The following is a 288,358-nucleotide window of genomic DNA, read 5'->3' on the forward strand; positions in this document are numbered from 1 at the left end:
CTTCCTATTGCAGAAAGAACCCTTCCTATTGGTGTAGTCTTTTATCAGATTGAGTAATTTTTTTTGTAGATTATGTAAAAATGCGCATCAACTTTGAGTATTAACCTGTGTGTTTAGAACTCGAAATTAACACTACTCCACAGTGTGGGACTGGCATTTTAGCTATGGACAAGTGGCATTGGGAGTGTGACTGGTCCGATGACTGATGGCAGCGAAATACCTCCCCATTGTTAAAAATCATACTTAAAATCAGCATTGAAAGTCTAGAGGGAAAGTCGCTGTTTAAATATCACACTGCTGGAGGAGCAGAAGTCATCAGCTGTTTTATGTGCTGTCCTCTTCCAGTACTGTAATATATAAATAGCAATTCTCCTTCCTAATTTACACCCCTCCGTTTTCTTTAGAGCCGTCAGTAGTCCATCAGATTCTGAGCGGTAAATCGTTAGTCTGAGCTATCTTCGGTGCTGACACGTTCGGATTAGTGGCTGTCTATTGTACCATAGACTCTACCTATTAATGATGTTTATATAATCTCATTGTTCATTATCGATGATCAAACCACCTAACTACAAAATGGTAATTATCATACAGCCATTAAAAAACAGGTGCATTTGAAGTACCCTGGTTAATTTTAATGTTTGGTGATTCTTTTTATGCTTATCAAGGAAAGGAATCAGTCATTCTGTTCATATCATCCTCACGGTAGTGTTTTGAATCTAGAGCGAGAGAGATTGTTTTTCATATTATATCTTAAAGAGGTGGATCATTTCTTTTAATCAACGGAATTTCTAAATTGAGAATAAAGTGGCAACTTTGAAAATCCTACTTTATGCCCATTTTTTGTAAAAAAAACCTCCATTTAAATGAGAAATCTAGGACCTGAAATGATGCAGCGGGATGTTTGTGTACGAATGGACAACGTATTTGTCTGAAATTTCTCTCTCTCATTTTAGTGTTGGCGTTGCCCATTTATTTTAAACAGGCATAGATAGTGAAGAGAGGAATTTCGGACGAGCCAGGGTAGTACCCCATCGTGTCATTTCGGAGCCCTGGTATGAATCGAGTCACATTGATCCAAACTGAATATCATCCAGTGTCTACACTTTGTGGCTAAACTAGGTCACAAACAGTACCAGGTTACAGTAGGTGCATCTGTTCTGTTGTAAATGGGCATGATGCAGGTACACCTCACAGACGATGTAACATTGGTATCACGAAGTGGGTTTTCAACTCCAGAGTGACAGACAAGTGGATACATTTTCACATTAACTATGCTTAAAGTCTGAAGAGCCCTAAATAAAACCAGTCTGAATTTACACCTGTTGATGTAAATGGGGCTATTGACAGCTGACAGATTTGAGTGAGAAAGGAGAGTGTTTACATTACATGATGTTCTACAAATATATTGTAACCAACTGTGATCAGAACTAAATGCAGAAAGTACAACAGGTAATGCATGAATTACACTTTAATAAACTTCGTACAATCGCCAGCTAAACGGGTAAGAAGACACTAGTGAATATTTATAGTGTATATATATGCCATGAAATACAGCACCGTTGACAAACTAGGTGCTATGTTCCGTCAGATCAATGAGAGCTATGAAGTATTTGGTTGTAGAGATCAACACTGCCGGGTTTTTCTGTAAATTTGCTTCTGACTCATCAAGTATACTACATCCTTTGAATCCTCCAGGAATACAGTACTTTATGCGCTGAGCTTTATACCCTGAACCACCTTAACCTGACAGCAAAAAGCCTTTGAAGACGCAGTGGTAATTATATTTTTTTGTTTCCAACCGTTCGATCTGCAAGTCAAACTCATCCCGGGTAATAACCAGATTCTCACAAGGTTGCTCTTAAATGATATACACTGGCTGTAAACGAGAATACCGGAGACAAGATATTATATAAACAATCAATCAATCCCCGTGTTTTGCCAATGATTCCAACTATTTGGAAAGAAAAACTTAACCTTTGGTAAAACTCTGAATTTCCAAACATACCCGTAAATTTATCATAAAAAAGGATAATTTAGTTCTTGTTTAGGGGGTGTTTATGTCACAGGCTTGATGGAGAAACGGCTCATCAGTTGGCTTGGATTATTGTTTAAAAATTAAATCAAATTTCATTGAAAGTTTTTTCAATGAATTCACTTTTGACATTTATCACATTTACATATCTGTGTTATATTTTCATACATTTTTTATAAATCATGTTACGTCTTATTTCAATAACAAATGCCCTGGTTATTGTGTTGTTATGATTTTAAACATTGAACAACAGATTTAGAACGATTTTTATGACGCAAAATATATCAATCCAAATAAAATCGGCATTGGTTGAATACACACACACACACACAAACATTGTTCACGGGTTTCAACACAACTAAACTAGCATTCATGCCGGTCAGGTTGCAAGAAGCGTCTTTTACGCCTTGTGTAGATAGAAATTATTTACACCAAAAAAATTAAGACAATGTTACCACTCGGACACATGTATGGGATGGTCACTAACTCTCGCCTACTACAAGAAGCAACCTGGTACCGTTTTATCGGTTGCTTGGTGCTGTAATGTATCAGTGATTACATCACAGAGGGGTGTTATTCCCTTTTGTGAGTCAGGTGGTCTCACTGAAGGTATTCATCAAGCTTCAAAACTGTTACTAGAAACCCCATCTTACGGCAAATATTCCCCCTGGTCCCCACAGATGCCCCAGTGTGATCCATAAAGCAGCCGAAACCTTAAAAAAATTAACCCCTGTAAAAAGGAACATTTTGCTGCTTCTCTCAAATTGAAATAGTTTTACAGTATTATATAAAACAACCAATACCCAACCGTTACCCCCAGACCGTAATTTGCATCAGGACTTCTAAACTGCTCAAACCTCATGATCAACATTTATAATGTTCTCCAAACCCTTTAAGTTACTCTTAAGTATCTGATAATTATGTAACCTCATTAACATTAAAAATAAAAAAACAGGATATTAATATTACTCTAATATGGGCTTCCCAGCGCTTAGGTGACCGGTTCACTGTTGCCACTTTAAAAACACACTTTACTGGCTCAATTCGATATAAGGTGGTAAATGGGCTCCCTCGTGCCATTTTACCCACTCCATCACACAAACTAAAAATGCAATTGGGCAAGAGCAAATAGTGCCATAGTGACATAAAATGTGATTATGGGACAGCTGTACACGTACATCCAAAACACCTTCAGAGAGCTACCTCCCCGTTCCCCACAATGAGTTGCTGATCTCAGTTGGGTCCCTTGGAGGTGGGGCATATCTCTCGGCACAAGGAAAGAAAATAGGAAGTGAATCCACACCGGGCTGTGTGTACCTCTTTGCAGCATTTTACAGAACAGAGCAGCATAGCACAGACATCGAAGTAGATAATCTGCTCTCCCTCTCAGCGTAGAGGGACCAAAAAGCGAGGAACAGGTAAAAATAGGAGGGAGTGAAATACGGAACTGTCCTCCTGGGATTATGTAAAGAGATCACGTGAGAGGTATTAGGAGGAACCCTGGACACAAGGCTGTGCCACCTCAAAACGGGCTTCATATTATCCCTTAGATGCTTTATTCTCCAAAAGTTGAGTTTAGAACCCCGGTCGTTAGCAAGTTCAAAGGTTTCTAGAATTGAAAATGCACATCTGAGTTTTGCCAGTACACTTTTTTTTAATAAATAAGAGCGAATCCTTTATTGACCGACATATAATTTTAAAAAAGGATGGAACTGAGTTGGACAATCTTTCATAATTTGTATTTCAATATTTTACAAATGACAGTGTAAACAGAAATAGAGATTTAAACGGAAAGAGTCACTCATTCTGGAAAAGCCTGCAAGAAAATGTCTTGACACGTTGAAATTTTCCATTGACAAACTCGGTATAAAAATAATAATGTTTCTAACTCTTGAAGCTGAATATTAGACGTTGAAACTCGGTTTCTTGTTCTTTCCTTGTTGCTGCATTCAGTTCCTATTAAGTGGAATACTGATGTGTGACTGACACGTTGCTGACAGCTACAGGAATTCACATTTAAACACACTTCTAAAGGACAGTCATACCATTTAAATAGCAATCAGACTTTTTTTTGTAACAATTATTGTTGAACAGCCAGGTTGCAAGACGTGCTGTAAAAACTGACGATGTAATTAGTGCTGTAAATATTTTAAGATCTATAATTGAAAGGGGGGCGTATTCACTTAACAGGAATTTCAAACAAAAGTACTCAGGAAAATATAGCAAAGATGGATTGGGTTTTAGAATTTTTCAAACCGTTTGTCGTTTTAAACCCACAGTGCTGACTTGTTGAGTATTGGTGAGTGGAACCAAAGGGTTCCTGGATTTTTTTTTGTAACGAATGTCGATTTTTCTTTGTTTCTTTCTGCTGGGAGCTGAGGGCGCCGGGGAATGCCAAGACCCGCTGCCCATCTGTTAGGCTCCCGGAGCCGGGGTGCCGCTCCCAGGCTGCCGCGGTAACAGCTGCCGGCTCCAACCCCACTGCTGCTATCAGTATTCAATAAATAATCATATTTGTAATACAGATGGGGGGGGGGGTACCAACAGCAAGGCTTTAGTGATCTCTCCCGTCTTCAATCTACATCCAGATAAAGTCCAAACACAACATGAAACTGTACCAAAAATGTGCACGATTAAAAATCAAGCTTCATACGCTCACAGGGTATATACAATATAATACAGAAGACTCGTCGATCGTTGTAACTTATTGTAAAATAAATAAATTGTACAATTTAAATGTTCAATAACAACAAAAAGTATTCTTTTTAAAATAGTGCAACATTACCGTGGACCAATTACTGTTTTCATAACATGAAGTTGATTTCCGTTTTGTAAAAAACTATAAATATTTTTAAAAGAAAAATAATAAACTATAGATGCCAAGAATGAATTGAAACTATTTTAAATTAAGACTATGTTTGTATCACAGTTAAAAACCTCTCACTTTTTACACAAAAAAGTTTGAAAATAAAACCATAAATACAGTAGAATACAATCTTTTTTAAAAATGGTTTCACGTTTTTTTTAAATACTGGAGCATTTTTTTTGTATTTTGATTTTTTTTTTGTTGCTGTTTCGTGGGTTTTCCCCACTAAAGTCCAAGCCGGGGGAAGAGAGAGGACGCGGCTCACCGTGGCTGAGGTGGCCGAGGAAGGACACCTGCGAGGCCGGGGAGAGGCGGCGGCTGCTCGCCCCCCGCTGCTAGTCCGTGGATGAGCACCCGGGGGACGATGGGTCGCTGGATGACGGGATGAGGAGCGGTAGGACCCCGGTACATGTACATGGCAGTCGGGTCCAGGTTGGAAACGACGTTGGGGTGATAGAAATAAGGTGATGGGAACATGCGTTGTAGGGCCGAGTAGTTGCCAGCCTCTGCCAAAAGTTCCAGTCCCACCGCCGTCTGTCTTTTCCATTTCGTTCTGTTGGGGAAGGGTAAAGAATGAATTCTTCGGCTGTAGTTAAATCTGGATTAAAGTTCGTCTAATCTTAACACTTAAAATTCCAATGTATTCCCCACCCCAGAGTATTGCCCACAACATAAAACGAGTTTATTCTCTTATTTCTTCGTTTTCCAGATTAAATGTGTGCTTTGATCAGTCTCAGCTGAATTAAGCAAATCAGATTGTATTAACTGGCTGTTAAATAACTGGACTCTCTTCCGAGCAGTGAAGGGCCAGTCCTTTCATTGAAAGGGATTCAGGAGCCAACTAATTAACCAGCGTCTCAGCGCAGTCCGTGGGATCACTGTGTGTTTGTGTTCTGCAGCCGTTAGTGTTCTGGGCATCTTCATTCTGGCCAACATAATTGAAATGTATTTATGAGATATATATATATATATAAATACTTGTGATTCTAAGTAACTGGAATAAATAATAACTGGGCTTTGAGTCCAGGATTTCACACAGCTTCGTCAGGTCGGCACCGCTGTCGTTTGGAGACGGGCAGTAAATTATTTCTTTTTACCATAAACTCGGACAATTTTATCCGAATTCTCAGCTGATCCCTGGAAACTTTTAATTTCGGAATGAGAATCAGTCTGATCTCATTGCGGGAACTGGGGGGAGGGGAAACAAGCAACCAAAGATCATTTCCAAATAGCACATTGGCCATTTCCCAAAGCTTGCATAAAGGAATGGACGATATGAACTCTCGTCCTTAAAGTCAGCCCTTCCTCCAATTTTTAAATCATTTTAAAATTCCTTTCATTTTTCTTAATTTCCCGTTCGGTTATTTTATATTCGCCCTTGGTATTTCTAAAGTTTTATTTACTGCAGGACGAGAATGTTCGAGGGGGGAGAAAACGAAATAAAACGAATGAATGGGAGAGTCTATTGCTCCGGGCAATGGCCCATTTATCCCTGGGACTGGACTATTTGATTTACTCCGTATATAGAATGTTTATTAAATTGGTACTTTTATCTGGGACCAATTCAAAGCGCACACAGCTGCAGTCCCCGAATATTTTCAACAAGTAGTGCGAATGTCCCCCATTCTGAACTTTCTGCCATTCCTGGGCGAACAGTCTGATCCCAGACCCTACAATCCGCTGCATTAAGCTGCCCCCCGGGTCAGTTGTTACTGTCCTTCCCATTAAACCATCTCACAGCCACTTATTTCAATGATCCGCTCCACCTGCATCACTTTCTCTCATTTTGTTCACAATTAGCATCGTGATAACCAGAATGTAATTTCCTCGTCAAGAAACTGGTTTAAAAAACCATGCTGCTTTATGGGGGGGAAAGCACAAATTCTCAAACACTTTGACGGCCAGTTTAAGGAAGGCGGGAGTGTATTTTGTTGATAAAATAGCGGTTGTGACTCCCATTAATGAATTTATGAGCTGTCAGAATCCCCACTAATGGGAACTTGTCAATCACTCTAATTTTTAAAGGCGGGCTGTCTCTCGGAGGATCCCAAATCTGTCACCAATCAATCGATCGATTATCTTTTAATTATGTTCCACTCCTCGCCGTCTACAGTTCAAGGATGTCTTAATGGCTGAGATTGAATGTGTCAGGCTATAGATCGCAAACCCAGACACGGGCCTCCGGCAGGTCTTTGCAAGTGAATGTGAAGCGATGGGAAGTAGGGGCAGAAGTTACACTTAGCCTGTTTTCATCTCTGCCGGGTCCACGAGAAGGTAAGGGTCGAGCCTCCCTCTCACTATCCCTCTATATCACCCTGCCAATGTCAGTGGTAGATTATTACTGGTGGCCGCGATTCTGTACCGAGCGGGGTCTAAATTGGTGGAATTACCGAACGAATCCTTAGAGAACGAATGAAATAGGGAACAGGGGACAATTCCATCAGTACCGCGCCCGGATCGGAGGAGAATTGAGGGAGGTGACTTGCGACGGACCAATACCAAAAGATGACTCCACAACTATAACACATTTCGGGAGTTGGGGTAAACGATTTTTGCAGAACCGTAAATCAGTACATTTTTCAGTTGCGGATTTTGTTCTGTAACATTCTAAAGTCCTGGGTAGAATTGCTGCTGCAGTTTCTCAGACACTATCTGATGTCAATCAGTAAACAGCTGTACATCCACACGAAAGGGAGATAAATGAGGCTTATAGCAAGTCATGTAACAGTTGATCTGTGCAATGATTGCTGGCACCATCGAACAGTAATTTTATGTGGCGAGTGCAGACATTCAGATTTCGGTCAGATTCACATTCAGAGCTCCATAAGCCGTGCTCCTCTTGCACTGAGAGGGGGAGGACTATATGATCACACGAAGACTTTGACAGGATTTACCCCTATATACAGCGGGTTTAACATGAATACAATTGGTCTCTTGCAGTGATTGCCTTTACACTGGCCACCGAGAACAACAAAAATGTGGCGGAAACGCCAAAGCACATTAATGAAACCGTAAAATTCTTGCCACTAATATAACACATACTAGCCTTAATGTATTTGTCTGTACGTATTATGTCCCGTGTATATATAAATACACGCACACAGTGGCGTTACTAGTCCTGTACTTTCATAAATAACGCAGAAACTACAACCTAAACTCTGTTTCAAGTGTGGTCCTTATCCCTTCCCCTAGCAGATTTTTCAATCCTATTAGTTTGACAGCTTTATGTAACTGTTCGCCCCAGGGTGCCTGGAGATGATTGCTTCTCTTTGTGGTGCTGTTGCTCTACCTTATGAGCAGACAGTTTTCATCATCTCTTCTGGGCCCAGTTTGGAGAGTAGTTTGAGTGATATTTAAGGGTAATTGCAGCTTGTAGTGTAGAGTACACTTCCCCTGCCTGAGTCTATATTGTACCTTTTCCATTGGGACTGAACCAAACTTATTTCTTAAAAGGAGTTGGTTAGTGAATCCAGGTAATATGTTCTTTGCACCCAACCTCGACAACAATTTCGATCTGATAACTGATGCTTAAATATGGGTTTCAAGTCTAGGTGTGTACACCTTGTGTTACTAACCTTAAATAGTGGAGTGAGGGGAGGGGGGCCTCCATGACAGGTGGCTGCTTAATCCAAAAGCAAACTCGTGTGATTTAAAAAGCCGCTATTTCTAATTATTTTATGAACTGCGTAGATGTTAACAGGACAAGAACTTGGATATTGCAACGTGCTGTACCTACAGTAAGATCGCACTTCCCACTCTGATTATTCATTTACCCACAAGGAAGATGAGTCATTGTCATTTTCGGTTCAAATATAACTTTAAATTGTTTACAATTGTCAACCCCAGTCCATCACCGGCATCTCCACATCACAAATATAACTTGTGTTATTTGATGGAAATAGTAGAATTACGTGATGCAGGAATTGATTGAGTGTGTGGTAGGAAGCATACACAATAAATGTTGGTCCCCAAATAAAATCCAACGAAATATCACCTACATCTAGAAATATTAGGTTGATTGTGGAAACACAACACTTTCTGGACCCAATGGTCATTCAACCAGTTGTTAATGTCACTGAACTCTTCCGCCTCTCAATAGGATTGGTTTATTTTGGGTGATTGATATTGAAGTGGCCCGGTGTTTCGGCCTCCTTTCGGTACTAGCTTTCGAGATACTTTTGGCTTGGGAGGATGTTTGTTGTTTAGGTTTCAGTGCAATATAGTAATTTTATCCAGATTACTAATTTATATTTATTTTGGTATGTTTCTCCCTTGTGTACGTTTTATTATATCTCAACCCCTGGGGCGTTAACAGAATAGCACACACATGCATTGAGAGTTTGAGATATGCAATCAAGAGAGTTTGCTGTGTGCGGCGCCTTCTGTCAAGTTTCTCGCTGTTTCAATTGTTATACTCGGTACCTCGCCTCCACTTTGAGATTTTAAATAACTTTGACCTTATCATTGCGTTTGATACAATTTTAAAAAGTAGCTTAACGTTCGTTTGATACTGATATAAAAAAAGCTCCCCGGTTACGCATATAGAGAGAGAATTCATACTGCCCGGTCTATACGTTCCTTTTAGCTGCTGATGAGATGTCAGACTTTTCTAATCTCAGCTTTGACCATTTAGAATCAGAGAATGACACAGCTCAGAAGGAGACCATTCGGCCCATCGTGCCGATGCCGGCTCTTTGAAAAAGCTATCCAATTAGTCCCACTCTCCGTAGCCCTACAATTTTTTCCCCTTCAAGTATTTATCCAATTCCCCACTTGTTAATTGAGCGCGTTCTCATCCAATGTTTCGATTATGGATTTTTTTTAGTACATTTTGAAATCCCAGGCCCCTGCTTCTTAGGCTTAAAAAGTGAATTGTACGTGTTGTCCCCTGCGCTAAATTAGATTTTAGCGCCTGTTTTACTTCTACAATATTTACTTTCCATGCCAAATAAACAAATTCCTGAACCACGACCAGGATCCCAAGAAGCCCGCGCTCTCCTCGCCCCATCTGATATAATTGGTGATATTACAGAGCCCTCAAACCTCTGACCCCCCCCCCCCCCAGTGTTAACAGAACACAAAAGTATGGAGACAAACTAAACTGCCAGCGTTAACCCTATTTGATGAGGCGCTAGTTGCATTTATAACGGTCGCTTATTGCAGCAGCTGCGATTCATCTCTTGTACAAGTTTACAAACGAACTGCGTTAACAGAGCGAACAATAATCCTGACCCAATTCTAACATTCTTTGCAACTCAGTTATAGGTTTGCGAGGATTCAGCTCCCATTTTGAGACATTTGATCCTAGAACTGTGGAAATGGTGTGGGCGATATGATTGTTTAGACATTTCACTTTCGACTGATATGGATTGATTTTCACACCTTGATCCCTGTGCCAGGTGTGGAAATGTGACAATTCAAATATCTGAGTTAGGTGCCTCCTCGTAATGTCCTGTAGTTTGAGTTTTGTGTTATTTATAATTCATCCCCTGTTGTGTTTGATTTGATTCTTGTTTCTTTGTTGTATTAATTAGTTGTAGTTCTGTTTGTCTCACCTCCTGTTCTGGTACCAGGTTTTGACCTGGGTGTCTGACAGGTTCAGGGAAGCCGCCAGTTCCATCCTGTCCTGCACACTCAGGTACTTCTGTCTCTCGAAGCTCCTCTCCAGCTGAGCAAGTTGGTGGTCAGTGAACGCCGTGCGGGCTTTGCGGGGTTTCTTCAACCGGACAGGCGGGCTCTCCCGGCTACTCGAGATCTCTCTCTCCGCCTCTTCTTTGACTGCCCATGAATAGGAGAGAAAAACACAAGTACAGTTACAATGTAAGCACACTTGCAATCCCGATCCAGTCCAAATGTCTTATCCAGTTGCAGAATGCCACGCATTGTATCCCAATTCAGAGAGTGCAACACACACTTCACATTTTTAGCAAGCTCCCACTTTGTGATCTGAAAACTTGAATAAACTATGTTGTCCTCTGGGAGTTTGCTCAGGTGCACGTTTTCGTAGATACACAATGCATTCAGCCCGCGTTCATGTTGTTAAACCGTGGTAATTATCAATAATAATAAAACATTGCTTAAAAGCCCCAAGAATGTCAGTCTGTTTCCTTAAAGGCTGCTCGGATATTCCTGACTATTTTGCATTCCATGCAAAGTGTTGGGTTTCGTTCTGGAATTATAGCAGGGAGTCTGGTTAACATTTTAAACACTTTTACAAGAGGAGCAGCTTTTATTTATCTCCCCCCCCCACCGCCCCAGCGCAATGTTTTTTAAAATTCTCAATCTACATTTTAATTACTAGAGATACAAACGGTATCTGTTCCTCTGTGTGTCGCTCTGTCTATATGTGTGGATGTATGTGTCTCAGTCTCTGATGGTCTCTAACTTTATGGAAATAATTTTCTGCCTGTTATTATGAAATGACTTATTAATTAAATAGTTGTTTTGCGTTAAAAGGTCGCAAGCGGCCGCACAGACAACGAGTGCTGCCTATAAGCAGTGCTCGGACGCTGTAGTGATATTTAGTTCTAGTTATAAGCTGGACTCATGGTGTGTTTGCAGGTATGAAATAAGGGCAGAATACAGTAGTTCTTTGCGTTTAACGAGTGGGTTTGATGCTAACAGAGAAGGGACGAGAGGGTAGAACGGAGACAGGATACTCGGATCTAATTCCACTAGCCAGGAAGAAAATAATCCGTTTAATTGAGTCACCAGGGAACTTGCCCAGAGCCGACTGAAGCAGCAACTCGGCCGATTAGAGACCCAATCATCGAACTATCCTTTTCAAAAATCTGATCACAGGATTATTTTGCAAATTATACCGATTCCTTGAAGCCGACTGCACCAATTAGGTGCAGGAAACTGGAATATCCTGCACAAGACGGCACGATTTAACTCATGTTTTACAAATTAAACCCGCCCCCTTCAGAAGGGAACAAAGCCGATTAGTGCCAGAATCCTTCAAAATATAACTGATCATAAGATTATTCCGCAAATTAAAGCGAAACCTTTACAGGGAGGGTTAGTGACTACTTCAGTGCGAGGTTCCGTGCACAAACTCAGCGCTGTTCTGCAAAATATTCTACTTAAAATCCAACTCTACTTCCCAAACAACAGTGACTGGTAATTTTTGTGGCTATTATTGTGTCTGCCCCTTCATCTCCCGCGGAGTAACATCTCTCAATTTAAACTTGATCCTGCAACACAGGCACGAATACTAAAGATTGCATTCATTACCTGCACTAACTATTCACACCGACACAATATAAACATGGCTAACATTCTACACACTCAGGACAAACAAAATAATTATCTTTCAGCGTCTAAAAAGCGGCCCCACTTCTATCTCAAACTCTGCCGCTTTTATTGATATTTCACGGTGTGTACGGGCCACCAGAAGCGAAAGCACCGAGAAAGGGCCTTTTTCTTCACCACTGTGGCTGTAACAAGCATTCAATCTATTCTCAATCGGTTCAATGTGCTTGGAAGCGGCTCAGCCTCACAATTGTACAAGTTCGAAATCATCTCGGCCCCCTAAAGAGAGCAGCCCCTCCCTCAAACTTCAAGTGACACATTCTAGATTTCACCAAATGAATCGCTCGTTATGACTCTGAATTTAGAGATATATATAATTCCATTTACTGCATTAATTGCAACATTTTGCTTTAGCGACCATGAATATGGCGATAAAGGAGTGCGCTGCATAGCTAGTTATGTATTTACTTGTAAATAATGACATTCTGTTGTTGTCTGTGACCGTGCAAATACGTTCAGATACCAATATTTAATATTTGCTGGTCTGTGTAATTTACTGAAATTCACTACAGAACGTTCTAGCTTCATTTTATTAAATTAAAATTTTAGAAACACAACGGGGAGTTAATGTAATTTATCAGTTTATATGCACTGGTCCAGATACGGTATATGAATATGTGGGGGTTATATCAATCCCTCTGGCTCCAGTGAAAATGGAGAGAAATTGTGTAACTAACTGCACGGTGGATCATCTGGAATCGAGTACTGAAAACGGTTCGACAGCAAACACTTCCTTTCAATATGAAGCAAAACACCACAGGAGCCTGTTCCCCGAGCCTGTCGGTTAACTTAATTTCAGAACCCCCCTCCCCCAAAAAAAATCCCTTTCAGAGGCTCCGAAATAGTTAGGTTTTTCAAAACTGCAAAGTCTGTTAAAAATCTAACTCCAAAATACAGAATGAGGAAACAAAAAGGAATTACTTTTGAAGCCTAATTGATGTAAAGGTTTCGTCTAAATAAATGTTAGAAATATTCCCTTTTCAAAGTGTTTAATTTTCGAATTCGCACATTTTTAAAAATAAAAACATCAAACTTAAGTAAAGTTTAGATTGCAGCAGCCTGACCTTAAGGGACGATATTAACTGTTATAAAGTCGGTTCGTATTTGAAAATCAGGCTCTGCAGCTACAGAAATGGACTCAGAGTTTCCTTTGAATTTGACTCCGTTATTGAGGTAAACATTAGAAAGTTTAACAGGATTTTTTTCCTAGAAATTTATGGCGCCAGAGCTCCGTTTCTGTCGTTTTAATTGAGCCCCGGCCAAGTATAACTTATTGGCCTATTTTGTTTCCCTTGATTTATGTTAAGTTGCACTAACTTTGACAGGTTATCGTTTCAAAATGACGTTTATTTATTCATGTCCTTTTTAGCTGATTGAATGCTGCTGATGCTGTTTAAAGTCTCGGGCGCTGTGCGAGCAGATGCGACTCTGAATATTTGTCCTTTTTTAAAAAGTTTGCGAGCTAAACTTTCATAACTCCCCCGTCGTAATCCCCTCCCCTCCCTCCCACACATTTTTACTTATGGGTGACGGATTTGTAGTAAATTCTGAGTTATTTTGCGAACAGTGAATTTGTTTTGAGATTGAGCCGAGGCTGCCCGGTGCAATACTTCCGATTAGCCCTCACACCATGAAATGTTACACACCTCCCTGATCCCAGTTTGTTTACAGTATTCTTTCTGACAATATTCCCATTTACTGATTCTCATTTCCAGTTATAATCGGCGACCAAAGCTTCTCATCTTCAACCGAACAGTTTCCAATGTAGGAGAAATTGGTTTTCACCCTAAAGTTAACATCCGCGATTTTAACCAGCGAAACAGTTAGGGCTGTTTTTACATTTTAAAAAATCCTTATGTTCAATGTGAGTGTTTCTATAAAACTTTTGGTCGCTCGGTTATTCTTCAGTCTGTAACTTTTACTTCGCTATCCCGAATCACAGAATAATATCGCCCTCGGTGAAATCTAATTTCCAGATTCTTTGACAAAAGTTGCTCTAATTGACGTTTGATTTAGTTCAAAGTAACTGGCAAAATTGGCATTATTAATTATTATAATAATTCAGCACAAATCTGATGGCCAAGCGCCGCTGTCTCAGCTTTTTGAAGGCCTGGTTTGAAATCTGCAACAAGATGAGATTTCACACCGCCTGAGATTTAGCCCCTGACATCTTTCTATTAAAATCTGTCACTTGGTAACACAGTTTACACAATCCAGACAAACGGCGCATTGCTTTGATTATAAAAATCAGGGCCTAAGGGTCTAAATTATATTCAAATGCTGTTTCGTAAAAATAACAATTTATATTTTGTGACGACGATCTGTAAATAAATTAAACTTTGAGAAAAATTATCTGGGAGATTCCGCCTTCATTCCCTCAAAGTGCACTGCATTGCCATAAGTACAGTCCTGCACTACTGGACCACTTAAGGACACGATACAGCTCGTTATTAGAACAGAGTCAACCATTTTCCTGCATCGTTGTATTTTTATGTTAAAAATATATTTCTAACGACTGCGATCTTTTGTCAAGTTTAAACTTTATTGCTGTAAATTCTATACAGACAGTCCCCATTCTCGGGTCAGTCTGTGTGTGTAATGATCATAGATGGATTGACTCTGAATTGGTAAGTTTGACCTGAAAGTGAGATGTCAGTGGTGGAAAGGACACAGGGGCTCTCAGCTCAAAGATACCATCCTCGATACTGCTGCAGTTTAGCAGACGCTGTTTGAGTATTACCTTTGTTCCAAAAGCGACGGAAATAATTCAAGTGCTACTACCCTGGTTTTTATTAACTTCGTGTATTAAGGACGGAACGGCGCTGCCCGACGAGAGAGCGGAAAAACACACTCACAAATACATAATATCCAAATACAATCTGCTGCAACCTTCCAACACGCAGTAGTTTTAGAATTTAAAGGAAGAACTGATGGTTACATTGAGAAGTTCCCTGTGAGACGGTCTTTTAAGACCAGTTCTCCCGAAATGGGGATTTTTAGATTCCCAGTGTATAATTTTGATATTATTTCATTGCTGCAGTCATCTCCTTCCCCCGTGAACTTCTCTTATTTATCATTTTCACAGTTTGACTGAGCTCCCCGCCCCCCCTCCCTTACCTTTGTATTCCGTGTCTGAAGATGAGTTCTCCCTTTTGTCCAGTTTGTCTCTGAATTCTTCTCCGTGTTTGTGCGCTGATTCTTGGGGAGCCTGGCCGCTGCTCGAATACGGGGCACAGGCCGCCAAAGGTTTGCAGTCGCCCAGAATGTCTCTGATGAGGAAGGAGGAGGTAGCAGTCCTGGGCTGGGGAGCCGCACAGACCTGCGCCGGATGCGGCTGCGACTCGATTCCGCCAGCGGCCCCTGCCAGCTGCGGCGCCGCATCGCCGCACTCCGGTCCAGGCGACGAAGGCGAGCTCTGCTCGCTGGCCGCATCCGATACTGGGCTCAGGCCGGCTTTCATCTCCGGGGGAGACCTGCAGTCGCCCATCAACGAATCTCCTTTGGGCAAGACGGGGCTGACTGGCCTGTGAGATAAAATCGAGTCAATCCCAAAGCTGGAGCCGTTGGACCCTTCCATATCTCACACTTTAAATGGTCATTTGGAACTGAGATACAAACTTGACTGAACTTGGTGGTGAAATCCTTGAACTTCCAATGATGATCCGGAGCGATTAAACCCTTGACTAAAATTTCCAAAAGAAAGTTGGTCCAAATCTGGAGCTCTCTGTGGCTTGAAACTTTGTGTCGATCTAGTTCAGAGGGCGCTTGGAAGATGAGGCAAGTTTCAGCACCTTGGACAAGGGGCAGATCCGCTCCTCGAAGGGCCGCTATCGGCTGTCCAGATTTCTAGCTCCCTGTGATACTTTTGGATTAAAATGAACTTCTGTCACTTTGCAAGGGTTTTTTTTTCTCTCTTCTTTTTTTAATGTGTCTCTAACACGTGTCTGAGAAAAAGCCGCTCTGATTGGGGATTCTCCCTGACATCACGGTGACTGCAAACCCGACCCTCTTCTCAGTTTAATCAAAATAGTCAGGAATGAATGACGTCCAGAACGGCCTGTTTACCGGCAACTCCTGCAGCTTGTTGAGATTACAGCAATTATGGATCATTTGGGGGGGGGGGGGGGGGGGGAACGGGTCAGGCTTTGCTTTCGACAGGGAGAAAGTTTTTTTTTAATTTTCAGGTTTGTTTGCGGAAAATAAGGAGTCTGAGTAAAGTTGTAGTGTGCGAGGTGCAACTATTATATAGACAGTGTCCGTGCATTGGGAGTTCAGATTTGTTATCGTGATCGGGATAAAAATAGTCAAACACTAACTCTGCTTGTCACTGTTGATCTGTTGGTCACTGTTGACACAGGTCAGGAGTCACAGGTGAAAATAAGGAATTATCTGTTGATGTTAAAGGCCGATATCCCCCAGTGATTGCGGCCTATCCCGGGGTATTCTAACAGTTATTTCATGCAGTTAGGAGGTCAGGTACCCTTTTAAGAGCTTAAACCGACTTTATGTAATTCCCAATGTAATTATCTTTTCCACATTGGCCAGGAAATGTATCGCAACGTTTTTTTTAAAAAAACAACAGAGTAACTGGAAACGCAAAGTATTGTAAATGGGACTGATCACTGACCCAAGATGTCCAGCTCGAAAAAAAACGTTTATAGTTAAACTGTATCTGAAAGCGTTTGGAATCTATATCCGTCTCTTCTGGGATCAAGCAGTTCACAGTTTAAATAGTCAAGTGTTTTAAAAAAATTAAACAAGAAATGAAAATACGATAAGATGCATAAAAGACCGTGGCACGATTGCTAAATTTCACGCATTTCAAAATACATTAATAAGATACAACATTTCCTAGACAACTATTTCATAATGTTAAATTATTCACGATGATAAATATCCTGTGTGACGTGCAAAGTGTTGCACTTGGCGAAGGCGAGATAACTAGGGCAGGATTGTGTCCAATTAAAATCTGTTGGAGACAGACTGCATCTGATCCGTTCTAATAATCGGGAGTGAAATGGGATCTCAGGCGGAGCTGCCTGTTTTCGGGGTTCAGGGGTTCAGGGTCCGGGGGATGAGTGGGTCCATAGGATATGGGATCATTCATTCACTGTTAGAACTACAAACACACACGGAGAAGTGGCTCGGGTACAGAGAATCTGAAATGCAGCGAATCATGTTCACGTTTTGTTCTCGGCGGCCTGACGTGTTTACAGTTTGTTTTCCTACTAATTTTCACTAATTCCAGACACAATCATTTCTTTCGTTCTCAAGCACGTCACTCTGGTAAGTAAATCGTACGCCACAGAGACAGGATCACATTAGTTATGGGCTGGTCTAAGTTTTAAAATCCATGATAATGTCAGCCCTGTTCTCCCAGCCTGTCCTTTTCCACTTTTCTTAAAACATCTTCCTCTCTGTTTATTACTTTCTTCGTATTTGGTTCTCCTCCTCTCTGTTTCTCTCTATGTGTGTGTGTCTGTCTGACTATCGGTTTGTATGCCTTGCTGTCTTTTTTACCTGTGTTTCTATCTTTCTATCAGAAAGTCTTTTCTCATTCTGTATTTGTCTCTGCCGCTGTATTTTTTTAATGTCCCTGCTTCTATCTCTAACTTTTTCTCTCGCTTTCGTTCTCGCTCTCTCTACCTGTCAAATCTCTTCTTTTCTCCCCCGTCTCACCCAAACCAGGACAGTTTTTGTTTTTATTTCTTTTTAAAAACTTCCCATTAATTTGTCGTCTCCATCAAACGACGGTAGCTCCAGTTCGCGCTCACCAGGAGAGTTAGCTGGTACCTGGCACGTTCACCAGGAGAGTTAATTGGTACCTGGTACATTCACCGGGAGCATTAGCTGGTACCTGGCATGTTCACCAGGAGAGTTAGCTGGTACCTGGCATGTTCACCAGGAGAGTTAGCTGGTACCTCGCACGTTCACCAGGAGAGTTAGCTGGTATGTAGGACGTTCACCAGGAGAGTTAGCTGGTACCTGGCACGTTCACCAGGAAAGTTAATTGGTACCTGGCATATTCGTCAGGAGAGTTAATTGGTACCTGGCATGTTCATCAGCAATGTTACCTGGCATCGTTCGAACCCAGAGAGAGACATAGATACATGTGCGTCCATGGATTGGAGTCTGGAACAGTGCATCTTTGTTGGTTGTCTCCGTGCGCGTTCCTGGAGGATCAGTTGGCATAATTACAGCACAAGGAGGGGGTGGGGGAATTCTGGCACGGGGCGCGGTCACGGTAAAGCAGAGGTCATCTCGAGGCAGGGAAACTGGCATCATGGCATTGCGCGTGACCGCAGTCGGTGAACCAGGAGTCTCACAACAAGATGCGCGCTCCCGACACTTCAGCTTGAAGCTGCAAACAAAACGGGCTTAAATGATGCTGGCATTCAGTCTGTGCACCTGCTATTGTCAGCACACAAACAGCCAGTTATTCAATCCTTTTGCTAATGTATTCAGAGACGAAGTATTGTAGAAACCTTTATGTCCTTCGGCTACAAACATGTATATCCACAGGTATGCAGATAAGTATAAAATCTATGTAATTATCTGCTATTTTATTCATTTCTCCTATTTTGCACAATCTTCTATTATATGCTGTACATATTTATGGGTTCATAAACTGTGTTTATGTACACATTTATGGATCTATAGGTTGTGTGTGCGTGTATATACACTATGTGCGTACAGCTACAAGGTATATATTTTTGTGTTTGGATCATGGATTCTTGTGTCTGCAAAAAAAAAACTCTTTACCTCCAATAACGGTCCCTCTCTCCGTCTTTGTCACTAGTCCGCGGCCTGGCCTTATTTTAAAGGTTCGTTTCAACGTAATTGCAGTCATCTAGTTGCCGGTCACTTTTCAACCCCTCATTTACCCCGTGTACACCGAAGTTGTGACTGTTAATAATTTACATTACTCGGGACCGCCAAGCGAGTTAAGGACACTGCAGCTGTCAAAAGTTTGAAGGTCAGGACAGAGGACATAGCTCTGGGTCGCCGCCCCATTGAGTTAGGAAAAGTTTTTTGTTTGCCGACGTGAAACATGGACAGTGTAGGAAAGTTGGAATACCTGCCTCAGCAAGATTATTTCCCCCCCAGCCTTTCACTTCTAAATGTTGATAAAATGTTGGCAGAAGCCAAATATCATAATATATATCCAGGTTGTCATTGTGTATCAACCGTACCTGTTAAGCCAAGCGGTACCTCCGCTCGCCCCAAATGTTCAGATCGGCTTTTAACTAAAATCCCTTTTAATCAGAACATTTCTTATTCCCCGTATGCCGTTTAACTTTAGTTATTTCATACTTACTCAATGTTTCTGTATATAAAAAGTAAACAGGTTGTGGGTAGTTTGAGAACACGCGTTTTATTGATCATCAATGTTTTTCAAGAGTAAAATTATATGAATGAGAAAAGTTCAAGGTTTATTTTCCAGAATGCAGTTGCTGGTAAATAACTTTTTCTTGCGATAGTTCTAAGCGGCGGCGCGATGCCTCAAATAGACAAATCGTTGGGAGGAGCCGCGAGCCTCAGGACACCAAACTAACCCTCACCCCGAAATGCTCAGTTAGAATGGAATAAACAGCTGGCCACCCTGGTCAAACAGGTACCTGTCAGGACTCGGACTGGAGTCAACAGCCATCCCCTGCAACCATCTCATTGCTAAAATTGTTTACATCTTCGTTTAAATCAATAGATTCAATGGGGAGGGGGCGGGGGGGGGGGGGATGAGGAGACTTTTTGTTTACGCAGTGAGTTGTTATGATCTGGAATTCGCTGCCTGAAAAGGTGGTGGAAGCAGGTTCAATAGCAACTTTCAAAAGGGAATTAGGTAACTATACGAAAAAGAGAAATTTGCAGGGCTGTGGGCAAAGAGCAGGAGGGTGAGACTAATTGGATAGCTCGTTCAAAGAGCCGGCACAGGCACGATGGGCCGAACAGCCTCACTCATGATGCTATGATTTCATGGCACTGCATGGTCTTTAGCTCAGTGAATTTTGAAAACTGAATGAACTTGTTTAAACGCTCATTGCGTATCTAGGCAGTGTCTTTCAAAACGTCAAACTGATTCAAAACTGCTGCTGATCTTCCTGGGCCGGGCTGTTGAGCAGGTGCCTCCCGGAGTGCAGAGTGTTCCGCCTCCGGCAGGAAGGTCAGAATATCTCGCTGGAGGAGCATTTCCAGACCGTTAATAGGCGAGCAGTCACCTGGATTGTGCTGACCTCTAGGGCGAACAAAACCAGCGGCTAATTGGTTATGTAATAAGAATTTAAATCGGATTATTCCTGTTAGAAGGTAGCTCCTGGAAGGTAGAAGATAATTTATTCAAGGTTGAAGACATTTTTTCATGGGATGCGATTCCCTAAAGTTAAGGCAGCGTGATCCGATCGATATACGTTGGATAAACATGACATGTGTTTTGAGTTGCAGGGGGAATAAAACATTTTATAACTAATTTATTCTATACATGTAAAGCAAGTATGAGCAAGTTATTCCCATACGGAAATATAAAAATTTACAATCCGAATCCGGTGAAAACAAGACTTGAGATTGACGACATTGAGGCCACATCCTTCGACTGTCCCATAATTTTCTTGGTTATACGGTTATGACAAGTGACAAAAGGAGGTGAATAAGATAGGAAACGCATCAAAAATGATCCTCCCCACCCACACCCCCAAAGCCATTAATGGAAAAGAGTGTTTAACGGAGTAAAGGGAGACGCGGAGGAACTGTTACATACATTCGTGCTGTCAGGGCACTTGGACATCATTTTTACTCCGGCAGTTTCTAAGGGAGCGGTTATACGGTGATATCAACATCCATTTGAAACCAGCTTAGAGGGGGCCCGGTGGTAGATCGAAGTTACGCTACCAGATCTGCCTTGTTTTTCGGTCAGCTCTTCTCACAGACTCCAAACGGTGGTTCATTTTTAATGTTAATAAAGAACCAAAGTTGGACCATGAGAACGTTTTAAAAACCCACTTTGCGCTGGTGCAAAGCTGAAATGGACGAGAGCATCTCGCACCAGCGACCTAAATCGGACTTGGGTGAATTTGCAGGGGAGGCTTATATTTTATAGCAATCAGAACCCAAACGTATTTCGCATCGACGGAGATTGCATTAATACGCAATTTCCTCCATTGCATTTACCTAAACGTGTGGTGCAAATCCCGAGTCAGGATCGAAACCAAGTTTGGAGCAGAGAGTCTCACGCTGCTGAGGCTCTGTGGTGTATGAATGCAGTGCGGTGTTAAACCTGGTTTACAAAGTGCTCGGAAGGTCTGTTGAACCGCCTAATTCAAATGTTAAGAATCAGGATTCTCCCTGCCTGCTTTCTAACCATTTGACCGCTTTAACTGTTGGGAGAGAGCTCATATGGAGATTGGACTCACCTCTGGGGCTGGATTAAGATGTTAAACCCGAGTAAAAAATATATAAAGACCCCAAAAATGTAACACAGGCGGCGGATATATTATCAATCACAGACCAACGGGCTATTCAAACTTAAAGTAAATGAAGCAAGCAGCAATAGATTTAAAAAAAAAGTCTACAAGGGCTCAAAGACATGGATCCAGAGCTTGAATCAATCCATTTGACCGCTCTGAGCATAAAGCAAAGAAAGGGACCGCAAGCTTGAGGCAGAGAAGGAACGTTGCGAGTTCCAGGCAAAGGATCAGGAGAAACAGTTACATGGGGGGCTCTTGGCAAACTCCAGGGAAAGGGCAGACAGCATCAGCGTGCTCTTGAACTGATGGGGGATAAAAGTTAATAAACAGTAAGTCCAGTAAATCATAGAATCATACAGCACGGAAGGGGGCCGTTCGGCCCATCGTGCCTGTGCCGGCTCTTGGAAAGAGCTATCCAATTAGTTCCATTTCCCCCATTCTTTCCCCACAGCCCAGTTGATCTTGCTCATAAATCTGTAGGGAGTAATTTCACTAAATCCAATCTGATACCAAGATTTAAAACAGGGACTACACAGGTGGTGTCATAAGGGTTTTGAATTATTCGCAAACCACTATAAAAGGGATAAAAAAGTTTGAGCTGAACGACTTGCATTATCATTTAGTAGTAAGGGGCTTGGATAAATCCAGTGGACAATGCAGACTATGAAATTATAAAATGTGTTATTCTTACTGCTTATGACTTAATGCTCGAATCATATCTATTATTTATTAAAATCACTGAATGAATCACAACATTTCATTTTGAAATGCAGTGAAAATTCCCATGCCATACCTTCTCAATAGGGAAAATGCTTTATAAAACCGTCAATATTTACCTGTAGTATCCGTAACACCTAATAGGTAGCGTTGAGATTGGCAATTACAATGTTAATTGCCTGTGATTTAACAATCACTGTGTTTATCAGGGCTGGATGGCGATAATCTTATAGGACAAGCATTTACCTATATTGACATATGATCTTTCTTTAGTGGGGTACATGGAGGTTGCCAGAACTGTCTGAGTTTTGTGACTTTTAAAAAAAAAAACTTTTTGACAGGAAAAACAGATTACAAAAAGACTGCAACTGCAGAGCAAGATTTAACAATCAATGTGTTTATTGGGGCTGGATGGTGGGGGCTTTCACCTAATGTTAAATCTCAATGTGCAATTGCAGTCTTTTGGTAATCTGATTTTTGCCCAAAATCTGTCCCCGGACTGGACTGGTCAAAAACACTCCTCCCCACTGAGGGTAAAATCTGGCACTGGCATCCATTGAACTCATGACCCTCCAGCCTCCACATTAAACAAGCGTTCCGGATCAGTAAATGTCCTGGTCAGAACACCCACACCTACTAATTTGAAAGTTAGGATCTTAGTGTAAGGCAACCTGCTGTCCCCATTCAGCAGAAATCCGGGACCTGGAAGCAAACTCAACCCAGCCCCTCCTACCAAATAAGGAATAATTCTTGACCTGAGAGGAACTTAATTCCCCACACACCCCATCCTCTACTGAGCAAAAAAAAAATCAGGAACAGGGGGATGCATGGCCATAAACTTCCTCCCTCCATCACTGACAATGACCCAGGCGTGGGTGAGGAAAGGGTAATAACCATTTCTCTCCCCCATGATGAGTTTGCCGCCACATCTTTCCTGCCATGTTCCCGCTCTCCTCCACCCCCTCCTGCTCCGCTCCCCTCCCCCACTCCTATTCTGCTTTCCATTTTACCTCTCCTTGCTCCTTTTCTCTGTCCCTGACATCTATTCACATTCTCCCATCCTCCTTCATGAGTAAGTCAGAGAATCAATATAAATTAACCAGAAAAATTGGTACGACCACAATGCCAGGTACCAGAGAGGTAGGCCAGAGTGCGCTGGTCCTGCTGCTAGTGAGATATAAGAAGTTATAGACTTACTGGGCAGATCCACACATACTGGTGGAAAGGCCCAATGAGGCAGATAATGTAATTGAGACACCCAATCAACCATGCAAGTGTTAGGTCCAGCACATGATTATGCTGAAACCTTACCTCAACCATGACAAACTGGCCTTATGTGTTAACGCTGCCCTGTAGGAAAGTGAGGAAGTGAAATTTAAGAACTCTTGTCTGAGAGTCGAACAGATTCCTCAGTGGATGGAATTGTCAATTCAGTTATCTTCTACACAGACACAACAAGCTAGGATGTGTTGCTAGGATTTCAGCCATTGTTCTTGGGCAACAAGTGAACAGAGAGGAGGAGCTCTGAGAGACCCGGAATAAAAAGGTAGGTTAATCGGAGTACGTAAATTAATAATAATCGAGTATCTAAAGGGAGGTTAGAAAAAAAAAATCTAAATATAATGGACGGGCAGCTGAGACCCATTGCCTGCAATTCCTGCACCATGTGGGAACTTCAGGATGCTTCATGTGTCCTGGAGGGCCACATGTGCAGAAAATGCCTCCAGTTGCTCGAGCTCAAATTGAGGGTTTCTGAGCATGAGGGGCAGCTGGAGTCACTGCAAAGCATAAGAGAGGCTGAAGGTTTCCTGGACCGTACGTACGTTCCAGGAGGTGGTCACCCCATAGCCATAGAGAGTTCAGGATGGCAAGTGGGTGGCCATCCAAAAGGGTAGGAAGAGGCAGGCAATGCAGGAATCTTCTGGGTGTGTGGCATTCTCAAACCAGTGTTCAGTGAGGGCACCTCAAAGGAGTGCAGGCCTGAGCATTGCACGATGGAACAAAGAACTGCACAGGAGGGCACAGTGAAGTGTAGAAATGCAGTAATCATAGGGGATTCAACAGTTAGGGGGACAGACAGGCTTTTCTGTGACTGCCAATGTGTTTTGCCTCCCTGGTGCCAGGGTAAAGGACACCACGGAGAGGGTGCAGAACATTCTGCGAGAGGAAGGGGAACAGCCAGAAGTCATGGTTCATGTGGATACCAATGACATAGGAAAGAAAAGGGATGAGGTCCTGCAGTTAGAGTTCCAAGAGCTAGGGAGGAAGTTTAAAAATCAGGACATCATAGGTAGTGATCTCTGGATTTCTCCCAGTGCCTCGTGCTAGTGAATACAGAAATAGGAAGATAAGATACGTTAATGCATGCCTAGAGACATGGTGCAAGAAGGAGGGCTTCAGATTCCTGGGGCATTGGGACCAGTCCTGGGGCAGGAGGGACATGTTCAAGATGGACAGGTTGCACTTCAACAGAGCTGGGACCAATGTCCTCACGGGGAGGTTCACTAGTGCTGTGGGGAAGGGTTTAAACTAATTTGGTAGGGGGGTGGGTACCAGTATGTAGCTTTAGAAAGGAGAAACAAGGTGCACAAAGGATTGGGAGAGACAGATAGTACTGGAGTATGAAATAGTACAGTGTTAGGTGGGATCAGACTAAGAGAGAATACGAGAAGGTCTAATACAGGTTTAAAGTGCATGTGTGTAAACGCACGAAGCGTGGTAAATAAGGTTAGTGAGCTGCGGGTGCAAATAGCCACATGGGAATATGATGTGGTGGCGATAATGGAGAACTGGCTCAAAAAAAAGGCAGGATTGGGTACTAAATATCCCTGGATACAAGGTGTTCAGGAAAGATAGGGAAGGAAAAAAAGGAGAGGGGAGTGGCAGTATTGAGTTAAGGAGAATATTGCAGTGCTGGAGAGAGAGGATGTCCTTGAGGGATCAAGGACAGAACCTATTTGGTTAGAGGTAAGAAACAATAGAGGTGCCATTACACTACTGGGTATATTCTGCAGGCCACCAACTAGCGGGAAGGATATGGAGGAGTAAATTTGCAAGGAAATTATAGAGAGGTGCAAGAACTATTCAGTAGTGATAATGGGGGCTTCAACTATCCTAATATAGACTGGAATAATAATAGTATAAAGGGCAAAGAAGGGGAGGAATTTCTGAAGTTTGTTCAGAACTTTCTTGATCAGTATATTTCTGGCCCAATGAGGAAGAAGGCATTGCTGGATCTGGTTCTGGGGTATGAGGTGGGTCAAGTGGAACAAGTGTCAGTGGGGGAACATTATAGGAACAGTGATCATAGTACCATAAGATTTAGATTAGTTATGAAAAAGGACAAGGAACAATCTAGAGTAAAAATACTTAATTGGAGGAGGGCCAATTTCAGTGGGTTGAGAACGGATCTGGCCCGGGTAAATTGGAATCAAAGATTGGCAGGTAAAACTGTAATCGAACATTGGGCGGCCTTTAAAGCGGAGATGGTTCAGGTACAGTCTAGGTACATTCACACGAGGGGGAAAGGTAGGGCAACCAAAGCCAGCGCTCCCTGGATGACAAAAGAGATAGAGAGTAAGATGAAGCAGAAAAAGGGGGCGTATGGCAGATGTCAGGTTGATAATACAAATGAGAAACAGGCTGAATATAGAAAGTACAGAGGAGAAGTGAAAAAGGAAATAAGAGGGGCAAAGAGAGAATATGAGAATAGACTAGTGGCTAACATAAAAGGAAATCCAAAACCCTCCTATAGGCATAAAAATGGTAAATGGGTAGTAAGAGGATGGATGGGGCCGATTAGGGACCAAAAAGATCTACACATGGAGGCTGAGGTACTAAATGAGTACTTTGCCTCTGTCTTTACCAAGGAAGGAGCTGCTGCCAAAGTCACAGTAAAAGAAGAGATAGTTGAGATACTGCATGGGCTAAAAATTGATAGAGGAGGTACTAGAAAGGCTGGCTGTACTTAAAATAGATAAGTCAGCCAGTCCGGATGGGATGCATCCGAGGTTGCTGAGGGAAGTAAGGGTGGAAATTGCAGAGGTGTTGGCCATAATCTTTCAGTCCTCCTTAGATATGGGGGTAGTGCCAGAGGATTGTAGAATTGTGAATGTTACACCCTTGTTCAAAAAAGGCTGTAAGGATAAACCCAGCAACCACAGACCAGACAGTTTAACCTCGGTGGTGGGAAGCTTTTAGAAACGAAAATCTCGGACAAAATTAAGAGTCACTTGGACAAGTGTGGATTAACAAAGGAAAGCCAGCACGGATTTGTTAAAGGCAAATCATGTTTAACTAACTTGATTGAGTTTTTTGATGATGTAATAGAGAGGGTTGATGAGGGCAATGTAGTTGATGTGTATATGGACTTCCAAAAGGCATTTGATAAAGTGCCACATAATAGGCTTGTCAGCAAAATTGAAGCCCATGGAATAAAAGGGGCAGTGGCAGCATGGATATGAAATTGGCTAAGTGACAGGAAAAAGAGCGTAGTGGTGAATGGTTTTTCAGATTGGAGGAAGATATGCAGTGGTGTTCCCCAGGGGCTGGTACTAGGACCACTGCCTTTTTGATATATATTAATGACTTGGACTTGAGTGTACAGGGCACAATTTCAAAATTTGCAGATGATAACAAAACTTGGAAGTGTAATAACAGTGAGGAGGATAGTAATAGACTTCAATAGGACATAGACAGGCTGGTGGAATGGGTGAACACATGACAGATGAAATTTAACACCGAGAACTGCGAAGTGATACATTTTGGCAGGAAGAATGAGGAGAGGCAATATAAACTAAATGGTACAATTCTAAAGCGGTGCAGGAACAGAGAAACCTGGGGGTATATGTGCACAAATCTTTGAAGGTGGCAGGAGAGGTTGAGAAAGCGGTTAAAAAAGCGTATGGGATCCTGGGCTTTATAAATAGAAACAGAGTACAAAAGCAAGGAAGTTATGTTGAACCTTTATAAAACATTGGTTCGGCCACAACTGGAGTATTGTGTCCAATTCTGGGCACCGCACTTTAGAAAGGATGTGAAGGCCTTAGAGAGGGTGCAGAAGAGATTTACTGGAATCGTTCCAGGGATGAGGGACTTCAGTTACGTGGATAGACTGGAAAAGCTGGGATTGTTCTCCTTAGAACAGAGAAGGTTGAGAAGAGATTTGATAGAAGTGTTCAAAATCATGAGGGGTTTAGATAGAGTAAATAAAGAGAAACTGTTCTCATTGGCAGAAGGGTCGAGAACCAGAGGACACAGATTTAAGGCGATTGGCAAAAGAACCAAAGGCGACATGAGGAAAATCTTTTTTTATGCAGCGAGCAGTTATGATTGGAAATGCGTTGCCTGAAAGGGTGGTGGAAGCAGATTCAATTGTGGTTTTCAAAAAGGAATTGGATAAATACTTGAAGGGAAAAAATTTGCAGGGCTACGGGGAAAGAGTGGGGAAATTGGACTAACTGAATTGCTCTTACAAAGAGCCGGCACAGGCTTTATGGGCCGAATGGCCTCCTTCTGTGCTGTAAACATTCTATGATTCTACGAAGACAAGCTATTCAAAGCAGTTTGTGCACAAAGTAAACACAGGCGTTTCAAAACCAGTGCAGCAACACTCGTATCCTGTGCCACATAATGTGAAGGAGTGCATGTAGAAGTGCAGAAGATGCTGGACCTGGGAGTAGTAGGCATCCCAGAACCATAGGCATCACTAGTGGTGCTTGTCCCCAAGAAGGACATGACTAATTGATCTGTGTAGATTATTGGAAATGAAATGACCTAACAGAAGCTAACGCTGACCCTATGCCTTGCATGGAGGAGATTCTTAAGAAACTAGGAAAACAGAGATCTGACCAGATGGAGGTCGACACCATCGTGCACTGGACCCATTCCTTCACCCTGGTCATTTTGTTTCTGAAGTATTTCTTAGCTTGTCTTACCAAAATTGAATATTCTATCTGAAGCAATCAGAGAACTAGGTTAACCAGAGAGACCCTATGGATGGTCAGTAACAAACCCCCATGTAAAAGCCAATACTCAGAGACTTTGTGCCTGGTCCCGTTTTCTTTGAAGTTAAGCGCAGCTGACGCAACTGTTATTTTCTGTGTTCCAAGGAGGGGCCATTAAGTCTGTATCTACTGTAAGTCTATAGTGTGTCATTAATTCTGTTCACTTATCCACTTCCTGTTTTTAGACTAAGTCACCGTCTAGTCAAGTGTTTATTCTACCAACTTCCAAAAATGAGGATGATCATGTGAGGGTAAATGATCTAACCAGTAAACTGAAATACGTTGAAGAGGGTTCTCTGTTTGACCCGGGGGTCACTTCGAATTTCCCAGCTACTCGGCAGTTAAAGCGGCACTTTGGGTGGTAGGAAGCGAGGTCTCCCTATGAGTGGTGTCTGCGCTGCTTAACCCGAGAAAAATGAAACCAGGCCATCAAAACCCAACACAGAATGTGAAATTACCCAAAACTTACAAGATTCCAAGACTTTATTTTAATTTATCTCTCACCAAAGTTTCATAAAATGTCCTAATAAAGTTAGGTAGGAAGATCAAAACATTCTTAAATTGTTTGTTCATTGCACAGTACATTGTATGGAACAATAGAGAGGGGGAATTTTTTGCCTGAGCTACAAATTCATTCCATTGCCTTTATTTGGAAACCTATGGCATTAGAGAGGTCAATGGGTGTTATTATCAAACAATCTTTCAGATAGAGAGGAGTTGGGAATGAAGATGACATCAAAAGATTTAGCACACTGTGTTTAGACCTGGTCGCCGAGGTGCAAGGAAAGCACACGAGGGCAATCTTCAACTTCCACTCAAAACAGGTAAGTTCGGTGGAGTGGCCACATCACCTATGGGTTTTGAGGCCCAAGCCATTTTGAGGCCTGGCCACATTTAAATGCCATTGGCAGCCGCAGCCCCGCTAAAGCTCTCTGGTCTTGGGAGGCTGGGAAATTGGCTCGGCTCCCATGCTGAGCCAGCTGGAAGTTCAGGTCTGGGGGTGGAGGCCGTCTTAGGGGAGCCTCAAATGGAGCAACAGCAGGGCCGGAGTTTATTTTATGGGGCCAGGAGAAGCACTCCCACCAAAAAAAATTCAAAGTTTCTTGGGCTGTTTCGTGAGTGGCCTCCAGCGGTCCATTGAAGGGCTGCTGGTTAGGCCGCTCAATGCCTGGTGCAAATGGAGGGAGTGTGCTCAGAGCATGCTCTGCCCATTTGCACCTGAAAATTGCAATCCAGGGTCCTACAGCCAGCGTAGGACCCTGATTTGCATATTTATGTTCCCTGCCTTAATCAGGCAAGCAGACTGGTCACCCATTAACAGGCTCATCTGAATATTGCATCAGGAAGGCCTTGGCGTCTAGGCCTTCGGCTGAGGTGTCCCTCATCCCGATTTTCAATTGCCGGCCACTCATTTCTCAGATGATAAACGGGCGGCTGGATGTTGGAAGCAGTGTAGAAAAGGGCTAAGAGCCTGATCCCTAATGCCAGCAGACTGAGTTCTAAAATAAGGTTAGAAAACCTTGCACTTTACAGCCTTGAAAGGAAAATGAGAAAGGGCCTTCTAGAGGTAAATGAGTAACTGCTTCTATTCCAGTTAGTATATGTAGAGTTACACCATGACTGTAAGATTGGGGTAGGGGGTGGGGGGATGTGGGTAGCAGAGGAATAAACTGGTGTAAGGCAAACTCAGGACCGACGTCGGGAAGCACATCTTCACATGGAGTGATTAATACCTGAAATGTAGGGTACTGAAAGCTAAAACTCTGGAGTCAGTCAAGACAGACCACCAAAAATTGTTTCAAATAGATCTCTATGCAAATGTATGAAAGCAAGCACAGAACTGGAAATTATAAATAAAGCTTAGACTGATGATCAGTCTTATTTTATTTGGGTATTAAGGCCATTACAGACCCTATGGGTCTCATTAGGAATGAGCACCTCAGGACCAGTAATGACCATAATACCCACTGAAATGATGATGTTGCTATATTAGTTTAGCTCGAGCGGTATCAGGATAGTTATCAGGACTGACGTAGCCAAGCCGTTAGTCATATCAGCTCATGAGGACTTCTCAAACCATTTATTCTGCTATCTTTCTGTAATATTTTACAATTAAACCTGCAGGGATTAGGGAATTCTATAAAGTATTTGCAATTCAACTGAAAATAAACCTTACCATTTCTAGGCCATCATAATTTCACCATCTATCATTCAAGTTAATTATTATTTACTTATTAATTGAGAAGGTATCTCTACAGGAAAATATTTTTCAATGTAAGCTATTTACCCACTTGATGTGTTTCAAGTGGTTCCTTTTGTTTATCTAATGCATGCTGCTGACATAAACTCCAGCAGATATCTATTTTAGTTCATGAAAAAGTCAAGCAGATGCTCTGTGGTAGAGTCAGCAATGATATTTTTGAAAAACACTTCACTAACAACCGTTGATGTCTATGTGGGGCTTACCTTTTTTATCTTTGTGTCGCAAAAACTTGCAGATTACATTGTTTTAATATAAAAGGAAAACAGTTCCCACTTGATGTGAAATGTACTAATCACAACATGTGTTAATGCTGGATAGCAGATATGCTTAATAGGGAATCCCAGTTGTTGATGTCATCAATTTATACCAGTTTAACTTTTTCATGAATGAAATAAAAAATCCTTTATCCTCTGTGGAGTAATCTTTTAAACACAGACTTTTATGAAAATGCATCAGGCAAATAAAGTAGAACACACTATGGGGTAATTTCTCTCTTGCCAGTAGCATTACATTCTCCTTTAAAATTATCTCCCTATGCAGAAAATTGTTTCTCAGCTTAGTTACTGCAGTGGTTTCCCTACTACACAATCAGATCCCAAGTGTGCTTCCACTTAAATTCATCAGTTACAGTTGAACATGTACTGTTGGAAAGAATTCAGTTCATAAACAGATATAACAAGATTTTAAACATAGAAAATAAGAGCAAGAGTAGGCCATTCGGCCCTTCGGGCCTGCTCCGCCGTTCAAAATGATCATGGCTGATCATCTAACTCAGTACCCTGTTCCTGCTTTTCCCCCATATCCCTTGATCCCTTTAGCATTAAGATACTTGGGTTTATTCAAAGAATGTAATTTAGTTCTGGACTAAAAATTTGGAGGTGAGTTGAATTACATTTTTTTTTAAAGCTGGTATCAATAAAATTGACTATGAAGCTGTCGGATTGTCTAAAAACCCAACTGGTTCACTAATATCATTTAGGGAAGGAAACCTGCCATCCTTACCTGGTCTGGCCTATAAATGTCTCCAGTCGCACACCAACATGGTTGACTTAACTGTCCTCTGAAGTGGTCTAGCAAGCACTCCGTTATATCAAATTGCTACAAAGAATAACAAGAAAACAGATGGACCACTCGGTTGCGACCAAGGCATCGAGTCAGGACATGACGCAGGAACACCCACCCCAGTCAAAGTCCTCCTTACTAATAACTGGGGACTGGTGCAAAGTTTGGACAGCTGTCCCGCAGACTAGTCAAGCAAAAGCCTGACATAGTCATACTCACAGAATCATACCTATCCGTCAATGTTCCAAACTCCTCCATCATCATCCCTGGGTATATCCTGACTCACCAGCAGGACCGACCGACCAGAGGTGGGGGTACAGTGGTATACAGTCTGGGGGCATGGGCCTGGGAGTCCTCAACATTGACTCTGGACCCCGTGAAGTGTTATGGCTTCTGGTCAAACAAGGGCAGGGAAACCTCCTGCTGATTACCACCTACCGCCTTTCTCCCTCAGCTGATGAATCAGTACTCCTCCATGATGAACACCACTTGGAGGAAGCACTGAGAGTAGCAAGGGCACAGAATGTATCCTGGGGGGGCGGGGGGACTTCAATGTCCATCATCAAGAGTTGCTCGATAGCGCCACCACTGACCAAGATGGCTGAGTCCTAAAGGACCTAGTTCCTGGACTGGCGTGGTGGCAGGTGGCGTGAGAACTGACACGAGGGAATAACCTACTTGACTGTGTCCTCACCAATCTACCTGTCGCAGATGCACCTGTTCATGACAGCATTGGTAGGAGTGACCACTGCACAGCCCTTGTGAAGACCAAGTCTCATCTTCACACTGAGGACACCCTCCATTGTATCATGTGGCAATATCCCAATGCTAAATGGGATAGATTGAGAACAGATCTGACAACTCAAAACTGAGCATTCATGAGGTGCTGTGGGCTCTCAGAAGCAGCAGAATTGTATACCACCACAATCTGTAACCTCATGGCCCAGCATATCCCTCACTCCTCCAACACCATCAAGCCAGATGACCAGTTGGTTTAATAAGGAATTTAGAAGACCATGTCGGAAGCAGCACCAGGTGTACCTAAAAATTAGGTGCTAACCTGGTGAAGCTACAAAACAGGACTACGTGCATGCTAAACAGCATGCTATAGATTGAGGTATAGATCCCACAACCAATGGATCACATCAAAGCTCTGTAACTCTGCCACATCCAGTAGTGAATGGTGGTGGACAATTAAGTAAATAACAAGGATGGGGATGTTTGTGGAGCCCTCTCCTTTCAATAATGGCAGAGCCCAGCACATGAGTGCAAAAGGCAAAGCTGCCACAGTTGTAACCATCTTCAGTCAGAATTGCCGAGTGAATGATTCTTCTCAGCCTCCTCTTGAGGTCCCTACCATCACAGATGCCAGTCATTTGACAATTCGATTCACTCCACATGACATCAAGAAAAGGCCATTTGCAATGGACACAGCGAAGGCTACAGGCCTCGACAACATCCCGGCTGTAGTGATGAAGACCTGAGCACCAGAACTGGCCATGCCCCTAGCTAAGCTGTTCCAGTACAGCTACAACATTGGCATCTACCCCACAATGTGGAAAATTGTCCACATAAAACAGGACAAATCCAACCTGGTTAATTATGGCCCCATCAGCTTACTCCCAATCATCAGCAAAGTGATGAAAGGAGTCGTCAACGGTTCTATCAAGTGGCGCTTCCTCACATATAACCTGCTCACTGATGCTCAGTTTGAGTTCCGCCAGAACCACTCTGCTCCAGACCTTATTACAGCCTTGGTCCAAAGATGGACATGAGTTGAAATCTAAAAGTGAGGTGAGAGTGACTGCCTTTGACATCAAGGCAACATTAGACCAAGTGTGGCACCAAAGAGCCCCAGTAAAACTGAAGTCAATGGGGATCACGGGGAAAACTCTCCAGTGGCTGGAATCTTACCTGGCACAAAGGAAGATGGTTGTGGTTGTTAGAGGCCAATCATCTCGGCCTCAGGATATCGCTGAAAGAGTTGCTCAGAGCAGTGTGCTTGGCCCAGCCTTCAAGAAGCTCAACAGCATCCAGGACAAAACAGTCCACTTGATCGGCCACCTCATCCACTAGCCTAAACATCCACCCCCTCTACCACCGGTGCAACATGGCTGCAGTGTGCATTATCTACAGGATACACTACAGCAACTTGTGAAGGCTTCTTCGGCAGTTGTCCCATACCTGTGACTTCTATTACCTAGGACAAGGGCCACAGGTGCATGGGAACACCATCACCTCCAAGTTCCCCTCCAAGTCACACACCATTCTGACTTGGACATATATCATCATTCCCTCATGGTCACTGGATCAAAATCCTGGCGCTCCCTACCTAACAGCCCTGTGGGAGTCCCTTCATCACATGGATTCAGCAGTTCAAGAAGAAAGCTCATCTTCTCAGCGCAACTAGGAATGGGTAATAAATGCTGGCCTTGCCCCCAACGCCCACATCCCGAGAAGGAATAAAAAATAAAATAATCTTCTTTATTTTTAATAGTAGTACTCTGGGAAAAACTGATTTTATTGGTGGAATTGACTACAATGGACTTATACAAAGCAAATCTTACTTGATAATAAAACGAGCACGCACTTAGATTGGAACAGTCCAGTTTAGCTAAGAAGCTTTTAGATTTGCTCTTAGGACTATTGCCAACAACAGTTATGAAAAGCAGCAAGACATTGGTAGTAATTGCTGATGGTGGTAAGAGATTATATTGTTCTAACTTTGGTTTGTAATATTTAGAATTACAGTGTCATAGAACTTCTTGAGGAAAAAGCACTTGTTTTAAGGATGTTCAAATAATTACATTTCCCCCTTTACAGCTACAGAACTCGCAATAAGAGTCTAAAAAAGTTTCCACCTATGACTTGTAATGAATGGGCAGTGAACTTTAAACATGGTCATAACAATAATACTGCTTAGAAAGCAATTATTGGTGCCAATAATACTGCACACTTCCCATGTGCCTTGTGGGAGAGATGTCGAGCAGAAGCGAGGCTTATGTCTTAGGGAAGGAGAAAAAGTTGTTATGAAATTACTTTGGGCCATTCGTATCCGCCAACGAGTGACTGGGTCGAGAATGGCTTTGGTAGAAACCTGTGAGCAGGTTGCCTGCCTACTTTTTCATCCAGGAGTGGGAACCTAAAAAAAAGGGGGAAGGGATGTTTTTAAAAAACTAATCTAGCACAGAAGAATTTCCTCTTACAAGTTTTATTCAAGGTCTGCTACTGTATATAAAAAAATTATTTGTCAAGCATTCATAAATTACTGCATTATTTTTCATTTTTAATACTGGGATGACAACCACTTTATCTTTAAAATGTGTCTTAAATGTGTTGCATTATGTTTTTTCACTACAACAGAAAGCTGATGTTAAATTCAGGTCACCATTCATTTTCACTGAAAACAGTGAACAGTACTAAAATAGCTCTTTCCTGGCCAGCCTGTTCCCTGGTGAAGGAAATTAAAGACCTGGATTCAGTCGTTGGTTTAAAAAAAAGACGGAAATGATCTGAAAAGGTACAGTATGTTTGGGGCTTGCAGATTGTCTAACTCAAAGTAACCAATTTTCCCCAGCTTAATCTTTTCTTACCCCCTCTATAATCTTATAGACTAGGTGACCTCGAGTGACCTCCTCCAAGGGAGTTAAGGGCTTGTAATTTCTGAACTCACCTCCTGTTTGGGACTGTTCTTTCATATTAAAGCAAGTGCCAACTAGTCATACAAGCAGAGAAGTAATCTTGAAATGTTGGCAAGTTGAAGATACACCATCACAGTGTACTGAAGCTGCAGTCCATCCTGGGTATCATTAAATTGACTGTGCATCATAGGTTGTGTTACAAAGCTTTTATACGTGAATCCCTTGAAAGACGTGACTAGGTTTCAGGCTTGCCTTTGTAAATTACAGCTGTAATGTGTGCCATATGAGTGTGCATGGCTAGCAATGAAAGAGCTGTAAGGTTGTGTGAATATTTGGCATGGGTTAGCAATAAATGTGCAGCAGTTTACATACCAATGCTTTGTGGCATGAATATGTGGGCCACATAAACATTGGGTAGGCTTACCTTAACGGTCTCCTTAAGCTGTGCTATTTTCCTCCTCATCTATTCTTAGGTTTTGTGAGTACAGCATGTAGTGTTGACCTTGGCTACCACCGTGTACCAGGAACAGTTTTTTGCATCGACCTCATGCAACAACACCTTTACTTCAGCCATCAAACAGAGGGTTCCAGCACTGGCTCAAAGACTCTGCTTCCTGCTATTATGCCAGCTACTGGGTATTGATCACCACCTTTCCTCTCCCCCACCCCTCAGAGACTTGGAAGATATTTTCAGCCTCTTTAAAGGCTAACACAATTTTTGCCCCCTATGTAGCCATTTACCTTTAAGCAAATGCATCGCTTTAAATGTACCCAACATCCTTAGTCAGCAGCCCTTTAACTATTAAAATTAAACTGACCTCAGAAGGACCTGCCCGCCTCTCAGCAGGTCTGTCCACCCAAAGTCATTTCTTCTCTTTGATATTATTTTAAACATTTGTGTTTTGTTCCCCTCTTCAGTTTGCCAGCTTTGATATACACTTCTTAACTGAGAGGGGCTGGCAGTTAGCCTACTCCTGCATTGCTCCTGTGTTTTTTGCTCGAAGCTGTACGAAAGTAGCACTGGTTGATTGAGTTTGTCTACCTTGATGACGAATTGTGGGTAACAAGCCATACATTTATTTCTTTGTGCCACATTTTAAAGTTGCCTCAGTGGTGTATCTGTTGAAAGTAAAGAACTATATTGTTTGCATTGCGTATGTACTTACAAGAAATAGCTGTTTATCATGTGTTGAAAGGGACTACAAATAATTTTATGAATGTAATGTTTTGTTAATAGGGCCCTAAGGAAAATTGCAGTGAGTTAGTAACACAGGAGTAAATTTTCATCTTCCGCAATCTTGGCACAGAACTCCGTGCATATCAGGATTAAGGTGCATTGAAGTTGAAAAATTACTCCATTGGCTCTGAAGTTGTCTCCAGGCCATGTAAAAAAACAAAGATGCACAAAATAAGTTGAAAAGAGGGAGAAAGATTTTGCAATCTATGGAATGCTTTCTTCTAGTTCTTAAGCTTTTAAACAGTTTATCAAAATAAGCACTAAAAGTAGACTGTAGCACCAAACTAAAAAGAATATATTAGTGGAACACAGTATATATTAAAATGTGATTCTGTATTTGTAAGATATGCCTAGTAAAGCTCTAGCTTTTTATACTTTTAATCTAACATTTTCATTGTATACAAATAATAATGAAACCAATGGAAACACAACCACTTTTAAACCACCCCCCAGAGTAAGACAATACAGCTGATACAATTTAACTGTAATACTTGTCTTTAATCTGAATACAGGCAGAACTTACCCACAATCTGGAGTCAGCCTGTAATGTCACATGATTGATTCATAAAAGAACTGAAATCAAACTGGACTGGGACGTTTTCCACAGCATCTTCCATACTAGCTAGGTGGCATAACACTGGCATACATCAGCATGCAAATAATGTGAGGTCCAATAATTATCTCATGTCACAACTCCATTGGAATGCTTAGCAAACAATGTTGGGGGCCATATTGGACAGGTACCTATCATGTTTGGTTCATCTCAGCACATGATCCCAATATTACTGAAAAGATGGGCACAATCCAGGAACGTGGAACAAAATGTGCACCTCTTCACACCAATTCGCTCTACAATGCGCCTCACCTCTCAAGAGGTCTGTCTTTACCAGGGAAGAAGATGCTGCCAGAGTCTCAAAAGGTGGAATTTCTGCCTTCCAATTATGGAGCCTGGCCAGGGTGAGGTACATCCATTGAACGCCCTTAAGTTGAGTTTTGCGCTGATTGATTGCATGGAGTAACTTTATGTCCTCTCTCCTCCTCCTCCTTCTCCTGGCCTCTCTAATGGGGCCAGAGTTCACCTTAGCCCTGAGTGATAGCATATTGCAGAATCCGAAAAATGATTTCTTTTTTAAACTTTTTATACTTGTGTTTAGGAGGCCTTTTTCTGGTTCTCATCAGATTGCCCTGGGCATTAATGTACAGTTGATTACTGTTTACTTTCTTAAAACAGAGGGAAGAAAACAACTTGGAACTTTTCCTAGATATAGGATATCTAGCTGAACACTTCTCTAAGCCGCCTTCCTCCATCATGAGTATTATGATATTTTAAAAAATTATATGAATCAGAGGTTGGCTTGGTGGCCCAGTGCACTGGGGCTTCAATTCACTCTACAATGTACCTCACCTCTCAATGGATCTGTCTTTACCAAGGAAGAAGATGCTGCCAGAGTCTCAGTAAAGGAAGATGTAGTTGAGATACTGGATAGGCTAAAAATTGATAAAGAGGAGGTACTAGAAAGGCTAGCAGTACTTAAAGTAGATAAGTCACCCGGTCCGGATGGGATGCATCCTAGGTTGCTAAGGGAAGTAAGGGTGGAAATTGAGGAGATAATCTTCTAAACATCCTTAGATATGGGGGTGGTGCCAGAGGACTGGAGAATTGCAAACGTTACACCTTGTTCAAAAAAGGGTGTAAGGATAAACCCAGCAACTACAGGCCAGTCAGTTTAACCTCGGTAGTGGGGAAACTTTTAGAAATGATAATCCAGGACAGAATTAGCAGTCACTTGGACAAGTATGGATTGATTAGGGAAAGCCACACGGATTTGTTAAAGGCAAATCATGTTTAACCAACTTAATAAGAGTTTTTTGATGAGGTAACAGAGAGGGTAGATGAGGGCAATGCGGTTGATGTGGGTGTACATGGACTTCGAAAAGGCATTTAATAAAGTGCTGCATAATAGGCTTGTCATCAAGATTGAAACCCATGGAATAAAGGGGGCAATAGCAGCATGGATACAAAATTGGCTAAATAACAGGAAGCAGAGAGTAGTTTCGGACTGGAGGGAGGTGTACAGTGGTGTTCCCCACGGATCGGTATTAGGACCATTGCTTTTCTTGATATATATTGACTTGAAATTGGGTGTACAGGACACAATTCCCAAATTTGTAGATGACACAAAACTTGGAAATGTAGTGAACAGTGAGGAGGATAGTGATAGACTTCAAGAGGATATAGACAGGCTGGTGAAATGGGCGGACACGTGGCAGATGAAATTTAAGGCAGAAAAATGCGAACTGATACATTTCAATAGGAAGAACGAGGAGAGACAGTATAGACTAGAGGGCACAATTCTAAAATGTGTACAGGAACAGAGAGATCTGGGGGTATATGTGCACAAATCGTTGAAGGTGGCAGGGCAAGTTGAGAAAGCGGTTAAACAGGCATATCGGATCCTGGACTTTATAAATATTGGCATAGAGTACAAAAGCATGGAAGTCATGATGAACCTTTATAAAATGCTGGTTCGACGAGAACTGGAGTATTGTGTCCAGTTCTGGTCAATGCACATTAGGAAAGATGTGAAGGCCTTAGAGAGGTTGCAGAAAAGATTTACTAGAATGATTCCAGGGATGAGAGACTTTAGTAACGTGGATAGACTGGAGAAGCTGGGGTTATTCTCCTTGGAACAGAGAAGATTGAGAGGAGATTTGATAGAAGTATTTAAAATCATGAAGGGTCTAGACAGAATAGATAAGAGAGAAACTGTTTCTATTGGCAGAGGGTCAAGAACCAGAGGTCATAGATTTAAGGTGATTGGCAAAAGAACCAAAGGTGATATGAGGAAAAACTTTTTTACGCAGCGAGTGGTTATTATCTGGAATGCACTGCCAGGCTGGGTGGTGGAGGCAGATTCAATCGTGGCTTTCAATAGGGATCTGGATAAGTCCATGAAAGGAAAAAATTTGCAGGGCTACAAGGAGAGCGCGGGGAAGTGGGACGAGCTGGATTGCTTTTGCATAGAGCCGGCTCAGACTCGATGGGCCGAATGGCCTTCTTCCGTGCTGTAACCTTTCTACGGTTCAATAATTCTAAGTGCGCCCACTGCCTCCAGAAATAAAATGCGCCTGCATGAAGGAGTTATCTAGTGTTGCGAACCTACAAATAGACCAGATGTAATCAAGACAACTAAAGAATGAATTTAATTCTAATATACTGTGTCATAATCACTACATATTTCAAGTATTTGAAAATATGCACAATCACAATTGTTCCATTTTATTTAGTAATTGAAGAAAACTGTTAGTTTAGGTCCTAGTTTATTCAAAGGCATAGACACCCTGTCCAAAGGGACCCCTTCTTGCTGCAGAGTCCAACCAGTTAGCGTTGAAAGCTGCACGTCGAGCTTTACTGCTCCTGAATGTATCTAGGTGAGGTCCAATCTACACAAAAAAGGCAAAGGAAATGTCAGAGACAATGGTCTGTTTGGTCAAAGTTTGAAAAGCTATACTGAAGCAATAATCTCCAACATCAAGCCTGACAGTTAAAGAATAGTTTCCATAATCTGTGGCCTAATACAACCCATTGAGCAAAGATAAATGAACAGCTTGAATTTCAAGATATACTCTTGATGATTAGTTGATCTTAAATTTTCAAACAAAAACATTTTATTTAAAATTAGCAACATTAATTCAGCTAATGCAGGCACTAGGTTTTTATTGCTTACCCATGATCCACGATGCCCTTTAACTAAGAATGAGTGAAGAGTCAGGTTTGACTCTTCCCTTAAAGAAGAAAGGCTTTGATTTCACTTTTCAATTCTGTGTTTTGTTCCTTTTCACGTTTTTAAAACCATAAATTGTGGGATGTTTCTCAGATTTTCCATTTTGTCACACATCTTCATAAGAAGAAATGAAAAACCTGATGGTAATTCTATGAAACAGTACAGTTTTTGTCAAAAATTGTGTTTCAAGAAAATCAAAAGAAAGAACATCAAAGGGGTTGATTTGACTGAAGTGATTTGTCTACATCGTATCCTTGAAGGGACTAGACTACGTAGAATACAAAACAATACTTTCAGATAGAAAACAGGAATCAAGCACACCAAGTTGGAAGGAGCACACGACAGACATGTACTATGGGATGGCTAGGTGAGAAGAATAACAAGATGAGGAGAGATAATTTGAAGGTAGCAGAAGAGTGAAATTGGTTGTGCCCAGGATATTTTACTGATGAACTCCTGCAGTGATGTCCTGGGGTTGCAATGATTGGCCTCTGAAAGTACTACCATCTTCCACTTGACCGCATTGACCTCCTTGATGTCATACTCATTTGAATGTTGATGTCAAGGGCAGTTACCCTCAACTCGCCTCTGCAATTCAGCTCTTGGAACCATATCTGGATGAAGGCTCTAATGAGGTCTGTAGAAAGTGGTTCTAGCAGACCTGAACTGAGCATCGGTGAGTAGGTGTCATCTGATGGCACTATTAATGACTCCTTCCATAACGTTATTGACAGGCCAGTAAATGGCCAGGCTAGATTTATCCCATTTTCTGTGGATAGGACATACTTGGACAATCTTTCACTTAGTCAGGTCGATACCAATGTCATAGCTGTGCTGCAGAGCTTGGTTGGAAGGTGATTATTTCTGTTGCGCAGATCTTCAGCACCACAGCTAGGATACTGTCAGGGGCCATAGCCTCCACTGTGTTCAGTGCCCCCAGCTGTTTCTGAACGTCACAAGGTGTGAACTGAATTGACTGGGCACTGATATATATATGATGGTGACCTTGGGAGGAAGCCATGTACAAGTGTCCATTTGATACTTTTGGCTGAAGATGATTGCAAAATCTTCAACCCTTGTCTTGTACACTCACATGCTGGGGTCCACCATAGTTGAGGATGGGGATATTGCCTGGTTATCTACCACCACTAGTCTTAAACACAGGGTATCTAAATCATAATTAGATCGCTACATAGAATTTACAGCACAGAAACACCCTACTTTATCTAACCCTATCCTCCTCCCACCCTACTTCATCTAACACTATCTGCATATCCTTGTACTCCTTTCTCCCTCATGTACTTATCTAGCTTCCCCTTAAAGGCACCTATGCTATTCGCCTCAACTACTTCATGTGGTAGCTCGTTCTACATTCTAACCATTCTCTGGATAAAGAAGTTTCTCCTGAATTCTTTATTGGATTTATTAGTGACTATCTTATATTTATAGACTCTAGTTTTGGACTTCCCCACAAGTGGAAACACCTACTCTACGTCTACCCTATTAAATCCCTTCATAGTTTTAAAGACCTCCTATTAGGTCTCCCCTCAGCCTTTTTTCTAGAGAAAAGAGCCCCAGCCTGTTCAGTCTTTTGTGATTAGTTAAAACTGATATATAATTGATTAATAATTGGTAAAACACTTGACGCAGCTTTTGGTTTACAAGTTGGAATGTCTGCAGAACCAGCACATTGAGGCAGCTTAATCCCTCAGTCCCCAATAATAGTTTTTCTTGATTTTGTAAAACTCTGGAACACCTGAATAAATGTAATCTCTAATGTGAAGTATTGATCATTCTCTTAGTTCCAATTTTTTGTTTGGAATTCCAATTAATCAATGATTGAAATAAGTTTGCAAGAGGGCTACAAGCTTGCATGTATTCTGACAATTTCAGGAATTCATAAGCTACCTGTAATGTTCTAAACAAGAATTATAGAATCCTTTGGATTTGCATTGTTCAAATTATGGAATTTGAGTTGTTTTCCTTGCAAACATAAAAAAAAAATCACATTTGTAAACATCTTATATCATTGCAATGTTTCACTTGCAGATGTGGATGTTCAGATTTGAGAGGAAAGAAAGATAGTCTTGCATTTATATAGTGCCTTTCACGGCCTCAGGACATCCCAAAGCGCTTTACAGCCAATGATGTACTTTTGAAGTGTACTCACTGTTACAATGTGGGAAAGCTATAAAGAGTTAATTTGAGAGGAATGTAGAAGACTTCTGAAATGTAATGTAGTCAGTAAAAATTGGGACGAGGTGCTCAAACACTCCAAACTGACTCTTACCTGCGATCCGCTGGTGTAGCTTTCAGGCCCTTTGTGTAACATTGCCCAAATGATGTCACTATGGCAATGTCCTTAGCCACTCAGGCAGTTGCAGAAACAATACTGATGGCTTGAATAGCCAGCAGAAAGACATTACACCTTGTTCAAACTCACTAATTGCACTCCTTTGTTGTGTGTTCCCCCCGAACCCCACCATCTCCAAAAGCGAGAAGGATTGCAGTCACAGACTCCAGTGAGTGGTCCGTGATACAGAAAAACAAACAAAAGGGAGTTCGGTCTGAAAAATTATCAGCAACTCTCAAGAGCTGCTGACAACTTGTTAAAAATAATCACACCCACAAACCTATTATAGTTACAGTCTTGTTCAGCAAGTAGTCCAGGTTTGTGTCAGAAAGCGTCACAGATTCAGAGCCACTCTTATCACCAGTATTCCCTGCTGTGTACACCATCTGCCACTATATATTGGTAGTTTTGTAATATACCCAGGAAAAAACTAAAACTATAGAGTTCAATTTCTTAGGTGGACTACAGCGTAGATGTAATTGTTTCTTTTACTTCCCTCTACCTCCCCCCACCCACCCCCCTGCATGAAAAAGCAGCTTTCGGACAAGCACTTTTTAAAAAAAGTGACAGAAAGACTGCAACAGTTACTTTTTTGATATAGAAATGCTCTGCAAAAATATGCACAAGGAGCCTGGATGCAAATTACTTAGAAACACATCACTCTACTACTTGACAGAATATAATGAGAATCACTAAATCTTTTATAAGGTCAACACTCCTCTTCCCAAGCAGCTGTCAAACAAAGAAATTCAGCAAAACCAAACTTCCATCGCCTCATTAAACTCAGCAGCCACGGACGACATGTTCCGCCATCAATACAAGTTGTTTTGTGTCAGTAATTTGCAGTAAAAGTCTGATCGAGAGCCTGTGGAGACTGGGGAATCGTTAGCGCTCCAGGAGCGGCTCTGCTCCTAATTGGAAGCATTGGGCATTATCAACTGAGGATTTTCCTAGATCCCTGACAGCTACCGGTGCTGGAATGATTGCCCACTTGTCAGTGTAAAAGACCATTAAAAACAAACAATTTTTCTTTAATTGGAGGCTTGCGCTTGGAGCCCAGGTGAGAAGCCTCATCACTTTCTTTGGGCCTATTGATGATTATGGCTTACTTCAAAATCTGTCTGACAAAATTGAAAGGTTTTTCTTCTCACACTGGAAAATGTTTTCAATATGACTACAAAAAGCTTGGCAGGTGATTTATATATTTTTTCCTACAGCCTGCAAGGCCTTGATTAACTATCTGTATGTTCATACCAGGACTAGAACTGTTAGGCTTCAAAACTGATCAGCATTACTGAGGTGAGCAAACCAAATCGAGCCAGTTTGACTCCAAGTGAAATCTTTGCTGGTTTCAGGAGCCAAATGGAGGATTACTGAATTGACTCCAATTCTAAAAGAGGATCCTTGGAACCAAGCTCTCTCCAATTGGAGTAGAAACCACTCAGCAAGCTTGTGCTCTTTGACACCTCTTGTCTTCTTAGTGAGTCAGACGAGCAAAGAATGAAGCACTGTGACTGAAATGCTCAAATTCTTAATTATAATTGTAGTGAGACAGAAAACTACTTGGAAAGGGGAAAAAAATAATTGAGGAGTGAAAATTGAATGGGATTGCTTCCAAATCGACTGCACAGTTGGAGGATGATTTTTTTATCTCCAACCAGATTCAGTATATCCTGAAAAAACACAGCAATACTGCAGGCTGATTGGTTGGAGCAGAGTAGGAAATATATGAGCGATTTTGGCACAACTGTGCAAAGATATACTTAAAGTGCTTTCATTTTGAGGAAATTGTGTCAAAATACAGTTATAGATTTGTTGTCTTCAAAGAAAGTTTGACATCAAAAATTAAATGTCTGTGCCACAGTAGCTGTTGCTGGTGTGTGCTTTGTAAATTCAGTAATTGGAAAACGAATTAGCAACAGGCAGTTGCTGTAAAGTGGTGTTACAAGCATGAATGTTTATAAATGTGGTGAGGATGCCTGGTTTGTAAGTCTTTACATTTCATGATAATAACCCCTTTTAAGCACAGTGATGATATTGACTCATTGTTATTCCTCCTGTTACTACTTAAAATAAAAAAAATGTTTAGTTAAAATAGCTTGATCAGCATACCCTCAATCCAAGTAACCTGCTGGACTGCCATGGGATCTGGGACAAGAACAGGTGTAATAACAAGTCAGTTTTGTCTAGTGGATGCAGAATGCACTGCTGATTGAGATTGCTGTAGGTGGATGTTGTAAAATGTTTAAGTTAACAAATTAACAATGTATTTGAGGTTAGCTTCCCAACAAAAGGAATTGGACCCTGTAAAGTTGTATTGAAGTATTACAACTATCTTTATTTTCATATTTAAATTATTTGTAACCATTCCAGGATAAATTATTTTTGATTTGCAAGGCAGAATCAAAATTGGCTCTGGACTGCTGGAAAATATATCAAATAAAGTATCAAAAAACATTTCTTTTTGGGGGGGCAGCTTGCTCCCATATCCTGCTAGAAAATAAATCTCATGCCTTCAGCTTGCATATCTTAGTTCCATAATTTCTAAATTCATCACTGCTGCAAATTGCATTTTGTTTTGTTCTTTAGGTCTTTTTCCCTAAACAAAAGGCGTGGATTGTTGGGTATATCTGCAGCTTAATTTTGACAAACCCATGACTTCCTGCATTGTATCTAACTCCTTGGCTTTAAATGTCATAAGGCCTATATTCAAAATTGTCTTTGAACTGTCAAAGAGTTTTTAAAGCTGCTGGTCAGCGTCAGATACTTTTGTATTTTGTCATGTATGATGGTGGCCAGACTGTGAAGAAAACATTTGAAGGGTTCCTGGGAATTTCTGGATTGCAGGCCAAAAGTTAGCAATGACAGCAGCAGATTCTTCCATCATCTTTGATACTCTGAGCTGACTGATTTTTGCACACAGGAACTTCTGACTTAATCATAAGAAATTTCTATTGGCAGTGAACCTTTAAAGGGCACTGGTGGTGCAGAATTTAGTTTGATATGGTAAATGTGTTACTCACTAAGACAGGAGTGCAATGACATGCAGGGTACGTGCATTAGAGTGCAATGAAGGAGTGTTTACAGGACAACTTTAATGTTCACAACGTACCACACCTGTCAGATATCCAAAACCAACGCCTGCATTGTTGCATCCTCTTCGTTTAACTTGCATTTCATAAGGCCTATATTCAAAATTGTCTTCATGGCATAATCTCCAATGTTGATTTTGCACATTTTTATTTCCAGTCACCCTGCCCTCATCTTTTGTTTCGACTGTTTCCACTGAAACCTAAATTTAATTTCTTTCTGATTTCCCCCCTTCCAATTTCTCTCTTACAACTTCTGATCCAAATGAGATGCATATTCTTACATTTGTTCTTTTCTCCTCTGTTGCTTGCCTCAGCTCCTTTGAATCAATTGATTTTGAACTCATGACTAAAAATATCTCTCCCTCACCATTTGAAATTATCTGCTTTCCTTCTCCCAACTTTGATACTCTCGAACTTTTCAGTCCTTTATTAAGAAAAAACAAATGTACCAACTCTAATTTCTCTTTTGTTGAAATCACCATCAGCAATGCCTTCACTTCTCCTTTTCTAATCAGCGTAGCACTAATGTCTTTTCCTTTGCTATCCTGAATGACAAGTCGTTAATGGTCAATCAATCTATCCATATTCAATCTACCCTTATTCTTACACCATATCTGTCTCCTCATGCTGGGCTGTTTTGGCCACTGCCTCCTATCTACTTCTTGCAGAATGCCCTGCAACAAATCACACACTGTAAACCAATGCTGTCTTGTTTGGTACTGCAAATTAACGAACTCGGGTTGTCTTTGAGAATTCTTTTCTTACTCTCCCTGGTCCAACTGCTCCATTATTTCTTCAAACCTTTTTATCTGTGCCTATGAAGTATCTTGTGTTATTCTAGATGTCATGGAAGGCTTTACAATTCACTCTTCCCCTTCTGTCCGATCTGTTACTACATCTTGGTTGAATCATGCCCACCAATCTGCTGTCTCTTGTGAAAATTCTGCCCGTTGCACCTGGCCTCTTGATTGGCTGAAGCATTCTGAGCCAACTTTCTCTCTGCTTGTAACATCAGTAAATTCAATATTAGAACTGATAAATGCAACTTGTTGAAAAGAAGTGCCTACTGCTGTGTTCATGTTCCTCTTTTTTTCCTAAAACACAAATCTTGATGAAACCTTTCCATTGCTCCATTCTATTCAAACATTATGTGCAATATCACACTTTATTCCTGCCAGGTCTATCAGATTCTTGGTTCTTTGCAGTCCCATAAGACTTCTGGTCCCTGTGGCACACATCCTCCAGATGTGTGCCACAAAATTTATCTTTGTCAATTGCCATCTCTTCAATCTCTTACTCCCAGTCCATCTCTCCTTTTGAAATTTGTTCATGTTCATCATATCCCTAAGAAAGATAACGGGGGTTAAATTGGTTAACCCCTGAAGATGGGCCCAGGGATCGCGGTGCGCGATTAACCTGCACCTGGTCGTTGAGATGCAGGCAGCACGTAATATTCGTGCTGCCTGCTGTTTTACATGATTGCTGTGTGCAGCCGGCCCTACCCGCGCTGTTGAGTGGCTGCTCACCAGCAGGGGGCCCAGATATCGCGAGTGGCTAGCACCAATTAAAGACAGCCTGCACCTCTTAATGGGGAGGTGCACTGTGGCTGCAGGAAGTGGTGGAAGTCAATGGTGAAGTGAATCTGTGCTGCAATATAGTGAAGCATGGTGATGATGGGAACTCTGGAATTTTTAATGAGCAACAACTTGGTTGCACAAAGTTTGCGGGGTTCTTATATTTTCAAAATATAAGATATAGGTCTGAACGGAGATCAGATGCAGGTCCTGCCCTTATGTTTACAAACTGTTGGGTTCTTTCAAAATATTGAATAAAGGTTGCTCACAACTACACCCCACATCCTCCAATCTGAAGGTCTCTGGAGGTGATGGTGTGGGGGCAGGAAGAGAAGTTATTACTGGCGGCAGGAAGAGAAGTTATGTCCCCTTGTTCTAGACCCCTCATTCACTGAAAACGGTGTTTCTATCTAATCTGTTCCATCCCTTCATAATTTTAAACTATCAAATCACCCCTTAATTGCCTCTGTTTTGATTAAAACAGCCCCAATTTTTCAAGCCTGCCTTATTTGTATTTTTTCATACCAGGCAGCATCCTAGTTAATCTGAACTGCATCTTCTCTATTGCCCCAACATGCTTCCTATACTGTGAAGCCCAAAACTGCACTCAGTACTCCAACTGTTCCTCCTATTTTAATGTTGTTTGCAAATTTTGACCCCACTCCCTCTAGCTCCATATCCAAATTATTGATGCACACAGTGAATAGAAACGGTCCCAGAACAGAACTCTGTGGGATGCCGCTGCCCATTTCCAACCATTCTGAGAAGATGCCCTTAACTCTACTCTCTGTTTCCTCCCTTCTAAACCGTTTTTAATCCAATTTTCTACCCTCCCCCTAAATCTTTGTCCCTTAATCTTCTATTGCTGTTGTTTAGACATGACCATCAGGAACTAATTATGGTCCTATTGCTCTGACACAGCACGCTAGTACAATTGATGCACTTTTTCAAAAAAATGACATTTGTCTCGTTTGGCTAGTCACATGGTGATTATAAGCAATTCAAGTTGTTCCATTCCTAAAAGGGACAAGTTAAATCTTAAAGATAACATTTTGTTTTGTCTCCACAGCAGTTGTGGAATTAATTAAGTCAGCAGAAAATTATAACAAAAACAGAATGGCAGTTTTTAATGACTGAGTTGAGATATAAATCTTGATTTTAACTGATGTCACCACTAAGAAGTTCTATTCGAATGAAAATGATACCTGTCTTAACAGGTCTGGTTATTTCAGTAAAATATCTTATTTGATTTCCAGTCTCTAAACAATGTGCCTTGCATTAAAGTAATTCTGGAAAAAATTAAAACTGAGTTGGAAGGAAGATGTATCACAAATGAATAGTTCTCAGCATATGTAATAGGTAGATGTGACTAGTAATAGCTGGCCTGCTGTATTGCATGTGTATGCAAGGAACAGAAAGATGACTGGTCTTGTGAAACACCACTATATGGAGGAAGGGAGTGAAAACGTTTAATAATGTCACCATTAATTAAATCGCAGGCTAATTACTCACATATTGAATGCCTCCAACAAGGAGGAAGGGACTGCTTGCAGGGATGGAAATAGATCAATTTTGTAATGGTGAATTTTTGTTTTACAGTCAGGATGATAGAGGATTACAGGCAGGCTTTAATAACTGCTGAGAGTTGACCAACTGGAGTTTCCCTTTAAGAAAAATGCAAGAAATGGCAGTGATGTTTGTTAATAGGCTGTCGTAGCATTTTCCTATCTGAATTCACTTTTTTGTTTTATATGATGCAAGAATCCATAGTAAGATAATGACCACCAGTCAGAATTTTCTGAAAATCCATTTTGATTTTTTTTTTGTTTAATTTGTAAGTATACAATTGTTTTCCTTTTTTGAATTACTCTGTTCCTTAACCGTTCCTGCATTACTCTGTTCCTTGTGTTTCTTGCATTACTCTGTTCCTTGTGTTTCTTGCATTACTCTGTTCCTTACTCTTTCTTGCAATACTCTGTTCCTTACTCTCATTTCTGTGCAGCACATATTAACTTCTGTAAATAGGGTGGTTGAATGATCTGGTCCAATGCCTCCACAATGATGACTATCCTTAGTAGAGTTCTCCCTTTGATTTTCCTTTCCTTCCTATTAGGAAATAGTTGACCTCCACTTGGCACTTCACTATAGTGATACAGCTGAAACTGAAAACTTAGCTGTGCCAAGGATTGAATGAACCCACATGACACCACTCTGGTGCAGTGCACTGGTGTTTCAAAGTGCTGCACCATCCATGCTGTTCAGTTTTTTGATTCTATTAATCAAGTAAGGTGCTGGATTTCATTGCAGCCATATAGGCGAGGTTGTAGCTAGGAGTTTCTGTTGCATACTTACACATACAGGAATCCACAGCTTTGCAGTGGCACTCTTGTACCGAGTACACTCAGGCCTGACCCTTAAAGGGGCCAAACTTGTATAAACTCATTCTTCATTTATTTATCGCTGGCATTATTGCCACCTGCTTTATTTTCAGGGTAGACCTAAGCACCATCATTAGGAAATGCAGATGGTTATACTCCAGCAGTTTTGGAGTTCTCAGAAAGGCAGAAGAAGAGATAGAGAGAGTGAGGGATTGAGTACAGTGTGGAAGCTGCCCCCTCAGATCTCCAGTGATTCACACAATCTGCTGAACACTGAAGGGTCGTGTTCTTTCCTTGACATTACCTGGTAGAACAGCCTTGGGCTGACAGGCAACTTGTAAAATGATTACTGACATATGCTAATGGGACACGTACATACAGGGTGTCCTAGGAATTGAAAAATGTAATGTGCTGAGATATTTCGAATGGGGTTTGGACACAGCTTGTTTCCTTCAAAGCATATTCCAATGACAACAATTTTGAAGATTCTTTTTTATTTTTGAGTTTCTCCGGTCTATTTCTTCTCATTCTAAGTCTCTAAATTTATGTAATGAATGTATGCAGCAGATTTTCACAAAATCAGTCTGTAATATTTCACATATACTGTACTCAGTTCCAAACTGCTTTTGTTTCGTGTTACAAAGCAACACACCTAAATGAATTGAAGTTTACAGCTATTTTTTTTACTCTAGTGAATTTTGTATTAAAGTAAATCACTGTACAGTGTAAAGTTACGTTCTTATGCAGAATTATAACTAGGTGTAGTCCTACTGGGATGATTAGGAGAATTATTTTGGTCCTGATTGTCCCTCTCTCTTCCACCCCCTCCCCCCCCAACTCCATAAATTCACTCCATTAAATACCCTAGAAGAGGGCAAATGTCACTTGAATTAATAATCCAAGTTTTTTTTAGCAGCAGGCACTAAGACCTTGGGAAAAACTCAATACGGTTGGAGACCCAATTTGTAACCTCAGTCTGTCCTGGGTACAACACTCTTAGAGATTGCTTGCTTCACTCTTGAGGTATAGGATGTTGAAGTTCCTGCCTTGCATTTCACTGACCATTTTTACATATATATATATATATATATATATATATTAGTGGACGTAGAGTTTTCCAGCAATGAATTGCAGATTGTATTTGATAATCCCGGGGTGATTGCATTGGAATCATTAATTCTCTTGTGTGAACATCATTTCTTATCAAAAATGTAGAATGTCCTAACAGTTCCATCTCCCTACACACAAAATAAAAATTGCATATATAAAGAATGATATGTGCTAGGGAATAATTTAAGGCTGTAATCTAATATTGGGTTTTAAATCACCGCTCTAAAGCATTCAAGTATTGCTTTTGCAGTTTATAGTATTACCTGATAGCCTTGAGATTTACATATTTATATGGCAGACAACAACAGATCACTTCTCACTTCACATCATTAGACCAGAAAGGATATCAGAATTATTTTACTGGCACAATACTATAATATATGTCACTTCTGGTCTGATGACATGAAGTAAGAGGCAAGCCTCAGTTGCTGCCTTCCATGACACCCCACCAGCAAAAAGCAAAAATGGTAAACCAAATACACGATAGGTAAGATATCACTATACGTCTATACATTATACAGAATTAACACACTAGTTTATTCCCAACACCTATATGAATTACAGCTTTGTAATACAAGGCAGACTGTGTGCTATCCCATACATAATGACACTGCTATGTGTCCATCGCACTCTAAATAAATGCAATATGCCCAGGATAAAACAAATGAATAACCAAGAAAAATGTGTTCCTGACATTTCCTTCAGCCAGAATTAAAGGTGAAAGAAACTCTTTAGGTTTCTCTGAATGCTAAGTGCTTACTCCTAGATGCATCCAATGCATATAGTTATTTTTTAAAAAACATTAAAATTTAAAAGCACATTCTAAGAACTCCTCCATCAAGCTGCTTGTCCTCTATTTGTTCAATCAGTGGAATAGCTGCATTCCAATGATGTATGCTATGGGGATCCCTTTGCTACCAATGATGCCAGTCTATTCTCAGACCGACAGAGGGCTGTTTTTTTTTACCTTTCCTACCACCTAACCTTGGCTAAAATATAAAAAAACTTGGGAGCTATCCAGTGGTAAGTACTTAATATTCACAGAAAGAGATCCCTTTGGTGATGCTACCAGGGTGGGCAAAGGACTAACGGGGCTTTTCAAAGCAGCCCTTAAAATACAATTTTTTGAGTGACTATCTGGAACATATTCAACAGAAAGTACTGAACAATGATACTACTCACTGCTTGAGTTTCTATCTCATTTAAACATTGAGAAATAAAACAGTAACTGAAGTTGTCACGTAAACAGTCCCAAATAGCCAAAAATTGTCAGCAGTATATTTGTTCTCCCAAATGGAACTTGCTGCTATTGCCAGTCAAACCCACAGAGATGGTATAGAAAATTTAAATTATGACATATATCTTTTTTTTAAAAAATGTTGGTTCTGATCTCTGATACACAATGTAAACACATCACGATTGATAGGCTGGACTGAGTATAGAAATAAAATACAAGCATATTAAATTTAATTTGGGAAACTTCTTTAAACACTAGGCAAATTTAAATCTACTTATTTCACCAGGTATCATCATTTTCTTCAACTGCAGTGTGCTGTAAAACTTTTTAAAATGTTAAACAAGATTTGTTAATTTTAAAAGTAAGCTGAATATTTGATGCAGTGACCTCCAGAGGTTTGTGAAACCATCTGTCATTAGCTGCGTAAATAGCACTGGGTACCGTAATGAAACTTTTATACATTACTATGACCTGACATAATTGGTTAAAATTTTGTAGATTAAGGGAACATAATTTTCCTCTTCCCTAAGGAATTCCATAGGTCAAAACCTTGGGACAGATTTTAATTTCCTGATATAGTTTGATGGTTCATTATAAAATATATAGTTGATGTCCCCTCTAACATCATCACAGAAGTACGAGTTCTAGCCAGAGTATTTTACAGGGTTTCTGTAATAATGGAAAACCATAAAGAATGCATGGCATTTTGGAGTATTCTAGTCAGAGTTGCTGCGCTTAAATATTTTGATCTATTTAGCTTTAATTGTTTTGTTTTTAAACCATCATCTATTCCTCTGCAAGTGGAGCCCATATCAAACACTCCCAGAGATTGAATGTGGAATAGAACTCAATTCAATGCAACATAATTTAACAAAGTATAATTTCATTTGTGTGTATGTTTGGGCAACAAATATAAACAGAGCCCAGAACCTTATCTTGATGAAACATCTATATTAAAGCCTTGCATGCAACGTACATCTGTAGTGATACACCTCCCAAAGCATTGCACCTCAAAGGTGTCATGTACCATAGAGGATAAAACAGTAATTGGTTAATCACCACTATCTGTGTAGCTAACCACGTTGATTGGTTCACATTTAGTCAAAGGAGTACTTGAGACAATCAACATTTATTTCATTCACTGGACCCATATGAAAAGCTATCATTTAGCAATGAGCAAGCACCACATTACCCAATCAAATCACTTTTTTTTCAAATCCAGTAATCTTGAAACAGCAATTTTCACATAGCAAAACAATTAAACATTTTTTTTCAAACTGTTTTCAGCTCCTGGGGGTAATTTTCAACTTCATTGTCTGGGTGGTAACGTAGTGGATCGCCCGCCCGGTATAGAATGTATCCAATTCTCATTTACATCATGGACATGAAAATCAGATAAGTTCTTCAATGAATGGTGATCTGTTCTGCCACATTACCGTCCAGCTGATGAGGTTGAAAATTAGCTCTGCCATATTCCTTTCTTACGGTATATATAGCTAAAAACATTTATAAAATAGCAAACACAATTCTGAGAAAAAAAATCACAAAACGTGCCTATAAAATCAGTCACGCAATGTTAGAAATGCCTGAAAGAATAACCGTTAGCACAAGCCTGCCCCAACTCTTTGAGGCCTGGGCTTGAGTTCTGCCTTGTCTCAGGGTTGTGAATTTCAAGCTCCTGTTAACAAATTCGGCATGAGAGAGAGGTGAATCATGGGAATTGTAATTTTCATCCTACTCCTGAGGAATACAATACCCAGAGTGCACTATGATAACTCATGTTACATGACAATGAGCAGAGAAACAAAGTGATTGTTATGGCCTTCCCAATGTTCAATTGAACAAAATTTTGGCTTGTCCATGACTCGATGTCAGACAGGAAATTTGATCACACAGACATGATCATAGGGTTGAGAGAAGTGATGGAGAGATAGAACTGGGTGTTGTCAATAGATGTATAGAACTGACCCTGTGACTGTGGATAATGTCACCGAAGGGCAAGATGAGGTAGATGAGGAAAGAGGCAAAAATGAAGCCTTGGGGACTCTGAAGATGCAGGGGTGGGAGGATAAGTCATTCCTTCAGATGCACTGGCTGTGTTGGGATAGGTAGGTGAAGAACCAAATGAAACACTCCCATAGAGCTGGACCATAGAGGAGAGACAGAGGAGGAGGATAATGTAGCTGTGAGGTTGAGGAGAACAAGGTGATAATTGGCTACAGTCACAGAAGTTAGAATTGGTGACTTTGACCAGGGCAATTTCAGTGCTGTGAGCAAGGCAAAAAAAAGACGGAGAAATGGGCACGGAGCTGGGAAATAACAACATGTTCAAGAACCTTAGTGAGAAAAAAAAGTCTGGAGATGAGTTGGTCTTGGAGAGGATGGAAGGGTCACCAGTGGGCTTTTTGAGAGGGGTATAATGACAGCAGTTTTGAAAAGAAGGACAGTGTTTGAGTTAAGGATGACATTTACCATGCTGGCAAGGATAGGGGCAAAGAAGGCTCGGTTGGATGGTGAGACAACAGGAGGTGGGTCTTGTGGAAGAGAAGGGCTTTCCGAGAGTGGAGGGGGAGGTAGGGAAGAACTTGCAGAGTGTCTCGGGATCAGAGCTAGGTTAATGAGGGACTAAAGTTGATGACATGGGGATGGAGGAGGGATCTGCACAGATGATCTCAATATTGGAGATGAAGAAATTCATGAGATCCTCACTCTTGTAGTTGGAAATAATGTTGGAGAGGGTGAGGAAGAGGTTTTGAGGTGGTGATTTGTCATAGAGAAAAGGAGTTGTGAGTTGTCCTTGCTCTCTAGGATTACCCTGGGATGGTAGGAGATTTTGGCTGTGGAATGGGAGGTGTGGTAATGTTTTACATGGTTGAGTTAGAACTGGTAGTGGATAACAAGACCAATTCTACAGCAGGTGTGCTAAAGTGTGTGACCCTCAGACCTCAGGGTATGAAGGTGGGAACTATACAGGGGAATGGTAAGAATGGGAGGCAGTGAGTAACTTGGTGGGGACGAGGGCATTGAAGGCTGATGTTATGGTTAACAGTGAAGGATAAATATTTGAAAAAGAAAAATTTAAAAGGATAGGGGAAAGGTCGGGAGTCTGGAACTAATTGGATAACTCTTTGAGAGATGGCACAGATGCGATGGGCTGAAAGGCGGTCTTCTGTCCTGTAAGATTCTTATGATTCTTTGTAAAATTCTTATGATTCTATAAATAGCAACTGGTGAGGTAGGGAAAAAAGCATCAATAATGAAAATATTTCACTTTATTCAGCCTTTTATAAAGTTTAAGCCACTAAATGAAAATTCTTAGATAACTTGGGATTATGGCTTTTTATGTTGCTGAGGTGGACTGATGTTTGCACCAACTCTAGAAGCAGAGAGTTATGATGTGCTTTGATGCTGAGTTCAAACATGGAAGTCAGAATCAGTTAGGCCTAGAGCATACTGAATAATAATTGTTCAAGGTGCTGGTCACTGGAGACTTGATGGTGAGAAAAACCTTCCTCGTACAGCGACATGTCAATGACAGATTCAGCAAGGACTACAAATTCATCGTAGAAGGGGAAGAATATGGGGTAGAAATTCGGGTATGTACCCGGCACCTGAATGGTGAGGCCCGAGGCGCCCCCGATATTGGGCCTCGGTCCTCATTTCAACACAAAAACAGCCAGCTGGTGAAGAGGAAACCAAAATAGGGCCGCTACTAGCGCCACAGTGGTCCTCCGTTAAATGAGGCTGGGGGTCGGAATCAGAGGCCAGTGGAGGGGGATAGGAGGCTGGGGGTCAGGTAAGTGAAGTGGAGGCGTAGGAGGCTGGGTGATCGGGTAAGTGAGGGGGGGAGGGAGGCGATAGGAGGCTGGGAGGGTCAGGACTGGAGGCCGGTGGGGCTGATAGGTGGCTGGGAGTTGGGAGCAGTGGGTAGCGATCGTTAAATGGGGGGGTCAAGAGAGCTCCAGCCTATTTTTTCCTTCACCGATATGGCTGGCTGCGCGATTCCAGATGGAAATGTGTGCACTCTTCCTGCCCGCCATATTGGGGGCTTAATAGGCCGGTTAGCGCCCGAAATATGAGTGCTGCACGGCCAAGTTTATAGGCCTATATCTTTTATAAATATAAATTCCTGAGAAAAAGAGGAAGGTTTTGGGGATGGAGGAGGGAACAATAAACAAATAAATTAAGTACTTGTTTCTTATGAAACTACTGCAAATCCACCATAGGAAGGTCAGCAAAGAAGTGTGATAATGTAAATGAAAGGTTTTTGGGAAGAAAGAACACAGTTACTTGCAACTTATTCGTGAGGCCTGTATCTTTCATTATCAGTAAGATGTATAATTTTTACCTTGTGCGAGTCATGTAATGTAGTGCTTCAGTGAATTACAATGATGAGTGAATTGCTGTCACAATTAGACTGCAGAGGAACCATGGTAAACATCAAAAAACACATGTGAGTTCCTGGACTACCCGTGAGCAAAGCCACCAATGATATACTAATAGATTTTTAAAAATAGTTCAACAAATCAATTTACAGCATCTTCATATAAACATCTATAAATAGATGCTGGTTTATGGGCAGCTTTATGCTGTGGACTCATATACCAATACTGGGTTGGTACTGGACATATCACATAGATCCCTTAATGGGAATTTTCATCCCATCTCTCTAGGCTGTAGAGGAAATGAAGATAATATGCTAGTCCATTCTCTAACTCACTGCATCACCAAAGAAAGAAATATTGAGTAACATGCATAGCAGTTTTAAAAAAGTGAACACAAAAAGCAACCATCTCACCTTTTGATAGCGTAGTGGGTGCATTATCGGTGCAGGTTCCACAGGTGGCACAGCTTTGCACAACATTGATGCACGGGTTTGATAATTCTTTATAGTGGTGGCCTACAAATACAAAACCTAGATACATGAAAACTACTAGAATTAGAAACTTCACCATCAAACCAAGTTCAATTGTTTTAGCCAACATGAATGTGTTTGTCCAATGCAGAACAGTGTGCAACCAATGTTGTGCCAATTCAGTCTCATTCAGTGTATAAATATGTTCTTGATTATTCAATATTTCTACAGGATACATGTTTCTTGATTGAGATGTTCTGTCATAGTACAATGGATATAAACACATTTTCTACATAGACTAAATCAGTGGTATTCCTTGGCTTGCAAAATTAATGTTTTTGATGAGATAGTTATGATGATCCATCAGAATGTATAGATATTAACCTGAGCTAATGCAATGATATCTTCCAGTTATGATATTTTGTTTTAACTGGTACCCAGTCAAGAGTACAAAACTCTAGCAGCATAGTGAATTGGTGTACTATTGTGCTGATCCATATGGTATAAGATGTGAGTTTGCACTCCCTCAGTTTCCCACAATACAATGTCAATTTGAGTAATTCTATTCGGAGTGGTGACTGAGGAAAGTTGAGCCCATTTTAAACAGAAGAAAAAATCTGAGGGTCAGTCATCCCAAACATCACTTTTCACTCTCACCTGTGGCTCAGTTACAAGCTAACACTGGCAAAGTCCTGACAGCAGTTTGGTGCTTGGTGAAGGAATAGTTCATGGGGAGGGGAGATAATTTTCTATATATAGAAATCTTACTTAAGCTACTTATCATCTTGGTTGGCAGACGTTCAGTAGGGCTAGTTTCCCTGGCGCTGGCGATGGCGCAGGCTGCCTCAGGACAAACCAAAGTTGAAACGCTGACCTCAAGCAGGCCCCTTATTTGCCCTTGTTTGTCCTTACCCAATATGGCGATCAGTTGTTCTTTATACTTTTTTTTAAGTGTGACATAGAAATTTGCGTTAGCCATCTGAAGTGCAATGAGCTGGAAGTGTGTACATACATAATGTTTTTATAATATAAAAGTGGGACGAACAGGAAATGTACAAAGACTTAAGAATTTTAATATATTATAAAGATATTAAAGAGAAAATCCTTCCCTCCAATATTAACTATTCTATTATGAAAAGTTGAGCAAATCAAGATTACAAAGAAAGGGAAATGCAGCTGTTAGTGATACAGTATTCCTAAGGTCTTTTTTAGGCTTTTTGCAATAAGCCAATAGAAGGATGTGAGACTAAGATCTGGGTCTAAGTGGGAAGAATGGCTACTAGGGTCTTGCAGATGATATTTACGCTGTTTGTTGATGTCATAATTGAGTAAAACATAACTAAAAGTGCATTCTGGCAGAAAGAATTTTCCTGAGTAGTGTTTACTGACTGATTTTTTAGATGATTTCTTACTTCACCTGATAACTGCTATCTGGAGGTAAAATATATTTTCCTGGGGCAGTAATTGATTCTAATAAATGGCAGAATAGTTTAATTGGAGGTGATTCGGCAGAATTAACAGCTCATCTTTTTTCTAAATACACCATAAATTTTAGTTTTAAAAAAACAGCTATTCTCCTGAAACAGCTTGAGTCTTGTTCATAACTTGGCAGGGTTACAGCTGTGCAATCAGCTTTCTGGGGTGGTTAACAAAGAAATGTCCCTAGTTTTAACACAGGCCCCGCTTAGCATGCTCAGCATGATTTCCAGCCCTCTCCTTGCCTATGTCACAGTGATTGTACTTCTGACTTAAACATCTCTAGAACATAGCCACTTGCAAATTCTAATTATCTGCTTAACACCAAAGTGAAGTATAACATAAGATGATAAGCAATAGGAACAGGAGTAGGCCATACGGCCCCTTGAGTCTGCTCCACCATTCAATAAGATCATTGCTGATCATCTACCCCAACTCCACCTTCCCGCTTTATCCCCATATCGCTTGATTCCCTTAATGTCCAAAAATCTATTGATCTCAGTTTTGAATATACTCAACGACTGAGCATTCACAGCCCCCTGGGGTACAGAATTCCAAAGATTGACAACCCTCTGAGTGAAGAATTTTCTTCTCATCTCGGTCCTAAATGGCCGACCCTTTATCTTGAAACTATGAACCCTAGTTCTAGACTCTCCAGCCAGGGGAAAAAGCGTCTGAGTCTACCCTGTCAAGCCCCCTCAGAATCTTATACGTTTCAATGAGATCACATCTCATTCTTCTAAACTCCAGAGAATATAGGCCCATTCTATTCAATCTCTCCTCATAGGACAACCTTCTCAGTCCAGGAAACAATCTAGTGAACCTTCGTTGCACCCCCTCCAAGGCAAGTATATCTTTCCTTAAGTAAGGAGACCAAAACTGTACACAGTACACCAGATGTGGTCTCACCAGAGGAAATAATCATGGTTTCCACCATCCAATAATATTTCCAGTTCAGGGATAGTGTCCGGTTTTCTTAGGCTTCAGAGTCTACAAATTTGGGTATTTGTAAAGCCAAAGAGCTGATCTGCCAACTGGAATGTAGGCCGTCCAGTAACACAGATGAAACACATGCATTTGTATACACACAGACACATGCGCACACACTTACTATATCACTTTGCACTGCTTGGAATTTGATTCCAAATCAATCAGCTTGCTAACAACGCCAAGGAAAATTTATACACTTGCACTGGATGACCAAGGATTTAATCTGTCTCTTCCTTGAGTCAAACTGCAAGAATAACGGGAGCATTGTCACCACGATTACACAATGCTTTAGTGAGGGAACTAGGCCATCAGCATCTTAAAAACATCTACCACTGGTTTTAGCTATAGCTATCCTGCCAGTCACCATCGCAAAGGAGGTAATCTAGTAAACAATGGTGGTGTGGATGCTCAGTGAGAAGTTGTCCCTCGGTCCATGTTCAGCACGTTTTTCCAAAGGAACAGAGGAACTAAAATCCTCAAATTATTTGTATTGGGAAAAAATTGGCACACTTTATTCACGCTTAATTGGCCACTCCTGCTTTCTACCATTTTGAGTGTACAAAGGGAAAGTAATGTGGGAGAAAGTGCCCCTCACTAGCAGACATTAGAGTCAATGAAGTTTTATCTAGATTACAATTTCCAGTGTAAAAAGGACATCGCAGGTATGGGAATGTTAAAAGTACTCGGTGTCTCAGAAACTCTACCAAGTAGCTATTTTACTTCAAATTATGGGGGGAATAATGCAACTATTTCTACTGACTTTAAAAAAACTCATGTCTTCACATTACTCCTGTATCCAGGGGGAAAATTATAATTTCGAAAAACGTTTTAAAATATTTTTTGACCATGAAATCAGAACAGGATTTATTACTTATATTGGTCCAACAATTCACCAAAATTCATCTATTTATAAAACAGGCATTATTCTTATTGGTCTCCATGATACACAAGAAGATAAGACTGACAAAGGCAATGTAGTAGGTAGTGGGCAATACCTGACAAAATTAATTCAAGTAACAGAAAAGCAAACTTAAATTAGAAGCTCACATTGCAAGTACACACTTCCATATGGAATTATTCAGCATTGCAATTTGCTTTGAAAGGAGGTCAACTTCTCCCAGGCCCGTTTCAACTGGGTCTCATCTCAACTCTTGGTATGAGATGCCCTGCAGTGATGTCACTTATATAATGCATTTATACTGTTAGGCTGCAAACAAACCCTATGGGCTTTTCTCTTCCTCAGGATCTCGTCTGCCACTCTCTGCTCCTCTATCCACCGCTGCTGGTATTTATGCTCCAGCAGGTCAAACATAGGGGTCGAGGGCCTGGGGAAAAATGTTAGAAATCAATAAGCACCTTAAGTTAACTATTATTCTACAACAACCTTTTTTTTTGGCTTGACGATGAGAAAAGTGAAGTTAGAATTTGGCGGCTTTAGAGAATATTGTGGAAAAAAAACAAGAGGCTACGTTTTACACCCATTGTCTATGAATGGGAAACTCTCGCAATATTTTGTGATGCTATACAACATCACTATATATAACATTTTGCCCACATAACAACAGTCACTACACTTCACAAGTCATTCATTATGTGAAGCACTTTGGAGTGTTTCAACATGAGGTGCCATATAAATGCAAGTATTTATTTCTCTCTTCAGTTCTTCCAGTCATGCTCTTCAGAAACATTACTTCAGTTTATAAAAATGTATGATTTTTTTCCAACCTTAAATTTCCTTTCCTTATGTAAATAAAATAATAGCCTTTGGATCATCCTTAAAAAAAAATCATAATGGCTCTTAAGCTGATTTTAAATTACTTTATAATAAATATATAGAACTAATACAAGGGTTTAGATAACATAATACAAGGGCAAAGGGTTTAGATAACATAAATGTCGAGAGAGAAGCTTCAGCTGCCACTGGTCCCAGAGGTCCCAAGATTAGGCTACAGCCTTGAAATCACCTCCTGCTACTTTCAACTGATTTTATACTGCATACTCTTTATATTTTAAGTTTATGTATATTGAATGGGCGGGGGCAGGAGTGGGGAGGGGGGAGTTTTACCTTTTGATCTGATACTTTGTCCCAGAAGCAGCTGTTTGTGTGGACAATAACTTGCATTACACCACTCACACAAGAAAATTAAGCACTATAATATGATTACTGCTGGTTTGCCGAGAAATAATATAACATTTATTACTAGGAAATACACTGTGTGATATGTATTGAGGATAATAGATTGTGAGGCAATAATCTCACCAAGAGGCTTGGATGGTGGTCATAAACTGCTGGAGTATAACTTGAATGATTTATAACTGCCAACTGAATCCCGAAGTGAGACTAAATTTCTGAAACTACTGCAGCGTAATCCTTATTGTTTTAAAATAATACTAGTAGATTTCATTGGGAATTGCTTGTAGGGTGAGATCGGGATGTGTATTTGGCAGGGTCAGGTGTGCAGCAGTTGGGTCTAGGTGGATGATGTGGTGGACAGTGAAGCCAAAGATAGTCTATGCTCACTGGAGGAACAATGATTGTAGCGTAATCACTACAAATTTATTGAGTGATAATCTGCAGTCGATTATTAGAAACACCCGAGTATATATCAGGTTGGGGCTTGAGTTTCGAGCTTCAACTACAACCATTGAAACTGAACGTTTAGTTTTGTGATGGCCAGAAATTCCACTGCACAATAATTACTTTGGAGGTTTCTATGTTGTATTTTTCAAAAAATGTGAATACAGAGTTAAAACCCTTTTATTAATGATAGATGCATTCTGGACCCAACAAAAAATCAGTTAATGTACATTGAATAAACATAAAAAGCTAATTTATGGATTAAAAATGTTTTATGGTTCAATGCACTTCTGTAATTCTATTGTTTTATTCACTAGTAAAGATTTGCAGAAAATCTTTTTTGCGGATGTATATTAGAAAAATGTATGCGCATATATTGGGAAATGCAAGGGGCTCAAGGAATTAATGTATTTTTTTATTTGAATAGCTAAAACTCACCATTACTGCAGCAGGAATGTTCATAATATAATCACTAACAAGGATTCACCTTTAGTACCTGCGTCGAGAAATACAATATCTGTCCACGGTCCATTCTATCTGACTCACAGCTGGGAGAGTGTGCTATGTTGTAACACTGTCCCTCTGGGGCCAGGTACACAATACAGGTTTCCACCTGCACACTGCACGCTTCTATTCAGTTAATTGTTCCCTTCTGGCCCAGTCTGTCTGTACTAACAAGGACAGTAGCAGGATGGTAATTGAAGTACTTAGCAATACACACATGAACAGGATACTGTGACTAATTAGGGGGGGAGGGCCATTGGGCCTTTTAATTGTTTGTGGTTTATGGGAGAATCTTAAAACAGAGAAGGTTAAAATATTCATTAGGGGTGTGCAATAATGTGTTACTGAGTTGTATTTTCCTAAAAGATCTGTGCACACAATTGAAGCACTTATTATGATGTAGCACAAGTACTGTGAATCTATTGATATCAACCACTTATGTCATCAGATATTCCTTTCTGTCAAGAAAGAAATTTCAGTCTACAGATGTTCAGTACATGAGAATATTCTTGTTATATTTGTAGCAGAAATAATATCAAAGATGGTGGTGCAAGATAAATTGAGTCTGCAATGCCTTTAACAATAACATTTAATTTTGGACAAGGTGAAATCTTTGTTTGAAAATACTGAAGATCTTTTTCTTTTAACACTCCAGAAATAATAATTTTAGAAATCATCGAGATTGGATTTGTCAACCAACATCATTCATGTCACTGTCCAACGTGTTCAGACAATGGCAGTTTTCCACGTATACCTGCAGTGCAGTATTGAGGGAGTGCTGTACTGTCTGAGGTGCCGTCTTTTGGATGAGACTTTAAACCGAGACCCCATCTGCCTCCTCAGTTAGATATAAAAGATCCCATGGCACAATACAAAGGGGAGTTCTCCCCGGGGTCCTGGGAAATGTTTATCCCTCAACCAACATCACTGAAACAGATTATCTGCTAATCTATGCTGTTTGTGGGACTTTGCTGTGTGCACAAACTGGCTGCATTTGCCTACATTGCAACAGTGACTTCACTGACTTGATTGACCGTGAAGCATTTTAGGACATCTTGAGGACATGAAATGGGCTATATAAAATATAAGTTCTTTCTTCCTTTCCACCAAAATAGATGAAAAAGATTAAACTTTTTTGTTTGGGATTCTGGAAAGACCCATGTGTCAACTTTTATTACACACAAATGATGCAATGACATATTATAAAGCCACTTGTGTCGAGTGTTTATGTAACATTCAACAACAATTTTCATTTATAAATAGAATTCCTCACATGCATGAAAGTGTCTCTAAGCATTTTACAATAAGGAGGAAAAGGTTGCAATGCACACCTAGCGTGGGAAGGGGGAGAGAAATAGAGAAACTAGGATAGAGAACTGAAGGCATGGTCAAAGAGGAAGGTTTTCAGGAAGTTTTTGAAAGCAGGAATGGAGGTGGCAAGGCAGTGGAGCTGAAGAGAATGGGAATGTGGGATTTAGCGTGGGTGAGAACGTGGGCTGCAGCGTTTTGGATAGTTGAAGCTTGTAGCAGGTTAATGCATAAAGACCAAATAGTAGGATATTGGAGACATTGAGCCTTGAGGTGATGAAGGCATGGGTAGAGTTTTGGCACCAGAAGGGGAGAAGCTGAAGTGGGCAATATTGCAGACGTGAAAGTTGGCAGTTTTGGAAATGAAGCAATTGTGGGGAATGAGGCTGAGCTCAGGATTGAGCAGTATGCAAAGGTTATGCACTTCCTGACTCAGCTTGTGATGGCAGCCGGGAGGTTAGTGGAATCAAGGCTAAAGGCACAAAGGAGATACCAGGAGCCAAAGGCGAGAACCCTGGTCTTGCCAATATTCAGCTGGAGGAAATTTTGGTTAATCAAGCTCTTAAAATTAGACTGGCATTTTGAGAGTGTGATAACAACATTTGTGTCAATGGAGGAGATGGTGAGGTCGACTTAAGTGTCATCAGTATATACATGGAAGCTGATATTGTACTTCCAGATAATGTTACCAACTCTTTAAGGAATATTGTATTCTTTGAGATCTATCTATATCACTTTTCCAGTGATGCCCATTAAGAAAGACATATATTTTGTGGTTTGGTATAACTGGATGGTCTTCCTGCCTGTGAAGAGTCTACCTGACACAGCTGTGGGATACATTGCATCAGTTCTCAGCACAGTCATTATTTCCCCCCTTCATACCACCATCCACTTTTGTTACCCCAGTGGTTACCATGTTTCAAATCAGCAGACAGAAAAACTGCTATTATTCATGGCAGCTCCACTACTATGCTGTTGTTTCCCATAATGCATTTTTTAATGTAATTTTTTTAAAATTACAACATTTCTTCAAGAAATTTAACTTAAATTGCACAAAAACCTTTCTGGTTATTAAATTTAAATGCTATATGAGGGAGTTATTAAATGCTCAATATCAGGCCAAAAGTTTGCTCTCACCAGCAAAAGCATTCTACAGGCAGCTATTTGGACACCTTAGCTGCCCATCTGTAGTGCTCAGGATTGTGATAATAATTCCATATGCTGAGCGATTTTACTTCTAACCGTGTGCATTTGTTGGTATAGCAGACACAGATTCTTTTCCCACCGAGCAAAAGGCAGAGAATGACCACTACAAGGTTGTAATTTGTTTGTGTGACATTTCACCTCTCATAAAGATATGACAAGTTCCTCTAGGCCTATATCTGCCATCCTGCCACTTAAAAGGCACAAGCTTTCTGCATTGGTATTTATTTATACCCAATGGCACACAAATGAATTGAACCATCATATGTATTTAAATATTTGTTCAAGTTGGACTGGTTTCTACAGTAGTTATCAAGTACTCACTGAAGTGGAATTGATTGTAGTGCATTTCTAATAAGTCTATCAATGGCCATTTGAAAGCAAGGATCTGACAGAATAAAGCATTCAACTTCATAGTAGACAGAATTCTCGTGTTCGTCCTCTTTTAAACTCAGTGAGTGTGAACATATACTGCTGGGTGGGGAAACAGTGCCATTTCTCAGGTGTCTGTAGTTTGGCTGCTGTTTTCTGTCGCAATCTCTGTCGTATGCAAGCAGTTGCTTGTAAGTGCAAGCGCGTGAGTGTTGCTGGGAGCTGATTGGAGGATCCCGTGGGGCTGAGACCCTGGCTCATCCTCATTAGTGTTGACCTTGGTAACAGAAAGAGGCGGCTGATGGATAGAGTGTGCGGTGGACAAGTCTCATGGGAACCCCTATCTTATCTATTATTGTACTCTTCCCACCTCCATGACCCTCCCAGATCTGAACACTGCAGGCATCAGGGAGAGAATAAATCTGTGTCTGATCCTGAAAAAAAAAGGACAGAATAAAAATGTCCTTTTTTTATGAGGGTCAAAGGCAAAATGTATCAAATAGGATATTATATACAAAAAGTTAATAACAGATAACATGTCGTAGTTTGAACCTATTTTTAAATACTATATTATTACTACTTATTCAAACTACTATTTTGTTTTTGGATTTAAGGACCTAATGTCTTCTCTTGAGAGATTTGAGAAAGCCGTTCATTGTTTGTAACCATTCAGAGCAGCCTAGGCTCTAAATACAGTGACAGTGTCTGCTTGACATCATCCAGATCATACTGAGTATGGCAGCTTTCCCATCAACTAGCTGTCATCATAACAAGGTGCAGGTAACATGAGGACTCGCCAATCTAAGAAAATCACCAGCATAAATGCCACTAGTTAGTGTCTTCTTTGTTTTCAGCACAGTTACAAAGTGTCATTATCCGAGCAGGAAACTGAGGATCTCACAATGATGTATATCAGTGTCACAAATGTTTCTTTATAATTATATTTTTACAATAAAGTTTTTCTGAATTGTTTCAAAAATCTAAATTTGGATAAAAATAGGACTATAATCCCAATGGCTGTGTGTTTACACAGTAGCTAGTTGAGTTACATAGATCAGGAAGATCATGGGCCCGAATTTAGCAGGCCTGCGGGTTCCCAGCGGGTGGTCCTCCGGGAGCATGGTCAACACGCTCGGCGAAATTAGTGGGTTGCCCACGCGATCGTAGCAGGCAACCCACTAATAGGAATCAATTACCTGCTCCTCCGGGGTCCACGGCGCTGGCCTGCGCGTCGGTCGGACTGCGCATGCGCAGTACGATCTGTCAGCTGGAGGCTCTCTAGTTAAAGGGGCAGTCCTCCACTGACAGATGCTGCAACCAATGGGACAAATTGCAGCATGGAGCAGCCCAGGGGGAAGGCTGCTCCCAGTTTAATGATGCCTCACCCCAGGTATCATCAGATGGGGTGAGGAGGAGGGGGAGGACACAGATCTTCCCCCCGGTGGGCGGGAGGAAGCGGTCTGCCTCTGCCACCAAGAAGGCCTGGCTCGAGGTGGCAGAGGGGGTCACCTGCGCCACCAACATATCGCCCACCTGCATACAGTGCAGGAGGCGCTGCAATGACCTAAGTAGGTCAGCCAAAGTGAGAACACGAAGTCTTTCCCCTACACTCCGTCTGCCACAACACTGCCCCCACCCCACATCTCCTTCGGCACCGCCAACACTATTCTGTCACATCACCCTTCATACCCACTCACACCCCATCCTCATCTTACCTCCACCCACTCACCTCGCCAGTACTCACCCTGCCACTAACACGCAACCCAATCCACATACAATCTCATTGCTCCATCCCATACTCACCCTCTCGTGCATCTCCCTCACGGCCAGCCTCACTCAACCTGCCACCACCTGTGCTGCAGCCACAGGGCATGCATCACATATGTGCAGTAGGCAGCGTAAGGCAAACGTCTCGTCAGCATGAAGGGGGTGCACAAGGGTGTCTGAGGGTTTGTCATGGGTGTTACCCATATTGAATTTCAGAGCAACAAACAGCACACATTATATTGACACCACCACTGCCATGTCTCCGCGAATCCTGTCCGTTGTGTCCAATAATGCCCGCTCCTGGGTATCACTATGAGGACCCACCACTGATGCCACCCATCGTGTTACTGCAGAGTAGGTGCAGGAGTATTTGCAGGGCTCGTCCGCGCAGACGACTGAGAGACATCGGTGGTGTAGCCGGCCGCACCCTGGAAGGATGCGGAGGAGAAGGTGTGGAGGGCAGTGGTGACTTTGACAGCGACAGGTAAGCAGTTGGTGCTGGGGCCAGCCAGGAGCAGCTCGGCATGAAAGACGCTGCAGATCTCCACGACTACATGTCGAGCGAAACTGCGCCTCCCTGTGCACTGCTGCTCGGAGAGGTCCGGGGAGCTGCGCCTCGGTCTGTGGACCCTGTGGCGAGGGTAGTGCCCTCTGCAACGCGTCTCTCTCTGCGGTAGCCCTCCCTCCTGCTGTGCAGGTGGGCGTGCAACAACACCGTGTTGGGGGGATCCACGTCTCTGCGGCGGACGGCGTGGACTGTGAGGCTGCTGGTGCTGGTCATGCTCTTCGTCCTCCGAGGGTGTCCACACACCACCCAACTGGCAGGTGTTGGTCTGAGGGGTTGTGCAGGGTAGGTGTGTGGTTCCTCGGACTGGGGCTGCGGTTTCGTGTCGGTCTGTCCTCTGGCTTAGCGGGGGGTGGTGGAGGGCAGGGGTTGCCCTATGTGACGCGGTGGCCTCCTGCGTGGCTGAGGGCTCTCCCCCGTGGAGCGCACCTTGGCACCTGCCACAGGCTGCTGGCTGCAACACGCCTGGTTGGAGGGAGACTGTTTCCCCCAGTGTGGGAAACTCACTGCCTTGAACCGAAAATCCCACACTTCCTCTTTTGACAGCTGCTTCAGCTCATTAACTGACCACAACGAGCAAGGTAAGTACACTCAAGTGGAACCCCGCTGGCTTTAATTGCCTGCAGGATTCCCACCAGCGGGGCTTGCACGCGCAGCCCCGCACGTCAGCGCGGTACCCGGAAGTGGCCGGGATTTCGTCGCGATCCGGTCACGTGACCGGATATTGGGATTTTCGGGGCCACCCCGCTGGGAACCCGCCGGAAACACGATCCTAAAATCGAGCCCCATAGGTTGGACATCTGGACGGTGGTGGGGGGAGGGGGGGAGGGAGAGACAGGGAGGGGGGGATGGGCAAGGGTGTTCAAAAATTGCAAACCCGACTCCAACCCGCCCACTTCTGGTTTTAACGAAGATGGGTTGGGGGCCTGACGACTAATCTGCTCTCTGGAGGTGGGTCCGTCCTTAAAATATTTTAATGAGGATGCTTGCCTCAAATTTAACCTCTGTTTCACATTTAACTCCTGGGGGCCAGGTTTTCCGGGCCTTGGGAAACCCGGCAGCTGAAGGCAGGTGAGAATGGCTGAATGGAACATGTAAACGCCTTTCCAGCATTGCTTGCGGGCCAGGAGGAGCAGGAATGCTTCCACACTGGCCCACCTTACCCTGTAAACCACCCCGCGATCTGACCCCCTCGAGCGGCTGACCTCCCTCCACTCCCGCACCCCTCCCTCCCCGCGATTGGACTCCCAATATCCAACTCCCCCCTCCCGACCTCCGATGTCCAACTCCCTACCCTGTGTTGTCCAACTTACCTCCGCTCTGCTCTACGGCTGCCTACCTGCCCGACAGCCAGCCTGCCTCACAACCTGGCTGGCTGTGGCCGGGAAACCAATTCGAAAAATTTAAATCAGGTTGGCAGGACCTCCGGGAAACCCGTATTTTTGGGTTTACTGGCTGGTTGAATCCCCCCCCCCCCACCTCCCCGTTATTATTGGGGCCCTGGTCAAGGCCACCGCAATTTGCCTGATTTAGGGAGGGAAGCTCAGCCAAGATAACTGCTCCTGATCGATAGCCAGTGACCCTTATCGGAAGTACATTTGTGGATGCTGGGTGGGAACAGTGTCTGGCTTGGTTGTGATGTCTTCCACAGTCAAATAACTGCTGACATTCACAGTCAAGGCTCACTTGAACAATGCTACTTGGGTGAAGTAACTGAGGACGTCCGCGCCCATGCGTAGAATCGCGCTCTAGCATGGAGTCAACAATATGAGGAGGGTTGGGGATAGAACCGATGGAGAACATTGGCAAGAAAAACAATTGGATTATAAGAAGTTTGTGTAGAAAAACTGCTTTAAAAAAGAAAACAAGTCAGCAAATTTTCTCATTGATGAAGAATGAGATACAGCAAAGTAAGAAACAAAATCCTGCCCCATGCAGGTTGACAAGTATGTTCACTCTTCCTCCTATTATTTTCAATAAGACCCCATTGAGAGTCATCACTGCAGCAAAATAACCCAACCATAAGTGTTCCTTTTTCTGAAGTTGATAGAAACCTGATGTTAATAAATTGTGAAGTTGCAAGCATCATAACTTTGTTACAAATTCTGAACAAGATGCATTCTAAAAACACTAAAAGACAGAAGTACTGTGGGCCCTAAGGCAGATTGGGTCATAGTCTCACTGCGCTCAGTACCTATGCCTGTGATCTACTCTCTAACCCAAAGTTTCATTTTGGACCAATAATTTGTTATTTGTGCATAAACTGAAGCATGTCTGCAATTTCTGCTCCCGTAATTTTTGTGATGTAACTCCCCTGGTTGCCAACCAGCATGACCAATGATGTTGTATTGTCATTTTTCTTTTTTTCTTGGAGCCTGTTGAAATCATTTGCAAAGGAAGTATTGCAGTCTAACTTGTAAGAAGCATGGCATCCTGTAGTGGGTAAATAATCATTCATAATCCCTGCTACAACCTAGGGATATTTGGATTTTCACTTTTCTTCTTGTGGCACTTTTAGATTGACCTTTAAGTGCTGGTGGAAAAAGTTCCCATACCAAATATGGCTCTTCGTTCCTGTGCTTCTCTAATTCATTCTATGACGTTAATTTCAGTGTGATCTCCAGAATAGATGTTGGACCAAGTGTCAGGTGGCGTGGGGGAGGGAATATATAGAATCCCTGATGACTGAGCAGTTAAGTTGTCTTAAATGGTAGAGCTGGAGAAGGGCAATACTTGACCATGTACCTACAAAAAGAACCATTTAAAAATCTTTCCCTTCCCAGTGATTTGGCTTTGGCTTTTTTTCTAAAATCCTGTGTTGATGCACGGTTTTCAAACTTGATGATGTATGACAGCATGGGCTAAAATGTCATATCTGATACAGAAGACCTGATAGGTCTGGGTGTGTGAGCGCAAATGGAATATGAACATTATGCAAACAGGAGTTCCTAACTTAATCACAAGAACATTAGAAAAAGTCATGGGTGAGAAAAGGTCATTTGGTTCATCAAGTTAGTCCCTCCAGTATTTCAACTCACCCAGTCCAATATCCAACCCCCAGTGACATAACGCTTTTAAATAATTTCTTGAAATGTTTGTAGGCTCCGTACCCTCACCCCATTATCTAGCTGCCTATTTTAGATTATGGGGGTGAATCTCCATAGGGGTTCTCCCACTTGTCCAGAGTAACTTCAGCAGAAGAGCTGCAGAAACCTCACTGAAGTTACGGTAGATGAGCGAGAGAACCTCTGTGGAAATTCATTTCATTTGTATCAATTCAAAAGCAAGATACTTAAAACCTACCTGAGGTGGTGTGCAATTCTGATAAAGCTTCCTAGGTCGCTAACAGTTAGCCTATGATTTTCTCACTTGTTTTTAAGTAACTAAATCCAAAACAATTGTACAATAATTGCAGAGGGCATTTTTGATAGCCTCATTATTTTTCATTATTAATTATTAAACTGCCTAGCTTACAAGAAGAAAATGATATGAGGACCACTGTGTTTATTTTTCTTAAAGAATAAGGTTGCAGCACAAATGACTGTTAATGACTGGAATGAGTAATTACAATCTGCAAAAGCATTCTAGCATTTAACACCAGGACAAGCAAAGATATGCTAGGAGAAGCAAAAGTGTATTGTTGCCTGTGCACAGGACAAGTACATCATGTCTGAATAATTCAGTATGACATCGTACTACAAACAACTTTGAGAGGCCTTCCCAATGGCCTAGTTCCTCCCTCAGTAGGTCAACCTTGCCTGTGGAGCTCTCAAACCACTGACAGTACCATTCTACAATCGGGTAACCAGAAGTGTGCTTTGAGAGTGCAGCTGGTCCCGTTGCTTTTTCATACTTCCTGAAATTTAGCATTCCATTGCCATCAGGCGCTCTATCTGGTGACCTGGCCAAGATCTAAGAAATGTCACTCACTCTGGCCTTCACAATGGCAGTCCAGCAACAACAAAAACGGTTTTCACTTGTACTTTTAACATAGAAAAATGTCCCAAAGCGCTTAAGGAGGTGTAAGGAAAACTGACACCGAGCCAAATTAGGAGGAATGACCAAAACCTTGATAAGAGGTGGGTTGGAAGGGGTTCTTAAAGGAGACGAGGCTGACAAGTTTAGGGAGGGATTTCCAGTGAGCGGCTCTGCCACCAATGGAGGGGTGAAGAGAGGTGGGATGAACAAAGGCCAAAGTTTGAGGACTGCAGGGTGCGAGGAGGAGGAAGATTGGTGTAAGGCTGCAGAGATAGGATGGAAACTTGAAATTTGGCAGAAAGGTAGTAGATAGGGTGTGGGTGTATGCACAGGAAGAAAAGCCATTGCTGGAAATGTGCTGGCAGGTAAGAGTAGAACCATGTGAGAGCAATCCCATGTAAGTGCTTATAGAAAATATCTGCGGTTTGATACCAGAACCTCACCTCATCGCAGTTGAAATCATCATTCAGGCCTTCATCATCTCCAGGCTCAATTTCTCTAATTCCTTCCTCATGTTCTCCCATGTTTCAACCTACATAAACTCTAACTCATCCAAACCTGTGTGCTTATATCCGATCCTACACTAGGTCCCATTCCCTATCATTCCTGTCTCAACCAATTTCCGTTAGCTGATCCATCCCCCAATGCACTGAAAACCTGTGTCCTTGCTTACTAATTGCTAAAAAGCCTCATCCTGTTCTAATTCTGCAATCTCCTCCAGTCTTATGTGACACTGTGGCCTGGATTTTCCTTGATGAAATGGCCCATTTTCAGGCGGTATAGAGGCAGCCTGATAAGCAAAATGGGGCAAAACGCCTTTTGCTGAAACACTGTCCCAAAATTGGCCATGCTTTCCCTCCACTGACCCCGCCATAATCCTGGTCTGTCAGCTTGAATGGACCCTGACTCGTGCAGATGAAGATGGGAGATCAAGGTTTAATCATCTTAGTGATTTCTCTGTCTTTCCTTCCATTTACCACTCCTAAAGTGCACTGCCACAATAAAGGTGGTGGTGTTGGGTCCAGTACAGTGTCCCAGAGGTGGAAAAGTATCAGGGAGGTCAAAGATCACAATCCTGCAACACTAGTAAGGGTAACCTAATTGAGGTGTTAAAATGACCACCCATCAACCTTCTAAACCCAAGGGAATACAAACCAAGTTTATGCAACTTGTCCTCATAATTTAACCCTTTAGGCCCTGGTATCATTCTTGTGAATCTGCACTGTCCCCGTCAAGGCCACTTGCAAACATTGATCACTATATAAAAAAGATAACAGGAGGGAGGGCCTCCATTAAAATAATACACAAACACAACAAACTGCCAAATATTTACATCATTACTTTTGTATTGTCCCTTCATTATGACATAGGAACAAATAGAAAGGGACATAGGAACAAGAGTAGGCCATTCAGCCCCTCGAGCCAGTTCTGCCATTCAATAGATCTGTATCTTCATCTACCCAACTTGGTAATCCTTAATACCCTTGCCTAACAAAACTCTGTCAATCTTAGTTTTGACATTTTCAATTGACCTAGCCTTAACAGCTTTTTGGGGGAGAGAGTTCCAGATTTCCACTACCCTTTGTGTGAAGATACTACTACTACTACTTATCACCGTGACTACCCCTTGTGCCTAAAACTCTTTGCACATGTGACCCTAACCGCTTATTGTGTGGGGTTACCTCAGTGTCAGGAGATTGTGAGGTTTGCAGTTGGGACTATATCAATGGAGCCGTCAGGGGCTGAGGTGGTACTTGTCTCTGTGGTGCCAATCTCCTTGCAGGTCCAATGCCTACTGGGCCCAGACCAGAAGCTCTCATCTGTGCCAGCATTGGAGGGGAATGAACTTATGCAGCCACATTGTCACGATCATGAGAAATGGCAACATCTGCAACCAATCTTCGTAGCCCATTCGTACTGGGCACTAAAGAATCCCGATTGAGTCCTGAGAGCCTTGATCTAACGTGCTCTGCAGAGCATCTTTGGAAGCAGTGGTTGCTGCCACTTTGGAAGCAACAATTGCTCTTAGGAACTCCTCATGACGTTTTGATGCTGCAGAAATCTGCTGGACTGTCACACTCATCAGGGTGTTCTTCATATTGCTGCAGATGTGACTTATGAACCTCTTTAGCTTATCTACTGTCTGCAACACATGAGGCTGTGTCCACTGCCTCCACACGAAATCTATCAGTTGGATCAAGAGGATGGGCAGAAGTCCCACCCCATCATTTCTCTCAAGAGGCCCAGGAAAATCCTAGTGTGCGTGCCCTCCACACTTGAGTCTGGCCTCGTTTGCATTTCCTTTCCCTCTGTTCCACCAGAACATCAGTTGACTGAGCTCTACAATCTGGAACTCCCTCCCCAAATCCCTCCACCTCGGTGCCTTTCTCCCAAACATAAAAACTATGTCTTTGACCATGACTTTGGTCATCTCTCCTGATATTTTCCCTGACAGCTTGGCCTTTGTTTCTGCCTCTGTTGCTGTGGCTGCAAATGCAAATGAATTGTTCACCTTTACTTGGTGTATATGACAATTGATACGGACCTATGCTTTAGATGGATTTCAGACAATCGAAGGTAAATGCTCATATTCTTCCAGGTTTTCAATGCATAGTTACAGAATATGGGGTATTCAGTGCTCTCCGCTAACTAAAACAGAACATACACGTGATTTTTATATAGCCAAGGCTTCCCGTTGGCCGTGTGCACATTCTTCATATGACGATTCCATGCAGATGCCCTTTTTGAACATTATGTTTTGACTTTGGGTATTGTTGGTATTTAACCATGCCTATTGGAACTGAAAAAAATACACTTCTTGAGTATAAATGAGTATGAGGTGTGTGAAGTATTGAAAGATTTTGTCACAAAGTGTTGAGACATTGAAGATTAAACAAATAAAAAGCACCTTTCCATAAATATGGCTAATAAGAGGAAAGCCCCAGGTAAAGGGATACAGAAACATGATCTTATTTTGGTGCTAAGTTTTGTTTGCAATGGAATATGTGTCAGTTTGGTGGCTGGGGGAACTCCTGGCATCTATTGTACTGAAACCAGTGGCCAAGGTTCAAAGGAAAACAGCCAAGTTCAGTTTGGGCCCCATGGCAGCGAAGTCTACCTCTGTTAACCTTTGCTGGCTGAGGATGATGGAGCTTGATGTCAGAACTAATTATCATTTGGCTTGCATTATGTGCCATGTTATGTATTGTGAGGCTCATACTCCTCTCACATACTCGTTCACCATGGTGACCTCCATCCACTTGCATCGCACCAGGAGTTCAGTGTCATAAAAGCAAAGGGTTACTCTATCTAGAGCTAGGCAAAGTTTTATATTATACAGTATCCTGTATATATTAATGGTAATGTGACTGAGCACTATATTCCTGGTTTGTCACTTCATTAAACAATATAGTATTATACGTATACATTTCCCCCCATTTTTTTCTTCTTAATCAAGATTTATTAATAGTAAACCACATACAAAAATAATATATTTTGGCAAGAATACTACAATTTAACTGTGTATTTAACTGTCAGTTTGCAAAGGAAATATATTGTGCCAAGTTTTGATCACCTTCCCTTTGAGAAAATGAGACTATATCCCACTTACTGTGAACTTGGCTCTCATTCAGTACGTCTATCCTCAACAGGTATGGAATCATTAGAATTTTTCATGTTATTTGTTTTCTCCTTTTCCCCCTCTAAACACTATAACCCTGGCAGGGAGAGCAGGTAGACACACTTCCCAGACCTTTGCCAATGGCCTTCTGTAATTGCCAACTAGGATATGAGAGCAGCCTGGATGCCTCCCTGTGGTGAACACCTGGCTTATACTCGATGCATCCCCCAACTGCACTGCTAATATCTACAGCTCACTTTGCGGGGAATTGCAGGAGCCAATCCATGTCCTTCCACTCTGTGACACATTGCATTGCAGATCCAGTGCTCTGTATCATCATGTCACGTAATTCCTTTTCTTTCCTTGATATAATTTCTACTTTAAAACACTCAAATACCTTTACTTAATCTTCCCTAGAGCTTTATAACTATAATTGTAGATTACATATTCTAGTTATAATGGTCTTCATTCTTTGCAAGAAGTTCCACCTCCATTTACGAAATAGGAATTCCCTCCATTCCATAAGGGAAAATCACTCTGTCCCTTTCCATTTTCAAACTTCAAGTCCTGGTGACTTTACCCAGCTTTGCTGGCTCAGTCTCATTCTGAGCAGATCCATAGTTCTCCAAGAGGACAAAGTTTATGGCAGTGGCCAAATATGATGGTTTTGGTCTTCCCAATGTTTAACTATAGGAAATTGTGGCTCATCCAAAGACTGGATGTCAGATAAGTAGTCTGACAACACAGAGGCAGTGGTGGGGTTGAGAGGTGGTGGATTGATAGGGCTAAGGTTTATTTTCTTCAAGACTTCTTGAAGCAGCTTTTAATCATACCTGTCATTGCATTTGTAGAATTGCAAGGGTTTTGGAATTAAAATAAGGAGTGCTTCATTAAAAAAATTACACTGTAGTAAAATCCAAAAATATGGGAATCAGTGTACAGTTGTGATGTGTAACGCAGACCTGTTGGCCTTTTTGTGTGTGAGTGCAGCAACTGGTTATGTTCTGTAATTTTCAAATCTGTTTTTAGTTTGTTTACGTGCATATGGGTGGGGGGGGGGGTCCCTTTGTTACCGTGCAGCAACCTATTAGGGAGCCTGCACCTGTATTACAGCAGGCAACATCAGTAAGAGTAGTCAGTCAGGTCCACCTGAGAGCCAAAATTCACCTCTCCGTGCCTAATGCTGCAAATCATATTTCCATGCATTTTATTATTTTTTTAATGACTGCAGCATGTAAAAATATTTAATACAAGGAAAATAACCCTTTTGGCAAGAGTCAAAAGAATAATAAATAGGCTAGAAATTACTGTTGGCAATAATAGCAGATGAATGCTTAACACATTTATCTGACATTCCCCTGCCCACTATTTTAAAGGAAGCATTAGCCTACAGGTTTTAATTGTGCTAACCCTTCCATTAAAATAACAGACAAGATTGTCATATGAAAGTATTCAATGTACATCTAAAATTATTGACAACAGTCATTTGTAGTCTATGTATTTTATGTTTTTGAAAACAGAAAATGTTTGAAATGCACAATAAGTTGATCAGCATCCTGAAAAAGGAAGACAGTTTAAAGTTTGGCTGCGACTCTTCATTAGAATAGTGGCAGATGCAATAGAGAGCCAGTTTTGTCTTCTGCAAGTAGAATGCACTGCCAGCTGGGATTATTGTAAGTGTGTACTGCAAAAGGCTTCCATTCACAAATTAACATGATTTCTGTGGGGTTAGATTCCCAATGAAAGTATAAAGTTTGAATGTAGTCCCTACAACTATTTTCACATTTTAAAATACCTATAATTCTTCTGGGATAAATTATTTTTCACTTGAAAGACAGGATTACAATAGGCTCCAAAATGCTTGTAAATGCACTAAATTGTCAAAAATCAAAATGTTCTTAGGCATCATGTTCCGAACCCTTTCGAAAATAAATCTCGTGCCTTCAGTGCTTGCATCTCTCTTCAGTTACTTCAAAATCCATCACTGCTGCAAACTGCGCTTTTGCATAATTTAAGGTTTCTCCCCCGCAATAAAAGTGATTGAATGTTGGTATATCCGCAGCTTAAGTTATGATAAGCCCATGTCCACTAGAACTTTTAGTCTAACTCCTTGTCCTGGTGTGTCCTAAGCCCTAATTTCTGGCCTGTTTTTGAAGAGCTGCCTTTTGTGAAGCTGTTGGTTAGTTTTTGCTAGTTTTCTAAACTGGTCTGTATATGAATGGTTGGCAGTGCTGGAAATGAGAATCATCGCTGTCCAAAAATGAGTGAAGTTCTGTAACATGTAAATTTTAAATTCATCAGTTAGCATGAACCCTGGAAATAAGTAGTTCCAAAAACTAAGCTAATAGGATCCAAGAGCCAAGGAGGCCTTTGAAAAACAATGGCAACTGTTGGGCTGAACACCTTTAAAATTTGGCAAAAATACAACAGCCACAAAAGAGGTGAAATGAATCCATGCAATTTTGAGATCTGAAAACAAAAAACTAAGATTGAAAGGATACCAATAAGCTATTAAATCTTTTCCTTTGTGTGAGAGCACAATGCTACCTATTTCTGTGAAGGATAAAGAACTGAGTATCTGTTCAGAATGAGTGTATCAGCAGAACTGTGTAAAGCTCAGCTAAGGAGATGTGAAAATTGAAATGAACAATAGCCAAGAATGACTGTTGGCAATATTAGTGCTGATATGTTGATATGACATTGCTCATTTCACTATTTTAGCAGAAGCATTAATCCATTTAAAAATAATGGGTTACTTTAAACCATTGTTTAAACGTTTGCCCAGGGCCCACCCGTTGCGATTTTCAAACAGACCTCAATTTAGGGGCCAGCGCTCCTGCCAGAAACAGACAGGGGCCTCATGCATATATTTAAATTGAGGTTCTATTACATATTTTGGGTTTCCACTGGGTGGAGAAGATGCTGCACAAGTTCTGCCCAGTGGAACTGAACATAGTGCAGCCAAACCAGAGGTGCTTAAAGGAACCAAGGGAGGCCGCTTGGAAAATATGACACTAAGTTGTAAGGTGACATGAGGAAAACTTTTTTACACAGCGAGTGGTTATGATCTGGAATGCACTGCCCGAGAGGGTGGTGGAGGCAGATTCAGTCATGGCCTTCAAAAGGGAACTGGATAAGTACTTGAAAGGAAAAAAATTGCAGGGCTTCGGGGAAAGGGTGGGGGAGTGGAACCAGTTGGATTGCTCTTGCATAGAGCCGGCACGGACTCGATGGGCCGAATGGCCTCTTTCCATGCTGTAACCTTTCTATGATTCTATGATTTCTATTTTTTTTTCATACTAGTTTTCATTGGGCCAGGAGAAGCTTGAATACAGCTCCTGACCACACAAAAATGCCCACTGCCAGTCCCTCCATGCTCCCCAGTCCCCACAATCACTTCCCCCCCCCCCCCAACCCCCCCTCATTTAAGGTCTCCCTGCCGGCTCAGCTCCGGGGAACAGTGGCAGATCTCCCCCCCCACCACCCCCCCGCCCCCCTCACCCCACCCCCCGACCAGCGAGTTGCCTGTCAGCACTCATTTAGCGCTGGCAATGTGCTGATTTTATTTAAATTAGACTGGATCAACAAAATCAATGGGTCTCCTGTTGGTGACATCAGACGTACAGTGCAATTAGTCCACCCACCATTTGCCTGATGTACATTTGAAATTAAAATTGCCCCCACCATCTTCAGGGGAGGACCAGTAAGGGAAGAAAAAAATGGACATATTAAATAAGTGTAAATTTAAAAATAGTAATATATTTTCCAAATTCTTACCGTCTGAATATTCCACAAGTTATGTCAGGGAGCAAGCCGTCTTTCTTTACTGTCTTTTTTCCTGGAATTCCAATGTTATGTGTTGCCCTAAACTGGTAGATCTCTTGTGGAGTAACCAATCCAGCTTTAAGCGCCGCTCTATTCAGTGCCACAAAGTTACGCTTGACTTTGTGCAGCTTTTCCTGCTCTTTGCGTTGTATAGTATGCCAGCGGCCAATGGCTGAAAGAGACAGTGAAAAAGAAAACTGAACTGCTTATTTCAAAACTTTTACATGGATTAGTTGTGTTGACCTTTGGACTAATACATAGATTTTTTTCTGACCTGCATAGACAGGATTGGTACCATTCCCTATTTTGACATTCTACATTCAGTGCACAGACATCATTCTTTTACTTGAAGGGAGTAAATTATTTTAGTACAAAAAAATGCTCGATCTGTTTTGAAAAAAAAATAATTGTATACATTCCTTTTAGAATCATGTTTTTTGAATTTTATTAATAAAACTTTATACTTTGTTGAATTGTTTACTACTGGTATGATGTTCTATCAGTAGATTATTCTTTATTTTAATACAGCATAGGCCTGTCCTTTTAGAAGGGGATTGTCTTTCTAAGTCATTTGCTACCCATAATTTTACTAAAATAACAAGAGGATATCTTAAACAATTTTGTTCTAGGTATGATGAGGCTCATAAATGAGTGTAAACCTGACTTTTAGGGAAAAATAACCACTTCAATATCCCTATTAATGGATAACTCAATGTGAGAGTGGATGACCATGTGACTGAATTAGTTTGGGAATGTGTAAAATAATGGGTGCTAGAAAATCATTCTGGGGTGCATTTTCTGCTGGTCTTTAAAGTGAGCAAAGAAGTATGTATGGGTATGAAACCTTTTCCCCTGCTTTATACTCTCACTTACATTAGTGATGAGAAGAAAATGTACATAAATGTAAATTGGCAGATGGTGAATGAACATGAGGTGCTTAAGTAAGAGGCCATGGTTTCACTCTGCTAGCTATTTTTAGTGAACAAGTGGACCTGCCCCAAAGACATATTCATAAGTAAGGTGACATCTATGTAGAATGTTATATAAGGTTTAAATGAGAGCAGTCTAATAGCTCTACCAATAGAGCGCACAGTCCTAAGGATCAAGCTGTACATCAAATCCCTCCTTCAACTACTATTGGAAATTATCTGATTACAGTGGGTAGGGTAATTTCAAACTATTGTTGGGGGGTGATACTCATGCTAACAGGGATATCAACAGTGAGGAAATATTAGGAATAAAGTTTGTGAACAGAAAAAATTAGATTGATCACAAACCTTTTAAATAAATAGAGCTGTGTTTTTATAAGGGTGATGTGCATCAAAATAGGTCATGATTTTAAACCAAAATCACTGAATGTAAATGATAATGTGTGAGACTTTATCTACAGCAAACAGAAACTGGCAACGTTCTCTTTACACTACCATTTCCAGAATGTAGTGAAACCTTTGGGCTAGAATTTTCTGTCAAAATAACGGTGAGGCTAATGGTGCTCACCGTTATTTATATGCAAATGCTACAGCAACTTCAGGCGAGGGGCAGATGCACGGTTCAACACAGATATCCAAAAGTTGTTGTCTGTGATGCGTCGCTTTGCTGTTAGTTTTGCGAAAACGACATCTCGCTGTCTACCTCACCACTGAAATGCGTTGAACGACGAGAAGTTGCTGTATTTGCGCGGTAGGTACGAACTAAACTCGCCACACTCTTGTCCATTTCAGTCTAAGTACTCTTTTAACGATGTGATAAGTTTTAATTACTGCCAGTCAGCCTCTCTGGTACTGAAAATTAACTATTACAAGTGTGGAGTTTCATTCCTTCAGATTTTAATTGTTGGAGATTTCAAAAATGTATTTGAGCGCGTGTCATTGCCTTCAGGAGAGGAGGGAAGAAAATCAAGGACTTTTTTTGGGGAGGGGAAGGAGAAGAAGCCACCTTCTTGGGAGTAGACTTCGTGGCAGATGTATAATTGCAGCGGTTCAAGAAGGCGACTCACCACCACCTTCTCAAAGGCAATTAGGGATGGGCAATAAATGCTGGCTTTGCCAGCAACACCCACCTCACCATGAACGAATAAAAAAAATTGTATAAAACGCCCAAGAGTTTCGATACACATAGAACTGTACACATGACAAACAGTGTATGCAGTCCTTTCAAAAGATATGCTGAGCTCATGCCATAAAATAAACTAATTAAGTTATGCAATTTTAAGTTTAGTTTAGAAGCTAAGATCTGAGAAGTCCAGCTACTCTTTGGAATAAGACAATTCAATGGCTCTCTACAAGCTCAACGCAGAAACATCTGTTTTGTGTGGGTCCTGCAGTGTAAATCATCAATTGCAATCCATAGGCCAGAAATTGCTGGGAAGTCACGCCATTAGAATGATGCATTAATGTCGTGTGCCATTATTAATTCGTAAAAAATGAAGCAATTTGCGGAGTAAAAGATGCGCAATGAGTTCCGATCCTCCGCAAATTGCTGGAATATTAGCACCGCTCCACCGTTAGGCTCGCCAAAGCCGATCAAAGTTTGTTCTCGCGTGAGGCTCCCCGTTGAACTTACTAGCTATCATGAAATTGCTGGATTTACGACATTATTAGGAATTATTCCTGCCACAGTCATTTAGGGCTGGTAATCAATGTCGTAGAGGACCCTGGTAATGACGTGATTTATGGTCCTCACATGACACTCAATCTTAGAGTCCTATAAAGGGACCTGTGCAGCTGTGGAGTCTCACTTCAGCAAGTAGTGAATTGTTCCTAGAGGTTTTTTATGTTTTTCATCTGCCTTGGCGGTCTTTTTGTGCCAGTCTTGACATCCACGCTCATATTAGTGTCGGAAAGCAATAATTTTCAGGACACAAAACTGTTTTGACACTCAGAAGAGGGTCACTTATTCAAATGCAAATTAGATTTTTTTCAGAAAATAACATTTTAGGATACAGTATATGACTTATTTGAGACATAGCGGGTGCTAAATTGGGCGCCCGTTGTTTCGGCACTACACGGCCTCTCTGACATCCAAGATGGAGTCCTGGATGCGGACGCATATTTCCAGGAGTTAGCGCAGGCGCAGGTAACTAATGTTGGAATCATGTAAAGTAGGGAGAAAATGGCTTCAGTGTGCAACGCTGATTTAAAGTGATAGACACCATTTTGGGACTTAACGCTCAACTCAACGCACAGACTTAACCCCGACCACCTGAACATGTCTTGGAGTGCCTGGAGGACCGTGCACCACCGCTATTTAAAGGGACCATGCAGGATTTACAGGTTAGTGACGGGATTATTGCTTCTGGCTACTGAGACATTTGTAACAGCTTTTGGCGATCTACTACACTTGAATGCTAGGACTAGGGGACATAGCCTAACATTTAGAGCCCAGGACATGCAGGCATGAAGTTAGGAATTGCTTCTACACGCAAAGGGTGGGAGACATTTTGAACGCTCTTCTGCAGACGGCAGTTGATGCTAGCTCACTTGTGAATGTTAAATCTGAGATTGATGGATTTCTGTGAACCATGGGTATTAAGGAATATGGGGCTAAGGCGGGTATATGGAGTTAGGTCACAGGTCCACCGTGATCTCATTGAATGGTGGAACAGGCTCGAGGAGCTAAATGCCGCTGCCTCTTGATAAGTGCCACCTTCTCCCGCAAGAAAGCGGGACGTGTGTCTGGGTGACGTGCCTGTCGTGGTTGAATACCTGCCAGTGTGTGTGGCCTGTGGGTTGTGGGTGGGCAGCTTGAAATAGTGGTAATGTGTAAGGGTAAGAGGAAGCATCTGGTTGGAAGAGTTGAGTACTGATGGAAAGAGTGAGTTTGTTGGTATGTGGGGGATGGGGGGTGTAGTGCACGGTGCAGTTGGTAGGAGATGCCACTTGACAGTTGACCTCACTCACCTGGAGAACTCATGTCAAAGCACTGAACTTTTTCCTGCACTGCATCCCTGTTCATGATGCTGTGCGTCTGGCATTGACTTTGCCCCCCGCTGACTCCCACTGCCTTTTGGATATATGTCTGAAGGGCCTCTTGCCCCCCCCCCCCCCCCGAGGATATAGAATGTCCCTCCTTCTGTCCACCTCTTGCACCAAGGTGTCTAGTGCATCAGCAGAGAACCTTGGTGCATGCATTCTCACAGGCCTGGTACCAACTCAGATCAGCAGATTGGTGAGGTCAGGCGTGCAAATTGGAGGATGTGGGATTTAGTAGTGCACAACCTTTATTCAATGTTTTCACAAAACTCATCAGTGTGTAAACATAGGGATGGGACCTGCATCTGTGTTTTACATATACAATGTCTGATCTCCGTTCAGACTCCGTGCAGACAGTTGACTATTATTTTCAGCAAATAACAGGTACCAGCTACCTTTAAGAGATTTCGAAGAAACATCCTCCCTTTAAGAGACTGAGCTCCCCTGGTGGTGGAAAGTGCGAATTGCATTGATTCCACGTGCAAGGCCTGGAATGGAACACTGATTGTAGGTAAGTCCTCAGGTGGGCCGAAACTTGCGTTCTGCCTGCGCAGGGGCCATTGGGCGCCAGGTAATAGCACATCACGCTACCTGCGCCCAAAAACGGTCCCTAGCCAATTTTTCCCCTGACATGTGTTAAGCGTAGCATGTTTGGGAGGAAAAGGGTGACTTTGGACCTATGGTTCCTAAAGCTCTCCACCACTGGGGTTTTTCTCGTGTCATTTCTGGGTCTTTAGTAGACTACTTGATAGAGATTAATTGCGATGATTAGTCAACAACTCCATTATCATTGTATTATCCGACTACCAGGAAGGTAGAAGGCGAATGAGATGGACTTGGTCTTTTTTTGTCCAATTATGTCCAACTATGTTTCTATGAAAGCAATGCAATGGTGTTCCACTGTTCCTGATCATGATGTATGGGATTGCTGGTTCTGTACTTCATGGGTCAAGAATGTTTGTACATTTTGCACACCTACCCTCCCATTCACTCATTTAATTAGCAGGACCAATACAGCAATTCCTAAACATAACTGGGCTACAATGTCCTCTTCTTCTGCTTGTTCTTTTTAATGTTTTTCATGCTTTTCCTTTCTGTCACCTTTTCCCCGTTTCTCTTAATCCACTCTCTTTCTTTCCCTCTCTTTATTCCTCTTTCTGTCTCTATATTTCATTTGACTCTAATTCACACTATTTCCTTCTGCGTCTTTTGTTCTGTTTCTTTCTCTTTTTCTTTCATTGGTCGGGGAGATAAGCCATTGGGCAAGATGTTCACGAGGTCCCAGATGCGACATTGACATCACTGCGCCATTATCGGATCGACGTTCCAGCAACTTGCAGCCCAAGTATAGTGCAATGTCAATGGTGAGCATAAAAGTCCACTTAACGTCATTCATCACTAAACCCGCCATTGCAGCAATTTCTGGCCCACACGTGTCTCATTTCAGTCTTAGCATGCCGTAAGGAAAATTACATCAACAAATCAAAACCATGCAGATGTAGTCAGATATTGTGCATGACTAGCAATTACACGCAACAACACTTAAAAAGCTCAGCCTGGGAGGAAACCATTCTAAATGTATAAAGTAAGCAGGAATGTTCTTCTGAAATCACAGTAATAAACCCAAATTCAGAATTTACATCAAACACTTGGGGCTTGATTTTAGCACCCGCGATCGGGTGCGTTGGTGGCGGGGGGGCTACGAAAATTGGGGATTCCCAGGGCGGGTCGGGAGCCTGGTTCCAACCCGCCCCATTTCCAGGTTCCCCACTGACGCGCTGACATGCACGTGCAACCCCCGCATGTGGGACTCCCGCCGGCAATTAAAGCCGGCGGGGTGCCACTTAAGGTATTTACTTAGGTATTTCAGGTCGTTTAGAGGCCTGATTAACATAACATTTTAGCAGGGATGGGATTTTGCAACTGACTGGGACTGTTTCCCGTACTGGGGGAAACACTCACTCCCAGTTCAAATAGACGTGTTGCAGCCATCAGCCTATGGCAGCTGCAAAGGTCCATTTGACAGGTGAGGCGGGGGGGGGGGGGGGGGGGGGGGAAGAGACCCTCACTCATTGCAGGAGGCCACTCTGTCACTTTGAACAAAGTTTGGCCTCCACCACCCTCCTCCTAACAACAAAATTCACCAACTTGCACACTTACCCCGGTGTCCAGACACATGTACCTACCATGCGGATCCCCTCAGATATACATCTTCCGGATGGGGGCCGCCGTAGCTGCAGTCATGACCTCCTCGGAAGGCGAACAGCATCACCAGCCTCGCCGGCCACGCCGTCCACCTCACAGTGCTGTGACACATCCACCTGCACAGCAGGAGAGAGGGCAACCGCAGAGAGAGATGCGTTGCAGAGGGCACTACCCTCGCCACAGGGTCCACAGACTGAGGCTCAGCTTCCTGGACCTCTCTGAGCAGCAGTGCACATGGAGGCTCAGAGTCACTCGACATATAGTCGTGGACATCTGCAGCCTCCTTCATGCCGAGCTGCTCCCGGCTGGCCCGAGCACCATCTTCTTACCTGTCGCTGTCAAAGTCACCACTGCCCTCAACAACTTCTCCTCCGCATCCTTCCAGGGTGCCACCGGGGACATCGCCGACGTCTCTCAGTCGTCTGCACAAAAGAGCCCTGCAAATACACCTACACCCACTCTGCAGTGACACAATGGGTGGCATCAGTTGTGGGTCTTCATTGTGATCCTCAGGAAAGGGCATTATTGCACAAACCAGACAAGATTCGCAAAGATGTGGCAGTAGTGGTGACAATATAATATGTAATGTGAGTTGATCAGAAATTAAATATAAGTAAAAACCATGACAAACCCTCAAACACCCTTGTGCATCCCCTTCATGCTCACGACACGTTTGCCTTACGCTTCCTACTGCACATATGTGATGCATGCCCTGTGGCTGCAGCACCGGTAGTGGCAGGTTGAGTGAGGCTGACTGTGAAAGAGATGCATGAGAGGGTGAGTATGAGATAGAGCCATGAGATTGTATGAGGATTGGGTTGAGTGGTAGTGGCGGGATGAGTACTGGCGAGGTGAGTAAGTGCAGGTAAGATGAGGATGAGGTTTGAGTGGGTGTGAGGAGTGATGTGACAGACTGTGTTGGCTGTGCAGAAGGAGATGTGGGGTGGGGGCTGTGATATGGCAGACGGAGTGTAGGGGAATGAGTAAGAGTACTCACTTTGGCTGACTTACTTAGGTCATTGCAGCGCCTCCTGCACTGTATGCAGGTGGGTGATATGTTGGTGGTGCAGGTGACCTCCTCTGCCACCTCGAGCCAGGCCTTCTTGCTGGCAGAGTCAGGCCGCTTCCTCCTGCCCGCCGGGGGGGAAGATCTCTGTCCTCCCCCTCCTCCTCACCCCATCCAATAAGAGCTGGAGTGAGGCATCATTAAACCTGGGAGCAGCCTTCCCCCTGGGCTGCTCCATGCTGTAATTTTTCCTATTTCTTGCAGCATCAGTCAGTGGAGGACTGCCCCTTTAAATAGAGCTCCTCCAGCTGACAGACCTTACTGTGCATGCGCAGTCCGCCTGCCGCCCAGCTTAGCAGCGGGGAACCCGGAAGAACAGGTAAGTGGATCCAATATTTCACTGGGCGCGTTACCCATGCGTCCAATCGACCCCCCGCCACCATGGTAATATCGGGCCCTTGGTATCAGTATTAATTAGGTATGAGATTTGGAATATCCAATCAAGCAGGATTTTAGTTCAGACCATTTTTTTGACTGGGTTAAATATAGACCATATAGATTTCTACATATCTACAGATTTCATCCTAGCAGCAATGACTATTACAGAGCTAAATGGAACACATAGATGGGCTGCAATAGAGTGTTCCCTCTCAGGTAAGTGGAAGACTCTGCAGGGTTTATCCCATGTGGCAAAGGTGCACCTAATGTTCCTGGAAATGTGTTAATGAAAGCCTTGGACTTCCATAATCCAGGCCACTCCAGCATATGAAGCAAGATGTTCCTAGGGTCCTAAAGTAGAAAAAGTTGAGCTGAAATTATATTCAAGTGAATGATGATTTTGTGAAACTGCAGTATATTGCACTTTGAATAATGGATGTTTCACCACAGTTTGCATAAAGTTGAATTGTCCTTTTTACATGTGCTGATTTCTATTGTAATTAGTAAAATAATCTCTTGTAGCATAAAATTCAAAAGCAAAAAACTGTGCCTCATTACCTTCAGGAACTCCGCCATCTCTGACTATACTATACGAGCCATATACATGGTTAGGTCCTGGTAGGGTGTTACCACTTCGTTTACCCTTGCCAAGTTCTGACTAAAACAAGAAAGAGATAATAAATAAGATTATTTAGTTGGTAGAAAAGGACCTTTAGGGTCTGGATTTTGATGTATTGTATCATTCTAGTGTTAAAATACTCAAAAGGTTCTGCATAAGGGGCCATCCATAAAGCCACAATCTGGAACAAGAGGCTGCCTTACCCTTCTTTAAATCTTGATTTGAATATAACTATGGCCTTTTTTGGCCGTGAGATTTTCTGTTTTTGTTTCTCAAAGTATAGCCTTCCTGCTATCTCGACATTGTAACTGAAGCGCATCATGCTATTATAAGGCAATTAGGTTACATACGAAATTGCCTTTTCCTGTATCTCAAAGTATAAGTGTCTGTTATGTTTAATTGTATGTTCTTCATGAATATATAAATATTTGATCATACAACTAAAATTTTGAATGCCTATGAGATATAGAAAATGGTCTATGAACGAATTGGACTCATAATGCTTGTCTACTGTGCTTTGCACCCTTGTGCTATTCTCAAGCAATTGCACAAATGGAAACCTGCCAGCAAATTCCATGAAAGGAGGCCACTTCTGACTTTCAATCACAATTAAATGGGATTCTCTGTGGCCATTGAACTGCAGAATTCAATTTCTTGGTTGGATTTCATCCTAGCAGCAATGACTATTTCAGTAATTTTAACAAAAAATTATAAACTTTAATAAACCAGACAGTTTGTATAACAAACAACTACAAAACTTTGAGTTATAGTGACTCATAAGATCACATCCCTTCAAATGTTGGGACCTCTTTTTCAATACCAAATAGTTCCTGAAAAATACTAATTTAATGTGTATATTAAAAGAGTTTCCTTCGAGAGGCATATGTGGGCACTGACCATAGGCTTATTACTTCACATGTAACAGTACACATTTTTCTTTTACAATGTCATAATTGTAACTGATGTCAAAAGGTATCTCATGCTATTCTGAACAACTTCAATAACCTTCAGATTTAGGGTATTTATTTGTGTTCATGTTTACTCATGGTATCAACAGACTGATTTCATTGGAATCAACAACAGCCCAGGGATTGTAACCTGTAGCCTTTGGATTGTTGGACAAGTTACTGCTGTTCTACAAGACTGCTGAATCAGGAAAAAAACAAAAGAAAGATACAAAGATCATACTTTTTATTTAGTTTTAAAATGAATTCCCTCTGTGAACATTTTGGCTTTTCAGTATTTGAGGGATTAACTGACCCCCTGACTGCATCTAGATTTCTTTAACCTGTCTCCATGGTAAAGTCTGGGAATCTGGTCACCCGAAGAGAAAGATCTGATTGGATGTTCTTGCAACCAATGTTGCCTGTGCTTATTTGCATGTTATCTGCTCTGGGGGCATGATTTTACCTAAAAGAAAAACGGGTGGGTTGGGAGCAGGGGGGCAGCAAAAATTACACATATCTAAAACCTGCCTCCAACCCACCCATTTCCGGTTTTCACGGGGGTGGGACGAGGGGTGGGCAACCAACCCATTCATCGGAGGTGGGTCGGACATTAAAAGCTTTTAAGGAGGTGCAGATCTCCATTTTCAAAGCTTTTTTGATTTTAGCCTCCGTGGGCCTGGATTCCCGGGCCTTCTTCACACCATGTGAGAGAAGGCGAGAAGGCCCGAAACAGCAGGTAGCACAGCTTGTGGGCCTGGAGTAGCAGGAGTGCTTCCCCCAGGCCCAATAAGCCGACCCCCCCCCCCCCCGCCCCACCACGATCGCCGACCCTCCCCTCGATGACTGACTGACTGACTCCCGATCCCCCCCAGATGACCCCCCCGAATGACTGATACCCCCCGCCCTCCCCTCCCATGACTGACACCCCGCCCCCGATGACTGAGCCCCCCAATGACTGGCCTCCCGATAACTGACCCCCCCCTCCCCTCCCCAATCTGACACTTACCTGAACATGTCCTCTTCCTGGCTCTTCTCCCGTCTGACTGAGAGCCAGCCTATCAATCAGACTGGTCTGTCAGACGGGAAACTAGCAAAAAAGAAAAAAATGACATCCTTATGTCAAAATCGTACGGATATCTGGAATTCCACCCTTCCCCTGGGGTTAAAAGTATGCCCTGGGTCCTCAGAAGAGCTGAAGAACACCCAAAAATGGAGGTTGTTCTTTTCCCATTTGAACATAACAAGTCTCATTATCTCAGCTGTGAAGATTTGGCCAACAGTGCTCTTTGGAGAAAAAACCTGACAAAATACTGTGCACCAAATCTCTATTTAACTCTCGAGTGCCACAGTATAATTTTTGGCAATATATCCCAAAATAATCAAGGATCAGAATTTTCTATTTCTTCGGTAAAGCCACATTCTGCATTTTGAGGGTTTTTTAAACTCAGTAAATTTATAGGATATAATTTTAGAAAATGTAAGTGGTGCTATCTATCCTTTCATCTCAAAAATTGGTTTGAATCCAGCCCCAACAAATGCACACTACAGAGGTGACCATGTTGGGGAAATGTTAGATGAGAGACTTATGATCAAAAAGAGTGAGATTGATTGCAAACCCATTTAAACACATGATGGTAGATTCTCCATGGGGGCACAGAAACATCAGCACAGAAGTGCTATTTGCTGGGGTCGACCCTTGTTACTTGTTCCTGGTAAGCTTCAGGCCCATGTTGGGCTTTGTGCTAGGATCTTGCCAGTGGGACAGGGCAAAGGGTGAAATTGCAATGCATCAGCTGCCCTTTAGAGGGCTACTGGGAAAACTGAAGGGATGTGGCCACTTGAAGGTAAGTGGCCTCACCGGGGCAAAAAAAATGTATTTTTTTTTTTAAAACTGTAAATGTTTCCTCTGTATATTTCAGCTTTTCCAAAGCCTGTTTGGGGCATTAAAAAATGATAAGACTCAGTGGTTGGCAAAATAAATGTGGAGGCCGTAGCTCAGTGGTAGCACTCGCCTCTGAGTCAGAAGGTTGTGGCTTTGAGCCGCACTCCAGAGACTGGAGCACAAAATCTAGGCTGACACTCTGGTGCAGTAATGAGGGAGTGCTGCACTGTCAGAGGTGCCGTCTTTCAGATGAGCTGTTAAACCGAGGCCATGTCTGCCCCTCAGGTGGATGTAAAAGATCCCATATCACTTTTTTGAAGAAGAGCAGGGGTGTTCTCCCTGGTGTCCTGGCCAATATTTATCCCTCAACCAATGCCACTAAAACAGATTATCTGGTCATTATCACATTGCTGTTTGTGGGACCTTACTGTGAGCAAATTGGCTGCCATGTTTCCCTACATTACAACAGTGACTACACTTCAAAAGTACTTCATTAGCTGTAAAACGCTTTGGGATGTCCTGAGGCCGTGAAAGGTGCTATATAAATGCAAGTCTTTGATGGGCTGAGGAAGTGGAGGTAGTGCTGCATGAGTTGGAAGCAAGGATGTTTACCCTGTTTGGCACACCAGGGTACCCTCCTCCGAGGACAGCAGTATGCCTGGCAGACAGTGTTAGAGAAAAAAACATTGAGGAAAAGATTATCTTAACGGTAATGCCATCCCTTTGCAGCATGTTAGTTGCAGGTGTGTTTGTAGCAGATGGCACAGATCTGCATTGTCTCCGTACTGACTTGGGAGTCTGCTGAACCAGTTGCTCATGGTCATTGTCAGGAAAGTGTGCTACAGCCTGCAAAAATGATTTGTGGCATAATGGCGGGCGTGGACACTTCAGCTCTGGTGTCTCCTGAACTCCCTGGGATGCCTTCTTTCATCTTGTGCCACTTCAACCATGAAATACTGTATTTGGGGTACATCCAAACCGACCCCAATCACTAACTCTACCTTTACTTGCCATGGGACTCTGCTGCTTGCAGTTAGATTTTTTGTGGCTTACTGAGTTCTCATGAAAGTTGTCATTGCAAGAGCTCCTTTTTCATGCGTTCTTTTTCTTCATCCATTCCTGTTTTGTTGAAGCCCTGAAAATGCTTCACTTACAGTCTGCTTTCTGATAACTTAGGAAACAATAATGGACTTTAAAATCACACTTACTGTAATGAGTATATTAAAATTGTCTGTGAAAATGATTCCAAAAATACATATATTAAGAACAAATTAAGAAATATTGAAAAATTTCTAATAAAAATAACAGTGCTTAAAAAAAAAGGTACCATAAACACTGCAACGGAAAACAAAGCCAGTTCCTCTTTAAGAATTTCATGGCGCTTCCCTTACATATATTCAAAATGGGTATGAATGCATTAAGAAAAAGCCAGGAAACTGCACTAGGTTTTCATTTAACTATTTCTGCATGGTTTCTGGGGCTTTAATGAGGCTATTGTATGAAATATGCACTAGTGCTCTAACACATAATGCAGTCAGCCAGAAAACTGTGGTCAGAAAGAACCAGTCACAAAAATGCTTACAGCCTTGTTGCTAAATTTTCTGATCCTCTTCTCCTACACCCCCCCCCCCACCACCAAAACCAGGCCAGCGCCCATTTTTTTGCCTGCAAAACTGACTCAGTTCATCGGAAGATCTACCTTACAGTGAGGTCTTTATTTTTCAGAGTGAGATACATTAAAATTGGTTGCATTTTTAAACCAAAATAATTGAGATTTGACTAGTCCGGTGCTACAGTACATTACAAAGCAAGCTGTTTGCAGTGAAAATATGGAACACGTTTTTAGACTAACAACAGAGGAGGCTATGCAATTGCAGAATTACTGGGAAAATCATCAGGGAATCAAGGCAATTTAACTTTAGTCATATGTGTGTGAAATTAGTTTGGGTTCTTTCAGTCCAATTTCCAGTGGTTGTAAGTCTATAACACAAGTGATTTATTTGTCATTCAAAGAGACCACATGGATAGACACTGAAATGGAAAAGTCACATTAGTGGTCCAAGTTACAATGCCAGAGTTATGCAGTAGGAGTTCCACATTGCATCTGACTGTGCTGTATCTATGCTGTTCTAATGCACTTTGCACTAAAAGTATCATACTTACAGTCTGCTGTATGGTATTGAACTGTTGAGGTAGGTGTTTTTTTTTTAGGTACAATGGCTGACAGCAAATACACATTAGCTTTGCAATCAGTGGTACTTGGGGCTAAAATGAGCCTGTGAATTTAATACTTCATTTTCTACCGGGAGGATTTTCAAGACTGCAACAAGAGTCACCTCAAGGAGCACAATGGGGACATATTAAAATGCCCTCTGCACTTGCAATAATCTCGCTAAAAAGACATTTTTAAATGATATAATTTTAAAAATATTTCCATAACTTCCCCATTGTGTATTCTGTTTAATATCAGCAAACTAATTTATCCCAATTGCAAGGAAGGCCTTGATGATACAAATTTGGAATTAGTCACCAATGAATTATGAGTTCAAATTTTGTGAAATAGCTTTGTTAGGACACTGCTCTGCATCATATAATTTATTTCTGTTTCCTTGCAATAATCTAACAGATTATAAATTTTAAATATGTACTTGAGTATTATGACTGTTGTGCTGTGGGGGCACAACACCTTTTCAATACCTGATAGATTTTTGTGACAGTCCAACACTGCCAAATCCAATCCAATTTGGTGAGATATTAGAGCTATTGTCACTCTCAGGTATAAAAATGAACACCAACAGATGGACAGCAACGTTCTAGGAGGATGTTTTCTCAGATCTCAATGAAAAAAAATCCTGTGACCTGTTTCCTGTACTCTCTTAGTGAGTATTGTCTGTGCCTGAACACTCTGCTTGTGTGTGTAAAATTTTGACTCCCCACCCGGTAGTTTGGAGCTGTGATTGAGCTGTTTGGCACAACTGCAGAGATCTTGCTGCCAGCTGTCCCTTTAGCAGACAGCTTCATTAAGCCTCATTAAGTCATCATCTTTCTGCCCTACTTCCCACCTTCGAGCTCTTCATTTTGCCTATAATTCAAATCAGCCATTTTTCCTTGGTGTTTCTTTTCCTTTTTTTTCCTTTTCTTTGCTTGTCTTTGCTACATTTTCATTCCACTTCTTCACACTGTATATAATTTAAATGTTAGGTCCTTATATACTTTGGCATTTTTCCTATAAATTTGTTAAGACATTTTTAAGATTTTGTTTTTTTTAAAAATTTGGTAATTTGAGTTGAAATAATCTCACAAATAAGGAAACATAAAATTTATTTCCATTCTTTTTGAAGTAAACTCAAGAATGTATATTCTGGAAAAAATATTTAATTTAGACGATATAAGGATCAGAATCAAGGAAACCATACCCAGTTTTCATGTTTTTCCAGAATATCAGATACAATGATACATGGACTATGTTTGGCTTTGAGCAACTGAATGGAACATCATGATGGCACATCTCCATAGAATGCCCACTCTCAGGTGACATTCAATCAGCCAATATAAGCTATAAACACAGCAACATGGGTGACTGAGAGACACTGGAAAATGTGGACACGTCTATATTTATAACATTTAAGAATTATAGAACAATGTAGTGAATAATGTATCTCAACTACTTTGCTTAAATACATGTTGCAAATGTTCTGGAATGCAATTCCCCTGATGATCTATGGCTTTGTCAGCCATTCTGCCTGAGTAGAAAGTGCTGTATTTACAAACTGACTCATTTAAGTTTCTTGGAAAGAATTCCTAGTTGGTGCTGAGAAAGTAGAAAAAGGTTCAGTATAGCATGTATAAGGGTGGGCAAAGGGGAATGCTCATGGGAAGTGGAATTTTGGCTTGCAGAGTATACTAATACTGTAGCCTTTTTTTCTTTTATATTGCTGCCACTTTTATTCCTCGTTTACCTAACCCAAATCAAACAGATTTCTTAAAACACTGCATCATTTACTGTTTTTAATCACCTGGATGTGCAGTTGTGTGATATAATTTGGATTTGTTTTGTCATTATTATTTGCTTGAATATTATTAGGGAGGGGGAGGAAATGCTCAATTAGTATGTATTTATTTCTTTTTTTGTGTCATTTTCTGAATTTTTCACAACTTTTCCCAATGTCCTTTGAAAACACATAATACATCATTCTTGATCTCAATTTCAGCCAAACCATCAAGGAAGGCACTGGAGCAAAGGCTCATCCTTTCCCACTGGGAGTGAGGGAAAAATGCAAATGTCCGTCATCTCAGTCCCTTTACTGCATCTCCTAGTGGCTGGAGGTCCAGCAGCTGGTCACGTGTCTGCCACTCAATTGGAGACAACTATTATCTCTAGGTTAGGGAGACTAGCCAAATCGTTTTTTGTTTAAATCAAGATCAAATATGTAAATCAGAAATCAGATTAAACTCAATTGTGCCAGAGGAAACATTGCTACTTTGCTGCATATTCTCAATGATATGTAGATTTTATCAACAAGTAATTTTAAAATAAAAGTTTAAAAAATTGTGAGTGTGAAGCGGTGCTATTCTGCACATGTGCAGAATTTATAATGGTGCACTGAGGGAGCTTCAGTTCTTATCTATTACTTCTTGAAGGGTCAGATACAAGATGACTACAAATGGTAATAAAAGCTGGGATAGCAGCAAGGAGGCAGAAGTAAGTTGATGACGGCTGTGGACTCTGCATGAGACTTTAGACAATTTGGACAATGTGTTGATCTGAATTTCTATCCAGTCTTCAGGCTAGCTAAGTTACTTGTTTCTTACTAAGGTTTGGAGACAAACAAGGCTCATGGCAAATTAGTGAACATTCTTCTGAACAAACTGAGGGGAGACAGAAATGCACAGGCAGCCAGAGAGACAGAGACTATCTCATTAGGCTATATAAACTTGACAACTTCAAGGTGCCTGATGTTATGTTAGTAAACTATTCTGTAAGGAATGTGCTCACCATCTTGGGTTGAAAATCATGTATCCGAAAGAAATTTAAAATGTGGAGCTTTTTCAACCAACTCTAACAATGAAACTCAAATTTTGGAAAAATTGCCTCTTATCGTATGTATGCGCATTTTCTGAAAGTAAGTGGAAATCTGGACTCTCCCCAAAAGGCTGTGGATGCTGGGTTAATTGAAATTTTCAAGACTAAGACTGATATATTTTTATTAGGTAAGGATATCAAGGGATATGGAGGAAAGGTAGGTAGATGGAGTCGAGGTAATAGAATGGTGGAACAGGCTCGAGGGGCTGAATGGCCTACTCTTGTTCCTATATAAGCTGACAACACTGGGGAGAGCAGAAACTCATCACATGTGTTAGAATGAAAATGTAATACTGTGTCCAACTATATTAACTTAATCTGTGTAGACTTAAGTGCAAACCCTGGGAGATTGCATTCAGTTCAGATCATCTTGATCCAAAATTAATATTGTCTCTCTGGAGCTGTCGTAGAAACTTGGTTTATTTATTGAAATTATAACAGTTCGAGCAGCATTTGTTTTGAAAGATATTCCCGGTCTCATGTTTTATAGCAAATCAAATTGTTTGTCCTATGCAATAAATTGTCATGAATGTCCCAAAAAGCCATCACAGAATTGGTGTTTAGGTTAACCATGCTAACTTGACTTCTGTTTGGTCCCTCTCTTTCACAAGGGTTCCTCTTCCTGGTCTCATCTGTAGAATTGCTACAGTTCCAATTTATTCAGAATTTTGCAGCTATTTCATTTCCAATCTTTCAAGTTGCAGTTACTGTATTCAGCTATTGATATTGGTGAATCAGTGTGATTAAATTTAACTCCTTAACCACTTTTTACTTGGGGGAAAGCAGTATCACAAGTAACTGACTAATAATTTGACCCCATCCAACCCATGACCTGGACTCAGGTGTAAACTACATTTAAACAAATGCAATTGCCCTGGTGTAAATGGGGCTTTACCTTCATTTAATATTTTATTTGTTTGACTTATTCTCTATGCACCTCTGATTCTTCTTTTCTCCTCCGCTGAGTCACAAATTTATTCCCATCTTTAAATCTTTCTTACTCCTCTTCCTCAGAGCATCAAATACAAAGCCTAGTTTTGATTAGAAGCTTTTCTGGAAGCTGGTTCGTAAAGCTTTTTCTGCATGGCACTTTGTGTAATGTGTAGCTTTATGCATGTTCTCGAACCTGATACATAGTATTAAGCAGCTGCTTGTGATCGTTCCAAAAATTTGATCTTAACAGAATGAAGAGATCATTACCAAAATGTTCAAACTGTTCAGCAGCATCTCTCATTGTCTAATGCTATGACAGAAAAAATGTCAATTTCATACATATGTACCTTGCTCTCATAATATAATCATTTTTCCTTGTTCCCTATCTTCCTGGAGCTCTATTGCTTCTCCATAATGCTTCTTAATTCCCGATGTCATGTTTATCTCCAAGATTCTTTTATCCTAACTGTATTTTTTTCATGCTACCTCTCCCTTTTATTTCAACTTCCTGCCTCTTTTCTTTCCAGTTCCCTTCCTTTCTCACTACTAGTTTCCTGTTCTCTGCACTGACCTCCACTGCCAGTTTTCATTACACCCTCTTGTACAGTTAAGCCGCCCATCATGCAGTTATTATTTCTGCTGATTTACTGTGCTGCCGATGAAGTGATTGCAGTGACAAGGCCTGATTTCCCCTGGTGACGGCTTTAAACCAGCCCCTTATTTGCATTTACATGATCTTGCTGTGCTGCTTATGAGATCTGGATATTTATTTTCCACTTAGCTGATGTTTGATTACACTTCAATAATGCACCGCGCTACAAACTGCCGGGATGCATCTCATCCAAGCGACTGGGCTCCGCACAGGGACTCAAACACTCCCTCATATTTGGGATGATGAAAAGAAAAGCTTCACGGAAAAAAAATGTGTTCTTGAATCAAAATTTGAAATTGTGCAATGGTAATTTAACTCTGTACATGCTGAATTTCCCTGACATTTTGCAGAATATGAATGTTGTAGCTGTCACCCAGTAATTACAGGATTGCTCTGCGATACTTATAGCAGGTCTTTAAAATATGCATTAGAAATGGCACCCTGGGCTCCCCCAATGGCTTGCTGAGTAAATATGTCATGTGCTACTGAGCCATACAAACCAGTTTTGATCTTTGGTCTCGGTTTGTTCATATCAGCCAGGATGGCAGTGAGCAGCACAACAATTGGCTTCAATGGCTGGGTTAGGAAGGTGGAAATCAGATAGGATTCCAACAGGCCTGCTGGAAAGTGCATGTGTAGATGTCAGGTGAGGGAAGGAAGAAGTTCAGCTGTAATCTTCATGATGGTTGAACTGCTTGCAAACACTCACTGTCTGGGCTTATACATGATGAGTTGACCATTAGGATAAGATACGAGAGGGCTACTTGTGCCACTGGGACTGTACTTCAGCATAAGTCACTTTCTTCAGAAAGGAGAACATTTTAGTGAAGGAGAAGAGAGGGTAATGGCAGAATTGATGGCACAGGACCGTAGTGTAAAGACATGCATTGGGCCATAGAATAGTAGGATTCATTTTTGCTCTTGCAGTTTTAAATCTCAGCTGGCCTGTCTAGATGAATCATCTTCCTAATGATTAGTTAAAGAGCAAAATTAGCCTCGGTTAAGGCAGTGAGTACGCAAGCTGTACAGATCACAAAGGTCCTAGGTTCTATCCCCAGCACTGAGCTGGCCAATCTCATCCTGGCTAGCAGTAAGGGTGCTAAAATTGGCCTAAGTGCTCCTGGGTTAGGGAGGGGGTCTCTTGGTCACGATTCAGCAACCTCTGCTCGAAGAATGTGAGTGTGGATATCAGGTGAAAACAGGATCAGGCTTCACAGTAATGTTCCACACTGTTGAATAGCTCACAAATTTGAAAAATGGTCACTTGGGGGGAGTACCAAAGAGCACCCAGTACTTATGAAATTGTAACTCAGTCAATACCTTCCAGAGTGGCAGAGGATATGGAAGAAAATTGGTGGAGAAAGATGGAGGGAGAGGGTACAAAAAGCAAAATTAGCAGAGCCTTTGGAACAAGTTGCTTGCCTCTGCTCTTGGCACAAAATGGGGAATGTTGAAGTGTAGAGGGAACACATCCCTGTGGAAACTGAATATCCCATCTGCTGTAGAAAGGACAAAATACTTAATTTAGGTGTTAGCAGATTGTTTCCTATCGTATTAAAAAAGGAACCACTACAGGAAATGTTATATCCAATATTTTAAACTGTGGGTTACTAGCAAGCATTTGAAAAGATGGAAGGAAAGACCATTTTTGTTTGGTCAGACATGTGGAATGATTTACAAGGTAATGTCAAATTATCATTTTTTTTATGGTTAGAGATGGGGTCATTTTAACCCCCAAGAACGGGTGGCTAGTTAAAATAGTTGATTTTTCGAGCTGACCACAACCCGGTTCCGACGCAGCCACTTCAGGGTTCAACGGAGACGAGTTTAGAGGCATGCGAGTAACCTACTCGCCAGAGTGCAGGTAGGCAGGTAGTTATCACAGCAATTAACACCTTATGAGACGTTAATTAGGTCTTTTTAAATTGATTTTCACCAACCTTTAAATTTAATGCCTCGAGCGCGGGTTTCCTGGAGCTCGTGAATCTCGCCAGTGAAAAGGAGGCAAGAAGGGCAAAATCATGAAGTAAATGCCTTTTATTCTTTGCTTGTGGGCCAGGAGGAGCAGGATTGTTTCCTCCAGGCCCAACAAGCTTACCTGGCCCCCCGTGATTGGACCCAATGATGACCACCCCGCTCCTCCCCGACTAGGTCTGGCCCCTCGCCTCCCCCCACCCCCCATACAACCACCAAAATCCCGATCTCTCCCTGACCACCCCCCCTCATCCAAACTCCGACTTACCTTCTATCTGCTCCCCGGCTGCTTTCCCGCCCAATTGCATGTCAATCAAGCTGGTTACCAGGCGGGAAACTTTGAAAAATTTTAAAACTGGTCCTACCGTTAAACTTGGTAGGATCTGCAAGAAATCCTCACTTCTGGATTTCCTGTCTGCAAAATCTCCCCCACACCCCTGCTCTTTTCCCAGCTTCAAGTTACAATTCAGGCCTATGAGTAGATTGTAGTTCGTCCTGGTCCAAAACACAGTGTGAGAGTGCAAATATGCCTAATCACTTGTTAAATAAAATTCAATTACGAAAATATAAATAAAACTGATGTAAGTACTTATTCTAGGGATCTTGTATTAGCAAATCCATATGAACCAAGCAGATTTAATCATATACACTGCATTTACAAGCTTAAAAATAGAAACGGAATCCTTAATTAATGTTTTGGAATTAAGAAAGGCATCAGTCCTTCTTTGCTTTGATCTGGGGTTCCATAAATAAAAATAAACTAGGATGAGTCCACATTGATAGGAAGACCTCTTTGTTTTCCTGTTGCTTTGCAAAGCATATACTTGCACCCCACTGCATCTAGAATCAAAATAATCAATTCTTCAAACACTGGGAAGATGTCATCTCTTCAATGTCCCATGACGATATGTTTCTCAATCATAATTTGTGCCAGAACTGTGTTTGTGAAAAACATTTTAATTCCTATTTAATTTTGCTTTACAACTGCAAAATACTTTCCTTCTGATATGACTGTCATTTCCTGGTTATCAGTTGTTCATGATTACTCAATAAACTTGCAGTGATCTCCTGATAACCATTGCTTCAGAATGGACATCCTCTTGTTTCAACACTGGATGTTAGTGTCCATCATGACACCCACATCTGCCAAGAGAGGCCCAAACCGAAATAAAACCATCCATGAAATAATTGATACCATGGGAGTGTTTTCAATGTTGCAATTTCTCATGAGAGTGCAAGATAAGAACTGCCTGGCTTTCTTTTTAAAAAGAACTGTTACATCATTGGGCCAAAAATGCCTTTGTAAGCAATTCTAAACTGCACAGTGGTGCCTTTTCCCACTATTTCAATAAACATGTTCTGGTTACACTATTCATCAATAAACTCCAAGTCAATGATGGACTCCCATGACACACGTCTGATTCAGTCTACCATGCAACCATCTGCTATGTTGTAGAATATATATTACTGAATATTTCAACTGAGTCCACATTAATAACAACAACTTGCATTTATATAGCGCCTTTAACATAGTAAATCGGTGCTGGGTAGCAATCTATTCCATACATGAGCAACTTAGAGTGTGAAGCGGTTGTTTTTTAAAACTATGTTTAGCTTATGGTTTAATTAAAGTTATATCCCCTCATTCTTACTGGTCCATACAAAATGCCCTTCAATCCATGCTTTTGGTTGCCTTAATTATTATAAAGAAGTTGGAACATATACCTCCCCATCTTTCTTCTAAGCAATCTGTCTCTTTAGAGATCAATTATCGAGAAACTAGAATATTTTTGTTGCTCCTCTTTGAATCTTTCCCATTACTTCCACATCTTTTCATAAGTACAGTAAGCTCGCCCAGATATGATAGATCACATATGGTCTTCCAAAGCTTAATGCAGTATCCATATCATATTCTTAAATATACAATGGATCTACATAAGCAGCCCAACATTCTGTTGCTTTGGCAATTTCTGTCGTGCAATGTGATGTTTCCATTGTCCAGTCAAAGCCATGTCTTTTAAGTTTGTTTTTCCTGATGTACCTAATTTAAGAATCTACTGCACCTTCCATGATGTCACTTGCTATTTTCCCACCATATATTCTCAGTCTTCAATAACTTCTCCTGTTTATCTTCTCAGTTATAAAGTCTCTATCGGTGTCTTTCAATTTAATCTTTCCTTAACATCCTGATTTGCCAAACAACTTGGTCTTATTCACAAAGTCATTCTACGTATAATACTCTAATTAAGATCATTTATAAATATTATGGACAGCAGGAGTCACAGAACTAATCCCCAATAGTAATCTTCTGGTTGTAGCTATCCAATTAGAATTGTTACCTTTACTCTATTATTCAGCCAATTCATTATCTGATTTACAATGTTTTCCTCTATTCCATGGCATCGCAAGCCTCTTGAAAGAGACTTTATTAAAGTTTTCTTGCAAGTTATGATTATGGCATTGCCATCATCCACCAAGTCTTGCATCCTCTAGAATTCCAATAAATTTGTTATTAAAACCATGTTTCCTTAAATTGATTCCATTAAGAGACCTCAGTATTTTTACCCCTATGGATCTCAAGCTAACATCTGCATAATTCCTAGGCAGGATCTTCTGACCCTTTTTAAACATTGAAACAATCTTGGTTATTTCCCAATCTTCATGTATCACTTCCCACTCCATGCTGAATATGTGAAAGGATTATGCCACCTTATATTCTGTTTTGGATCTCAATTCTATAGTGGAAGGCTATGCATTAATTTGGGCTATTGATAGAATTGCTTAAAAAAAGCTTTCCCAATTGCACAGCGGGTGAATGGAGCACCTAGAATGGAGCCATACAGAACAGAAAGCCTCATATTTAATCCCTGGTCTGTGATTTCTGTCAGGGCAACTGCTGAGATGCAACAATTGGTCTTAGTACTCTGGGCTAGGAGGAGGAGAAATCAGCCATAGTTCTTGCACCTGATCTCTATTCAGTGATCACTTCCGGAAAGAGTACATGAAGGACTTGATGTGATGTTTTCCATGATAAAATAGCCTGCCGACACAAATTGTCTAGATTCACATACAGATCGGTCATTTGGTTGAGTTAATAAATGGATGCTGACACCTGCGGAACTGTCCCAACTTAAGTTAACACATATTGGCCCTCTTGTTCCCCAGCCCGGCCTGTTAATTTTAGAGTAATCAGAATACAGAGGTGGTATGATATGTTTTCATGCATGGGAGCACATCCTGAGGTCCCAAGCCTTGCCAGACATGTCAGACAGAGGCTAGGTGCATCTCCACATGGGGAGGGAAATATATCAAATACAGGCCTTCTGAGCCACTTGTGTATACCCTCTCATAGAATCATAGAAAATCCATGGCACAGAAGGAGGCCATTCAGCCCATCGTGTCCGCCCCAGCCAAAAATGAGCCACCTAGCCTAATCCCACTTTCCAGCACTTGGTCCGTAGCCTTGTAGATCATGGCACTTCAGGTGCACATCCACGTACTTTTTAAATGAGTTCTGCCTCTACCACCCTTTCAGGCAGTGAGTTCCAGACCCCCCCACCCTCTGGGTGAAAACATTTTTCCTCGGCTCCCCTCTTATTCTTCTACCAATCACTTTAAATATATACCCCCTGGTTATTGTCCTCTCTGCTAAGGGAAATGGGTCCTTCCTATCCACTCTATCTAGGCCCCTCACAATTTTGTACACCTCAATTAAATCATCCCTCAGACTCCTCTGTTCCAAGGAAAACAACCCCAGCCTATCCAATCTTTCCTCATGGCTAAAATTCTCCGGTCCTGGCAACATCCTCGTAAATCTCCTCTGTACCCTCTCTAGTACAATCACATCTTTCCTGTAATATGGTGACCAGAACTGTACACAGTACTCAAGCTGTGGCCTAACTAGTGTTTTATACAGTTCCAGCACAACATCCCTGCACCTATATTCTATGCCTCGGCTAATAAAGGAAAGTATTCCATATGCTTTCTTAACCACCTTATCTATCTGGCCTGCTACCTTCAGGAATCTGTGGACATGCACTCCAAGGTCCCTCACTTCCTCTACACTTCTCAGTATCCTCCCATTTATTGTGTATTCCCTTGGCTTGTTTGCCCTCCCCAAATGCATTATCTCACATTTCTCTGGATTGAATTCCATTTGCCACCTTTCTGCCCACCTGACCAGTCCACTGATATCTTCCTGCAGTCTGCAGCTTTCCTCCTCACTATCAACCACACGGCCAATTTTTTTATCATCTGCAAACTTCTTAATCATGCCCCCTACATTTAAGTGCAAATCATTAATATATACCATAAAAAGCAAGAGCTCAGAGCGGACTCAATGCTCAGCATTGACAGAGGCCTGAGAATATATTCCCTGCCCAATCTCTTCATTGCAAATAGCACATAGGACGGAAGAACCTAAAAAAGGAGCAAAATATGTTATATTTTTAATGGAACAGCATAAAAAAGTATACTATTTTCAAATAATACAGGATTACATTGTAGCTGGTAGACATAAAATTGTAATTACAAAATGCCACCATCATAGTATTCAAAAGGATATTTTTAAAGTAGTAATAAACAAAATATCACAGCTACTGAAATATAGGGCTCGAATTTAGCAGGCCTGCGGGTTCCCAGCGTGTGGTCCTCCGGGAGCGTCGAAAACGCGGACGGGTAATTGTTCGCGTCCCCCACGCGATCGCGGGATAATTGGACCCATTAAGGCCTGCTTCCGGGTTCTGCGCTCCCCAGCTGCGTGCCGGCCGGCTGCGCATGCGCAGTACCGTCGACGCGATGTAGGAGCTCCAGTTAAAGGGGCAGTCTCCCAAAGCCCCTCCTGCTGCAAGCAAGAGGTCTGGGAGAATGGCTCAACCAAGGGGAAAGGCTGCGCCCCGTTTTTCAGATCTGGCACTGCAGCTGATGCTGGAGGGCGTGAGGAGGAGGAGGGAAACACTCTTCCCTGAGGATGGGCGCAAGTTCCCTGCCGCCGCAACCAGGAAGGCATGGGCAGAGGTGGCGGCGGAGGTGAGCAGCAGGGGCAACACCCCAAGGACTTGGGAGCAGTGCCGCAAGCGCTTCAATGACCTGACTAGGTCTGGCAAGGTGAGTACACCAACGCACCCTCCCACATCCCGTCCCCACCATCACGCCAAGCAGATCACAACCCCCTCCTGCACAGCCACCACTGCGCTCCATCAGCAATCCTCACAGCCACTCATTCACCATCCTCGCCGTGCACGCAAGTACCCACCGTCCCTGACCCCACCCGAACACTACCACACACCCCAATCCCCATGCAATGGGATGGGCACGTGGCCCACACTTCCTCCCATCCGTTCCGCGCCACGCTCAACCCAACCACACCGATGCTCGATGCGTCTCACGATGCAAGACGCACCCACTCACACATCTGTGTTTTGCCTTCACAGGAGAAGAGGAGCAAGAACAACCGCGAAAGGGCACGCACCGGAGGTGGGCCGCCGCAAGTGGTGGAGCTCACCGACGCAGAGGTGGAGGCGCTCGACCTCGCCCGCACGCGACATTGCCTGTCGGTGGCCGATGGCGAGTGTGTCGCTGCCGAAATGGGCGGTAAGGGAAAGCTGACACTCAACACCCATGATCGCGAGTGACCGTATCATCACCTGCCATCAGGCGCACTGTCAAGTTGGTCCACATGCCTCAAAGTGCCCTCTGTTCTCTTGCAGGTGCGTCTTTGGATCAAGCGAGCATGGAGGGCGATTCCTCAGAGGACATGGCGGTCTCTGAGGGTGCATCGTCACATCAGAGCCAACCATCCACCAGCGCAGAGACACGCACCTCGGTGGGTCCCCCTCGCCAACTAGTTGGGGTAGCACTTGGTGAGTCACTGCGCACGAGTGAGCATGAGCAGACCCTGGTGGCAGGGGCAGCCGCGGAGGGTCCGCGACGGAGGGAGCACTCATCTCCAGGCTCTGCTCAGCCGGACCCAGATGCTGAACCCAGGGGGCCACCAGAGAAAAGGAGAGTCGTCGAGGGCCACCAGCTAATTGCTGAGGTGCTGGCAGAGGTGCCGCGCGCATTGTCCACAATAGCGCAGGCGATGGAGGAGTCCACCTCCTGCATGTGGGCATTGGTGGCGCAGGCACAGGAGGGTACCGACGACACAGTGTCGCAGGTAGGTGCGGGACTGTCTGCGGTGGAGGACAGGCTGGCCTCCCTCGAGCGTCACGCACAGCTCCACTTCGAGTCCTTGCAGGCCCTCACAACGTCTGTACGGATTCAGGGTGAGCAACATTCCGACGCCACCAACAGGCTGAGGGATACACTAGGGGTGGCCTTGCAAGGCCTCACACATGCCATCCAAACTGCCGTCCAGCAGGGTGGAAGGGGTGATGTGGGCCGAGGCCAAGAGAGGGATGATGGTGACCGGGGACATGGAAGCGGGGACGCCTCTCAAGGCGTCCCCACGTCCCACCCGTCGCCCACCTCTCAACCAGCACCCGCAATGGTGCCTCCTCTCCAGGTGGCCGAGTCTGCCCCTGCCCCGGTGCAGGAGGAGCAGTCTGTGGAGGTGCCCTCACGGGCACCGAAACCCAGGGGCCGTCCGCCAAAAGCATCTACCCGGTCAAGGCAAGAAGACGAGCAACCTGCCACTACCTCTGCTGGAGCCACAGGGGTAGCACCACGTAGGGGTTCCCGGAGAAGAATTCCAAAGGCCTTATAATCACAAAGGGAATACACCAGGGTGTTTATTATTTTGTACTTTGTTTCTTAAATGATGTCACATTCCACATATTAAATAGTCTATTCTCACCACTCCTGCCACCTCTCGTCCATTCTTCCGCGGCTTGTGCAGTAGTTGCGTTCCGTGGAGGCCATCATGACGGCGACCACCTGCTGCCACCCATTGGGCACACTGCTGTGGGTGCAGGATTACTGGCAGCACTCTTCAGTGGAGGGGGCTGGTATGGCCGCTCGCATGTGCAGGTGAGGAGATGCGAGCGCCTCGCAGTGTCTGACTCTAGGAGAACCGTTGACGTATGAGTGCGTCCCTGGCCCGGCGACCATCCCGGTGAGTCGCGGCTCGGCGCATGGGTCGTCCAACATCCTCTGGCGCGTCCTGCTCCTCCTCCTCCTCCTCCTCGCCCTCGCCTTCCTCAATGTGGGTGGCGGGTGTGGATGGGGCCTCCTCCAGCGGCACCCCTCTCTGTTGGGCCATGTTGTGCAGGGCACAGCAGACAACTATGATTCGTCCCACTCTGAATGTGTGTATTGCAGCGTTCCCCCAGAACGATCAAGGCACCTGAAGCGCGTCTTGAGCAGCCCTATGGTCTGCTCAATTGTAGACCTGGTAGCAGTGTGGCTGTCATTGTACCGACGCTCCGGCTCGGTGATGGGGTTCCTCAGAGGTGTCATGAGCCACGTGTGGAGGGGATACCCCTTGTCGCCGAGGAGCCAGCCGTTGCCGGCGTTGGGTGCCTGCAGGATGGGCGGGACGGCGGACTCCCTGAGGACGAAGGCATCGTGGCAGCTGCCGGGGTATCTGGCGCACACGTGTAGGAATCTCTGGCGGTGGTCACAGATGAGCTGGGCGTTCATGGAGTGATACCCCTTCCTGTTGATGAACAGCCCTGGCTCATGCGGAGGTGCCCGTATTGCGATGTGGGTGCAGTCGATTACACCCTGCACCCGTGGGAAGCCGGCCATGGCATGGAATCCAACCGCCCTCTCCATCTGGCTGCGCTCGTCCATGGCGAAGTTGATGTAGTGGGAGGCCCTGCGGAACAACCCATCGGTGACCTGCCTTATGCACTTGTGTGCAGAGGACTGACAGACCCCGGTGATGTCCCCGGTGGCACCCTGGAAGGAACCGGATGCGAAGAAGTTGAGGGCAGTGGTGACTTTGACGGCGACAGGTAAGAAGATGCTGCTTGGTCCATCAGGGAGCAGCTCGTCGTTAAGGAGGCTGCAGATGTCGGCGACTACCTGGCGATTGACTCTGAGCCTCCGTATGCACTGCTCCTCGGAGAGGTCCATGAAGCTGAGCCTCGCTCTGTACACCCTGTGCGGAGGGTAGTGCCTCCTGCGACGCATCTCTCTCTGCGGTTGCCCTCCCTCCTGCTGTGCAGGTGGGTGTGCCGCAGCACCGTGTTGGGGGGCCCCACCTCTCCGAGGCGGACGGCGTGGACTGTGAGGCTGCTGGGGCTGGTCATCCTGTTCGTCCTCCGACGATGTCAACGCACCACCCATCTGGCAGGTGTTGGTGTGAGGGGTTGTGCAGGGTAGGTGGGTGGGTCCTCGGACTGGGGCTGCGGTTTCGTGTCGGTCTGTCCTCTGGCTTGGCGGGGGTTGGTGGAGGGCAGGGGTTGCCCTATGTGACGCGGTGGCCTCCTGCGTGGGTGAGGGCGCTCCCCCGTGGAGCGCACCTTGGCACCTGGCACAGGCTGCTGGCTGCAACACGCCTGGTTTGAAGGGTCCTGTTTCCCCCAGTGTGGGAAACTGACTGCTTTGACCGTAAAATCCCACACTTCCTCTTTTGACAGCTGCTTCAGCTCATTAACTGACCACAACGAGCAAGTTAAGTGCTCTCAAGTGGAACCCCGCTGGCTTTAATTGCCTGCGGGATTCCCACCAGCGGGGCTTGCGCGCGCAGCCCCGCACGTCAGCGCGGTACCCGGAAGTGGCCGGGATTTCGTCTGAATCCGGTCACGTGATCGGAGATCGGGATTTTCGGGGCCCCCCCGCTGGAAACCCGCAGGTAACCCGACCCTAAAATCGAGCCCATAATGTTGGTTTAACACCTTTTGCATACAAATAATTGGTCCTTGAAGCAGTTAGTTAATTTGTTACCCAAACGCCTCCAGTTCTCTCCAGGGTTGAGAAAGCACACCTCAGTTATTTTGACAGTTCAGCTGTTTACTTAAGCACTAACCTGCATTACGAACCAATAATCCACAAGAGCCTGAAATAATTTATGGAGCGTTTAATTTATGGAGAGCGGGTAATTGCAAGCACACTACATGTAGGATAATTGTTTGGTATCATCAGTACTGCATGGTATAATATGAAGCAATAATATTAACTACTTGGGGAAAAACTCCTTTTGTTTTGTTTGCACAAGATTTAACACTCACAGGGTCTACTTTTAACTAATGACTCATTACCGAGGTGCAGCATCACTATCATTGACTCATGGGGTGCAGCATTACTATCATGGGCTGCAGTGTCCTCCTCTGGATAATCACTGTTAAATGATAATCAGTTTCCCCCCAACAAGTACAATCGTGTGCATTTATATAGTGTCTTTAATGTAGAAAAAATGTCCCAAGGTGCTTCACAGAGGCATCATTTTTAAAAAAAGGATGCCGAACCAAAGGAGGAGATTTTAGGAGGGATGACCAAAAGCTTGGTCAGAGGTGGGTTTTAAGGAGGAACTTAAAGGAGAAGAGGGTGGTGGAAAGCTGGAAGAGTTTAGGGAGGAAATTAGTGAGTGGGGCCTGGGCAGTTCAAGGCATGGCCGCCAATAGTGAGGCAAAAGGAGGGGGGACGCACAGGAGGTGAGAGTCAGAGGTACAGAGAGTTTACAGGGGAGTAGGGATGGTTGTAGGGCTGGAGGAGGTTACAGATATAGGGAGAAGTGAGGCCATGTAGGGGTTTAAACATGAGGATGAGAATTTTAAATTTGTGATTTTTTAAAAATTCATTCATGGGATGTGGGCATCACTGGCAAGGCCAGCATTTATTGCCCATCCCTAATTGCCCTTGAGAAGATGGTGGTGAGCCACCTTCTTGAACCGCTGCAGTCCGCGTGGTGCAGGTTCTCCCACAGTGCTGTTAGGTAGGGAGTTCCAGGATTTTGACCCAGCGACGATGAAGGGACGGCGATATATTTCCAAATCAGGATGGTGTGTGACTTGAAGGTGATGGTGTTCCCATGCGCCTGCTGCCCTTGCCCTTCTAGGTGGTAGAGGTCCCGGGTTTGGGAGGTGCTGTTGAAGAAGCGAGTTGCTTGGCGAGTTGCTGCAGTGCATCCTGCAGATGGTACACACCGCAGCCATGGTGCAGGGAGTTAATGTTTAAGTTGGTGGATGGGGTGCCAATCAAGTGGGCTGCTTTGTCCTGGATGTTGTCAAGCTTCTTGAGTGTTGGAGCTTCGCTCATCCAGGCAAGTGGAGAGTAGTCCATCGCACTCCTGACTTGTGCCTTGTAGATGGTGGAAAGGCTTTGGGGAGTCAGGAGGTGAGTCATTCGCCGCAGAATACCCAGCCTCTGACGTGCTCTTGTCGCTACAGTATTTATGTGGCTGGTCAGATGAAGAGGATATGGGGTCAGAAGATGAGGGAAATTGTGGCTGATCAAAGACTGGATGTTGGACAAGCACTCTGACAACACACAATCTATGGAGGGGTCAAGAGAGGTGGTGGAGAGGTCGATCTTGGTGTCAACAGTGTACACGTGGAAGCAGACTTCACATCTGTGGATGATGTTGCCAATGGGCAGAATGGGGCCAAAGATAGTTCTGGAGGTAATAGTGTGGGGACCAGAAGAAAAGCCATTGCTGAAGATGCTCTGGCTACCATTGGATAGGTAAGAGTGGAACCATTCAAGCAAAGTACCACTGAGCTGGACAACGGTGGACAGGCATTGGAGGAGGATTGTGTGGCCAACCATGTCAAAGGTTGCAGAGAAGTTGAGGATGACAAGGAAGGATAATACACCATGGTCAGTCACAGAGGATGGCATTAGTGATTTTCGTTAGGGCCATTTCAGTGCCGTGGGAGGGATGGAAATCTGATTGGAGAGATTCAAATGGGGAATTGCGGGAAAAGTGGGCACGGATTTGGGAGGCAACAACACATTCTAGGAGTTTGGAGAGGAATGCGAGATTGGAGATGGGGTAGTCTGCAAGTTAAGAGGAGTCAAGAATGGATTTTTGGAGGAATGGTGATGATAGCAATTTTGAAATGGGGGAACAGTGTGTGGCAGGTGGGGGTAACATGGGGGCATGAATAACAGTTGGGTGATCAACAGTTTTGTCTAAGGAGCAGGAAGTAGGTCTCATTTGAGATGAGCTTGGAGAGGGCATGAGGTGGGAGAGATGTGGGTTCAGGGCTAGAGCAGGGGAGGGACTGGGGAGTGATTTGACATGGTGAGCAAGGGAAAGCAGCAGAGGCAGCAACCTTAGTGACAAAGAAGTCTATGAGCTCCTCTGACGTTGTTGGAGGGGGCAGGGAAGAGGGCAGGAGACAGTTGGTAGTAGAAAAAAGCCAGGGGTTACCTTTGCTCTCCAGGATAATCCTGGTGTAGTGAGTGGTTATGGTAGAGGATAGTGAGGCTTGACAGCATTTGATGTAGTCCAACCAGATTTGGTGATGGATGGCTAAACCAGTTGGTGCCAGGTACACTCAAGTTTGCACCCTTTGGTTTGGAAATCATGATACATTGTAAACAGATCTCAATACTCAACCATGAAGGATCTCCTTTTAAGTCCTGATTTTTTACCAGAAAAGTGATCCAGTAAACCAGTACATCCATCATTTGCAATATGCTTAACTGGCTCTTACATAAACTCATGCTTACGGTCATGAATTTAGAATTTTGTCTTGATTTATTTTGGGAATTGCAGTACTGCAGATTTTAGAACTCATGTTGCCAACAAACTGTGCCTTGACCCAGAAGATTTCTAACATGATGTGACCCTACTACAATTGAACCCTCTTATTATTAGTTCTAGTTTACCACCTATATCTTTGAACAAGGATTGGTCACCCCTCCTAATATCTCCTTTGGCTCTGCCTCCATTTTTGTCTGATTATGCCTCTGTGAAGTGCTTTGGGATATTTTTCTACATTAAAAACACTATATAAATGCAAGTTTTTGGTGCTGTACATCTGTATTGTGAAATGAGATAAAATAAAGATGTTAAGGACAAATAGCATGAAAAATGGCAAAATTGCAAAAAGACGTATCTGATATAAAGTGTTAAAATAAGGAGGTTGTGTTCATATTAAACAAATGGATTATTATTGCTAAGGGCTGTTCAAGTGCCTGCTTGATTTAAATGTGGTACCAATTACATATCTGCTTCTATTATTTATGAAGCTTATGCAAGGCAATTCACAGCTAGACTCTTTACCCCCACTTATACTACTCCTTAGAACTATGTTTGGACTTTTTACTCCTTCGTTGAATCATCCCTGCTTACACTAAAGATCAGAAGGGCAACTTTTGAGAAGGTTAGCTATGTGTGCTTTATAAATAAATACATTAGCATCAGCCACTTCATTTTGAGGCAGATGACTGGGATGGGAAAAATGTCCCACTATCAATACAATTACAATACACATCTCATGACTGTCATGAAACTTATGACTTTATTTTGATTTTCAAATTCTACTTTTGAAGGTAAATCAGGAGGAGTATTACAGGACACACCGTTCACCTGAGGAAGGAGGAAGCCTCCGAAAGCTTGTGGAATTTAAAATAAATTTGTTGGACTATAACTTGGTGTTGTAAAATTGTTTACGACTTTCAAGTCGGTCAAGGCTCCCGTTACAGGTAAGCGGGGGCCGAATTGAAATTTAAAAGTCATGGCTTGATGACTTTAGATTGCCGCCACGACGCTATTTTACATGGAATTCGGGGGCAGTCTGCCCTGGGGCAAACCTGCTAGAGAAAAGTGGCCAAGGTAAGTTGAATTTTTTACTCTTCGGGAGGATTCCTTGGGGGCCGGGAGGAGTAAGAGTGCTGCTCTGGACCCTGGAAGCAATCCTGGAGGCTCTCTTGCCCCTGCCTGCCCTCTCCCTTCCCACACCCACATGGTTAGGAAACCCCCGTCACTTACTTTATGCGGGGGACCATTCCCTTGGGTCCCCGGTGGCTTACAACGCCCGAACCCAATTCCCACACCCGCCCCATGATCTTGACATCACTCGCACCGGCTTTGGTTGGGAGCCAGATGTGAAATATTAAGATGAGGCCCAGCATTATAATCGGCCGGGCCTCGCTTCCTATCCGACTTTCCAGCTGTGCCGCCTGCTTCGGACCCCCCACACATCAATCCCGTCCGAGTATGAATCAACCCCCGCGTTTCTGATCCCAGACTTGCTGAAATGGGGAGGAACCTCACAAAAGGCACTTTTCAGAAAAAGGAAAATTGATAGAAGAGATGTACAAGCCACCCTCTCACATCTCCTGTTAATATAAGTGGCATAATTTTCAGCCATAGATGGTACATGCTGAAGGGAAACAAGAAAGGGACGCGTGGAGGGGAATGCCTACCAAAAAAAATCTGTAGGAATGAGCTGCATCCAAAACATTACCCAACATGTTGCATGTTTGCTATGGGCTACACTATTAAGGGCAGCGAGAAGGCCTTTATAGTGTTAGACATGACCATCTCATATTCAACCCTGACATGACGGCATTAACACCTGCTCCAAAATAATAAATGTAACTAGATTTCCTTGTTTTAACTCCTAGAAATAATTCTAGACAGTAAAAAATATATATGTTGTGGTTTGGTACATTTGTGTAATTGGGCAATATTCAGCATTAGGAATTGACAGGAAAACATTTGTGGTGCTGCTGTTAAGTGACAGAAAACACATAGATTTTGAAAGTTGCAAAAGACATCAAGGATCAAATGTTCCCTTGCTCATTATGAATGAGGGGGAAATTCTACCCTCACTACTCAAAGTAGACACACTGTTTTGATTGCATGTCAAAAATGCTTTCTGTGCCAAATGCTATCATTTCAATATAAACCCAGATTATTTCCTTTTCTTTAAGTGTTACATGTACACTTGACATGCCTTGATTAAAAGTACCCTAATGCACTCTCTTTTTTGTTTATTTGATAATAAAGATAAATCATTTGTCTTCAATCTGCAACATAATACTAGTATCGTACTACTGTGTGTGGAATATATTATGTTTATAAATCTTCAATAAAAATACTGTCTGGGGACTGTATGGGCAGTGGGTTGAAACAGTCTTTTCTTCTGGGTTTATATGGGTGAAAGTTTCTTCTCTTAACTGTAAGGGTCCTGTGCAAAATTAATTTGGGTACCCTCAACCCAGTTCTTAGTGGTGTGAATCCCAGAATATAATTCCCATAAATTGGCAATCACACTCAGAAAGGCCAAACAAATAGCATAGGAAAATGTGAAAGAGAAAAATATCTCACAGGTGCTCTGAGACTGGGGTAAGGCACATTGTTGAGGCAAAATATAGGGAGCTTCACTCTACATCTGCTTGACTGAAAGGTGACCTTGAAGAGTTATATAAGTTCACAATATAGAAAAAGCAGACCTTAATCATGGGCTTTTAGTTCCGTAGCACTGACCTGCTTGATAAATAAAAATATTCACAATCAAAAAAATTACTTTTTATGCTAGTTTATAGGAACATAGGAATTGCTAGATGAAAATAGACCACAGTCCAGCTAGTTTGCCTTCTATTCATCCTGGTAGCCACATGATACAATGATAATGGTGTTGTTGACTAATCATAGCAATCGATCTCTATCAATTAGTCTACAACAGATCCAGACATGGCAGGAGGTAAACCCCAGTGGTGGAGAGCTTTGGGGTTTAGGTCCAAAGTCACCTTTTTCCTCCCAAGCCTGCTGCACGTACCACATGTCATGTCTCAAATTACTCAAATACTGCATCCCAAAATGTTATTTTCTGAAAGAAATCAGTCTAATTTGCTTTTGAATGAATCAATATCAACTGCTTCCACCATCTCCTTCAGGAACCTGTTCCATAGATTAACCACTTGCTCAATGAAATATTGGCCCCAATATTTACAGGGAGGCGGGGAGGGTGCGGGATGCGTGGTAACGCGGAATAAACCCGGTGAGGCCGGGGACACGGAGGTCCTGCCAAATTTAATGGCAGGACCTCATTATAATTTTTTTCCCTCTGCTTCCCGCCTGGCAGCAGGCCAAATTGACAAGCTGGCCGGCTGCCAGGCGGGAAAACCAGCGGCTGGAGACTGCAGCCAAGGACCCTTGGAGATGGTCCCTGGCAAACGTGATCAGGGCAGGCTGCATATTAGGACTGGGAGGCGGAGGTTGCCAATCATGGCAGGGGCTGGAGAAAGGCTGCGAAAGGCAGAAGGAAGGCCAAAGGCTGCCTTGAGGGGCAGCCCCCCCTAACTCATTAAACAATATAAAACACACACACACACTTGTACTTGAGGCAGATCGAAAAATTACAAACTTCTGCCTTCAGATTTGATTTGATCCAGACTGCACTGTTAGAATGAAATCTGGGTTTTTGTTGCTGATGTGGCTGCAAACTATCGAAGATGTCCGTTGTGATAAAGTCAATTTCTTATCCTTCCCAATAGATAAAATGTCCACTGTTCTGCCTCCATTTCGCTGCTAGGTTTCCTGAGCCCTGAGAAACCTGGCCAGCAACTGTTAAATTTAAATCAGGCTCCCAATTGCCTGATTTAAATATGTTAAGACCATCAGAGATAGGGGCAGGAGTAGGCTATTTGGTCCTTCGAGCCTTCTCTGCCATTTAATGAGATCATGGCTGATCTGATTTTTACCTCAACTCCACTTTCCTGCCTTTTCCCCATATCCTTTGACTCCCTTGCTGATCAAAAATTTGTCTAACTCAGCCCTGAATATATTCAATGACTCAGCCTCTACAGCTTTTTGGTATAAAGAATTCCAAAGATTAATACCCCTCTGGGTGAAGAAATTCCTCCTCATTTCCATCTTAAACGGGCGACCCCTTATTCTGAGACTATGCCCTCTAGTTTTAGATTCCCCCGTGAGGGGCAACATCCTCTCAGCATCTACCCTATCGAGTCCCCTCAGAATCCTGTATGTTTCAATAAGATCTCCTCTCATTCTTCTAAACTCCAATGAGTATTGACCCAACCTGTTCAATCTTTCCTCATAAGACAACCCTTCCATACCCGGAATCAACCTAGTGAACCTTCTCTGAACTGCCTCCAATGCAAGTGAAGTGAAATTAAGTGTCCTGCCTCTCCAAGCCGGCACACTCGCACACCTCGTTAACCGCCGATGTAAAGACAGCAACAGGCGCGACACGGCGGGTTGGGGACGCTGTCCCCATTTTTTAGGGTTTAACCCCCCGACCTTCTCCTGCCCGTCTTTGGGAGGTTAATAGGTTAATATCGAGGCCATTGTTTCTGCAGATTAGTTTTGCATTTACCCTCCTCCTTCAAGGTCAGGCCATGTCCTCTGGTCCTACTGTTCTGCACAAAGTAAAATAGCTTGACATGATCTACATTATTCAATCCCTTTAGAATCCTAAAAACAGCAATCATATCATCTTTCAATCTTCTCTTTTCCAGTGAGAACATGCCCAATTTACATAACTGCTCCTCATAATCCAATCCCTCCAACCCCTCAAACATTCTGATTGCTCTCTTCCATAACCTTTCAATCCTTTTTGTACTGTGGCGACCAGAACTTCTCTCTTCTATATTGTGCAATGGGTTTATCTACTGAGACATGGAGGACGTCACTTCATGGTTCCTATAAAATACTGAGCTCAGTTGAACCCTACATTGCAATTAACAACATTTTTATTGGGTGACATATCGGTGCTTCAACATTCAATCTAGTGCAGTGCAATGATACCTATTTCTGACCACAATTCTTTATACAGTGAGTTCCTGGTGCCAGCCATGCTATTGGGGAAGGAGGTACCATCTAGTGGAGGCTTGATATCTCTCACAGAGAAAAGAGAGCGAGCAAAAACAGCAAATCAACTCCCAGGAGGCTATTCTCTCAATTCTCTGAGCAACAAAAGACCTGGAAGCAGGTTACTTGAACATCCTCTCAACTGTGGGATATACAAGGGGGGTTTAAAAAAAAGGGAAGAATATAAAATAACTCTTTTATTTTAAAAAGTGACCAATTAGAAAAATAATTAAACATAGTAATATAAAAATGTTACCATTATTAAATTGGAAACAACTTAATGAAATTTCTACAGACACCTTTAAGCAATAGGTGATATTTTCAGTCATTATGGATAGAATAGGATTAAAATAGAAGCTGCCTCCACTAGATGGTACCTGTTAGCTGTCTGAGACCTATAGCAACAGTGCTAACTGGTTGCTCTTACAAAGAACCGGCACAGGCTCAATGGCCCGAATGGCCTCCTTCTGTGCTGTAACCATTCTATGATTCTAAGTGATAAGCTGCAGCAAGGCTTATTTTTATTTATTCCAAGAACAATATCGTTCTGAAATGTTTTCTGGTTTTACACATTTCTCTGATTCTATTTTGTAATATTCAATATTAATTACATGAAAGAAATGCAGTACGGGCTTTTGACAATGAAGTCTTGTCAGTGCTTGGAAGAACTGAACAGCTTAGAACAACAGAATCTTCTTCACTTCCAGAAGGTACTGCAACTGGACTCTCCTGTCAGCGTTACTTTACTAGATTTAAACTACGTAGTAGTGTTTGCTAGTTTTTTTTCCTTTGAGATTTTCCGTTGCTTAGTTGACATGAAGGAGTAAAACATTTACAGTGATGCCTGCAGTGCATGCAAGCACAGTTGTACTAATGACATTGTGCATGCAATATACAATTGTGCAAGTTTACAGATTTGGGAGGTCTAATTCTGTCAGTTAACTTAATAGTTTTCTGAAGCAGTTCCCTTTAAATCATTTTTCTGTGCAATGAAAAGACATCAGCTTTAATGTAAAGAAGAGGTGATCTGAATGTGTAAACACACTACAAAGGGGTCCCAGAGATCATTGAAGAATATATAAGGAATGCATTGGAACCCACAGAACACAGACACAGTTGAACTTCAAAACTCATCACTTAACACTTAAGGTCACAATGATATTATTTAATTAATGTCCACAGATACTAGCAATTTTGTGATACAATTTTAATATGAAACCAGGACCCAAAGTGATAGATTGGTAGATAGATAGATATGTGAAAAAGTTTGAGACATGCTTGTCATACTTTGAAGTACACTTGGAAATTTCTGTTAGAGACAGAAAGCCTATCATTTCCTGTTGGTATCAGAGAAACTACCCTAGCAACAGATAATTCCCTTTAATTGACCTCAGAATCTACCTAAAACCAATTAGCCTGTAATTTACTTTAAGATATGCCTGAGGAAGATATTATAGCCTTAAACAGAAAGGCTAACTTACACACTAACTCCTTAGTAAGGGAATATTATTACACTGTGCTTTTCATGATATAATGCTTCAGTCCTTGTAAAACAACATGTCCTCTGACTTACTTTAAGCAACACCCTGGGAGATCCACTAGTATAAAAAATATTCAGTGGGTGATTCAGGTACAATGGGAAAAGTATGCATTTGGGGCACTTGTTAATTTATTTAGTGTATTCTCCAATGCTTTTCCCTTGTATGTTCAACCTAAACTATTAAAATGGCACAAGCACATGTAGGAATGTATTGCGAAAACATAATTAACAAGGATAGTTACAATAGATATTGAGAGCTTAGAAAGTTCTAGTTTTTCAATTTATATTCAGTTAGCTAAACTGTATCAGGTATTGATTTACGTAAAATTTGTTGTAGTACCATTTTTTTGATGGGCTTAACAGTGATCAAAGTAGGCAGACAAAAAAGGGATACCACAGCTTTGACATGAACATAAAACTGATTGATCACCAATGAAAAGATAATCGCTAACCCCACAATCTATCCTAGAATTTAAAAGATAAGTAATACAATAGAAACTATTCCTTTAGCTGCCTTGTTCCACAAAGTGAAACAAGAGGTAAATCTTGGCACTAATCTCATCTTTACACTCGCTCTGGGAATGAAAAGGAGCAAGGATTTATTCTGCACACCATCAAAGCCAAACAGCAGGGGGGCAAGCCTCTTTTAGCCAGCACAACTGCTGCCGGCAGCCATCAGGGGATAGCCAACACTCTGACACTGATGAGAATAATTAAAACATTATTGATGATCTTGTTGTGCTTTGAAAGTGGCATTTCATTAACTGCTTCTTGCTACATGAGCATTCAGCACTCAGCTGATGGGGTAGGTCTGACAAAGAGCAGGAAGGCGAAGGCTGGGGTACCACTTCATTTATGTCAAAGTAGAGATGTCATGAGTGCACCACAATCCATTTCAAGAAGGCCACAGCCTACTTCATCCTCCTGGGTTTTATAAAATTTACTGCTGTAAAAACTTATTATTGCCAAAAATATGCAATTATATTCCTCTTATTTCCCATCTCGACATTGGATACTCTCTGTGCTGTTGTACTTGTAATGTCAGATGGCTTCCATCTGTGACCTCCTCACCTACATGGTCAATTGATCCTGATAAAAAATGTTCATGAAAGAAAATGAAGAATGAAAGTAGTTTGTACAGTATGCAAAATAATAGATGGTAAAAGAATGAATTACAGATGTGCATGGAGTTACTTGGTGGATTAGGTTCAAATGCACACTGTTTCTATCTTAGCGCTTCAAATCTTAGAGAGCTTACTTTTTTAAAAGCTCTTTGCCATTCTGCAGGGTGGTTGGAGGCAGGAGCACCATAGTAATAGTAACCACTTTAGAGATATGAGTTAGGATTTTAACGAAACAAAGGACTACTGCGGATAATGGTGTGCTGCAGAGAAATATCTGTATTAATTAATGTGGGCACTGTGTACAATTTCCATCTTTCTCACAGGTGTACAGCAATCACTATTTTGCCCACCTTTCTCTCCAAATATTAGAAAAGTGTAATTGGAACATTAACGTGCACGTTTGTATTCTTGCGAAAAATTATGGGTAGCCCCTAACATATATTGACAGGTGTTCTCTATTCTCCTATTCAAAAACAGCTATAAAGAAGAAAAACAGAAAAAAAATTCTGAATTTGATGAAAATCTGTAACAAGACAGCATCATTGCTATTTCTTGTTCATTCTTAATTCTAATTCAAATGATACTGGTCCTGCAGGTTTCAAATTGACATCTAGCAATCTTCAACTGAAATCTGTTTCATTAATTTGCAAGACGGACTCTCAGTCAAATACATACATTATTATACTCTAGTAGCGTGTTTTGGCATAAAGCATTAAACGTATAAACGTAACGATAGGAGTTTACATGAGACCATTATAAAAGTTGAAAAGTTTAGTCCAAACTTTGTGACATGAATATATAAGTCTACTCAACAAAGTTCCTCTGAAATGGATGTCCACAATTAGGCCCTTATATGTCATGGCCACATGAAACATGTCAACAAATGGTGTCACATTTGCAGTATAAAATAGCCACAGTTAACACATGCGATCTGCACTTTGACTTGGAGACAATATGTGCTGTCATTGATACAATTCCCTTGTCTATATAAATACATTGTTGTTTTTAAAAATGTTGTATATTATATATTATTTGGTCAGGAATGAACAGGAAAGCAGCAATTCAATCAACTCCAGAACTAGCCGCGCCTCTAGCCAAACTGTTCCAGTACAGCTACAACACTGGCATCTACCCGACAATGTGGAAAATTGCCCAGGTATGTCCTGTCTACAAAAAGCAGGACAAATCCAATCCGGCCAATTACCACCCCATCAGCAAAGTAATGGAAGGTGTCGTTGACAGTGCTATCAAGCGGCACTTACTCACCAATAACCTGCTCAACGATGCTCAGTTTGGGTTCTGCCAGGACCACTCAGCTCCAGACCTCATTACAGCCTTGGTCCAAACATGGACAAAAGAGCTGAATTCCAGAGGTGAGGTGAGAGTAACTGCACTTGACATCAAGGCAGCATTTGACCGAGTGTGGCACTAAGGAGCCCTAGTAAAATTGAAGACAATGGGAATCGGGGAAAACTCTCCAGTGGCCAGAGTCATACCTAGCACAAAGGAAGATGGTAGTGGTTGTTGGAGGCCAATCATCTCAGCCCCAGGGCATTGCTGCAGGAGTTCCTCAGGGCAGTGTCCTAGGCCCAACCATCTTCAGCTGCTTCATCAATGACCTTCCCTCCATCATAAGGTCAGAAATAGGGATGTTCGCTGATGATTGCACAGTGTTCAGTTGCATTTGCAACCCCTCAGATAATGAAGCAGTCCGTGCCTGCACGCAGCAAGACGTGGACAACGTCCAGCTTGGGCTGATAAGTGACTAGCAACATTCGTGCCAGACAAGTGCCAGGCAATGACCATCTCCAACAAGAGAGAGTCTAACCACCTCCCCTTGACATTCAACGGCAATACCATCGCCGAATCCCCCACCATCAACATCCTGGGGGTCATCATTGACCAGAAACCTAACTGGACCAGCCACATAAATACTGTGGCTATAAGAGCAGGTCAGAGGCTGGGTATTCTGCGGCGAGTGACTCACCTCCTGATTCCTCAAAGCCTTTCCACCATCTACAAGGCACAAGTCAGGAGTGTGATGGATTACTTTCCACTTGCCTGGATGAGTGCAGCTCTAACAACACTCAAGAAGCTCGACACCATCCAGGACAAAGCAGCCCACTTAATTGGAACTCCATCCACCACTCCAAACATTCACTCCCTTTGCCACCAGCGCACCATAGCTGCAGTGTGTACCATCCACAGGTTGCACTGCAGCAACTCGCCAAGGCTTCTTCGACAGCACCTCCCAAACCTACGACCTCTACCACCTAGAAGGACAAGGGCAGCAGGCACATGGGAACAATACCACCTACATGTTCCCCTCCAAGTCACATACCATCCAGACTTGGAAATATAGCGCCATTCCTTCATCGTCGCTGGGTCAAAATCCTGGAACTCCCTACCTAACAGCACTGTGGGAGAACTTTCACCACATGGACTGCAGCGGTTCAAGGCGGCGGCTCACCACCACCTTCTCAAGGGCAATTAGGGATGGGCAATAAATGCTGGCCTTGCCAGCGACGCCCACATCCCATGAACAAATAAAAAAAACTGATTCACGTGACCTCACAAACCGTGAAAGCAAAAATTGAATAGTTTGTGAAACTCTGCAAAACTGCAATTTTGAACAATGCTTCATTCAGGTGTCAGCCTGGGCTTGGTGGTAGTACTCTTGCCTTTGAGTCCGAAGTCCAATTCCAGAGACTTGAAAGCATAATCTAGGCTAACACTTCAGTGCAGTACTGAGGAAGTTCTGCACTGTCGTAGGTTCTGTCTTTACGATGAGACATTAAACCAAGTCTACCCTCTCAGATGGACATTAAAGATCCCACGGCACTATTTGAAGAAGAGCAGGTGAGTTCTCCTGGTGTCTTGGCCAGTATTTATCCCTCAACCAACACCTATAACAGATGATCTGGTCATTTATTCATTGTTGTTTGTGGGACCTTGCTGTGCTCAAATTGGCTGTTACGCTTCCCTACAATGATGACAATGACAACAATGACTACACTTCAAAAGTACTTCATTGATTGTAAAGTGCTTTGGGATGTCCTGAGGTTGTGAATGGCACTATATAAATGAAAGTTCTTTCTATGCTTTAAATTCGGTGCAGCTATTTCTTTTTATTGTATAATTTCTTTATTTTTGTTTTTACTTTTTCTTTATCATTGTGTGATAGGCATCACAAGTATAATATGTTTTAAATGACATGGTTGAAAGGATAAAATGATAGTGATGGAGGAGCTGAAAGCATGTGGCATAACGTCATTGACATTTGATTTTTTTTCTAGTGGAATATAGGAGAATGTACTATACATCACACCTGGTGTTTAGTGATAAAAGATCATTTGTAAAAATCAGCAGACTAGACACAACACTTTCTGTTGGTAAATCTTGATATTACATATGAGCCCATGACTACATGATTGTGCTTGAAAGTCCCACTACACACATTACAATTTCTTCACACTGTTAGCAACAACAGTTTTCAAGACAGATTTTCTTTTTAAAGAATAATTCTTTTGTTTAACCTATGAAGATAAATTTAAAGATATAAATCAAATTTTGCAATGTAAAATAAAGGTTGTCCAAAAGAAAATTCAATTGAAAAGTAGCAGTCACATATATGAATTATGAGAGTAGTTCAGGATCATGGCCTACACGATATGTTCTGTGTTTCTGCCTACTAATTAAACATGGATCTTGGTCAAAGATTGGAGGCTGCCAGACAGTTTATGACCCATTACTCTGACTTTGCAGAGCTGTTCGGGATCTGTATTACAGGGAGAGATGGACCACATTTACCACAAGTAAATGCATTATCGTTTTTAAATGACTTTGCCATGTTAAATATGCCTCTTTGTTTTCAGCATCCTCACCTTGTTGCCACTTATTCGTCATAGAGGGCCATTGTATGTTATTACCTAAAACTGTGAAATTTCCATAGAAAGCAGGGCAATACCAAATAGTTCAATCAACCAATTTTCTAAGTACCCAGAGATTTTCTTTTCTTCCCCCCCCCCTCTTCTTACCCCTTCTTCTAAGTGCCTCATTTCCTTTTCTAATGCATTCTTTTTCTCCCCATCCCCCTCCTTCACCGATTTGAAATAAGCTGTTTCTTGCTAAATGGCAGAGAGAGTGTAAAATATGGCTGAGAAGCATGCAGAGGGATCCCAGTAGTCCTGCCCTGATGGCACTCACACAGACACAGAAAACAAACACCATCAGTAACCTGTCGGAGATGGCGCACAGGCGAGTTTTTTCCTCCCTGCCGGGGCCGTTAGTTAGAATCTACTTTTCCAGCCCTTAGCACAGTCATTCCTGAAGCTGTATTATGATGATTTATAAACCCCATTCTGTGTGGAAAACTAATAGATCAACGGTGCAGATGAGAAGACAGTAGCAGCTGGGGTATTTATTGAAATATAAAATAAAAACAGCAAGTGATAGACCACTTTATGACACATTTGAACAATTTCTAGCTAAACTAGAAGAAATATGTAAAATATTGTTCTCTTTCCCATCCTAGATTTCCTATATACTGTATTGTGACTGCTATTCACTACGAGTTGGTCAACTTTTATGTGACTATTATTTGTAAATTATCATTGTCCCATGTTAAGGAGTAATTTTTCAAATTCTTGAATCTAGTTCTGCATATAGTTTGGTATCCTGCTCCCTCCTGAGCACATGAACAAAGATGTTACTGGATCATGAGGAGAGATACAGAACATACTGGTCATTGTTTAGATCCTGTATCTAGGTTTCTAAGTTATCTTGCAAGTATGGAAAAGTGATCTCCACTCTGTGTGCCAATATGATGTACTTTGAGCTACTCCTTACTGGGTGCACTGTCCTTGTACCCAATCAGAATTTATTTTTCTTTTGAAGCAATCCAGTACTGGTTGGGAATAAAAATGTGAGGAAAGGCCACAATCTCACATTTCTTTTCAACCTATATATTCAACCGATCTATAATTTAGCATTCTGTTTGCTTTGTTTACCGCTGTTCCACGTTGATTTATGTTAAGTGTCAAATCTACTATCGCTGCAGATCCCTTTCTTCTTTACCTTTAGCTAATTCCACACCATCCATAGTATACTTATGGCCCACACTTTTCTTACAAACGTGTAGTACCTTTCACTTTTAAAAATTCATTCTTGATATGTGGGCATTGCTGGCAAGGCCAGTATTTATGGCATAGCCCTAGTTGCCCAAAGGTGGTGGTGGGCCTTCTTCTTGAACCGCTGCAGTCCGTGTGATGAAGGAGCTCCCACAATGCTGTTAGGTTCGGAGTTCCAGGATTTTGACCCAGTGGTGATGAAGGAATGGCGATATATGTCCAAGTCAGACTGGCTTGTGATTTGGAGGGAACTTGTAGGTGATGCAGTGCATGCTGTAGTTATTAAACACTGCAGCCACGGTACTCCGGTGATGGAGGGGGTGGATGTGTAGGCTAGTGGATGAGATGCCAGTCAAGCAGACTTTTTTTTTATTCGTTCATGGGATGTGGGCGTCGCTGGCAAGGCCAGCATTTATTGCCCATCCCTAATTGCCCTTGAGAAGGTGGTGGTGAGCTGCCTTCTTGAACCGCTGCAGTCCGTGTGGTGACGGTTCTCCCACAGTGCTGTTAGGAAGGGAGTTCCAGGATATTGACCCAGCGACAATGAAGGAACGGCGATATATTTCCAAGTCGGGATGGTGTGTGACTTGGAGGGGAACGTGCAGGTGCTGTTGTTCCCATGTGCCTGCTGCTCTTGTCCTTCTAGATGGTAGAGGCCGCGGGTTTGGGAGGTGCTGTCGAAGAAGCCTTGGCGAGTTGCTGCAGTGCATCCTGTGGATGGTACACACTGCAGCCACAGTGCGCAGGTGGTGAAGGGAGTGAATGTTAAGGGTGGTGGATGGGGTGCCAATCAAGTGGGCTGCTTTATCTTGGATGGTTTCAAGCTTCTTGAGTGTTGTTGCAGCTGCACTCATCCAGGCATGGAGAGAGTATTCCATCACACTCCTGACTTGTGCCTTGTAGGTAGTGGAGAGGCCTTGGTGAGTCAGGATGTGAGCCACTCACTGCAGAATACCCAGCCTCTGATCTACTCTAGTAACCACGGCATTTATGTACTGGTTCAGTTGAGTTTCTGGTCAATGGTGATCCCCAAGATGTTGATGGTGGGGGACTTGACGATTGTAATGTCATTGAATGTTATGGGGAAGTTCTTTTATAGGTCCTTGGCTGCTCTTGCTGACTCAACCACAACTCTCCACCACCCCCATTCCACCCTGCCAGCCCCCACCCCCAGCCACCCATTCAGAATCATCTGTGAAACTGAACATTATGTGCCAAATATACTAACAACCCCAATTCCCTTTCTTCATTACCTTGAATTTCTGAATCCAAGTCACTAATGTAGATTAGGAACACCAATCCCTGGAGCACTCCCCCCAGGACTTCCTTCCTCCACCTGACATCACAAGGTCACAAAATAATTACGGATGAGGAAAACCAAATTTGTTCATCCATCCAGAAGCATCCTACAGTCCCCCCATTACTGCATTCAGTTGTTCTTTAAATGTATTCATGGTCTTTACCAACAACAATTTGCCTGTCCGTTTCAAGTTTTGATTACCCTTTGCATGAAGATCTTCCTGATATCAGTCTTAAAAGTTACCTTTTAATAGTTTGAATCTATGTCCTTGTCCTACTCTCAAATTTAACTTAAAATAATATTTCATACCATTTACTATCTTGTATACCTCTATAACATCACCTCTCAGATGCTTCCTTCCCAAGCTGAAAAGCTCAGGTCTTTCCAGTCTTTCCAAATATCTTAAACCCCTGACACCAGTGATCAGCCTCATGACTCTTCTCTGCACCATCTCCACTACTTGAATGTCTTCCTTGTGTCTTGGCTACCAGAACTGGATGCAGTACTCGATGTGTTCTGACCAGAGCGCTGTACAGTTTGATCATGACTTCCTCTGTAATCAGCTGTTTTGGCTATGCAGTTCAACATTCTATCGGATTTGTTGATTGCTGCTTTGCATTGTTTGGACATGTTTAGCAAAGAGTCTACTAAGAATCCTAGGTTTCTTTCTACTTCATCCTTAGTTATTTCAAAACCATTCATGGAGTGCGTTTGTTGCTTATTTTTCCATAAATGGGTAGCCTACAAGTTTATTCCTGATGCTTAATTCCATTATTTTACCAGATATTGATATGAAACTGAAGGTTTATAGTTGCATGGATTAAATACATCCTTTTTCTTGAATATGGATACTGTGCTAGCTTACTTCCAATCTAGTGAGAATACCTTAGCATATTATGACTCCCTCATAATATCTGACAGCACTTCATAGATTATTTTTTCCCAGTCTGTCTTAGACATTATCTATCACGGGATACTATCTGTGGGAACTTGTTCATTTTGAGCCCACTAAGTCTGCCTAGAACATTTATTATTGGTGCATATTACTGTAGTCTTCTCTAGTAACTATTTCAAGAAATTAATCATTGGATATATCAGCAATTCTTTCTGCTTATCCTCAGTTTCATCCCCACTGGCATCCTTTTAATGTCCTCACCTCTTCTCTCACAGTCCTCTTGCTGTTATAGTACTAGAAGAATTTCTTGCTACGATGTTTAGCATCTGCAGTTAAACTAATTTCATTCCCTCTAGGCTCCTCTGATCATCCTTTTGATATGCTTCTGAAGTTTCCTAGATACTTCCCATGAACGCCCTCACCCTTCTCTCTGAAGCCTTTAAGAAGTTAATTTTTCTTCTTTATCTCACTTTGGATTGTCTTGTTAATCTACTTAGGGTCACTTACCACGACATGCGGGTGCAAATTAGATGTCCACAAAGTCAGGGCACCACACTCACTGCAAGCGCTTTAATGGAAAGTACTTTAACAGGAAGAGATAGCAAATTTTGTCTACAGAATTACACATTTGGAAAGCACATAGAAAATTGACCTAGAAGAAAATGACCTAACAAGAGGATTCTGAAACTGTTTTTCTTGATACAACTGATGTCAGCCAGAAGCAACTGTAACAAGGACAGATGCAGTTGAAATCAACCATTTTGGGTACTTTGAACACAAATAAAAATGTACAGAAATGATGTACAGGAGTATTGACAGGAAAGTCACAGATTTTCCATTGTCTAATGCGTTCTCCAATGGTTCCACAAGTGTTGGTTGACTGTATTTCTGAAAACAATTGACAAAGTTTCAGATCATGGCACTGTGAAGAGATTTCTAGAGGCAGGAAAAAGAATGTATGAATCTATGCTGCTGGGCATTTTGGATTCAAACAAAATGCTGAAGTGTTTCTGCAGCTTTTTTGTTCCTCACACAAATATAAAAGATTAGCTCAAGCATTAGCAACTCCTGTGTTAATGCTTTAGTTATCCCGCAGAGAACCCACTCTAGTATAGTAATACAGTAGGTGGAGTCAGATTTCATCATGGTACTGATTTTGCACATGGGAAAATTTGGACAATATTTATTCCTCAACTAACATCACTAAACAGATTATCCAGTCATTTATGTCAGTGTTGTTTGTGGGACTTTGCTTTGTGCAAATTGGCTGCCATGTTTGCCTATATTAAAACAGTGACTCCATTTCAAAAGTACTTTGTTGCCTGTGAAGTGCTTTGGGTTATCCCGAGGTTGTAAAAGTTGCAAAATCAATTCTTTCCTTTCTCCTTTTCTTGTTCCTTTCCTTAAGGCATCCTCATCAAGTCCACTAGTCTGCATGACTAAGAGTCTAAGAGTAAGATGGGTTTCCTCTGTAGCTTGTCAAACAAGACTAAAATTTCTACCCCAGAGCATTGAAGTCATCAAAGGTGACTTCTTCACTTGTTTGTGCAGAATAGATTAAATGTAGTGTAGCAGCAGCTGAATGTCTGTAACTGAAGAAAATTTGCAACTCTGATTGAATAGAGGTGATGAGTGCAATTAGAATCAGCTTTTCTTGGCAGTTATTGACTTGTTCTCCTCCATGCTAAAGATAACACACCATTTAACCCACCCACAGTCCAATTTAGTCTCTATCTGCCTGAAGTTGTTGCCTGTCTTTCAGATGGAAATTTAACCATGTTAAGGGAACAAAATCACCTCCAATTACATTCATCGGATTATTGAAGAAAACAGGAAACAAAGTTAGGCAAAGCATAGTTTCCTGAGAATCCCCTGCGTAGGTGTTGCAATAGAAAGCCCACATCATTACTCGATGTTTGTGTCCCTCCCGAGGTTGTGACAGGTGCTATATAAATGCAAGTTGTTTCTTTTTTTCTTTCTCTGGGAAGGTCACATATCCAGTTCAGCAGTTCACTAGAAATGCCATGGTAAGCTAGATTCTCAGAGGCTGGAATGCCATACCCTATTAAAGAGTTTAGAAATGTAGAGGTCTGTTTCTATAACTTCTTGCTGGATATCAAGAGAACGGCTCCATTTTTTGTCAATAAGACAGAAAATCACAAATTGTCCGATTTGCTTTCAAATAGCAGGTTGTTGTGAGTGAGGTGTTGTAACAACTTCTCAATCGTTGATTTCTCTGAGTTTTAACACATCAGCAATAAGGACACCATAATTATCAGAGACTGACTGTGATTCCTTCTTGTGAACAGGCAGGAAACTTGCTGCTTTCCACTGAGACAACAATGGCTGACAAAGACAGGCGAGCCAGATTAGTTGCATTTACACCACTGCAGTCAATTATCATACTTTCAATCATAATGTGCAAAAATATCAAATAACATTCATATTCACTCAATAACAGTAGCAACCACTTTGTACTGGATTGCTATAGAAAAGAGATAAATGTGGCACCGTAGAAACTCTTATTTCTATAGCTTGCGTGCAGTGTAACACTATTGCTGAAGCCAAGAAGAAAAGTAAGGATCACTCACCTAGTTAGAGGAGGTTGTATATATGTAAAAACTCCAAGAATGGGTATTAGACAAAAAAAATTACATTTCCTGTAACCCTTCCCTTGTTTTCCACTTCATTAACTAACAGAGGGGAGGCTGACTATCACTTTAATTATTAGTGATGTAAAACATCATTTAAACTCAATACTCCCTCGCCGGCAGAAAGATCAGCCCTGCCAGCTTACAACTAATCACCAAATCATTACACAAAAAAAACAACAGCAGCCCAGAACTTTGAAGTTGAAGAACTAAAAAAGAAAAACACAAGAGAAATGCAGATCTGAAGTTGAAATTCCCTGGGGTGTATCGTGCTCCTGTGCTTTTCGCCTTTGTTCTGTTCAAAAATATTAACCTCACTCGTTGATTAAGGCTCCCATTCGATTATCGTTTTCATTTAAATACTGTAATCTAATTTTCAGCATCAGGGAGCGGGAAGCGAATAAATTATCTGACAAAAGAAAGATGTTTCTTGTGAAGCCTATTTCCCTCTTCCAGTTCATTGGGGAAGTTGATGAAGTTTCAATGAAGCAGAATTAGAGGATAAAGGCTAGAGTATTGACCGTGTCCCTGCTGTATGAAAATTCAATGGGTCCAATATCTGCAGAAAATGGGGGGAGCCTAAATGCCATAATCTTCAATCAAATCTAACATCGACACCGACAAAGTTTGGTAATGAGAGCTCCAATGAAGCATGCTGGCTCAAGAATTAATCCTCTTTATTCAGGCAGGCTTCAGCTTTGAAGCACATTATAGTCCAGTCCTGTCAATCTAAATGCTAACTACGAGGGGGATTGCACTTTTCATTGGTGCCTAATCTGATAACCATTTTATCAGTACGATCAGATGGACCGAGGTGAGACTGGTGCACAGAGAGTTGGATAGTAATCATGTCTTGTGCCAATTTGGTTGGAAACAGCAAAGATGAACAGCTGAAATGATCTTGTTGTTTTTTCAGAATACAAACTTTAAAGACCCAGGGCATATATTGTAACTATTTCAACCTTCCTCTCAAAAGAAACCAAAAATCTAATCTTATTAATCAGTGCAAACATGATTAAAACATACTTTTCTAGGATGCTATAGTTCTATATTAGCTCCAATCAATAACAATAGGATCATCTATGAGACTGCAATAACAGGTTATTGATGGAAATACAAGCCCCAAAAAGAATGTGGACCATGATTGCAGCAGTAACACCAGGATTGCACCAGCTGGTGCTGACCCTGCTGGAGTTTGCAGGGTCAGTGAGAGGGCACGGGACTGGCAGGTGACTGCGCCACTACAGACAATTCTTGGGCATAAACCTCTCCCATGCTGCCTTAAATTCCAGCATCTGGCCACCGTTGAGTTTGGTGGAGTGCCATGTCCCGCCCCACAAGACCCCATGTAGTCCCACCGTCTAATCCTAATTTTTTTTTAAATTCTCTATCTTTGGGGGTTTAGGCAGCTTGCCCAGCCTGGACCCCCACCCGCTCCCCCCCTCAAAAGGGCCCTCTTCTGCCGTTATGGAAGTGGGAACTCCCAATTCATGTTATCCTGCTCTCAGCCTTTTTCTGAGCCATACCAGCTGACTCCCACCATAATTCCATATTGTGGCTGCCAACTACATCCTGCAAGCAGTCCTTCACATAATACCGCTTGGGATGCATTCACACTATCTACAATGGTAACATTGATGCAAAATGGTTTTGCTTCACACTGGTGTTAAAGTTTTGCAGTATAAGTCCAGATTCAGGATCTGACCCAATTCCGGAGCAAAGCAGAAAGAAACCTCGCTCTAGAATCAAATTGCTTTACACTGAAGTTACTGTGGTTAGGTAAATACTACCTTTAAACAGGTGAAGGAGGACAGAAATCTCAGGTGGGCTTTAAGACTGAGCAAAACCCACCATTGTTTCAGAATTTACTAACATCTCACTGTCTCTTCTGAGAGCATGAGATTGCTTTCTTTCTCCGCTCAGTGCCTGAATCAAGCTTGTGCCTCACTGTTCCATGATATCACATGGTGCTGCAATGCTGGCAACAATGCACTAGCAACTCTGCACTGTCCTCTCCCTGCTTTGTTCACTTTACTGTTGATGCTTAAGTCTGCACTTGGAATTTTTCTCTGAATTACAAAGCATGGGTGCAAAATATCAACCAATAGCTTTAATTTACATAAATATATTTTATATTGCTCACATTTGTGTGACTGGGCTATTCTGAAAGCTTCAATTATGCAAAGGGCACTACAGTGGTATATTTGTCATAATAGGAGACTTAAAGCATTGTTTCACAATGAGAATACAAAGCAACATGTTGCATGCAAGCCTTGACACCAGAACACAAAATTATTTATCTATATTTAATAATAATGTGAGTGGTTGAATACTTCAAACTTAAAAAAACTGTAGTCTCTTTTATTTGATTGAGACATTTCTAGCCTATTTCTATTTGTTGCTGCTTTATTTATGCCAACCTTGCAAAATAATATTTTTTATTCAATAGTTTTATAAATATTTCCCAAATGTTGACCCCCTATTATCCTTGCTTCCATGAAGATAATTTTGGAGAATGTGGCCGCAGTAATAAATTTTTTGAAAATTCATTAATGAGGCATGTTTCTACCTGTCTATCTTCTACTTTTTGTTCTGATTTTGTGCTACTAAAAACAGGCACTTAAATATATGAAACTGATGTGAATAAAGTCTTTTTTTAATAGGAAAAATAGCGATTATTATCTGAATACATGTCATTGTGGGGCTTTGCATGCTAGAAACATACAATTACTTCATTCTGAAGGTCGAACCTGTTTGGGCACTCCTTTCTAGATTGCTATTAATATAGTGTTACCCTTCTGCTCCCACTAGAACTAGTTGGTTACTGCTTGAATAGCTTTTACTCTGCTTTCATTAAAGATTGCTGAGATGGTGTATCTTAATGAATAGAGTTTTGAAACTTCTGTATGAACATATAATTTTTGAAAACAATTAACACAATAATTTTGGGTCAAAATCAGAAAATTCTGTACACATACAACAGGTCAGTCCGCATCTATATAAAGAACAGACAGGCATGTTAATGTTAATAAAAAAGGGGAGGGGGAATACAAACATAGAGAGGAATCGTGAATGGAATGACGTAAAATAGCATCTCAGTTTGACTGAAAGATGTATACTTCCACCACCCCTTTCTCTGATTGTATTAGTATGCCAGTCCCTCTCTTACTTTGCAGATCTGGAGAAGGGTCCACACCCAAATTGTGAACTTGTCTGTTCTCTCCACAGTTCTGATTGATTTTGTGGTGTTTCCAGCATTTTCTGTTTTTTTGTTTCAGATTTCCAGCATCTGCAGTATTTTGCTTTTTACAATAACTTTGGGACTTATATAACAAAATGCATCATAATGAAGAATGTATTATGAAATGGTCTCATATATGGGTTCTATCACTGATATAGTCATAAATCTATAATAAAGTAAATTTAAGGTTGTGGTATATAAGGTGTCATGTTTATACTCCAGTTTGTTGGGGTGCTCCAAACTGACTGCAGTTTTCCTTTCTTGAGACACTTCATGCACCAATTAGTATTAACCTAACAGATTGGTGTAAGTGATGAGTTTTTATTTGCTCAGAAACAGTAGTAGGTAAAAACATTTTGCATTTATATCAGTCTAATGCAAATCTCCTGCTTTGCAGCTTAAACTGACTCTACATCCCAAAGGTGGTAATTTTTACTCCAGATTACAATTGGATACCATTTACCCTAGGGATTGTGCTGAGAATTAGCTGCAATTTTGCAACAAATGGGAGTATGCAGCTGCTGTGTCAATGGGGCGAAAAGAGTACTATACTGAGTTTTCTACTACCCTAATGTCCCAAATAACATAGGAGTACAAAATGGGGAATAGAGAGTATGTACATATCTAAAAGACAAAATAAAAACAAATTCTTTGGCCCTTCAGTTCATCCTAGTTGGAGATCTGATGCACCATTCAGTCACTTTTTCTTCTTGGGCCTTTAGTTTATTTCCACACTCCTTAAACTAGTTCTTGTGCCATGTAGTATTAAATTAATAGATTGAGGAATGTACTTAATTTTCTTGGTCTAAAAGAATGGCATGAAATTGCATTCTTCATTTATACAGGTCTGTTGCTCAGCTTATACGTGCAACCCAGAGATGGTCATTTTTACTGCAAACTACAATTGGACATCATTTACCCTAGTTATTCTACTGATAATTAGCTGCAAAGTTGGAGATCGTGTGGAGTGTTTCTCCTCATCCCTCATTTGAGAGCCTGTGGACTGTTTTCCTTAAGTTGGCAATCTGGTGGGAACAGTCAATACATTTTATGCTCCAGCAAGTAAATCTTTTTGCTAGAGCATCATTTTAAAATGTGACAAGAGCCTTTGAAAGGCCTGAACACGATACATAATACAATCATATAAAATGTGTAAAAGATTTTTTTTTTGTAGATTTTCAAAAATGAATGCTATAAACAGAATTGGAAAGTTGCACTGAAATAAAAACAATTATTATTTCTTGTTCTCTGCAATAAACCATCACTTTTATGAATGCTACTGGAGCTCTCAAAAGGTTAATATAATCTAGAATTACACAACTAATCTACTGTTTTGAAATCATTTATTTATTTTTGTCAGTAACAGCTTTTACATCCATTTTCATAACCAGAAAATCCAGAAGCAGCGCACTAGCCCCAAAACATCATGGATAGAGCTCCCCCCACAGACCATTGTGTATCTTGCAGCATGAGCTCAACATGGCTGATAACAATAGCAAAATCATAAATTGGCCTGCAGGTCAATTGCAAAGTCTGCTCAGAAGTTTTCCAAGTCAGCAAATTCTGACTTCTCTAACCTGGCAGACCAACTCTTCTTTCTCTGGTAAAATCAGAGATGGCATGAATGACACATACTTGCATTATTTATGTTAACATACGTTAATTTCAATTGAGCAATTCTGCAAAGATGTAGATAGAAATATCAAAAGATAAATGCCTTAAAACAGCTCCCAAATGGTTCGGGACCAAAATGCAGCATCTGGCATGATACTGAACCGCAGGAATCAGGAGAATCCCAGGTTAAATCACTAGTCTGTGCTGAGTTAGTTGATCTGGACCAAAGTGACAGTGGGACTACTACAGTTAGCCTCAGTGGGCTAAGGTGAGGATTCCCACTCCTAATTACTATCCAGTGATGCATGGAAAATTAACTTGTGTGGACGTTGGGTGAAGTTATGATTTTGCTTGGCTATGATGCCTCAAAATTGAAAAGCCTGCCAACACTCAGTGTCTAGACTTACACTTGAATAGTGGCCACTTGGGTAAGGTAGCAAAGTGTTGCCAACACCTGTGGAGCTGTACCCCAGTAGGAAAGGAGGGAGGAAAAATAGCACTGATGCATTTCCGCAGACAGATGTGCGAGTCATTATTTTTGAGTTTTTTATAAAATTGTATTCTTGTTTTCTAATCAAAGGAATCATAATACACAGATCGTGAATACAGGTTTTAGGTTATAGTGGAATAACGATCCAAGCATTGCAGAAGGGACTTAGTCTGTTGCAACAGCCAAAGCAAAAGGTTACTTAACCTTACTTTGAAACTAGAAGGGTAATAGCTTGCCTTACAGCCCGAAAACTACTTTTCAACATTTGTCATAGCCTTGGATTCTATGGTTCCCATTTTAAATATAAATGTATCACCATTTTCTTGGATCATAAAATGATACAACACAGAAGGCGGCCATTTGGCCCATTGTCCCATTCCCCCATTCCCCCGTAGCCCTGCAAATTTTTTCCCTTCAAGTATTTATCCAATTCCTTTTTGAAAGCGATGATTGAATATGCATCCACCACACTTTCAGGCAGCGCATTCCAGATCATAACTACTCGCTGCGTAAAAAAGTTTATCCTCACGTTGCCTTTGGTTCTTTTGCCAATCACCTTAAATCTGTGCCCTCTGGTTCTCGACACTTCCACCAATGGGAACAGTTTCTCTTTATTTACTTTATCTAAACCGTCATGATTTTGAACACTTCTATCAAATCTCTTCTTAACCGTCTCTGCTTGAAGGAGAACAACCCCAGCTTCTCCAGTCTATCCACTTAACTGAAGTGCCTGGAGCCATTCTAGTAAATCTTTTCTGACCCTCTCTAAGGCCTTCACATCCTTCCCAAAATGCGGTGTCCAGAATTGGACACAATACTCCAGCTGTGGCTGAACCAGTGTTTTATAAAGTTCAGCATAACTTCCTTGCTTTTGTACTTTATACCTCTATTTATAAAGCCCAGGATCCCGTAAGCTTTTTTAATTGCTTTCCCAACCTGTCCTGCTACCTTCAAAGATTTGTGCACATATACCCCAAGTCTCTCTGTTCCTGCACCCCCTTTAGAATTGTACCATTTAGTTTATATTACCTCTCCTCCTTCTTCCTGCCAAAATGTATCACTTCGCACTTCTCTGCATTAAATTTCATCTGCCATGTGTCCGCCCATTCCACCAGTTTGTCTGTCCTCTTGAAGTCTATTACTATCCTCCTCACTGTTTACTCTACTTCCAAGTTTTGTGTGATCTATTAGTGGAGAACAGTGAAACTGTTTTAGAACATCTGACTCCTCCTCAGCCAATGACATTCATTGTTTCAGGCCAAAAGTGCAGCACACATTTATCAATCTAATGTTTGTTTTACCATCTCACTGTAGAGTTTGTAAATTACATATTAAGGTTTAAGAACGTATGTGACCAATTATTTGTGGAAAATTATTGTGATTCATTACTAAAAGATTGAAATTTAGCCTGAATTTCAGAGTGCAACAGATACTGGAAGGGAGTGTTTAAGGAGGAGAGATTAAAAGGAGAATGTGTGGTTTGAAAAGTGAAATTCCATTAAATGCAATACATCAGGGTAGATTAAAGTTATATATATCCAGAAATGCATAAAAGTGGAGCAGCTATATGACTACTGACTAAGGGATTGGTCAAAACTGGGGCAATGCATTGGCACATTGTGCTGGAGCTCCAGTGTGTTATCCCACCTTATGAAGTAATGTGGGTTTCTGCTGGTGATTGCATTAAGAATTAGTGGCCCCCGTTGTGCTATCAGGGAGAGGTAGCTTGCAAAGGCCAGATGATTAATCAGGGATTCAGTAAAGAGTTACAAATTCCTGTTATGAATGGTTGGACTGTAGGTTATTTTCATTTCTCGCATAACATTTTGCAGTATGGAATATCTTTCAAAGAATCTCATTGCGGGATGATTTTGCTTCAACGGACAAAGCTCTTTTTAAAAAAAATATGAGGTGTGGTAGTAATGTTACGAGAAGTGGGGGTGAAGCCACGTGTAATTTGCATGGACAATTCAGCTGCCGAACTGCAGTCTTTACATTCTAAAGCAGCAACTAATCGTCCCACACGTTCCCTTTGGAGACAGCAGCGACTTCTGATTCTGCAGGCGGCTGCCGCTCAGAGGTGATGTTGCTTGCAGCAAAACCCTGGAAGCACTGTGGGAGTCATGCAATTGTGTGCCCTGGTAACATCCCTGTAGAAGGTTAGAAGTATGCATACAAATGAGTGCAATTTATTCTTAGGCCCCATAAGCTATTCAGACCTTGAACTCTTATGCCTTATGCCTCAGTGTTTCTGCAGAGATCTTGTGGAATTCACAAGCTTTGTTGTGATGAAAAGTTGTACTATGTAAGAAAGTCTGTGGCTTATTTTGATGGTAGTATATCTTCTTAAGTTTTTAGTAGAACAGTAGTCAGAATAGAGAGACAAAAGGTTTGATATCAACTGGTTGCTCATCTCCATTAATTATTGACTTATCTATCTGAAGAGCTACTTTGAATCCTTTGGGGAATCATACCTATCAAAATTTGTACCATTTTTAAAGCATATATTTAATGTGTGTAAACAGAACAATGAAGGACGTGCTACCAGGGATTATTGAATTATTCATTTCACTACATGTCTATTTGTCTAACATTATACAATTTTTTTTTGCTTTGGCACCACTCAGTACTTTCCGAACTTTGATTATGTAATCGGAGGTCCTGCTGCACAGGGCCCAAAGCTACATGTGCATTCCTGCCTTTAATTATTTGCATCAAATTTACATTGAATACAAATCTGTAGCATAAACAAATTGACAGGTGATGAAACAAAGCCTCTGCACCGTTGCTCTGGATTTTTAAAGTGATTTGCAACAATTATTCTAATGTATAGAATCGGAACAAGCTGCTAATCAAAAGACTGGTTAGATAACTTCTGTGTGACAAATTGTAGACTTGTCTTGTTTCAAATCATAAAGATATTTTTGATAGCTAGCTAGCCAGCCAGTGAGCTTTTTAAATTGATTACTGCTTGCTGGGATCAGTATGTCTGTATATATAAGTATCCACCTCACTGAGTGGTATACAGACTGCCACTTCAAAGGCAGCTAAGTCACCTCTGTCTTGGTGGACAGCTTAATGAGTGTCATATGCAACACCCAGGTGTTAGAAACAGTTAATATTGGTTATCGGACTGCAACAAAGAGACAGAACTAATCATTTGGTGTTGCTGAACAACTGGAGAGAAGCGGCCAACCACTGCTTTATAGGTGTAAACATTACATTAGGCAAGCCCGTTAGGCAGTTTCAGTGCTTTGAACCTGATTGTGATTGTCAGCTGTATTTGATTGTGGAAGACAGCTTTGTCCCAGTTCAGTCTTCAAAGTAATGAGGGTGTATAATTGGAGCCCTATATCAAGGCTTCTTTAGTGAATCTCCATGCTAGGAGGCAACTAAATGAACAGGGGCTAGTGGAAACACTCTGTGAATATTTAAGTTCACCTAGAAGTTTTTCCTCAAAGATATGCATTCCAAGTTATGAGAATGATCAAAGTTTAGAGATATTTATTATTTTTGAAACTGGATCAAAGTACTGGTGAGAAATCATGCATTCTTTTACTGTAATCTAGTGGAATCTGCTATTTGTTCTTGTTTCTGTTTAGAAACACAGAAATTCTCATGGTCAGAAAAAACCATGTCCATCTAGTCTGCCTCGCTGGCCTAACAGTTGTAACTGATTGATTGATTGTGTTTCTTTCAAGATACTTGTCCAATTTGATCTTGAAGAAACTTAAACTACTTGCCCTTATAATCTCCTGATAAATTATTACAAAAACCAAACATACTTTCAATGTAGTAATGCATTTTTACATCCTCAACCACTCCCTCAGCTCCACTTTTGGTGCCCTTGTCCCCAGTAAAACTTTTACTCTCTTCCCATCGTGGTTGTTCCCCCAGTATAGACCCCATCTTTGCTCCCTCAAGTCCAAGGGGCACAGATTTGAGTGGATTTGGTGAACAAATGGTTTAGCCATCCCATCACCAAATATGTCTGGACCACATCAAGCACTAATAGGAGAGAAGACTGAGGCGATAAGATGGAGGTATACAAATTAGTACAGCTTACTCTGTTCTGCCAAAACTGCCCACTAGTTAAGAATCATCCTGGAGAGTAAAAATAGGCTCCAGCTTTTTTTCCACTGCCAACTTGCTCCTTAAACCCTTCTCCTCTGCTCCCTCCACCCACACCTCCTATAATGTGCAAGGAGCTTATTCTTTGTTACTCAGCTTGAGAGCATCCATTCAGCTGCCTCTGCTGCTTCTCCTTGCCCATTAAGCCAAGCGCTCCCTTAGCTCTCTGCCTATCCCTGATCTCACATCCTTCTACACTTTCCCTCCTTTCTCCCCTCGTGCTCTCTGAGCTCATTTTGTCCATGAGACCCACGCCTGCTCCCCTGGCCCCATTCCCACTAAACCACTGACCACCCAACTTCCCTCCCTAGCTGCCATGCTAGCTGACATTGTAATTGGCTCGCTCTCCTCAGGCATTGTTCCCCCCCCCCTTTAGAAACAGCCATCACCCCCTCCTCTAAAAATCCATTGTTGACCCCTCTAACCTTGTAACCTACCAGCCATCTCCAACCTCCCCTCTCGTCTCCAAAGTCCTTGAATATGTTGTTGCCTCCCAAATCCATGCCCATCTTTCCCGCAACTTCACATTTGAATCTCTCCAATCAGGTTTACACCCTGCCATAGCACTGAAACCATCCTAATCAAAGTCACAAATGATATCTTGTGAGTGTGATCATGGAGCATTTTCCCTCTTTATCCTCCTCAACCATTCTACAGTCTTTGATATGGCAGATCAAACCATCCTCTTCCAATGCGTCTCTTCCGCTGTCCAGCTCAGTGGTACTGCACTCGCTTGGTTCCACTCTTACCTATCAAATCGTAACCAGAGCATCTCCAGCAATTGTCTCTCAGATTGAACTAAACTGTTCACAGCCTCTGCGTTCTATTCAACACCGAGCTGAGTTTCCGACTCCATATCCTCTCCATCACAAAAACTGCCTACTTCCACCTCTGTAGTCCATCTGCTATTGAAATATTCAATTCCATTGTTACTTTCAGACATGACTATTCCAATGCTCTCCTGGCCGGCCTCCCATCCTCAATGCTCTGTAAACTTCAACTGATCCAAAACTCTGCAGCTGTCCATATCCTATCCCACACCAAGTCCCGCACAACCATCACTCCTGTCCTTGCTAAGCTACATTTGCTTCCGATCTTCCAATTTAAACCTCATACTTATGCTAAATCCCTTTGTGATCTCACCCCTGTCTATCTCTGTAACCTCCTCCAGCCCTACAACACCCCCCCCCCACCTCAGAACTCTCCGTTGCTCCAACTCTGACCTCTTGTGCATCCCTCCCTCCCTTTGCCCCACCATTGGTAGCCATACCTTCAGCCACTGAGGCCCCATGCTCTGGAATTCCCTCCCCAAATCCTTCCACCTCTCCATCTCCCTCTTCTTTAAGAACCTCCATAAATCCCACCTCTTTGACCAAGCTTTTGGTCATCCTTCCTAATATCTCCTTCTTCAGCTCAGTGTCCATTTTTGCCTGATTATGCCTCTTGATGTGCCTTAGAATGCTTTTCTATGGTAAAGGCGTTCATGGAATTCATTGTTGTTGCTGTCGTCCTGACTGAATCGACTATTCAGTTTATATTCATGTCCCCTTATTATTCCATACCAAGTTAAATGTCCCTGACTGGTCCCCTATGTCCCAGGCCTTACTAATTTGTATACCTCCATCTTATCTCCTCAGTCTTCTCTCCTATTAGTCTGTGAACCTATCCTCATATGTTTTATTCTCTAGTCATTCTTCTCTGCAACTTAACGTAACTACTTAATAAACCCAATTCATAGTTTATAGCCTGAGACATGTGATCTGACAATATTATTTGTCCCGTAGTCAGGAAGACCAGAAGAGTATGAACTATCTCGTACTAGTTCAAGTAAGCATATCAGGAGCATAAGGGATTTATTATTCATCCCAAGCACACTATCTCCCAGATTATTTTGCGCATAAGGTCACATTTCAGTTCATAGGAAGTGTGGTTGTGCTTATGGCAGCGATCCATTTGCTGGGCACAAGAAAAAATATCTGGAGAGGGCCCCATTTGTAATATCCTGATATCAAGTGATTAATTGAAATGAAATAGCACTGGTTGGAAAGATACATTGGACTAGATAGCAGAACCACCATTTCCTTTCTTTTGGATTAGTGAAGAGAACTGGTGACATCTTCATATTCAGACTTTGAATTAATATTTCAATAGTTGCTTCAAGTGTGCTTTTCCTTGGGTAAAAATACGAGTGAAGAAATCACAGCTACCACAAAGAGAACAACAACAACAACTTGCATATAGTGCTTTTAACGTAGTAAAACTTCCCAAGGAGCTTCACAGGAGCATTATCAAACAAAATTTGACACCGAGTCACATTAGGAGATATTAGGACAGGTGACCAAAAGCTTGGTCAAGAAGTAGGTTTTAAGAAGCGTCTTAAAGAAGGAGAGAGAAGGGAATTCCAGAGCTTATGGCCTAGACAGTTGAACGCACAGCCGCCAATGGTGGAGCGATTAAAATCGGGGATGCGCAAGAGGCCAGAATTGGAGGAGTGCAGAGATCTCGGATGGGTTTAGGGCTGGTGGAGGTGAGAGGGACGAGGCCACGGAGGGATTTGAAAATGAGGATAAGAATTTTAAAATTGAGGCATTGCCAGACCGGGAGCCAATGTAGGTCAGCAAGCACAGGAGCGATGGGTGAATGGGACTTGGTACGGAGTTTGGATACGGGCAGCAGAGTTTTGGATGAGTTCAAGTTTACGGAGGGTGGAAGGTGGGAGGCCAGCTAGGAGAGCATTGGAAGACGAGTCTAGAGGTAACAAAGGCGTGCACCGTACAATCCTGTGGATTCACAAAACTTGGTGAAAATCTTGTGTGTTCTGGAAATACTATCTTCATATGACACAATATAGCTAAATTTGAATGGTGTGTAACAAATATAGATAGTTCACAATTCTGGATTAAATGCAGAATTATTTTGAAAACTAATATTGTAATGTTATTGAAATCAAATCAGTTGCGGTTTAACACCTGGGGGATACATTTAAAAAGATGAAGACTTAGTAAAGCTATTTTATGCTTAAATAGATCATATAGTACTATCCTATGAAGTAATCTCCCATAGAGAATCTTGGCTTTTTAAAATCAGCTGCACAATTTTTTTAATTGAAGACCTATTAAACTTAAATATATAAATATTGTTTTCTTTAGATAATTCTAGGTACTTTTATCAAAGATTGACCACTAACCCTGTCAAAGGTCAGCAACACTTGAGGCATCCTAAAGTCTAGACATCTCCACTTTAACGTTTATTTAGCACATTGTGCAAGCATTGGTCTTCCCATGAAAGCAACTAGAATCCATGTTGTAAACCATAAGATGTTAAGTAATTTGCAGTAAGTGGAATCAAATTGAATTTTCTTCTGTAGCAGACACATTTTGTTTAAGCCCATTGATAAAGCTGTAAGTCTAATGATTTCAAACATCTTCTGGAAATCCACCACACAGCTGAATTCCTAGCAGCCATATAATGGGGCAAGTCCAAGCTTTTAACAGCCGACATAATGATACCTTATTTTGTACGTAAACCTACAAATCCTGCAAAGTATTGTGGGATCAGTGTGAGTAAATTGTTTCGATTAACTGCAAGATGTTCTGTACAATGATATAATCATGTTATAATATGACTGCCGAATGTTAATGAGCAGTACGTGAAAAACGTAAAACAATTTTACTCAAATATTCTTTGCGTAAATTGAAATAAAATAAAAACTGATTGATAAATACAGAATTAGGCTACATAAATTGGCATTGGGGCTGATCTTGTCCTTACAGTTTTACCCTAAGACCATAAGAAGCATAGAATGCTGAGACCATTCAATCCATCAAGCTTCTACCAATCATTTAAAATGGCTGAACTGTGAAATGAAACATGGGCCCGGAGATTAGAACTCTGATGCTTTATATCTTGAACAGCACTGTAACTAACAACAACCTCTTACTGGCTGCCCTGATAATGATCCAAATATGTGTTATTGTATCTACAATTCATCTTTGAATGTATTTGTGGAAAATCTCAAAAGAAAAGAAAATCTGAGAAAGTCTGCAGCTAAAATTTCCACAAAACTGTTTTTTGTCAATCTAATATAAACAGGGAAAACCCAAGTGGGCTAGAGTCAGAGTTGATAGATGTAGTGCCTGACCGTTTCTTGACCCAGTGTGTTAAGGAAGCCATGAAAAGCAAAGCTCATCTTGATCTGGTAGTCGCTAATGAACCAGAAAATGTACCCAGGAAATATACAAGATATGGAAGTCTAGCATCGCTGGGACGGTGTCCGCAGGATAACTAAATTAACATGATTGGAAATCAGAAATGTACACAACTTTAAAAGGACTTAATTCAATGAAGTAAGGAAACAATTCAAGCAAATAAACTGGGGGAAGTTGTTTAACAACACTGCAGCAGAAGACAAGTTGATCACCTTTCATGATACAATAATGACCATGCAGGATACATACATTCCCAAAACCAAGAAACTCACACTAAGCAATTGTGACCCTGAATGGATTCACAGACAAATTTTAAAAGTGGGATAAAGAGGAAAAATGGCCTGTACAAATCCTGTACAGAGAAAGGAGAGGGGGTTCCCTGGGATGAACATAAGAAAATACAGAAACATGCTAAGTGGGAGATCAGAGTGACAAAAAGATAACTGGAAAAAGGCATTGCAGCTGAGACCCTAGCATAACACTGAAAATATTTTTCAAAGCCACAGTGGAAAGAGGGAGAAGAGGTGGAAATCATAAGATGCAAACAGACTTGAAACTGAGGATGAGCACAAAACAGACTACTTCCTCAAAGTATTCATAAGAGAAGACATCAGCAACATGCCTTGTCCAGACAAAGATATCCCAAGTGTAATCAGTGACTTCAGAGAAGAGCTACAAGGCTGATCCCCTGTGCCATGGGTCTGAATTATGAGGAAAGCTTTTCAGCTAAGAAAGGAGGCATTGGAGAGGTGATCTCATAAGATTATTAATGGTGTAGAAAATTAACCTGAAATATTTCTGTAAATTAAACTGTTGGAGTGGAACTAGGTGACACAGGTTCAAACTAATAAAAGGTAATTTTGGAACTAATATCAGGAAATTTTTCTTCATATAAAAAATGATCAACATGTGGAATGAACTTCCAGATAGAATAATTGAGACAAAAACCCTGGAATCACATAAACAATTGGATGCTACAATGGGGAATTAGGATCTCTTTGGATGGATGAATTAATGGACCAAGTGGCCGCTTTCATTCATAATTCTCTTGTGATCAGCGCAAATGGATCAGTAAAGCCTGTGGGACGGTAAATGTAAAACCCGACCCCAACTCGCCTCCAAACTATCCACTTCCGGTTTTAATGGCGGCAGGTCATGGAGCGGGTGACCAACCTGCTCTCAGGAGGCGGGTCAGTCAGTAAAATCTTTTAAGGAGGCTGCGGGCCTCCATTCTAATAGCTTTTTTATTTTTAGCTCCTGGGGGCCGGGATTCCTGGGCCTTCAGATTCTCGACACGTAAGAGGAGGCGAAAAGGACCGGATCAACAAGTAAGTGCTTTTATTACACTGCTCGTGGGCTAGGAGGAACAGGAGTGTTTTCTCCAGGCCCAACAAGTTTACCTCCCATGATCTGACACACGCGATCGGCCGACCCTCCACTCCCCTGACCCCCGATGTCTCCCACCCCCCTAATTATCCATGGCCCCCTCCCCCCAATATGTCCAACCCCCCTGATATATCCACAGTCTCCCTGCGATGTCTCTGACACCGATGTCCAAACCCCCCCCCCCCCGCCAATCGATGTCCTGCTCCAACCCTACCCGATGACCGACCCCCCCTCCCTGATGTCCGGCCCCGACATCCGACTTACCTGGCATCCACTCCCCGGCTGCTTTCCCAGGTTTGCCAACCATAAATCCACCCGCCCGCCCCACTCCCTCCACAGCTCGGAGTAAAAATCCAGGCCCAGAAGTTCACTGAAAACTCTTGTCTCATTTCCTTGTGCACTACATTATTAATTATTCAATTATTGTTAAAGTTGTTTATGTTTATTTTGAGTTGATGACAGTTCTGTTGCCAGAGGAATTCACTTTGTTACACTATTAATGTATTTACAGTACTGCTTAACGGTCTTGTTTACCTGACAAAAAGTATCTTTCAAAGCACTTTGTAAACAGAGCTTTTTGCAATGTAGTGACTGGTAATGTGATCGCATTACTGTGTCATCATACTGCCTGGCCTGATCGAATTTTAATATGAAACAAAGAAGTGAAAAAAAAATTGCAAACATTTGTAGTGCAGCAGATGTAGTGTCTGCTGGAATGCAAGTTTTCCCTCTCTGCTAACATGGCTGACTTTCAGCTCTTTTCAGAGTGGGATAGGCCTGGAAATATCTTCTGGCTTTGGGACTCAGTACTGCAATATGTTCTATTACAGGCCGACCCCAATGCAGGCATTTATTTTATCCTTAATCCCTGCTAATGGGAACCTTCAAGGTTGTAGCCACCTTCTTTCAATATAGAGGTCAAAGGCAGCTCATGTGATCTACTGATTACTTTTTAAAAAAATCTCTGTGCTTACATTTATATTCATTATAGGTACAGACAAAATAATGTAAATTATGTAAACACTTTTTAATAAAATTAAAATAAACAGCATACTCAGCAGGGAACTGGAATACAGAGCTCAATTCACTAGGGAGGAAGACTGCAATAACTCTCGAAGAGTTGATTACCCCTTAGTAATCAAGTCTTCCTTTCAAGTTGCATAAACTTCTGCAGATTCTTATTGAGTATCATCCATTTTACTAGATTTGAAACTTGTGTAGCTAATGAAGAAACCTCCATATTGTATTCTTTTCCACATTATTTCAACATCTACCAGATTATTGTGAAACACTTCTTTTGAATTGCAAATCTTATTTTGTGGAGGGAATTAATTTTATCGCAAGGTAGGTTAGTCCCTGGTCTTAGCTGTTGCACCAGCGCCACCCAGTGGAAAATAAAGAATATGCTATGTACTCCTTGGTATGGGTGATTCTTGTTTGGAAGTTCATATTAATATACCAATATATTCATATTATATAATGAATAGTGAAATTATGTTTCAAACCCAAAAAGGGAAACTCTCAAAGTCAAAATCAATTGCAGCATATTAGGCATATCATCAGTACACTGTCCTGTATTTTCCAGTATCTGCCCAGTAAATTATTACTATTATTCTAGGTTCATCCCAGATTCAAATCAAGCATGAAAACAATTGTAAGTGGACTTTTTTCATTTTACTCTCATTATATTTCTCTTTCCAAATATGTGATTAGCACATTTTAAAACCCCCTCCATCAGGGAGGGTGGGAATAGTCTGAGCCATAAGTTTTTTTTTCTAATGTCATTCCGTAACCGGACAACAGGGAGCGCAATTCCTACCTCTGTGTTCTTTTTCCCTTTCAGTAGTCTAGTTTTTCTTTTCCCTTATTTTTCCACCAGTTTTCCTCCCCTTCTCTTTCTTCTAAAGCCATTGACTCCTTGCTGGAGTTCAATTCCTTGCCCTCCAGTACCTTGCTCAAGTGGACACTCTTCATGGGTGAGCCTCTACAGTGAGCGTCAACAGATTATTTTTCCATGAGGGCAACACAGCCAAGTCCCATCCTGTTCTTGTCCAATGTACATACACATTTACTACCAGGAAGGATGACTAGTAGCAATCAGAAGTGGGAACCATAGCCAATTTTCACCTCTCTAACCCAAGGCTGCTGCAACTAATTGTAGGATTCAAACTGCCGGCCCAGTTATGGTCAACTAATTAAGCACATTCTGGGGATCAGACCTTTCTAGACTTTATGGCTTAGCTATTCACTCTCTTAACTAGCTGATCCATCAAGGGAGCCACTGATTTTTTTCATTTATTCTTTTTTGCTCTTGATTTGTTTCACTCTTTAAATTAATTTAGTTTCTTTTTTAAATTTCTATTTTTAAAAAAATCCCGTTTATTTGTCTTTGCTTCTGCAGTGTACTTCTTGTGAACATTCCAAGAGGTCCAGCCATTTAGGAAGCCGCTGGCCCAAGTTGACTTACTTTCTAATTTCCCTTTCCCCTTTGTGGAAAATGAAGAAGCATATAATTTTTTAAATATCTAAACAAAATTTACACAGCAATTTTGGTCAAGGAGACAGCAAAAACAATATTGTTTGCTGCATATTTTTCTATATCCAGTCTAAGTAGAATGTGAGATAAAATTGCATTGCAGTGTTTCTTCGTACATACCTCAGACAACTGCGAGTCATGATCAAGCACCCATTTCTACAGCTAACGTTTGTCTAATTTCTAACAGTTAAAATGATACATCACTCTGCAGTGTGATATGAAATTCATCACACCATATGATAACACCACAATCAGAATTACTTCTGTCGACATAAAAGATCCCATGGCACTACTTGAAGAGCAGGGGAGTTTCTCCTGGTGTCTTGCTAATATTGATCCCTTAACCAACATCACTAAAACAGATTATCTGTTCATGTATCTCATTGCTGTTTGTGGGATCTTGCTGTGTGCAAATTAGAAGTCGCGTTTCCCTACATTACAACAGTGACTACACTTCAAAAGAACTTAATTGGCTGTAAAGTGGTTTGGGACGTCCAGAGGTCACAAAAGGCGCTATATAAATGCAAGTGCTTTCCTTTCTTTTACTACTATAAACTTACCAAATGTTCTTGCGTTTCAAAACACTAATGGGGTTATATTGCTTGCTGCATGAAACTGAAAAATAGTGACATTTTCTTTCTACACAGCAGCCAATGCTAAATTTAACCATTTTTCATGAAGTCCTATGGTTAAGTAGTCGTATTTGTTCCATGATTCACTGGTGAGATTCAAAAAGATAGTAGACAGCATCTGGGCCAAAATGTGCCTAGTGAATTAAGTACTTGATCGTCAATTAGGAGATTTTCTAGCCAAGGGCAAACACTTCTGTACAGATGTACACTCACCTGACGAAGGAGGAAAGCTCTGAAAGCTTGTGATTTCAAATAAAGCTGTTGGACAAATAACCTGGTGTTGTAAGACTCCTTACACTTCTGTACAGAGTTAAGCGAGATCCACATAAAATACTGGAGAGCTTTACTATGTCCTCCATAGTTCTAATAATAGTTTTAATAATCTCCATTAAAATAAAATCTATAACATTTAAATTCTATTATGAATTATTGCACAATTATCCCACATCTTGCATAAAGAAAATGCACAGTGGAGAACAAACAGTTTATTCCATATATGAAAACTTTTGTAATTCATTCATGACTTTGTCAATAGAAAATTATGGAATAAACTGGATAGTCTGCTCTTCCATTTTTTTAATCCGCCATAAGCCACCATTTTTGGGCATTTCCATTTTAAAAAGTCAAATCTTTTCCAAGAACGTATGTACATAGCCTATGGATTTTGACATTGCATTGCCTTTTTATGGCATTCCTCAGATAATTTCACTAAATGTTAGCTGATTTCACATTTTGTTTTGACCCAGCTGCCAGGATTGTGAATCCTCAAGTCCTTACCCTTATTAAAAGGGGATTAATCAGCATGGAATCCCTGACCTCCCCAACACGATTTGTCTCCGACCATGATGTAGCAGGTAACATCTCTGTGTTATATCTGATTAATCTGCAATGATGATGAATTCTGGATTCTCGCTCTCCCTGAGGCTGGCTGACTGCTTCCAAATGAGGGGATCGCACACACTGACTTTGTTATCAGATGCAAGCCAGACGAGTTCACTGTGGGGAGAAATGAAGGTTTATGAGAAATTGAAGTGATGTTGGACTGTGTTATATCATGTTACATCAAAAGCAAAATACTGCGGATGTTGGAAATCTGAAATAAAAACAGAAAATGCTGGAAAAGCTCAGCAATACAGGCAGCATCTGTGAAGAAAGAAACAGTGTTAACGTTTCAGGTCGAAGACGTTAACTTTCTTTCTCCACAGATGCTGCCTGACTTGCTGAGCTTCTCCAGCATTTTCTGTTTTTATATCATTTTACTCCAGCAGCCCCATAGGAATTAAGCAGATCACTTTAAGCGGATTTAGTAAAATAGACTTAAGTAAAACATGTTTCACTGTAGTTGATAGAAACCAAACGAATTTAATTTACCTCATCTATCATTTCGTACCAACAAAAAAAACTGGAAAGTTTTTGAATTTCAATCCCTGTTTTCTTGGGTAACTTTTTTCACATAAACTCAAAGTATATCAGCTCTTTCAATTTTTTTAACCGCTTTACCTTAAATGCCTGCCAGAACACACACATTTAAACATGTCATATCACTTTACATTGAGGCTCGATAAAGCATCCGTTCGGCGAAAGACGAATCCTTCTGCTGTTGGGAATCGTTACCCTGACAACGGTATCTAAGGCCGAATGGTTGCCAAGGCTCGATGACCTCTAACCTTCGGCGGTGACTGCCGCTCCGGAATGCTGTTGCTTCCGCTTCCGGTGTAAGGAGGCGCTCGTTTAAATGTGAGGCGAACAGCTCGTGGGTAAGCGTCGAAATGCGACTTGTTGGTTTTTCCCGAATTGTAATGTTTTCGCTGCAAAAAAAAAAATGTTTTGTTAATAACTTTTTAAAACTACAAGGGGCGTAGAGACCAGTCGGAAATTATCTGAATTTAGAGTTTTTTTTAAAACTGCGCGTGGTTGAAACGAGACGACAAACTTCCGCTCTATTTTTCTTGCTAGCTTTCTCCTTTCGCCCCTTTTTCTCGAAGATGTTGGGTCCTGGGTATTAAAATGAATTTTTGTTTTAAAGTATCCTCCCCCTAACCACAGTGGGTGGTCACTGGATTCAAACACAATGGTTGTTGGAACAACAGAAAATACTTTTAACACACAGCAGGTCAGTCAGTGTCCATGGAGAAAGCAGATAATGCTTTTGGACTATAACTCTTCGGAGAGGAGGGGGTGGTGAACAAATATTTAAATAGAATCAGAAACCAAAGGCAAAAGAACACGAGGAAATATTGGCGCAACGAGCTGTAAACTGCTTTTTTTTTAAAAAAACGAAGAGATCGTTAAACTCTGAGATTGTCTTTACATCAAACAATGGAAAGAAGTATTAGAAATTGAAGAGGTAATAGTGCATTTCTAGCCCATGGACATTTAGGACAAAGCAAATTTCCCTCAGTACCAGCTGTAGACGTAATTAAGGATCCATCTAGTGGTGGGCGTGTGCAGCTGCAGTTGTTAAGACAGGTAGTGGGAACAGTCTGAAGAATCATTAGAACATAAGAAATAGGGAGCAGGAGTAGGCCATACGGCCCCGCGAGCCTGCCCAGCCATTCTATCAGGTCGTGGCTGATCTTTGACCTCAACTCCACTTTCCTCCCCACATCCCTTGATTCTCCTAGAGTCCAAAAATCTATCCATCTCAGCCTTGAATATATTCAATGACTCAGCATCGACAGCCCTCTGGGGTAGAGAATTCCAAAGATTCACAACCCTGTGCATGAAGAAATTCCTCATCTCAATCTTGAATGGCCGACCCCTTATCCTGCGACTGTGCCCCCTAGTTCTAGACTCTCTAGCCAGGGGAAACAATCTCTCAGCATCTACCCTGTCAAGCCCCCTGATAATCTTATACGTTTCAATTTATATCACTTCTCATTCTTCTAAACTCCAGAGAGAATAGGTCAATCTCGTAAGGAGAGAGAAAAAATCTGGTAGGCCCAAAAGCAGTCAAGAAAGCTTTAAAAACAGATGATCATAGCAGGAAAAAACATTTTAAAAGCTACTTAGAGCAGAAACCTCCAGAGAATGGGAAATGGGTCCTGTGGGGGGGGATAGCCTGCAGAATCATTGTGAGAAAAATGCTCAAAAGTTTCAAGAATCATTTATTTAAACATAGAAAGAAGTGAACTAAAGGAAGGAAAGGAAAGAATAAATGGTGCATAAGTTTTCCAAAATTGCTGTTACCCAGCAGGAAGATGAGGAATTTTGTCAGTGTCCTGGAGCTGTTGTGTGGCTGTTTGAATAGTGATGCTGTAGGTGTAGATATGAGGATCTGCAGTTTACGCATCTAGTTGTAGAAGTATGTACCTACAGATTGACTGTTCATAATGTTGACACCCAAATAAAGGTTGTGCAGCATACATAGCAAATTTGATGTTGATCACCTTTGGTGTTGCAGACTGTTAAGATCAAGTAATTTTCAGATGGTGGAGGATAATTTGCCCAAGGTGTGCAGATGTAATTCAGTTCCTATTTTAAAATCATGCATTCTGCCCTTAATTTTTTCTATAATAATTTGAGATATTATGCAATTACAGGCTAGTGTTTGCGTGGCCAGCAATGATCAAGGGGAAGGACTGAAGGAATTTGATGTTAGAGTGGCGGGTGAATGGCCAGAGGAGATCACCTTAAGATAGGGTGGGGTGAAGCCATGCATGTATTAAATTGAGGATAATGATACTTCAATTTACTGACGCATGGGGAACTAGTGAAGCTTGGAGAAAGGTGATGAGAGTGCAGGACTTTGTGTGAGAAAGGATGCAAATTGTAGCATTTTGAATGAGTTGCAGTTTGTCAAATCTGGAGGCTGGTTAGCAGAACATTCGAGAAATGGAGTCTCAAGATAAAAGCGTGGACAAGGGTTTTGGTGGTGGGACAGAGACACAAGAAAGCAGACTTGGAAAACGAATGCACATGGGGAAGGAATCTTGGCTCGGCAGCATGCTGAAGTTCTGTGCCTTTTGACCTGACCAAGTGGGTTGATGCACATAAGTGATGGTGGGAAATGAAAAAGGTCAACATTAAGGCAGTCCATACAAAAGCAAGGAAGCAATGGTAAACCATTATAAATCACTGGTAAGGCCACAGCTGGAGTATTGTGTCCAATTCTGGGCACCACACTTTAGGAAGGATATCAAGGCCTTGGAGAGATTGCAGAGGACATTTACCAGAACGATATCCGAGATGAGGGTCTTCAGTTATGTGGCGAGACTAGAGATGCTGGGATTGTTCTCCTTGGAGCAGGAAGGTTATGGGGAGATTTAATAGAGGTGCTCAAGATTATGAGGGGTTTTGTTAGAGTAGAAAGGGAGAAACTCTTTCCACATGCATGGATACAGTGGCACAGTACATGTTGAAGATGGTTTCATATTAATGAAGGCAGAACTTAGTCATTAATGTCCTTTAGGGGAGGAAACCTGTTGTTCTTATCTGGTCTGGCCTTTGTGATTCAAGCCCCACACTAACATGGTTGACTCTTATTTGTTCTCTGAAGTGACCTAACAAGCCACTCAGTTGAATCAAACCTTAGAGGGACCACCACCATCTTCTCAAGGGCAATTAGAGATGGGCGATAAATGCTGGCCTTGCCAGCTAGATGCACGTACTGAGAATGAATTTTTTAAAAAATTTAATCAGGGCTACTGCTTACTATCTAGTGAATTCTGAAGGACAGTGCAGTTGGGTGGGCTACAGCTGAGGACAGAATCAGGCTGCTGCAATCAAAAGGTTGAAAGCCCGTCAGTCCTCTCTGTCTAGGCTGATACATGAAGAGTGGCCACTTGGATGACTCACTGGAGGTCGACCAGCACCCATACAGCTGTATCCCAATAGGAGACAACTGGCTAAACAAGTACTGCTGAATATATACGTACATGTATGCGCATAGTGTATTTATTTTTTTTAAAAATCTGGAGCCGGGTGATGGTGAATAGAATTGAAGCATCTCCCAAAAGGAGGGGGGATTTGATAGGTGAGTTGCTGTTCGTTGATTTCACTTGCCATCTGAATAGAACTTGTGCATTAGATATCTATTTCCTGATGTGGGGAAATTTTCCTCTGCTGAGCTTGAAATGTGGAACACTGCTCAGTAGAACAGCAGAATTTTTTTGAATGGTCCTGTAGCAGGAGTATTTTTGCTCAATAGATGCATAAAGGAATCTCTTGATAATTTGGCAGGGGAAGGCAAAAATCCAAAGCATTAGGTTTTGTTGTATGCAGATGTTTTGTTTGCTTAAACCAATATTTCTTTTCATTTTTGAGAACGGGAAGATAACAATCAAAGGTACCAGACATGGTGCATAAGTTGAAGGAAAAAAAATGGAAATACAGTGACAACGCAAAGAAGCAGCATTCTTCCAGGTCACTGGAAGATGATGTTCCAGAGACTGCTACTGTAGAGACTGAACAAGGGGCGCAACATCCCAGGTTAGCAGGTCATGTTGAAAAGAAATGGAAGAAGAAAGGGAGGCACCATTCCGCATCATTAAGAGGATGTGACAGTTCAGAGACTGTTACAGTAGAAGCTGAACAAGACTTACAAAATCTCCAGTTTGTAGGTGATGACCAAAAGAAAAAGAAAAAGAAAAAGAAGAAAAAGAAAAAGAAAAAGATAAAAGAGAAGCACAATTCTAGATCAGGGGGAGAATGTGACGATTCAGAGTTGCAAAATCTCAGGTTAATAGATGATGGTGAGAAAAAGAAGAAAAAAAAGCACCATCCCAGGTCACCGGAAGATGATGTTTCGCAGATAAGTGCAGTAGAGATTGAGGAAGAGACACAAAATTCCAGATTGATGGGTAATGAAGGCAAGCGAAAGAAGAAAAAAAAGCACCGTTCCTGCTCAGCAGAAGAGGCAGGTGTTTCAGAGTCTGCGGTAAAGACTAAACGAAAGCTACAAAGTGCCAGCTTAGTCGACAGTGGTGACAAGAAAAGGGACCACATCAAGACAATGAAAGATGATGTTGTAGAGATTGCTGCAAAAGCGACTGCGCAAGCAATGCAGAATTCCAGGTTAGTGGTTGGCAGAGATGGCCAAAAGAAGAAAAAGAAGCATCGTTTCAGTTCAGCAGAAGATGGGGGTGTTTCTGAGTCTACGACAGTAGAAATTATGCAAGAGATGCAGAGTTCCACGTTAGCAGGGGATGGTGGAAATCAAAAGAGGAAAAAACGCCACTATAGGTCATCAGAAGGTGGTAATGATTCAGAGACTACTGAAAAGGATCCTCACCAAGAGAGTGGAATTTCAGAATCTACTGACGTTGATATAGAAACTTCAACCAAAAAACACAGGAAAAAGAAGAAAATGCAATTGGAGATTGATATTAACAGAGATGTCTCCCTCAATGATTCTGAAATTCCACAAAAATCTAGCAAGAAATGTAAAATAAGCAGTGTATTGCCACTGGAAACTGTTATGGAAGAAAATTACAGTGCAGACTTCCGAGAAAGTCTTGATAGATCTTTCAAGAAACATAAAGTAAAATGCAGTCCAGCAAAATTTGAGGGTGGGATTGCAGAGAACAGAGCAACGAACCACTCCAATGTTGTGAAAGATAGTGACTATGCAGAAATCACTGCAAAACAGACTGAGCAAATGATGCATAATTCCAGCATAGGTTGTCAAGAAGCTGTCAAAACCACCAAGAGGTGCAAGCGAAAGAAAAGCAGACTGTCAGAATACAAGAAGTCTGGCGGAACCAAGAAGTTGAGGGAGGAAAGGCTTTTGCAGTGTTCTGCGTTGAGCAGTGAGAACACATTTGAGGTGGTTATTACACCTGAGACCATCACAGAATCAAACAAGAGTTTGGAAACTCAAAAGAGGCAGAAGAAGAAGCAGAAGCAGAAGCAGCACGTGACAGAGTCCAGCAATAACAAAGGCAGCACAGCTGTCGAGTGCTTTCAGGAGGAGACGATATCTTTTTACCAAGACACAACACCAGTCAAAATGGTAGAGAAATCAAAATTGATTGAGCTGCTAAAGGATTTTATCCCTAATGTGGAAAAGCTGGCAACTGAAACAGCGTACAGCATGTATAAATATGACCTTCCACGATTTAAAAGGTTTAAAGAAGAAGGTAAGGCTAATCAACACAGAACTGCTGTTTTATTCTCTTAGCAATACTGAGATTTATTGTTGAGCAATTTCTTGCATACTTTCAATTGTATTGCAATTTTGAAGTTGTGGTTTGATAGATTGTGGAAACTGAGATTATTTAACATTATTATAATATATGGAAGGTAACTGACTTTCTCAATGATGAATTGTATAACCTTAAAAAAACAAAATTTGCTTAAGAATTCACAATTTAAGTTATTCAACTTCTGTAATTTATAGAGCAGATTTTCTGTGGTGTCTCTCAGTCAGTCAGAGATTTTATAAGAATGGGCGTTATGCCAAGCAGTATTCCCAGGAAAACTGAATTATCAACACTAAGCGCATCCCTGGGAACACTGGGAAGGAGACTCAGAGTCTGGCAGTACCGGAATGGTGACTCAGATCTAACAGTATTCTTGAGTGGGGTTCCCAGGGTTCTGGGATCGGTGGGAGAGGGATCATGGAATGTGAGGGCATTGGAGAGGGTGGTTTCAGGGTCTGGGAAAATTGGGGCTGTTCTGGAAGCACGGAGACTATAATCCAGGGATTTGTGAGTCTGAGGAAGGGGAATCCTATGGTCCAATAAACCTGAGATGGTGAATTTGGAGCATTTTGAGAAGTAGAATCTGGGGGCTTTTGGCATTATTGGAAGGAGGATCTAACAGTTGTGGGGGAGGGGGACCTAGGAGAATGAGCCAAACTGCCATTGCCCGCTTTTCTCCCCCCTCAACGACATTGACTCATTACTAGTGTATGGTTCCGTTGGCACTGCTTGCCCTCTGTTACCTCACCAAAGTTGCCATTATTCATGTGAACCAATGCTGTCCTCACCCAATGTTCGTACACATTACATGCTTTTGTATTCTCATAACTGGTGGGACACCTGAAATTGTAATTAAAATAGAAATTAGTTAAACTCTAATGCACATTATAGCCTGGGCTTTATGTTAATGGTATAGCATTTGGCAAAAAATTGGTGTGTCCTGATGTAAATTGTAGACCTGTCTTTATCTGCTATCCACCCACATAAAAAAGGTGGTACACTATTGCTGGGGTGGGGGGAGGAGGAAGGGCTGTTGATAGCATAAGTTAAACTTGGAGTTATTACCTAGGCTTCTGAGTATAAGCTCAATGACTGCATTCCTTTTTTTGCAAAGGTGAAACCACTTTATAACAGAGCGTGGATAAGAATTACTGCCATGTTTGGTGTGCACAGAGCAGCTGCTTTGGAGGTCCTGGGCGAGCCGTTTATACCACACCACACAGAAACTCGTTGTCATAAACATGCAGATGGACAACAGCTAAATTCCTTTCTGCTTTAAATGATAACGGACATTTTTCTTTCAATGGCATTTATGTAAATGAGATTGGACCTCTTAATTTTGTTCCGTTATGATTATTTTGTCAGCCTGTGCGTCTGCCATCACCACAGAGAAAGTTGTAACAATTGGAGGTTAAACAGAACGAATTATTTAAACAAACTATATCAAGGACAGCTATAGCTTAAATTATTTATGCCTCTTGCAAGGTTTCTGCCAGCATTTGGAAGTTGTAAACAATTTTACAACACCAAGTTATAGTCCAGCAATTTTATTTTGCTGGACTATAACTTGGTGTTGTAAAATTGTTTACAATTGTCAACCCCAGTCCATCACCGGCATCTCCACATCATAGCATTTGGAAGATCCTACATTGAAGTTTTGCCAACTGTGTTTTATATTTTTAAAAAACTTTACACTTGATCTTTTACTGCCTATTAATTATTAGATCCTGTATTGGAAGAACAATCCATTGAGTTCAGATCTGAATTACTTTCAGAGTTAGCCTCTTATTATGCAGGCAAACGTAGCAGCCAATTAGCACACAGCAAACATCAAATTAAATGTATGACAAGCCAATCTATTTTTGTTGGTTGAGGGAGAAATGTTGGCTTGGAGAGGTCTCCGCTCTTCCTTATATAGTAATATGGGATCTTTTATGACGCCTAAACAAGCAGACAGGCCTCAATTTAATGTCTCATCCGACAATGCACCATTCCTTCAGTGCTGTACTGAAGTGTCCACCTAGATTATATGTTCTGGTCCCACAGTGAGAAAGGTGAGAGAGAGAAACCAGGAAATTATAGACCTGTTAGTCTAACATCTGTTGTGGGGAAGTTATTGGAATCTATAATTAAGGACATAGTGACTGAGCACTTACAGAAATTTGAGCTAATTAGACAGAGCCAACATGGATTTGTAGCAGGTAGGTCATGTCTAATGAACCTAATTGAATGTTTTGAGGAAGTAACTAAAGTAGTATGTCTATAGATGTAGTTTATATGGACTTCCAGATGGCATTCAATAAGGTTCCATATAAGAGACAGTTAGCTAAAATTAAAGCTCATGGAATTGAAGCCAAATTAGTGACCTGGTTATGCTATAGAAGATAGAGAGTAGGGATAATGGGTATGTACTCGAATTGGAAGGAAGTGACTAGTGGTGTCCCACAAGGATCTGTGCTGGGGCCTCAACTATTCACTATTTATTAATGACTTGGGATAACACAATAGAGAGCCATATATCCAAGTTTGCCAATAATACAAAGATTGGTGGCAATGCAAGTAGTGTAGACGGGAGCATAAAATTACAAAGAGGCATTGGTAGATTAAGTAAGTGGCCTTTTTGCTAGCCAAGGATATTAAGGCATATGGTGCCAAGGCGGGTGGATGGATTTAGGATACAGATCAGCCATGATCTCATTGAATGGCGGAACAGGCTCGAGGGGCTGAATGGCTTACTCCTATTCCTAACCTACCCTATTTTGAGGTAATCTATTTATCCATTAAACTTGATCTTGTTCTTCAAGTGCAGACTAAAATAGATGGCCGGATCTTTGCATCACTGACTCTTCTCCTTCCCCTTATTTGGGAGTGGGAAGTGAAATAAAAATAATTAGTATGCTTGTTTTTAAAACATTTCCCTTAACATAGAATTTGGTAATTGCTATAATATTTGTTGTTCTTTGCGTAGGAATTCCAATCCGAAAAGGCAAGTTTACCAAAGAAGAGAACCAGCAGTTGCAGAAAAACCTAAAAGAATTAATGGAGCTAACTGGAATTCAAAATGAGTGGGAGTTTTTCCATGTTCCGGAGTCCTTCGATGAGATGATCAGAATAAAACGACTGAAAATGAATAATTTATTCTGTTACAGACTAGGTATGTCTGTAGTTTGTTTTGCTTTTATGCCAACACAATTCTACATAGATTGAAGCAGGGGTGGATCTCCTATTTTTGAATTTTGCAGTAGAATAACGAACTGCATCTTATAACTATCACAGGTATTTTTACTGATTGCATCTTTCATCTATTTGCTGGTTTTTGCATTGATGTGTATTATCCCATGTTGTCTTCCTTCTATGCGCTAATTTCTCCTTTGTCTGTTAACCAATGGTGATTCTCAAATTTACTTCCATTGATATGGACTTTCAAAAGGCATTTGATAAAGTGCCGCATAATAGGCTTGTCATCAAGGTTGAAGCCCATGGAATAAAAGGGGCAGTAGCAGCATGGATACAAAACTGGCTAAGTAACAGGAAACAGAGTAAAGGTGAACAGTTGTTTTTCGGACTGGAGGGAGGTATACAATGGTGTTCCCCAGGGGTCGGAACTAGGACCACTGCTTTTTTTGATATATATTAATGACTTGGACTTGGGTGTACAGGGCACAATTTCTAAATTTGCAGATGACACAAAACTTGGAAGTGTAGTGAACAGTGAGGAGGATAGTGATAGACTTCAAGAGGATATAGACAGGCTGGTGGAATGGACAGACACGTGGCAAATGAAATTTAACACAGAAAAATGTGAGGTGATACATTTTGGTAGGAAGAATGAGGAGAGGCAATATAAACTGAAGGGCACAATTCTAAAAGGTGTGCCGGAACAGAGAGATCCGGGGGTATATGTGTACAAATCGTTGAAGGTGGCAGGGTAGGTTGAGAAAGCAGTTGAAAAAGCATACAGGATCCTGGGCTTTATAAATAGAGGCATAGAGTACAAAAGCAAGGAAGTCATGATGAACCTTTATAAAACACTGATTTGGCCACAACTGGAGTATTGTGTCCGGTTCTGGGCACTGCAATTCAGGAAAGATGTGAAGCCTTAGAGAGGGTGCAGAAGAGATTTACTGGAATGATTCCAGGGATGAGGGACTTCAGTTATGTGGATAGACTGGAGAACCTGGGGTTGTTCTCCTTGGAACAGAGAAGGTTGAGAGGAGATTTGATAGAGGTATTCAAAATCGTGAAGAGTTGAGACAGAGTAGATAGAGAGAAACTGTTGCCGTTGGCGGAAGGGTCAAGAACCAGAGGATGTAGATTTAAGGTGACTGGCAAAAGTACGAAAGGTGACATGAAGAAAAACGTATTTACACAGCGAGTGGTTAGGATCTGGAATGCACTGCCAGAGGCAGATTCTATCATGGCTTTCAAAAGGGAATTGGATAAGTACTTGAAAGGAAAAAATTTGCAGGGCTACGGGGATATGGCAGGGGCGTGGGACCAGCTGGATTGCTCTTGCGTAAAACCGGCATGGGGACTATGGGCCGAATGACCTCCTTCCGTGCTGTAACCTTTCTATGATTCTATGATGCCAGGAATGTTTTACTCTGATTGACTTGGCCTTTCTTTCATCCAAAATTAAAACAATATTACATATTTGAAATTCTTCTCTTCATAGCTGAAGGCATTGCAAGACCATGGAAGTCTGTTTATCAGCGAGCTAAGAAGATGTATGATCCTAATCGATGTAAAGGCAGGTGGGTTAATTTGGAATACCTCACGTACCAGTTTGCTCTTTATCATTGGAGGCTCTGTAAACATCCCCATCCTCAATGATTGTAAACAATTTTACAACACCAAGTTATAGTCCAACAAATTTATTTTTAATTCCACAAGCTTTCGGAGGCTTCCTCCTTCGTCAGGTGAACGGTATGGAAATGACATTTTCGAATCCTTCGCATTTTAAAATCACAGAACAATGCCTGGTGATTACTGCCCGTTGCCAAGGCAATCACAGTGAGCAGACAGAAAGGTGTCACCTAAAAAGGCCACCGAATATACAAACCCCCAAAAAAAAAGAGAGAGAGAGAGAGAGAGAGAGAAGAAGACAGTCAATGACCCGTTATATTAAAAACAGATAACATTTGTTCGCTGGTGGGGTTACGTGTAGTGTGACATGAACCCAAGATCCCGGTTGAGGCCGTCCTCATGGGTGCGGAACTTGGCTATCAATTTCTGCTCGACGATTTTGCGTTGTCGTGTGTCTCAAAGGCTGCCTTGGAGTATGCTTACCCGAAGGTCGGTGGCTGAATGTCCATGACTGCTGAAGTGTTCCCCGACAGGGAGAGAACCCTCCTGTTTGGCGATTGTTGCGCGGTGTCCGTTCATCCGTTGTCGCAGCGTCTGCATGGTCTCGCCAATGTACCATGCTCTGGGGCATCCTTTCCTGCAACGTATGAGGTAGAAAACGTTGGCCGAGTCACAGGAGTATGAACCGTGCACCTGGTGGGTGGTGTCCTCTCGTGTGATGGCAACGGAACTACGCTGCCTACATGAAAACCAAGAGCAGGAAGCTTGAGAAACTCGGCATCACCACCAGCATCGACCAAGCTTCCCCTTGTACCACGGTTGCAACCACAGGGAAGTCTATCGTCAATTTGTCCGACCACACCCTTCAACCAGACGAAATCGAAGTTCTCAGCCGAGGGCTCAATTTCTGCCCCACTAGTCCCGCGGCAGACACAGAGGAATTCATCAGGAGAATGAGGCTCCGGGAATTCTACCTCAAACCACAAAATTTCAGCAGCGAACCCAATGAGACAATCAACGATCCGGAACAGCAGACAGAGGGATCCGCGGTACAGCAACCGAAGAGGAAAGAGTCTCACTGGACTCCTCCAGAGGGTCGCTGCCCTCAGCTTGACATGTATGCTCAAGCTGTCAGGAAATGCGTCAATGCCAGATTCATCAGCCGCACTCGGAAGACAGTCCAGAATGTCACCCGAGCACAACGCAACGCCATCAAAGCTCTCAAGACCAACCGCAACATCGTCATCAAACCAGCGGACAAAGGAGGAGCCATCGTCATACAGAACAGAACGGACTATTGCAAAGAAGCATACCGACAACTGGACAACCAGGAACACTACAGACGGTTACCCACAGACCCGACCAAAGAACACACCCATCAGCTCAACAAACTGATCAAGACCTTCGATCCAGACCTTCAAAACATCCTACGCACTCTCATCCCACGTACTCCCCGCGTGGGAGACTTCTACTGCCTCCCAAAGATACACAAAGCCAACACACCCGGACGTCCTATCGTATCAGGCAATGGAACCCTGTGTGAGAACCTCTCTGGATACATCGAGGGCATCCTGAAACCCATCGTGCAGGGAACCCCCAGCTTCTGTCGCGACACTACAGACTTTCTACAAAAACTCAGTACCCACGGACCTGTTGAACCAGGAACACTTCTCACCACGATGGACGTCTCGGCACTCTACACCAGTATCCCCCACGATGACGGCATCGCTGCGACAGCATCAATACTCAACACCAACAACAGCCAATCTCCAGATGCCATCCTACAACTCATCCGCTTCATCCTGGATCACAATGTCTTCACCTTCAATAACCAGTTCTTTACCCAAACACACGGAACAGCCATGGGGACCAAATTCGCACCCCAATACACCAACATTTTCATGCACAAGTTCGAGCATGACTTCTTCACTGCACAGGACCTCCAACCAACACTATACACCAGATACATCGACGACATTTTCTTTCTATGGACCCACGGTGAGGAATCACTAAAGAGACTACACGATAACATCAACAAGTTCCATCCCACCATCAAGCTCACCATGGACTACTCCTCAGAATCAGTTTCTTTCTTGGACACACGAATCTCCATCAAAGACGGGCACCTCAGCACCTCACTCTACCGCAAGCCCACGGACAACCTCACGATGCTCCACTTTTCCAGCTTCCACCCTAACCACGTCAAAGAGGCCATCCCCTATGGACAGGCCCTGCGAATACACAGGGTCTGCTCAGACGAGGAGGAACGCGATGGACACCTACAGACGCTGAAAGACGCCCGAGTAAGAACGGGATATGATGCTCGACTCATCGATCGACAGTTCCGACGGGCCACAGCGAAAAATCGCGTAGACCTCCTCAGAAGACTAACACGGGACGCAACCAACAGAGTACCCTTCGTCGTCCAGTACTTCCCCGGAGCGGAGAAACTACGCCATGTTCTCCGCAGCCTTCAACATGTCATCAATGATGACGAACACCTCGCTATGGCCATCCCCACACCTCCACTACTCGCCTTTAAACAGCCACCCAACCTCAAACAAACCATCGTTCGCAGCAAATTACCCAGCCTTCAGGAGAACAGCATCCACGACACCACACGACCCTGCCACGGTAACCTCTGCAAGACATGCCAGATCATCGACACAGATACCACCATCACACGAGAGGACACCACCCACCAGGTGCACGGTTCATACTCCTGTGACTCGGCCAACGTTGTCTACCTCATACGTTGCAGGAAAGGATGCCCCAGAGCATGGTACATTGGCGAGACCATGCAGACGCTGCGACAACGGATGAACGGACACCGCGCAACAATCGCCAAACAGGAGGGTTCTCTCCCTGTCGGGGAACACTTCAGCAGTCATGGACATTCAGCCACCGATCTTCGGGTAAGCGTTCTCCAAGGCGGCCTTCGAGACACACAACAACGCAAAATCGTCGAGCAGAAATTGATAGCCAAGTTCCGCACCCATGAGGATGGCCTCAACCGGGATCTTGGGTTCATGTCACACTACACGTAACCCCACCAGCGAACAAATGTGATCTGTTTTTAATATAACGGGTCATTGACTGTCTTCCTTCTCTTTTTTTTGGGGGTTTGTATATTCGGTGGCCTTTTTAGGTGACACCTTTCTGTCTGCTCACTGTGATTGCCTTGGCAACGGGCAGTAATCACCAGGCATTGTTCTGTGATTTTAAAATGCGAAGGATTCGAAAATGTTATTTCCATACCGTTCACCTGACGAAGGAGGAAGCCTCCGAAAGCTTGTGGAATTAAAAATAAATTTGTTGGACTATAACTTGGTGTTGTAAAATTGTTTACAATTGTCAACCCCAGTCCATCACCGGCATCTCCACATCATCCTCAATGATGGCAGAGTCCAGCACGTGAGTACAAAAGACAAGGCTGAAGCGTTTGCAACCATCTTCAGCCTGAAGTGCTGAGTAGATGATCCATCTTGGCCTCCTTCTGATATCCCCAACATCACAGAAGCCAGTCTTCAGCCAATTCGATTCACTCCATGTGATATCAAGAAACGGCTGAGTGCACTGGATACAACAAAGGCTGTAGTGCTGAAGTCTTGTGCTCCAGAACTAGCCGCGCCTCTAGCTAAATTGTTCCAGTACAGCTACAACACTGGCATCTACCCGACATTGTGGAAAATTGCCCAGGTATGTCCTGTCCACAAAAAGCAGGACAAATCCAATCCGGTCAATTACCGTCCCATCAGTCTACTTTCAATCATCAGCAAAGTGATGGAAGGTGTCGTCGACAGCGCAATCAAGCGGCATTTACTCACCAAAAACAGCTCACCGATGCTCAGTTTGGGTTCCTCCCGGACCACTCGGCTCCAGAACTCATTACAGCCTTGGTCCAAGTATGGACAAAAGAGCTGAATTCCAGAGGTGAGGTGAGAGTGACTGCCCTTGACATCAAGGCAGCATTTGACCGAGTGTGGCACCAAGGAGCCCTAGTAAAATTGAAGTCAATGGGAATCAGGGGGAAAACTTTCCAGTGGCTGGAGTCATACTTAGCACAAAGGAAGATGGTAATGGTTGTTAGAGGCCAATCATCTCAGCCCCAAGGATATTGCTGCTGGTGTTCCTCAGGACAATGTCCTAGGCCCAACCATCTTCAGCTGCTTCATCAATGACCTTCCCTCCATCATAAGATTAGAAATGGGGATGTTTGCTGACGATTGCATAGTGTTCAGTTGCATTCGCAACCCCTCAGATAATGAAGCAGTCCGTGCCCGCATGCGGCAAGACCTGGACAACATCCAGGCTTGGCTGATAAGTGGCAAGTAACATTCGCGCCAGGCAATGACCATTGCCAACAAGAGAGAGTCTAACCACCTCCGCATGACATTCAACGGCATTACCATTGCCAAATCCCCCACCATCAACATCCTGGGGGTCACCATTGACCAAAAACTTAACTGGACTAGCCACATAAATATTGTGGCTACAAGATCAAGTCAGAGACTGGGTATTCTGTGGCGAGTGACTCACCTGACCCCCCCAAAGCTTTTCCACCATCTCCAAGGCACAAGTCAGGAATGTGATGGAATACTCTCCACTTGCCTGGATGAGTGCAGCTCCAACAACACTCAAGAAGATCGACACCATCCAGGACAAAGCAACCTGCTTGATTGGCACCCCGCCCACCACCCTAAACATTCACTCCCTTCATCACCAGCGCACCGTGGCTACAGTGTGTCCCATGCACTGCAGCAACTTGCCAAGGCTTCTTTGACAGCACCTCCCAAACCCGCGACCTCTACTACCTAGAAGGACAAGGGCAGCAGGCGCGTGGGAACACCACCACCTGCACGTTCCCCTCCAAGTCACACACCATCCCGACTTGGAAATATATCGCCGTTCCTTCATTGTTGCTGGGTCAAGATCCTGGAACTCCCTACCTAACAGCACTGTGGGAGAACCTTCACCACAAGGACAACAGCGGTTCAAGAAGGCGGCTCACCACCACCTTCTCGAGGGGAATTGGGGATGGGCAATAAATGCTGGCCTTGCCAGCGACACCCACATCCCATGAACGAACGGGGGGAAAAAATTTGCAAAGAACATCCAATTAACCAGCTTCTGCAACAACCAAAATTGCTGGAGATTGCAAAATTAAATTCAGGGCTGGCTAGTTTTAAAATTACTGGGAGGGAAAAAGTTTCAGCATTTGATATTTGTTCTTGTGTGGCTGATTATTGGTGTGAATGTTATGTCCCTTAATTCAGTGGCACAATGTATTGGTGTTCCCATTCTTTTGAGCAGTGCTTTCTTTGAATCTGGTGCTGTTGGTGCTTCCTCTGCTTGATTTTGTGATGTCCCTCAAAATCTGAATTCTTTTTTTGCCAATTTTCTCCCCTTCTGCTCCCTCCCTCACCCTAGTTATCATTCTTCATGTGTGAGCATAGACAGTTAGCATTTTCAACTATTTCTTCGTGAGAAGCATCACAGTTAAATTCAATCTGTCCTCATTTACCAGCAGGGGTCACTGTTTATAAATAAGTAGGAGGAAATCTAGGGAAATTAGAACGATAGGGTTAGATGAAGTACAGTAGGAGGAGGCTTGCGTGGAGCATAAACAGCGGCATAGACCAGTTGGGCCGAATGGCCTGTTTATGTGCTGAAAATTCCCTCTCTCTCTTCCTCCTCCCCTCCATGGCTTAGGGTGCAAATGCCTGTGGTAATATTCCTACTGCTGCCCCAACTGAGATTAACTAATTTGGCACAAACTGAGGATAAAACTTAACACTTACTATTTCTGTTTTGCTCAATTATGCACTGCTTTTACCAGCTGAGCCATTGGCGGACCTTTCATTGTTCTGCAAAAAAAAAACAAGCTCTTGATCTCAACTGAGCTACGATGGGGAAATGCTGTGTGACGATCAGATGCCTCCTCACTTGAAGTAAAAGAGTTGAAGGTCACTTTGGGTTATGCTTGTGCATCTTCTAGTGGGCGGATATAATGTATAATCAGCAAGATATTACCAGTGACCAGAGTGATGCATTGTGTTTGCTTGCAAATGGTTCAGCAAACCTGGGCCATAGTTGTTGAAAGTATTGAAAGCAAGGGCAGATAAAACATTGACAGAAAAGGTAATTTATGTTTGGTGTTATTTTGAGTTGGGCTTTCTTTTGATAATCAACTCTGAACGTTCTTCGATGTAACTGCCAGGCTGGACTCTCTTGGGCAATGTGATGCACTGTTAGTGTAAAGTTTTGCCAAAGCATTGTTGCAGAAATAACATTGGTTTTCAATTTCAGGCTGTCCTCTTCAAATGTAGATAAAACTTTTTTTTTTACATAGAATGTACAGCACAAAAACAGGCCATATGGTGTTTAGGCTCTACACAAGCCTCCTCCTGCCCTACTTCATCTAACCCTATCAGCATATCCTTCTATTCCTTTCTCCCCCATGTATTTATCTAGCTTCCCCTTAAATGCACCAAGCTAGTCACCTCAACTGCTCCTTGTGGTAGCGAGTTCCACATTCTAACCAATCTCCAGGTAAAGAAGTTTCTCCTGAATTCTCTATTAGATTTATTAGTGACTATTTTATATTTATGACCTCTAGTTCTGGTCTCCCCTGCAAATGGAAACATTTTCTCTATGTTTACCCTATCCAAACCTTTTCATGATCCTAAAGACCTCTATCAGGTCATACCTCAGCCTTCTCTTTTCAAGAGAAAAGAGCCCCAGCTTGCTCAATCTTTCCTGATAGGTCTAACCTCTCAGTTCTGGTATCATAGTAAATCTTTTTTGCACCTTCTCCAGTGCCTCTATATCCTTTGTATAATATGGAGACCAGAATTGTGCACAGTACTCCAAGTGTAGTCTAACCAAGGTTCTATACAAGTTTAACATAACTTCTCTGCTTTTCAATTCCACCCCTCTGAGATTAACTATAGATGTGTTGTTATTAGATACACAGAAGAAGAATTGGAGAAACTGAAACGCTTGCAAATTGTGCACGGGAATCGCTGGCAGAAGATTGCCAAACTCATGGATCGTAGTGACGTATCTGTCATGAGTCGAGCAAGAACAGCAAAGAGCTGTAGGTTAACTTACTAAAGTGTTCATTATTTCACCATAAATTCAGTAAATTTGTAGTCGCTAACTCTTTTGGAGAACTACAGTAGCCTTTTAATATAAAATGAAAGCTTAAATAACTTACATTTTAATAGGAATGCAATAAATGGAGAAATGTTTTGTGGTTCAGGGTATTCATGTAATTCTGCTCTACCTAAAAGCCAGCCTGAAATCTAGGCTTCTTGAAGATCTAAACATCAAGTTTGCCAAATTTAAGTTTAAAAAATTAATAGGTTGAAATAATTAAACTTGTGTTTGCCTTTTCTCGATAGTAGCACTCTAGCCTCTGAATCAGAAGGGTCATGGGTTTAGGTGCCGCTCCATAGCAAATAATCTTGGTTGACACTTCAATGCAGTATTGCTAGAGTGCTTCATTGTCAGAGGGGGTGTTTTTTGGATGAAATGTTAAACTGAGGCGCTGTACACCCTCTCAGATGGAAGCAAAAGATCCCATGGCAAGATTCATAGATGAGCAGGGTGGGTTTTTGTAGCATCCTTGCCAATATTTATCCCTCAACCAACACCATCAAAACCAGATTATCTGATAATTTATCTCGTCGTTGGTGGCTCTTTGTTGTGCACAAATTGGATGCCACCTTTCCGTACATTACAGCAGTGACTTTGTTTTCTTTTAAATACTTCATTGCCTGTGAAGCACTTTGGGACACCTTGAGGTCATGAAAGTGCTATATAAATGCAAATTATTCTTCTTTCTTTTGAATTCTGATAATTAGAGAAGATTTATGTAGAATTTACATCAAAGACGCAAGCCATTCAGCCGAACTGGTCTATGCCAGCATTTATCTTCCACACGAGCCTCTTCGCACCCCTCTTCATCTAACCCTATCAGCATATCACGTATTGTTCAGAAATGACAAAAAATCTGAAAAGTTTCTTTTACTTTTATAGTAATGTTGGTGTTCATGTACCACATAACTCCATGAATTCAGCAATGTAACAATACTGTACTGAGAAACACAAGGTTTGAAGAGTTGAAATTCTAATTGTATCTAGTTTCTTGTTGGATTAACTCAGTATGGCCAAAAAAAAATCACTTAAATAGTTTTTCTTTTTAAACAGCTTTGAGCATCGGACCCTGGAGTAAGAAAGAGGAGAGGACATTCATGAAGATAATGGAGCAGGTTATGAAAAACAGGATAGAAAACACATCCCAAGATCTAATCACAGCTTCAAATACGAACACGCTTGTTTCAATCTTGCGTGAAAAACTATACACGCGAATTCCTTGGTTTGAAATTGCAGACCAAATGGAGCACAGAAACTGGATGCAGTGTAGGCAGAAATGGTGAGCCAATAGTTATGTGATTCATAGTGGAGATTTTCATCCTTTGAGTTTTGGAAGCATTCTGGTTGTAAAAATTATAAAATTTTCCAATTAAACACAATGGTGAGGTACAACACACGGTGAACTTGAGAATCCTCTATTAGTATTACTATGGACCTTGGGCTGTGGCCCTGGTTGAAAAATCTCTCATCTAGAAAATACGCTGTGGTGACCGAGAAGCTGTTGTCTGTTCCATGACACACAAGTCTGTAGTCCATTTCATGACAGAAGTCTGCTGTTGGATATGAGGCAGTCTATGGACTATATGTGCCCGGTCACAAGTACAAGTATTTTGTTGGCTATGCTTACTTTGCTGGTTTGAGACAGAGCTTACTCTTATGTTGGTTACAATGTCTCTTTTAGTCGCATTGAGAACATTTGTGGAATTCTGTTATATGCATCAAAAAGTTGCTTTATAACCAGATTTTCAAATAATCAGTACCTGTAAAGTTACTCCTACCTACAAATTTTACTGGCTGGATTTTCTTATTTTTGAAATACTGGACGATTACAAGATCTTTTACTGATGAGAATAATTAGCCAATATTGTAGAACAAATGTGTAAGAGTTGCTTGATTTTACTTGTCCACTCAGTATCTATTAAATAAAATAGTTCGAGCCACTGTACTCAATAGAAATAGTTTTATTGACCTACTTAAACATAAATGCTATTACCAACTATAAGTAATTCTTAACATAAAATGCTATTAACAATTACAATTAAGACGCTACTTCTAAATTACAAGCAATAATCAAAACATGGGCTTTAAACAGTACAACCTCAATAGCTGTACCCTGGCCTCCTTCAGAACTGACGTCACAAATTGCCTTGAGAATTCTGTCTAACTAGGATCTCTGGCTATCCTTATATTGGGATTTTGTGAATGTCTTGCACACTACCCCACCCCTGCGCCACACTATCATTCTTAGTATAGAGATATTCCTGATTCTTATCTTGGATATTCCGTGTACTGGGTCTGGTATATTATGATCTCACCCATCAGAGAAGGGATGCTTCACAACACACAAGGCCATCTTATAGCAGAACTTGAAGCTGATAACCGACAAAGCTTCCCTTGGGAATTGCAAGCTTGCAGCTTTAAGTTATAAACACCCCCATGGTCCCTTGCTGCCCTTAATTAGCCTGTTTTCCCAAAGCATGCTGGATATAGATACAGGATTCCTTTCTCACAAAATGGAATTCATTTCCTAACAACAGCTTGAATTTATATAGCCCCTTTTAACATAATAAAACTTCCCAAGGCACTTAAGTTACTGCTGCAGAAGCTACTGGTTTTTCATCTCATAAGTATACTATGATACACCCATACTGCAAATCAATTATAGACTTTTAAGAGCTGGACTGCTAAACAAATCCCTATAAATAAGACTAGTACAGACAGGCAACCCTGTCTCATCAACTCTCACCAACTTTCTCATCAGCTGAGAGGAATACCAATTGGCTTCTCTTCCCTCACTGCAAGGCCTTTTTTTTAACCAATTGCATAAGACTTCTGCAAGTACGACCTAGTCCAGCACTCAATACTGCGGTGCTGGGAACCTGGCATGTACCCGGAGATGTGTTTGGAAGAAAACTGGAAGGAAGCCAGCTGTGTCAATACCTAATAGTATTAAAATGCAAATCCATACAGGTGACAATAGAGAAAGAATCTGGAATTTGAAGGAGTGCCTAGACCTCTGCACAAGGGATGCATGCCAGATTGGTGCAGTATAATTTGATACATTGGTTCATCAAAGTACCCAGCTAAAGCCAGCCATTTGCTGCTAGGATTAAATCCCTTGGTGCAATGTGGTTGTGTACTGTGCCATCAAGTCATCACATTTAAATAATCAGTGCCTTTAAAATCCCAAAACGGGATGCAGTAATTTTAACACTGTTTTTATTCTGCGACAGGATGAAGATCCTGACTACAAAAATGTCTGGAGGGATGATACCCTTTGGATTTAATGGTTACCAGACAAAAATCAATCTCATCAAAAGGTAAAACGTGTACTTTTTGTTGCCTCGTACAAGTCTTAAGATTACTGAATAAAGGCTTCATATTAAACATTCTTACAATAAAGCGGGAAGCTCAATTGTTGAATTAAATACCCAGTAAAGGTAATTGCAGGGTAAGAAGTTTAATTTGGAGACACTACCACTGATAAAGATAGTACAGCACCTGTCCGCCTGTAGTGTGCAAACATTCTAATAGCAGAAATTGAGGTTCTCTAAAATTATATCATTATTGCTGTTCGCTTCATCAGATTGTTAGACTTTAGCATCACTTAATTACATATAGTCTGCTGCTTTGGGCTACTAGATGTTTTTGATCCTTCAGACTAGGTTGGTGCTCATAAGTGATAGCACACCTCATACAATTGGATACAATCTAATTGCTTTTTTTAAAAAAAAACTACTTTTTGTGTGATTTAGCAAAAGTATTGCTGATAAACTGTAGGTATGATGTGGAGATGCCGGTGATGGAGTGGGGTTGACAATTGTAAACAATTTTACAACACCAAGTTATAGTCCAGCAATTTTATTTTAAATTCACAAGCTTTCGGGAGACGAAGGAGGAAGTCTCCGAAAGCTTGTGAATTTAAAATAAAATTGCTGGACTATAACTTGGTGTTGTAAAATTGTTTACAAACTGTAGGTAGTTCACTAAGGTTGTTGGACTTTAGAGCATTGTAGTTATGACTTCTGAACTTTGTTCTGGAAATATCTTTACATTTATTTTTCCTTCCTGAAGAACCCTATCCGTTATGTTTTGCAGGATGTACCTGTTGAGCGTTGATGACATTGGTGACGTGAACTGGGAGGAACTATGTAGCGCTGTTGGGTAAACATTATCATTATCCTTTTCCTATGCATAATGCATTAACAATAAAGATAATAGCAGCAGTGGCTTTGGTGTCCAAAAACTAATGGGGGGAACCAGTTGGGGATCCCACTCCTGAGCACTCTCCAGTGAAATGATACCCATTCTATTTTTTTTAATCCTCTAAGGGTGTAGATATTATTTTAATAATATCAATCTACATCTATTATAATGCTACAATCTCATCTCAGGCTCCAAATGATGATTATGAGCACTTAATGATTGCTATTGTGGTTTGTGACATTGTGTAAATCCCTTTCATCAGATTACTGTGTTATTGCTCCCAGTTATCTATTCTCATGGTGTAGAGCTTCTATTGCAGCCCTCAGTGGTGGGCTAATCATTGTAATATGCTTGCATAATTGTTTCTAGAACTGGAAGGACATTCTGCTGTGTATTTCTATTGCTACTGGTGAACTTCATTCACTTGTCAGATGTGTATACAGTATCTCATTTCTGACTCTGATTAAGAATTTGCGTAGCTTTGAACATATGAATCTATTTTCTGTTCCAATGGCTTCTGATTCTCTGCAATTTTCCTGTCTGAACTTCACAAAATAGAACTGGAAAAATTGTAAATAAATTTTTTTTTTCCCCACAATCAGTTGAATGTGACTTTAGTATTTATGTTGTTACAGGGAATGTTACTGTAATTTACAAAGAGCTAATGTGCAGTATGAATTTGTATCCCTGTTTATTTTTTCTAGAGATGTTCCTCCTATATTCATTCAAAGGATGTTCTATAAATTGAAAACTCGCTATGTACCTGATTGGACCAGGAAATCTTTTGGAGGTCAGTATCCTAATTCACAGACTAACTAGTTACTGCTATGATTGCTCTTTATGTTTATTTTTTAAAAGTTCTGCCCAGCATCCCTTATAAGAACAGAAGGGGCTGTTCCGACGGTTCAGCTAGTTAAGGCAGTTAGTAGTTGAGCCTTAGGTCCCAGGTTTAATGTCCAATCTGTCTTGTTCGTGGAACTCAGCTAAAGCAGTAGTTGGGTGCTACAATTGGCCTTAGCATCATTGTTTCCAATAGAATTGGAAAGAGACTCTTGCTGTATTTCTGTTAATACTGGTGACCTTTATTCACTTGTCAGGTTCATATATTGTACCTCTCCATATTTACTGAAACACTAACCCTTTGTTTTAACATTTTAAAATTCTCATCCATGTTTTCAGATCCCTACATGGCCTCGCCCCTCCCTATCTTTGTACCCTCCTTCAGCCCGACTACCCTGCGAGATCTCTGCGCTCCTCCAATTCTGGCCTCTTGTGCATCCCTGATTTTAATCGCTCCACCATTGGTGGCAATGCCTTCAGCTGCCTAGGCCCTAAGCTCTGGAATTCCCTCTATAAACCTCTCTACCTCTCTCTCCTCCTTTTAAGGTGCTCCTTAAAACCTACCTCTTTGACCAAGCTTTTGGTCGCCTGTCCTAATATCTTCTTATGTGGCTCGGTGTCAAATTTTGTTTGGCAGCGCTCCTATGAAGCGCCTTGGAACGTTTTACTACATTAAAGGCGCAATATAAATGCAAGTTGTTATTGATTTAACAATTTGCTTTATAGTTTTTAAATAAATTTATTTTTGTTCCAATGGCTTTTAATTCTCAGAAAAATGCATCCAAGTATTTCACAACGTGGAATTTGAGAAATTGTGGGAAAACAGAACTTAATCAGTTGAAATGGGATCTTAAACTTCATTTTGTTAGAAAGGCTGTGATTTACAAAGAGTTAATAAGTTATATATGACTCAAATTCTGCTTCCTGCTGTATTGTATGAATGCCTCGCTGTGGAGCTTTAGAAGTTATTGAGCAATGATGCCTTTTATTACCTTATACAAGCCTTAAATGTACCTAAACCTATTTTGCTTTTGATAATTTGACAATTAAGGCTGTGTGATTGCTGTATTTTGTTTCTGGCCTGTCAATGACAGATAACAACATTCATAGTAGCTGCCCCTCTCATCTGATAGCAAAAATGGCACACAGTGATTCAACTGCTTACATTTTGCTGGACAGCACACAAGACTCTGTTTAATTCTAAGGTTCTAGTCACAGAGAAGCTACTGTTCTGAGTCAAATATCCACAGAATGCCCAGATTGGGTATTTATTAGCTCTATGTAATGTACCATCCACAAGCACAGTGTACCAAAAAATAAAACGTTGTGGGGACAGGCTCATTTTTTTTAAAGTACCACTAAAAGGGAAAAGTGGTACTTTAAAAAAAAACCTGAATCATAGCATTTTATCTATCCCCTTAATAGACTTTAAGCAAACTGCAAGATTTTCTATGCTGTTCACTTCTGGGACAAAAGGGCCTACTCTAAGGGTCCAGCCTGCGGTAATCTTGTCCATCAGCAACCACATGCAGTTGAAACTCCAGAGAATCGGATCTTGTCCTTGTGTTAGAGTACAATGTCAATTGCTACTTTTCCACGATTTGATCTGGTTACCTGAGGACTCAGCTGTAACAGAATAGGTTTTTTTTCTCTACTGCTGCTTTATTAATGCAGCCTCATGCAGAGATTGAGGCCTTGGCCATTGGTTGTTGACATAATTTGAGGAAAGCACTTTATAGAGAACAGAACTAGAGCACCAATGTCTTGATGCATGATTCAACCCTTGCAGTTTTGACACAGAACACAGAACCTAGTAATCCAAATTGTACAAGCACTGTGGTGCAGGGCTAAGATTCTGGCAACTGAGTTGGAGCGGGAACAGGCGTTCTAGCATCTCAGTCCAATCATTTCCATATAAAAGTAAAGTCTGCCAAGTTGTTCTAAGCACGAATCTGAATAGGCTCTTTTAGGAAGATTAACATGAAACATGAAGTTGTATGTTTATTGGAGAACAAAAATATTACTCCTAATTTTTAGTAAATACGACAAAACTTTGTGCTTCTCAAGCGCACTGGATTTCTAATGGGCAACAATACTTCCCATGCCCTAGTTTCCTCAATAACAAACTGTTGAAAATTGCATGTTGGCTTCTGAATTTTGGGATCCTAGACTTCATTCTGTTCACTAATTTTATATACTGAATAATGTCTGGTTCATCTGAAATTGCATCTGAATTCAGATTTTCTACTGGTTTGTAAAGATCAATTTATTGAAACAATAGCTAGAAAAAATGGGAGCCACTATCCTGACTGCTGTTGCCCTCCTGCATGTTGGTCTTTACTCAACTTAACATGTTCACTTCTGCTGTGTGGAAGTGTAAGCCGATTAGGGTAGTTCTTGACCATGTGGGATTAATCTACATCCAAGTACTAATGTGCCTCGAGATTGCTCTGCATGTTTGGAGTTGGTTGGTTTAGTGTACAAAATGGATAATGAATTTGCCTGAATTTGAATCCTGGACAATATGGTTTGTAAGTCAGGGCTACAGTATAGATGTTGCACTGTGCTGCAGTTCCCTGTGAAATGATGAATAGCCTCGTACTGCTTTGCAAATTCAGTAGTAAAAGCAGTTATTACATTAACATAATTATAGCGTGTAGTGTTACATTATCTTGCACAAAGGTACTTTTAAAGACGGTATCATTGTGTCCAGAATGTTCTTCAAGATTTGACCTTTATTCGCATTCCTGTTTAATAGATTACTTTTGGACTGCCTAAACTTTTGTATTTGTTTTGTGAAAGCCCACAATTGGTCCCACATGGCAGACTGGTCAGAAAGGTAAAAGCCCATGGAATACAGGGAAATGTGGTGAATTGGATCCAAAATTTGCTCAGTTACAGGGTAAAAGTTGATGGATGTCTTTGCGAATGGAAATCCATTTCCAGTGGTGTGCCACAGGGCTCAGTGTTGGGTCCCTTGCTGTTTGTGGTATATATTAATGATTTGGACATGAATGTAGGGGGAATGATTGGCAAATTTGCAGATGACACAAAAATTGGCCGTTTAGTTGACAGTGAAGAGGATAGCTGCAGACTCCAAGAAGATATGAATGGGTTGGTGGAGTGGGCGGAAAAGTGGCAAATGGAGTTCAACCCGGAGAAGTGTGAGGTAATGCACTTAGGGAGGGCAAACAGTGAAAGGGAATACGCAGTAAATGGGAATATATTGAGAGGGGTAGAGGAAGTGAGACACCTTGGAGTGCATGTGCACAGGTCCCTGAAGGTGGCAGTATAGGTAGATAAGATTGTGAAGAAGGCATACGGAATGCTCTCTGTTATTAGCCGAGGTATAGAATACAAAAGCAAGGATGTAATGATGGAACTGTATAAGACGCTGGTAAGGCTACAGCTGGAGTATTGGACGTAGTTCTGGTCACCACATTACAGGAAGGATGTAATTGGTCTGGAGAGAGTGCAGAGAAGATTTACAAGAATGTTGCCAGGGCTTGAAAATTGCAGCTACGAGGAGAGATTGGATAGGCTGGGGTTGTTTTCCTTGGAGCAGAGGAGGCTGAGGGGAGACTTGATTGAGATGTACAAAATTATGAGGGGCCGAGATAGAGTAGGCAGGAAGTGCCTGTTTCCTCCAGCGGAGAGTTCAAGAACTAGAGGACATAGATTTAAGCTGATTGGCGGAAGGATTAGAGGGGACATGAGGAAAAACTTTTTTACCCAGAGGGTGGTGGGTGTATGGAATTCGCTGCCCGAATTGGTGGTAGAGGCAGGGACCCTCAACTCTTTTAAAAAGTACCTGGACCTGCACCGAAAGTGCTGTAAGCTGCAGGGCTACGGTCCAGGTGCTGGAAGGTGGGATTAGAATGGGCACCTGGTTGTTCTTCGAGCCAGCGCGGACACGATGGGCCGAATGGCCCCCCTTCTGTGCTGTATCTTTTCCATGGTTCTAACTGAAAATTTTATTCATGAATATTAAATAGCTAGGTCTGTTTCTTTAAAGACAGTAACCTGAACAATACTAATAATGCCAAATTCAACTTTTTAAAAAACCTTTTATAGCAATTGTGGACTTCTTGTATGACCAAATAATTCCAAAAATGGAAGCACTGCTACGGAAAGAAAATGCAGACCAAGATAATTGCATGGGAGCGGATGCCCTTTATCAGCCACAACAAAACGTGTTCAAATTAAGTGATATATTTGATGACAATGATGAGGAAGAAGATGAGGAAGATTAAATTGGGAAAATACACCCATTGGAATAACATACTAGAACATTACTTCAAACTACAGTTGGAGAAACTAACTGAAAATGTTATCTTGGAGACCAAGAATCTCTGCAATGTCTTCTATGATTGGCGCTGATGCTACAATTTTGAGTAAAGTACTGAGGATGTCAAAATGTTGACGTTGTCCATTAGGCTGTTTAACTGCCTTGCCTTTAAAAATATGCTAGTTTTATGCTGACTTTCACACTGTTGTGGTCTTTTGAGACTTCTGTGGTTTTTATTATTCAGCAGTTTACAGTATGCAAGGTAGAATAGTACCAAAAGATCATTATTGAAAAGGTTAAATCTTTCAGAAAATGCACAGAAATAATATGGAAATCTCCATCCAGGAACAATTCAAACTATAATGAGAAGCATGACACAAATAAATGAATTTACACTTAGATCAATGACTATATGACATGGTATAAACAGCTAACGCTGTGATAATGCTTGGCTTGTGTGAATATGTTTTTAAGCTTAAAATTTTAATGTCAGAAATTTTATGTAGTTTGAATAAAACAATTTTTTAAATAATGTTCAGGATGTTTATCTTTATTCCTTACAACTATAGGTGATAAGGCAGGAGACTTACTGTGAATGTCAACATGAAATCTGTGTTGCTTTTCAATAATTAGCTTAATGTCTTGTATAAGAAAAATGATCATACTCAGCAGTTATGATAATGCACCATCATTAAGGTTCACTGATCAACTAGTTCAATTGGGAAACCTCATGGATTTGACATGAATGCTTGGATATGAAACAAAAAATTGTCAATGTAGCCATAATTTCGCTGCAACAAGAAGTTATAAATAATAGAGCTTTCATTACACAGAATATCTCATGTCCAAGAGGATTCAGAAAAAAATGAATGACATTGGAATGTAGTCACTATTTCATGCAGGTGAACACAGCAGCTGTTTTGCATACAGCAGGATCCTGCAAACAGTAAGTTTGATGAATGACCAGTTAATTTTTTGGTGGTGTTTGCGGGCTTGGATCCAAGGGAGTTTCCTGCTCTTTTACAAATAATACCATGGCATATTTTACATCTAGCAAAAAAGGCCAATGGGACTTCAGTTTAACACCCTATCTGAAAGACAATATCCTTGACAATGCAGTACTCCCTTGGTATTACACTGGAGTGTTAATCTAGATTATGTGCTCAAGTCTGGATTGGGGCTTGAACCTATAACCTTTTGATATGGGCAAGAGTGCTACCAGCAGAGCCAAACTGACATTATAGACAGATAGATAGTGGGTTAGGTGAGGAATATGAAAGAGGAAAAAATAGTAAGATTAAGATTAGTCTGCTGATGAGCTGGAGTCTTGTCCAAATTGGCAGTAGGATGGGGTAGAATACAAGAGGTGGAAATAGGGAATCAAAGCACTAGCAGTGAGTTAAAGGGACAATGCAGGACAAAGAAGCAGAGGTGATCTAGCATTTATCTCCCGGGTGCCACCTTTTGTTCTCCCATGCCATCTGTTGGTACTTCCTGTCAAACTTAAATGTCAATATCCCAGGCTTTACTTTTGACCAAGAGCACAGTCTCACTCTCCTCCACCCTGGACATCTTACAAGTACCCTCAGCAACTCATGTTTATTATGTTCTTAGGGGTTGACTTCTACTAGGTGAAATAATAGTGAGGTGATTGTATTAGCACTGACTGCTGTGGCCATCTCCTGTTGCTGCTATAGTGCTCTCCTTAGGCCCCATGCCAAACAGAACCTCCCTCTACCAGACTTTACAACACTTTCACAGCTACATCAGAGAACCTGGGGGCTGTTTGTCCTCCACACTTAAGAGACCTTATTTAGGCAAAACTTTCTGCTCTGCTGCAAATCCAGTTCTTTCTGTGCCTGCCCCTTTAAGTTGCTGCAGACCTTTAACTCCTGCAGCATTGATTCATTGCAAGCTTTGAATCAGTGTATCTCTGACATCTAGAGCTTGCTGCGAATATTTTAATTCGGCTAGCTTAAAAACTATGATGTCGTCTGATCACTTTGCATCAAGCAGGTGTGAATTTTACTCCCAACTACTTCAGCTCACGATTTTGCCCAAAAATTTAGATTCGAGTCTCCTATACATGCCCCAAACACTAAAGGTTCACTTGTGTGGTTAATCAACAATAGTTAACAAATGAGGTAAAAGACAGTATTGAGCTAAAAGGGAAGGCTTACACAAATGCAAGAAAAAGTGGAAATCCAGCAGACAGCTATAAAAAGCACAAAGGGATACAAAGAAAGTAATGAGGTCCAAAAAATGAAAAAAAACTTACAAGCAATATCAAAGCTAACAGCAAACGTTTTTCCTCTGGTGGAGGAATCCTGAACAAGGAGGCATAATTTTAAAATTAGACCTAGGCCAGTTAGGGATGAAATCAGGAAGCATTTTTTTTCCACACAAAGGGTAGTGGAAATCTGGACCTCTTCCCCAAAAAGTCTGGATGCTGTATCAATTGAAATTTTCAAGACTGTGATCAACAGATTTTAGGTACAGAAATGGGTATCGTGGGATATGGAGCAAGGGTTTGAGGTACAGATCAACCATGATCTAATAGAATGGTGAAATAGGCTCAAGGGACTGAATGGTCTACTGTTCTTCTGAATAGAAGCTTGCACCCTGATGTGCCATCTGAATGGGATAGCAAGCCGCAGGGCTAATAATTACCCTTTAATTTCTAGATAATAAAGCAAAGACCAAATGGAATGCCCACGTTCTCTTGTCTGCTTTGAAAGGCAGCAGATACCACACTGTCAGACTAAAGCACGTAGGTCAGATTTATTTACAAGCAACATAATTACATAGAAGTGGAGAAACACAGCAAGCCACTGATAGTACAAATACTTAGAGGACAATAAAGGTGGAATAATTCTGCAAGTGCTCTTATTCAAAACAAACTTCTTACACACTTTAGAAATCAGTAACAGTTTTGGAGAAAACTGTCTTATCGGTTTCATGCCCTGAAATCAATATGTGGGTGAAGCAAATTCGTACCCATCACGTGAAAGCCAGCTGTCAATATATACCTGAAACCAATCTTAAAAATTATAGAAAAATATTCATGCATCGTCTGAGCTGACACATCATCTGGGTCTCCCACCTGCTAAAGCCTAAAACAATGTTCAGTTTGAACTTCTACCAACAGCCACTTTATTTGCCTAACAATCCGATCAAACCAATTGGGTTGTTTTCCTGAAGGCAGTCTGACTCCAGCATCTACTTTGAAGTTTGGAAAAAAATATATAAAACCCTTGCCTCCTGTGAGGCACAATCACTGCACATTGTAGGCCAAACAACAATCACAGGAGTTTTAGAGGGAGAGTCAAAACCCTTCTCCAAGCTTAGGACTAGCACCAGGCTAATACTGTGCTTGTGCATTATTCCTTCGCTCCCCTTCTCACTTAAACATTCTGACCCCAACCTTCCCTGCCTGGCTGCACAAAGCCCTGTTATCTTGTCTCTGCCCTCTACCACCCCCGCTTCCCTCACTGCTAAATACATATATACCTGGTGATCTCGCTCTCGCAAATCGAATTTTTGCAGAAGCAAGCAGTATAGGTGAGATATTGAACAATCCAATAAACTTAGAAGTTTGAAAACAATTCACAATAGTTGATTAAACAAACCAGTCAGACAACCACAACCTTTGAATTCTTCTTTGGAACGTAAGGTTAAAGTACTTTTCAGAAAGAAATAAACAATCTTGTTCCTGTGCAGAAATAGAATACTTTCTTTTTATGAATTAATTAACCTCAATTCATTTGGTGGTGGGTATGGTGGTGTAGTGGTTATATTACTGGACTAGTAATCCAGAGGCCTGGAATAATAATCCAGTGAATGTAAATTCAAATTGCACCATAGCAGTTTGAGAATTTGAATTCAATTTTAAAAATTTAGAAGTAGAAAGCTAGTATCAATAAAAATGACCATGGAGCTGTCTAATTGTCGCTAAGAAAAACATCTGATTCACGAATGTCCTTTAGAGAAGCAAACCTGCTGTTCTTAACCGGTTTAGCCAACATGGTTGATTCTTAACTGCTCTCTGAAGTGGACTAGCAAGTCACTTGGCTTTACAGGGCAACTAGAGATGGGCAATAAATGCAGGCGATGCCTAATGAATTAATGGAGTATTGTGTACAATTCTGGGCATAACACTTTAGGAAGAATGTCAAGGCCTTGCAGAAGGTACAGAGGAGGTTTACCAGGTTGATACCAGGGATGAGGGATTTCAGTTATGTGGAGAGATTGGAGAAGCTGGGATTGTTCGCCTTAGAGCGGAGAAGGTTAAGGGGAGACCTAATAGAGGTATTCAAAATTATGAAGGGTTTTGATAGAGCAAGTAGGAGAACCTGTTTCCTCTGGCAAACAGGTCGGTAACCAGAGGTCATAGATTTAAAGTGGCAACAGAACTAGAGGGGAAATGAGGAGAATATTTTTCACACAGAGGGTTGTTCAGATCTGGAATGCACTACCTGAAAGAGTGATGGAAGCAGATTCCATAGGAACTTTCAAAAGGCAATTGGACATGTACTTGAAGAGGACTAATTTGCAGTGTTGTGGGGAAAAAGCTGGGATTAAATTGGACAGCTCTTTCAAAGAGCCAGCGTCGGCATGATGGGCTGAATGGACTCCTTCTGTGCTGTAAGATTCTATGGTGAAGAGAACAGTCCCTCCAGAAATCAAGGAGAAGGGTTGATGCCGCAGGAACATAGGAACAGCAGTAGGCCATTCAACCCCTCGAGTCTCTTCTGCCATTCAATTAGATCATGGCTGATCTGTATCTTAACTCCATCTAGAATCATAGAAAGGTTACAGCACGGAAGGAGGCCATTTAGCCCATTGAGTTCCTGCCAGCTCTACGCAAGAGCAATCCCGATAGCTCCACTCCCCTGCCCTATCCCCGTAGCCCTGCAAATTATTTCCTTTCAAGTACTTATCCAATTCCCTTTTGAAGGCCATGATTGAATCTGCCTTCACCACCCCCTCAGGCAGTGCATTCCAGATCCTAACCACTCACTGTGTAAAAAAGTTTTTCCTCATGTCACCTTTGGTTCTTTTGCCAATCACCATAAATCTATGTCCTCTGGTTCTTGACCCTTCCTCCAATGGCAACAGTTTCTATCTACTCTGTCTAGACCCTTAATGATTTTGAATACCTCTATCAAATCTCCTCTCAACATTCTCCGCTCCAAGGAGAACAACCCCAGGTTCTCCAGTCTATCCACGTAACTAAAGTACCTCATCCCCGGAATCATTCTAATTAATCTCTTCTGCACCCTTTCTAAGGTCTTCACATCTTTCCTAAAGTGCGGTGCCCAGAACTGGACACAATACTCCAGTTGTGGCCGAACCAGTGTTTTATAAAGGTTCATCATGACTTCTTTGCTTTTGTACTCTAGCTTCTATTTATAAAGCCCAGGATCCTGTATGCTTTTTTAACTGCTTTCTCAACCTGCCCTGCCACCTTCAATGATTTGTGTACATATACCCCCAGATCTCCCTGTTCTTGTACCCCTTTTAGAATTGTGCCCTTTAGTTTATATTGCCTCTCCTCATTCTTCCTACCGAAATGTATCACCTCGCAGTTTTCTGTGTTAAATTTCATCTGCCACGTGTCCGCCCATGCCACCAGCCTGTCTATATCCTCTTGAAGTCTATCACTATCCTCCTCACTGTTCACTACACTTCCAAGTTTTGTGTCATCTGCAAATTTGGAAATTGTGCCCTGTACACCCAATTCCAAGTCATTAATATATATCAAAAAAAGCAGTGGTCCTAGTACCGACCTCTGGGGAACACCACTGTATACCTCCCTCTGAAAAACAACCTTTCACCACTACTCTCTGTTTCCTGTCACTTAGCCAATTCTGTATCCATGCTGCTATTGCCCCTTTTATTCCATGGGCTTCAATCTTAATGACAAGCTTATTATGCAGCACTTTAACAAATGCCTTTTGAAAGTCCATATACACATCTACCCACTTTAGTTCCATCATCCTTAATACCCTTGTCCAACAAAAATCTATCAGTCCCAGTTTTGAAATTTTCAATTGACCCCCAGCCTCAACAGCTTTTCACGATGTATTTAGGTAATAATAGGGTAGATGGATGGTGGCAGATGATGTGGCAGGCGTGAGGGCTAGTGGGGTGAAAAGTGAAGAGAAGTGTGAAGATGTACATTTTGAAGATTGGCCTGAGTTTCGCCATCGGCTCTTTCTGTCCCTGTGCGCGCACCGTCGAGTTTTAAAAAAAACCTCCTCCAGCGTGCGGTTGGTTCGATGGCGTCATTTCCGGGGGCGGAGTCTGTGCTGGAATCGAAACTTTAGTTAGAAGTTTAACAGGTGCAGGAGAGCCATCACTGAACATGGTAAGTACTCGGGCGGGGCCTGATTCACTGCATGTTGAGCGGAAGATTGTGGCGTGAACGGCGGCTCAATGTTTGGTTCGGGCCCGGGGGGGTGGAATTGAAGCTGTGAGGGGGCTGAGGGTGGGCGCGGGAGCGACATGAAGGATGAGGCCCGCAAGGTAAAGTGGGCACGTGAGCGTACAATGGTGAAGGAAGCATTTGAGAGGGAGGAGAGGTGGGAGAAGGGGTGGATGAAGGAGTGGGGGAGGTGGTGAAAAGGGGTGGATGAAGGAGTGGGGGAGGTGGTGAAAAGGGGTGGGGGGAGGATGAAAAGGGGATGAGGGTTTGGAGGATGATGGAGTGGGGAGGTGATGAAAATGGGTGGATGAAGGAGCGGGGAGGTGATGAAAATGGGTGGATGAAGGAGCGGGGAGGTGATGAAAATGGGTGGATGAAGGAGCGGGGAGGTGATGAAAAGGGGCGGATGAAGGGGCGGGGAGGTGATGAAAATGGGTGGATGAAGGAGCGGGGAGGTGATGAAAAGGGGCGGATGAAGGGGCGGGGAGGTGATGAAAATGGGTGGATGAAGGAGCGGGGAGGTGATGAAAAGGGGCGGATGAAGGGGTGGGGAGGTGATGAAAAGGGGCGGATGAAGGAGCGGGGAGGTGATGAAAAGGGGCGGATGAAGGGGTGGGGAGGTGATGAAAAGGGGCGGATGAAGGAGCGGGGAGGTGATGAAAAGGGGCGGATGAAGGGGCGGGGAGGTGATGAAAAGGGGCGGATGAAGGGGCGGGGAGGTGATGAAAAGGGGCGGATGAAGGAGCGGGGAGGTGATGAAAAGGGGCGGATGAAGGGGTGGGGAGGTGATGAAAAGGGGCGGATGAAGGGGTGGGGAGGTGATGAAAAGGGGCGGATGAAGGGGCGGGGAGGTGATGAAAAGGGGCGGATGAAGGAGCGGGGAGGTGATGAAAAGGGGCGGATGAAAAGGGGCGGATGAAGGAGCGGGGAGGTGATGAAAAGGGGTGGATGAAGGGGTGGGGAGGTGATGAAAAGGGGCGGATGAAGGAGCGGGGAGGTGATGAAAAGGGGCGGATGAAGGGGCGGGGAGGTGATGAAAAGGGGCGGATGAAGGAGCGGGGAGGTGATGAAAAGGGGCGGATGAAGGGGCGGGGAGGTGATGAAAAGGGGCGGATGAAGGGGCGGGGAGGTGATGAAAAGGGGCGGATGAAGGGGCGGGGAGGTGATGAAAAGGGGTGGATGAAGGAGTGGGGAGGTGATGAAAAGGGGCGGATGAAGGGGCGGGGAGGTGATGTTGGGGTGGATGTGAGGGAGAAAGGATGGCTAGGGGAGGTGAGGGCTGTGGCAAAGAAGAGGGAGGGGGAAAGGAGCTGTGAGGCAGCTTGTACTGGCATGAATTTTGCATGTTGACATCAGATGCTATATGTGAATGTGACCATATTGATTCAGAATATTTCAGATAATTCTATAAAACACACCTGCACAAATTGCAAGGCACCTTTTATAAAAACTTGTCAAACACAATAAGAACGTAAGAAAGGAGCGGGTGGAGGCCATACGAGCCTGCTCCGCAATTCATTAAGATCATGGCAAATCTTCGACCTCAACTTCACTTTCCCGCCTGATCCTCATAACCATTGATTCCCTTAGAGTCCAAAAATCTATTGATCTCAGTCTTGAATATACTCAACGACTGAGCATCCACAGCCCTCGGGTAGAGAATTCCAAATGTTCACGACCCTCTGAGTGAAGAAATTCCTCCTCATCTCAGTCCTAACTGTCCAACCCCTTATCCTGAGACTATATTCCCTAGTTCTGGACACTCCAGCGAGGGGAAATATCCTGTAAATGTCTCAGCACCTGTCAAGCCCTCTTAGAATCTTATAGGTTTCAATGAGATCACCTCTCATTCTTCTAAACTCCAGAGAGTATCGGCCCATTCTATTCAATCTTTCTTCATAGGACAACCCTCTCATCCAGGAATCAATCTAATGAACCTTCATTGCTCTGCCTCTAAGGCAAGTATATCCTTCCTTAGGAAGGACACCAAAACTGCACACAGTACTCCAGGTGTGGTCTCCTGAGACTATGCTCCCTGGTTCTAGACTCTCCAGCTAGGGGAAACAGCCCATCAGCATCTACCCTGTTAAGCCCTCAGAATCTATATGTTTCAATGAGATCACCTCTCATTCTTCTAAACTCCAGAGAGTATAGGCCCATTCTACTCAATCTCTCCTCATAGGACAACCCTCTCATCCCAGGAATCAATCTAGTGAACCTTTGGTCTCCTTAGGTAAGGAGACCAAAACTATACACAGTACTTCAGGTGTGATCTCACCAAAGCCCTGTACAATTGCAGCAAGACTTCCTTACTCTTGTACTTCAACTCCCTTACAATAAAGGCCAACATACTATTTGCCTTCTTAATTGCTTGCTGTATCTGCATGTTAACTTTGTGTTTCGCATACGAAGGACACCTAAATCCCGCTGAACACCATGCAAGGCTATGAGGATCAGCTGCAGAATGTATGCAATCAGAGTGAAGTGTGTGCATCTGAACTCCTGTTTACCCAACAGGTTGTTAGAAAGTAGATGATTTGACTTTGGATTCAACTTGGAATAGACTGTAAAATCACAGCAAAGTTAGAGTAGAATAGAGAGTAGTCTTCCATCAAGCTATTGTATCCAATTACCAAGTACAGTTCCAAAGCATTTTGATATGAAAGGTCACTCAGACAATGAAAATTAACCTGAGTCTCTTCTAGGAACTTTTAAACTTTTTTGAAAATCTTGTTAATGTTTACCGATGGGACTGTCAGATGCTGGTGCAGAGATTTGTTTCTCTCCTGGCTAGACAACAATACACAACCAGCTGCATGTCACCCGCCCCCAGCCTTCTCTTTTTTAGCGAAAAGAGCCCCAACCTGTTTAGTCTTTCCTGATAAATATGTTCTCAGATCTGGTATCATCTTTGTGAATCTTTTTTGCACCTTCTCCAATGCCTCTATATCCTTTTTTATAATATGGAGACCAGAACTGTGCACAGTACTCCAAGTGTGGTCTGACCAAGGTTCTATACAAGTTTTACTTAACTTCTCTGCTTTTCAATTCTATTCCTCTAGAAATGAACCCAAGTTCTTAGTTTGCCTTTTTTATGGCCTTATTAATCTGTGTCGCTACTCTTAGTGATGTGTATCTATACCCCGAGATCCCTTTGCTTCTCTACCCCATTTGGACTCTTACTTTCCAAGTAATATGTGGCCTCTTTATTCTTCCTACCAAAATGCACCATCACACACTGATCTTTATTGAAAATTATTTGCCAATTACATGCCCATTCTGCAAGTTTATTAATGTCTTCTTGCATTTTGACGCATTCTTCCTTTGTATTAACTACACCTTCCAATTTGGTGTTGTCTGCAAATTTTGAAATTGTACTTAAAATTCCAGAGTCCAAATCGTTGATGTAAATTGTGCACAACAGCGGTCCCAGCACCGATGCCTGTGGAACACCACTTCCCACCTTTTGCCAGTCTGAGTAGCTACCCTTAGCCCCTACTCTCTGTTTTGTAGCCAGCTTGCTATCCATGCTGCAACCTGTCTACTAACTCCACATGCTCTGACCTTAGTCATGAGTCTACTATGTGGTACCTTATTGAAGGCCTTTTGAAAATCCAAATATATTACATCTACTGCATTACCCTTGTCTACTCTTTCTGTTAATTCTTCAAAGAATTCGGTAAGGTTGGTCAAGCATAACTTTCTCTTTTGAAATTCGTGCTGACTACTCTTCATTATATTTTCAGTTTCTGGATGTTTTTCGATTGCACCTTTGAGTAAAGATTCCTTTATCTTGCCTGCCATCGATGTTGAGCTAACTGGTCTATAGTTCCCTTAACTTGTTCTATCTCCCTATTTAAATAAGGAATAACATTAGCTGTCCGCCAGTCCTCTGGCACTATTCCTCTTTGTAATGAATGTTTATATATATGTAATAGTGCCTCTGCTATCTCTTCCCTAACTTCTTTTAATATGCGCGGATGCAATCCACCTGGATCAGGGATTTTATCTTCTGTAAGTTTGATTAGTTTATCAATTATCTACCCCTTTCTATGTTAAGTGTCTTTATATCTTTTTTGATCTCTTCTTCTAATGTCATACCCACCTTGTTAGTCTCCCTGGTAAATACTGAGGCAAAATAATTATTTAATAATTCTGCCATTTTGCTGTCTTTACCTGTGAGTTTATCGTGTGCGTCTCTTAATGGCCTTATCCCGATCCTGATTTTTCTTTTATTTATGTATCTGTAGAATACTTTACTACTTATATTCTTTGATAATTTAATTTAGTAGTTTCTCTTTGCTTTCCTAATTGTTTTTTTGACATCCTTTCTATCCTCTTCGTAATCCCTTTTGTTATCCTCTCCTTTATCGTAAATGTACTTAGAGTATGCCTTTTGTTAATTTCAATTTTGCCCTTATCTCTTTATTCATCCATGGTGTTTCATTATTGGCTAGTTTGTTCTTGTTTTTTAGAGGAATATCTTTCTCCTGAACTCTTATTGATCACCGTTTTAAATATTTCCCATTGCTGTTCTATCTCTTTGTCAACATTTTTTTCTATTTACCTTTCCTAGTTCCATTTTCATCCCTTCAAAATTAGCTTTTTTTCCAATCTGTTAAACTTTGGTCTTTGTCTTATATCTTTCTCAATCATTATTTTAAACCTTGTTATGTTGTGATCGCTATTGCCCAGATTTTCCCCTGTGCTTAGTTCTCTTACCTACTCCGGTTCATTTCCCATTACTCGATCCAACAATGATTCCTCTCGGGCTTCTCACATACTGGGCAAGAAAGGAATCATGTACACACTGTAAAAACTCTATTCCCTTTTTCCCTTTCCCTACCTCTTCTTGCCAGTTTATTTGGGGGTAATTAAAATCTCCCATGATTATTATTCAATTCAAGGTGACCTTGAAAGCTGTAAAAATCAACAACTCTGGCATGATAAACTTAGTGTAGCAAACCTTTATTTTGCTGTCCAGTGACTGCTGCTGAAAAATGTACGTGCCTGGACATATGGTGAGAAAGCATCATGTTCAGCTGTGATACCCTCCAGGACTGAATAGCATGTTGGCACTGACTGCTGAAGCCTTATGCATCAAGATAAGGTGAAGTACCAGCGGGCTATTGGAACTTTGTCTTATCAAGAGTCTGCACCTTCAGGAGATTATTTGGGTGGGGGGAGGAATGGATTAACAAAAAATATAATTCAAATAAAAACATTTAATTAAACAGTGGAGGGAGTTGGTATGCTTTTTGAGGGAGGGGAAGCATACAAACATTGAATGTAGGAGGAGTTAAGAAATTTTCCAGTTTGAATAATCTACTTAGTGTCTGATCTATATATTGCAGCCACTTTAATTTTGTTTTTGTGAACAAGGTACCTTTTTAGAAAACCGTTGAAATTATACATGTAAAGTATGATGGATTGAACTAGCATCATCCCTCAGAGCAATGTGATGAGGGTTTGTGCCTAATGATTTCCTGCATGGGGAGTCCCTGCTTTGACTGTACTTGCAGGTTAGGGGAATGGGGGAGTGATACAAATATACACCAAGCACTTTGCCACAGGGGAGACTGAAAATTAACAGGTACGTCACCCAGGCTGCATTTGTGCATATTCTGGCAGCCAACCCTAAAGGATGGCTTTCAGATGCACACTTGCCCCTTTATTTTTAGTGGGGGGAAAAAAAGCACTGGTTCAAATTGTTTCTGAGACTTAATTTAGTTTTAAAAACAATCATTCGTTTAAAACTGAACAAACACAAATGCATCATAGATCATGACTAAAATATGTGTTTTTTAAAAATAACTGCTCTACTGTTTTGAGCATTGGATAGAGTATAGAAGGACATTGTGGTTGGCCATTATGCACTTGTACTTTTGGAATCTGAGACAGAACATGTCCGATGTATACTTGATTGTTGCTATAGTGCCAGCCGTGGCTTAGTGGGTAGCTCGCTCACCTCTTGAGTCAACAACAACTTTTTAAAATTCGTAAACAATTTTACAACACCAAGTTATAGTCCAGCAATTTTATTTTAAATTCACAAGCTTTCGGAGGCTACCTCCTTCCTCAGGTGAACGATGTGGAAATCGTTCACATCGTTCACCTGAGGAAGGAGATAGCCTCCGAAAGCTTGTGAATTTAAAATAAAATTGCTGGACTATAACTTGGTGTTGTAAAATTGTTTACAATTGTCAACCCCAGTCCATCACCGGCATCTCCACATCATTTTTAAAATTCATTCATGGGATGTGAGCGTCACTGGAAGGCCAGCATTTTATTGCCCATCCCTAATTGCCCTTGAAAAGGTGGTGGTGAGCCGCTGCCTTGCATTTATATAGCACCTTTAACGTAGTAAAATGTCCCAAGACGCTTCACAGGACCATTATCAAACAAAATTTGACACCGAGCCACAAGTCCCAGCCAGCTGGACAATGGAGGAGAGGTGTTGAAGGAGAATGGTGCAGTGAACCATGTCAACGGTTATGGTTTCAAGCCCCACTCCAGAGACTTGAGCACATAATCCAGGCTGACACCTCAGTTCAGTACTGAGGGAGTGCTGCACTGTCGGAGTTGCCGTCTTTCGGATGAAGCGTTAAACTGTTAGACCTTGCTATGTGCAAATTGACCTTTATTAGGAAAGGTCTCTCCCAAAAGCCTGGAACTTTTTTTTTTGCTCACAGCAGTGGCACTGTTAGCTGAACTTGGATTGTGCAGTCTGAGCTTGTGCAGTGCACCTACTTTCCCAGGATGCATTAGTACCATTCAATTGGCTGTATTGATGGGATATTTTTCTTTAGCTTCCTGCAGTTTGTTTGTTTCTGTTTGTTTGTGTTTCAAAGTTATTTGAAGAATAGAGGATAGGCTTCAGGTAAAGTTTATATTGAGGTTTGTTTTGAGAGAGAGAGAGAGAGAGAGAGAGAGAGAGTGTGTGTGTGTGTGTGTGTGTGTGTGTGTGTGTTGAAAAAAATGACGACCAATTACGCACCTGTTGTAAATTTTGTGTTCTGTCGACTTCAAAAAGCATATTAAACAGAGTCTGTCCTTGTAATTTTAGTTCATTTTACAAAAAAGAGTTGAATTTTGAAATAGAAAGCCTATCTCCTGCTTCGTTAACAATTGGAATATGTAAACATTCTAATTGTTAACACTTGAGAGAGCACAAATGAGGCACACGGAGGGGCAAGGATCACAAGATCAAGCAAGGTAATTGAAGATGAGGAAGGCCATTTAACCCATCGAAAGATTCTAAAGACCCTTCATTGTAGCATCCAGTTGTTTATTAAATGCTCGAGAGGGGCAGATAGATTTTCCTCATTCTGATTTGATTTTTTTTTAAATGTTGAATTTCGAAAGCAAATAGCCACTGAGGGAAATGGAAAGAGGAGGGAAACAAGTTGAGGGACTCTCATCATCCACATTTGGGAGCAAGTTTAAGTGGGGTCCAGTAGGTGGAAGATTAGGGGTGAAGTGAGTGACAGTAGAGCAAGAGAATGGGGAGGACACAGGATAGAGTGGCTAGTTCAGAGGGTAGTGATGAGCTGGACTGGGTGAGTGGAAGGTGGCGTTGTGGGAAAACAGAGTGCGGGGAAGCACACGTGATGGGAGAGGGAATCGGAAGGGTGTAGCTTTTCCCATAGCCTTGACTGAAAATACAGCCTGCCGCTTTCAGTGTCCCCTTTCTATGCCATGCCAACCACCACCTCCCATTAAACGGAAAGAAGAAGATGATGTAGGCAGGTGAGGACATAGAGAGGCACAGAAGAGGACTGATAGTGACAGCATCATAAAGACAGTCAAGAGACGATAGAGTTACTGTATGCAAAATCCACTGGTATATCTTATTAAAAATCTTGTGTCTGCATGCACTTACTGTTTGCAAAACCGTACTTTTTATCACATTATTGGGCCAACTTTTTCCATGATAAATTTGTGTCCAAATTTATATTGACCTGACAAATTGCTCAAAATGCATCCTGAAAAATGTTTTCAGTCATTTTTTTCTTGTTAACTGAAATTTCTAATGCCAAAATAAAGGTCTACTCAAAATAAATTTGAAAAGAATAGCATATTGCGCAATAACACAATCAAATTTATTCATTGAGTTGTCTTTTGTGTATTTTCATGTCTCTTAAAGTTTTTACTTTTAAGGCCTTAATCTCTCCCAAAATGTGGGCTTGGATTTTATATTTCTGCGAAGAGATTTGATATTAGCTGATGTCAGATTATGCAACCTGAGCTTGTGCAGTGTATCGACTTTCTTGGATGTAGCAGTATCATTCAGTAGCTGAATTGTTGGAATATTATTCTTTAACTTCTAGCACTTAATGTTCAGTTGATTTTCAAAATTACTTGAAGAATAGCTAGAGGACAAATTTCACTTTTTTTGTTGAGTGAATTCATTGATTCCACGCAAGCAATGTCACCAGAAATATCTCTCGCTCTTTCTATAAAGATATAATTAGAGACAGAGTGAAGTAGTACATTGTGGGAAAACACAATAAAAGGAAGTATATTCTAAAGTAAGATTATTAAGGGTGGAGAAATGGGGATATGAGAGTGCAGATACATACATTTTTAATGGTGGGAGTGCCGATAGAAAAGATAATAACGGCAAATGGGGTTCTATATTTTATATATTGGGGCGTTGAATATAAAATTGCGGAAAATAAGTTGAATTTGTACAAGATATTGTTTTGGCTACAGTTGGATTATTAGATGCACCCCATTATAAGAAGAATATTAGAGCCATGGGCAGGATATAGAGAAGGTTCATTGGCATGTGTGCAATCCTTTTTTTTTAAAAGGGACAGACCAACCTAATTGAGTCAAACCTGAAATTACCTAATTGGGGCATTTTGGGTTCAGGTTTAGTTTAGGTTTTCATTTTTAATTTAGGCTGCCCTCCAAATAAATTTGACTCAGGTCATTCTAACCCACTGAAATTCCAATCTTGAAAGGTATGAAAATAAATTAATCATGGTTGACTATTGAATAAGATATCCTATTGTTTAGCTTGTGTTATATCACTACTGTTTAGATCCTATTTTCTTTTGAACTGTTTGAGAAAGTTTTTTTAAAAAGTTTCATCTATCCAGTTTTAGTCTCGACAAAAGATAAAATAGAAGTACTTGCATTTATTTAGTGTCTTGTCATGTAGCAATTCTGAGAGTTCACACAGTTGGCAAAGATGGGACTGGGTGAAAGGTGTATGTGGAGAAAGAGGCATTGTTGCATAACTTCTTCAAAAGACTGATATATCTGAATGTCTGTAAGGTGTTTTTATATTGCACTAGTGTTGCCAGGTTCCTGAAGTACGAGTCTTACGCAGCCTGTTCTAAGCCAAATGTAAAACTGCATACTGTAAAGCTGCTTATGTGCAGGGACATTTAACGTCAGTTTTTACCACTTTTCCACTGATTAAATTCCCAGATTTTTTTGCATGGTGAATCAGTTTATTTTTAAAAAATCCCCGAATTTGAGGATAAATCCCTGAAATTTCCCATTGTTTACTTGCTAAAGGTCATGTTCAGAGATGCGCATAAATTTCATCGGTGATGTCAGCATGCATGTGTGCTGTGCGTGCCCTGCTGAGGTCATTGATGTGATGGACGTGCATCTTTGGACTTGATTTTCAGCAGGAAAAAAAACGAAGACTGTTGAAAGTCATTTTTTTAACGGACCTGGATCATCTTTAGGTAGTGCTCTGAGGATTATATTCTTTTATACTACAGCAATTGTCAGTCTTTCATTCCTAGTTAGTTATGGAGCATGGACAGCAGTGTGCTGACCATTACCACACTGATAGCTCTCTGAAGTCTGAAATCATCAACCAAAGGCTCACTCAGATCATAGCACGGCATATACTAAAAGCAAGATTGCAACTGTACCCCAGTGCATAACATCCAACAATTTTTAATATCTCACAATCATAGTGGCAGGTAATTGGCTAGAGCTACAACGGTAAACAGTCGGTTCTGAAATTTCACTTCAAATTTCTTTTAAAAACTCCAAGGGGTTAAGTCGTAGTCTGATGGTGAGCCCCATAAAAGACACGTGCATGAATTGTAAAATAATTGTGGGTTGTCATGTTGCTTAACTTTACCCTTTTTACATCCCTTGCTTGTTTTCTTGAGTTTCGGTGAAATTCAAAATAAAAGCTTTTTGCACTGATTTTCAATGAATTTCCCCACGGATTTTCCCCCTTTTTTAAACACTCAAAAATCTGGGGGGAGAAGGTGTTTCTAAATTGGCAATAAAAACTGACATTTGGCACATAAGACCATAAGAGATAGGAGCAGGAGTAGGCCATTCGGCCCCTCGAGCCTGCTCCGCCATTTAATGAGATCATGGCTGATCTGATTTTTACCTCAACTCCACTTTCCCAGCCTTTCCCCATATCCTTTGACTCCCTTGCTGATCAAAAATTTGTCTAACTCAGCCTTGAATGTATTCAATGACTCAGCCTCCACAGCTTTTGGGGTAAAGAATTCCAAAGATTGACAACCCTCTGGGAAATGAAATGCCTCCTTATTTCGGTCTTAAACGGACGACCCCTTATTCTGAGACTATGCCCCCTAGTTTTAGGTTCCCCCATGAGGGGTAAGATCCTATCGAGTCCCCTCAGAATCTTGTATATTTCAATAAGATCTCCTCTCATTCTTCTAAACTCCAATGAGTATAGACCCAACCTGTTCATTCTTTCCTTGTAAGACAACCCTTCCATACCCGGAATCAACCTAGTGAATCTTCTCTGAACTGCCTCCATTGCAAGTATGTCCTTCCTTAAATAAGGGCACCAGAACTGTACGCAGTACTCCAGGTGTGGTCTCACCAGCACCCTGTACAGTTGTAGCATGACTTCCCTGCTTTTATACTCCATCCCCCTAGAAATAAAGGTCAATATTCCGTTTGCCTTCCGGAATACCTGCTGCACCTGTATGTTGACTTTTTGTGTTTCATGTACGAGGACACCCAGATCCCTCTGTACCGCAGCATTTTGTAATATTTCTCCATTCAAATAATATTTTGCTTTTTTATTTTTCCTCCCAAAGTGGATGACTTCCCGCATTGGACTCCATCTGCCAAATTTTTGCCGCATTCGCTTAAACTTTCAATATCCCTTTGCAGATACTTTGTGTCCTCATCGCAACTCGCTTTTCCACCTATCTTTGTATCAGCAAATTTGGCCACAAGACACTCTGTTCCTTCATCCAAGTCATTGATATATATTGTAAATAGTAGGCTTAGTTTGTTTTGCATCCAGGTAGGTTGGGGGCAGAGAGTTTTTGCATCTTGTTTGTCTAACTGTCTGGCACCGAGTTGCATATTAGTTGCCAACATCATTTTTCTGAGACGAGTGTGCAAAAACAATGTGGTCTGGTAAAATGTCATCAGTGTAATCAGATAGAACTAGTCAGGTGAGAGTTTTGAGTCTATTGTGATCATACTTTTATTTTATCTTTCAGTCGGCAGTATCTGTGGTGCAGACCGATAAACCACAGGTGTAGTGTTCTCCAACAAGTCTGGAGTTTATTAACCTTGAAATGCTTAAAGATCTGATCTTTATTTTTGTGCAGTGAAATAGAAATAGATGATCCTAATGAGTTCTGGCTGCCACTACTTTTCCCAAGGCTCCTTCCATTGCATTGCTTACTCAGTCTCAATAGGCACCAGTACCCTCCCTGCTTCTGCAGCTGCTAGTCACTATCCTCCCTTACAAATGGGTATTTTAAAAAAAAAAGTTTTTTTTGAGACCCATACATAGACGTGGTCAAAAATAATTTCCGAATTTGTACAGTTTTTGCAGAAAGGTGATTAATAATATGCTTCCAAATGTTTTAAGATATTTCATGTGGCTTTCACAGGCCATCTATGACCTAAAGTTTTATGATATGATCTGTGGGGTTACAGAGATGGATTGTAACATCAGGTGAAAATGGCAGTTCATTTGAAATCACTTTATGCTGCGTCGTTGGCTGTTTACAGATGTCATGGTGGGGAGGGTCTGTAAACGCTGCATGTGCACTCTTTTTAAAAAAAAAAATTGCAGTCAGAATGTTGGTGTATTTACATGAGCAAGAATCTTCCATGTGTGTGTTAAAAAGTATGTTAAAGGAATGTTATACCTAAGTTTGGGTAAGAGTTGCCTTTTGTGTGAGAGGAAACGGGAAAGACTGATGAATGCTAACATACATGAATATATTTGTAATGTATTGATATGTCTGTGAAACTTCCTTAGAGCTGAATTGCTGTGGTTGATAAGTGACCGATGTAAATACAGTACAGGACTGGGCACGTTTCTGCTGTTGCATGGCTCCAATTCTATCTGTTGCATAGAGAACAGATGGATAGGAGTTCCCAAGGGATTCAGATGATTTCATAAACCACAAGAGCGCAGCTTGAGCAGTTTATACAAACGCCCAAACCCCTTGCGTATGCTGTCGTCTTGAACATACTCCCAGATAGCAGCTTTCATATTTTAAGTTACTCTCGTGCCTACTTCTAAGCTATTCGATTTGACTCTTCGACTGCTACCCAGTTTTGCCTTTTGGCTTCACATTATGTGGCAGAAAGAATTTTTTTGGTTTAACTTTTTATATAAACAAGATAATACCAGACCAGATTGTAATAGTGTCTGCTTGCAGATAGAGGATGTTTTACTGAAAAATAGTACAACCTTTTATTAGTTCTTTTATGGTATTAATACATATTCTGTTTTTTTGTGTTTGCAACCATATATAAAACCTGTACACTAAGATGCTACAGGAGATGAGTGAGAACTGAATGATTTTTGATGAGTCCACCTGACTTACAAATCTTTGTCATGACCATTGCAACCACTTTTCTCTTTGTCAAGTATAGAGCTTCAAACTCCTGCCCTCCCCCAAGAAAAAAAGCCTTTTGTGTGAGCAGTGATCTCTTTAAATGGTAACGGCAGGCATCCTGTTTCTGGGACTATGCCAATGACACGCTTGAGCTGGCTTCTGAGTGGTTAAAAATCGTCTTCCCTTTATCATATTTCCCTCTGGAGAAGTGCCTTATCCGAAGATGTGATTCTCTGCCAAATGTTCTGAACCTTAAATTGTTGATGTGTACAAACTTTTGATTAGGTGAGTACTTAAAACCAGGGAGTCAGTGGCCAATGAGCAATATAAAAATGTCATTATAAACCCAGGTAAAGTTGAGTCAACAGCTCTGCTGCTGGTCTAGCCACATTTAGCTGCATAAGTGCCAGGAACTGGCTTATATGGACATATGAAAATGAAGGAGGGATGACGACCAACTGGTCCATTAAGCCTGCCCCAGACTGTCATTGTACAACTTATGCACATCGCGACCCCCTCCCTTCTCCCATCTCCACTCATCGCCCCACCTGCCCCCATGACCACAGCAACACAATCTCCTGGGACAGGCGAAAAAAAGAACCTGAGGCCAATTTAGAAAAAAAACCACTCTGGGGAAACTCCTCACCAGTCCCCAAAGGCAGTCAAACAGGCTCCAGGACACTGGTGACTGGCAGACACATCCCCCAATATCCCACGACCTATACGTACTTATGTCAGCCCCACTCAGGAATTCGTCCTTCTCCTTTTTGAATGTTTGCAGCGAATCCACCCTTTCTGCCCGAGCCGGAAACTTGCTCCATAGGTCTGTGACTCTGAAAATAAATAATTTCTAACCTCGTTATAAGCACAAAACCTGGTACACAAGTGCTTGGCGTTGGCCCTATCCACATGCGTAACATTACATTTATCTATATTAACTGGCATTTGCCAGATATAGGCTCGTTTCCCCCATCGCATCTAGATCTGCCAGGAATGTATTTTTCTCCTTTCGTGGAGACCAAGCTCCTGGAATCCGAATTTTAAAGAAAAAACAAAATACATGCAACAAAATTCTCCTTTTGTGGGAGGGTGAAATTTTATTTTCTCGCCAAACTCTCCAATTAGTTGAGGACTGGTGGACAAGCTGCTTCCAGACCTTCACAATGTTGAAAACAGCTGTTAGCAGGTGTCGGAATAAAAATGTTCTTTCTGTTAAAGGAGTGCTATCACCAGCACACGTGCAGTTCTCCACTGGCACTCAGATGACCTCCGGAGTGATGACATGAGAGCGTCACATTTTTGAGAGTACTGAGCGCTCAGGTGGTATTACTTCTCAATGGTAACGTTTTTTTCAGAGTAGCACATGGAGATTGTCAGCCTTCACTTGCATGGCACTCCTCTGGGACTGTAGTTTTTATATATAGCCTCTGCTCAGTAACGCAGCATTGCATTGCATTTGAAAGCTCGCTCAAAGTCTGGACCAGCATAAACAGGATGTTGATGTGAGAAACTGTTTCATACTGCAGCAGAATTAAATTTCCTTTTCATAGAAAACCCTAAATCATATGACCTGTCTTTGCAAGATCACTTTAAATTTGTTTTTGATGCAGACCTGTCTGCAGTGAACTGGATTGAATTTACCAAACTTAATTTTCACCAGGATCTCTAGAGCATTTTTCTTAAAAGCCATCTCTTTTATAAAAATCAGATGCTTTTAAATGTCACTTAAATTCAACATTTTTTATTTCTGTTTACTTCTGTTTATTTAATGTTTATTTTAATCAGCATCACTGTTAAAACTGGGAGTAGAGGGGGCGAAATTAACTAACCTCAGTAGATCCAGTCATTAACCCAAGATGCTTCAGTGATCTTATCATTTCACTTGCTTGCAATAATTCGGCTCCCTCATGCTGTCTGCCTTTCTTGTCTCATTGTCACCTTGTTTGTGCTGTGGAGATTGGACTTCCTGAGCAGATGTGCAGTGCAACAGTATTGTGATGTAAGCTTGTGATATGAGTTTGCTGTAAGTGAGCTTTAAATAGGTCATGTTTATGATAGGCATTTGTTAGATGGTGTGCTTTTTTAAAAAGATTGTTCACTTGATAAAGGTTCCAGGCAGTCGCAAATTGGGGAACTGAACACTGTTGCTCAATAGTGTACAGATTTAATCCCCAAAATATAAAAATTACACTGACCAATTGCAGGGTGCAAGTTTAATGTGAGCTACAATGAGCTTTGATTGTCAGTGTATCTTATTTTTTTTGTGAATTTTGTGCTTATCGAGGCGAGGGCTGTTTGTGCCAGGGAATATGACACTTTCCATTTCAGGCTTATCAGGCACTTCCAGCTCAAGATGCAGAATAAAGTTCCTTCTACTTGAGCTAAGTGCTCAGCCCCAAACACTGCAAACTGTTGCCTGTGATTTCTCATTGAGTAATTAAATTGAGAATCAAGAATTTCAGTTTCACTAACATTAATTCAACCTTTTCCTTCAAAGCACTGGTAAAAAATCTGAGGCTCAGAGCCTTGTATGGTATTAATTTTGCAAGGGACTTCATTTTTCTTGTAATGGGTGATTTAATGCAATTTGGCCTTGTTATTGGGTGGCAATTCAGTCAACATGGTTAAAATATAGTCTGTACATCTTAATTTAAAGTTTAATTCAAATTATCCAATAATTCAATTTTTAGTGGAAAATTTCCACTTTCCTATGTTTATGTTGCTTAATTCAAATATTGGATAATTTTTTAGCACAAAAACTATGAATTATCAGACTATTCGGAATCTAATGTATACATAGTTCATTAACCATTGTTCACTAACAGTTGAAATATCCTCTTTATGCTCTCTTGGGATTATGATGTTCTGCTTAATAAACAACACTAGCAACTATTGTGCCCTGTAGGAAATACTCAAATTGTTGTGCTAGCTGCCTTAAGGGATAATTTTAGGACAGTTGGAAGTAAAATTTGAAATTTTCTAATAGTTTAGTGATTAAAATGAACATCCTTGAAGTAAGGCAAAGTTTTTTTTTCTCTGTACTTCTCTCTGTTACGGTGGCATAAAGCCTCTATCTGTTTAATTAGCAAGTTATTTAAAATTTTTCCAACCATTTATTAAGGGGATTTAGAATATTAACCAGAAGTGACTAGGTGCCAGTGTCTTTATTTTGAGGATGAAACTTTTGGTACTTAAAACTGCACGGTGGGCTCAAAGTACTTGTTTTCTCTTTAGGCTAGCACTTGGTTACTTCGAAATGGAGCACGCGCCAAGATTCTTAAGATGAACAAGACATAGAGGCTATAGCTTCACTAAGATTAGTAGCTGTGAATGTTGGCAACATCCTCGCAACTGAAAAGGTACTAGAGTCTTTTTTATCAGTAAGAGGATGGACCGATACCATTGTAGGGGTCAGAATTGTAACTAAACCATGTAGATTATAAATGCATTTGAACAATTTTACACTTATGTTATTTAATTGAGATTAGGTTTACCGTTGTACTATGATTTTTTTATTAACTTAAATTTTGTTAATACTAGTTATGTATAGCAGCACTGTCATAATATCTTTGAGCAGTAGTACTCTGTATGTTGACAAGTCCTTTTATTTCCCAAGCAAAATAAGAGTTAGATGGTATTATATTCATATTAATCGCTGGCTATAATCTTTTCTCTTATTTGTAATTTTAATGTAAGGGTGACTCGGATAAAATCATAATTTTTACTTTTTTTTTGCATCTGCCATGAGTGAATATTATGAACGATTGGTTCAGGAGATTGCACTGCCTAATGGGTAGGGTTAGCATTGATGGGCTGATGCTTCTTTCCATACCTTTTTGCGTGTTCATTTAAAACAACTAGGCTGTATTCAGGAGTTCCTAATCCTTGCGTTTCTTGAAATCCTTTGTGATTGGTGCAGAACATCTCCCAGTTTTCTTGGAGATCCTGTTCTCCACATTATGAACTAGTTATGCATACTGTGATATTGTGGAGAAGCTGTGTGCAGCAGTTCCTATGCTTCTGTGGTGGAGAGGGTGGAAATGTGAGATCCAGTCAATTTTGCACGTCTAGCAGTTGTTTAAAGAACAGAACTAACTGAAACTGATGACCTTTGAGCGAGGAAGGAAAGAAAGTATCTAAATACCTTCAAGATCAATGAGTTTAATTTAAAGCAGTTATAGTGTGAAAAGTAAGGCACGGATGTTAACCTTATAACTAGTTGCAAAGTTGTGACTTCAGAAACTTTCAATTTAGCTATTTTTGTTTATGGCCCAGGACACTTTGAATGAACTGCAGTCTATAATTCTCTCAACAATATCTGCTGCTTATCTTCCAGACAGCCCTCGGGATTTTAAACACCCTGGTAATTGTTACTGGAAGCATTATATTAGATAGAAACGATTAAAAGCACACCTGATGTTGAGACAGGATATTATCTTAATTAAATGATGCTCGTCTCTCCTGCAGCTGACACACAGTTTCATAATTGGCTATGCTGTTGCTTGTTTAAAATTATCATGACATTATTTCAAAAGTAGCGTTCTGTATATTGTATTTTAACACAGTATGCTCACAATCCTAACTACTATCACACATTGCCTGCAACACTATGATTTAGTTCTGTTCTTCATGTTCAAGTAGGCAAGATGAGCACTTGTCGTTGGTGCACACCTCAAGGCCGCTCAACAACCGATTTTCTATACAGCTACAGCTCTGAGGAGCTCCCTCCACCGGAATTAAAAGCTGCCAATGAAGATCTTTGTTATTGCCTGGAATGTGTGGTGGACTATCACCGAGCACGTGATGAACTCCCGTTAGAGCACAAGGTAATGTAAAGAGTAAATCTGAAGCTAATGTTATGACTTGAGGGATGTCGCCTAATATGAATTCCTTGAAATCTGTGCTAGTAACCACAAAGATGACATTTGCTGCACAAATGATGGACCTGTCTGCAAATCAGAACCTTGTATTTTTTTTTAAATGTTTTTACTTATGAAGCTTTGAATATAAATGTTTTGAAGAGTGTAATGTCATACTTTCTATACACAGCATGAAATGTGGAGAATGTTGAGCCTGCAAACGTCCTGTTCAGTATGGCTCAGCTGTTACTGGCTAAACTCCATGAGCCATTAGGGGAGATCTGCAGACAGTTTAAAACTTGAGGGCTTTCTGACTATAACTGATTGTGATGGAGGGGATCACTTGATACTTATGACTCAATTCTGGTCAGATCTTACCCTAGATTGCTAAACATGAATAAAGCATCATTTAGTCAGCCTGGAGACGTGTGCAGAACTGTGTGTTTTATTGGTATATATTTCTTAATAGTATGCTACAGTCTTCATGGCAACAATCCTGGTCATAGTGTGTTTTCTCTGCTTTTAGTTACTCGTTGCAATAGAAATTGTGGCTAGTTAAACATTTTTTAAAAAATGATGAGAGGCACCCACACAAACTAGATGAATTTGAATGATCATTTCTTGGTTGATAGAATAAGCTTACTTTGTTTGTACAGCTCTAGTTTTTCAAGATTGGGTACTGATCTTATTGAGGTAATATTATGGGTATGAGCCTAGTGCTTGTCACTTGCTCCCCTGATGCACTTGACTGGCTTAACTTAAGTGCTTGTTTATTTCACTAATTTGAAGAATATCAGTATTGAATAGCTGTATTCAAAAGAAATTGAGTTTTTTAAAAGTAACTTCATTTTAAGAATGTTTGAATTAAAGAACAAAAGCTACAACATGGAGGCAACCAGTAAAAATGCAAAGTGAAATAAAATGAAAAGAAAAGGAAATCAATTTCAACATCACACTATATACATTGGAATAGCAATAGTACAAGAATAACAAGATTGAATACAAGTTCATAAGTCAAACACTGGAGGTATGACTAAACAAATCACTAGTAACATCAAAAAATCATATTAGAGGTAATGTTGTGAAAGTCTTGGTGAGGGCTATGCTGAGGAGAACCATAAGATGTCTTATTCAGGTCCAGTATTGGTATGAGTGGTTGGGACCAGGTCAACAAGTCATGGAATTTGTACTAGGAAAGGCCTGAATCCTTAAGTCTTGGAAGAATCCTTTCAACAAGAGGGAGGGAGTATTTGAGGCAGACTACGTGCATATCATTCATGCCTGCAAGAGAATAAAAATCAGAGTAAAATAGGCATCCATTGGTATGGAGGGTAGAGGGGGTAAGTTCCTAACCACTGCAATGATTTGGAGAAAAACCAAACCCTTCAGAATTCTAGCACTACCAAGTTCAGCCACAGAGCAGACCCGGAGGTCAACTGAAAATACTAAGCCAGCACAATCTGCCCTTTCCTGTAGTTCAAAAAAGAAGCTTGTATACACAAATTTTGCCTGAGATAATTGAAGGCAACACACAATTCTCTCCATTTGAGGCATCTTCCATAATTGTTTCTGCTTTGTTGAGCAAGTTGGCATTGCTGCCTGTCTTCAGAAAAATTGACGCCGGTGGTGCGCTTTGAACAGCAGAAGATTCAATCAAATATGCCATTCAGAATTCAGTAGGACCTTCACTGGAACGCCCAAGACGTAGCACAATGCGTTGAAAGTAATTGATGTCCCTGCGATGGACATGACGTCCTACAGTGTAATGGCCCAATATGACTGGGCTATGGAATAAGTCCAGAAGATATGTAAGTGAGAACCTTCTCACCTTTTTAAATATTGATCTGCAGTCGCAGACACATTTGGCTTTTAGAATGCATAGGAAATGACAGATTTGGAGATGGATCTTTCATTAATAAAATTTTTAAAGAAAAAAATCACCACCTTTAAGACCACCTTGCCTTGTAGAAAAGAAAAGGATCGAATCAAGTCGCCTTGCAGTAGGTGGGAGAGTCAGGAAAGATCCAAACCATACCACTTACAGACACCGCCTAATATAGAGAAGAATTTCTGGGCTGCCTCACAGAGGGAGCCGGCAGACTGATCTTATGGAATATGAAAATGGCAGCAGAGTTGCATAACTGCACCCAAAACGGAACGAACCTTAGCCATAGTGAAGTCTGATGAGCCCAGATAAAAAAGAAAACTGTGCATTTGGAGCAGGGGATGTGAATACTTGTTCCATCTTGACAAATCCGTGTGCATCCATTGTAGAAGCGCAGTGTAGAACCGAGCAGAGCTGCAAAAATAATCCAAGATGTTGGGGAAGGCTATCCCCACTTTGAATTTTACTTTGTATTTTTACTGGTTGCCTCTATGTTGTAGCTTTTGTCCTTTTATTCAGAAATTCTTAAAATAAAGTTATTTTAAAAAAATACTCTTTCTTATGACTACAGCTATTCAATACTGACATTCTTTAAATTAGTGAAATAAATAAGCATGATCAGTTTGGGCATTTGAAGAGCTTGGATATGATTTGCAGATGCCTGCCTTTCCATATGAACTGTAGAATCTTCCAATCCTATTCCAAAAGGTAGGATAGGGAATATGGAAACACAGCATTTGAAATAAATGAGTATGAAATATTCATTCTTAAAACACCTGCTTTTGCTAAGAGGTAACGGAGGAGATAAGTATCTATTCATATCCTTACAAATCATGCTTAGATTGGAAGGGATAGTTAGGACATTATAACAGGAACAGATTGTCCGTCCCTCCCACCCACTTCCCAAAAAGTCCAGAAAACTAGTCCAATAAAATGAAATAAAAGTCCAAGCCATGAAGAGTAGCTAACTGAGCCAAATTGCCCCCAACTCTCATATATGATCATCTAATCCAAAGGAGAACCATAATTCTAGATTCAGTCCAGCACCGTGGGGAGCAAGAGTTGGGCGCCAGAGATATAGTGGAATTCAGTTTTACCGATTAATGCTTGCAGTGATGATCATCGTCGCTGGGTCAAAATCCTGGAACTCCCTTCCTAACAGCACTGTGGGAGAACCTTCACCACATGGACTGCAGCGGTTCAAGAAGGCGGCTCACCACCACCTTCTCAAGGGCAATTAGGGATGGGCAATAAATGCCAGCCTCGCCAGCGATGCCCACATCCCATGAACGAATAAAAAAAAAAATTCTGTTGTGATGATGGATCTGTACTTGACAAAGCCACAACCCAAGTATTTTGTGGTTGCATTCATATGTAATAATGGATCTATACTTGACAAAATACAGTCCAGAGATATCTGTGTGCACGTATAATTAGCAGTGAAGTTGGGTTGTATTGAGTAGATCAGTGATAATAGACTATTAAAAGGTACAGTGTTTCAGCACAGGGACAAATTTCACAGCTTTTGTTTCCCAATATCTCCTTTGGCCCGGTTTCCATTTTTGTTTGATTGTTTCTGTGAAATACCTTAGACGAAGGCAAGAGTTGGGAGCCAGAGATATTTGGGTGGTGGAGATTTTTCATGTCTCCTGGACCCTTCCCTAGCTGAGAAGGTGTAGCAGATCCACGCCAAAGCTACTTAATAAGCTAACCACTAAGAGCTCTGGATTACTTCGCCATCAGATTATCTTCCTTCTTCACGGGATTGTGCCTAGCCTCTGTTTTGTACCTCCCCAAATGTACAGTTGAGATCAGCCGTTCAGTGTGTGGGAAATATATAGGCTATTCCCATTGTGTGTCAATGTGCTGGGCTATTTTTGCTGTAATTATTTAATTGTCTCAAAATAGAATAACTTTTTTTAAAAAAGAGTTAAATTCAAATCCTTTTGGTTGTTGAGCCCCGATTATTTGGTGTATTTTGCAGAGTTTATGGAAACTAGAGACTAAGCGTCTGATAGAACATTTTGAAAATGCACTGAAAGAAGAGCAGGAGGAGGACGATGAGTTATTTTTAATTGAGGATGAGCAGGAAATTCAGCTCCATGGATACACAGGGCCAGACTTTGAGAACAACCTACGGGTCCCCATCCTGGAGATTCTCAAATACCCTTACCTACTGCTTCATGAACACCTCAGTAAGTAATTACAAATTATGGCAGTGCAGGTCTATAGACGTCACATGTTAGAATGGCCTCCTCCCCATGAATGTGAAATGTTGCATCTTATAAGAAAAAAATCAGTAACCTCAGAAAACTAGCTTAGTACTCTTAAGTATCTTGCTTTGAATTTAAACTGCCATAGTCAAAGATGTTCTTGTTAGCTTTGAAGGCAATGAAATCAAGCCAGACTGGGATAATTCATTTCACTGAATGAGATGAAATAGGAAATGTCTATTGAATCTGTACTCCGTCCCTTCCTCATCTCCACCTTTGATGTCCTTGTTCCATGTTAAAAACTTTCCCACCCTGTCCGTTCCCCTGGTATGGCCCCCCAACTTCGATCCCTTAAGTCCAAGGGGTGCAGACTTGAAAGTAGATGGTGCAAAACTAGTTTGGCCATTCATTGCCAGATCTGGCTGGACCACAGTAAGCACTATTGGGCCCTATTCTCTGCCAAAACTGCTCACTACTCTAGGATCATCCTGGAATATAAAGATAAGCCCCGGCTTTTCTCAACTACCAACTGTCTCCTTAAACCCCTCTCCCCTGCACCCTCACCTCCAACAATAAGTGTGAGGAGCTCATGGAATTCTTTGTCACTAAGATTGAGACCAGAGGAATGGGACAAATTGGATAGCTCTTTCAAACAGCCGGCACACACGATGGGCCAAATGGCCGCCTCCTGTGCTATATGATTCTATGAACTGCATTCCTCCAATTCCGGCCTCTTGTGCATACCCGATTTCTGTCGCCTCTCCATTGGTGGCTGTGCCTTCAGCGTTCTAGGCCCTAAGCTCTGGAATTCCCTCCCTAAACCTCTTTGCCTCTCTACCCCTCTCTCCTTCTTTAAAACCTACCTCTCTGACCAAGCTTTTAGTCACCTGCCCTAATATCTCCTTATGTGGCTCGGTGTCAAATTTTGTCTGATGCTCCTATGAAGTGCCTGGGGACATTTTACGACGTTAAAGGTGCTATTCAGAATTTACTTGCCCCAAACCATCTCTCCCTTCCATCTGAATGAGTAAGCATGTGATCATGCAGTAGCAGTTGGGATGTAATTTGGGAAACAGGAGAAGGAAGTTGTGATTGGAATTGCTAAAATTCTTGGAGCTTGGATCACTTGTGACTTGAGGCTGCAATTGAGACTTTGTCAAACTATTTTGAGTCTTCCATTTCAGTAACCTCTGGAACAGTGAAAATCTATTTTCTAATAACCTCTCTAATAACAGTGTAGAAATAACCTTTACTTTGTTTTTCAGGTGAATTGTGTGCCGAGGCCCTTAGTAAAATGGAGCAGGTGAATTTCTCTTTTCAGACGTTTGAAAAGTATCCTGGAATCTATCTACTTCTGGTGCACCCAAATGAAACGGTAAGTTTTATTTGACTATTATATGATTGACCTTATGAATTATCAATAGTACATGGTTTTCTATTGAAGTCTGATTCTATTGCTTATAATCTAATGAGCAATTAGAAACAGAAAATGCTGGAATTACAGCAGGTCCATCAACAACGGTAGAGAAAGCAGTTGCTGATGGACCTGCTATTTCCAGCTTGTGCAGAGTGATTTTTTTGCATCTAACAAGCAAATGTTGGGACTGCCTTCAGGCATTTTTGTTACGTACACAAAAGCCAAATACAATTTGAAGCCGTATTCCTTTTGTATTTGAGTTGGAAAACCCAAATAACCCAACGATTTGGCAATATTTTGAAGACTCTACAATTTGTTACTTGGTCCAAGTTCTACAATGTGTAATAACTGAATATAAATACCAGAATTGAAAATGTGTCCTTTAAAGTCTAGATGTATGAGTTAGACTTTTCGGTGCCTTGTATAGTAGTTTCAGCTGTGTTCTCTTGAAAGCACAACTATTGAAAAACAAAGCTGGAGAAAGGGTATATAGAAACAGTGTATTTCCCTGTAATCTAATTATTATAAATCTGTAGCACTGAAATCACACACAGGATTGGTGAGTGTCATTTGGTACACCGCAGATGCTGAAATTCTTCCCAAATAGCAACAAATAAAACCTGGATTTGAAAATTATTAACTTTAAATTTCAGTCTACGCTGTATAAGATGGTAAGGAGTGAGTGACAAGTTAAACATAACCTCAGGGTTCAGGTGCCATTTGTTTAAACTAAAAGAGTTAACTATCAAAATTTATTTTTTACAGCCTTGTAATTCATCCCTTGGCTAGTTTGTTCATGTGAAGTATGAATTTTTTTTATTTTGTAGGAAAGCTAATTGCAGATAGATGAATTTAAATCCTTTTGGCCATCCCATTTACTCAGTGAAAGTAAATGTATATGTCATCATATCACCAAATATTTGCATGTTTTATTTTAAATATCTATTAAATATCTACTTTGATGCTATTTGATGTTTTGATGCTTTGATTATAGATAGAAGGGCAGTTAACCTGAGCTGGCCTTCTGCACTTTCTAGTGGCTTGCTTGGAGCAGCTTTGGAAGTATAGGGAGCAGATCACCTATCCTTGGTAACAACTATGACCAATAGGAGAAAAATGAAGGGTATTTGCCTATTAAGAAATAACCTACTGAAGTACATATTTGTTACTGTTTCTATTTGTTTTTAGATCAGGAAATGGGCAATCCTTGCTGCCAGATCTCTTGGAAAGGTGGAACGAGATGATTTCTATGACCTACAGGAAGTGATAACCTGCCTGCTGAAGGTCATTGAACTCGACCTTTTTGAAAATACAGATTTCTATAACTGTTATGGAATAGAAGTGGGAAAATTGATTCTTTTACCATCCCATCTTTATGACATTACCAACCACAAGAACTACTGGCTTGGTGAGTGCAGTGATGATCATGGTGATTCAAAGATCTGCTGTAGGTCTGTGCCTAGGAAAAATGAAAAACTCTGAGTGAAGGGCTAGTGGTGAAAGTGGACGCTCTTGTGGAATATGTTGGACAAGGGGATATCACAATTCTTCATTAAAAATGATGCCCTAACAGATTTCACCTTTAAAGGGTTGTTCCTCCCCCCCCCCCAACCCCCCAAAAATAAAACTCAAGCTTACAAATTTCAGAAGATGATAAAGGACATCATTTTTTGATTCCTCCTTGCATATTATAGATAAACAGGGTGGAATTTTCTTTGCTGCTGCACTAGAATTTAAGAAAAATATCATTATTATGTTGTCAACTTGACTGGTCCTACCATAGGTGGGGCACGGGTACCTCAAAGTAAAGCGCTCTACAGAGTCCGCCTAGGTTAGAACCAGTGTCTTCGATCATTACAACTAATCCAATTTAAGAGAATTGAGTTATTTATTCTACAATATGTACAAGTATCCTTAATTGTGGAATTGGCTCATGTTAGGAGTGACTTAATTTAAATTACAACTAAATTTGTTTAAATGCCATGGATATGAGCAATATTATGTTTAGAATAGCATGAGTAATTTGTGTGATACCCTCGAACAACAAATCAGTCCTGCTGTTCTAAGGACTGAATACTGAAATTCAAGAGGAACAGGCATATAGGTATGAGGGAAGTCAGCCGCATCAACTCCATGAATGGGAAGACTAATGACAGAGCTGGGCCATCCTCATGTCCTATTATTATATTAGGAATGTATTTATATTATAAAGATATTAGGAAAATACTATAAAGTGAGAGATGATTTTAGTATCACATATGCAGACAGATGAATAATGTCCAATAAAGAAGCAGCTTTTCCTTTTCAAACGCCTTCGCTTCCCAAAGAAACTTTATAAATTGGGATAGTGTAGTAAACTGCTGTGGACAGTTGGAGAAAGCTTTTAAACTACAATGGTGTTATACATAGATAAATAGAATTTTACAGCACAGAAACATCACATCTGCACAAGTGTTTTTCGCCACATAAGCCACTCTCTTGCTTGTGTTCCATACCTGATTATATTCCTTTCTTTCAAGCTAGTTCCGTTCTTAACAAAAAATTCTGTTACCTATTTCATTCTTTGTATCTTAAATTTGTGTCATCTTGTTACAGTCTTGTCAACCAGCTGAAATAATTTATCCTATTTACATTATCATAACTCTTCATAATTTTTGAGGCCTCTATCATATGCCCCTTGACTTCAGCTCTAGTGAAGAAAACCCTAAATTCTTAAGTCACTTCATACTCCTCATAGCTGGTAACATCCTGGTGAATCTACGCTGCATCTTTCCATTGCTTTTATATCCTTCCTATAATAGCTGCTCCACAACTGTACACACTATTCCAATTTTGACCTAAGGTCCTGTACAGGTTCAACATGACTTCCTTGCTTTTGTATTTTATCCCTCCAGGTAACGAGCTAAAGATTTCAGTTTGCTCTTTATAGCCGTTTCTACGTGTGCTGCCATTTTCAATGACATATATAACTGCAAGATCCCTCCGTTACATTTAAACTCCCACCAACCATTTAACGTGTCTTTCCATTAAGGTTGTCAAGAGTGCTTATTCAGGATTGCCACCTTGCATTTTTCATTTGCATTTCAAACACACCCTTTATTGAAGAGAGACCTCTTAACTCCTCTTATCAAAAGAATCTCCCTATTCTCGCAGAAGTCTCCAGTCCACCCTTTTAGATATAGGGAAGGAACAGCCTTTATGTTGATCTGTGTTACCATAGCTTTTCTGTATGAGCAAAGCAAAATATTCTGTTAGTGTGCATTGAGTGGAATGAGAGTTCATTCAAAGTTATCTCCAAATAAACTAAAAAGTTGTACTTGGTTTCTTTTTAAAATGAATAGAAAGAATACTGAAGTCAGTTAATTAAAATATCCTTACCATTGAGACCCTATTTAATTGTTGGTGCATATGTGCTTTCATAAATCTTCACTTGCATAGGTATCTGCATGCTGCTGATGGTACTGGATGAACAAGCTATGGACTCACTACTACTGGCCCAAGATAAGCAAAATGACTTCATGAAGTCAATTCTGAACACCATGATGAAAAGTAAACCAGGTGTGTCTGAATGTTTCTGTGAATGTGATGTTGCCATACGTCTTGAATGATTGTGCAATTATAATGATAAAGAAGTGCTTATTTTAATAGGATTAACCTATATTTTATGGGGCGTGGGCTAATAAATTCAGCTGCCCTATCCATATTTGTTTTTATACTTTTAACTGATCTGTCTGAATTTTATACTCCACATTGGCAGTCTTGTGGTACAAATAGGAGTAGTTGTTTTTTTTGAAAAGAGTAACTTCAAATAAAAAACCACTGAACCAAAATACCAGCCTTTGAGAAAAGAGGAAGTAGACCTATAGCATTAAGTAACTTTATTACTGTTGTTTCCTCTAGCAATAACCACACTTTTAGTTTAACTTTCCATGGTATAAATTTGACCAAAAGTGAATGTAAAATAGATTGTTTTGATAAATTATTTACCTGATTACTTGCTCAATTTATACAGTATATTCAACATAATACAATATGCACATAAAATTCAGAATAATACCTTTTATACACAATGTAATTTAATCAAAAGTTAGATTACCAAAAATGAAACTAACCAGCAAATTTGGTAATATAATGTACTTTAAAAAGTTTTTTTAGTTTAAAACATCAATGCAATCCTAAATTTGAGAGGATGAAACTAGTGCATGCATGCACATTTCCAGTCAACAGCAACCCTTTTGTCAGTGACAAGGAGACAGATTTGATGCTTCAAAGAAATCCTTCCAGATAGTTTGCTGCTTTTTTAAAACCTAGATAAATCAGAGGAATAGCTGCTTTTTAAAATCATGGCCTGCGTGTTTTTACACTTTTATGATGTCTGTGTTCTTCATGCCCAAAATAACTTGTCACATCAGTCTCCCTTCCTTTTAACTTTAGTCAGTTCATTTTAAGCTATAATGTACTAATAGCTATCTCTCCTCAACAACAAAAAGGGAAGAATAATGTTAAATGAATAATCTAAATGATTTTGACTTGGTTAAACTGAGTTAAAATTCTATATCAAAAGCATTTTGTTTAATGTAAGTTTTACTGGACAGGCATGTCATAGGCCTCTATTTACCTGTCCAACTTCTTGACCCAGATCACTGAACATTTTCAACTTATCCTTAAAAATAATTGAGAACAATGGCCTAGATTTTATTTTAATGCTGGTGGTAATCTATTGAAACAGTTAGTGTTACACTCAGAAAACCTAGGCCAATATCTCGAGTGTAACAGCTACACTACAGGAGGGAGCAATCACCCATTCCCCTGTTGCTAAATCAGCCATTTGGTCAACAGAAAAAAAGCTGTTAAAGCTTTGTTGGTTTGACAACTGAGAGTGACATTTTTAGCTAAAGAGGACTCTGTATAGATTGGCATTGAATCAGTTTGAACTTATTAAAGCAGATTCCTTTGTGTACGTTTGAATTATAAACTAAGCAACCTCTGCTGTATTCATTTTTTTAAAAAAAACCTTCATAGGTTGGGACATTAGAATTTTACAGACTTTTCTGACTGATTTCTTCACAATGACTTGTATCAGATGATGCCTCTGATCCGTTCTGGCCGGCTCTGCAGTGCTTCATGGTAATCCTTGATCGACTTGGATCAAAAGTCTGGGGCCAACTCATTGACCCCACAGAGGCATTCCAGACCATTATTGGAAGCCAGAGCTACAACAACGAGATAGAAAAAATTCGTAATACAAGGTTGGTAAGTCGGATGGAGAAATCTACTGATGGGAAGGAACACAAAATCAGTGGGATATACAGATTATTCTATGAGTCAAAAGATTTAACAATCACTACTTGTATTTATATAGTACCTCTATCGTGCTAAAATATCCAAAGGTGCATCACGGAGGTGAAAACAGATGCCAAGCAACATTAGATAAGTTAGGGAATCTGACCAAAAGCATGGTCAAAGAGGTAGGTTTTGTGGATACTTCTGAATAAGTGGAGAGGTGTAGCAAGGCAGTGGGTTTTAGGGAAATGTTCTAGAGTGTGGGGCCACAATAATTGATGGTTTTGCTGTTGAAAGTGGTGCAAAGAATGCTAGAGTCTGTGCTGTATCATTCTACGAAGATGTATGCTGGTATGTGGAACTGGTGATTGCAGTGGTAGGTGAAGGGGTGAGGCTGTGGAAGTATTTGAACTCCACTTGTTGGGTGATGGGGAGTCTTGTAGATTGAAGAGCATGTGGAGGTAGGGGCAGCAGGACCTAGTGCAAGATAGATTGCAAGTGGCAGAGGTTTGGATGAGTTGGAGCTTATGCAAGGTGAAACATGGAGGCCAGTGAGAAGAATGTTGGCAAAGTCAAGTATGGAGGTGACCAAGATTTGAAGGAAGGTTTCAGTAGTAGTAGGAAAGATTATATGAAGATGGAAGCAGGTGGTCTTGATGGATAGGATGCAGGATTTGAAACATAGTGTGCAGACAAATGGGACACCAACGTTGCACACCTTTGAGTTCAGCTGGAGTCTGTAGTTGTAGAGAAATTGGGGACCAGGGTGTGGTGTTTTAGGTGGGTCTCTAGTTTTTTGTGCTTGAAGGATCAGTTGATGGTCCGTGTAAGCTCTACCATGTCTGGTTGGGACAGGCTAGAAGGATCTAGTTGGTATTTTCTTGTCCTTTTTCTTGTGTCCCTTTTAAATTTAGAGGGGAAAATGGCTACAGAGTGATATGTGGTTAGAGCTAGAGTATAAGGGTGTGGTTAAAAGCAGTTAACTTGATAGGCGCCTTTGAAGCTGAACATCATCCAGCACAAAGTTCACTTGATTTGGCATCCTGCCACTGGTCTCAATTGCCACTCTCTCCAACTCCAGCCCTCTGTACCTATAGAATGCACTACAGCACCCTGCCAAGCTTGATTCTACAGCACCTCCCAGCCACACGATCTCTACCATTGAGAAAGCAAAAGCAGCAAATCATGGGAACACCTAAAAGTTCCCCTGATTTGGACATATATTGCTATTTCTTTATTGTCACTGGGTCAAAATCCTAGAATTCCTGTCAAACATCATCATGGGAGCATCATCACCACAAGGGCTGCAGTGGCTCAAGAAGGTGGCCCAACATCAGCTTCTCAGGACAACTATGAATGAACGATAAATGTGGCCATGTCAAAGTCCCCTGAAAAAATGAGTGGGAAAAATACATCTTTTCAGCAGAGGGTATCTAGATGACAGGGCATGGGTTAACGTACTCTTCATCATGTGGAATTTCTTTGACTGCAATCCAAACTGATGGGATGAAAATCTTCTCTCTAATGGCTGTAAGAGTTCTAGAAAAGAATTGGGTGGTGGTTTGCAGTACAACGTTGGTAATATAGCACGAATAGACAATAAATTAGCATTCCCACTTACCAGAAGGATGGTTGATGTGAGAGTTCTGAAAAGTCACATTTTAGCAGGCGCTGTTCTGAAGTGGCATTATTAAAATTTAAATAACTTTCAGCTTTTCACCCAAAAATACTTCACATTTTATCTGGTTTAACCGTAAAAACCAATATTGTACTAATTTGTTAATGTTTTTGTTTTTAGAAATAAAACAAAGATAAAATATGATCTGGATGGTGATGACGACGACATGGTTTCGTGCAGCCAGATTGTCTATGACTACAACACAAAAAGGCAAACCAAGGTACTGAGCACGTTATTCCACTGTCCTGTTAAATATCGGTCCAAACAAGTTCTGTTTTTATTTGTAGCACTTTAAGTGAGTTTTGATGAAGGGCACCAATCAATCCACTCTGACCATATGTAATGGAGATACAACTTTCCCTTGTTGGTTGTGTGTGGATATTGTACATTCTAGTCCTCTGCAGGTACTGCTTTCGACCAGCTGTTGAAAGGTGTGCAGAAATGATTAGGGGTAGCTCATTTCCATTTTTCCTTTTTATCCCTGTGGCTTTCGCTGCTTCCCTGTTGTGAAGTGGCTGAGATTATGAACTATGTGGCATGGGTCTGCAGCACTGCGTCGCTCATAATTTAGCAAAAATATGCAATAAATTGGCATTCTTACTTAGAGATCAGCGGGATGGTTGATGTAGGAATTGCGAGAATTTTAGTAGATGCTGTTCTGAAGTTGCATTATTAAAATTTAAGTAACTTTCAGCTTTGTGGGGTTGCAATGCGTTTAAGCTCCAAATTTTTTTTTATATAAAGGGAGAGGTTTCAGTAACTATTATAAATTTGTCATAGCCCTAATGCATTTAAATTGAAGTTTGCTGCATTTTGGTCTTTATAGGATGCTGGCTGGAGAAATGCAATTTGCCCAGATTACTACCCGAACATGTATGATGAAATGCAAACTCTTGCACACGTGCTTCAGTGTGATATTGGACAAGACATGCGTGTACACAACAGTACATTTCTTTGGTTCATCCCATTTGTCAATTCTGTCATGGACCTAAAGGATCTTGGCATAGCTTACATTGGAGAAGTTGTTCACCATATCTACTCCGAGATAAAGGACGTCTTGAATCGGAAAGTTAATTTCTGTGATAAAGTGACCGAGTTTTTCATCCTTATCTTGGTGTCCATCATAGAACTCCACAGAAATAAAAACCATCTGCATTTGCTATGGTACAGCTCACAAAAGTGGGTAGAGGCACTGGTGAAATGTGCCAGTCTTCCTGCCAGAGTGTTTAACCAAAACAGTGAGAAAGCAGCAGTAACCAGTAACATCAAGGTCACATCAACCACACTTGTAGCAGTGTCCTCTGCGGCATGTTCCTCTATCACTAGTTCAGTCCAGCAAGCGTGTGTTCAGCTAATTCGTAGTTTTCTGAGAGAGGGATGCCAGTCTCAGCAGAGAATCATTTTCCAACAGTTCCTTGACAAACTAAATCTGCAATTGCGGAGCACTTTTATCCTTGGCTGGCAGCTAAATCCTAAAGAACAGCAGGAATTACAGACCTGTTTAACACAGTTAGTTAAAAGTGCAAAAGATAAAACATCGGAAGTGAAACAACCAGGCACAGTTGGAAGAGGAAGTGGACCGAAGTACCCTCTAATTAAACGTGAGAAAGAGGAATCAGGGGAGTGGGGAAAGATACCTGGGTATTATAACAGTGACCCTGGTCCACCATGTCCTTCACAACTAGACAGCAAAAGCACAGGTATTCAGCAAAGTATCACAAATCAAGAAAAAATGGCTGATTGCAAGGTCCTAGTAGACAGGCCTAAAGTTCAGTTATCCGCAGAATCATCTGTCGAATCAGTCTTTCCATTTAAGACCGAATTCTCCAAGTATGACAGTACTTCCCTTAATGAGACCAGAATTGATGAAGCAAATGTTTTCAATATAGATGATGATGAATTGACTTCAGTGGTGACCATAGTAGAGAAATCTCCTCCTCTCTCTCCTTCTCCTTGTCATTTTATAGAAAAGGTCACTGTGGATGCCCCACTGAGCAGACAGAGACAGATTCTGGAACAAGTCAGTGAACCCACACGTGCATCCAATTCCAGTGTGGATTTTACTGCAAGTTCTTTGCGCAAAGATAATTTGCGGACTGAGCCTCTTGAAGTCACTCACAGTGCTCAGCAACAAGAAAGGGGGAAACGGACTACGCTATTAGAATTCCAGGAATCTATGAGCGAGAACACAACAAAGCCTAAAGGTGTCTCCTCTCAAAAGGATCAGTATGCTTATTCTCAGGTCCCTTCAACTTGTGGTCCTACAGCTGCTGTCTGTGATTTGCCTCAAAAAATTGAATCAGTCGACACTGCGTTTAAGATTGATCCAAACAAACTGTTCAACCTGAAAGTTAAGATGCGGACAATTAATCTTGAGGGAAAGATGCTGAAGGAAAACACAAATTCTCCTAATAAAGAAAGGACATTTGAGGAGTTCCCCAATGCAGGAGTTGACAATAGGCGATCTGATAATATGAACAAAAGAAATACTAGCCAGAATCTCAATTTCAGCAAAAAACAGATAAAAGACAGTAACGGTACTGAAGATTTGCCCTCTTCCCAACTTCGGACACTTACGTTGACTCCACTTTCTGACAGAAGAGAAAAGCCACAAAATTCTGATGGTTTAATTCTTTGTCCATTGGCATCATCGGGTGGGACAAATTCTGACAAAGCATTCAAATCTCCTAGTCCATCGAACCCATTTCAATACTGTCTGAGCAGCAGCAGTGATAGCGATGATGATGTTCCATTCAATGAATTAAGGACAAAGCTGAAGAAAAGAATTTCAATAACCTCCGAGACAAATTCAGAGGTGGATAAAGATCTTGTAAAGCCCTCACTGGCAGCTTCTACTAAAAGTGTCAATTTCTCCAGTGATTTACCCCAAGGGTTGTGCATAATCCAACCACTAAACAAGATTGATAGAAAAGTAAAAGTTTCCTGTCAAGTACAGTTGTGTAATTTCATTAAGAATAAAGAAAAATATAAATCTGGCTCATCTGTGGAAGAGCCCACCATTGACAAGAATGCAGAAATTATCACTATCTCTGATTCAGAATCATCAAAAGAAAATACCAACATATTAGAAGTTCAGACATCTGAAGCAGAAAAACAAGATGGTGGTGCCTCTATACAGGGTGTCTCTGGCACAATTGAGAAAAATAAAACTTGCCTACAGGAAATGCCTGTATATAACAAGTCTCCCCCTGCGTTTGAGGAATATGATTCGCAATTTTTTGAGTTTGAGAGTGAAGAACAGGTATATTCTGTTTGGAAAGACGTTCAGCCGCAGCACAAGGAAGCAGTTGACAAAGGAAAGACGGAACAAGTTGATGAGCTTCACGTGCAGGCCTCCAGTGATGAAGCGGATGTTGACAGTATGCTTAATGAATGGGGCTATGATACAGATTATGTGTCTGATGAATTAATTGAAAAGGTAGCTGAGGAGGCAGAAGCACATTTGAAGAAGGGACAGCAAGAAGTAACAGTGAGTAGTCCGGACAGTGAAGAACAGTTAATACTTGGGGGAAAACAGATTTCTTCTCCAGGCAGCTCCACAGATGAAGGTACTTCGGTTACATTTCCTGTGGGCAAGAGGAATGTTTCACGCTCTGGGTTTATTTTCGATTCCGCCTCTAACCAAAAAGAAAAACAAATCCGCAGTAAAAACATGATCAGTAATCTAAATGGCCTCCGATCCCTACTTGTGTCTGATAGAAGTAAGCAGAAGCTCACATCGGCAAAGAAATTACCAGACTTTCAGTTAGAAAAAAAGCCAGCAATGAAGAATGCAACAGATAAAGGTAGAAGTACATGTAAACTTGGTTTATTAAAGCGTGGAGTAAGAGAAAAACATTTATCCCAAACCACATCTAGAAAAAGTTTTAACAAGTTCACCCTAAATAAGAAGCAATCAGTGTATAGTGGTTCCGACCAGAAAGCTATGATGAAAAATAAAAATTCAGTCCCGGCTGGTCTAGAGAAAAAAAGCTCTCTAACATCATTGACTAATGTTTCCAAATCCCCTTCCGGAGATGTGCAAATGGAATTACCTTCAACTTCAGCGAAGCTCCATTCCAGCTTATCTCAGAAGAAGGTGCGTAAACGCCCTGAGCCAACTTCGACTGTTGAAAAACTTGGCCTCAAGAAGAAAACTCGTAAAGCTTTTGATCTTTCTCAGGGTAGCCTTGACAATTTAAATGAACTGCGCAATTATGGTCAAATAAAGGGAACCATCGAGCACAAGCCCAGTAAGAAGGCAAAGCTCATCTCACCACAGAAATTGACAGTACGTACAAATCCACGATTGCTGGCTTCTCAAGATCTCCAGTACCTAAGACAGTCTAGGCCTCAAAAATGCAATAAAGGGAAGAAAAGGAAAAATACATCTACACATGATGAAAGTGCTTTCCCAAAAAGAGCTTCGTCATCTGAAGAAAGTCATGACTCTTCATCTACTTGTGTCCAAAGGAGACAGAAGCACCGATCTACTTCAATGGAAAACAACAATAATTGTGTTGCAGCTTCTACTTCATTAGAAAGAGAACATGGTAGGGCAATAGACATGACTTCAACTGAGAAAAAATGCTCAAGTATGAATGTAATTGATGACTTAAATTTAACACAGTATGATCCTTTAGATATGGATATTAGTACAGAAGAAAACTTTGATGAGCTATTAATGTTGACACAGAGGGATCCCATAGATATGGACATAGATAGTAACACCTCAGAAGAGGAGGATGCCAGAAAAAATCTGTCAAGTTCAAATGAGACGAGATGCCAATACACAGGGTGCGCTGATGTAGTTGTATCCTCAAAGAGATTTTGTAAGAAGCATGTTCTATCTGAACCCAAAGATGACACCTTTGCCAAGCCAGGGTTACCTCCCTCTATCCTGAAAAGCTCAAGACCTGCAACTACCAAACTTTTTGCTTCTAGCACTACTTCACGCAATGCTCAGCTTGCTACAGAGCTCGAGGTCACCCCAAAACGTCCAGCAGTAGCAGTTGCTAAGGTTCAGCATGTACAAAAACCTCCAGTGCAAAAATTGGCTGTGCCACTGACATCGAGACCAACCCCTGCTGCAAAGGCCGTGGGAACTACTAATGTTCTTCCTAGTGTTCTTCGAACACTAAACAAAGATGTGAATTTCAGAGCACAGTCGAGTTCTCCAACAGTATCATCATCCACCTTTGCACCTCAGCCATTTGGGAGATCCAGGCAGGCTTCTCCTAACATCAATTTAGATCTGACAGATCACCTACAACGTAACCAATCTTACCTTATCAATGCAGTCCTTAAGTGGAACTATCAGATGTTTGACTCATTCAGTCAGTTTGGGCCACCTGATTGCCTCTGTGAATTTCCACCACGAGAGGTGCCTGAAAGGTTTAGATCGTATGAAGAGTATTTCCACATCTTTTACCCTTTACTGATGTTAAACCTCTTTGAACAGGTGAGTATGATGGGCTTCACAGGTGTTAAAACTTAACAGAAATTCTATTAACTGTTGAGACCAGTGTTAAATGCTTGAGCTATATCTGAATTGCTTGGTTTGAGAAAGATTCAGACTGACTTCATGGCACAGCCCATAAGTCAATAGTTGAATTTTAATCTGTTTATTTTTGAAAAATAATATTTTGTATTCCCACAACTTGATGGGTAAGAGAAAGATATGAATGGCATGATTAGAAAAGCAAAAGATGACAGTTTTATGGGGGAAGAGCAGGCCAGTGGGATTAGTTTTGGATTGCTCTGGCAAAAAGCCAGCACAGACGTAATGGAAAGAATGGTTCTGTGATTCTATAATCTATAAAAGATCTTGTCAATTTTTTCTGGTGTCCATGTTTAGAATGGAAACTGCCTGTGTAAACATGACACCGTTTTAAACGTGGTAGATGACTTATACAACAAAAGTCACAAAATGTTGTGGCCATCACAGCAAAACCCAATCCTGTACTCACCTGGGAACCATTAAATGTTTGTTTCCCAACAGGGTCGCTGGGTAGCAATCCAGAATATGGACACTGGCTTATATTTGCATCCTCCCTTCCCCTGCCCAAGAAAAACTGAGGACAGTTGCATCCCTACCACTTCTCCAACTGAGATTAACTGATTTAGCTGACAATGAAGGGGTACAGTCAGAGACTCTCTTGGTCTGTATGACTGAGTGCCGCACCACATGATGTAATTATGGGGGCATCCTAATCCCTGTTTTTCATCAGAACCCACTGATCTGCTAGATTGGTGGCAGCATAGTCAACTTACTTGAATTTTATAGATTTTAATCAAACACAAAGTCAGTCTTCCTCCAACATGGAGAAGAAGATGCTAAATAACAACAACTTGCATTCATATCATGCCTTTAATGTACAAAATATTCCAAGGCAGAGGGGGAGAAAATGAAGTAGGTAAATGAGTTAAAGGAATGGGTGATGAACGATGGTGTTAGAGTTTGGAGAGTTAATACATAGCTTGGTTTAAAAATAGGATTTTGAGCATGTCTTTAAGGTTGAAAAAAGAGAGATTAAGGAGAGAATCAGAGATTGGGGTTGGATCAGCTGAAGACTTTGCCACTGATAGTCAGATGAAGGGAGGGAGAGGTGCAAAAAAGGTCTGAATAGGAGGACTGGAGGGGATGTAAGGCTGGGGGTAGTTGCAGAGATAACGTGGGGTGAGGCCATGGAGGCAAGAACACGGATTTTAAATTCACTGTCGGGGGACAGGGAGCCAATGTTCATCAGCAAGGATGGGGACGATTGATGTGCGGGAAAGGATTTGGGTGTTTGAGTTTTGAATATGTTGGAGTTTATGGAGGCTGAGCGGCTGGTAAGGAGGACATTGGATAAATTGAGTTTGTGTCTGTGTGTGTCTGTGGAGGCACAATTTTGTGGGGTGGAAGGAGGCACTCTTGGTGATGGACAGGATGTGATGTTTGCAACTCGGCTCTGGGTCAAATGGGATACTAAGATTTCACATGGTGTCGCTTACTCAGGGTCAGTGGCAGGGGTTCCGAAATTGATAGGTTTGGTCTTCAGTGTTTAGTTCAAAGAAATGTTTTGACTCATCCAAAGGTTAATCTCAGACAGGCAGTCTGATAGCACCAAGGTGTTCGAGGGAAGTGGAAGAGGTAGAGTTGGATGTCGCCAGCATAATTATGGAAGTTTATCCTATGCCTACAAATGATGTCGCCAAGTGCAAGTATGTAGATGAAGGAGAGGGCAGTGGGGGCTCCAGAGGGCACTATGTGGGGCTGTTATAGAAGATGTGCTGGTTAAGGACAGAGAGATGGGAGTTAAAATTGAATGAGGGAAGTATGCTATTGAAGTGCTACCCACAAGATGAAAAATTCATTCCTTTGTGCTTGAATCTAGTCCTGTTTTCTTCGATAGTTATAATTGTCATGTAGCCTTCCTGCTTTACCTTAATCCAGAAGTTTGTGCAAGGGTCTTAAAGGGGCAGTGACCAAAGTAGTTTCCCCATCCATAGATGAGAGCGTTTTTTCTTTGTTTTGAACATTTGCTGTGCCAATTTTTCTCCCCTCCCCTTCCGCAATATTGGCTCTTTACAAAAATATGGTTCCATAGGTCCTGGAACCATATTTTTGCTCTGTTACCTTACACAAATTGTTGTACACTTTCTCAGCCAGCTATTCTACTTTAGATGTCATCACTTTCCACTCTCAGCAGTCAATTCCACAGGAGCAGGAACTCTGATTCCACCCTCCCCTCTAATCTGGGACAGTGAAGCTAATTGCATCACTCACCCCTCCTTGCTTATATCGGCTGGCACAAAGTAGACCAGGGATCTGTATGGCTTGGCTAATCACTGGATAAACTTGCTAAGCCAACAGGGAAGCTGTAGGAGAGCACATTTTATTTGTTTGTGAAAGCTAAAGTGCGTACAAAGAGCAAAGAAGTCCACATTTATACTGAGTAATCTAATATTGTACAGCCAGCTAGTTGAGAATTAAACTCACTTCAGCTTCAAGAATTCCATATGCAGTGATATTTTCTGGTCCATTCTCTGGGCTGACTGTATTCCAGTTTGCGTAGTGTGGACAGCAGAGAAATGCATGTTGTAGTAAGCCTTTAGATTGAGGTATTGTGTAAAATAAAGATCACCTTCTTGTTACTCTACAACACATCCAGTACGAAACCAAGCATCAATGTCGTTTATCAGAAATGAACACCTCATCACACATGGATATGCGTGCATAATGTGAGAATTGTTATTTAACAATGTGTGATTGAAACCTGATGAACTAAGGGAAAACTCAAAAGTAATAAACTTGGAGATAATGCACTGGGAGGTATTTCTACACTATGGTGGAGGATAGGAATAAGGTAAAAACAGTTTAGGACGTATAGTCCTTATTGCATCAAAGAACTGAATCGCGGTTGGCAACCATGATAACTGACAGTCTCAATGAAGGAATTTTAATTATAAACCTAAATTGCAGTATTCCTTTTATACAGCTAGCTCAGAGATTGATGGAATCCAAGCAGGCAAATAAAATGATTCAGAACTTTCTAACTCTGAAGAACTATCATGTGGAGGTTCAAATAAACCGTGCAGAATTTCAAGGTGAGAAACAAACAAGTGAAGCTTATACTCTAGGTCTCAAAAAATGCTTTCGCTGTCCAGAATCGTAATTTAATGTGGAACTAGAGTGAATTTAATCTACAATGGTGTGAAGCTGCGCACCCAACACTGAACATTATAAAATGTTATGTCCAGAGTTGGGGCCTAATTCCAGAGTGGAGCAAACTGAGACTTCCTCCTGCTCTAAAGTCAGGTTGGGCCGTGACTCTGAATTTACATTACAAATTAAGCAGTAGTTTGAAGCGAAATTGCCTTGCAGTAACAATCCGTTGTGTAAGTGCACTCCTGGATCAGTTCATATTTTGCTTTGTGTGGGGCTGAAATTATTTCATTGTAATATAACCCAGCTCACTTTAAATAGTTCCTTGTATTCGTACCAATTGTGATGAGTCCAGAACTACAGTACTTTAATTGTTAGTGTTCTAGGATAATCATCCTACCATCACATCCTATTACGCTACTGATTTACATTTGCTATTTAAAGTTTTACCTTGCAAAGCTAGGTTTTTGCTGAAGGAAATCAACAATGTGAGATAACTTTCCATCATAACAGAAAACTTAAAATAATGAAAATATAAACACTTTCATGTTTAGTCACAAATGAGCAATAAGATGATGCTCCATTGGATAGTTTAATTTGTTTTTTATGCTTCAAAAAGTTTCCTTCATGTATTTCTGTAATGAATGAGCTTGAGGCTGTGCCACAACCTACTGCATTTCATCTGATACAGTGTAGATTGAGAATGCCACTGCGTGTGGCTTTAAGACTCAAGCTACTAGAGGGATTCATTCCCATAGTCACAGGTGTGAACTGATCGTGTAGACTACTGTATAGCAAATTTAAACTTGGTGCATTCCTATTGAAGGTGAACTGTATTGCTGATGAGCCAGGTTAGTCCAGTTGCTCTGAGTCCAGTGTCAACCCAGAGGGTCAACTCTGTACATGGCTACCATTCAAACTTTGATTTCACTCTAATTGAGAGGGAAATGACAAAGAAAATTGATTTTATGTTGTGAATATAGTAATTGTATTTAATACTTGCTAACCACAGTTTCTTTGTTTACTTAGTTTTACTAAGTGACCGCGAACATGTAAACCAACTACACCCAAAGGAGGATGATGTTGTGTTTCTCTGGCTGCCCCAAAATCAAAATGACTACATGCTAGAAGGCAGCGAGATAATGAATAATATTCTAGTCCCTCATTTAGGCCACATCTCAAGGACATCACGTTTTTCAGCTGGTGAGTTTGGAAGAAATACAGAGAATACATAATTCAGTCTTGTGTGGGAGATTAAAAGCTAAGTATTCCTTTTCCAATTATTATTTAGCTGCAGATCATTGAGGAAGGCCGTTCAAGACCATCTGAAGTTTCTGGTGCTAACAAAATTAAATCAAAACATTCCACTGAATGCAAATTCATGTTATTTCACTTTTTAAAAATCTGTCATTTAACACTATGTATAGCACCACTTCAATAATTGCAGCCAAATGTTTTTTTCAGACATCACTGTTTGTCCTTAGCGATTTTTGGTTTAAGTTATAATATGGTTTTGATATGAAGTCAGATTCAGGATTCTCAAAGGTTCAGAACCTTTTTTGACAGGTAAAAAAGTTGGAGCCCCTGACTCCTAGAAATACTTTCAGATAACTTATGTTAAGATGTTGCTATTAAGTTAAATTCAGGTTGAGGTTGAATCTGCAACATACACTTTTGGGGGTGAGTTAGGATTTAGCACAACATCAGGTATTAGACCCAATTGAAGCATCCATCCATTCTCTCCCATCACATCAGTTTGAGAGAATAAGATTCATTAACACATCCCAGAGAGGGAATTGGTTGATATGCTGGAACAGGTTCATTCATATGGCCCCAGTAGGAGGTGCTGCCAGGGAAGAGGGTAGCAGCCTGTTTGATTAGCTACTCCAATGGCCAATCCCTGGATGTGGGGAGTGGCGGCGGTGGGTGTTATATTGGATAACCCCCGAAACCGGGCGCGGGGGTCACGGTGCATGATTAACCCGCGCCCGGTTGTTGAGATGCAGGCAGCGCGTAACATTTGTACTGCCTGGTTACGAAAGAACTTGCATTTTTATAGCGCCTTTGACATTCTCAGCACATCCCAAAGTGCTTCACAGCCAATTAAATACTTTTGAAGTGTAGTTACTGTCGTAATGTGGGGAAATGCAGCAGCAAATTTCTGCACAGCAGGGTCCCACAAACAGCAATGAGATAAATGACCAAATAATCTGATTTATTTTTGGCCATGTTTGAGGGATAAATTTTGGTCCGAACACCAGGGGAGCTCACTGCCCTTCTTTGAATAGTGCCATGCAATCTTCTATGCCCACCTGAAAGGGCAGATGGCCTCTGGTTTAATGTCTTAGCTGATGGACAGCATTTCGCTCAGTACCGCACTGAAATGTCAGCCTAGATTATGCGCTCAAGTCTTTGTAGTGGGGCTTGGACCCACAACCTTCTGACTCAGGTGAGAGTGCTACTATTGAGCCAAGGCTGACCCATGGTTTATAATTAGTCTCATTTCATTGAAATGTTCATCAGGCCGCCTTTTGAAAGATGGGAGAAATGCACAAGAGGACATGTGCAGGTTTAGAGCATCCAGTTCACATAATGGTGTCTCATTGTTCCCTGGGTCATGCTATCATATGACTGGATATTGGATAGTAAAGCTAAATTCCTGATTGGAAGGGACGTAACATCTGCTTATGGGAGAGATCGCTGATGCTGAACCAGAGAGTATCTAGTGCAAAACCAAAATTTATAAAATGGGAATATTGCACTGATGCAGCAGAAGTTGCGAATTAGATTAAGACATGTAGGGCAGTATGTGGAAGGAGCTTTATAACCGCAGGTGCTTTTACTTTTGCAATTGGAAAGCCACTTCTGTGTCTCTTTCTCCTGCTTTTACATTCTACATATGGAGCCGGAGTCAGTAAGCACACTGTGCATCTCCATATTAATGGTAGAACCGAGAGCAAATATGCAGGATGGCTCCCCATGTTTGCTCCCAGAAACAGTCTTAATTGACAACAGAATCGGAGACCAAGTTTTTCATGGGTTTGCAATGCATAATTGCTAGAACCTTGGATTGTTTATACTACATGGATTGCATTTATGGAGGAAGACTTGCATATGCCCAGTGGTTGCACTACTCTTGCAATGTTACCACCTTGTATCTATCCAGCGCTGAATCTGATCAGGAAATGTTTGACACTTACCATCACTGGCTCTGAATAGAAAAACTGTTTTCACAAGTGGTTATCCTTCATACTGATCATTTTGACAATTTTTGTTGCTTTATAACCCAAATTCTTTGTCTCCTATTTATAGGGCGGAAAACAGATTTTCAAAGTTGAATTTTCTCCTTCCATATTTTCTCTTTCTTGTCTTTTACAACTGCCTGATTTCCTTTTTGAACAGGGCGTGATTCACCGACAACTCTTCACCTTTCAATCAATACACGAGGGAATGTTAGTGCAGTGCAAAACCAGCCAGTGAGGTGTGATGTAATTGGTTCCCTTGTGACCACCATACGGCAGTTCAGAGGATTGCTTTTTCTAGCCAAGACTCCTCTGATCAGGCCAATTCTTTCAGCCAATTCCTCATTCTTTACTCAACGAGACTTGGTGGAGGGTACAAGTTGGAGCTATGCAGTAAGTAAAATCTAGCAATGAGTAACAAATATTTGCAAAAACTTAATTATCATTAAATGCCCCAGAGTAATTTAAATTTTTCTAACTTTGTTCCACTAATGTTTTTAATTTTGCAATGTTAGGCGGTTTATACAATGAAACTTTGTGGTGAAAGCTGTTAAATCTTCTAAAATGTACAGTCTGAAAGCAACAGCCTCATTTTATTGTATGGTGATTTTAGAACATTTTAAACCATTTTTGTTTTGTTTATGTGAAGGGAACATTCCAGCTCAGTTTACTGCACTCTATTTCTGTTCAGCTCAATCACTCCTGGTACATTAGTAATGCAAATGCATTGGGATGATCGATCTTGTTCACAAAAGCAGGAGTAAAAGTGAGATCATTTTTCATGTATGTGTATGATTGTAGTGGAAGTTGAGCTAAAGAGAATGATGTGTGAATGATTTGTATGACATTGCACATGCAAAGATTAAAGTTTCTAAACCGGACAACAGTTAGTGTTACTTGATTCAAATTTAATATCAAATAACTTGCTATATGTCTCTTACCTAAGCATTGTCATTGTCTCTCCCTTTCCCTTCCCCTCACCCCCACACCCCAAAATGCATGACATCAGCTTTGCTTACCAGGACAAAAGCAAAAACTTAACATACTGGTAAATTACATGTATATTTTCGGTGCTAAGATTGTTACTTAAACAATGTGTAGCTGCTCACTGTTTTAAGACCCTGCATTTTATATTTCCTTTTCCCTACGCAGGAAGATTACAACGAGTATCAGCAGACAGCTATTAACATAGCGTTCTCAATGGTTAAACAACAACCAAGAATTCCCAAGGTCTGTCTCATACAGGGGCCACCAGGGACGGGAAAATCAAAAACCATTGTTGGGTTCCTGCATCGTTTACTTAATGAGGTACTGCCATCACTAGATGAAATGTAGCTATGTAATTCTCAGACAAATGCAGTCTTTTCAAACACAATTGAACTACCAACTTCATGTTTTAGTGGTTGAAAATTATGCTTATCCAAGACCTTCGGACCTGGGTTCTGTTGGGGATCCAAGCATGACAAAAATATAGATGAAAGTCTGGGGGAAGCAGTAAGAAGTAAATACAATAGATTCCACTTTGCTTTTACCTCTATTCCTGTTTAGAGTTGGTTCACGTTACTCATTGTTCCTCAGCTGGAGGGACAAGCCGTTGACCTGTTCCCTGGCCTTTATCAGTGTCGTTCATAGGTGGTTTTGGAAAGTTCTGAAGAGTGGCCTAGCGAAACTATCTCCCTCACCCAAAGAGAGGCACTTTGCCACCCCAAGTACTTCCTTTGACTCGAGAATAGAATCTCACTGTGTAGCATCATATAGTCCTACCAATGTGTTTGGTAGCTCCCTGGTTTAACTACTTCTTTAGGTAATCACGCACATTAAGCATTAAGAAAATGGCTATACAAATGTTCCTTCAGAGTAGTCAGTCCAACCCTTTTGTGTTCTTTGTTTACTTTATGTTTATGAAAATATTTATTAATAAAGAAACAACTGTTGCACTTAACTTTAAAGGCATTATTTATTTTATTGTGCCCTCCCAAAAACAAAATTTTCAATATTTAAATTGGTGCCAGTACATCCTTTGACTTAATTTTTTTTAAAGGCAATGAAGTAGGAGGTATTTTTCCAAGATACTTTCCACTACCTTCTCATGCTTGTTTATACCTTCCAAATCTAGGAGCAAGAGAATATTAAACCATCTAACAGCAGAAACATTAGAACTAAACGGACCAGGATTCTTGTGTGTGCACCATCAAATGCAGCCATTGACGACCTCATGAAGAAAATCATTGTTGATTTTAAGTCGAAGCTCAAAGATAAGAAGAATTGCTTGGGTATACCAATTACTCTTAATTTTTTTTATTTAACTTTGTGGAATTCACTCTCCAAAGAACCTTGAAAAATTCCAGAATACTATTCAACAAAAATGGAGTTTGACTTAATCAGTTGCTGTAAATTAATGACCCTGATGGTATCTGCTACATAGTAAAAGTGAATCCTATGACTCAGTGAGCATTGCCATGGGAGATCTCTTTCTCCCTCTCTCGTGTGCACACTTGCTCTCTTTTTGCTTCCCTCCTCCCCAAGTAATAGGTAATGAAAAATTAATTATACACTCAGCTAATGACATCAGGGAAATGTCAAGTGATTATTCTGATCAGAGTAACAGATTGCAACCTATAAACATATGGAGCTGTTTATTTTAAAGTGTGATTATATAATAAATAGGTTACACTTTTAAATTGCTGTTGACAAGTTGTGGGTTTGTATGTTTAGTACCATGTAATTTCACAAAAAGAAGTGCTGCCAATTTGTTAATTATTCAACGCTTTTTTTCTCCAGGAAACTGTGGAAATATGAACCTGGTAAGACTGGGCACCGAGAAAGCCATCTCTTCTGATGTAGTGAGGTTCAGTCTGGATTATCAAGTAAATTATAGAATGAGTAAGTGCCTTCTGCCAGGAAGGAAAAAGACTTTAAAGTTAAACTCTTGTGTTTAAATTTATATCATACAATGGTCGTGGTGGGGAAGAAAATCAGATAAAATTAGTAAGCATTTAGAAATACATTAGTTAATCAAGGGCAGCCAGCACAGAATTTTTAAAGACAAATGATGTTTGACAAATTTAGGAAGTGTTTTTTTCCACTATACTTAGGTGAGGAGGAAGAATACTTTTTATGGAAAATATACCCACCTACATTTTTTTTGAGTTAAATAAATTGGGTAGGAAAGAAAAAGTTTAAACATCTACTTCTGTGTAGTTTGTGGCATTTTGTTGGCTCTCAATACTTGAAATAAGTTTAATTCAGTGCTAAGTAAAACTGCAGTAAGTTGTGGCCTGTAGTGCACGTGGACTTATGTCTATGATCTGATCAGAGAATCATTGAATAAAATTTTGGTATCTACCATTTTGATGAATGACATACTGTATATGAGTTTAAATCCCTTTTAAGTTATTATTCTTGCTCTCTATTCTAAATTGGTTATTTGTGGCTGTGCAGAGAAGGGTCAATCTGATGACGTTCAGGACATTCAGAGGCAAAGCGATTTGTTGGACAGGCGGATACATGAACTGGGGAAAGAACGTGCCATTTTCAAAAACGACAAGGAGCAGGTAAATTTTGATATCTTTTTGTGGTGGGAGTTCTATTGCCATACTGGCTGAAGCGCTTACTATACTAGATGTTGAGGCATTTTGGCAGAATATACAGAAGTGCTCGTGTTGTATTTTTAATACTATATCTGTGGTAGTGGATGATGCTAGTGAGTTAACTACTCATGGCAGCAAAACTGCAGTGAACTATAGTGTAGTGTTGTTACAGTGTCTTAACAGTTGGGTGTAAAAGTTATTTGTACCCAAATCTGAAAATGATAGGACTGATACACTGATTATTCTACCAGTATATACTTGTTGGAAACTGAATCTTTACTTTGGATACATTGTCCACTGATGTGAATGAACAGCATGTTTTCCATTTACCTTTGTGATGTATCTCACTTAACTTATTTTTAGGAATTTTTCTTTTATTAAACTATGATAGGATCACATACCAATCAATCCCCTCTTTCACTCCCTAATATTGCAACCCCAGAGTCCTTAACTATTTGATGCTGTGTTGCCCTTGGTTGCGACCTTTTCTTGTTGTCCTGTTAAGCTGATTTCTTCAGCAGCCAATTTGTTGTCTGGTTATTGAGGCAATGGTAGTGTAGCCTTTCATGATTTCATTCTTGTTCCACATCAAGTGACATCCAACAAAAATCTCTCAATTTTTTTTTTAAAAAGTTCAATCTGTTTCCACAAAGATGTTGTTATATAGGCGTTGTGAAATGGCAGAAATCAGGAATCCAAGTGCTGAGAAAGTTTTGAAAAATATGCACAGGTAATAATATTCACTGCATGAGGGAGTTGCAAAAAGTGAGCAGTGCTCAGTTCCCTTCTGGAGCAGTGCTGCTGTAGGAAGTGCCACCTCCAGTAGGTGGTTAAATAATGTGTATCTTTTGATTGCACCTAAAATTTCAACCTATCATAATAAATGCAATTGTTTGGAGCATCAAAGCAAGCAAAAGGTAATGGAAGCATTCAAGAAGTGACAGTGTTGGTTAGGGAAGTCTTGTGTGTTCTGGGTGGTGATTACTTTGATTTTGTATGAAGAAAGAAACTTGGTCCTTTGTACATTAGTTGACTTAACTGGCTGCACGCTGGAACCTGGAATCTCTTTGAGAGATGCGTACTGGAGTTGTAAGCATTCAAAGGAGACTCCATATTGGTTGTGTGATGACTTTATTGATCTGGGATAAGTAAAGTAAATAGTCACTTCAGCAATAGTACAGAGGAATAAGCAAAATGGTATTACTCGCTCCTCTGAGTAGAGACACAACTCTTGCCTCTTGATGTTCTTCCTTTGATTCTCTACAGTGAGTTCTATCTTTCTCCCAGTTTATATCCTGTCTACTTTCCTGCCTTGTTGTTTGATCACCCCGTGGTCAGGGTTCTGTGGCTCCGCTATTGTGTTTCTAGTATTATTCACTTTACCTCGCTGCAAACCCAATTAATTAATATGCAAACTCACCTTTGGATTATCTGAAGATCGTAATCCACCATCTGCCCTTACTTCCCTTGATCAGTAGCCCTCATGCTGTGATCAAATGGTCAGCAGCCCATACAATGTGATCAAATGGTCCTGTTATCGGTACCTCACACAATATGATCAAACAAGTTTCAATTTACTGTTGCGTCATCCAAAACTTATTCTAGCTTAATGTTGTATCACTTGAAACTTATTCTAGTTTAATGTTGTAGCACCCAAAACAGATTATCCCTATGTTTGAATTCTACCATTACCACCCTGCCTGCTTTAAGCTAATACCGTAAAAATGTAATTCTGTCATTACCCTGCTTCTTTACAGAGTGCCGTATGAGTTGAGCGTAGAGGTCTGTGTTGGGAAACCTGAGAACAAGGGGAGTCAGCTGGCTTGGTTGGGATGATGAAATATGTGCGGGTAAGGGTATACTCGCAGTCCAGGATGTTCAGAAGCCTGGCTGGGTGCATTGTATGGTTCATCGAATAGGAAGCAGGGGATAGAACAAAGACCCAAACTTGAAATGGGATGTCATTGTGAAGAAACTTAAATTGGGAAGAAAGGTTTTACGTAATGTGATTGGTGAATAACTAGAAAATAACCATTGAAGAAAATTGAATCAACGATCATGACATAGACAGCAAACTCAGTGCACGTGAAACTCAAGTTTTTATTACATGGATAAAGCTGTGTTGGTGTTACTGCCATAGTTGTTGGAGCGGCAATGCATCGCACAGTGGAGTCTGAGTTCCTAACCTGAGCAGCAATCTACCAAGTGGAATTCTTGTGCCATTTTGTGACGTGGGAAGAGGAATCACATTAGGAGTCTCCACTGGGCAATTTTCAATTGCATCTTGATGGCTAAATTATTAACCATGTTTTAGGAACAGACCTTCTGCCCTCTCCGTCATGGGAAGTTCATGCTCTTGGACGGAGCCAGTGAGGGGAGAAAATTGAGGGAAGACTAACGGGTGTAGGTCCTCATAGGAAGGTATATGTACCATCAAAAATAATTTGTACAATATTTATTACAGATAATTTAATCGTTGCAATTGTATCTTAGTTTTGAGAGTGCTGGTGCTTCATAATTCTAGAATATCAGTGTGTAGGAATTCATCTTTCAAAAGAGGGGTACCTCTATTCACACATTTGTTTTACGGTTACTGTACAGATATTAGCATCTGTAAGGGTGATGGTTTCACAAGCCATTTGGAAACCAAAGATTTTCTATCCTGCCATCTGTTCTCCAGATTGAATCGGTAACTCGAGAGAGGAGGACATTGGAGAGGAAGAGGGAGGAGTTGGGACGCAGACTGAAGGAGGTAAGAGCTGACAGGCTTGGCTATTTTTCAACCACCTTGTATCCACAATATTACATCCACAACTGTCAAGTTACATCAATCCACATTGGCAGCTATTCATCCATTTACTGATCACTTGAATAGTGAACTTTTTATTACTTTCATTAAATGCTTACTATTTGTCTAGTCTTTTCATAATACTAATGTTGGGTATTTTGGAATAAGCCCTGACTAACTTTTGATTTACCTACATGTCATGAAGCACTTTAAATGTTTTGATATAATAAGGCACTTTAAATATATTTACTATTTAAATCTTAATATTTGCTGGAGAATGAGTTGCTCAGACAAGTTCAAGAACTTGAGTAATGATGCTTTCAGATGTTGCTGAAGCATTGACACAGTGGACCACAACATTGAGGAGCTAATCAGTAAGGTGGTTAATAAATGTTCCACATGTTGGATGATGACTTAGTTTGATCTGTTGAATTTAAAATTGATGAAATAAAATAACCAAGAAGTGCTTGGATGCAAACATCCCATTTTTGTTCATTGTTTTATTTTTATTTGCTTTTTATGTCCTTGTAAATTTGCTATAAATGTGCAAGACCTACATGTGTGTTCAACAGAAATTTGTCAAGTCAGTGCTTTTTGCATTATTTCCCATCTGTACTGTGATGCTGGGGAGCACTTTTTTTTTTGAGATGGCAATGGAAATGAAAATGTGTCAAGAAGTTACAAATGGGTAATTATTATACCTGTGGGGAGGCTTCTCAGTCTTAAATCTTCCCCCTTCAAACCTTCTGCTCCTGATCCAGTAGCTGGTATCGGTTTCCATTACTTGAATGGAAGAAGAAAGAATGTTATAGGAGGCACTGAGTTTTTGAGGATTTAGTAACATTTGGGTGTCACAGTATCATCTTCCTGTTCTTACCAACCATACCACTAAAGTTTAATGTCTTACTTTTGAAACTATTATTTTAGCTTGCAACCTCCCTGGTTGAAAATGCATTACATGGCTAAAAGTCCAATTTAGTGCCAAAACACTAAAGCATTTAATAAAGATGTTTGTGCAGTGGAATATTTGTCAAAGGGAAGGTGTTGTCTATTTTTGTTTTATGTGTTCCTATGGTATGCAGTGTTCGAACCAGCCTCTCTTATTGGGACAGCAATTGTATCTACCAATGATGTTTGGCTCATTGGTCTTATCTAAGTGTCAGCTTGTCCCAGTGATAGCCTCTGAGTCAGAAGTTGTGAGTTTAAGCCTCACTCAAGGACTAGGCTGACAATGGACTCCATTGTTGGAGTTGTAAAGTGTATCCATGTGATTTATATCAATTAGTGTTAATTGTATTCAGGTGGTACATATCAATTGAGAACTCTTGCACCCATTTATAAGAGAGCTGATCTATGGGGTGGGTGCAATGTGAAGCTCTGTGAATAAGGGCTTGGAAGTAACTGAAGACTAGGCTCTAGTATTTTATCCTTCACCACCTGGCTTTCCAATTTATAACAGGAGTTACCATCTTTCGGATGAGATGTTAAACCAAGGCCCTTGTCTGGCTGTTCGGGCAGATGTAAAAGATCCCATAGTATTATTCGAAGCAGGGGAGTTCTCCCAGTGTCCTGACCAACGTTTATGCTGCAACCAACAGCATCAAAACAGATCAAATGGCCACTCATTTCATTTGCTTTTTGTAGGACTTTGCTATGTGTAAATTAGCTACAACATTTGCCTGCATAACAGTGACAAAACTTAAAAATAATTCATTGGCAGTGAAGTGATTTGGGACATCCTGAGGATGTCTTATAAATATAAATTCATTCAGTGCAGATAAACCGTGGCAATTTAGCCATTATGATGCTAATTTTGGATGTCTTCCCTGTAATGACTAAAGTAAGCATTAGGAAAGTTTCAATTTGATCTCTAATTTGAACATCAAAATTCATGTGTGTTGATTATTAATTTAATCAGTTCATCTTCTGTCCTACATGACTGAATGTGTACACAACAAAATCATCTTTACAGCAAGAAAGCTCAGAACATATATAAAGACAAAATGCAGTCAACCGAATGTTATAACGTTAGTGGTAAATAACAGTTGTGCAGATTGAATTCCTCACTGCTCTTTTCAGCATCGAAGTCGAACCCAGGCCATCCAGCTGAACATTATTCTGGAATCACACATCATCTGCTGCACTTTGAGTACCAGTGGTCTTACGCTTTTGGAGATGTCATTCCGAAAACTGGGGCATGAACCATTTAGCTGTATCATTGTGGATGAGGTGAGCGGAAATGAATTTCACACTGGCCAGCTAATAAAATACTAAAGATAAAAAGAAAGGCCACAAATGATGGAAATCTGAAATAAAAATTGTGTAGAGCAGATAGGTCAGCATCTGAAAGGGAAAGAAAGGTTAGCTTTTTGGATATGAGTCCCACATCAGGTTTGGTAAGTTCTCAGTTGAGTGGAGAGGTTTTGACAGAGAGAGAGAGAAAAAGACAATTGAAAGGTCACCTCCTATGACTCTTTCCAACTTGATAATGCAGGGGTACTAGTTGCAGAGACTATGCCCCTTGCAAACTTGTGTGGTGCCCTTTTGCTGGATTTAGCCCTACCTGCGTTCTGCCAATAAACCTACCTTTGTAGTGTTTATTTGCTTTTTTGCTGGAGACCAAAAGAAGATGGTTTTCATGGTACTGGTGTACGTAGCCAGGTTTTTAAAAATTCATTATTGGGATATGGGCATTGCAGGCAAGGTCAGCATTATTGCCCATCCCTAATTGCCCATGGGAAGGTGGTGGTGAGCCTCCGCCTTGAACCGCTGCAGCCCATGTGATGGAGGTACTCCCACAGTGCTGTCAGGTGGGGGGTGGTTCCAGGATTTTGTCCCAGCGTCGATGAAGGAATGGCGATATATGTCCCAAGTCAGGATGGTGTGAGCCTTGGATAGGCACTTGGAGGTGATGGTGTTCCATGTACCTGCTGCCCTTATCCTTCTAGGTGGCAGAGGCCGTGGGTTTGGGAGGTGCTGTCGAATCAAAACTAGCTAATGGGTTCTTTTTTGTTAGAGCTCAGAATTGGGATTGAATTTGGGACTTTTCTGTATGGTGTATGGATAAACTCACTCATTAAAATGTGAATGGTGGTACAACGGGCTTACCAGAGTTTGCGTCAACATTTAAAAACCTACCTTTTTTTGGTAGGGCTTTTCAATAGTAAGTGCCCAGCCTTGTCAGTGTGAGACCACCTCTTCCAGGTGATTGCTGGAAGGCAATTGGCTGAAAGCGGTGCCTCTTGTAGTTACCAAGAGATACAATTCCTTTAATTTAAAGATAACTGTAAAGCGTGGGTGACTCTGGGTGTTTCAAAGAGGGACTGCAAAATGCTTAATGACCCTTCTGAAAATAACTCCTACAACATCCTTTAATGCGTTTATCAAAATTCTGATGACAACCAGTGATCTTCAAGCAAATCACAGCTTTTGATTTTGGCCCTCAACCAAAGGTTAGTGAGTACCCCTAGGATAGTTGATTGTTGCCACGTGGATTTGATAGAGACCTGATAGTGGGGAGTCTCCCTCTTTAGCACTGTTGTGGCATAAATGGAGAATAACTTTTGATTTCCTCCAACCGTGGGAACATTCCTTTCCTTGCAGAACAAATAAAGCTAGCATGCACTGTTCCTATTTGTTGATCTCTCGCACGCAGCCAGTATTGTTACTTGGTGACTGAGTGCTAAACCATCATTATTAAAGAATATTATTGAGTTATTTTAGTTTGTTTGTATATTATAACTGCTCAAAGGTGAGCCTAAACTGCAACTCTTGCTCTTTTCAGGCTGGGCAGGCATGTGAAACTGAAATACTGATTCCTTTGATATACCGTTGTCCAAAACTCATACTTGTTGGAGACCCTGAGCAACTGCCACCAACCATTATCTCCATGGTAAGAATGCCTTTATAAATATGATGGTGGAGTTTTTCTTATGTGCGAAGAATTTTGGCCAGTTTTGTGATGTAGGTTAGTGTCCTCTAGTAACTGGATCAAAAAATCCCAAACTCCCTTTTTTGTTCCTTTTCCTCTACTCTCCTTCCTACCCCCACTTCCATTCTCCATTCTTGCCCCTCTTGCCCCTTCCTATGGGAGTATTAGATCCATTTTCTCCCCTGGCCATGCACTAGCTGTAGTTAAGAAGGCAGGTAGGCGACCCGCTCTGAATCAGTGTCCAGGTGCAAAGTGATGCCTCGCTCTTTGATTTCCTCCCACCTTGTGAACTTTCCTGTCCCTACAGAACAAATAAGACTAGCACACATTGTTCCTGTTTGTTGATCTTTATCACCCAGCCAATATTGTTGCTTGGAGACTGAGTGCAGAGTTAACCATCACATGCTAAACCATCATTATTAGAGAATGCAATAGGGCCATGGAAAATCTTTACCCACTGGTACCTTGGAACAGTTTTTCCAAGTCTTTATGCGTTCTCAACAACCACCAGGATCAAATTCATGAAGTATCTGTCCTTGTTGCGATTGCCTTGAAGTTCATCCATTTAATTCCCAAACATATAATGCCATTACAATGCAGTTGTGCAACTGAAATGAAACCATTGCTCAAATATTTTACAATTTTTTTTAAAGTCTATTTCAGTGTACCATTTGTGTCATTTAATTGCTAAAACTCTTGACCTCTCACACAGATGGAAAGTGATTGGAAAAAGATAAAAGTGTTAATCTTTTTATAGAAAGCACGGGAGTTGAACTATGGTCGATCAATGATGCACCGGCTGCAAAATTGCCTACACGACGAAGTGAAGCAGAACAATCTTGGACGCAGCCCAGCATTATTGTTGTTGACCCAGTACAGGATGCACCCAGACATCTGCCTGTTCCCCTCCAAACACATTTATGGAAATAGGTTGAAAACCGATAAGTAAGCAGACATAGATTATTAAGTCCCTTGTACGTTACTACTCTGTTTTCACGAGGTTGTGCTATACCCATCTTCTGGTGGTGCTCTCCCCATTTACGTTCCCAGTCAGTACCTGTTCTCTAGTCAGATGTCTGCCCAAAACGCAGTTGACAAATCCAACAGCAGTTCACAAGACCATGAAAAGTTGATTCTCCAGTGCCAGCAGCACAAAATAAATTGGCCCTTTTTATATTTCCAAAGTCAGTGACAGTGGGAGAATTGCACATTTGGCATCGTTTTCATTTTCATGACATAAAATGCCTTTAATGATTAGAGAGATTGATTGGAGCGATCAATTAGTTTTGTGCACCCATAAGAGCATTATCAAAGGTGACCTTGGGATAAAATTATAACAGGCCAAATTCCTTAATATGGCTTTCCAATGTTGGATTTATTTTAAGATCCGTTTCATTTTTTTATGAAGTTTGGTTGTAAATCAACATTGAAAGGTTTTGAATATCGTAGCAACTGGAACAACAATTTATTGTTTTTATTACATGTACTTACCTGGAGGAATTCAGTACTTTTTACTGGCTGCTGTTTGTTCCAAATTAGCCCCCTTCATTTGAAAAAATATCTTCCTCTTCTAAATTTGCATAACTTTCGATAAGTAGCACACCTTCTCAAGGGCAATTAGGGATGGGCAATAAATGCCGGCCTCGCCAGCGACGCCCACATCCCATGAACGAATTTTTTAAAAAAAATGTAAGGATAGTATCCTATTGTAATATTGCTTTTGTATTTTACTACTATTAATGATGCAAATAAATCTCATTTTCATGATGGGACATTCACCTGTCTTCATTAAGTGACCCAGAACAAAAGTCATGCACTGGAGTCGTGCATTGTGGGAGTAACCTTTGGCATCTGACAGTGAAAACTGTTGCCTTCCAAGGGACTCGCTAAACTTTGTCTGTCAGGACTATTAAGCTATTGAAACCAAGTAGGTATATAATATGTTTGTTGCAATTTTATAATTTTAAATGCTAAAATAATGTAGCACTGTAGTCATCAATAATCAGTCCTGTTTTTGCATAGTATTTTGAAATAAGATCTAACTTTATCTAACAGCTTTAGTGTACAGTTAAGAGCATTCATGCTGTTATTATTCCTCATCTTTCCTTCCCCCCAACCTTGTGTTTTCCCAGAGAGATAGAGACGCTGCGTTGTTCTCCGACCTGGCATTTCCAATCATATATGCTGTTTGATGTGACGGATGGATACGAATGCCGGGAAAAAGAGTGCGTTTTACACCTGATAATTTTTTTCATTGTTTCCTGTTTATATTTGTAATATGCTATGACAAGAGAGTAACTGCTAGTGTCAAGCAGATGGGAGAGGACAGCAGTTGGCACCAGAACAATCTTTGTTTTCAGGACTATCTGTTATTTACATATATTTGCTTTCAATAATATTTCCTTGTATGAGGGTTGTATAGAAGTGCCACGTAGAAGTAAGGTATTCATCCTGTTGCGTTGTTGGAGGGATAGAGACCAACAATGCTTCCTACTGCTCAATCCCAAAGCAACATTTTTGGCACCTCCACCCTACACCTCCTTGCCAGCCCAAACAGGCTGAGGCCAATTTAGCAGTCCTCCTGCCACCTCTGCTAAATTCAGCACGTACCTGGGATCAAACTCAAGCTTTATAGTCTGTGTTAATCAGGTGGCTTGTTACACCTTGAGCATGATACCAGTCGCTGAACTGAGGATGGTTAGAATATACTTGGTCTGTCAGTCACTAGTAACTAGTTGTCATTTTGAAACTCAGCTCTTTATATTTTCTTAGATATATTTGGGAATGCAGTAATCATCGATGGCATAAGCAAAGGGAATTATTTGGTCATTATTGCTGGTAATTTAATGTGAAATCTTCTGGAACTATTGGAAAACTGTAGACTGCATTCGAAACCAGAGCATAACTTTCTTCTCCTTGTCCATTGTTTCTCACCTTCATTCCACCTCTTTGTTGCAGCTCTTATGCCAACCCACAGGAAGTGAAACTGGTAATAGCTTTAATCAGTATGATTGCAGAGAAACAAAAAGGGATTTGTCGTAATATTGGAGTGATCACCCCGTACAATGCACAGAAACGGGGAATCATAAATCAGATTGAGCAAGAGTATAAAAGGGCTGGACTTGAACATGGCAGGTAAGTGAAGGGTTGATATCAGAAACTTTGCATGATGAAACTTCTCTTTCTTACTGATCATTGCCATTAAGTTACATCTCTGTAGTTTCAATAAAATCTTGTTATGGCAGGATTATCATTAATAGTGTTGCCTGGAGATGGCACTCTGCACAGCAAAAGAACACAGGCACAGGAGTTAGACCACTTGGCCCATTAAGCCGACTCTGCTGTTTTGTTGGCCTCTACATATTTAATCCCAATTCCCTATAAGTACTGCTACTGATCTTGTATGAGTAGTAACATGAATGGCAATGATGATTTATAGCACGACTGTCCAAACTGTGGCACATGGGTCACACACGACCCTCAAGCACTGATTATCCGGACTTCAAAGCCTAGGCAAACCTGCATTTATATTTCTTGTATGCTGGTGTTTGTGAGTCTGGAAGTTTGGAAAAGGCTTTTTAAATGGTTTGCCTTATTGATAGTTAGATCTTGGTGTTCTGATTTAGGATTTGTTAGTGTACGTCTCAAGTTGCCGATACTAATTAATGGAATATGGATTTAAACTTTACATGTGACTTCTGAGGTTCCATGGCTTGAATCATGCAGCTCATGACATACAGACAGCATTCCCATTCATGATGTCACAGCAAGAGGAGTTTTACAAAATTCCTGCTCCTAGGTTGTCTTGGCTAACATTTTACGCTTTAAATCTGTAATAAAAGAAGATGGAGACACTAATATGCATGCAGACATCTAACATTTAGGATTTGACAATTCAGTAAAATGATTTTCCCCATCAAGGTTAGTTTTCACTTTTTGTATTAACATTAATGTTTTCTGGCATCTGCATAGTTACCTGTCCCTCATTTTTGTGGTATTGTTTTCTCTGTCAATGCCGCTTTTGTCCTGGCCACTAAGATTTATGAAAGTGGCCTGGGTCGAATTGTCCTCCAGTTATCTCCTCACTGTGGGAAGCACTTGTCTGACCTGTACTTTTCCGCCTTGCTAAATATTAAGGCAAAGATTAGGAACTTGCTGTGTGCGCAGCCGTTTTGAATTGTGGGTGCATGATGAGATCAGCTATAACTCACCTAGAAACCAGTTTCCTGGACAATTTCACAAAACACATGTACTGCATAAGGTTGCTGTAATTTGACAAATCTGGTCTTAAAGTGCTGTCCTACATTTCTCATTAAATGACAAGAAAGCAGTTTAGCTCATAATCACCACTAGGAGGTGCACTTTTGTGAAAGGTTGTGTCCTGCTGGTTTTCCCTCTGGTCACAATCAGAGGCTCCATTCTGTGCAGCAGCCTGGCTGAAATTTGACCAAACTTTCCTCAATGCAAAAAGCTCACTTCAAATGCTAGTCACAGTGAAAACGAATGAAATCTTGTAAAGCGAAGGGCAGATTTAGCTCAAAGACAATCTTCATATTTCTCCCCAGGTAGCTCAGCAAGTTTATCCTTTGAAAGCTGAAAAATACAGACCGGGGAGGGTGATAATAGGAGCGTTAGAATTGATCTCAGAATCTCTGAGTTAGGGAAGGGACTAGGATTTCTGCTCAAGGCCCCTTCCCTGTGGCCCCTGCTGAAAGTACGTGGATGTAGGGTGAGGACACAATCAGGCTCAGCAAAGGTGTGTCTCGCCCTCAAAAGTTAAATAGATTTCCAGCACTGAATGTTGAGGCATACACATATATAATGGTCAGTGGCCAATGGGGTAAGGTACTGGAGAGTGCCTGGTGTTGTTTCAACTGCATCCTAGCAAGGAGTCGATGCCTTCATAAGAAGGGGAAACAAAAATAAAATTGTCTGGGAGGAGCAGTATTTATTTTCCACAGATCTGCTAGGTTAGACAGACATATGAACCAATTTACACATTTTTTCACCTTCAGAATTCATATTTCTGCTGCTCAGGACACCTTTTATTTTATGGGTAGCTATGATTATAGTGTTTTAATGTCGTAAAGGGGAAAATGTGTAAAGTTAAGTTTAACAAGTTTTTTTTCCCCTCTCATCCAGGGAGGTGCAGGTGGGCACGGTGGATGGGTTCCAAGGATGTGAGAAGGATTGTATCATTGTTACCTGCGTCAGAGCAAACAGTCTGCAAGGAACTATTGGGTGAAGTGTTTCATCTTCGATTCTTTTTTTACTACTTGGTTCCACTCTGCTCCCCATCGCTTTACTGTTAAATTTCTTTCATTTTATTATTTCCCCGATTCACCTTTACGGACCCTTCTTCATCTGAGGAGGTTTGAAAAGCTGTGCTTGTGAAGAGCGAAACCAATCCTTTGAAATCATCTTGAAATTTGCCCCTCTCCCTGGGACCCGCCCCAAGCACCAGTGCCCCTCCCGGTGAACCCCCCCCCCCTCCCCGGTGGACCCGCCACGCCCCGTCCCCTCCTGCTGGACCCTCCGCCACGTGTGTGTCCCCCCCCCCCCCCCCACTCCCGGAGGACCCACCCCAAGTACCAGCGCCCCTCCCAGGGACCTGCTGCAAAGTTGACACACATCCAGGAATGGCCTCTCTTAACTTTGAAAAGACAGTGTCAACTTTCCAAAAGGAAAACTTACTGCAGAAAATATTTTATTAGCATCTGATGTGATAACAAATCCAGAAATCTGAAGACGTTATGGGGTCCAGAAACTCCAGTTTAAAATCTTTTGCACTAGTATATAAATGTGTGGTTTGTATTGAGTTAAAGGAAGCAATGTTACTGATTTTTTTTTTCCCGTTATTATATTTGATCCTTTTCTAGGTTCTTAGCAGAACGACAGAGAATGAATGTTACAATTACCCGAGCTCGGTTCAGTCTCTTCATTCTGGGGCATCTGAAAACTCTCATGGTCCGTATTGAAATATTGATAACTTATGGTATTACAGGAGCTATGCTAATAAGTTGAGTCAACAATCAGAGCGATATCAATAATTCAAAACCAATAATGGAATATTTTTTCAATTAAGTAATCTAAAACTTAGTGGCCTAGCTATAATACTTTCCAATATACCCTACTTGAATATATGTAGCTCCCTCATTATTATTGGAGAAGTAACCTCTGTTTGACACGCTATCCTCCTGCATGTTTTTAAATGTGTTATCTTTTTTGAGAGGGCCACTGTTTTAATTGCTCCATTAATGAAATATTTTATGGGCTAAGACTCCTAGTGTATGATAGCACTATAACTGAAAGGAGGACAAGATAAATCATGGTGTTTGGCTTATGTGTCACTAAACTTGGGTTTAAAAGAAAAAAAATTATGATAAATTGAGGGATTAAAGGAGAGAAGGAAAGTTTAAGATTGATGCACGCATAAGTTTGCAATAGTAAACACAGAAGAAGGGAGAGAATGAGTAAGTAGGGTCCGTCAACCACTGACGCATCCTTTTAGGACTCCGCAGTATTTGTGATGTGGCAGTGGTGCTATGCAGGCAAACCGAGTATTTAGCTGCATAACTTTGCTGTACTGCTTTGCTAATCGATGTAATGTTTTAATTGTTAGAACTGTTCATGCCAAAATTCAATAGTGAGTTTGTCCTTTTAAGTGTGATGGGGGAATTTGCACTTGTGATATCTGCCTTTTTCACTCTGTATATTTTCTTTTGTGTATTTTAGGAAAATAAAGACTGGAATGCTTTGATTCAGGATGCACAGAAGAGGGGAGCCATTGTGAAAACATGTGAAAGTGAATATAAGAAAGACAGTCAAAAAATTATGAAACCCAGACCTGCTTTCTATAAAAACATTTCTGATCCGGGTGTAGCAACAGGTGAAGGGAAACTGGTTCCTGATCTCTCACGGAACTTATCCTGGAATGATCGTTTAAGCATCAAAATTGCTGCGCATCAAGTGGCTGATGTCAGTAGTGGGCAAATCCCAAAAGCACCAAACCCTTCTCAACCAACAGTTTCAGCATTCCATCAGTTACCTAGGGTCCAAGCTTCAGCTATGTTAGAGCCGTCTGTCCAGGCTAGACCTAGGGATCCAAGACTGGCCCGTAGAGCAGAAGCTTTGCTCAAGGAGACTCGACCACAATTAAAAGCTAATCAAACTCCTTCAGAGTCACGCGCAGTAAATCCACCAGATTCATCTGCATCCAGTAGTGGGCATGGTGCCTCTCATTCTTCACGCTTTGGTCAGACTACAGGAAATTCTCTTTCAAGGCCCAGCGATGGTAAAATTGATACTTCTACTCCTAACATAAGTTTGGTCGTTCCTTCTGGGACCTTTATGTATGGAAATGGTAAAGATATGGTATATGGGTTCAACCACTGTCCAGGTTCCAGGAGACAAATACAGGAGGGAAACGTGAAAGAGGATGTAAATGGAGAACAAAAATGGAGACAGAAATGAAAAGATTATGGGTTAAGAAGTTGTCTCTTCATATATTTGACTCTAATGTTATTACACAGGGCTGGTACAAAATGTGTACCAAACATAATACAGAAGCAGTGGTTATTGTACAAATCGTATAGCTAATGTTTATAGACAGAATTTCTTTTGGTTTATAGACCAAAATAGTGCATTGTTTACTTTTACTGTTACATTGAAAATAAGCTGCACTACCTTATTTTGTATTCTCGACTTTTCTCCCGTTTCCCACATTCCCTGTCCGAGGGCAGGCGGATAACCTGCTTCAAGGCCTCTATCAATGCTGCTTTCTGACTGGCCACTTGAATATATGCAAAAGAAAGTAGCTCATAGAACCCAATTCAAAAAAGGGGGTATTTTGATGGAAGTCCCTGGCTGCTTGCATTGCTTCTTCCCTGGATGGCATGGCCAAGAATTTACCACATGGGAACTCTAAACATTGTACCATTTGGGCCCCTTGCAGTGGAGCACCAGCATGCTGTGCCGTTGCGTCATCAGTATTTAAATACTGCATGTTGCGACAGAAATAGAATTTTATGTTGTAGCCGACACACAATTCCAGTCTGATCTTACTTAGTCACTAGGTTTAAGAAGTCAGCCCTTAGCATGGATCATGGTATCTAGAGACAGTCCCTGAGATTTTAACCATGTTTATCAACCACATTTATTTTACACATTTCTAAGTAATGCATTTTCCCTGAAAGCATTTAGTAGGATTTTGAAGTGGAATAGTAAGGCAGTAATTCACATTTTGTCCTTTCAAATACTTGATTTAAAAAGGGAGGGTTTTTATAGTTGGGGTGGTGGTGACAATGACTGTAGCTTAACCTTTATACCACTCAGCTATGACTCTTCAGAAACTTTCTGTACATCACTAATTTCTGGCTATTTTGAATGTCTCGATGTCTTTTTCTATATAATCCTCTTTGGAGTTGCATCTCCATTGTACATTTTATTTATAGGATGTCAGAAGTGCAAATGAGGATGGTGGATCTGTAATCTCTGGAGGGCACTTTTGTTCCGATACAAACAGTTTGTGCCAGTGAGATGGTTAATATCCATTAGACTGCATACACACTGGTTGATTTCATTTACAGATTTGTATGCAGTATTATCACAAAGACCCACATCTTAATTGCAACAAAATAGTAGCTGGTCAGCCATTTGTTTTTTAAAAAAAAGTCCAATGTTTAATGAATCTAAAACTATAACCTGCGGTGCACACTTTTTTGGATTTGCCCAGTGGGTTTTTTTTGGCGATGTAATTACTGTACAGTGGTTGTTTATATATACATTATATATTGTCTACAAGTCCAGAACTGATGCAGTATCACAGTATAGTAATAGAAAAGGCTTGTCATCTGCAACATTCCTTCTGAAGGTCCGTACGGCTGATGGGATGTCAGGCTTACTGGTTTCAGAAAACGAACCAGACAAAACTTTTATTGTTGTGCATTGCATAAAGCAGACCTTCATTTTTGCAGTCAGGATATTTGTGATTTCCCCCCCCCCCCTACTCTCCCAGTAGAGTAATGCAGACACTAAAATATGTTGAACATTTTCTTTTTTACTTAATAAAATTGGTTTAAAAAATGACTAGTGGCATGTGATTACCAAACTTCTTTTTGGAAAACTGGATTCTGAGCATTTTGAATAAATATGAGAACCGATTAAACTCTCAACGGATCCAAATTCTAGTTAACCTGTGTCTTCTGACAGAAGGTGAATTTGACATTGTTCAACTTACCTTATTTGAATATTGGCTTCCGTTATCTAATAGGATAAAACTGGCAGCAGATGTAAAGAAGTTCTCAAATGGGAAAGGAAGTACAGAGGTGAGCATGTTACACAAGAGGCAGAAAGATTTTTCCTCCCAGTTGCTGTGGTTGTAGTTTGGAGTTCAATTTCTATACGATTTACGTGAATTCCAAAATGGTATAAATTATTATTCTCTCATGGCTTTCTGGAAGTAATTGCGAAGACACTGCAAAGTATCATCAGATTATTCTGTGATTTGTCCAAGATAGTAGAAGTTCAGTATGCACCAACTGAATTTGTATAGCTGAATAAATCTATAGGTTAGTGTAGTATATTTTGTTTTTATAATGTGTTCAACAAAACTGATGTTAGAAATGAGTGACATTTGGGTGATCTCATTTGCACTTAATGGAAGTTCCTTGGGTTCTTTTGCAACCCATTCCTACAAATGCTTTATAAATTTTTTAAAAACACTTTAAAATTTAATGAATAATAACTCGGTGGGTTAAATGCATCATGTGGTGTCATACTGACCTATACAGATCAGGAAAGGCTCAGGTTCTATCCCTGATTTGTTGAGTTAGCTAATTTGGGCACTGCTCTTGACTGTACAATTGTTTTTTTATGTTCCTAGGTTAAGGAGGGGAGCAATCGCAGGATTCCCAGTTCTGACCTCTATCTTGTGAGCCTCTGTTGGAACAATGTGCATGTGTAGGGATTTCAGGTGGTCAACGGGCTTAGTTGTGCCGACGTCCATGATTGAATAGCCTGCCGACAGTCACTTTCCAGGTTCTTACGTTTTGAGTAAGATGCTGTGGTGGAAGTATACCCCAGGATGAGTCAACACCTTCAGGAGAACAGGAACAAAATTGTTACTGGTATTGAAGTCAAATTGTGCACATGTAGTTATGATTATCAAAAATGGAAGAAATATTTGCTGCAGATCTCTGCACGTTACCAGATCACAAAATTAATTATTGCAATGAGGAAGGAAAGAAATGTTACATGGATGACTGATGCATTTTCAGCTTTGGATAACGCTACTTCTATCAAAGATTCAAACAGCAACTTTGAAGGCGTATTTCTGATTATGCAGTTCTACTGTACTGTATTTGGTTTCTTTAACCTATCCCTTTTTATATGTAATACTTTTGTTTTCTAACATTAATTTGTAAATGCACCTTTTGTTAGTTTAACACATTGAATGGCTTTGATTAGTTTTGTTTTCAGTTTTTGCCACAAAACTTATGATTTTGATGCTCAGATTACATTGGTTTTTACAGACTTAAGTTCTAGCACTGCTGCATATATAAATGTAGTAGTGATGCATAATTGTGTGTTAAAAATTTTCTGCATTGAAACTCAGGTCTTCAGATAGGTTCCAGCCCATAAATGGACTATGAGCTCTGTCAGCAGTGTTTGGATAGCTGTTTAATCTGTATCAAGGTTAATGATCTTCGCACACTTTGAACTAATGTTTCTACTTGAAGTGCGACTATCTTGTCATTTCTTGATATTGCAGTATTACATCAGTTGGCTCTAAAACATCAGCACATACGTGTTGCTAATCCCAGCTCAACCCACTCCAGTATAAATCAAGAGCTATTCAGGGTTGGAGTTCAGCCACTTTCAATCAGAGACTTGCCTTACACCAGATTAGTTTGATTACCTGTAGGGATAAGTGAATATTTTTGCAGAAATTTTCCTTGTGAGATCACATTGTTTAGGCAAAGTCCATGATGGTCCAGGTTACGTACAGTCTGTTGAAAGAGTGGATCTGTGGGACTGAATGGTCTTCTATTCAGTACTTATGTTTGTATCTCACAATTCATAAAATATTGATGGCTGGCCTTCATATTTTCCAGTGTTATTTTAATCAAGTTTGTATACCAGTTATCAACTCAAGTTAAATTAGATGTTTGGGGGGGCCATTTGCTTACACCTTCAAAACTAGGGGTGAGATAGACAATAGAAGCTGTTCAGTTCATGTGACTAAATTTGGCTTCCACCTTGTCATCTGCCAGTGAGAGAAGAGCACGTCTGCCTCTGAAATGGTTTATTGTGACCTAATACTAGGTGCAAACAATTGCTTTGCTTAGTCACTAAATGAGTATACCCTTACAGGTTCAAATTGAACAGAAGAAATAATGTACTTCCTGCTAATTACGCCACTGTATCATTTAAGCACATTGAAAACTTGACAGAGCATGGCTACAGGCCTGCATGTCTTCATATGGCAGCTACTCGGCCATCACTTCTCCATTTTTTGATGTCCCCAAACTCATATATCCAAACATTGCTCCCAACTTTTGGGGCAACACAATCTTCTAATGGCCTGGTCTGATCTCTACATAGATTCTCATTTCCTGTGAAGATGTGACCAAGGAACTTCACTTGTATTTGAAACAGATATCAGCACTTTGAATTTCAGCGTCAACCCGTCCTGTCGTAACCAAACAACAAAAAAAACTTGAGTCCTGCGTTTCCACATCACTGGAATCTATCCGGACAAATTGCATAATCTGAAGAGAATATGTCAATAAGATTGGTAATCAGTTTGCACAAATTTATGATGATCCCTTGCCACCTCAACTCTATGGCAGGACATGTATTCCAGCCTTATTAAGAACTTTCAGTAAGAGCTACAGTCTAGGTAAGGGATAGCATCCTTCTGGATAGTCTCATTCATTTTTCTAACATTTCAGGAAACATGCTTCCTTTGTAGGACTGTAGATGGCATCCAAGGGCTGAGGCTGACTACTTAAATGTGTTCAACTAATCCAGAGCATGACACTTACACTGCATTGGTTTTGCAAGGATTTATTAGTTTGCCAGGAAAGACCTCACTTGTATCTTTTGACTGACCATTGTAGTGTACCTTAAGCCTTGATAATATTTTCAAAAGTTCCTTCTGTGCACGATAGATTTTAAAAATATTTTCAGGATTTCTCATAGCACGGCCTAAAATGCAACACTGTGAGCATTTAACAGCATTTTAACACCAATATTTTTGTTGTCTGAATGAAAGAATCCTGTGTGGAAGAAGCACCTATGGCCTCTGCAGTTTATAGTTAAATGCCAGTACAAAATTAATAATTATGATAATGCTGTACATCCAATCCAATATTGTACCATGTTTTTAATTTTTAAAAATTGTTGCCTGAGGTCCCCTGTGGGATTAAGTTTCCAGTCTCTACCTGGACTGAGACTGGGCGTACACAACTGGTCCGAATAACCTAGAGGGTTTTTTCAGTTTATTCAATTATTCTTAGAATCATAGAATCATAGAAGTTACAACATGGAAACAGGCCCTTCGGCCCAACATGTCCATGTCGCCCAGTTTATACCACTAAGCTAGTCCCAATTGCCTGCACTTGGCCCATATATAGAATCATATATTCTTCTGACCATATAAATTCTTCTGTAGGCAACTGCAGATGTCTTTTCAATTTCAGTAGAAAGGCTTGCATTCCATATCCTCCTCTAGATAGAAGTTATATTTGAGAGCCATGCAAAGTATCCAAGATAAAATACATAAGATGCTTATCAGTTTACATTCAGTTCCACCATGCATCATATTGGGTATGTGGCATCCTTAAGATTTGGTGTCCAGCAGGATCCTTCCAATGTTTGGCTAGAATATGAGCAACTAATACTGCTAGGTAAACAAGAATCCAGCATGAGTTCTACCAAAGCTGGGGTTTTTTTTGACCGGGGTGGGGAGGATGACTTCAGAATTGTGATTGGTTCCCATTGTTTGCTGGTGGAATTATTTTGGGAATAACCTGCAGCATTTTTCATGAGAGACTAGTGAACTGTGAGTGATTCCTCCAATCAGGCATCACTTCAGCCACTATTCTGTCTGCTCACCAAAGCCCATGACTGTTCCCATCACAGCTGAACCTTTCCCTAGTAGTGCTAAGTACCAGATATCTTCCTCCAACTATTGCACATTGTCCCGAATACAGTAAAGATCCCAGAATACCTTTTAATAAAAATGGAATTTGATTTAGTCACTATAAATCACTGACATTGATGTTATGCCTACATGCGTAAACATAATTCCCTGAAAGTACAGGTGTGGGTAGAAAAAGCCATAAAAATAACCATATTGGGTTTTATAAATAAGGACTTAGAATACAAGAGTGAAAAAGTAATACATTTGTACAGAGCCTTGGTTAGGCCATAGTTAGAGTTCTGTGGAAAGGACATTAAATTTATAGAGCATACTGTGTAAATTCACTAGAATGATGCCATGGATGGAAGGCTATCATTATGAGGAGAGACTTAAAATGCTCCAACTGTTTCTACTTGAGCAAAAAAGGCTGAGGAGATCTAAGACATTTTTAAAATAATGAAAAGATTTGATAGAGTGAATAGCTAAAGATTATTGTGGTTGGGGAGTTGGTGACGAGGAGTGATCAATTAAAAACTGTCACCGTGTGGAGTGTTTAGGAGAATTTTTTTATTACTTTTTAGAGTTGGAGCATGGAATGCTTTACCACAGGGAGTGGTTGAGGCAGAGACCATTGCATCTTTTAATGGAAAATTGGATAAATATTTGAAGCAAGAGAAATATAGAGGACCATGGGGAGAGAGTGGGGAATGGGGTTAGTTTTAGAGTCATAGAGTTATACAGCACGGATAGAGGCCCTTCGGCCCATCGTGTCCGCGCCGGCCATCAAGCCCTGTCTACTCTAATCCCATATTCCAGCATTTGGTCCGTAGCCTTGTATGCTATGGCATTTCAAGTGCTCATCCAAATGCTTCTTGAATGTTGTGAGGGTTCCTGCCTCCACAACCGTTTCAGGCAGTGAGTTCCAGACTCCAACCACCCTCTGGGTGAAAAAGTTCTTTCTCAAATCCCCTCTAAACCTCCTGCCTTTTACCTTGAATCTATGTCCCCTTGTTATAGAACCCTCAACGAAGGGAAAAAGCTCCTTAGTATCCATCCTATCTGTGCCCCTCATAATTTTGTACACCTCAATCATGTCCCCCCTCAGCCTCCTCTGCTCCAAGGAAAACAAACCCAATCTTCCCAGTCTCTCTTCATATCTGAAGCGCTCCAGCCCTGGTAACATCCTGGTGAATCTCCTCTGCACCCTCCAAAGCGATCACATCCTTCCTGTAGTGTGGCGACCAGAACTGCACACAGTACTCCAGCTGTGGCCTAACCAGTATTTTATACAGCTCCATCATAACCTCCTTGCTCTTATATTCTATGCCTCGGCTAATAAAGGCAAGTATCCCATATGCCTTCTTTACCACCTTATCTACCTGTTCCGCCGCCTTCAGGGATCTGTGAACTTGCACACCAAGATCCCTCTGACCCTCTGTCTTGCCTAGGGTCCTCCCATTCATTGTGTATTCCCTTGCCTTGTTAGTCCCTCCAAAGTGCATCACCTCGCACTTTTCCGGGTTAAATTCCATTTGCCACTGTTCCGCCCATCTAGATTGCTTTAGCAAAGAGCTGGCACAGACACAATGGGCTGAATGGCCTCTTGTGCAGTAAACTGACGAACAGCTTCTATTATTTTTAAACCATGTATCCTCCAAGTATTGCGAGCAATGCAATGGGAGATCTACTAGTAATATTAAAAGCCTTGACCTTGATTGTGACACTTGTTACATTGAAATCAATGTGTAACATTGTAATGGTAATGCTATTTTTTAAAAAACTATAAGAATGCATGTTTTTTTCTTTTTTCAAATGTGTTGCTGTGACCCCTCTGTCTGTTGCAACAAACACAGCTGACAAACTAAAAGCAAAATACTCCAGATACTGGCAATCTGAAAAGGCTGGAAAAAACTCAGCAGGTTAGGCAGCATCTGGAGAGGACAGACAAATTGACGTTTCAGGTATGGACCCTACATCAAAACAGTGAGTAGACATACCATTTCCTCCAACTAAAATTGAGCAAGTATTTTTCACTAGTATTTTTCTTATGGGAAAAAAAGTAGGGATTCAGATGCACAGCTAACATAGCTATTGTAGTTAAAAAGAAAAAAATCAATTTTGAAATAAAAACAGAAAATACTGGCAACAAACAAGTCAGTCAACATGTAAAAATAGAAGAGAGAGGTTAACATTTCCAGTAGAGACCTTTTGTCAGAGCTCATTGTATTTATAGCTCACAGCAGTTCTGAATCTATTTGCAGATAGAAAGATTGATGTGAATGCTCTAACTTTGTACTTGAGAGTGTGCAAATTAGTACAGTGTTACATTTAGTAGAACTTCACGTTATTATGTGACTGGAGGTTGCACAAAATCAATGCATTTCAGTAAGGGTTTCAAGCTGAATATTAAATTCTCAAGCAAAAACTTCAAACATTCCATTCATGCTTACCAGCTATACAGTATTTTGTTACATCTATTACTTGTCCTCTAGAACCAGTAACTGCCTGCATAATGTGGAAGCATGTTTAATTTACTGGTACCAATTTTTTTTACAGTTGCATTTTAACTGTTTGAAAGCAATGGAGACAGTTTATTTCAGAGTCTTTTTATATGTATTTCATTCCCATTAATGTGCAGGATCTCAGTGGTGCATAATTAAAAAATCAAATATTCCTGATGTTAGCACCATTTATTCTCATGTCAAAGCATAACATGAGCTAACAGCAGAGTCCCAAGAAACTCAGAAGAGCCAATCTCCTTGACCATAGCTGCTCAATTTTAAAGAGAGACTCTGCATATTGCCTGTACAAAGAGCAGATCAAATACCGAGCCAATATAATAGAAAGTCAGCAAGAATGTTAAATTAGAAAAGGTCATTTGGTCCAACTTCTTCCACAGGGCATTTATCCTATCATGGATTCTACCCCACTCCACCTCTTCAATATCCTGAATGAAAGTTCTGTATAAATACTCGCTGATGCCCCAATGGTTATCAAGAAAATTATTATTCATTTATTCTCATCTCTACTAAGACCAAAGCCAGAAAATAAGAGACAGAAAAAAACTTTGCAGTTTAAAAAAAACAATATACACAAGGTAGGGAGTCGTGTTGCAAATTTGATTACAAGCCTTCGGGGTTTTGTTGGGCAGGAAAACTCCAGTGTCACAGCACAAGTTGCAGACAGTACAGTAGCTCATAGGTTGTAGTAGTTCAAACTGCTTTTCCACATTGACATCATTAAAGACATTTCTTATTATTTTGACTGGAAATGTGCCTTTAACAGGGTACAGCAGACGTGTGTGTTAGCTGCCTCGGAGACCTTGGATACTGCAGTTTGACAGTCTGCAAACAGGAAATCATCATCCAGTACTAATCCCTGGATCTCAATCGTGTACTGTAGTGGGATGGCACTGGAAGGCTTTCAGGTCACATTACTGGAAGCTGTTTTAGACCAGTGTTTAAGTGTATTCATTTGGTAGCACAAAACCATTTGTCACCAGCACAGAATAAGCAGAATCTGAAATTAATTATGTATATATGGTGCAAAGGAAGAGGGTAGATACCAACAACAACTTGGATTTATATAACACCTTTATCGTAAAACGTTCCAGGGCACTTCACAGGAGTGTTAGCAAACAAAATTTGGCACCGTTCCACATAGAGATTTTAGGACAGGTGACCATAAGCTTGGTCAAAGAGGTAGTTTTCAGGGAGCATTTTAAAGGAGGGGAGAGTAGAAGCGCAGAGGTTTAGGGAGGGTTTTCCACAGCTTAGGGCCTAGGCAGCTGAAGGCATAGCCGCCGATGGTGAAGTGATTAAAATCAGGGATCTGCATGAAGTCAGTATTGGAAGCACACAGATCTCAGAAGCGTGTAGGGCTGGAGGAGGTTACAGAAATAGGGAGGGACGACGCCATGGAGGGATTTGAAAACAAGGTGAGAATTTTAAAATTGAGATGTTCCTGGACCGGGAGCCAGTGTAGGTCAAGGATTATAAGAGTGATGGGAGAATGGGACTTGGTGCAAGTTAGGATACAGGCAGCAGAGTCTGGATGAGCTCAAGTTTATGGAATGAAAGATGGGAGGCCAGGAGAGCATTGGAATAGTCAAGTCTAGAGGTAACAGAAGCATGGATGAGGGTTTCAGCAGCGGATGAGGGTTTCAGCAGCAGATGAGCTGAGGCAGGGCGGTGACTGGCAATGTTACAGAGGTGGAAGTAGGCGGTCTTGGTGATGAAGCGGATGTGGACTCGGAAGCTCATCTCGGGGTCAAATAGGATGCCAAGGTTACGAACGATCTGGTTCAGCTTCAGACAGTGGCCAGGGAGGGGATGGAGTCGGTGGCTAGGGAACGGAATTTGTGGCGGGGACTGAAGACAATGGCTTTGTTCTTCCCAATATTTACTTGGAGGAAATTTCTGCTCATCCAGTACCAAAAGCAGCGTGGAGGAACCAAGAGAGGTAGAGCTGAGTGTTATTAGCGTACATGTAGAATCTGATGTGTTTTCGGATAATGTCGCCGAGGGGCAGCATGTAGATGAGAAATAGGAGGGGGCCGAGGATAGATCTTTGGAGGATTCCAGAGGTAACCATGCGGGAGCGGAAAGAGAAGCCATTGCAGGTGATTCTCTGACTACAACTGAATAGATAGGAATGGAACCAGGCGAGGGTAGTCTCACCCAGCTGGATGATGGAGGAGAGGCGTTGGAGGAGGATGATGTGGTCAACCATGCGGACAGGTTGAGAAGGATGAGGAGGGATAGTGCACCATGGTCGGTCACAGCATACATTTGTGACTTTGATAAAGGCTGTTCATTGCTGTGGGAGGGGCAGCAATCTGAATGGAGAGGCTCAAACATGGAGTTGCAGGAAAGATGGGCATGGATTTGGAAGGTGATTACACGTTCCAGGACTTTGGAGAGGAAAGGGGGTTTGGAGATGGTAGTTTGCAAGGACAGAGGGGTGATAACGGCAGGTTTGATGGGGAGGGGAACTATTAACAATATCAGCTAACGTGGGGGCGAGGAAGTGAAGTTGGGTGGCCAGCAGTTTGGTGGGAATAGGGTCGAAGGAGCAGGAGGTGGGTCTCATAGGTATTAGTTAAAGGATACTCAGCTTCATAAGGCTAGTGAAAGGATGAACTTTTCAATTTTTAAAATTGAACACCAGAGGGCAACAGAGTACCAATAGCAATGAACTGTCTGGGTTTGATATAATCTTGAGAGGAAAGGATTTCCGTATCAGAAATTTTTAATTTAAGGATATCTGTTTCCTTCTAAATCCATTCTCCCGCCTCCCCTCGCACCCATTTTTTTAACCTTTTCTAGTGTCCCTTGGCTGCATTTCTCCAGGTGATTGACCTGCTCCTGGGTCTCTGCCAGTGCTGACCTTGAAGTGACCATTATTAGAAGTGCAACAATGGCACTCCTATGCCATTCCCTCCAATTTCCACTCACCCTGTGGAAATACTTGGCTTTTGATTGGCACCTGCTGCAGCAGTGCAGAGGCTTGATCTGCATGGAACCATTTACCAGTGATGTGTAAGATGCAGTGTTGCCCTTCAAATTCAAGATTGTTCTGGAAATAACAAAAATTAGGGCTCCAGTACATTGCACAAGAATTCAATGTAAACAGGAGAGTGATGAATTGTGTTTGTGACTGTACCTAATTCTGGGAGTTTTATGGGTTGGATTGAGATACAGTCCTCATAAGTGGATTTTTGAAAAAAGCCTATGGTGAGGAATGATGGTAAAGAATGTATAACTTATATACGTGCAGCTAACATAAAAAATGTGGTCTTTAGTTCCTTTACTCAAATTTTCTTTCATTACCCCTTAAGGAATGATTCATGGGTATGAGTTGCTATTTAGTACCTTGCCCGGGTAGCCATAATGTATGAGCCAGCATAGCAATTGTTGGTTGACTGCAATTGTAGAGGCAGATAAATCTCTGAAGAGCTAATTACTCAAGAATTAAATGCCCCGGTTCAAGAATTTGTCTTCAATCAAGGAATTCCTGAATATAAGCCAGGAATGATTTAATGAATGGGCTATGGAATGGCAGATGGATTTTAAGAACAACAACTTGCATTTATATATTCCTTTGCTGTAGAAAACTGTCCCAAGGCGCTTCACAAATCTGTAAGGAAAACGAATGATGAGCCAAAGAAGGAGAAATTAAGAGGGGGGTGGTCAAAGACTTGGTCAAAGTGGTGGTTTTTAAGAAGGGAGGAGATGGAAATGGAGATGTGGAAGGGTTTAGGGAAGAAGTTCCAGAGAGTGAGACGTGTCTGAAGGCATGGTAGCCAATGGTGGGATGGGGGGGTGGATGGGAGGAGGAGGGGGGGGGGGGAAGTACACGAGGCCAGAGTCAGCAGAATGGGGAGTTCAGAGAGGTTTTAGGGATGAAGGAGGTTATTGCGATAGGGAGAAGTGAAGCCAGGGAACGATAAGAATTTTAAATTTGAGGTGTTGGGGAGCAGGGAGCTAATGTAGTTCAGCAAAGACTGGTGTAATGAACAAGCATGACTTGGTAGGATGTGGGCAACAAAATTTTGATTGACCTGAAGTTTAGAGGGTGGATGGGGGGCCAGCCAGGAGGCATTGGAGTAATCAAGTCTGGAGGTGACAAAAGCATAAATAAGGGTTTTAGTAGTGGATGGGCTGAGGCAGAGGCAGGCAATGTTAGAGGTGATCTTGTGATGAACAGGATATAGGCTTGGAAGCTGTAGATAAATGCAAGTTTATGCTTTGTGTCATCTGCAAACTTTGAAATTATGCCCCTGTACCTAAGTCCAGCTCATTAATATATATCAAAAAGAGCAGTGGTCCTAATACCAAACCCTGGGGTCTGCCATTGTATACTTCCCTCCAATCTGATAAACAACAGTTCACCACTACTCTCTGCTTTCTGTCTCTTAGTCAACTTCATATCCATGCTCCCACTGCCCCTTTAATCCTCCGGGCTTCAATTTTGCTAGTAAGTCTATTATGTGGCACTTTATCAAATGCCTTCTGAAAGTCCATATACACATCAACTGCACTACCTTCAATCCTCTCTGTTATTTCATTGAAGAACTCAGTCAAGTTTGTCAGACACAATTTGCCTTTAATAAATCCATGTTGGCTGTCATTTATTAACCCTTGTTCTTCCAAGTGATTAATTTTGTACCAGGTTATGGTTTCAAGAATTGTCCATTAGTAAAGATGAAAAAGCAAAAGGATTTGGGTGTGATGTTTGACTCTTCACTGAAAATCAATGTGAAGCTATTATTAACCAAGCTAATTATGTATTGGGATATAACTCAAGGGCATGTGATTATAAGCTGAAACAAGTTATAGTCTAGCTATCTGTAGATCAAGGGTGAGGTTGAATTTTGAACAATGTTGATTTGGTCAACCTCATTTAAAGAGGACATTGAGTCATTTATCTGTAGGTGAGGGTTCACAGTAGAGTGATTGGAATGATTCAGGGACTCCCAAAACTCTCAAATCTAGATCTAGGTTTTTAAAATGTTCTGAAGAACGGATAATGCAGATACAACCAAATTATTCAATTTGGTCTGTGAGCACAGAAATAAAGAACATAAGTATAAAAAAGCAAACTGCATGCATGGCTTGAGATTAGAAGAAAGCACAAAAGCAATGGATATGTAGTATAGGTTCCTAATCCCAAATTGGCTGCCTGTAAACTTGGCTGAGCAGATCCAGCTCAATTTAATTCCTCTGCCTCTCTGTTTATGAAGCCTCTCCTGCTTTGTTTCCCCACTTCCTCTCCTATGTTTCTGTTGCTCTTTACCTCATTCATTGTTATTGTTATAACTCCTCTGAACCATCTGATCGTCATGTCTCCTGGACAATCCCATGTTCACCATGTCCTCTGACCTGAACAACACTGCCACATCCACCTACAGCACATACCTGCATCTCCAAATTGCCTCAATCCCCTTTACCGCACATCTTCAACTATGTTCTTTCAACATAAGGACATGAGAAATGGGAACAGGAGTAGGCCACACGGCCCCTTGCGTCTACTCCACCATTCAATAAGATCATGGCTGATCTTCTACCTCAACTCCACTTTCCTGCCCTATCCTCATATCCCTTAATTCCTTTAGTGTCCAAAAATCTTATCAATCTCAGTCTTGAATATACTCAACGACTGAGTATCCACAACCCTCTGGGGTAGAGAATTCCAAAGATTCACAACCCTCTAAGTGAATAAATTTTCCTCATCGCGGTCCTAAATCGCCGACCCCTTATCTTTGAGATTATGACTCCTAGTTCTAGACTCTCCAGCCAGGGGAAACAGCCTCCCAACGTAGAATCATAGAAATTTACGGCACAGAAGGAGGGCATTCGGCTCATCGTGTCTGTGCCAGCCGAAAAAGAGCTTTCCAGCTTAATCCCACTTTCCAGTTCTTGGTTCGTAGCCTTGTAGGTTATGGCATTTCAAGTGCACATCCAAGCACCTTTTAAATGCAATGATGGTATCTGCCTCTACCACCCTTTCAGGCAGTGAGTTCCAGACCCTCACCACCCTCTGGGTGAAAAAAAATTTCCTCCGCTCCCCTCTACTCCTTCTACCAATTACTTTAACTCAATGCTCCCTGGTTATTGACCCCTCTGCTATGGGAAATAGGTCCTTCCTATCCGCTCTATCTAGGCCCCTCATAATTTTATACACCTCAATTAAATCACTCCTCTGCACCAAAGAAAACAACCCCAGCCTATCCAATCTTTCCTTGTACCTAAAATTCTCCAGTCCTGGCAGCATCCTCATAAATCTCCTCTGCACCCTCTAGTGCAATCACATCTTTCCTGTGGTGATGTGACCAGAACTGTACGCAGTACTCAGGGTAGATGCTACAGCTACAGCCAGTCAAGCCCTGGGATGTACCGATATATAACAGGTCGTTCTTATCACTTTCCCATTCCCCCCTCCACCTTCAGACCTCCCCAGTAAGTCTTTGGTTGCCCCTCCCTTCCATTTTGCCTATGCCCAACTCTACCTTTCTGCAAACCCATTGGCTGCAAGGTGTTGCTATTCTATTCAAAGCTCTGTTAAAACTTCAAGTCCTGGATAAATAAAAATATCCTACAGCTTAATACTGCCAGAACTGAGTTACTGAGCTCTCACCAGTACCTGCGCATATAGTATTTTAACTGAGTTAGAAGGTTGTGCATTCAAACTTCATTCCAGGATTTGAGTATGTAACCCAGGCCGACACTTCAATGCAGTGCAAAGAATTACATAGGAATTACAATATGAAAACAGGCCATTCAGCCCAACCAGCCTGTGTTGGTGTTTATCCTCCACACAAGCAGCAGTGTTAATCCCAGTACTGGAGCATCAGCCAGGACTGAGGATCTCCTCGATGCTGAGGGTGTGCTGCATGTCACAGATACTGTCCTTCAGATAAGTTGTTAAACTGCCATCCCATTTCCTTGTTCAGGTGGGTATAAAAGTTCCATGGAACTATTTGAAGAAGAGCAGAGTCCTTGCTGACTTTCCTCCCTCAAAGAACATCACCAAAAATGATTACTGATTGCTGTGCATAGAATGGCTGCTGCATTTGCCCATGTAACAACAACTACACTTCAAAATGTGAAGAAATTTTAAATGGGACATACTGATATATAACAGTTCTGTCTGGTTTCATCAGGCTGATTGCTCAGGCTAAACCAGGTAGTGTAGACCAAGGAAATAGCAGTTGTTTTCTTTGAAATACTCAGATAAATAAGATGCAAAGTCAGATTGATAGTTTGGAGTTTTGTTTAATTTACCCTTGGGTAATCAAGGAGAAATTTTACATAACCTTTCATCAGGAAATTAGAACCGAGCGTGCAGATTGTACACTTCCATGAACTGTACTTTTTGCATTCCACGCTTTCTTATGTGTAACATTTCACTACTTGATTCTGTAATAATGGTGGTATAAATTTACAACTTTATTAGTTATTCAACCCTTAGTTCTGTTGGAGTCAGTGGTGTGGAAGGGTTAAACCTCCTCTGTGAGGTTTAGTAATTGATACATATCTGCTGTTGATAATACCACTTAGGTTATATTCAGCACACCTAAGGAGAACCAAGTTCAGCTCATTCACTTATCCGCTGGCCTTCATGAAAACTGTTTATCAAAATGCTAAACCTGAGGCTGCATTTACACTCTTGATGAAGAAGCAAATTGCTCCAAACATAAAAATTCTGGACTCCATTCACCCTTTTTATGTTCCTATGAAAAGATTTCTTGTCCAGTTTTTTTAAATATCCTTTTCATTTTTAATATAGCACTTCTATCTTCTCAGAAGTATTTTTGCCCATAATAGAATGTGTTCAATAGTAATAATTACAGCTGGAAATCTGTATTTGTGTTCCGATTTGATCTTTTTTTACCTTTATCCTTGTTTCTATTTTGTTCTAGTCGCTGATCCATGGTAGTTTATATTCGGCTGATTGTGTTAAAGTTATCTGGCTACAAATTGTGATCAGCATTTAATATGAGGGGTGAAGAATATTTGCTACTCAAATAGAGCGTCTCACATTGAACTACTTTACCTCAATTGGCCTTGTTGCTGAGTTGACTTCCTTACAACTAAAACATGTGGGTTAAGTCAATTGTTGTCATCACTGCTGGAGTGGTGCCCTCTGTCTCTTTCATTTCCATGCACTGGCTGTCCTACTAGAGAGCTAGGTGTGTCTGGCTGGATCTGGAGAGGCTGAACTAGAAACACTTACGACTCCATCAGTGATGGTTTTATATTGTTAGTAGAAAGAGTTCAGAGCACAATGATAAATACAGATGAGGAAAGTCTGAAGGAAAAACCAATAGTTCTCCCCATCATCCTCATCACAGCATCAAACTGGATCTTGTATGACACTTGCGATTTTCCCTCTATTATTCTACCGATAGTCTATTTCAAGTGTTGATCATTCTTCATGTGAAGTTCCTCCTGACAATAGTCTTAAGGTTGCCTTTCACCAGTGTAGTCCTATCCATCCTTGTCCCCCTGCCATACCTTATTCTTGAAGTAGGGCTCTGAATTTACTTTATTGTTTAATAATATACAGTTCTATGAGATTCCCTCTCTTTGGGGTGTGTTAATCTTGAAAGTCAGATTTTTTTTCTATTCTTCCCACAGAGCTCAGTCCTCTTACACTGGGGATTAGTCTTGTGGCTCTTCTCTGCACTGCCTCCAGATCCTGAATGTTTCTCTTGTCTCCATGACCAGAGCTGGACACAGGACTCCAGATGTGGCCTGACCAGAAAACTATAGTTTGAGCATAGCTTCCTCTGATATAATCTACTGATTATATACATAAAGGGATCAGAACTCTACAAGTAGATGTTGTCACGCATACTTAGCAAATAAAAAAAAATCCCAGTGTGTCTCCTTTTGAAAATAAAATCCCTATTCTCCTTAGGATCCTGGATTTGCTGCAGAATTGATTGAAATTATAGTTTTACTGTATCTCAATTTTGCAGGCCTGAGTTCAGTGTTCATGAGATTAATCAGAGGATATGTTTTAAAAACAGAAAATGTTGGAAATACTCTGCAAATCAGGCAGCATCTGTGGAGAAAGAAACAGAGTGAACGTTTCAGGTCGATGATCTTTCGTCAATTCTGCATTTCCAGTATTTTCTGTTTTTATTTCAGAGTTCCAGTATTTTGCTTTTACAGAGTATTTTTTGTTATGTTTTTAACTCTTCATTGATTATATGAAGTATTCATTATTGAGTATTAACTACAATAAAGAGACAATAAAGCTAATTCCCTTTACTCTGCACCATTCTGGTGTGTGCAATCCGATCATCAATCTATAGCAAAGCGTTTCTGTAAACATCTCTGTGAACTACGATGCCTGAAAATGTGACAATAACATTAAGGAGACACTCAATTGATAGTTTAGAATTACCCTCTCCTATATTTGTTTCACACGCTGTTGTCTCATCTCAGCTGCACTAGCCAGGTACGAACAAAGCAGAGCTGTGGGTGGTGCAAGAGTTGCTGGGTGTGTGAGTTATGAATTACAGACTCATGGGTCCCACAGGAATTGAGGTGTTGTGACAATGTAAGTGCAACTGGAAATTAAGAGCAGGACGTGAGATGAAAGAAAGCTGGGCGCAGTTACACCACAACCAGAGAGATTCATTCTAAATACTGGCCCTATCTGCAAACAGTTGAAGGAATTTGGTACCCGAGCATTCGACAAAATTTTCTTTACTGTCAAATATTTGAACACCTTGGTAGTGATCTTGCCAAATATACAAATGCAGTTTAGTAGAAGAGACTTTCAGAAGCAGCTCTATTTACTCCATGTTTGTGTGACTTTTTTTTTAAATGTTACATTTATGACCTGAATTGGTTTTAAATTCCTCCTGTTTCCTCCCCATTTTGATTTCTAATGATGTAAAATGGTTGTTACATCACAGCCTAACATTGCGGGACTGGCGGGCTCCTTCACCACCCCCCACCCCACCCTTGGACGTTTTAAGGTAACGAGAGTGGTGTTTCTGCTGGTGAAGTTATCTGTTCTCTTTTGAAGTATTCATTTGGTTTCTGTTCTAACAAAAGCTTAGCCTCTCAACTACTGCCATCTAAACCTTAACTCAAATACTGAAAATGTTGACCAACACGACAGCGCTGCTGTGTAAATATAGAAAATAATCAATGATTTGAGCCAGTTTCATCCTGAATGCAATTTTCAAAGTGGTTCTGTTGATCAAATTAATTCACTCCCTCACAGTCACTCCATTTAATACTTTCAAATATTGACCAGGACACCAGGAGAACTCCCCTGCTGTTTGAATAGTGCCATGGGATCTTTTACATCCAACAGAGGGCAGACAGGGCCTCGGTTTAATATCTCATCCTAAAGATATTCCCTCAGACCTGCAACGAAGTGCCAGCCTGGGTTCAAATCCCAATCCCTCTGTTGGGATTTGAACTCACAACCTTATGCCTCAGATGAGAGTGCTACCACTGAGCCACGGCTGACACCATACACGTTGTAACTCATCATTTCGCTGCAAGAATTTTGAGTAGTCTTGACTGACTTTCTGACTGGGTACGTGTGCAAGCTCACCCCACAGAGCAGAAACTCATCAAATCAGAACCTGCATTTCTTAGTGAGGAATTACTGCCATTTCTCTACAAGATTTATTTTTATTCTCTTAAGCAGATCAAGGAGAATAAAGATTTAAAAGGTTTAAAGCAGAGACCCGAGGTGTATTTATAGAGCTGGGATTATTTTTACAGTTAATCTATCTCCATGTTTAGCTCTGGAGATTCCACGTGTCCGTGTGTCAATGATTAAAACAGGATACCATTGCCACACGGTTGGAAGCTGGAAAAATATGGCAACTATTACGTCTGAGAGCACTCCGAGGTCAGGAATTTAAACATAAATCATTACCAGGGCCATGCAATGCTCAAGGGGGCTGGGTTCTTCTGCTTACGATTTGTAGAGACGGTAAATATATTTTTTAAAAACTGTCTTTACAATGTTGCTACACCGAGACCAGAGTAATTCCACTCCCTGGTATTTATTGAAGAAACTGCATGTGTGGGTGAGTATTGCAAACCCAATGTGTGTGTTTAAACTCCATTGGGGATCACCAATGATGGTGATCCCCAAGTTCAAGTTCTAAACCAGATTGTGGGTGAGTCAGGGAAGTGAGGTCCTTCTGTTTTCCAGACACTGTAGTAGTGGGAAACAAGTGACTCCTCAAAGACTTTTTGGCCTTAGATTATATATATTTTTTAAATGCTCTTGGCGCTCTCATCACCGAGGAACTGGTTGTCGGTGCTCTGACAGGTGCACCCTTGAAGCTGGGAGTGGATTTTAAATTCCTATTTCAGCTGCGAGTATTGTGTTGCTGGCACATTAACCTGCAGTGATTCACTCCCACTGGAGCTAAAATTATTCTGGTACTTTCCGGTGTAGAATCAGACTGAGAACAGGATCAACTGTCAAAGGAGATCTGATAACCTCACTGACCTAACCCACACCCTTCCCCACTACCAATTCCTCTAGCCCGGCCACATATTCAGAATGACTGGTTGCACAGGATATGTGACTGCTTGTCTTCAATAGTTTGCTTACGTAGAGTAATGGCTGTTGGATACAAGGCGACCCATGGAGTGCAGCAAAAATAACATGGCTAATTACCCCTGAATTCACTCAGATCACACGTCCTGTGTAAAGGATAAATGGTGTTTTACCAGGTTAGAATCATCGTTTGATGGCTGGAGCACGTCTGCATATAAAATGATAATTGTAAACAATTTTACAACACCAAGTTATAGTCCAGCAATTTTATTTTAAATTCACAAGCTTTCGGAGGCTACCTCCTTCCTCAGGTGAACGATGTGGAAACGATCATTTTCCACATCGTTCACCTGAGGAAGGAGGTAGCCTCCGAAAGCTTGTGAATTTAAAATAAAATTGCTGGACTATAACTTGGTGTTGTAAAATTGTTTACAATTGTCAACCCCAGTCCATCACCGGCATCTCCACATTATAAAATGATACAGAAGGATGAACGATTCAGGCTAACAATGTGCCAGGTCGGGTCGCTAGTCTGAATTAGCTGGTCTCAGTTAGTGAGGGTTCAAGCTTGCATTGCTGCTCCTGATCACTGTCCAATGACACTGGCTGGAAACTGCATTAGTAAATACTGGGGGAGCACAGGATTGTTGACCCCCCCCCCATAGTCAAATGGGATTTATAAAGTGGCACCTCCCATTCGGACGGCACGGTGTCGTCTGAAGAGCACCTCGGGCAGGTTATACACCTCGGCCTGGATTTCCCCAGCTGCCCGTATATGATTCATACAGAGCCGCCAGCAGCAGTGTCAGTGCGGAGACCAGGGCCGTCCACGGGCCGAGGAACGAGGTGGAGGCTACGTTGCTATTCGCATCTATTGGGGTGCATTTTTTTTTGCTTTCAGAGAGGACGCCCTCACTGGACATTCAATGGGCAAAGTGCCAGAGGACTGACTACTGGTGCCTGCAGAACTATACTGAGCAGGGATAGATAGACCCAACCTGATGAGGAGGATGTATGGATACCACTCAATTTTTTTTACCATGAGTTATGGTTCCCTCTTTCCACCCCCACCCCCTATTCCAAATCCTGGAATTACCCCTGATGACCCCCCTGCCCCTAATTCTTTACCTTGGTTGAGCCTCTTCTGACATGGGTCAGTCCTGTCAGGGAGATGTTGGGGGAGGGGGCCAGAAAAACTGTACAGAAAAATAATATAAAGGATACAGAGCAATGACGTAACAAGTCACTTTACTGTGTGTTGTCACTGTATAATAAAATGTCCATAATATGTTAACATTTAAATAGAGCAAAAATAACCATTTCTACAAAAAAATTATTGAACCTGGTAGAATAATACTGCTCGTCATTTTATATACCAGCTGTTCACCCTTTCAAAACCATGCTCATTGCAAACTGAACCAATTTCTTGCCCATCAACTGGTATTTTGCAAAATGCAGCCTATAGTGTTTTAGGCATCAGTACATCTAGGCAATAGATGATGTGGAATTATGCAGCAGAATTTGAACAGTCCAATTTGTAGTAGTTGCCACAATAGTTCCTAAATGTTCCGTGGGCTTTAGTGATGGAATTACTTCCTAGAATATCTCTTTTCCCCCAAACGGATATGAGCAACGTTCACTGTGAGATACGGTACAACACGTGTCAACTTATACAGTCTCATCATCGTCACCTTTTAGATACATGGAACTTATAAAGTGGCACTTCCAGTGGGACGCCATGTGACGGCACGGTGTCATCTGAAGAGCATTCCGCTCCTGAAGCACCTCGGGCAGGTTATACACCTGGGCCTGGATTTCCCCAGCTGCCCATTCATTATTCGCATGAAGCCGCCATCAGCAGTGTCAGTGCAGAGACCAGGACCGTCCATGGGCCGAGGAGTGAGGTGGAGGCTGCGTTGCAGGTCCCATCTTCCGGGTCGCATCTGCCGCCTTCACAGAGGACGCCGGTGTAACCTTTGGGGCAGATGCAGCGCTGGTTCTGATGGCAGGTCCCGCCGTTCTGACACATCAGAAGTTCGTTGTCACAAATGTTTGCTAAAGGGATAGAAATGAAAGTCTTAAGGTCTAAAATAAAAAAATGAAATTGAAACAGAAAATGCTGCAGAATCGCAGCATTACTGACTGACTTGCTGTGTGTTTCCAGCATTTGAATGTGTTTTTATTGAAATTTTAGAGATTTAATGGCCAGCTGAGGCTGCCCAAAATATTCTGTCTTCCTTGCAATCAATAGGATCCAATCCATGATGTACTGAACATTTGTATCTAAAATTTGGCATGACAAATCAGGAGTTATTTGAGAAGGTAACTGTGCGGGACAGTAGCTTCACAGTAAAGCACACTTGTAATTCTGCACAGCTGATTGACACTGACTCTTCCAATTTGTCAGCCTTGGCTCAGTGGTAGCACTCTTACTTCTGCGAGAGGTGGTTCAAGCCCCACTCCAGGGACTTGAGAACATTATCTAGATTGACACTCCATTGTAGTACTGAGGGAGTGCTGCACTGTTGGAGGTCCCGTTTTTTGGGTGAGACGTTTAATCGAGGCCGGTCTGCCCTTTCAGGTGGACCTTAAAGATCCCATGACATTATTGGAAGAAGAGCAGGGGAGTTCTTGCAGGTACCATGGCCATTATTTATCTCTCAACTAACACCTAAAACATTATCTGGTCATTTATTTGTGGGACCTTGCTGCGTTTCCTGCAACAGTGACTACACTTCCTTGGTTGTAAAGTGCGTTGGGACGTCCTGAGGTCGTGAAAAGGGGCTATATAAATGCAAGTCTCTCCTTTTTCAGACATTCGTTTCCTCTTTCTGAAGCCCATTTTCAAGACCTGTAATGTTCTGATATCATGACGTTGCAGGCCACGATAGGAGAGACGAGTGTGGAATCCAGACTACTGAAGACCACGTCTACACTGCAGTCAGGGATCTGGAGTTCAGCTGTGGGGGAAGGTAGTCTCACTTTCTCGTTTCATGCAAAATTGGGAGTCAGATTGCTTATCTGACTTTGCGATTCCTCTGCAACTTGATGGAAACTGCTTTGCTGCCTTGTTAAACTTGGGATGTAAATATAACCACAGCGTTCCTCCGAGGGCCTAAATACATTTTCTCTGTTTTACTTTCTAAGCAATTTTCTTGGGCAGTTTTGACAGAGCGGATGCATCAGATTAATGTTCGGTTGGGTAGTTTTTGCCCTTTCCCGGGCGCTCTCTGCCGCCTGCCATCATCTGGCTCCTTTTCTTTATTCAATGACAGAATCTGGCCAATTACTCAAGCGGGAGCTCCTCGGCTAACCCTGGTATTTCACCATAGGACATTGTTGGTGGGGGTTTTCAGCACTCTAGCCAGGGTGAGCTAAACTCTTCACTATAATGAGATTTGTGCTAATGATCTGCCATAACTCTTCCAACTTACTGGTAATGTCTTATATATACTTACGGAAACAGCCCTGTCTCCAATAGTATCCTGGCTTGCAATCCTCGCACTTGGGGCCCGTGGCTCCTTCTTTACACTCACAATGCCCAGTCTCGTTGCAGCGGTCGTGTCTAGATCCGAGTTGGTTGCAGTTACATTCTGTTTTTTTAAAAAAACAACCTATTTACATTCTGGCGAACAACGAGATAGCAGGATCTCTTCAATCATCTTCTCCCGACATGCCTTCAGCCCAAATTTCACAAACCTTTCCCAGAACTGTACATTTTTAGTCCATTACCATACCACGAAAGCCATAATACATGTAGAACAAGACAGCTGTGGACTCCTGTGTTCTCTGTACAGGTCCAGAACTGTCCTGTCAATAGTCTATGGCAGAGACGTTCTGTGATCCAGCTAATTGTATTCACTTTGCTGCTATTTTTGCACCATCTTCTTTTATTGCCCACTTATTGCCTCATGTAGTCTGGGCTGCAGACTGCTTCTCTGAGCAGCTGACAGTAGAAGAATCAAAAATGTCAGGTTCTGATCCATCTCCATCTTTCCGCAATGTCAGATAACCCAGCAGCCCTACAGAAAAAGCCAAATCTGCATTCAACTGAGACCAGCAAGTCTGAGTGACAGTGAGCCTTGGAATTCATAGAATCATAGAAAGGTTACAGCAGGGAAGGAGGACATTCAACCCATCGAGTCCGTGCCAGCTCTATGCAAAAGCGATCCAGCTAGTCTCACTCCCCCATCCTATCCTTGTAGCCCTGCAAATTTTTTCTCTTCAAGTACTTATCCAATTCCCTTTTGAAAGCCACGATTGAATCTGCCTCCACCACCCCCTCAGGCAGTGCATTCCAGATCATAGCCTCGCTGTGTAAAAAATGTTTTCTCATGTCGCCTTTGGTTCTTTTGCCAATCTTGACCCTTACGCCAATGGGAACAGTTTCTCTCTATCTACTCTGTCTAGACCCTTCATGATTTTGAATACCTCTATCAAATCTCCTCTCAACCTTCTCTACCCAAAGGAGAGCAACCCAAGCTTCTCCAGTCTATCCGCATAATTGAAGTCCCTCATCCCTGGAATCATTCTAGTAAATCTCTTCTGCATCCTCTGTAAGGTCTTCACATCCTTCCTAAAGTGTGGTGCCCAGAACTGGACACAATACTACAGCTGTGGCTGAACCAGTATTTTATAAAGGTTCATCATAACCTCCTTGCTTTTGTACTCAATGCCTCTATTTATAAAGCCCAGGATCCCGTATGCTTTCTTAACCGTTTTCTCAACCTTTCCTGCCACTTTCAACGATTTATGCACATATGCCGCCAGATCTCTCTGTTCCTGCACCCCTTTTAGAATTGTGTCCTCTAGTTTATATTGCCTCTCCTCGTTTTTCCTACCGAAATGTATCACTTCACACTTTTCTGTGTTGAATTTCATCTGCCACATGTCCGCAGATTCCATCAGCCTGTCTATGTCCTCTTGAAGTCTATCACTATCCTCCTCACTGTTCACTACCCTTCCAAATTTTGTGTCGTGCAAATTTTGAAATTGTGCCCTGTACACCCAAGTCCAAGACATTTATTTATATATATACACACCAAAAAAGCAATTGTCCTAGTACCATCCCCTGGGGAACACCATTGTATACCTCCCTCCAGTCCGAAAAACAACCGTTCACCACTACTCTGTTTCCTGTTACTTAGCCAATTTCATTTCCATGCTGTCACTGCCGCTTTTATTCCATGGGCTTCAACTTTGATGACAAGTCTATTGTGCGGCACTTTATCAAACACCTTTTGGAAGTCCATATACAGCACATCAGTCGCATTGCCCTCATTGACCCTCTCTGTTACCTCATCAAAAAACTCAATCAAGTTGGTTAAACATGATTTGCCTTTAACAAATCCGTTTCTAAAAGTTTCCCCACTACCGAGGTTAAACTGACTGGCCTATAGTTGTCAGGTTTATCATTAAGGGTATAACATTTGCAATTCTCCAGTCCTCTGGCACCACCTCTGTCTCTAAGGATCATTGGAAGATTATGGCCAGTCCCTCTGCAATTTCCACTCTTACTTCCCTCAGCAACCTAGGATGCATCCCATCCGAACGGATGACTTATCTACTTTAAGTATAGCTAGCCTTTATAGTACCTCCTTTTTATCAATTTTTAGCCCATCCAGTATCTCAACTACCTCTTCATTTACTGTGACTTTGGCAGCATCTTCTTCCTTGGTAAAGACAGATGGAAAGTATTCATTTAGTACCTCAGCCATCCCTTCTGCCTCCATGCATAGATCCCCTTTTTGGTCCCTATTTGGTCCCACCTGTCCCCTTACCAGCTGTTTACATGCCTGTAGAAGACTTTTGGATTCCCTATTATGTTGGCCGCCAGTCTATTCTCATACTCTGCCCCTCTTATTTCCTTTTTCACCTCCCCTCTGAACTTTCCATATTCAGCCTGGTTCTCACTTGTATTATCAACCTGACATCTGTTATACACCCCTTTTTTCTGCTTCATCTTACTCTCTTATCTCTTTTGTTATCCAGGGAGCTCTGGTTTTAGTTGCCCTGCCTTTCTCCCTCATGGGAATGTATCTAGACTGTACCTGAACCATCTCCTCTTTAAAGGCTGCCCATTGTTCAATTACAGTTTTGCCTGCCAATCTTTGATTCCAATTTACCATGGCCAGATCCACTCTCACCCCATTGAAATTGGCCCTCCTCCAATTGAGTATTTTTACTTTAGAGTATTTTTAATTTAGAGTGGTCCTTGTCCTTTTCCATAGACCTTATGACACTATGATCGCTGTTCCCGAAATGTTCCCCCACTGACACTTGCTCTACTTGGCCCACTTCATTCCCCAGAACTAGACCCAGCAATGCCTCCTTCCTCATTGGGCCGGAAATGTACTGGTCAAGAAAGTTCTCCTGAACACACTTCAAAAATTCCCCCCCCTCTATGCCCTTTACACTATTACTATCCCAGTCTATATTAGGATAGTTGAAACCCCCATTATCACTACTGTATGCTTCTTGCACCTCGCTGTAATTTCCCTGCAAATTTGCTCCTCTAGTTGGTGGCCCATAGAATACACCGCGTAGTGTAACGGCACCTCTATTGTTTCTTAACTCTAACCAAATAGATTCTGTCCTTGACTCCTCCAGGACATCCTCTCTCTCCAGCACTGCAATATTCTCCTGAATCAATACTGCCACCCCCCCCCACTTTCTTTCCTTCCCTATCTTTTCAGAACACCTTGTAACCAGGAATATTTATTACCCACTCCTGCCCTTTTTTAAGTCATGTCTCTGTTATTGCCACAACATCACATTCCCATGTAGCTAATTGTGCCTGCAGCTCACCAACCTTGTTTACTACACTTCGTGCATTTACATATATGCACTGTAAACCTTTCTTAGACCTTCTTGTATTCTCTCTTAGCTGATCCTACCTAATACCGTACTATTTCTTACTCTAGTGCTATCTGTCTCTCCTAATCCTTTGTGCACCTTGTTTCTTCTTTCCAATGCTACATCCTGGTGCCCAACCACCTGCCAAATTAGTTTAAACCCTCCCCTACAGAATTAGCAAGGACATTGGTCCCAGCTCTGTTGAGGTGCAACCCGTCTGCCCAGTGCAGGTCCCACTTCCCCCAGAACTGGTCCCAATGCCCCAGGAATCTAAAGCCCTCCCTCCTGCACCATCTCTCCAGCCACGCATTCATCTGCCCTATTCAAACTCACAACCTTTCAGCTGAAGTCAAATGAACGCACTACCCCAGCACTTGGCGTTAACTACTGAGAATTATCAATACACACTTCAATAAAGAACCTCATGAAAGAGTAGCCAAATGGTGTATTGCTTACTTCCAATCAGCTGGCTGAGGATCATTATTCTGCCTATCACTCCGATCTCCTGCGAAAGTGTAATCTGTTTTCTCAACTGGAGCACTAGGTGGAGCACCTATGGGAGGAAAATCTTACTAAGGGTAGGAAGGGCTTTTCTTGCCAAACTAAAGCACCTGTTGAGACTTACTCTGCACATCATGGGGAGGAATAGTGAAAGAGTTTGGCGACTAGGTTCATTTGCTGAAGGTTAGTGACGTGGGTTGAATCAAGTGTAAAAATGAAGTTTGTGGGGATTAAACAAACAGCACCAGTCTAGATTCTGCAGTATCCATAATTAAAATACTAAAGAGCCCAGTGAGTCCCTAATAAGTGCATACTGAGCTTGTCTCTGCAAGGATCTTGAGGAATATTATGCTGTGCGGTTGGCCTGTTTAAGGGCATATTTTTTTTAGAAGGTCCCCCCGCCAACCACAAAAAAAATGTGTAGAACTGTAATGATGGATTCAAGTGTCTCCAGAAGCAAATCAATGGCTCCATTTCACTTTCATCCAAGCAGGTCATTCAACATCTCATTCACTTTCAATATCTGACCACCACAACAGTATTTAAAGGGAGGGGGGAAGAGGGAGGGGAGTCTGCTGTGTGAGAAAGTGGTCGAGTATAATCTTACACTGTGTCCCACTTTGGGTCAGTTTGAACAGTCTTGAACTTTTCTCTGGTGCCTCAGTTAATAGCTGCTTGGATTGGATATGCTCCTGAGAAATAGAAGTCAGGAAGTTTCTGGTTTTGGTCAGCACTGTGTGTTGAGCTAGTTTGTTCTAGTTTGCTGGAATGTAAAGAAACTCTATGTTTGATGCTGTTTGTTCAGCCTTCACATAAGCAGATCTGTTCAGCATCTCATTCAATTTGAGTTGAGCCAGTTATCAAACTCTTTCTGTAAAAAGGGGTGGCTGGGTCATGGGACTTGTTAGCAGCAACCTTCCTGTGAAGGGAATAAAAACAACCTGCAATTTTATATAATGCCTTTAATGTGGAAAAAACATTCCAAGACTCTTAACAGGCATAGAGAAAAATGGCACTGAGCCCAGAAAGGGTTGACCAAAAGCTTGGCCAAATAGCTGAGTTTTACAGGAAGAGAAAAACATGGGTTTGTCGCACTGGAGGAGGTTACAGAAATAGGGAGGGGCAAGGTCATGGAAGAATTTAAACACAAGGAGTAAAATTTTAAAATTTGAGGTTTTGGGGTATCGGGAGCCAATGTAGGTCAGCAAGGACAGGTGTGTTGTGAGCAGGACTTTGTGTGAGTTTTGGATTAGCTGAAGTTTACAGAGGGTGAAGAATGGGGGGGCTGGCCAGGTGAGCATTGGTATAGTTGAGTGTGGTGTTCACAAATTCACAAAGTCATGGATGAGGGTTTCAGTAGCTGATGAGTTGAGGTAGGAGTGGAGGAAGCAATGTTATGGAAGTGGAGGTCTTTGTGATGGAGAAGACATGGGGTCAGAACCTTAGCTCAGGGTCATACATGAATATGGATGTTCTGGTTCAGTCTGCAACAGTGGCCAGGGAAGGGGATGGGGTCATTTGCGAAGGCACAGAATTTGTGGTAGGGTCTGAAAAAGATGGTTTCAGTCTTCCCAGTGTTTAGCTGGAGGAAATTCTGGCTTATCCAGCACTGGATGTCAGACAAGCAGTCTGATAGCACAGAGACGGTGGGCAAGTCCAGAGGTGGTGGAGCGGTAGAGCTGGGTGGCGTCAGCGTACATGTGGAAGCTGACCCACGGCTATGGATGATGTTGCCAAGGGGCAGCATGTAGATGCATTAGAGGCCTGGATCCTTGGGGGATTCCCAAGGTGGCCATGTGGGAGTGGGAAGAGAAACCATTGGTAGAGATGGTTTGGCTGTGGTCGGATAGTTATGAGTGGAATCAAGTGAGGGAAGTCCCACTGTCCTGGACAACGGAGGAGGGTGTGATCGAATGTGTCCAAGGTTGCAGAGAGGATGAGGATGGATAAGTCATAAAGTCATTCATGACGTTGGTCGGGGCTGTTCAGGTGCTGTGGGAAACCCGATTGGGGGATTCAAGTGGAGTTGTGGGGGAGGTGGGCATGAGTTTGGGAGGTGGCAACTAGTTCAGGAGCTTTAGAAAGGAAAGGGAGTTTGGAGATGGGGTAACAGTTTACAAGAACAGAAAGGCAGAGGCTGGATTTTTTAAGAAGGGGAGTGATGACTCTGGTTTTGAAAGGGAGGGGAAGGAACCATTTACAATGGAAGTGCACAATTGTCCTATTACAACTGGGTGAAAAGTGTAGTCTAAATAGCGCATATTTTCAATTACACTAATTTCTGTATGGCTCACAACTCGGTCAATTTCAATAGGTTTTCATCCTGCCTCGCTGTGTGTTTTTTTTTATTCTCCTCCAATCTCACTAATAGATATGATCTGAAATTGCCAAGTATGGATCCTTAATTGGAAAGCATAACCTCTCCACAAATGAATTGTAATTCACCCTAATTTGATAACTAACTTGGGTTACAATGGGGAAGAGAGTGAGAAATTAAATGTCTCAGTGGGATGGTGCTGTCACTGATGCGGTAGTTGGAGAGGCAGCCACTCAAACAGAAGGACTGTCTGCCACTCAATGAATTGGGTAAATTTGTTCACATGGAGGGAGGGGGGTTGAAATTCGACTTTGGCGGCAGAGCAAAGTGGTCGATAGCAAATCGGCCGCCCGTTTCACACCTGCCTGATTTTCTATTTCATTGGCCTAAATGAAAAGAAATCGGGTGGGTGTAAAATCTGCACTGCTGCCGAAGTTGAATTTTACCCCTGCCAATTTGTCCACAGATTGTCCTGCTTTGAGCAGGAGGAAGCCCTAATGTTGCCACACATGTCGCATCTCCTGATCTTTGGAGTTGCACTGATGGTCATCCCAAGAAGTCCACAGACCAAGGAGGTTATGGAGGAGGATGTATGATTGTGGACATGCTGCAAGAGGGGAAATGGGTTTTTAAAAAAAAAATCAAAATGTCACAGCGGTTCAACGAGACCCTCTCTGAGGCAGTGCCAGAGCTTTGGGGCAGCACCGCCTTCCATCCCATCTGTGTCCAGTCAGAGCAGCAAGTGCTTAATATTTACTGATTGATTCCTTTGTTCCTCCTCCCCCTCCATATTACCATTTTTCATCACCATGATGAGAACTGAAGCACAAGAAACAGCATGTCAAATATTCTAAAAGCTGGAAATCTGAAACTAAACAGAAAATGGTAGAAGCACAGTGTTGTGCAGAGAACAATAACTTGCATTTATATGGTGCCTTTAACATAGTAAAATGTCCCTAGGCGTTTCACAGGAGCATTATGAGACAAAATTTGATTCTGAGCCACACAAAGAGATATTAGGATAAGTGACCAAAAGCTTGGTCAAAGAGGCAGGTTTTAAGGAGCAACTTAAAGGAGGAGAGAGAGGCACAGAGGTTTACGGAGGGAATTCCAGAGCTCAGGGTCCAGACGGCTGAAGACACGGCCGCCAATGGTGGAGCGAAGGAAATCGGGGATGCACAAGAGGCCAGAATTGGAGGAGAGCAGAGATTTTGTAGGGCTGGAGGAGGTTACAGAGATAGGGGAGGGGCGAGGCATGGAGGGATTTGAACACAAGGATGAGAATTTTAAAATCGATGCGTTGCCAGTGTAGGTCAGCAAGCACGTGGATGATGGATAAGAGGGACTTGGTGCAAGTTAGGATACAGACATCAGAGTTTTAATTAACATTTCAGCTGTGGGCCCTTCGACAGAAGTCGTGTGTTCTTTTCCCTCCCCCTTCTCTTTGCTCAGTTCCTGTTTAAATGCTGTTCATCTGTAATATTTCCAGTTCTGATTAAGGGCCCACACCTGAAACCTTTAACTCACCTGTTTTCTCCATAGATGCTGACGTCAATTATTACACCAAATTCAAAAAAATGTCAAAACTGAGGCCAGGGATTCAACAGTTCTCTCCACAAACAACTTGCTGTGGTACCTTCTGGAGTGAAGTCACTGGGCAAATCTACTTGAAATCTTGTTCAAAATTCAAAACAGAATAGAGATCCTTTGTAAGGGTTATATGGTTGGTAACATGGGATGAGAGCTGGCTTTGTCAGAGTGAACGTTAAACTAAATCTGTACAACCTGCGTGGAGTTAAGACTGCTCATACTGACCAATGCAGACGTTGTCATCGTCCAGTTCTGCTGAGGCATTGCGGTAGTAGCCCAGTCGGCAGTGCTGGCAGTGCTGCCCCCTGGTGTTGTGTTTGCAGCTGACGCAGGTCACAATCTTGAGATAGTCGATGTAACTGCAGCGATTGGAGTGACCGAAGCATTCACAGTCTGGAGTGAGGGGGGAGGAAGATGGGGAAAATTCAGAGCGACAAACCTTGGAGCTACTGGCCTAACACATCAAAGCAAAATTCTAAATTAAAGTTCTTGAAGGGGAGGAAACAATTTCAAAAACTAAAGTGACAAAACTTATTTTGTTACAAAAATACTCAAACTGAATATATAAATTCAGAACACTATTAATTTTTCAATTAGCAAATTTGCTTGCTGCCTTATCTTTTACATATGACAAAATAAATTTCATGAATTTGTGAAAATATTTGGTGAAAAGACTGGAGATTGAAACAGAAGGAACAGAAAGATGATAAGAGAAATTATTCACGAATTTGAAGGAATAAAAAGAAAAACATAATAATAAAGTATAAATTTTTCCACAGTGTGCTACTTCAATCCCTTTTGGAATCAGTAAATGATGAGATTAAACTCCTACACAGTAAACACCACAATGAGGCTGTAAAAGCTTCCTTCACACCGTGATGAATACCTGGAATGGTCTTCTGGTAGACAAAACTCGAAATCATTCAAATGGCAATTGCAAGTTGTGATGGGGACACTGTGGGTTTCATAGAATCATAGAAAATTTACGGCACAGAAGGAGGCCATTCGGCCCATTGTGTCCGCGCCGGCCGAAAATGAGCCAACCAGCTTAATCCCACTTTCCAGCACTTGGTCCGTAGCCTTGAAGGTCACGGCACTTCAAGTGCACATCCAGGTACTTTTTAAATGAGTTGAGGGTTTCTGCCTCTACCACCCTTTCAGGCAGAGAGTTCCAGACCCCTATCACCCTCTGGGTGAAAAATCTTTTCTTCAGCTACCCTCTAATCCTTCTACCAATTACTTTAAATCTATGCCCCCTGATTATTGACCTCTTCACTAAGGGAAATAGGTCCTTCCTATCCATTCTATCTAGGCCCCTCATAATTTTGTACACCTCAATTAAATCACTCCTCAGCCTCCTCTGTTTCAAAGAGAACAACCCCAGCCTATCCAGTCTTTCCACATAGCTAAAACTCTACAACCCTGGCAACATCCTCGTAAATCTCATTTGTACCCTCTCTAGTGCAATTACATCCTTCCTGTAATGTGGTGACCAGAACTGTACGCAGTACTTAAGCTGTGGCCTAACCAGTGTTTTATACAATTCCAGCCAACGCGGACACGATGGGCTGAATGGCCAGTTTCTATGGAAGGATGAGCTAGATAGGCTTTGCCTTTGTTGAGTTGGGAGGAGGAAGGAGATGGGAAGAAGACAATGAAATAAATACCTCTGATCAGTAGTAAAGGATGGTTCTTCAGTATCCATCGAACCAGGCCTGACTCAATTAAAAGTGATCACTGCATCATTCAATCACATTGCTGCCAACAATTCCCTTTTATATCATCTTTGAAGAAAATAAACTTGAAGACTTCTGACTCCAGAGCCAGGTGTAGGATGGAAGCATGGAGATGGTAGGGGGCGAAGTACTTATTTTCAATCACTCATTACTGAGTATCTCACTCCATACAAAAAAATCCACAACCAGAATTTCCAACTCACCCTCCTTTCTAAACCGTCACCTGCATTTTACTGGTATATTTTATATCAAACAGAATAAATGAAGAGGTTCTGATGATCAAAAGTTCCTGGGGGTCTAATGTAGTCTGTGTAGCAATCTGGTTTAATATCTTCAATTGGCAGATGCTTTTTTCATTGATCGCGGTTAGCTTGCCAAAGTCTAATGTGACAATACGGAATACTTCAAGCACCATAGTCTCATCTCTACTGTTTGGATAATATTGTTACAAAGAACTATTGCACAGTTCCTTATGGCTCTATAGTCTGTTCAATAACAAAGGACACTATGTAGCCTGAGGTGAGGTTCCCTGTTAGATTGAATTGTACACAGCTAAGCCTCAAACCATTCTTATTTTTAAAAAAAAATAAAAATACTGGAAATAACGGGATGAAATTATAAAAGTCCCAATGGAACCTCCCAGAGCTAAGTTCTTCGGGATGCAAAACCGAGAAATTGTTTTGTAATACTCCAAATCATGGCAGATACCGGGCTCACAATAAGTGCCATGTTCAACTGATGTATCGTCAGCCACAATGCACTTGTGCACTGTGATGGATAGGCTAGTTCCTAAAATAGAGTTCTGATTCAGAGGTGGGTTCATTTCTTCATTATAACTGGCACAAAACCATTGGTTAAAGTGAGTTTGGTATTGATTAGGTAAGTAAGAAACTGAACAGTTCATGCTGAAAAACTGAAGTCAGGTTTTGCTTCCAATTTGACTGCTTTAAGTCAATGTTTGTTGAACCACTGTCATTTTAATCTGCCCAATTGGGACTAATTCAGATGCTTATTAATCGTAGCTCCGGATATTCACTATTGGGGGAATGCTGGAAAAGAAGAAACCGATGCTCACTTTGCAGTGCAACTCATTAATGGTCAAGTCTGAAGAATCCACTCCACAAGGAGTCTGCATTGCTTATACTTTCAGACTGGAAATGAGAAGCTCCTGGTTTACGAATGATGGTCTAAACTGAGCATGGGATGATGCACTTCTCCTGACATGCTGAGATACACCCATAGCCTTAATTATGGAATAGAACTGGATATTGGTCAGTGCAGAACCCAGGAACTGGACCACCCTATTTCCCTGGCTGCATTAACATTCTGAGGTGTGTGGGACAGGGGAGAAGCGGAGGAGAAGAGAGGATAGAAAATAAACAAAATCTAAACACAGAATAATTCTGAAACATTTAAATAACGTGATCTCAAATACTGCTCTAATACACATAGACTAGGCCTGTATCATCTATTCCAGTTACTTTCCTACCTTTAAAGCTCCTCTGGTCTCCTCCTGGCTTTGACCTTGGCTGTGACCGAAGTGGCTTTGACACTTTTTCTGGTGCTTGAAAAAGTTAAAAATTCCTTCTATTGATATCACCACATATAAGGTTTCAGGATAATCAGTGATGTGAATAAACTGATATAAAAGAAACATTCAGCAACACCAATGAATCATCACGAGATTGGAGTGTGAATTGAAATTAGTGGCAATAATGGGAAGACTATGTTTGAACTCGGTTGAATGGTACATCTTAGTTCATGGAGCCTTCAGCGGTATTACAAGGCCTTTATATCAATGGGTAAATGTGCTGCATAATGGGGCACTGATCTGGATTGAGTTAGCGGACCTCAGTCCAGGTAGCAATAGGGGTATTACAATTGGCCTCTGCCTCAAAGTTAGGGAGGCAAAACAGACCCAGTCCATGCTCCTGAACACTATCTAGCAATTCCTATTGTGTGTGTGAATGCAGATGTCGTTTGAAGACTGGATTGGCTCAGATCAGATGGTGCAATGGGGGAGGGGGGATGCACAGAAGACCATCATTAGACCAGCGGTGTGAGCTGGGATATTGGTGGTCAAGGTCATGAATGGACTTGTGAAGATTTTGAATACAGTGCAGTGGGGGTTGGGGAGTTAGTGGAAGTTGGCAAGGATGGGAGGGTGGGATGATGGGCGAGCAGAACTTAGTGCTGTTAGAGAGGGATGTATCCGTCACCTGGGCAATAACCTGACGGAGTGGATGGCTTGTCTGTTGTAGACCCGCCCGATTGACGACAATCGGATGATCGGCTCCGGCAGGTTACCGCCGAGGCAGCAAAGAAAATGACCTCCGACAGCTCTGATGTGAAGCTAGTACAGGCACAAGCACAATGGGCTCAATGGCCTTCTCTTGTCCTTATGATTCTATGAAATAAATACAGGGTACTTATCTATTGAGGATGAGCAAACTGCTTAGATTTGATGTTATGCTAAATTATCCCTTTCTTCCATAAAAACGTTATTTTCTATTAAATGACTCGACTTTACATGAATTCCTGATCTCTTAAGTGATTTACCCTTACCCCAAATATGAACAGTTTACTAAATGGCTGCACCATCTATCTTGGTGTAATACCTTTTGGTTTCTTGAATTGTCCTCCACTGGAGGCCGCTCCATACCCTGGTTTTGTTTTTGGAATATCTGCACACATCAGAAACCAGGTTAGTGTTCAAAAAACTTTCCGAACTCTGCTATCTCCTTCTTCCTAGAAATGAGCTCCACACAAGTGTACACCTGATAAATGTGCAGCATGTTTCGCTGCATATCGACTTTCAAAGTCATTAATGTCTCTACATTCCTCCCCCTTATTTGCGTCTATTTAAATCTGTTTGACGTATATGTCAAGTCATTTTTTTGTGTAGTTTCACCCTGCACACATATAACATGTAGCGTGAACTTTTACTGTGTGCTTATTCTGGACAGTAACTGTGATTTTCAATCCTTTCTGCAACCTCCCACACAATTCATAGCCGAAAAAGGAAAACTCAGCCTCCAACCCAAATCCCTTCAATTTAAGCATTCCTCCTTCACCGGTTTCCTTGAACTGGGAGAACAGCATTTCCACATTGGAGGCACATCCTCAGAGCTGAAAGCAGGAACGTGGATTTAAAAGGACAAAAAAATTGTTCTCCTCATCCCCGCTTAATGCAGCGAGTTGTTATAATCTGGATTGCATTGCGTGATAGGGATTCAATAGTAACTTTCAAAAGGGAATTGGATACATACTCGAAAAGGAAAAAATTGCAGGCATATAGGGAAAGAGCAGGGGAGTAGGTCTGAGTGGTCAGCTCTTTCAAAGAGCCGGCACAATGGGCTGAATGGCTTCCTTCTGAGCTGCGTGATTCTATGTGAGAGTATCAGAAAATAAGACATGAATTTTAAAATCGGAAGTTCCTTTGCAAAAAAAAATGCACTTTTTAAGATCCCTGGCTTTGAGGGTTGGCATTTGAGAATCTAGATCCAAAATACAACCAGATTCCAACATTCTGGTTGATTATGAATTGAGACATGTCACTTATTTCTCTGCGTATTTCTACTTTGTAAAAAAAATTGTTAGAAATATATAGATTTTTATTTTTGTAGGAAGGGGCCTGTGTTTTGGAAAGCTGAAACCGTTCAGCACTGCAAGAGTTATGCCACAGGTTGTATGTCCAACCTCAACTTTTCAAATGATGATCTATAATTGGTCATCTAAACAGCTGCGTTTAATGTCTCGCTGGCTGCTGCTTGTGGAGCTCAGCCAGTTGAAATGCCAAAAAGCCTTGAAACTGTGCTCATCTGTCTTACTGGAAGTATAAAGCAGAGAATTTTTAATATATATATATATGTAAATAAATGAATCTATTTACTCCAGATCACTTCGTGTGGCTCCTGTTAAGTACAATCCGCAGATAAGCGCGCAGCAAAGTAGATCAAATCCGTCCACTCGTAAGGGATTTAAAAAGAAAATCCGAAATACAAACAAGAGGTCAGTCAGTATTTCAAAACAACCCAACAGGTTTATGTCCGGGATGAGACCCTTCATCAGAACTGAAGGGAAAGGTACAACAAAACCAGGTTCGAGGAACAGTCTGCTCCTGACGTGTTTTATCTTTAAAGGTGCCAGTGTGATTAAATCTACTTCCAGCGTTTTCTGTTTTTGTTTCCAATTTATAGTGTTTGTTTTTAAAAAAAATCTAATTAACAAAACCAAGCTGGCTGAGTAGTTTACTGTAGAATGTGTCTGTGCACAAAAATCATTCATACCCAAATGTATGAGAAGATCATAAATCTGTTTCGGCTTCATAAATGTTTGACGGAAGCTGATGTCTTTATTCACCCTATAGGCAACACTCCATTTAATATTTAAGATACAGCTTTTTAAAAAGCCTGGATGGTCACATTTGTTTCTATGAAGGCTTGATCTGTTAAATGTATTAATGAGCGTCATTCTCCTTTAAATGCGTAGCTGCACAGTCTACTTGCAGAAAATAACCTTAGGAAGCAGAATAGGTATCCTTTATCTTCACCTTTACAAATGTTATATTTTGATAAACTAGTCAACAAATTATCAATTTAATACCTCATTATTCATGATCTGCTAGATTTAAGCTGCAGTAAATGTCAGGAGTGCTTTAAGCTGCCCTAAATGGTCCTATTAGTATAAATAGAAACCTGACTTTTTCTCTGTGTTTTTGGCTCCTATTTTCTCTCCCTTTCAGCCTTCCTGCAGGCCGTACTGGCAGCTCTCTGGTGCCTTATCTATGTGGCCATTCTTCAGGGATAATTTTGACTTTGGCCCATCGTGTAAAACGGGCGATATCGGATCAGCCGCCCGTTATAAATCTCTCCTGATTTTCACTTCCATTTACTTCAATGACCCGTTTTACACTATTGCTCAAAATCAAATTGACTCACTTCATGTGTGAACCTGGACAGTAATGGTCAGCAGGCTGTTCACTATACAGGGTAACATAACTGAGCCCAATCCCCCCACCTTGCCCAATGTCAACTTGTGTGCACTTAATGACTGGGAGCACTGGATATGCATCGTTTAGTTAAGGTTTATTAGATGCTGAAATAATTCATTCAATATTCAAAATCAAGAGGACAGGGAATTTGCTTTGTAAGCTAATTACAGGCCTACCCTGAAACAATATTTAGATTGTCGACAAAAGCCATTACTGCCTTGATTTTATTTTACATTCACCTTTTGTTTTTTTTGTAACGCAGTCTGTACTGTGCCAAGTTTATGGTCTCATTTCTGAATATGATGTGAGACAGTGATGTCTCCAGAAATGAGAGGCCCAGTTTCAGTGGTACATGTAGGCCATTTGGATGAGTCTGTTTTTCTAAGTGCTCAAGGTTGGTGGTGGCTGTTTGTTGATCCATTTGTCACTACGTATGGCAGGACTGCACCCTCTCCTGAATCAGTCAAGGAGTTCCAAGGACAGCTTCATGTGAGAAAAACCCACTTTAATATGAAAACTAATAACTGTTGTTTTTAGTTTGAATCTCTCCAGTACTGGGCTCTTTATATACCTCCCATAACAATCTGATCAATTTTAGAGACACTACAGCCTAAAGTAATACCATCATACCAATATTTGATTCTCTTTTTGAAGTTGTTGCTGAATCTATTTCTTAGTTAAACACACAGAGGCCCCGAATCCAAGTACTGACACTTTATTTTCCTACCTGCCCTGAAGCTTGAGGAGCACAGGCTGTGGACTAAAGCAGCAGCACCTTCTATTTAAAAGTTAACTGGTTCACAAACTAACCTTTGGCTTGGCATATCTAAACCTCTTCCACAAACCAGCTGAGGCCACACTGTAATACTAATGTGTAACATGAAAAACAGAAAGATGATTAAAGCCTAATATAATAGTTGGGCAAAATAATGTGCACTATATAGCACTCTCAGACGCTATTGCGTGTGAAGAAGTTGCTTATGCATTGAAGTAGGAATAGAGAGATGATTAAAACATGAGGTGGTGGTGTAACACAACACACATATATTATACATCATCCTTAATGTCTGACTGAATAAGATTAGTACTGAGATAGAGGGCCATGAAGTGAGAGCAGCCTGATTTTGTCATCGTTACTGTTGGCCCAAACTATTGTCTAGAGTAAACTGGTTAATTTTTCTTTTCTCCTATTAAGTGTGCTTCATAAGGAAGCCCTTTTTCCCCTTAGTCAACCAATGTAAATTATTCTTTAGTCTATTCCATTTTACAAGTACAGCCTAGCTTGACTACTTTTAAATCAGCCTTAAAATTGTTTTGATCTCAGAATTGTTATTTTGTATATACAGGAAGCTGGAGAATCTTACATAGTAAAATACAGAGCATTGACAATTACATAATCAACCCACTGATTTTCAAATGACGTTAGGTAATTCCATTTTCATATCTAAACTTTACATGAATGCCCCTTACATCCCTTTATTTTTTATGGAATTCTCTAACACCCATGAAGAACAGATCAATTAATCAGGGATTGTTCTTGTGGCTGACAACAAAATGCAGTTGTTCCTGGATGTAAGGGACATTCAGCAAGAGGTACGGTAGCATAGTGGTAATGTTACTGGACTAGTAATCCAGAGGCCTGGACTAAAATCCAGAGTCATGAGTTCAAATCCCGCAATGGCAGCTGGTGAAATTAAATTCAATTCAATAAAAATCTGGAATTAAAATACTAGTATCAGTAATGGTGGCCATGAAGCTACCGGATTGTCGTAAAAACCCATCTGGTTCACTAATGTCCTTTAGGGAAGGCAACCTGCTGTCCTTACCCGGTCTGGCCTACATGTGACTTGAGACCCACAGCAATGTGGTTGATTCTTAATTGCCCTCTGAAATGGCCGAGCAAGCCACTCAGTTGTAAAATCTTGCTACGAAAAGTCATAATAAGAATAAAACCGGACGGACCACCCGGCACCGGACACGACAACGGCAACGGCAAAACACCAAGCCCAGTCGACCCTGCAAGGTCCTCCTTACTAACATCTGGGGACTTGTGCCAAAATTGGGAGAGCTGTCCCACAGACTAGTCAAGCAACAGCCTGACATAGCCATACTCACAGAATCATACCTTTCAGCCAACGTCCCAGACTCTTCCATCACCATCCCTGGGTATGTCCTGTACCACCGGCAGGACAGACCCACCAGAGGTGGCGGTACAGTGATATACAGTCAGGCGGGAGTGGCCCTGGGAGTCCACAACATTGACTCTGGACCCCATGAAATCTCATGGCATCAGGTCAAACATGGGCAAGGAAACCTCCTGCTGATTACCACCTGCCGTCCTCCCTCAGCTGATGAATCAGTCCTCCTCCATGTTGAGCACCACTTGGAGGAAGCACTGGGGGTAGCAAGGGCACAAAATGTACTCTGAGTGGGGGACTTCAATGTCCATCACTTAAGAGTGGCTCGGTAGCACCACTGCTGGCCAAGTCCTGAAGGACATAGCTGCTAGACTGGGCCTGCGGCAGGTGGTGAGCGAACCAACACGAGGGAAAAACTAACTTGACCTCGTCCTCACCAATCTACCTGTCGCAGAATGCATCTGTCCATGACAGTATTGGTAGGAGTGACCACCGCACAGTCCTCGTGGAGATGAAGTCCCGTCTTCACACTGAGGACACCATCCAACGTGTTCTGTGGCACTACCACCGTGCTAAATGGGATTGATTCAGAACAGATCAAGCAGCTCAAAACTGGGCATCCATGAGGCGCTGTGGGCCATCAGCAGCAGCAGAATTGTATTCCAGCACAATTTGTAACCTCATGGCCCGGCATATTCCTCAATCTACCATTACCAACAAGCCAGGGGATCAACCCTGGTTCAAATAAGGAATGGAGAAGAGCATGCCAGGAGCAGCACCAGGCGTAACTAAAAATGAGGTACCAACCTGGTGAAGCTACAACTCAGGACTACATGCATGCTAAACAGCGGAAGCAACATGCTATAGACAGAGCTAAGCGATTCCACAACCAACGGATCAGATCAAAGCTCTGCAGTCCTGTCACATCCAGTCGTGAATGGTGGTGGACAATTAAACAACTAACGGGAGGAGGAGGCTCTGCAAACATCCCCATCCTCAATGATGGCGGAGTCCAGCACGTGAGTGCAAAAGACAAGGCTGAAGCGTTTGCAACCATCTTCAGCCAGATGTGCCGAGTGGATGATCCAGCTCAGCCTCCTCCCGATATCCCCACCGTCACGGAAGCCAGTCTTCGGCCAATTCGATTCACTCCACGTGATATCAAGAAACAGCTGAGTGCACTGGATACAGCAAAGGCTATGGGCCCCGACAACATCCCAGCTGTAGTGCTGAAGACTTGTGCTCCAGAACTAGCTGCGCCTCTAGCCAAGCTGTTCCATTACAGCTACAACACTGGCATCTACCCGACAATGTGGAAAATTGCCCAGGTATGTCCTGTCCACAAAAAGCAGGACAAATCCAATCCGGCCAATTACCGCCCCATCAGTCCACTCTCAATCATCAGCAATGTGATGGAAGGTGTCGTCGACAGTGCTATCAAGCGGCACTTACTCACCAATAACCTGCTCACCGATACTCAGTTTGGGTTCCGCCAGGACCACTCGGCTCCAGACCTCATTACAGCCTTGGTCCAAACAGGGACAAGAGAGCTGAATTCCAGAGGTGAGGTGAGAGTGACTGCCCTTGACATCAACGCAGCATTTGACCAAGTGTGGCACCAAGGAGCCCTTGTAAAATTGAAGTCAATGTGAAATCAGGAGGAAGACTCTCCAGTGGCTGGAGTCATACCTAGCACAAAGGAAGATGGTAGTGGTTGTTGGAGGCCAATCATCTCAGCCCCCAGGACATTGCTGCAGGAGTTCCTGAGGGCAGTGTCCTAGGCCCAACCATCTTCAGCTGCTTCATCAATGACCTTCCCTCCATCATAAGGTCAGAAATGGGGATGTTCGCTGATGACTGCACAGTGTTCAGTTCCATTCGCAACCCCTCAAATAATGAAGCAGTCCGAGCCCGCATGCAGCAAGACCTGGACAACATCCAGGCTTGGGCTCATAAGTGGCAAGTAACATTCGCGCCAGACAAGTGCCAGGCAATGACCATCTCCAACAAGAGAGCGTCTAACCACCTCCCCTTGACATTCAACGGCATTACCATCGCCGAATCCCCCACCATCAACATCCTGGGGGTCACCATTGACCAGAAACTTAACTGGACCAGCCATATAAATACTGTGGCTACAAGAGCAGGTCAGAGGCTGGGTATTCTGCGGCGAGTGACTCACCTCCTGACTCCCCAAAGCCTTTCCACCATCTACAAGGCACAAGTCAGGAGTGTGACGGAATACTCTCCACTTGCCTGGATGAGTGCAGCTCCAACAACACTCAAGAAGCTCGACACCATCCAGGACAAAACAGCCTGCTTGATTGGCACCCCATCCACCACCCTAAACATTCACTCCCTTCACCACCAGCGCACTGTGGCTGCAGTGTGTACCATCCACAGGATGCACTGCAGCAACTCGCCAAGGCTTCTTCGACAGCACCTCCCAAACCTGTGACCTCTACCACCTAGAAGGACAAGAGCAGCAGGCACATGGGAACAACACCACCTGCATGTTCCCCTCCAAGTCACACACCATCCCGACTTGGAAATATATCGCCGTTCCTTCATTGTCGCTGGGTCAAAATCCTGGAACTCCCTTCCTAACAGCACTGTGGGAGAAACGTCACCACACGGACTGCAGCGGTTCAAGAAGGCGGCTCGCCACCACCTTCTCAAGGGCAATTAGGGATGGGCAATAAAATGCTGGCCTTGCCAGCGACGCCCACATCCCATGAACGAATAAACAAAAAAGTTTAGATATGAAAATGGAATCGTCTAACCTCATTTGAAAGCCCATGGGTTGATTGTGCAATTGTCAATGCTCTGTATCTTACTATGTTCCTGGAGTCAAATGAATGTCTCTCGTTTGTAATACTCTAGATGAATGTTCATCATCAGATATCTCGATGGATGCAGGATTGTCCATTTTGTGGTGACTCAAATATTTTGTATTTTCCCAGGACCTCAAATAATGGAACTCCAACCTCCTCCAGTTTTCTTCCTCCTACAACCTACAGGCTTTTCAAACCCAAGCTAGGTGTCACTTAACTACTATTTCTTGATTTATGTCTTTTCTCTTACTCCTTTTCATCACTGGTACTGCCTTGCACAATGGGGTGCGGCCCATTATCTAGGTTTCAAAAAGGAAAAGAGATAACCATGTGACTTAGCTTAGTGACTAGATTTATTAGATCTGCTCCCTCCTTTCCAGAGGCTGTCCCCCAGTCACCCAATATTCCGGTACCTACAATTGCACCTCAAAATTACCCCTGTAGCTCTACATTCGCTCTCTATTATGACAGATGACCCTTCTTGTGGACAGTACAGGATCTGTCTGAAGACACCAATCTGGTCAAAGTGGGAGCCACAAGAGTTCACGATGAGTGTGACATGTATAACAGGTTCACAAATGAGCCATTATGGGTTAGCTTAGTAACAAGAAATGTACTATGTCGGCTTAACACCATTGTTGTTTTAGTCCTTGAAATAGTTTTAATTTTAGCCTTCATAAGGAATGTAGTTATAATTTTAATTTAGTTGACAAAAATACAATTGTAGACAATGACTTTTCTCATTTTCATCAATTAAAACAACACTATTTAATATTATGCCTCCCTGTATTCCAGAGCCAGTTAAAAATAATTTACAAATTAATTTACATATTCAATTAAAAATGTTGCATAAACTTATCTATTAGATCAAACTAGGCCATCTTGAAAATGGCCACTGCCTGTCCAATATTACTCTATGTATAAAGATTTAAAACATAGGATTAGTTCTGGAGCCTACCTGAAGAAAATCATTGCTCATTATAAGAGACACCAATGCTCATACAAGACATTCATATTGTCAGCAAGGACTGTAACCACGAAAGAGTCTGAGAGGCAATGGATTAATTTGTCAATGAGCTTATCTCCAGGGACAGCGGACAACCTGCCCTGAATCCACTTCCTTCATTACTCATAGTGTAGGCCCTGACCTTCTCATGTCGCATATCAATGTTGATCATTCAACAAACTAGAATTACTGTCTCCCTGTACAGCAACTGGAGCAAGGGGGAAGGAGGCATTTTTTTTCAATTACAGACGAGTAAGCTGACTGAATACACAAGAAATGAGACAGATTGGTTTATATGGGAAGTGGTAAATTTGTTTACTGGAGGAAAAAAGGGGGAGGGGTTTAGATATGTTGAAGGTTCTATGAGTGAGTTTATTTCTGTGTAATGTCAATGTCTTCATGACCAGACAGTCGTGAGCCTGAATCGAGATTCCCTGTGGCAGTGTATAAAGTGTTCAGAATCAGATCATTAGGTGGGATGCTGTGTGGAAGAAAAACATTCCACGAGGGAGAGGGAGACCCTTTGTGTGTAAGATATGTGTGCACATTCTGCCAGCTGAATACAAAGTGATTGGAAGTAATAGGAAGTCATGAGATTTATTCCCAGAGGAGCAGTACAACATGGTAGGAAACCTGTTGAATGCTGCAATCCTGTAGATAAAACTGCTCACTTAAAAGTATTTCAAAAGGAAATGAACCCATTAACAGTAAATCCCCATTTCATTCACTTAACAGGAACATCTGTTATCAGGTGTAAACTTGAGTGGACATGCCTCTACTTTTAACAGCTACATATCTGTTAGTGCTCAATGCTTTAGGGATCATTCTACACCAAAAATTAATACTACAGTTCCGTACTAGTTACTAGTGCTATTGTCACTGGTCAGTGCTAATATCTCATGTTATAAACTCACCCTTCTTGATTCCTTGTCCTAAGGTTGAGGTGCGTCCTCCTTGTAAGCAAGCAGTGAACCATCATATAGGTATAATGTGTTAGGTTGAAGACTCCATCAGTAAGTTAATTTCATTCTATGTGTGAAGACGCTTTTGTTTTCATACTTGTTATCTCTCATCTTTATAGCAAAGTAATGTGTTCAATCCAGTAATTTACATTAATGGGTTATGCTTTCTACTAGTAATTATACTCAATAACAACTTATACTAGCAGAGTTTCTGTCACTATCTTGTCATCTGATTGATTATTTATAACAAAGCAATCCAATCATATAATCTCTGGGTGAGTGAATGGGGATGCAGCTTTTCAATTGGATATTTCAAATGCAAACTGATTTCATTTTATCAGGTTAGTTGCCATTACTACTAACCAGTGCTCTCTTCACCACTGCCTTCAGTAACTGGTACTGCCCCCTATAACCAGCTTAACTGACAGCAAGTCAGATGTCTTGCACTTCCTTTATTACATGGTTCACTTTAGCAATACTAATTGATGCCAGAATGATCTGCCACCATGTATAAAGGGGTCAGGAGGCACTGAACTGCCATTTTAATTGTATGTGGGGCCAATTGTGCAGTACAGGCTAAGCTTAGTCTTGAGCGTATGAGCTGCTGGCGCAAAGCTGACAAACGGTGCAGTAAGCTGACTGCCTGCAATTTTGCGGGGTCGGCTCATTTGCAGAAGTATTCAGAGCTGCATATGCTGCTTTGGCCTTCTGCAGGGAACTAGCCTAATGGGAGAACCACATGCTTTAGCTGAAATTTCAAGGTAAGCGGCAACGTAAAGATAAGTGACCGTTGAGAAGGCAAACATTCTTATAGCCTTTAAAACAGGTAAAAATGGATTTCAGCTCTTTGGCAGGATTTGGTGAGGTTGAAAAAGAGCGGCAGGAAAAAAAAGTGAAAAAAATTGGAGGTGGAGGCACAACATTGAGCCTGTGGGCAAGTGATGGAATAACGTTAGCTGATCTCAGCTGTAAGAGTAGTAGGGCTGGACAATTGGCTTCTTCATTAGGAAATGGAATAATCAAGCCTGTTCACTGTGCAGTGACTCCTGCTGGAATATGTGTGGATATAGATTTCAGGTGAGGACAGAACTGGGCTCGGCTCTGATGTCCTTCATGGTGGAATTACCTGATGACATTCATTACTGAGATGAGGAGAAACTTCTTCACTCAGAGGGTAGTAGGTCTGTGGAATTTGCTGCCCCAGGAAGCTGTGGAAGCTACATCATTAAATAAATTTAAAACGGAAATCAACAGTTTCCTAGAAGTAAAGGGAATTAGGGGTTACGGGGAGCGGGCAGGAAATTGGACATGAATTTAGATTTGAGGTTAGGATCAAATCAGCCATGATCTTATTGAATGGCGGAGCAGGCTCGAGGGGCCGATTGGCCTACTCCTGCTCCTATTTCTTATGTTCTTATTATCTGAGCGCACACATGAGGAATGGACACTTGGGTGAGCTAAGGAGTACTGCCAGCACCTGTGGAACTGTACACTGGGAGAGAGGGGAGAATATTGGTAAGAAAATAAGTAGCAGTCAACACAAACTATGAGAAGAGGAAATGATCTGCACCAGGAACCAGCTGTACAGGAAGTGGTCCTTACTAGTGCTTTACATTCAGTGAATGGGCATGGATACCAGCAGGATTTCGCTTAAAACCAATAACTATTGCTATGGGTTTCAGTCAGTATTAGTGACTAACCAGAACTATAAACTCACCCTTCTTAACTTCTCGCTCAGCAATTGAGACAGGTCCTTCAACAGGAAACATAAGCACAATATCTGAGGTTGGTTTAGATTGTAGAATCTACTAATAACATTGCAACTCATTTGTTTCAATTACTAATGCTATGGATAACAGATTGTATTAATAGAAGAATAACTAATGTTAAGGGGTGGGGTGGGGGGAAGTACCGGTAACTATGGAGAGAAGGGGTAGTCTATATCAATGTAACTAGTGCTGAAGGAAGAGGCTTATTCTGATAGGTTAGTTTTAAAGTCAATTAATACTAATGCTCGAGACAATAATAACCCATACTTCCAGTCTGTACTGGTAACTGCTGTTCTAGCTATTGGTCTATACTAATACTATATTGGTCTATTGGTCTATACTAGTACTACTGCTTGTCATTAATAACTAGTGGTAAAAACTTACTCTTCTTGACTTCCTTATCAAGACGTGAAATGGTTTCTCCTTATAATAAAGCAGGAAAAAGGCAGTTTGATTAGCAGAATGTCTTGAGGAAAATTCAATTATGGTGTTGACTGCTAACTGTTAATCTACATGCTTATTTGTACTGGTTTCTAGCTTTACAGGAATTATCAACTAGAGTTAGAGGAAATGTGCTTTACTATTTACTACAGGAGTTACACTGAGCACTATATACAACTAACACTACAGGAAATGGATTGTTCTCGTAATTCGAGTGAATAAGCTCCTGTAACGTTCTGTTGTAGGAGGTTGCCCACTTTGGTAAATACTGTTCCAGGAAAATTGATCAGAGAAACTATGGTGATCACCTTGAGTGGCAAAAAGATCAATGGTGTTTTCTAGTGCTTCC

The 288,358-nt window shown here is 41.4% G+C and overlaps 5 protein-coding genes across 10 annotated transcripts in view; 2 read left to right on the plus strand and 3 right to left on the minus strand.

Annotated features, from left to right (window-relative positions):
* Positions 1-5,159: 5,159 nt before the first annotated feature.
* Positions 5,160-15,789, minus strand: barhl1a (BarH-like homeobox 1a). The gene is made up of 3 exons (XM_067969495.1): positions 15,330-15,789; positions 10,454-10,676; positions 5,160-5,451 (listed from the first exon to the last, which is right to left on the minus strand). The coding sequence occupies exons 1-3, from the start codon at positions 15,787-15,789 to the stop codon at positions 5,160-5,162; spliced, it is 975 nt and encodes a 324-aa protein (XP_067825596.1).
* A 21,259-nt stretch (positions 15,790-37,048) lies between these two features.
* On the minus strand, positions 37,049-148,164 carry cfap77 (cilia and flagella associated protein 77). 2 transcript variants are annotated; one of them, XM_067969783.1, is made up of 7 exons: positions 147,927-148,164; positions 147,204-147,422; positions 87,343-87,442; positions 79,117-79,336; positions 60,665-60,770; positions 56,923-57,024; positions 37,049-40,039 (listed from the first exon to the last, which is right to left on the minus strand). In XM_067969783.1, the coding sequence occupies exons 2-7, from the start codon at positions 147,285-147,287 to the stop codon at positions 39,917-39,919; spliced, it is 735 nt and encodes a 244-aa protein (XP_067825884.1). In that variant the 5' UTR covers positions 147,288-147,422; positions 147,927-148,164; the 3' UTR covers positions 37,049-39,916. The 2 variants fall into 2 exon arrangements, with proteins under 2 accessions (XP_067825884.1, XP_067825885.1); XM_067969784.1 differs by lacking the exon at positions 147,927-148,164 and adding an exon at positions 147,798-147,908.
* Positions 148,093-175,405, plus strand: LOC137300609 (transcription termination factor 1-like). The gene is made up of 10 exons (XM_067969782.1): positions 148,093-148,183; positions 151,692-153,505; positions 156,537-156,722; positions 158,244-158,322; positions 165,343-165,473; positions 166,589-166,814; positions 168,769-168,855; positions 169,634-169,699; positions 170,446-170,531; positions 174,656-175,405. Exons 2-10 carry the CDS (start codon positions 151,723-151,725, stop codon positions 174,832-174,834), a joined length of 2,823 nt encoding a protein of 940 aa, XP_067825883.1. The 5' UTR covers positions 148,093-148,183; positions 151,692-151,722; the 3' UTR covers positions 174,835-175,405.
* Positions 175,406-181,165: 5,760 nt separating this feature from the next.
* setx (senataxin) lies at positions 181,166-244,772 on the plus strand. Of its 3 annotated transcripts, XR_010958140.1 has the most exons (28): positions 181,166-181,239; positions 197,367-197,491; positions 198,774-198,958; positions 202,861-203,071; positions 204,355-204,464; positions 205,695-205,914; positions 207,945-208,064; positions 209,590-209,755; positions 211,588-211,687; positions 212,294-216,928; positions 219,951-220,059; positions 221,147-221,320; positions 223,520-223,752; positions 224,512-224,667; positions 225,476-225,632; positions 226,141-226,242; positions 226,801-226,913; positions 229,630-229,701; positions 231,817-231,966; positions 233,522-233,629; positions 234,426-234,613; positions 235,801-235,893; positions 236,627-236,803; positions 238,811-238,909; positions 239,548-239,635; positions 240,404-240,962; positions 242,940-242,994; positions 243,552-244,772. XR_010958140.1 is itself a non-coding variant. In XM_067969786.1 (27 exons), exons 3-27 carry the CDS (start codon positions 198,779-198,781, stop codon positions 243,554-243,556), a joined length of 8,325 nt encoding a protein of 2,774 aa, XP_067825887.1. In that variant the 5' UTR covers positions 181,166-181,239; positions 197,367-197,491; positions 198,774-198,778; the 3' UTR covers positions 243,557-244,772. The 3 variants fall into 3 exon arrangements, 2 of the variants coding, with proteins under 2 accessions (XP_067825887.1, XP_067825886.1); XM_067969786.1 differs by lacking the exon at positions 242,940-242,994; XM_067969785.1 differs by lacking the exons at positions 242,940-242,994; positions 243,552-244,772 and having other exon boundaries at positions 240,404-242,755.
* Positions 244,773-262,098: 17,326 nt separating this feature from the next.
* The window catches only part of LOC137300613 (netrin-G2-like), an 86,287-nt gene continuing 60,027 nt past the window's right edge, over positions 262,099-288,358 (minus strand). The window contains exons 7-12 of one of the 3 annotated variants that reach the window (XM_067969787.1): positions 287,517-287,552; positions 276,485-276,550; positions 275,356-275,430; positions 272,356-272,523; positions 264,326-264,460; positions 262,099-262,922 (exon numbers count right to left, since the gene is read on the minus strand). In XM_067969787.1, coding sequence (XP_067825888.1) covers positions 262,702-262,922; positions 264,326-264,460; positions 272,356-272,523; positions 275,356-275,430; positions 276,485-276,550; positions 287,517-287,552 — 701 coding nt within the window. In that variant the 3' untranslated portion in view covers positions 262,099-262,701. The remainder of the gene's footprint in view (positions 262,923-264,325; positions 264,461-272,355; positions 272,524-275,355; positions 275,431-276,484; positions 276,551-287,516; positions 287,553-288,358) is intronic. The other 2 variants (XM_067969788.1, XM_067969789.1) reach the window with 2 other exon arrangements.

This window comes from Heptranchias perlo, chromosome 31 (genome assembly GCF_035084215.1).
Source record: "Heptranchias perlo isolate sHepPer1 chromosome 31, sHepPer1.hap1, whole genome shotgun sequence".
NCBI classification, from domain to species: Eukaryota; Metazoa; Chordata; class Chondrichthyes; order Hexanchiformes; family Hexanchidae; genus Heptranchias; species Heptranchias perlo.

Coding starts and splice junctions, on each gene's coding strand:
- barhl1a (XM_067969495.1), bottom strand. CDS start 15,789: ATGGAAGGGTCCAACGGCTCCAGCTTTGGGATTGACTCGATTTTATCT. Junction 10,677..15,329: donor TTCAGACACGGAATACAAAG/GTAAGGGAGGGG, acceptor ATTCATGGGCAG/TCAAAGAAGAGGCGGAGAGA. Junction 5,452..10,453: donor ACCTGGTACCAGAACAGGAG/GTGAGACAAACA, acceptor CTTCCCCAACAG/AACGAAATGGAAAAGACAGA.
- cfap77 (XM_067969783.1), bottom strand. CDS start 147,287: ATGTTACCTGCTACATCATGGTCGGAGACAAATCGTGTTGGGGAGGTC. Junction 87,443..147,203: donor TTAATCCCCTTTTAATAAGG/GTAAGGACTTGA, acceptor TTCTTGTTTTAG/TCAGAACTTGGCAAGGGTAA. Junction 79,337..87,342: donor AGATGGCGGAGTTCCTGAAG/GTAATGAGGCAC, acceptor TGTCTCTTTCAG/CCATTGGCCGCTGGCATACT.
- LOC137300609 (XM_067969782.1), top strand. CDS start 151,723: ATGGTGCATAAGTTGAAGGAAAAAAAATGGAAATACAGTGACAACGCA. Junction 153,506..156,536: donor TAAAAGGTTTAAAGAAGAAG/GTAAGGCTAATC, acceptor TTCTTTGCGTAG/GAATTCCAATCCGAAAAGGC. Junction 156,723..158,243: donor TTTATTCTGTTACAGACTAG/GTATGTCTGTAG, acceptor TTCTCTTCATAG/CTGAAGGCATTGCAAGACCA.
- setx (XM_067969785.1), top strand. CDS start 198,779: ATGAGCACTTGTCGTTGGTGCACACCTCAAGGCCGCTCAACAACCGAT. Junction 209,756..211,587: donor GAAAAAATTCGTAATACAAG/GTTGGTAAGTCG, acceptor TTTTGTTTTTAG/AAATAAAACAAAGATAAAAT. Junction 220,060..221,146: donor AAACCGTGCAGAATTTCAAG/GTGAGAAACAAA, acceptor TTGTTTACTTAG/TTTTACTAAGTGACCGCGAA.